We start from the raw sequence: 229,933 nt of genomic DNA, 5'->3' as shown, positions 1-229,933 counted from the left end.
CTTGGCCTGGGACAAGTGGCAGGAATGGGATGGAGAGTTTGGGATAGACCCTCGGGAAGAAGGGACGGGGACACAGTGGCTCTCCTGCTCTCTTGGCTTGAAGAGGGCCTCGTGTCACCTTTCAGTTGGATTGGGAGAGGGGGCGGGCGTTATCAGGTATGTATCTGAAGCAGGAAAGAAAAGCAGAACAGGTTCAAAAAATATCCACCATGCGCTATTCAAACGTCAGTAAATTGAACGTGTGAACGAGTGGGGCTACTTGTCACAACAGATTGCTCAACACTAACTGCCTTGTAGGAGCAGACACTTTGAAAGGGCAATGCGGGTATTGAACACCGAGAGATTTAAAGCTATTGATATAAAAGTAAGTCACACGTGGTTCTGTACACATGTAATTTTCACAGCTTTATAGCGTGAATTGTATTGTTGTGCACACCCAGATTCCTACGTTGTGACCATCAGCTTGCCCGGAATTGGCAATAATTCAGGGTCATCAAAAAATAAGGAATTCCTCATTTTCTATCTATTGCTGTTTTTTTTTTTTTTCATTTCCTACTGAAACAACATCTCTAATAGTGACAACGTGAGAGCTGTTCCCAGCTATAAAATATACTCTTTAAATAGAGTTTTCCATATCATCCTGCTCTTGGTAAGGTTAACAGTTCTTACACAGATTTCTGGTAAAAAGGTAAACAACTTTTTAGAAGGGCGATTTAGCAAAATCGAACCAATAGTTTCAAAGTGTTCTTTTTATTTGATCAAACAGATTCACTTCTAGGATATTATCCTAAGTTTATAAACACTTAAGAAGGGATACCTGAGGGGCTCTGTGGTTGAGCATCTGCCTTTGGCTCAGGGTGTGACCCCAGGGTCACGGGACCAAGTCCCGCATCAGGCTCCCCGCAGGGAGCCTGCCTCCCCTCTGCCTGTATCTATGCCTCTCTCTGTGTCTGTCATGAAGGAATAAATAAAATCTTAAAAAACAAAACACTTGAGGGGATATTTATCACAACATTTTTGTAGATTTGAAAAGCAAAATAATGGATCAGTTAAGTGGTATCACATCAATATGGTGGGAAATATTCAATTAATATTTAAGAATATTGGGAAATACTCATGATATAATGTTACCAGTCAAAATAGAGCAGAACAATCCATTATCTCTCTACCTAAATAAAGAGGGGACAAAATTTACCAAGTGTTAGCATAGTTATCTCTGGGTGTTGGTATTGTAGATGATTTTTATTTTTTATGCTTTTTTAATTTCCAAAAATTTCAGCAACAAACATGCATTACTTTGAAAATCAGGGGGGAAATTTAAATGTCATTTTTAACAAAGATTCTGCTTCAGAAGCAGGGTACAATGAAATAAAAATTAAAATGAAATTGAAGAGGGGGCGACAAAAATCAGGAACTTATTTAGCAAATATGTATTGAGCTCTTTGTATGTAATCCGTCCTGTATAATTATGTCTGGAGAGTCTAGCCTGTGTCCGATGGATACAGAGGTCTGGTTTAGCTTGCTTGAACTGCTGTAGTCTCCTATTACAAATACAGTCATATCTCTTCAGTTTTTTCTCATCCGAGCATGTGTCTACTTGTGGCTGCCCATACTACCGAGACTTACACGGTCCCAGGGCTCTCGTACAGTAAGTCAAAGAGTGGTATTCACTTCTTTCATTTGGGCTTCCGCATCCACAGAATGGCAGACTTGCTGTCTGAGCAGCCTCTGATGTCACTCTCTCTCATTGCCCGGTTTGCCCACTGTGTACAGTGCTCGTCCGGTGCTGTTGGGGACTCTGCTGGAGGCCACTGGGGTTCTTTAGGGGAGGACAGTGGAGCCCACTGTCTCCAAGAGTACAGTTTGCAGGGCTCCATCTTCCTTCATTTCACAGACACAGCCATCTGCCAAGAGTGCTAGCTCTGTGCTGGTCTTGATCACCTCCAAGCTTAAAGCCACCCCTACCCTTAACCCATGGCATTGACTCTTTTTCAGACTTTTGGATAGATTTTAAACATCTGCCTTCGGCTCAGGTCATGACCCTGGGGTCCCAGGATCGAGTCCCACATGGGGATCCACGCAGGGAGCCTGCTTCTCCCTCTGCCTGTGTCTCTGCCTCTCTGTCTCTCTCTGTGTCTCTCATGAGTAAATAAAAATAATTTTTAAAAAGAGATTTTAATTTTATTTTACAGTATCTTTTCTGAATTATATAAATTTGGAGTCCTTCTTCTCATTCCTGCTCTTCTGACCGCTCAGTGTGCCTAGCAGCTGAGGTTCGTTAGTGTAAGGACTATTTACATTGCTGCGAAGGTTCCCGGGGCAGGCTGCCCAGATGCTTACGATCCAGATCCTCCGGACACCAGGGCAGTTACACAAGGCCCCTCTGTGTGTCCCGTTTCCCCCCACACTCCTACTCACACATACTGCGGATGGGTAGGAGTTTTGAAGAACTGAATGCTCTACCTTCCTCGTATGCCAAGGTCAGGAAAAGGCAGGTTACTCGTGAGGTGGCATTTCTCAAGCAAGGATGGACACTCAGGAGCAGGTGGACAGTCTGGGCCAGTTAGAGGCAGGAAGGGGCCTTGTGAAGAAGCCTGACAGCCCAGGCCCCCCCCCCCCACCGCAGCACAACAGTCTAACAACCAGAAGTCCTGAGAAGAAAGGGGGGACTCAGGTAGGGCAGGAGCGTCCCCCTGCCTCCCCATGGCACCCTCAGCCGCCTGCGGGGCTCCGACTGCCCCTTACTCGCAGGCTCTGCAGGCAGCGCCCCTCTAGCTTCCGCTCCCCCTTTGCATTTCATCCCACTGCTTTCACTTGCTCCCGCCTCCCTGTGGCACCCGGGATTCTCCTGACGCCTGTTTCCCGACAAGGAAGAACGGGGTCTGATCCGGATCTCCCTGGAGGAGTTAGACTGTGGTGTGCTCCTTTTCCACAAACGTTCACACCTGGAGGTCACTTATTTGCTCAACAGTTAAGCACCTACTGAGGCACGCACACCAAGCCTACAAGCTCGAGGGGATTAAAAAATGTCTGTGCTCTAACTCCTGGTGTAGGAAGGGGACTAGGCCTGTGAAAGAGTAGCTGCTCCACATGCAAGAGGCCCTGGTCACACAGTGCGGAGAAGCATTGGTTCTGCCTTGGGTGGGCAGGGCCCACCAGCATGAGGCTTCCTAGAAGGTCTTGAAGGTGCACAGGTCTTGAAGGATGAGTTTACTGGAAAGACCCAGGAAGTACAGGAGTCCCCAGAGGTCATGGGGGCAGCGAAACAGTGTGAAGCATGAGCCGTGATTTAGGGCAGTAATTGTAAAATGAAACAACTGGTTCCAACTGACTTGAGAACGACATGTGAAGAGGGCGGATGCAGAGGACGACACTGTCTGACCGAACCCTGTGCACGGAGCAGCGTGGATCTATCCGTCACTGTAGTTCTTGCTCCACTGACCGTAGGAGTCAAGCTGGCAGTGCCGGACATCAGGGTAGTAGTTACAGAAGGAGGTCCCCGGTAGGGGAGCAACAGGGGCTTCTTTATTTAAAAAGATGTATTTATTAGAGAGAGAGAGAGAGAGAGAGAGCAAGAACACATGTGAGTGGGGGGAGGCCCAGAGGGAGAGGGGACGAGAGAATCCCAAGCAGGCTTCCCGCTGCGCACGGAGGCCAATGCAGGACTCGATCCCAAGACCTTGAGATCATGAGCTGAGCTGTAACCAAGCGTCATATGCTTAACTGACTGACCCACCCAGGCGCCCCAAGGGGGTCTTCTGAGGCGCCGGCAAGGCCCTTACGTGAATATTCACTTTGTAATAATGTATGGAACTGCATATTTCTGTTTTTAGTACTTAATGTATGTTATTTCTCAATTGCAAAAAAGAAAAAAAAAATCAAGCTAGGTAATTTATAGAAAACGCGATTCCAGGGTTGAGGTATTCTGACTGAGTAGGCCTGGGCTGGGGCTGATGAATCTGCAGTTTTTAAACAATTATGTTAGAGGATCAAAGGCAAAAGGGACTCCTAGACCACATTTAGAGTGGTAGAGCTTTTGGGGAGTGACCCAGAAGGTTTAAGCAAGAAATTAAGAACAAAGGTTCGCCTGTCTGAAAGCGCGAGTTTAGAGAGAGGAAGATGTTGAGGGTGGTCTCCATCTCGTATCCGATAGAACTTCCAGGTCCTATGTCCTAATCATCGGTGCTTTCGAAAGGGGTGTGACAAGTAAGGCGCTGCTGACTCTAAGTACTGAATATGTTTTTTGAGATGTAGTTTTTTTGAGAGCTTTCTTAAATAGGAAAATTTTGACCCCCAGTACATTAACGTACAATAGTTGAAATTAAGGCGTCAAAGAAGCCCGTGTGATCTAGTGGGGGAAGGGGCAACCTTCTAGAATTTTGTAAGTGAATGCATTATCAGCTTATGAGTAATACTTGTTCAGCTACGGACCCAGCATCACTGTGGCATGTGCTTAGGGATGACTGATTTGAATGGATACCGTGAAATTCTTTTTCCTGCACTCCTTTATAATCAGAGCGATATTTTTGTGACATAAAGCAACCAACACGATATTCTTCCCAGCCCTACTCCCCTACAGGAAAAAAATTGGCAAATTTTGCTGCTAGGTTGTTTTTTTCTTTTGTGTTCATGGATTTGGAAAGAAAAGGGGGAAACTTAGCTTTAAACAGAAAATGAGAAAGTTCAAAAATCTGAGACAAAATTTGCACGTATTTTTTTCCTCATAATTGAAGTGAGGGAATACCATAAGGGTTTTTTTTTATTATCACAGTTATTACTTCTTTGTAAGCAGAGTGCATCCGTTCATTGGATTAGCAAAAAAATTTAAAGTATGACAATACAAACTGTTGACTAGGATTAAGAACATAGGGACCCATGTACTTCTGTTAAGAGTGTAATTGAAGCAATCACTTTGCAGAGCAATTGACAATATTTAGTCAAATTAAAGGTATGCATACTCTTTGACCCAGAAATTTGCTCTCTTGGGTATATTCTGAGATCATCCTAAGGAGTTATGAGCTGAAGGAGATACATCCAAGAATATCCAAGGCAGTCTTGATAGCAATAGTAAAAAATTGGAAACGGGGGATCCCTGGGTGGCTCAGCGGTTTGGCGCCTGCCTTTGGCCCAGGGCGTGATCCTGGAGTCCTGGGATCGAGTCCCGCGTCGGGCTCCCAGCATGGAGCCTGCTTCTCCCTCCTCCTGTGTCTCTGCCTCTCTCTCTCTCTGTCATGAATAAATAAATAAATCTTTTTAAAAAATTGGAAACAACCTACATTAGATGAGCAGAAGAATTCACGAACAAATTGTAATATATTCATATAGTGGATATAGTGTGAAAATAAATAGATCTGCATGTGTCTCTGGAACATTCTCACAAATATGAGAGTTAAAAAGCAAGTTGCAGATGAGTATGTACAATATGATGCCATGTATATCCAGGTTAAAACTTGTAAATACTGTTGTTTCTGGGAAATTAGCTTTGCACAATGGAAGTCTTTAAGTTCAGTAACAAGTAAGCTACCCAAGAGATCACAAAACAGGAAGGCTTATGGACCAAAATGAGATGCTTAAATCATATGGTTTATTAAATCATTTGAAAACACATAGCAAGGAGCAAGGTGAAAAGATAAGTTTAAAACATGATGTAGGCTACGTGGAAATATGACACTACTTGTTCCTCAGTCCTTTCTATCTTCCTTGATAAGGGCATGCTTGCAAGGACCAGAATTGAGACTTTGAACAAAGTTGACCCTACACTTAGAAGGGTCAACTGGAGTCTGGAGTCAAAACACACAGTTGCTCTACAGGCTTAGAATCAAGTGCCTCTGGCTGATAGCTGTAGCTCCGTGTAAGCCGATGGACAGCTATGGATTTTATTTTGCATTCCTTGTACAGAGGATATGAGGAGCCAACGGTGCCTTGAAGTAAGACCTTGTTGATAGCGAATGCCCCGTATTCCTCGTGTATTTTCAGTGTGTCATGAATACTTGATGATTCATGCCTCACGTATATTTCATGTATTATTATTCTTAGGAGTCTCTTACTCTGTCCATCCTTTCCTAATTATGTTCATTACACAAATGCTCTACTTACTTTATCTATGTCTAACATATCTTATAGGCTATTAACTTATTCAACATATGTTACAAATTTTGCTTGCCTCTTAAACTATTTGCTTCAATTCTTAGTTTCATTCTTTTTCCTTATGCATTTACTTCTCTGATTTTCTATATCAGAATCTAATATTCTTAAACAATTCAGCAAACAAACATTATAAATAATGTGTAATATGTTTAAACATAAATGCCTGGAAAGAACAACCCCCAGTGTTGGGGTTGTTATGGGTGATGGATATATGGGTATTTATTATGTTCATAATTTTTCACATCTGTACTTTTCCATGCAAATTTTAGGAAAATTTGAAATAGTAAATCCCTGGTGTCTTACATATAGTAGGTACTTGATACTTATCATTTTGATTTGATTTATTTTTTTTTTAAGATTTTATTCATTCACCCATGAGAGACACACAGAGAGAGACAGAGACACAGGCAGAGGGAGAAGCAGGCTCCACGCAGGCAGCCCGATGTGGGACTTGATCCTGGGTCTCCAGGATCAGGCCCTGGGCTGAAGGCAGCACTAAACCGCTGAGCTGCCCCCCATTTTGATTTTAATAAAGTTAAAGAACTTGGGCGGACTAAGTTGGTATGTCCTCCTTCTATAGCTTGTGCATACATACATTTCCAACAAATACTTGTCAAGTATGCACCATTTGCAAGGAAGGCCTTGCCATAGTTGACATGGAGCATGAAAATTTGAGTAAAACAAAGTTCTTTAAAAAAAAAAAACAAAAAGTTCTTACTTGAGAGCAAAAATAAGAACAATACAGAGACATAATATACGTGACTCTAGAAAGGTACAGATTGGGGTGGGTCCGAGTAGGTGGAGCTTCCACCAGAGGATGAGATCAGAGAGAAGAGACATTCAATGTGGGCCTCGAAAGAAGTAGATGTCAATGGGGGAAACAGTAAGGAAAGCATTCCAGGAGAAGGAGACACAGCGGGCAGAGAAAGTAGGGAGTGTTCAAAGAGCAGCAACTTGTCCAAATTATTGTGTCAATAGTGGCTTTGGGAGAGCGGCACAAGGGGGGGTTAGGAAGGGAAGTTAGGACAAGAATCCTTCGATACGACAGAGGTTACCTATGGTTGGGATTATGGGTACTTTTGACTTTTTTCCTTGTAATATTCCCTCAACTTACTGTCAACTTATTCTATGGTAACCACATGTTTGCCACATGTTACAGTGACCATACAATTGATTCCTGATGAAATGATTAGACAGTTTGAGTATGGAGCTTTGCCCGTAAAAGCAGGGACAAATACTCATCCCTGCTCTTTTTGAGATTTATCAGGGTAGCCTAGCTAAAGGTCATTATTAGAGAAGAATAACAAAACCCTGAAATAAAATTATCTTTAGAAATGGGCAGACCTGGGACACCCAGATGGCTCACCGGTTGAGCATCTGCCTTGGGTTCAGGTCGTGACCCCCAGGTCCTGGGATGGAGTCCTGCATCCGGCTCCCCACAGGGAGCCTGCTTCTCCCTCTGCCTGTGTCTCTGGCTCTCTCCCTGTGTCTCTCATGAATAAATAAATAAAATCTTTAAAATAAAATCAACTTAAAAAAAAGAGGAAGAAGAAAGGAAGAAAGAACTAGGCAGACCTAAGTTAGTGTTCTGGCTTAAACACAAGGGCCGAGGCATTATTGGAGGAAGCCTGGCACACAGCTAAGCTGGAAGCTCCTTGGGGCACAGCCATCTCGGCCCAGTGTGTGAGTATGTGAGGGGCTCTGAGAGCTATAACTGCAAAGGCCCAGGTCAGACCCCACAACATCTGGACAATGGCCAGAACCATCGTGGGCATTCCCACAGCATATGCATTACTGAAAGGGTTAGACCAATTCCCTCGACCTGGTACTGGAAACATAACTCAGCCTTATCTGCCTTTGGACTAAATCCCTGGACCCTTTAGACAATCTGGGGAGAGTCTGTATTAGACTTTCTGCTGATAGAGGAAGGAAGGATCTAAAAAATTAAAACTATAAAAGTTCTATTATAGCAATAAAATGGTTTTGTGGATTAAGTCATACCATATTAGTCTATTATCTAAATATTCTGCAATAAATATGTGTTAACTTGTAGTCAGATAAAAGTTACTTTCAGAAGTCTTATTCTGAGTACCATATTAACATATTATCTGATGCATAATCAAAGTAGTAAAATATTAATAAGAAGATTTAATCTTATAAATCCAGTTGACATTATAATTGATCTCTGACAGTATCTATGTAAGATTTGTTTCCTTGACGATAAGGACTTTGCTATACTACCTACATAGGGAAGCCGGTCAGAAATCCAACATGATCTTATCAAATTGATGCAGCCAATAGAAAGAAGTTAAATTGTGTGTAATCTGCTTCAGTGGTTCAGATACGTAAGCATCTTGAAAGACATTGTTTCTTCTTCATCGAGAACTCTACAACATTCACCCAAAATCTTCAAAAGAATTCGTTAGTCATACCTTCAAAATTTTTTAGATTTTTGTAGCTAATGCTCACACTTGGCTTCTTGAACTACTAAACAAATAACATCTGCATAGTTTTATTATTTCTCATTTAACACTTGAGGTTTTCGTTGAGAGCGGTATTAGAGAAGGCTGAATTCTTTTTACATCAGGAAAATATGTCACATTCCACTTCTCCAACTTCTCCATTAGATTGAAGGCTCCTGGGAAGCAGAGGCTGTGTCTTGGCTTCAAACCTTCAGCATTTGGCCCCATATAGAATATGTAGCAGCCCCTCAGTAGATACATGGTGAATTACTGTTTTTTGAGGAGAGGATAGTTAGCAGTGTCAGGCACCGCTAGGAGTGATACTCTGCACCATTCTGGACCAAAAACACAGCTTGTACTACTTGGATATGTGGTATGATTACTTCTGGGATCTTAAGTGTAGTTCAGATTCTTGAGAGTTTGGATAATTGAACTTGATAAAAGGATTATGATTGTGCTTTGTTGTCAAAAACACTTGTGAAGTCAGTATCTTAGGAAAAGCTTTTTGTTGCATATAAGAGAGGTGAACTTCAGGCCAAATGTTGGAGGCAGCCCAGTATCCTAAGGGACTAGACCTAAGATCCAGGAAGCCTGTAGGAAGCCAGGAAGCATGCTCTCTCTTGTTCTCCTCTCTGCTTTTCTCTCTGTAAATTTATTTTTCTTTCCCACTCTCTTTCCGCAGATGTTTTCACTGCCTCGGTGCACATAGCCCCAAACACTGCTCCCCACATGGCCCCACGTGGCCCCACAGCTCCCCAGTGCACAGACAGATGAGCATTTCTGTTTCAGTTCCAAACTCCAGTGAGAGTGACTGATCTGCCCAGCTCAGGCCAGGGCTACACGCTTTACCCAGTATTTTGTGAGATAGCAGGGTTGGGGGTAAAGGCATTACAAAACTGGTTTTATATTTTCTAAGGAAGAATGCACACTGCATATATTGTGAGCCAAAACCCTGTTATACTGATGGGCTCTATACTCTCAGGAATCTCTGCGATTTTCTTCCTTGAAGGGTGAAGAGCCTAACACATCGGCCTTCCCCACTAGCCCCGTCTCTCTGGGCACCTAGAACCTTCTCTTCTTAACCTCTGCTTTGAGGAGACTGACCGCAAGATATTGCAGCAGAGTCTGCTGGTCCCGGTCCCTTCTCCAAGCCCTTTTGGATGGTGAAATGTGAAGAATCTAAAATGGAGTCAATAATCAGCAAACGTTCAGTGGCGTAGAAGGAGCCAGTCCAAAGTGCCAGAGCTCCCACACTGTGCGACTGCGATTTCCATGACACCCAGCACCACCGGGCAGCGTGACAGCCCCCAAGGAGAGCGTACAGCTGGCAGGGGAGCAGCTGGCAGGGTGTGGACAGCTTGGCCCAGGAGGAGGAAGAGCTCGGGGGCGGGGGCAGGGCGGGAGGCCTCCTCTGCAGGCGGTTTCTCTCCGCTCACTAGGTTGGCACACAGATCGAAAAATGTACGTCTGAATCTATTTCTGGCTTCTAAATGTGTGAAGGAAACACATAACTTTATTATTTTATTTTTGTCAAGTTAGAGACAGATGCCCCTAAAGCATATGCATTCTATAAGAAGTTCCTATTCTTCAGTGGTGCATGCTTTGGAAGCAAAAATCAAAGACAAATAGGTCATCTCCTCTAAGTTTTCTGGACAAATACTGGCAATCAAAAGAAGAAAGTCCGCTCTGCTAACTAATGGTGATGCGGGAAATAAAACCAGGAAAGATTGTTGAAAAAAAGATTTTTAAAAAAATACTTTTAAGGAAAAAAACAATGAAATAAGTGTTGAGGCCATGTAAATATGTTATTATTTTTTAAATACCAAAAATACTGAAGGTATAAATAAACCTTTCAAGTTAATGAAAAACACGTGAACACTTACAGAAATGCCCTCACGAGAGGTTTTTGGAAATCTTCAAAGCTTAGTAATATCCTTTTGTGAATGGTCACTCAGTACATTAGGAATGAAAGAAATCTGGAGCCCAAAAAGAGAGAGAGAGAGAAAAAAAAAGAAATCTGGAAAAATAAAAACGCATGGTCAATACAGGAGATATATTCCCAAGAAAGGTTGTTATGATAACTTTAATTTCAACTGTAGTGCCTCACAGTCAAAGAAAATCTTATAAAACAATACCATAGACATTTGCTAATTAAAAAAATATTTTTGAGCATGTACTATGTGCCAAGCACTATGCTAATAATAAGCATGAGGAATATACTGGTAAATAAGATGAATTCTGTACCTACACGCATGACCCTGCCCAAGCTTTGAGATGACCAGGAAATTATAACCACCGAGTCAGATAGCTGCAGGGAACCTAAGAGATCAGTTAGTCCAAAGTTTTATTTTACAAATGAGGAAACCGAGGCCCAAAATGTTAAGTAACTGTCTGTGCTCTTAGTTTCTCAATTTTTGCTACCCAAAAAAGCATTTCTTGTTTCGTAGAGCCTTCTAACGTTCCCAGATTGTCTGACATATAACAAATGTAGGTATTAATCCATTTCAAAATACTCCTTGTAAATTTTGAATATTCCTATGATTTTCTGGAAATAAAACAGGAAATCAAACAAAAACCCTGAGGCCCAATTTTCAATATCTAATCCAGTTTTTTTTTAGGAAGTGTTAGCCATGTGATTCTTATTAACAGCAAAAGCAATCATATTGTGTGATAGTGACCATCTGTTTAGTATATGGCTGACACACTTGGAATATACAGAATAACGGAAACTCAGAACCATCATTGGTTAAAGGGGTATGAGTCCAAGGAAATGCCACTTTGGTTGGATGTAGATGAGACATTATTAGATGGACCATCTGGATTTCACACCTCCCTGTGCTCTAGACCTCATGTGATGACTACATGTCCTTTGGTTGTCTGACCTGCAGTTGTACTGTACTTGTTAGCACAACGCTTGCCACCCACAAGGATGTTGTGACAATTGCTGAAGTAAATGCTATAAAGCATTCTGAGCGATTCAAAAGAAGGGGGCTGCATAACTACGCAAAGTCATTATACACCTACAGGTACAGCTCTTTTTTAAAAAATATATTCTTAATATGATAATATAAAAGGGCATTTCTCAGGGTACATTTGAATGTGTGTTTCATTACATTTGTTATCCATTTTAACTTTTAAATTGATTATTTTCAGGTATTAACCTTGCACTAAAAGGAACCTATGATTAATTTAATAATTTTATGTCACCATGAAAAAGAGACGTATTTGGGTCTCTAGAGGCCCCCTATCTGATAATCCATGACTAAAATGAATTTGGTCATAATTTCCTACCTGAATCTGGATCACTTGGCCATGGACTCAGATATGTGGAAACACGTGCTTGAGAATCCACTTAGCTGGATGACTTGGATTGAAGCTTCAAAAGAAGAGAAGAGAGAAAGAAACAAACACAACTAAACACAAGCTAATAAATGCAAACACCTGACAGCATTGAAGTTGTAAGGGATGATGTTAACCTAAATAAACCATTGCAGATTAGTTTCTATACAGGTCACTTTATTTTTCTTTCTTCATTTTATCCTCCCTCCCTTCCTATAAGTTTATTGAGTTGTAATTCACATGCCAAAAAATGTGCCCTTTCAAAGTGTGCAGTTCAGTGTTTTCAGTATATTCACAAAGTTGCACAATGATCACAGATTCCAGGATATTTTCATCACCCCAAAAAGAAACCCTGAATCCATTAACAGTCACTCCTCATTCCCCCTATCCCAAGCCCTGGCAACTACCAATGTATTTTCTGTCTGTGAGGTTGCCATAGATCTCTATGTCCCTATAGATTCTGGACATTTTATATAAAAGGAATCTTCCCATATGTAGCCTTTATTAGCTGCCTTCTTTCACTCAGAATAATGCTTTCAAATTTCACCCATTGGTATTCCTTTTTTTGGCCAAATAATATCCCATTGTATGGATATACTGCATTTTGTTTGCCTGTTCATCCATTGGTGGACATTTGGGTTGTTTCTCCTTTTTAGCTATAATGAATAATGCTGCTATGGATATTAGTATCCATAATACTAAATACAAGTTTTTTGTGGACATGTTTTCAATTTTCTTGGACATATACCTAAAACTAGAATTACTAGGTCAACAGTAACTCTGTATTTAACTTTTTGAGAAACTGAAACTGTCCTCCAAAGTGACTATGTCATTTTACATTCCCACCAACAAAGAAAAAGAGTACAAATTTCTCCATGTCTTGTCAACACTTGTTATTATCCAAATTTTTGATGATAGCTATCCTAGTAGGTGTGAGGTAGTATCTCATTGTGGTTTTGATTCACATTTCCCTAATGACTAAGGATGATTAGCATTTTTTACATGTGATTGTTGGACATGTGTATCTTCTTTGATGAAATATCTGTTCAAGCCTGTTCCCTATTTTTAATTGGGCCATTTCTCTTTTTATTGTTGAATTTTTTTTTAATTTTTATTTATTTATGATAGTCACACAGAGAGAGAGAGAGAGAGAGAGAGAGGCAGAGACACAGGCAGAGAAGCAGGCTCCATGCACTGGGAGCCTGACGTGGGATTCAATCCCGGGTCTCCAGGATCGCGCCCTGGGCCAAAAGCAGGCGCCAAACTGCTGTGCCACCCAGGGATCCCTTATTGTTGAATTTTAAGAATTCCTTATGTAGTCTAGTACAAGTCCCTTATCAGGTGTTCAATTTACAAATATTTTGTCTAATTTTATAGGTTGTCTTTTTATTTTCTTAAAATTCAGCACCAAAGTTTTTCATTTTGATGATGTCCAATTTAATCTTCTCTTGCTGATGCTTTGTGCTTTTGGTGTCATATCTGAGAAACTTAATTCAAGGTCACAAAATTTTATTCCTATATTTTCTTCTAAGACTTTTATAATTTTAGCTTTTACATTTAGGTCTTTGATCCATTTTGAGGTAGTTATTCTATACAATTCAGGATCAGCATCCAACTTCATTCTTCTGCATGTAGATATCTAGTTGTCCCCTTGAATTGTCTTGGCTGCCTCTCTAACTGGCTGTAAATGTGAGGGTTTATTTTTGGACTCAATTTTATTCCACTGATTTATATGTTTATCTTTATGCCACTACTACACTGTCTTGTTTACTAAGGCTTTGCAGTAAATTTTGAAACAGGGAAGTGTGAGACAATTTCTGCAAAAAGAGCCAGCTGGAATTCTGGTATGTACTATATGAAATCTGCAGACCAATTTGGGGAGTATCACCATTTTAACAATATCAAGTCTTCTAGTCTCATGGTGATGAGGATAAATTCCTGTATGATTTTCTTTTTGGGGTGATGAACCTGGAGCATCTTCCCATTTATTTAGATCTTCTTTAATTTCTTTCAATGTTTTTTAGAGTAGAGTCTTCAGTGTACAAATGTTATATATATTTTGTTAAATTTATTCCTATTTTATTCTCTTTGATGCTACTTTAAATGAAATTATTTTCTTTCATTCATATTATTAATTGCTAGCATATTGAAATACATTGATACTTGTATATTGGTCTTATGTCTTACAACCTTCAACACTGTTTATTAATTCTAATATTTTTTAGTTGTTCCTTAGAATTTTCTATATACATGATCATGTTATCTAGAAATAGAGAGTTTTACTTTTTTCTTACCAATATGATGCCTTCTGGTTTTGTTTTGTTTTTTTCCTTGCCTACGTGCTCTATCTAGGTCCTCCAGTACAGTATCAAACAAGAGTGACAAGAGTGGATATCCTTATCCTTGTCCTAATCTGAGGGGGAAAGCATCCAGTCTTTCACTATCATGTATGATGTTAGCTCTGAATTTTTTGTAGATGACCTTTATCAGGTTCAGGAAGTTCCCTCAATAACTCTCTTTAAATTCCATTGATGGGCAGGGCTCAGTTGCTAACACTAATGAGATCTAGAAGTTCTTTGGGGAATTCTTGTCCTTTTCAATATTGTAATAAGATGTGGAAACAATGCCTACTAGAGATAGATCGTATTTTTTTTTCTGGAAAAGGCTGAGTATTGCAAAAGGAAATTTTATGTCTCTCTCTTTTCCTGTCCTCCAAGCATTATTTTTTGTCTCCCACAACATGAAAGCAAACAAATGGTTGTGGTAGGTTAATATAATAGCTTCTTTCCACATTATTCTTATGCTTGTAAGGATACAGTACATTTGTGCACAAATTTCAATAACACATATGCCATGGATGTTATATAAAATAAACTGTAGGAAGTCAGTAAAGGTGTCAACATCAGAAAACCTTCTCAAAAAACTTCTGAAAATAAAAGATATTATCAAATCCAACTAAGAGTTTAGTTTTCAGGGGATCTGGTAAATTAAGACTTGCTCTGCATCCTGGGAAAATAAGTGCTGATTTGATGGTGATAATGATGCCAGGCGCCAAGTAGTACCTTTAAGAAGCTGAGGTCCAGGGGATCCCTGGGTGGCTCAGCGGTTTAGCGCCTGCCTTTGGCCCAGGGTGCGATCCTGGGGTGCCGGGATTTAGTCCCGCGTCGGGCTCCCTGCATGGAGCCTGCTTCTCCCTCTGCCTGTGTCTCTGCCTCTCTCTCTCTCTCTCTCTCTATCAGAAAGAAAGAAAGAAAGAAAGAAAGAAAGAAAGAAAGAAAGAAAGAAAGAAAGAAAGAAAAGAAAGAAGCTGAGGTCCAAGAGCCAATGCAGGATTGAGTGCCCAGGTAATGACAGCACCCAAGGAAGACACAGAATGACAGAATTAGTTGAATGGCTTTGGTTCTACTTTCTTTTCTTTCTTTTTTCTTTCTTTCTTTCTTTCTTTCTTTCTTTCTTTCTTTCTTTCTTTCTTTCTTTCTTTCTTCTTTCTTTCTTTCTTCTTTCTTTCTTTCTTTCTTCTTTTTTTCTTTCTTTTTTGTTCTATTTTCTAACTTCTATTCTCTGTTTTCCAACTTCCTTTTGCCTCTTAGCTTGCCATTTTCCCCAATGCCCATTATTCATCTCTCACTCAACTTTTAGTGCTTGCTCCTAGTTCTATGTAATGCCCAGGGACCAATCAGTCCTGCCCTTGGCTGCCTCCTGAACCTCTCCCTTAGATAGCAGAATAGAAATACCGCCTGTCTTATGTTTCAGGAACTGACCCTGCAAACATCCCAGGTTTGACACTTGTTCAGCCTTGCATTATTTGTAATGACAACTACAATCTGAAAAGCAAATCATAACATTAAAAAAAATTTTTAAGTCCATTTCATGTGCATTCAGATCCAAGCAACAAATGGGTTGCTATTAGTCTTAATCTCAAGACCAATTCTATTCTTTGAATTAAGAACCAGCTTTGCTACTCTGATAGAAGAGAGATTATTCTTTGCTTATTTTCATTCCACCAACTCCCAACATTTTAGGCAAGAATTATGGGGATAATAACTTTAAAAAAAAAAACAAAGAATCTTCCTTTGTTTTCAGACAACACTATAACTCAATCATAGAGTAAGTTAGAAGTTAGTAATTGGGAATTATCTCTTTTGTCGAAGATGAGATTATTTATTCCTAATAACTTCCGCTTGGAGGAAAGGAGTGACGGTACAAGAAAGGATTAGGATACACAAAAATTACAGTAGTTCTATACCTTTTTTGAATCTCAGTGGGGATGTTTTGGTGTTTCTCATGAAGTTCCATTGATTCCCTAAGAGATATGTTTATAGTGCTCCATTCTGGCTTGGAAAATCTAAGAACTGCTAGAAACCGATGATAAGAACTAGGAACTACCTAGAACACCTGGCAAAGAGTGAAGAACTGATAGACAAAAGGAGATAAGACTGATTTTGTGATTTGAACTGCACTAAGCAGACAGCAGGAACAAAGTAACAGAAAGGCGAGATGATTTTGCTAAAGCCTTGATGAGTTATCACACTGATAAAATTGTGAGCAGAGTGGAGAACCTGCTCAAGTCTTGGGTTTTCTAACCTAGTTCTATGTTCTTGAGCTTGTAACCTAGCTCTATGATGAGATAGCATATCCTGGGAAGCTTGTCATGTGGCCTCACTAAGAATCCCAGGAGAGGGATTTTCCATTTAACTACTTGATAATAAAATTTAAATCCTGGTTTTCAGGCAATTTAAAGAAGGGACAATAGCTAATGTCATAGTAAAAGCCTGAAAAACGGAAACAATTAAGGAAATGATAATGAAACTCTAAAAACCATCTCCAAGATTGAATCATAAAAATGTAGGCTCAAAACTTAATAGCAATAATCATGGTGATGAGGATAAAGAAAACTGTAATGCAACTATAGAAATCATTCAATTCCCACGTGGCTGTCCTAAGAGAAATGAGGCTCTAGTATAAAGGAAATATAAAAACTTGTTTTTAAAGAATGTATAATCTTGTTATTTCCCAGAGAATTTGCATTTGGGGGTTTATTCAGAGTAAATTTCCCTAGAGAAATGTTGTGTTCTCTTAGTCTGAAGATGTAGACTGGAGTACAAATAGGGTCACAGCAAGTATTGGAAATGACACTCAGAAATTAAATAGAGATCGAGTGGAAATTCTGTGCAGGAGGAAAAAGAAGAATATAAAATCTACATTTTGTTTCTCCATCTGGATTGCCCTAAACCGTTTCCAAACAGATAATGCTTTCTCAGGAGTACTTAGAAAAAAAAAAGATTTACTGACTTCAGATGACATAACGGTCTTGAGTGGACTTTAATTAAAACTGAAGAGTGGGTTTCCTAGGGGCTAGGAATAGAAATGTTCATAAATCTAATTATTCATATATTCTAAAAATTATTTTTAGGAAAAAGTCATAAAACATAGTTACAGTACACAGATAAGATTTATTAAGGAGAAGTTTTTATGAGAAACAAGTCTCCGAGTTTAGGATTAGGAACTCAGCACATAGGTTTTGTATTTGTGAGAGCAACGGGCTGCGGGAAGGATCCTGAAATAGTTTCCTTCCATGCAAAAGAGGAGGCATTGCAGTGAGCATCCCCTCCAGTGATTTGGGCTTGTGAGCAGACCTCCATACAATGTGAACTACAATTTATGAAGCCCCATATTTGTATGTAAGAGTTTAATCAAATACAATTTGAGATAGGATTTTAACACATTTAAGTTTTAACACATTTTATTATATACTGAATTATTGTACTGCATAACAATTAGACATAAATATTAACTTTAAATTTTTTTCTTCCCATTTTGCCATTTTTTCAACATCCAAAACTAATATCAGTGTTTATTGTGTCCCTAATGTCAAGTATTATTTAGCTATCATCCTTTTTCTTTTTAATTTTCTTATCCTGTACTTGCTTATTTGATTCACTTTCCACCCCCTCAGTACCTGAGCTCCCATCCTGGGATTCTCTATGTGTAAGTATTTGATCCCAGCATTTCTCTATTCCCTCATCCCATCCACCCATACTTCAGGATTTAAGCAACTACTTTCTACTTCCATTCCTGCTCATTATATCTTGAGTAGTAAAAGGCTTGAGGTGGTAAGAACTCTGGGCCATGACATTAAACTGCAGTCTTCGGTAGAAGTACAACGGTAATGTTACTATGTTGTAGGTGAGGAAGAGAGAGACTAGGAATTGAAAAATGAAGAGTGAAGAATGGAAAGGAAAGGGTGGGCCTAGCAATAATAGGCTGGGGATTCTTGGTCACCTTATGCCTCCCTAAACGATAGTAAAGTGTCGGTGAGCTAGGAGCATCAAAGCAAGCAAGAGGAGGCCTCTTTGGGAATATAGTAGATGATATGATATGTCACCCAGATCCCCTTCCAATAATAAAGGCCTCTTTCCCCAGATGCTGGGAGTGCTCAGAGCCAATAGTCCTCAGTTCTTAGCCTTCTTTGGAGTTGCCTGGGCTCAAGAGAACTGCCTTACCCTTGGTCATAGCCCCTTCTGATATCACCCCTTATCCAATGACTGGTCAAATATAAAGGCTATCCCCTTCACCCAAACGAGGGACATCTCTGAGGTCCTCCTCAACTTTAGAATTCACTCTGGTGATCAGTTGAGGCTTTCCTTGAGATTTTGTCACAGCCCAATTTCTCCCTAGCCCCATGCTCCTTTGCCCTTCCCTTCCACAGGTGGTGATGCCAAGAGCTCTGCCTAATATACTCTGTATACCAGCGTCCATCTCAGTCTTCTCTGTGAAGAGAAGCCCAACCTGCAGGACTTTGTGTACACATCTGTAAAACCCAGGGGTTATTACACTAAAAGTACAGGCAACACAAGAAAAAAATAGATGGGGGCACCTGGGTGGCTCAGTGGTTGAATGTCTGCCTTTTGGCTCAGGTCATCATCCTGGGGTCATGGGATTGAGTCCTGCCATCAGTCTCCCCACAGGGCTTCTCCCTTTGCCTATGTTTCTGCTTCTCTGTGTCTCCAATGAATAGCTAAATAAAATCTTTAAAAGAAAAAAAATAGATGAATTGAACTTCATCAGAATTAAAAACTTTTGTTCATCAAAGGATACTGTGAACAGGGTGAAAAGGCAACCAATGAAATGGGAGAAAATGTTTGCAAATTGTATATCCTGATAAAGGATTTATATCCATAATATATAAAGAACTTCTACAAAAAACAAACACCCAATTAAAAATTGGAAAATACTTAGACATTTTTCCGAAGAAGATATACAAATGGCTAATAAACACATAAAAATGTTCAATATACCAATCATTAGTGAAATGCAAATCAAAACCATGAGATGCTATTTCACACCCTCTGGGATGGCTATTATTAAAAACAAACACCCACAAAATAAAATAACAAGCATTGGTAAAGAAGTGGAGGAGTTGAAACCCTTGTGTATTGCTGATTGGAATGTGATATGGTGCAGATACTGTGGAAAACAGTATGGAAGTTCCTTAAAAATTTTTAAAATAAAATCACCATATGATCCAGCAATTCCATTTCCGGGTATTTACCAAAATAAAATTCAAAAAAGTGACAAGAGCTCAAATAGGTATTTGTACACCCATAAATTTATAGCAGAATTTTTTACAACAGCCAAAAGGTAGGAACAACCCAAGTTTCTGTTGATGGATGAATGGATAAAAATGTGGTATACACATGCAATGGATTATTATTGAACCTTAAAAAGAAAGGAAATTTTGATACATTCTACCGCATGGGTGAACCTAGAGGACATCATGTTGAATGAAATAAGCCAGGCACAGAAGGACAGGTACTGTATGGTGCCACTTCCATGAAGTACCCAGGGTAGTCAGATTTACAGACAGAAAGTAGAATGGTGGCTGCCAGAGCTCTGGGGGAGGGACAAATGTGTGGGGAACTAGTGTTTACTGGGCACAGAGTTTCATTTTTTGAGATAACAGAATAGTTCTGGAGATGGGTAGTGATGGTTGTACAACAGTGTGAGTGTACTTAGCGGCACTGAACTTACACTTGAAAACTGTTTAAATGGTCAATTTTACGTTATGTATATTTTACCACAATGAGACTTTAAATAATTTTTTAAAATACAGCTCCCTCCCTCTCCCCCCCCCCATTCTAGAGGTCAATGATGATTACACTGTTACCTTCACAGCCAAATTTGGATTGATGTGATTTTGAAGACTGGATTATATAGCAGTTCTCACATTCAGCTGCATATTAGAATCATTTGGGGAGCTTTGAAAACAAACGATGCTTCAGTTCCTCCCATAGTGGTTTCTATGTAATTGTCTGGGGACCTAGGCTTCAGTCCTTTTAAAAGCTCCCAGTGATTGCAGTACGCAAAACATAGCTGAGATTTCCTGGGCCAAAGAACCCCAGCCTACACCTTTCCCACCTATTCGCTATTGCCCCCGAGGATTTGGCTGCCTTCTGGTCTTTTCTAGCCTCATCCTTCCGACTCCCCCGCCCCCTCCTACACACACCCAAGCTACAGCTGAACCAGAGGATTTGTCATTTGTCCTCTCTTGTCAAACCTAGTGTGACTTCTGACCCTTTGTTCATGTTTCCTTTGACAAGTTTGCCCTCCTCTGATTTCAGACCTAGCGGAACCCTTAGGGAAATTCCCCTCAGCACCCCTCACTAGGCTGTGCCCCAGGCCTTCCTCTGAACTCTGGAAACACTTCGTGTGTAAGTCCTTACACACTGCTGACCTTATCACAGAAGTGGCAAGTTCCACTTCCCAGGGCCGAGATCCAGTCTTTTTTCCTGCGTTCCCAGATGTGAAGCCGGGCACTGGGGAAGTTTCAATAGATATTAGTTGAACAAAGAGATTTCTTTAATAAGAGATAATACATTATACAATTAAATAGCAATTTTTCAAGTAAATATATCGGGGAGAATTAGCACATTGGTATAAATAAGGCACTTTTCTTTTAAACATTAATTGGGCCATTATTATGTGCTTAGGATGTCTAATTCTTTACTTAGAGTTTTTTGGTTTTTTAAATTTCCATGGCAACACTAGGAGGCAGGTATTTTCATATCTGTGTTATAAATGAGGAAACAATTTCAGATAAGGTAAGAACTCACTCAGGATCCCAGCTAGTGTGCGGTGGAGCTAGTGTCACTTCAGTTGTGACACAAGTGATGATGATTCTGGTTCCTTCCTGAGTTGGGGAAAGGGACAGAGCAGAAATGTCAATGGTCACTGAGAATCTAAAAAAGGAGAGGGACCGCTACTGATAGGAAAAAGGAACAGACGTAAGAAGTCACAGACATAAAAGATAAACTTGGAAATCTCACGTATTTTGCTCGTGCCCCAGCTTGATTGTTAAGGCGGTATTTGCGTCACAAGTATCAGCACTGTGACCTCCTCGTTCCTCAGATGTACTCCAATTAAATTCACCCGCCGGTATTTATTGAGGATCTACCGTGTATCAGAAACCCGAACGATCCCGTGTCCCAAGCACAGGCAAGATGAGATCTTTGCCAACGTAGAGCTCTCTCTCTGGGGGAGGTGACGTGTCCTCTGTCAGCAGACCCTCCGGGTACAGAGGCATGTGTCCTGACTCCTGACAATCAGGGTATCGACAGCAGTGGAAGTGCGGAGGGACCAAGGTTTCCAAAGAAGTCAAGGAGGATTTTACAGCAGAATATATGTATTTGTATGTATATGTGGGAGAAGAATCTATAGGACTTGGTGGCCCACTTTAAAAAAAAAAAAGAGAATAGCAAGAGAATAGCTAGTGAAAGGGAATATAAGGGAAGGGAGAAGAAATGTGTGGGAAATATCAGAAAGGGAGACAGAACATAAAGACTCCTAACTCTGGGAAACGAACTAGGGGTGGTGGAAGGGGAGGAGGGCGGGGGGTGGGGGTAAATGGGTGACGGGCACCGAGGGGGGCACTTGACGGGATGAGCACTGGGTGTTATTCTGTATGTTGGCAAATTGAACACCAATAAAAAATAAATTTGTTATTTAAAAAAAAGAGAGAGAGAGAGAGAGAGAATAGCAAAAAGGGGGTAGTCAGGGGGTCCAGGTTTCTAGTGTCAGTAGCTATCTTGACCGAAAGACCAGGAATGTAGGGATGGTTTGGCTTCCAGTTCTGATCACGTGGAACGTGAAATTCCCAAAAGACCTTCGTCAGAGGTGACCCAAGATTTCAGGTTGGGGAGGCAGGAGAGTGAAATTGTCCATTTTTAAACAAATGAATGCCAGACGACATTAAAACCCATCTGGGAGAAGACACGGGCTTTACTGCTGAAGAGACCCAGGCTTCTGATTCGGCCACTGAATGCTAGGCCTTGAGGACATTAACTGGCTTCTCCGATGGGCACAGGTCACCTGTCTGGCTGGGCTGTGTCCAGGTCAGCAGTAATGTGTGCCACCTCCCATCCATGCGCTGAGCTGGCACCTGGTACTTTTTGTTAAAGCTCAGGGATAGAAAAGAGTTCAGTTAAACCTGGGGAGGGGCCTGGCCTGTGTTCAAAGGAAAGAAAGCTTGTCCCCCTGAGTGGCAGGGGTAAGGTGCTGGGGTAAGGCGAGGTGGATTCAGAGCGGACTCACCATCCAGGGCCTGCTCAGGTCCCAGAAGTAGGTGTTAGGAGTAGGATAAAAGCCTGGCCATGTTTTAGAGCGGGCCCTGCTGGACACCCTCGGTGGATTGAAATCATTGCCCTGCTAGCGGCACTCTTCGGGGCGACCCCATCTCTGGGCCCCTCTTTCCCACCCGCCCCCCCAGGAAGAAATCAGACATGGAGGGAAGACAGGAGGCACCTGTCGATGAGCAGAAGGGCCATCCCATCTACTTACTCGGACCTGGATTTCCTTTCAGGGCGTAACACATTTCTTCATTTTATTATAAAGAAAAGAGAAACATAAGAAAAGGGAAGTTCAGAAAAGGTGAATAGCGGGGATGTATAAAAGATATTTCAGGTTTTGCCTAGAGTTGGCTTTCAGTATATGACAGGCATTAGCTGCCAGGAAGAGTTTGGTTGAAGCCGCTGCCGCTGCCTCCAGGAGCTCCAGAGCTGCTGCTGCTGCTGTGACATTGGTGACTTTGCGTAGAGGAGCTGTGCTTGGGGGGAGCGGACAGGACCCCCTTCCTGCACACCTGGGTCCCCAGGTGCCGATGTTCAGTGCAAGTCAGCACACCCCACCCCGGGAGGAAGACCAAGGGGGAGGTGATCCCTCTCCTTAGGGAGCTTCCAGTGTGAGAAAAGTGGGGAGCAGCCGTGGGGATGGAAGCCCAAGGTGGGGGGAAGGCAGAGGAACGGGGGCCATAGAAACAATCGGTTACTTACTTCCCTGACATGACTGGGGGGAGCCTTGACCCATTTGTAGCCATTATGTAATCACTGAAATAAGTCCATCTAAATTATTCAAAAATCTCCAAATGCCAATTCCATTTAATTCTAAATAACAAGCATCCCTGAGAGGGATGATTTTTGTAACGATGACTAAGGGAAAATATTTTTCTAGCAGGGTTTCTGTACAGGAAAAAATTCATTGCTTCCATCCCCACATCCCACACCCCACATTCCACACCCGTTGGTGTAAAAATATTTGTATTTAAATAATTTTAAATGTCATGCATTTATAATTAAAAGCAATTCCGTGTTCAGAGGAACAGAAATTACTGACTTTAAGTCAATGAGAAAATATAAATTTTCTTCAAAGCAATATTTCAGGAGATTCAGAGGTCATTTAAACCAAGCTAATGTGATGTAAGCCCATCAGCTGTGTATGGTCTGGTGACCACTGGCATAACTGCCACCCTCCAGCTGCACGAACGTATAGGACATTCCAGCAAGAGCCCTTCATTTCCCCCAAAGGACCTCTCCTTTCACCCTTCTGTTTCCCACCTTTAAGGACTCAAGGACTGGTTGTGCACAAAATGTTTCCTTTTCTTTCCTAGTGACACTCCCCTATCTCTTGCTGTTGGTTGGTGGGATCCCTCTAATTGAAAGGCTCTGGATGACTGCATGACATCCCTTAAGTAACACAACCCACCTCCCCTCCACCTCTTCCCCCAACAACCCCCCCACCCCTGTTTTAGGTCCCAGTCAAGGGAACTGCATTCCCTTAGCCACCTTGTTTGTTCACCAGGGCATGGACTGGAAGATGGGTCACGTAAAGTCTTCATCGAGGAAATTGGGGAGGGGTGGATTTCTGATGATTTGGGGGCACTCTCTGGATTCCATACTGCTTGTAGTGGCTAACTCTCTGTGTCACCTTGGCTAGGCTGTGGTGCCCAGTCGTTTGGTCAAACACTAATCTCGATGTTTGTATATAAGGGTACTTTTCTGATGAGATTGACATTTAAATTGGAGTTTGGGTAAAGCAGTTACCCTCCACAATGTGGGCAGCCTCCTGGAATCATTTGAAGACCTTAAGCGCAAAGACAGGTTTTCCAATAAGGACGTCTTCTCAAGACGACAGCACAGAGACGCTGCCTGAGTTTGCAGCCTGCTGCCCTGGAGAATGCACACTCAAGACTGCAATGTCAAGTCATACCTAAATTTCTAGCCTGTCAGTCTGCCCTACACATTGCCCCACAATTGTGTGAGCAAATTTCTTACAATCTCTTTTCTCTCTTTTATGTCTCTCTGTTTTTTTTCTCCTCCCCTCCCTCCCTCTCTCCCCTACCTTCTCTCCTTCCTTCTCTCGTGTGGGTTCTGTTTCCCTGAAGAACCTTGACTAATACACTAACCAAATCATACTTGGACCTTTGGATTGCTCAGGGTTTTATTTGTGTGTTGCTTCAAGCCAGCTTGAGTTGTGTTTCTGTCACCTGTGACTATGAGTCTTGGGCACTCCTGAGTGTGAGTGGGAAAAGTCCATAGAGGCTAATAAATGAAAGATTCAAAATAAATAAATAAATGAAAGATTCTTGCAGAATTTGCCTGATGTTATTAATTACTATATAACAAACTACATAAGGGCCAGAATTGTGTCTGAAGTTTTATTCTACTGTCATTGCTTGGAATTCCTGGCACTTGGGTTAATAAATGTTGGTTGAGTTGAATTGCAGAAGGAGGTTGGCCTAGAGGCTCAGCTCCTGGAATTATCCTGTAGCTGAGGTACAGCTCCTCTGACATGTAGGAAACCCACGAGTGAGTAAGTGATGTTAACAGGAAGCTTTAGCAAGTACTATTTTCATGGAATTGCTTAGAAATTGTTGCAATGTGTTTTTATTCATACCTGAGTCCTTATCTATACACATCAATTATCGATAAACATAGGTTTCCTTTACTTTTTTTAGATTTTTAAAAAATTTTTTACAGGTTTCCTTTAGATGTTTGGATTAGACCATGCTTAGCTTCTTTGCTTCATCAAACCAGCACCTCTGCAGGGACATTCTAGTCAAGACCAGGAAAGCTCCATCATTGCCACCTTATTATAGTAGTTTGCTTGGCCTGTCTTAACAAATTACCACAGACTGAGCGGCTTGAACAACAAGAATCTATTGTCTTATAATTCTGGAAACAGGAAGTCCAATATCAAGATGTTGGTAGGGCTTTAAAGATTTTATTTATTTGACAAAGAGAGAGCACAAGCAGGGGGAATGACAGGCAGAGGGAGAGAAGGAGGCAGGCTCCCCACTGAGCCTGGAGCCACACGCAGGGCTCCATCCCAGGACCCCGGGATCATGGCCTGAGCTGAAGGCAGACGCTTACCTGACTGAGCCACCCAGGAACCACCTCTCCCCTCCCTTTTAAAGATTTTATGTATTTATTTGTTGGTAGGGCTTTAATCCCTCTGAAGGCACTAAAAATCGTTCCAGGCTTCTCTTCTAGCTTCCGATAGTCCCTTGGCTCATGGCAGCAAACCTCCAATCTTTGCATGGATTCTTGTATGCTTCTGCACCCAAATTTCCCCTTTTTATAAGGACCCTCATCATATTGTATTACCTGCCTCAGCAGAATGACCTCATCTTAACTAATTATGTCTGCAATGACCATATTTCCAAAATAAGATTGGATTCTGAGGTGGGGGGGGTTAGGACTTCAACCTACCTGGATGTGGGGGGACACAACCAACCAGTAACAGTTGTTTGTATTCCCTCAACTCATTCCTGAGCAGCTTTCACAGGAAGACTCCAGAGCTGTGAACAGCAGGAGAGCACTAACGCTGGCTGCTCTGCAGAGCCAGGGACACATTGCTCAGGTCCTAGCCACTTGGTTCCATGACTGCTGCCATACATTCCTATACCAAGCAGGGAATTTTTGTTCCCCCAGCAGTCTTGCCCTAAAACGAATGCTGATAATCCTCCCCAGGTACCCTCCACTAGTGAGTCTCTTTTCCTTCTCCATCTTCTGGTTGCTTTTTAACCTATTTCTTCTCCCTCTTTGAAAAGAATAATCAAAGAACAAGAATTAGAAAGCACCTAAATAGAAAAGAATGAGAGGAAAAGCAAGAGAGAATGTGCTTTTAAAATAACATTTTTTTGCCAAAGATGGCAAATGTATTGTTTTCTGTGACATCTAGAGCTGAGGTTAGAAGCCTTTGAAGAGTAATTTTCTAGGGTTCTAGGTGCTTTGTACCATTCAGACCAGCTGGAGGTATAGGATGCAGAGGTGTGAAGATGGTGCTGGGCCATGGGAGAGGGTGGAAGCCATTGGGCTGCCGCAAAGTCTCTGTGTGGGTTCAGGAATGCGCCATGGATCTGACTGTTGCCAAAGACAGCTCTCCCAAGTGGTTGGGGAGAGGGACTGGTATTAGGGAAGCGAGGACCTTCAAGGAGGTCAGTGAGTTTGAGGGGACAGCTTGCTGAGGGACACTGAAAATAGGTCCATGTGCCATCTTTGTCATGCTGCTATGTAGGTCACAGACACCTACTCTTGGAAAGCTTCCAGTGTGGTCCCTGATGCATAAAGAGCTGTGAACACCTGGCTTATATCAGTTGGGTAATTTTACATAACTCCCACACAGCCAAGTAAATCAGCGCCAAATTAGAGACCCAGCACCAAATTAGAGACCCAGCACCTAACAGAAAAGATACAGAATCTAAAAGCAAGTAAGAACTAAAGTCTTTAAATGCAGTAATATTTATGCTATTCCTATTTACTGATATTTAACATATTATAATAAATCAGTAGCAGATATGGAAAAATATGGCAGACAGTTTATAGGCCAGAAAGTATTTATTTTTCCCAGAACTCATCTGAAATTACAGATGTTTCAAGTATTCAAACTGTGATGTTCTGGGCCTGCCATCTCTCCAGATAAAAATAAAAGTCTAGTCTGAGAGTGTTTTTTTGTCTACTTGATTTCAAATAGTAAAGTGACAAGAAACAGAATCTTACCACATATTTTAATCTTATTATATGTTAAAAAAAAAAAACCTAACCTACCTTTTGTAGATTTCTTCTATTCCTTGATTCTAGTCTTGCATTTATAGATAGAGAAAACATTAACTTTTGTCATAGTTAATCTTCACTGACATCAAAAGGATAGAGAAAAGGCTCATTACAGCACAATTTTAAAAGAAATACATCTGATTTTACTGCAAAAATAAAATTACTAAAAATCGGCATAAAGACTTGCTTACAGTCAGTGTTCAATAAATCATGTTGAAATAAATTGTAGAAGGAAAGTCCTGGAGTGCTACCACCAAAACCCAAAGGCACACACACACACACACAAAACCCTCACCATTTGTTCTATTTTCCTATTCTTTGGGAGTAAAATACAAGTCAAGATAAGCTATAAACACCGAAGGAAGGGGTGCCTGGGTGGCTCCGTCAGTTGAGCACCCAACTCTTGATTTTGACTCGGGTCATGATCTCAGGGTCTCGGGATCAAGCACTGCTTCAGGCTCTGCACTCAGTGGGAATTGGGCTTCAGGATTCTCTCTCTCCCTCTCCCTCTGCCCTGCCCCCTGCCCCCTGCCTGCTCTCTCTCTCTCTCTCTCAAATAAATAAATAAGTCTTAAAAAGATGTAAACACTGAATAAAGGCATTCCTTAAGCTTCGCCCTAAGGTATATTAATTCGTAGTCAGTCTTCAGCTATGAGCTTCCATCATAAAGTCACCCAGTAAGCTCAGTGTTGTATGCAAACTACAGTTCTGCTGGTAGCAAAATATTTTAAGCCTGTGTGGCAACATGGTAAAGTGGAACTAGGTAACTATGCCTCAGGTTCAGATGAAAAATAATTGCTCTCCTAGCAAAGTAGACCACATGGATTCTTTGAGAATTGCAGAAAAAATAGCTTATTCTGCTAGTATGCATTTTCAGCAGTGTATCAAGGTGGTTTGCAAAGTTTGGGGGGGAAAAGCAAAATAGTATTTGATGCTACTTCAAGTGGAAGGCCGGCACTGCCACGAGTTAGGCAAACAGTGAATGAGTCGATAGCATTCTTCAAGGCAAATGCCTGAATCCCTTAAGACATTCTGTAGAAAAGCAGTTATAAGTCACAGTTTAAAATGATATTTGTGATATTTGGCTTGCTTGGAATGAAATCAGCTTCCTAAAAAGTATTTTGAATAGAAACAAAGTACTTCCTGAAAAGCATCTTTGAGTAATTTCCGTAAATAGAAATAACTTTGAGAATAAATACCTGCATCCTGGAGAAAAGCCCCATGTTCCTCAACCTCTGTCCTCCGCTCCCCCTCACTAAAGCTCCTCATCTCAGCCGGAAGCAGTGATTTTCAACCAGGGGAGATTCTGTCCCTCAGAAGACATTGGGCCACATTTTCGGTTGTGGGGAGAGGATGGGGTGGAGGTGAGGCGAGAGGAGAATGGTGCTGGCTTCTGGCAGGGGGGCCAGGGATGCAACTGAATGTCCTACAATACGTGGGCCGGCGCCAGAATAAAGAATTAACGGACCCAAAATACGAATAGAGACGGAGGGAGGCCGGCCCGGAGATGCACACGGGGCGCTGGGGCCCTGCGCGGCCTGCCCCGGCTCAGCACACCCGCCCTTGGACTCTAAGGGCCCTTTGAAACCCACGTACACTGGTGGCTCCACAGATCAGCAGTTCCAGTAAAGAAATTCTACTTTCAAACTAGATGTGAGACAAGCTCAGAAAGGATATTTTTATTCTTTGCTCCACCCCAACTCCTCAAGTAAAGTTTCTAAAGGAACCATTGTGATAAACAATTAGCGGGATTGTTGATTTCATTCTAAGGTCTTAGGATTGTGGCTGAGCCTCAGCCTGGACTCTGGGCCCTGTGCGGTCACCTCTGTGCGGCCTTGCTTCCTGCCCTGGGTGGTGGAACCGTGTCGCAGGAGTGTCCGCCGCGCGGCTGCTGGGTTAGCTGCGGGCCTCCCCTCCCGCTTTCCAAGCCCTTGTCCAGGGCAGGAGGAAGTTTTCAGGTTGCGTGTGCTCTTCTCAAGAGTTGTCTGGGGACGCCACTGAAGTCTTCAGTATTCCCAAGCTTTAGCGGAGTTGGGCGTCCTTTTGCTTTCACACACCACAGTCCTTTATGGCAAGTACCTTTCCGCTCTTCAAAGTCCTGCTGCGGCTGCCGTTTCCTCTTCTAGTCCCCTTCTCGCTGGCCACAGCTCACCACAGGCCTCTGGGGCCAAGTCACCAGCCACCCCTTTTGTGAACAGTGACCATCTATCGTAAACCCCCGTGAGGAGGCCTTGGGCTCAACAGAACCTCAGCCAGCATCGGAGGCTTTAGACACAACCGACAGCCCTGGCCTGTCGGTCACGTTGGTAGAGATGCCACAGGGAAATGGTAGGCAGGTGAAGCTCCATTTAGCAAAACGACCTACCAACACCCTTCAAACCAACAAACAAAAAGGCAAAAGAAAAAAAACATCGCCATAACCCATATAATCCACCTGTGCAAAATAACGCAATGACTGTACTCACGGGAACGCTCACCCAGTGCCAGTCCTGTACTGCTTAGGGGAGCTACACGATACACTAGGGCTGGCTTCTTGCTTTTTTTCTCTCCTCTTTTGTTTTGGTGACAAAAAAACAAAGGGCCAAGGAGGGGAAGTGACTTGGCCAAACTCATACTGGTTGCTGGGCAAAGTCAGACCTAGAACCACATACGTAAAAAGCTGGAAACACGAAAGATCATGATGTTCACACGCATATGTTTCCAATTTTTTCCTAGTACTTTCCTTCCCCCACTCGTATCTTTTCACCCAAATTTCCCAACTTCTTACACAGACTATTTTGGAAATTAGGAAACATATTTTTAATGCAAATAATGCCTTTTTTTAAAAAGATGTAAACACCCACAACATTTTTTTATGCTTAGTGACTCAATGCCAACTCCATATACTTATGGGTAGATGGGTATCTCTGGGTCTATGAATGTCATTTGTATATTCATAGACATTCGTATACCAGATTTCCAAATCTATTTGCTTTCCGTCACCTCCCAGAAAGACAGCATCCCTGATATGTTGCTAGCATAGCCTTAGCTACACAGTTCCATCATGGGAGCTTGCCTTATGCATTCGTTTGTGGTAAAAGTAAAAATAAATCCTGATAGTTTGCTTCCTGTGATATTTGCCAACTTTTGCTAGGAAAGATGAAAAGAAAAGCTATCAATGCTCTTCTGTGGAAAGGAAGAGAAGAGTTAGATCTAAATAAAAATAAGCAGCATCTCAGAATGCTTTTCTAGAGAATTATATTTTCCCCACTCTGCAAAAAGCCCCTAGGATGGGGCTTGGGTCTACCAGCTAATAGATATGTCCATGCAAAACTTACTCTGTGCTTTCTCTAATCACTACCTGAAACGTAACTAAAGCACACAATCTAATTTATCTTAATGTACATCCTCATACTTTAAGCATGATTTTGAAACCTCGTGTAGTTCATAAGCATTAGGATTGGGCGTTCTGGATGTTGTATGACATGTGTCTCCCTCAAACTTTGTTACGTCCTGGGCACATTACCCATCCATTGTAAAAATAAATAAATAAATAAAGAAGCGTTCTTTCTTGTGAGTATATTGGCAAGTTTTCTGTTTAAATTGCATATAAGCAGAGACAAAGGAAAACAAAACAAAAACCTAGACTCAAGAGCAGAGAACAAATTGGTGATTGCCAGAGGGGAGGTGGGTAGGAGGATGGATGAGATAGATAAAGGGGATTGACAATATACTTAACCGTGATAAGCACTGATAAAGGGGATTGAGAGTACACTCAACGTGATGAGAATTGTTGAATCATTGTTTTGTACATCTGAAACTAACATAACACTGTGTGTTAACTATACTTAAATTACAAAATTAAAATAAAATAAATACATCTCACAACTAAAAATAAACAAACTGCATATAAATATACATTGGAGATATGAGTTCGGATCCAGATCACCTCTATAAAGCAACTATTGCAATAAAGCAAGTCAAATGGAATTTTTTGGTTTTCCAGTGTATGTGTATATATATATATATAAATATATGTATATATAAATATATATATAAGTTATGTTTACACTATACTGTTGTCTCTTAAGTGTGCAATAGCCTTGTGTCTTAAAAAACAATATATATACTTAAAAAAAATACTTTATTGGAGGACACCTGAGTGGCTCAGTCAGTTAAGCTTCTGACTCTTGATTTTGGCTCAAGTCATGATCTTAGGGACATGGGATCCAGCTTGGCCTGGGCTCTAAGGGAGTCTGCTTCTCTCCCTCTCCCTCTGTCCCACCCCTACCCCTGCTCATAATCGCGCTCTCTCTCAAATAAATAAATTAAAAAGAAATACTTTATTGTTAGAAAATGCCAACCATCCCATCATCTGTGCATTCAGTGGGTCGCAACCATTTTGCTGTTGGAAGTTCTTGCCTTGAGGTTGGTGACTGCTCATCAAGGTGGTGATTGCTGAAGTTGGGGGTAACCGGAAATTTCTTAAAATAAGACAACAGTGAAGTTTGATGCATTGATCAACTCTTCCTCTCATGCACAATTTCTCTGTAGCCTATGATGTGGTTTTACAGCATTTTTATCCACAGTATCCACAGTAGAACTTTCTTCCAAATTGGAGTTATTCATCTCAAACCCTACCGCTGCTTTATCAACTAAGTTTATGGAGTATTTTCAATCTTTTGTTGTCATCTCAACAACCTTTATAGTATCTTCACCAGGAGTAGATTCTATCTCAAAAATTACTCTCTTTGCTCATAAGAAGCAACTCCTCATCCGATAAAGTTTTATCATGAGATTGCAGCAATTCAATCCCATCTTCAGGCTTCACCTCTGATTCCAGTTCTTTTGGTATTCCCACCATATCTGCAGTTACTCTCTCAACTCAGGTCTTGAACCCCTCAAAGTCACCCATGAGGGTTGGAATCAACTTCTTCTAAACTCCTATTAATATTGATATTTTGACTTCTCATGAATCATGAATGTGCTTACTGGCATCTAGGATGGTGAATCCTTTCCAGAAAGTTTTCAATTTACTTTGCCCAGATCCATCAGAGGAATCACTATCGATGGTAGCTATAACTTTATGAAATGTATTTCTTAAATAATAAGACTCGAAAGTTGAAATTACTCCTTGGTCCGTGGGATGAAGAATGGGAGTTGTGTTAACAGGCTCATGAGAGCAACATTAATCTCGTTGTACATCCTATCCTAGCTCTTGGGTGAGCAGGTACATTTTTAATGAGTAGAATGGTTTGGAGAGGAATCTTTTTCTGAGCTGTAGGTCTCAACAGTGGGCTTAAAATATTCAGTAAATTATGTTGTAAACAGATGTGTCCACATCCAGGCTCTGTTGTTCCATTATAGAGCACACAGAGTAGATTTAGCGTAGTTCTTAATGGCCCTAGGATTTTCAGTATGGTCAGTGAGCATCAGCGTCAACCTAAAGTCACCGGCTGCAACAGCCCTAACAAGAGTCAGTCAGCCTGTCCTTTGTCCTTTGAAGGCAAGCACTGACTTCTCTTCTCTGGCTATGCGAGTCCCAGATGGCATCTTCCTCCAACGTAAGGCTGTTCGGTTTACATAAAAAATCTGTTGCTTAGTGTAACCACCTCTATCAGTTATCTTAGCTGGATCTTCTGGATAACTTGCCACAACTTCTACATCAGTACTTGCTGTTTCCTTGCCCTTTTATGTTATGGAGGTGGCTTCTTTCCTGAAACCTCATGAACCAACCTGAGCTAGCTTCAAACTTTTCTTTTGCAGCTTCCTCACCTGTCCCAGGCTTCATAGAATTGAAAAGAGTTAGAGCCTTGCTCCTGATTAGGCTTTGGCTCAAGGGAGTGTTGTGGCTGGTTTGATCTTCCATCTAAACCACTAAAACTTTTTCCATATTAGCAATAAGGCCCTTTCACTTTCTTATTCATGTGTTCACAGGAGTGGCACTTTTAATTTCCTTCAAGAACTTTTCCTTTGCATTCACAACCTGGCCAACTGGCACACGAGGCCTAGCTTTCAGCCTATCTCAGCTTTTGGCATTAAGCTTCTGTTGTTAAGTTTCCTCATTAAGACTAATAATTTCTAGCTTTTGATATAAAGTGAGAAATGTGCAACTCTTCCTTTCAATTAAATACTTAGAGGCCACTATGGGGTTATCGATTGGCCTGATTTCAGTATTGTTGTGCCTCAGGGAGTAGGGCAGCCTGGCCGAGGAGAGGGGGCAACGGCTGGTCAGTGGAACGGTCAGAACACACACAACATTCATCAGTTAAGTTCATTATCGTACAGGCATGGCTCATGGTGCCCCAAAAGAATTATAATAGTAACATCAAAGATCATTGGTCACAGACCACCATGACATATACTTGTTATAGTTAATGAAAATGTTTGAAATATTCCAAGAGTTACCAAGATGTGACGAGGACATAAAGTGAACAAATGCTATTGGAAAAATGGTGGCAATAGACTTGCTCAATGCAGGGTTGCCACAAACCTTGAATTTGTAAAAAATGTAATAGCTGAGAAGTATAGTAAAGTGAAAAGATATGCTGGTATATGGTATACCAATCTTTAAAAATTGTGTGTGTACACGCATATAGGAATAAAGTCTTTGTAAGTATTTACCAAGGTGTTAACAATGATTTTCTTTCAGTGGTAAGACTTTCCTTTATACTTATCTGTATATTTTTTGAAGCTTATTGAATTCTTTAATATTTAGAAAAATATTCACTAAAAACAAAATATTTATGTAAGAAAATATTTATGTAAAGCCTTTCAAATGGCCCTTCTTGTCTCTCCGATTCACTTGATTTGTAGTTAGGGTCTATTCATTTATTTTATTTTATTTTTATTAAAGATTTTATTTATTTATTCATGAGAGACATAGAGAGAGAGAGAGGCAGAGACACAGGCAGAGGGAGAAGAGGCTCCACGCAGGGAGCCCGACATGGGACTTGATCCCGGGACCCCGGAGTCACGCCCTGTGCTGAAGGCAGTGCTAAGCCGCTGAGCCACCGGGGCTGCCCTCTATTCGTTTAATAAAAATTTACTGAATGCTTACAATGCATAAGTATCTGTACTAACTAATGGCTATTAGATAAATAGTTTTACTATTTTACAAAAATCAAGCCTGTCCGCTAACAGATATTCGCAGGCTGCCTGCTATGTGTTCATAGCCACGTGCTAGGAGTTCTGGAACACAGCGGTGAACAGGTAGAGGCCCATGTCCTGGTGCTAACATACTATAAACATGTAAACAAATAATAAATAATAGTGGCTACGATGCATGTTGCAAAGGAGACATTTGGGGCGATGTCACAGATAGTGACTCCAACAGGAGGGCTTTCACTGGAATGTTCAGGAAAGATCTCACTAAAGAGGCTGAAGCCTGAATTTTAGAAGGAGCCGACTCCATGAAGATCCGGCCTCAAGCAGAAGGAGCAGCAAGAAGGAAAGAACAAGATGAGAGCAAGTTCAGCATATTCAAGGGACAGCACGACTACGAGGCCGAGCCCGGCAGAGCGCAGAGAAGGACGTGAGCCAAGCCAGCAGGGCCACACACTTCCAGGCCACAGCCCGTGCAGGTGGCTTCGGCAGGGGAGGCTGCGGGGGCTTCCAGGTGGAGGGACAGGGAGCCTGCTGACTGCTGTCAACGGTGGGCCTGCAGGAGGAGGCGCAGAGGCAGGGAGGCCAGCGAGGCCCGCTAGTGAGGATGCGGCTGGAGGCTGCCCCACTGGGACGATAGCGGGGGACACGCACTAAAGACTAAAATGGAAGAGTATGTCCAGCTGGGGGACCCAGAAAAGGGGAGGGGAGCCGCCTGCTCTGTCTCGCAGCTGCTCCTCTTTCAACTCTGACCTTCGGACTGTCCCTAAGCTAGTGTCCCGCAGCCACCATAACAGAGCTCGGAGCTCTGGCTAGGCACGCGGCCACTAGGTCCTAAACCACATTTCTCCGGCTCCGTGGCTACTGGGAGTGACCTTGTGACTAAATTCAGGCCATTGAGGCTTTCTCTACTCTTCCCTCCAGCTGAGCCTCAGGCCTGGAGCAACCCAGCTTTGACCCCGGGGCATGAGAACGTGCCCCCGGGGCGTGGTGGAGCAGCGAGATGAGGAGACAGACTTCCTTGAAAGACCTCATGGGACGGCCCTCTGGCCGGCCTCAGTGTTCCTCTTTAGTCCATATCACAAGAGAAAACTAAACTTTTTTTTAGAACTATGCTGTTTCAGAGTCTCTTGGTTAGAACTGCTTATTCCATACCCTAAGTAATATGAGGAGCTCTGGGAAAGCCAAAAGCAGACTGACAGCAGAGGAAGAACCAGGGCATGCAGATGACTTTGGGGTTGATCAGGGGTTTTAAAAAGATAAGCTAACGTCTTCTCTTCGGTGCCCTCTCGTCTGATATAGGAAAAGAGCATAGCCAACTGACAGAAAAATTATTTTGACACTGTAAATCTACTCCAAAGCCCTGGGCCATACCCAACCCTTGGGAGAGTTCTGACCTCCAGCTAAGATTCCGGGTGAGAGATAAAGGAACATTCCAGTTGTGAGCTCTGCATAACATTAAGTTTGTGATATGCTGATAAAAAAGAAACCAAAAGGTAACATAGATTTGTTTTCTTTTCCCATTAGTTTAAAGAAACGTTCATTTTGATGTAAATTAATCATTACTCTTAATGAAGAAGTATGTATATACTACACATACATAGAAAATGCACCAAACTCTCAGCCAATTGAGCAAATTCATACATGAGGCCTTGTTCTGTGTGTACTGAGTGGCTCCAGTCAGCTATCCTCATCTGCTGGCTGGGTACCGCCATTTGGGACCCTTACTAATTTAAAAAAAAAAAAAAAGCCTATCTCAAGCTTTTGAAGGGTAACGCATACACAAAACAAAGTGAATTAAGTAAGACTAAATATTAAATATTAAAGTGGGTAAGAGAACAATCTCCAATACGGGGGAAACACGACCTCCCTTACACGGTTGTTTAGAGAATTACGAAAGAGAATTATGTAAAGTAACCTGTAAAAAGTATTGTTATTGTTGTTTCTCATCTTCTTATATTCAATTATTTGGTTTTATTTCTTTTTTTTCTAAGATTTTATTTATTTATTCATGAGAGACACAGAGAGAGAGGCAGAGACACAGGCAGAGGGAGAAGCAGGCTCCATGCAGGGAGCCCGATGCGGGACTCGATCCCAGGACCCCGGGGTCACGCCCTGAGCCCATGGGATCGCGCCCTGAGCCGAAGGCAGATGCTCAACCGCTGAGCCACCCAAGCATCCCAGTTATTTGGTTTTCAAACTCCAAGATACTCTGGAATCTGCCGCAAGTCCCTGCGAGAACGACCATGTGATCACTCCCGGTGAACTGGTAATTGGGCTTTTCCACAGCACTTGCTGCGGGACTAAGGCCTGAAAGTGAGAGGGAAGGGAGACTAACTCTGTGGACACTGTAGATTGCTTTTCTCCTTTGATCCTAATTCAGTGTGGGATCCTGGTGAGGGAGCAGGAGGCAAGCTGAGGACAAAGCACAAGCTGACACCACACCACCGTCCCCTCCAGGACTCAGACTCCCAGGCAGGGCAGATACTGTGACAGTCCTCGGGCAACTCCCAACCGGCTCAAAGTTAACGCCTCATTAGAAGGGAAAACAACCCTGGGTCGACACAGCCAGGCCTCCAGTATCCTGCGCGGCTTTAGCACGTGAAGGTCCTCTTGGACACGTTCTCTACCTCTTGGGCAGGTTCTCTACCTGCTTGCTGCGGGAGGTGGGAGAAAGACTCCCACCTCCCGCAGCTCCCAGGTAGAGAACCAACCATCCCTCTCCCCCCCGGGGCAGCGGCTCTTTCTGCCCTTGGGTCCTGTCCCCAGGCTTTAATGAAATCCCCTTTTTTGCACCAAAGACGGCTAAAGAATTCTTTCTTGGCTGTCAGCTCCGGACCTCACCTCCACCACCAACACCACAAAAAGTGTATTAATACTATCATCCCTATTTTGACAGTACCCCAGATTTGGCAAAGTTAAGCTTCTTGCTCAGCCACAGAACTAGCAAGTGGTTAGCGATGGGTGGAGCTGAAGTTCACCCCAGGGCCGAGCGACCCCCAGCCCAGTGCCCCGTCCTGGCTGCACCTCCGAGGGATCCAGGCCCAGGGCGGGGTGCCAGGTGCCCCCCAACACAGCGGGGACCACTTTCCTCAAAACCACTTTCCTCTCTCCGCTTTCTCATTCTCTTCCCGGGCAGAATTAATCCTTTCCTCCTCTGGGTCCCTCTGTGTCACATACACATCTACACCTAAATTCCTGATGCAGAGGCCTTTTCATGGCGCCTCCACCAGACTGACAGCTTTCCGTGGACAGACACTGGTGTCCGTGCACTCTTTGTCTAGTACAACACCCGCACGCAGCGGGCACTCGGTAAATGTTTCTCGAATCAGGCACAAATCCCCCGCAGCAGTAACGTACCGCAGTCCATTTGCTCATGATCATTTCCAAGGCCATCTCTGCACCATCTTCAGTGTCCAGACCCCTAAGCTTCATGAAGTTTCCGTGAGCAACAGCTATCACACATGTCTGAAACCATGTGGAGCGCTCTGCATCGCAGCTGTCACATGCCAACATAAAGCCCTTTTGAGGTTGTGCTTTATGGTGACTGCAGAAGCCTTTCTTAGTAAATGAGAGAACAGCCCTTTCACTTTTCCTGGGTTTGAGTGCATCAAAGTGTTCTGAGGGGCAGTACGTGTGCACACACGCACCCGGCGTGAGCTAGCATTATCCCTACTGTATCGGGAACCTCCTGAACCCTAATCTCACAGCGTGGAGGCTGAATCACAATAGTAAACATAAGAGGAGCTTTCACAACAAATTCTTTAAACATACTCATGGCTATCAGCACCGATATTAAAGATTCAATTAGGCAACCCCGATCTGAGCCGCGTACAATCTTTACTGCAATTAGATTCTTTGTTGTACGCGTTGTGTCACCACTGAGGAAAGGTCATTAAGAAGCACACTCTCACGTAGATAATCATACCTTGCACTCGATAAATATGATGGCAACTGGCAAAGAAAAGACACAGTTTTTTTCCCCTGCGTGATAATATAAAGGAAACAAATAGTCCCCGAATCCTACTTGTTTCCATTTTTTTTTTGTCAAAATGTTCTTAGCAGAATCTTGCTGAGTCCATAAGAGCATTTAACAGTTATCACTATCAGTTTGACAACGCAAGGCAGAAAGGTAAAAAGCAAGCATTATTTCTTTAGAGTTCTGTGCTGTGAGTGTTGTTTTACAATGCAGACTGCTGTTCAAGGTAGGGATAGTGTCAAGAACGATGAATAGTCTGATACTGTACCCTACTTGCAAGCCAACAAGTTAGCCTACCATAATTATGTTTATTCTAGTAGAAGAAATGAGAAAATAAGAAATAAGAGACAAAAGACAGTTTATCATTTATAGCAAGGGTAGGTAAACCAACCAGGCTGACCTGGAGTTGCCATTAGGAGAAAAGTAAAAGTATCTTAACTAGGAATGTCCAGAGTAGAGTCCTAAATTTTCATATTAGGACTATATAACTTCCTACCCCTTGCATCCTAATCATTACCCAGGAAGCAGCTGAGAGAAAATGATCTCCTTCCAGGGAGAGTTGTGTTCAGTGATCAAATTGTCTCACTAATGTGTGGGGACTGGGAGGAGATGAAGGAGGTAGAGTCGGAGGTATTAGTGAGCCAGTTATTGAGGCCATTCCAGGGTTCAACAATACCAGACGCAAGATGGCAGAGAGCATGGAAGGCCCATCGCATGCCTTGACTATCAGCTCACCGTTGAATGGCTTGTGATAAAAAGGCACACCATTGTCAGACAGCAAATGGTCCAGACACTCAAAAACTTGACATGAATTGGTTTCAGGGGTCATAGCAGTGTGGCCAGAATTGGTTGACCAGACTAGAACAGAAACACCACCCACCATCGACTGCAAAATTGTCATAGAAGCAAGGTTCTATGGATAGGTCTGAGAGGAAATGAAAGGTCAAATGTAGTCATTCTACCAGATGTGGGTGGGGTTGATGCCCCAGGTGTGTGCCCTCCCTCATTACAAGACAAATGAGTCAACTTTTGGCAGGAGTTCCAAGTCTGGCATGCAGCTGTAGCCTCTGCATCAGACCTAGGTCTTTAATTTATGCCCCTCTGTGAGAGTAGATGTGCGTCCCTGTCTAGTGTGGTGATGGGTCCAGGTCCAGGCAGGAATAGTAGAAATCTGGGCAGTACAGCCTTAGCAACTTGAATCCATTCAGTCTCAGCAGAGAACAGACTCTTAGCCTGAGCTTAATCCAGACAGTTCTATCAGCAGCCAGTCTATTTCCACAGTTTGCAGCCCCAAAGAGGGGTGTTTTTAATCTACCAGTCTTTAGCTTCTAAGTGGCATATCGAATAGCTAAACCATTGACAATGGCCCAAGAATAAATAATAAATAAATAATATAGCAAAGTTCTTCTGGGATAGTATTGTCCAGAGCTATAAGAACAGTCTTGAGTTCAGCCCAACGAGTAGAGCAACTCCATTTATTTTGGGTTTGCACCACTGGCACTGAAAATGAACAACCATGGCGGTCCTGTGAACAACACCGGGTTACAGCCTAATGACATCATCAAGTCCAGGCATTGAGGGAAACTGCTGTGAATTAAGGCCCTGTAGAGCCAATGACTTTGCCTCAGCTGGCCTAGTAGGGGACAGTTTCCCCCAAAACAGTAGGCACTTTTATATGTAAAAGCCTAGAAGCTGTTGAGGCCAAGCTGGTCATGCTCCTGAATATACCATTTTCACATGACAAGTGAGGCTTGTTGGGCCTGTCCCCTTTGTTAATCACTGAATCTGAGTTGACTCACCCCAAACTAGGACTTTCATGTCAGAGAATCACAAGGCTCCATGGGTCAGACATTCAGTTTTGATAAGAGCACAGTAGCAAGCTGGTAGGTATTTGTTAAAGGGAGTTTTCCTGATCATCGTATCATGAAGGTAATGACTTTAAAACCCTAAAGGAGCATCTCTGGGTGGAGGCTGCCTCCTCTTGCTAGAGGCTCTAGTTAACAAATTTGTCAGTCACAGCGACTTGTAACTCAGAGGGGTCATTAGAGTTATGGGTTCCCAACTGAGAGAATGTGTTATGACTCTCCAGGTGGCTGCAGATGCGGCCTGTTCATCCGGGCCCCACTCGAAGGATGTTGGTTTGCAAGTTAGCCCGTGTGAAGAATCAAATAGAATCCCCAAACGCAGCACAGCTGTCTCCAATGCTCAAAGTATCCAATACAGGTATCCTTTCGGGTGGTAGGTTGTCAAAGAGATAGCAGTTTTTCCTTGACTGACAGAAAAATTGAGTATGTGAATCCACCCACACAGTTTCAAGAAACTACTTAGTCAGCAGGCCCCTGAATTTTGTCAGGGTTTTCAACCTCTGATAATGGAGATATGATAATACCGCAGTCACAGTGGTTGAACTGAACCATCTGACTTGCCAGTTGACAGAACATTATATAATGAAAGCCTAGGGCGTTAGCCTAGGGCGTCAGAGGGTAGAGGCGCTCACTAAATGCTGACACACGTGCGGGCAACTGAATTCAGTTGTTGCTTCCACTACACCAGCTGTACCATTTGCTGTGACTGCAGCTGAACCCACTTCACAGACGTGGCCCATCTTGCCACCGGCCCTCGAAGAGCAAGATCAGTCTCATTCTCATGACAAGGCCTCCAGTATGTTTTTAGTGCTCCTCCAGGGGTACCTAAATTCCCTAGGCATCGCTGAAAATGCTTGTGGGTCACATTAGCATTCTCTACACGTGGTTCTTCTCAGTTGGGGAAAATCCTCTCTCAGGACTTAGGGAACAGAGAAGTACAAGCATCAATTCTTCTTGACGTTAAGATGGGGAAGCAGCAACAACAGTACACTAAATTGGCTCAAAGGGCCCCACCACAAAATTAGGCTAGTCTTCTTTCCCCACTGGGAACCCTATCCAAACTCCATTAGGTGAGTCTGCTTGCCTTTTCCTTCCACCCATGCAGGTAGGATAGTGACTTAGGCTTTCGTATCCAACAGAGCCATAAAAGTTTTAATTCACTCCAAGGTTCCCCGGTTTACTGAAATGGATGTGTATGGCCTTTAATCCTCCTTTGTGGGATAAGAAAACATCAGCCCTCACCCCTAATGGTTTCTCCTTAGTGTGGCTGAGGTCAGAGAGGGTAGAGAGAGATCATTTTCTCATTCTCATTCATCAACATTATAAACCCAACCCAAAGTAATAAGAGCCTGGATTCTAGTCAGTGTTTCATAAGTGGTTTTCCACAAGTGTTTTCCTGTCTCAGAGAAACCTCCCGAAGAAGGCCAAGGTTCCCTTGTAGTAGCCAGGATTGAATGCAAAAAGATTCTGAGGCCTTCTATTGTCATCTCCACATGGGTCTAGATTTAGCATTATAGATTGCATGAGGGTTTGAGCTATAGGAAGGCACAGCTGTCACATTCTCCCTTGATAACCATTACAAACCCGAGCCCTCATCCCCCGAGTGACCAGGCGTGGCTCTAATGGCTTGTCTGGTTTTTGCCCATGGTCGTAGCAAATTCCCTTCCTCTCATGCTCTGTGTGGATATATGTCCAGGTAGCTTGTCTGCAAGGGGGTGGCATCTGCCCACCCAGGATAAATCTTAGTACTGTCTGTTCAAGTGGAGGAGGCTGGGGTTAGCACCTCCATTGATGAGCAAGTGTCCCCCTCCAGAGGCGAGGTAGCAGCAAGCAGGCACTAGACAGGAAATGGTCTCTGAGACTACCTGCTGGTACTTAGCCTGCAGCCACCTTGCTCATTCCTTGTTATTATCAGACACAAACACAGACAGTTGCTTCCTAGTTGGCCATAACATTTAACCCATTCACTGGGGATTCCCATGGATTTCCCTCAAATCCTGTGAGGCACTCCTCTGTTCTCTTCCAGGAAGCCGTACCTTTGTCAGCACCCCCACCAGCTTTGCCAAAACTGTCAAGCACTGCGCGGGGTGTGGCATTTGCCCTACTTGCAAGCCAGCACGTTAGTGTGCCACCGCGTCACACATGGAGGAGAAAGACCAGAGATGAAGGAGTCATTGCTCAGCGAAAGCAACAGCTAGAGCACTGGCATTTTTGCATCAGTTCCTCAAGTCCCAAGCCCCACAGGATGATGAGGACAGACGAGGCGACGTCAGCCCATGCAATAGGCTATGTTGCAGGAGGTGAACCCTGAGCTCAGGGAGCCGGAACTTTCCATAATGGTCAGTGAGTATGCCCGCTACCTCGCACTTTCCAGGCTTTTGCTATATAAACATCCTTTCAAGGAACAAAGGGCAAGTGAGTGCTTTGCTCCCAAGGGGGCAGATAGAGAAATCTCCAGCAACAAACACTATGGGAACGACACTCAAACACCCCGTGACTAGGAAGTCCATGGCTTATGTCATTCTATGGATGATATACGTGGAGAGGTGTTGGGAGCTTATGATTACATAAGTGCGTTTTCAAGCTGCTACAAAAAGTTAAAATAAAAATCCCCACAAAAGGAGGAAGAAGCTAAGAATTTCAGGAGTAGAAGGGACAATAGAAATCAAGGCATGTTGGGACGCCCGGGGTGGGGGGGGGGGCGCTCCGCGGTGGAGCATCTGCCTTTGGCCCAGGGTGTGACCCTGGGGTCCCAGGATCAAGTCCCGCATAGACTCCCCGCAGGGAGCCTGCTTCTCCTTCTGTCTGGGTCTCTGCCTCTCGCTCTGTGTGTCTCTCATTAATAAATAAATAAAATCTTAAAAAAAAAAAAAAGTTTCTCCCCAGAAAACCTCTTCTGTAGTAGAAGTGGGGAAAATAGGTAAGCATTTAATCTACAGATACAATTGAAATGGAAATGTTAGTTTTAGAAATGCGTGATATATTTTAAATATGGGAACGAAGACCTGGAATGAAAGAAAGCTAGAAAATTAAATTTCACTGGATGACTAAGTGCTATATCCAACATACTAGAAGGATTTAATTACATAACTCATGCGTCACTGAAGTTCCAGTGTTCGCTGAGTAGAACAAGGAGTGAGGGCCTTGCCAGTGTGGACAGCAGAGGTTGCTTCTATAGAACAACAAATGAAACCAACACAAAACTGACTTTAAGGGGAATCTAGTCATTCATTCTTTTATTGAGTGTCAACCAAGTGTCAAGCACTGGACGACTGGTCTAAAGAGGTTGTTTGTTTGAAGGAGAAGGGAAATAAACTCATGGTCTTCAGTTTTGAGGTTTTTTTTTTAAGCTGTATTATCCTTATTACTAATTCTTGTATTACTTAGGACTTGAATATATTTTTGGAAAGGAAATAGAGAATGAAATCTGAAAAAGTGACAGATACAGGTGGCACAGCTCTGGGCTGATACAGATGAAGTGAGGAGAGACCTCATCGCCAAAAAAGGAATGGAAAAGTCTCCAGGAACTCTCTATATGGGCAACAAGCAGACAGTGAGGGCAAATTAATCTAAACTATGATTATGAGATGATCATCTCTGAATTATCCATATGAAACCCTAGAAGTAGAATTTTTTGGGTCTTTAAAAAAGATTTTATTTCTTTATTTGAGAGATAGAGATAGAGAGAGATCACAAGGAGAGGTGAGGGGTAGAGGGAGAAGCAGGCTCCCCAGTGAGGGAGCCCAATGCAGGACTCAGTCTCGGGACCCTGGGATCATGACCTGAGCTGAGGACAGATGTGTGACCACCTGAGCCACGCAGGTGCCCTGGAAATGGAATTTGTATTGACTTATTCCTCCGGCCTTTGTCTTGTAGCGACCCCAGCGCCCAGCCTGCGACTCTCACCTGATCCAGGGGGTCCCCAGGGGAAGGCGGGAAGTGCCTGTGCTGCTCCTCAACTGGAGACCCAATCCCAAGAAAAGTTGAGCGGGGTCAATAGCTCTGACATGGGAGCAAACGAGAAGACCAAGATACCTCTGAGTAGCATCTGAAGGTACTCAGGAAGGAAGGTAGCATCTGAGAGGTTATTACCCAAATCTGCCAACCCCTTAGAGGATGTGTGTGGGGAGGCCCAGTGCTGCCGGGTGTTGCCAGGGCCCCGGCCGTGTGGGGAGGAGGAGGGCCGGGTGGTGGCCACACTGGCCCTGAAGCCCGCCATGTTCTACTCACTGAACCATGAACCTGGACTGAGGCCACACGGAGCCAAAAGACAGAGCACCCATTCGCACCCATTCGCACCCATTCGCACCCATTCCCAAACTGAGCACCACAGGGGGCGCTTTTTTCTTATCTGCGTAGAGCCCCATTTGTGCGAGCTGTGGCCCTGGAAGGAGAACATCCTCAAATCCTGGAATGCTAAAACTCAAGGGCACCCATTGAAATTCTATGAAAGTAGTTTAAAGATAAATAAAAGATGGCATTACTTTATACAGTGGGTAGTAAACATATGGAACTCATTATCCTCAAGATGTTGCGTAGTCCACAAATATAAATAGGATAAAGAAAGATTCAGATAAATTCATGCTTGTTAGATTCATATGAGCTGTTAGAGCATTGTTAGAAACACACAGGGAACGTCTCCAAATGCTTTCAGGGAAAATACTGATGTCCTACAGAGCCATTGCCACGAATTGAATAAGCGAGTCTCTGACTGTCCAGGTTTCTCAAGAAAGTCAACATCCATAACACCCAAGTTTTCCAAGTAGCTGAGCGTTAAGCTACTATATCCTAAGTATATTCTTTGCATTAACAAATTGTGTAAAAGTCTCTCTCGATGGTGGCATGAACCGTGATGTGATCTTACATGGAGCTTGCCAAACTTAACCTCTTAATTTGAGAACTTGGAGTTTTCACGTCCAACACACAATATCGTCCTGGGCTGTGAGACGCGGATACCTCAGGAGCCAGGGCGTCCGATGGGATGGGCTGCACTGTTTTCCTGTAACCGGTCCTTCGGAGCGATCGTGTTCATTCCTTGCACTTCTTTGAGTATTCGTGCTTTACTTTAGCATCTTCGATCTTCTTCCCTGTACTCCAGGCTTCTGTTCCCACGACTGTGAGTGGGCTTCCGCGGAGAACCCTTTTGTTCCTAATCTGCTGCTCTCGCCTCTTTGACTTCGGAGGAAAGTGCCCCACTCTGGTCCGCAGCCTGTCATCTCAGCTGGAGACCAGGCTGTACTATTAACAAGCTTGACCGAAGGTTGGAGTAACAGAAGAGAAGCACAGGGGGGACCCCTGAAGCCAGGGGGGACCCAGACCCATTCTGAGTTTATGCCTCTTTTGTTCCCAACCCCGCCCAGCTCACCCCAGCTGCAGGTAGAGGCAGGACAGAGATCTCCACAGCTCCAGTCACAAGCCCGGGCAAGCTCCAGAGATGGGAAGGAGATGTTTCCTCCCTCCGGTTCAAGGCCAACTTCTCCAGTCATCACTTCTTGTTCCCAGTATCTTGCTGCTTTCCCTAAGACGACGGAGCAGCAGAGCTTGTCCCGTGGTTCCCAGTAGGGTGATGCATCAAAACGGTGGTGCACCTTCAGTACATTCTGGATCACTCAACCTTATATTGCCCACAGGCCTCAACAGTCGGGCCGAGCTCCTCTGTGTGGTCTGTGTCCTCGCGCGAGGTCTTGCATGCTCATCCTTCGTGCAGTCTCCAGATTTTGCTCCTGAACAAGAATGCACACGAATCTCTAAGTGAATAAGTGATGCTTCTCAGGCTCAATATCGTCTAAATCCATGTTTTAAAGAAAACGCTTACCTAAGGGAAATCGAGGGTGCAGAGATGCAGTTCTGCAGATTACAAAACAGGCATTTGCCGTTGAGTTAGAATATAGAGATATTTAGCGACTCAGAGTCACCAATTTAAAACAAGGCCTTCGCTTAAGTTTGAACATCTAAACGACTCATTCTGACTATTTTCTCCAAATAAAATAACATTCTGCCCTGAAGTGAATTCCAGCTGCCATCTCTTGAGAGGAAAAAAAAAACTCTTAAAGCTTTGAACTCACTGAGCTTTTCTCCTTCTTTCTGCTCATCGAGTTTTCAAAAATCTTTAAGGCTGAATTTTAGTCCAAGCTCCCCTTAGCTAAGTATGATATTTAATAGATTCTAAAATGTACTTATTTTGTTTATCTTATTTTTCATATTTCAACATCTCTGAAATCAGGACACATCTTACAACCCACAGCTTCTCACAATCACACTCAGCCAAGCAGCATTCGTGACACAATTGCCTGCATCCATGAGAAATTAGTCGACTAAAACTAAGCTTGCTGGAAGTACAGTGACTCGGTTGTTCCTGTCAAGGCTGACCCGGACGACAAAGCTCCAGACAACAGGTCATTTGAGGATATTTAAGGTGGGAGTATAAACCTGTTGTCTGAAAACTTCCATGAACAACTTCCAGTAGGATCCATAAAGTTCCAGAATTAAAACTTGCATAATTGGTGCCAGTGGTTTGCAAACAAGTATTAGGGACAGGAATAGAGCACTCTTTTAAGAAATGCCACCTCATTTGTGTTCTTGGTGACAGTGTTTAATACTCTATAGAGATACCAAGGACTCTGAATCCAAAGTGCTTCAGAAGAGCCAGCTTCTAAATGTGCAGAAGTTTTCGGGGCGCCTGGGTGGCTCAATTGGTTAAATCTGCCTTCAGCTCGGGTCATGACCTAGGGTCCTGGGATGGAGCCCCAAGCCGAGCCGGGCTCCCTCCTCACTGGGGAGTCTGCTCCTCCCTTTCCCTCTGCTCCCCTCCCCTGCCTGTCATGTTCTCTCTCTTGCTCTCGCTCTCTTTCAAACAAATAAAATCTTTAAAATAAATAAATAAATAAATAAATAAATAAATAAATAATATTTAAGAGACTCCAATTTGTTTTGAATGATTTACCCTTTATGCATGATAAATGATTTTTTAAAAGATTTTATTTATTTATCCATGAGAGACACAGAAAGAGAGGCAGAGACACAGCAGAGGGAGCAGCAGGCTCCATGCAGGGAGCCCGACGCAGGATTCGATCCCGGGTCTCCAGGATCACGCCCTGGGCCGAAGGCAGCGCTAAACCGCTGAGCCACCCAGGCTACCTGATAAATGATTTTTAAAAATCTATGTCCAAGTAACTCATTCTGTGTTAAAAGAAAAACCTTAAGTCATAGTTTGATTGCTGCTAGGTTTTTTCCCTCAGAAACGTATAATGTCATGGTGTATATGACTTGTCCCGGGGCGGGAGGGGGCTGAAGTAATCTGTTCCCTATACTTCCAGGTGCTTTTTAAAGGTGGTTGTGGCATGTGACTAGATCTGGCCAGAGGGATATGAGTAGAAAGTGACCTGTGTTATTTCGGTAGCAGAGCATATAAAAACCAGGTCTTGACTTTCAAATGATTTCTCTCTATGCACAGTAAACCCTGAAGCCTCTTACGGAGGTGATGGAGACTTGATCTGCTTATGAGCGACCCTCATTGTAGCATGAAATAAACTTTCATTGTGTAAGCCAGTGATGTTTGGGGATTATTTTTACTATGACATAACCTAGCATATCCTTACAACAATCCTGGAATCCACCCAACAACCAGTGGTAGCTTATTACATTTTTTTTAATTTTTTTTTTTTTTATGATAGTCACACACAGAGAGAGAGAGAGAGAGAGGCAGAGACATAGGCAGAGGGAGAAGCAGGCTCCATGCACCAGGAGCCCGACGTGGGATTTGATCCCAGGTCTCCAGGATCGCGCCCTGGGCCAAAGGCAGGCGCTAAACCGCTGCGCCACCCAGGGTTCCCGCTTATTACATTTGATGAAATACTGTATAGACTGTCTTAGTGGTAACTCAGCTGGTCAATGCTCAGCAACCAGCTCTCATGGGAATGGGAGGAGTCCCTGATTATCATTTGCCTACTTTTGTGGTATAAATAGTCCCACCATGGCCAATTTTAAGCTACCAATGTGGTATCAGTCACTTTGCTAAATTCCTGAAAATTTAACAGTTGGTTCTTGTGAACCACTCTAAGCAGACGCCGGCGTACCACTAGATGTATGCCACGAACACGTCCCCAGTTAACATTTTTCTTGTAGAGTTCTCTCTTAGTTTTTGATATCCAACTTCATAGAACATATATACATATACATTTATATATAAAAATAATTTGGGCAGCCCGGGTGGCTCAGCGGTTTAGCGCCGCCTTCAGCCCAGGGCCTGATCCTGGAGACCCGGGATCGAGTCCCGCCTCGGGCTCCCTGCATGGAGCCTGCTTCTCCCTCTGCCTGTGTCTCTGCCTCTCTCTCTCTCTCTCTCTGTGACTATCATAAATTAAAAAAAAAAAAAACTATGATGATCAGCAAACCTAGTTTAGTCACTTTACATCATAACATGTACTATACACATTTTACTGTTTTCATTACCTTTGAAGAAATTTGTTGGAGGCTTAGGGCTGATGTGTAACACGTTATAATTTTTCCCATTTAAAATAATGAGCGATAGCCTTCCCATCAGCTTTGTTTATATAGAACATCTGATTTCCAGTAATGAATTACTGACATTAAGTGGGAGACGTTGATTATGTGAAGACTAAGAACTTTGGCCTCATGAGCTCTCACGTGTGAATTTAATGATATCTGTTTTGCCTGCTTGGAGAACTTTTTGTGAAATTCTTGGACTGTAATCGTGTTCTGCATGGACAGTATTGCCAGAGAGCTAAGTGGTGAATGGTTGAAGCAAATGATTCTTACATTTCTGGTAGAGGTAAAGATGCACGGGGCGTGGGGTGGCTCCATCGGTGAAGCGTCTGCCTTGGGCTCCGGTCGTGACCTCAGGGTCATGGCCCCGCATCAGGCTCCCTACTCAGCGAGGAGTCCACTACCCCTGTTCCTCCACCCTCCCCCTACTCACGCTCTCTCTCAAATAAATAAATAACATCTTTAAAAAATATATGGTATCACATTAGTTATTATCTATCTGAGGTGAGAAACAGGGTGGAATCCAATTATTTCCCATTCATTGATGCAAAATAAGTAACCGTTCAGAGAATGGTTAACCGTCTTAGCTGATTCACGTCCTCAAATATTTTTCCTTTGGACCAAGACTTTCACCCTATGACCTTCTCAATCCTGTTAAGTTAGGACGAGACTGTCCTCAGGACTCCTCCTAACACGGCCACTTCCCCCCTCCTTTCATCCTGCGCAAGGTTGGCTCAGGGAGGAAGCAGAAGGCTGCTTAAATTAGCCCTCTATCAAAATACACTTTTATACCTGCCATGGGGTCTGACATATTGCTGATAGACCTTATCCTTTTGTGTCTTGAAATTCTAGAGTTGCCTGGGAAGGTCACACCTTCAATTCTTTACCCTCTGATTCCTTATAGGAGATTAAGAAAATTAGTTGAGGTTAAAGTCCTGAGAGAAAAGGCCCAAGTTCCCATTTTGGGAAAGTCATGTTATTTTTTATTTTATATGTGTATATACATATTTTATTATTGAAGTTCGATTTGCCATATATGGTATAACATCCAGTGCTCATCCCTCCAAGTGCCCCCCTCAGTGCCTGTCACCCAGTCACCCCATCCCCCCGCCCACCTCCCCTTCAACTACCCCTAGTTCGTTTCCCAGAGTTAGGAGTCTTTATGTTCTGTCTCCCTTTCTGATATTTCCCACTCATTTTCTCTCCTTTTCCCAATGATCCCTTTCACTATTTTTTATATTCCCCATATGAGTGACACCAAATGATGATTAAGAGAGAGACAAACTGGTAAGAGCAGACTAAGTCCGACTTCATCTACTTGGCAGTGTAGTGTAGAATTCCCAAGAAGTCACTGGCATTTATCCTATAGGTCATATTATCACCACCTACGGAGACCTCAGTCTAGCCCACACAGATCTCATCCTTCCTCACATAATGAATTTTGGGCCAGTAAAAAGAGCCGAAGTATGGTTTTTAGAGGGCATCACAAGGCTTCACTCCTTTTATCCTATTGATTTTGTAATTCTGTCGACGGGATGGTATTGAATCTTGTCCCTCTGATGCATTGTGTGCCCTTGCCCAAGAAAATATGTGAGTACCTAGAATTCCGGATAGCCGTCTTCTACAGCCTTGCATCTTTGAGATGTCTTTGGACAAATACCATCAGCATCTCTTAGAAACAGAGAATCTTAGGACTCCCCCCAGACCTGCTGAATTAAAGTCTGCATTTTACTAGGTCCCCAGGTGATTAAAATGCACATTAACCTTTGAGCAACCTTATCAACAGTACTTGGAAGCTAAGGCAGCTCTGAAGACTTCTGTTCCGTCTCTCCACCAAGCACCTAGCACACATCTCAACTGGGTGATCAGCGAACATCTGAAAGTTTTTATCACCGAAAGGAGAACTACTAGCCTTCTTTCAGTACTACTCGAAGGTGGACTGGATCGCCCATAGAAACAGAGGCTACTCAGGAATGATGGATAAGAGTCCCAGCCTGCTTGGGTGCCTGAGTGTCTCAATACATTGAGCATCAGACTCATGGTTTCGGCTCAGGTCATGATCTCGAGCCCCCAACCCCAAGGGCCCCGCACTTAGCATTGAGTCTGCATCACATGTGGTTGCTCTCTCTCTCAAATAAATAAATAAATAAATAAATAAATAAATAAATAAATAAATAAAATAAATAAAATCTTTAAAAAAAAGTTCTAGCCTGTTTTTATTGAGCACTTCTTGGCATATGGCATAGCCTTCTCTGTATTTAATTTGGGGGCTACTGTGGAAGACTTGGGCCTCAAGGTCTCTGTCTCTAGGCTATACCTACAGCCTGTCTAAAGATACAGGGATTGTCTTTGTCAGTTGATCATTTAATACCTTGGTTATTTCACATCCAAGTCACCTTAATGTTTGAAATAATTCTGTGTTGCTTAAAGTACTGTATAATTCTAGAATTACAATATCTCAGAGTTTTTGCATGACTCTTCAGAGTATCTCAGATACACCTCTTATTTGCTGCTGGGTTCCTACGCACCCAACAGTTGGTGATCTTTCCTCTGTTTAGAGACTTCTAATGACATGACACAGACTTCCTTCTATGTCAGTATCTTCTAGTTTTGAACAATTCTAAGTGGTACAAATTCTTTTTCCTACTGGATTAAAATTGGTTATCCATTGGTCTTTATAATTATTCAGTCATTGCAATTACTAATTCTACATCACATTTTCCTCAACTGGTTGATACAGTCTTCCTTGTTACAAGGAAAATCTGGAGCCAAGCCCAGAGATATTATAGTAGGGTTCCAAAGGCCATCAAAAAAGCACATGATGAAATCAAGACTAGAAAGTATTTCTTTCTAATTTACTGTTCTGTGCACTCAACTGTCTGCCAAGCCAGGCTGCTCCAAAACCAACACTATCATAATACCCAAGCAAAAACATTGGTCCCTGGGAAAGCTCATGGATCAGGGTGTGGTAAAAACCCAGAAACCATGTTCCTCCCTTCATGGGTCAAACATCTGGCACACATTCTGTGGCCAAAATCCACTGCGGAAAAAAAAAAAAAAAAAGAAAAAAAAAGAAAAAAAACAAAATCCACTGCGGGGAGCTGATCCCTTCCCATAAAGGAGATTTAACTGTCTGGCAGCTGGCAGTTTGCCTTTGTGGATCGGGTGTTCCTGGCATTCCATAAAAGTCCTTCCTTGCTCCTCACCCTTTTCTCTCCACCCCCGCACTCCACACCCTGCTGCACACACCCTCCCACTCCTACATCAATAAAACCCCTCCCTACCGTACACTGTGCATGCACACATGCCCCCACAACTTCCCCTGCAAACACACCCACCCGTCTCTCAGACACACACCCAGGCACTGCCAGGTTTCTGTCCCAGGCCCTCAGCCTCGCCCCCACCTGAGCCCCGTATCCACCACCCGACGTCCTCTTCGGCTCATTTCTCCTGTGTTTCCCTTTATTTTATGATTTTCCTTCACCTGATCCCAGGTCACCCCACTTTGCTGCCTGGGCCTGGGAAATGCCGGTGCTGCGATCTTGCTCTGCAGCCCTGTAGTCTGGAGCCTTCGCAGGAGGGAGGGCAGCTGCGTGGCCCGCCTGCCTTCTCCCCCAGCCCGGCCCACAGGGTGGAAAGCGGCGGCCGTGCACCCTGGGTCTGGAAACTACAGGGACCCTTGTTTCCCCTCTCCAGGCCCCGGCAGAGCCAGGCTGGCTCTAGAGTATCCCCCACCACTCCTCCCTCCTTCTGGGCCGGGCTGCCCTGTCCTCCCTGCAGATGTTCTCCCCGCAGGGCACCCATGGGGCATCCCTGGCGACCTGCTCCTTCTGGCAAGTGCCTTGGGGCCAGGGGACGCCCAGACCCACAGATGACACAGAGGACGGTAAAAGATGGGAATATGACTGATTCTGTTTAACCAGAGCCTTAGACAGTTTAAATATATGTTAATCACCTGGAATCTACCTGCAGATGTAAGATTGAAAAAACTGCTGAATCAATGGAATATAGAACATAGGGATTTATAGTGTTTCCGTGATGCAGAGCACCTGACAGCTCCCCTGGGATTTAGAAGTGCTCTTCCTAGGCAAATGATATGCCACGTTGCCTGGGTTTCTTATTTTTCCTTGGAGAGGGGAATTTTTCTCTAGTTTAGCTAAATAAATGTTAAGAACAATGGGGGTCCTTTATTTCTCCCATTCTAAGAACACATGAATCTTTAATAACAGCTGCTGTTTACATGAGCTAAATATTAAGCATAGCCTGCCACACCGCGCGGGGTGTTAAGCAGGACGGATACGGTTCTTTCCTCACTGAACATGCACCGTCTCAGGAAGGATGAGATCAGAGGGACAAATACATACATATATAGAGCGATGCATCTACACACACACACATATATATGAATAAATAGCCAGAAGCAGCTCTGATCATTTTTTTCCCAGGTTAAAAAACAAAACAAGGAAATCAGTGAATCTCTGCTTTCCAAAGAGCAACGTCCTCACATAGATTCGGCCTCAGGAAGCTACTGGCGTGAGGCCTCTACCCCGTTGCATCTCTGTCCCCGTTTTCCCCACCCGTGTCGCGGTCTACACACGGACTCTGCCTCCCAGACACGGTGCACCTTCCCCGCAGTCCCGAGGCGGGGACTCCTGCCATGTGTGGTGTCCCTCACAGTTGCTAGCCCGGGACTGACGCTGGTGTGGTAGCTGCTGAATAAGCCTGGGCTGAAGGTGAGCTCCGTGAGAACAGGGCCCTTCTAAGGGCAGACCGAGACTGTGCAAAGCTCACTGAGCAGAGGGAAGGTAGGTCGAGTCCTCTTTGCTCATAAAGCACCTGCTACCGCCCTTTGAGTGTCCTTGTCCTTCGACCCTGCTCCCTGCGTGGCCTCTCCTGCCCGACCACCCTAGTGCAGCTCGTGTCTCTGGGATGTGCCCACCACACTCGCATGTCCAGGCTTCACGTTTATCGCTGGATGGATGTTACCGGAGGCTAAGAGGTTGCTGCCACCACACGTACCCAGAACACAAAAAGCAAGTCAGCCCAAGTAGAGACTAGAATCAGACCCTCCCCCGCCTAAACTAGCCAATTCCCTTTAGTTTCAGTACGTCGAAGAAATGTTGTCACCAGGGGTGTGTAAGCATATTACCATGTTTCATTAATTTCTTCCCTCCTCGGGAATAACTCCCGCCTCCCATCCTGCCAATGTTTAACCACCTTTTCTTGCTTCCTGTTTTATTAACATCAGTAAAATGTATCAGCATCAGGACTACTTTCCGTCAACAAACCTTGGAAGTTGGTGCTAGTTCTAGAAATCATTGTTTTCATCCTTATGATTCAAACAGTTTAAGAGTCTTATGGTAATAAATACAACCTGAATCAACAAGTTGTCAATAATTTGCCATGGCAATGACCTTTATAAAAAGTAAATCACATATTCCCTATAGTAATTGTGAATATAAGTCACTAAAATTCACAGATGTTCCTTAATACTCTTTTTAACCATTAATTTCAAGTTTTGCTTTTCTCCTAACCAACACTTTTTAAAAAACAGAGTCATATAAGAGAGCAATTTTAATTTAATCTCTACTTGACCATTTCATGCAAAGAGTTAGAGGTACTAACAAGCTGTGAAATGACTCATAAGACAACAACGAAAGACAAAAGCTTTTGAAAGCTCCACAAACTGGATAATAAAGTCATGAAGATTTACATTTTTACATTGCAAGGAAATTCTAAGTTTAATAGAGTAAAGCAAAAAGGGTTTTAGAAAAAAAATTAGTTTATTAGACCAGATACTTCAGAATTTGAGCTTGGAATTAAAGATAATTGAGCTCAGCTTTGCTGAGTTGGGAGTGGGGCTGAGATGGGTGGAGAGAAGGACCATTTGTTGGAGCTGGTGGGAAACGGACATTCGGACATTCGGACATTTGGGAGCCACTGTAAAAAGAGGAAGAGCCCAGGAAGTAAATCAGTAGTTGCCTAGGGCTGGAGGGCGGAGTCGGGGATGGAGGGGAGCTTGGGAGTGCCAGCTAAGGGGTGTGGGGTTTCTTTTCGAGATAATAAAAATATTCCAAAATTGATGGGGGTGATGGATGCACATCTCTGTGAATATACTCAATGCCACTGAATTGTAACTTTACACGGTTGAATTGTGTGGTATGTGAATTATATCTTAAGCTGTTGAAAGAAAAAGAGACAGAGTCCAAAAATGTTAGGTTTTAGAATTTGCTTCATCTAATCTAACTCATTCTAATCTGACTCATTCATTCCAATTTTAAAACCATTTTTTTTTTCCTTTCATAAACACGTAAGTCGGAACTACTCTCAGGTAAAATCAAGCCAAGAAAAATGTAAAAGTTACTGGGGTTCATGAGGTTTCTTCTGGGGAACCAGCAGGGGCTTGAATAGTAAGCTACTGAACCTTTGAGTCAATTTCTGTTTCTCTTGCAACAAGTTTAAGAAAATAGAGATTTTGTTGCAGGAATAAATGCAAATTTCATAAAGATTGTAGAGAAACTCACACAGAGCTATAAATAGTGATGATGATAATAATAAAATAATGCCCCAAAATTCCAAAGACAAGGAAGAAAGATAAAAGTGGGAAGAAGTACACCAGGTTTGAATCCCAGCTCTGCAAGTTTCTTGCTGGATGATGTTTTGGGTAAAACACTAACCATTGTCTCCTGATCGTTCCAGCCAAAACTGAAAATATCCTACCTCCAAGGATATGTGACTATGTCTCTCTCTCCACATTCATAGAAAAAAAATGTGCGCATTTCCTTTGGGAACAAATTGGTACTGCCTTCTCAGAAACCAGTTTGGAATGAAAACATTAAGAATCATAGACTGTTCACACACTCTTTTGACCTGGTAATCCTAGTTCCGGGAATTCATCCTAAGGGAATCATCTCAATAAGATGAAGAAATCATAGTCATGGAAAGATTTATTGTGACATTGTTTATAACAGTGAAGAATTGTAAAGAATCTACATTTTCATTGATAGGAAGAGTTAAAGATTTTATTGATTATACATTCAATAAATTGTTATGCCATTTGTTGCTTTATAATTATGAAGATTACGTACTGACATAAAAAAAAAGCTTTTGAGGGCGGCCTGGGTGGCTCAGCAGGTTAGCACCTGCCTTCAGCCCAGGGCGTGATCCTGGAGACCTGGGATTGAGTCCCACGTCGGGCTCCCTGCATGGAGCCTGCTTCTCCCTCTGCCTGTGTCTCTGCCTCTCTCTCTCTCTCTGTTTCTCATAAATAAATTAATTAATTAATTAATTAATTTTTATAAAAAAGCTTTTAAAAAAATTTTTTTAAATTTTTATTTATGATAGTCACAGAGAGAGAGGGGCAGAGACATAGGCAGAGGGAGAAGCAGGTTCCATGCACCAGGAGCCCGATGTGGGATTCAATCCCGGGTCTCCAGGATCGCGCCCTGAGCCAAAGGCAGGCGCCAAACCGCTGCGCCACCCAGGGATCCCTATAAAAAAAGCTTTTGATGTAATGTTAAGTAAAAAGCAAAATACAATTGTTTTTACTGTATTGCAAGTATGTGATGAATTTGTGACAAAGACTAATATGCTCCATCTTTGTTTTCTCCTTCCTTTTTTTAGTAATAGAACCCCACCTCTAATTTTAGCCTGTCAGAGGGACGCCCAGCTATGGACTGCATTTCCCAGCCTCTCTTGAATCCAGGTATCGCCATATGAGTAGGTTCTTGCCAATAGAATAGAAGCAGGAAGAATGTATGCAGTTTCTCACTCTTACCCAGAAAAGTACTGGGGTACATGTTCTCCATGCCTCATTTATTTATTTTTTTAAAGTAGACTCCACACCCAACATAGAGCCCAATGTAGAGCTCAACATAGGACTTGAACTCACAACCCTGAGAGCAACAGTCAGATGCTTAACCAACTGACCCAGGAACCCCCTCCATGGATTATTTATCCCTTCCTACTAGAAAAGAAATGGCACCCACTGAAGCAGTTGTCTTAGGACCAAACATGAAAACCATATGTTAATGGAAATATGAAATTTTTATTTTTCTAAAACTTCCTTAATATACTTTTATTATTAAAAAAAGATGAGAAAGTGTTTTAGCATAGTTTTAATGCAACTAATCATCAAAATTTCACTTAAAGATTGTTTTTCTAAAAGGAAAATAGGGGGGACACCTGGGTATTTCAGTGGTTGAGCATTTGCCTTTGGCTCAGGTCCTAATCCCAGGGTCTTGGGATTGAGTCCAGCATCAGGCTTCCTGCATGGAGCCTGCTTCTCTCTCTGCTCTGCCTATGTCTCTGCTTCTCTCTTTGTGTCTCTCATGAATAAATAAATAAAATATTTTAAAAAATAAATAAAAGGAAAATAGATCCTTTCATATTTGTGGCAATGTTTGAAGAAAATCTGGGGACAAAAAAACAACCCAGAAAATAATAGGGATACCCATATAAATGACATTTTTGCCCTAATCTGGGCAATTTATACTTTTAAACAACCAGCAATTATTAGGGACTATGACTTGGAAGGACTGTAGTTGGGCAAGGCATGCTGTAGTGGTGGGAATAAGGATAGCAAGAATCTGTACAGGCCTGTGGCAATAGGAGACCAGCCGACTATGGGGCTGTCAGGGTGGGCCATCATCAATACAGTCCACTAAAAGGAAGAAGTAAGAGTGGGAGGAGAGGGCAGCCCAGGTGGCTCAGGGCAGCCCGGGTGGCTCAGCAGTTTAGCGCTGCCTTTGGCCCGGGGTGTGATCCTGGAGACCCAGGATCGAGTCCCACATCAGGCTCCCTGCTTGGAGCCTGCTTCTCCCTCTGCCTGTGTCTCTGCCTCTCTCTCTGTCTCTCATGAATAGATAAATAAAATCTTAAAAAAGAAAAAAAGAGTGGGAGGAGAAAGGAGACAAACCAAATATGGCTCAATTTGACCAATACCTAAATCCTTTCTCTCTCTCTCTCTTTCTTTTTAAAAGATTGATTGATTTAAGAGAGAAAGAGCATGAGCAAGAGGGCTAGAGGGAGAGAATCTCCAGCAGACCCTGTGCTCAGTGTGGAGCAATCCCAAGAGGATGACCGGAACTGAAACTAAGAGTCAGATGCTCAACCAACTGAGCTACCCTGGTGCCCCACCTTTGTCTTTTTTAACACTACTATGCAATATAATATTTATTAACTCAAGTAAAACCCTATGGTCTCACTCCAAGAATCACCATTTTGTAAGTGTCTGCAAATGTAAGATCAAGAAAATATTGCACACCTGGAAATTCTTAATAGAGAATCAGATTGTCATAACTATGTATAATTTTAAAGAAAAAGATTTCATTTTAGGTAAAAACACGGAGCACTTAAGCAATTTTCTCAAGGTCACACAACTAATAAATGGGAGCTGGGCAGTCTACTTCAGAATCTGCGTTTTTATCCCCAGCTACACTGTCTTAATCATGAATTATTAAATCCAGAAAAAATAAGTAATCAAGACTTCAGATAATGAATTTGCTAATTAGTCTTCCTTAATGCTTATGTCAGCCTTTCTTGCAGTATATATTAAATAACTACTTGACAAAAAAAAAAAAAAAACTACTTGACAGATGGTTTTTGTTTGAAATTAATTACATGGCAGTTACTAAAACATGTGATGGCTGTTATTTGCCTATCAAATAATCATTCTTCTCTAACTCATAAAACTCGTTTTAAGCTCAACATATTGCCAACTAGTTAAAAGATCAGTTTGCAACCATGCTTGCAGCTATGTTGGTCATGTGACTAAGGTCCTCACAATGAGACCTAAATGGAAATAGGATAGTAACTTCTGGGAAGTCTTCATAAAAGGAAAAAGGCACACTCTTCTTCTCCTCCTTCATCCTACTTTTTGCAGTGTGGATGTGCTTGTTTGTACTCCCTGAGCTGAGATTCATGCCTTAACAGTGTAAGACCAAAAGCTAAAAGCCTCCAGATCTTTGATGATGATGAAGCCACCTTGCTAACCTTGGGCTAACTTTCTACAGAATTCTTTTTACAGGACAGAGTAAAGATCTAATTGTTTAAATGACTATCTTGGAAGTCTCTAGTAAGTTACTTATAGCTAAATTTAATAATCCAAACTCCTACATAAACCTAATAATGTTAAGTAATTTCCATTCAGAATTGGGGGGGGCAACAGAAAATCATTTAAAGACATGTTAATTTAACTACTTCTCTTACTAACTTCATAAGGAAGCAACTGAAAAAAGACTACCTAAATGACTGTCCATCCTTATATTGTATTTTTATGGCACCTGTTTAAGGCAGTACTTCCCAACCTTTTTCATGACATGGCTTTCAAAGAAAAATCATAATAATTGTACTGTACTATATGAAACGATTAGGCTAGTCTTAGCCAGAGGTTACTGACCCAGGAGCCCTGCCTACCCCAAAGAAATATGAGGATCATTTTCTCGATCCTTCACTCCTAATCTGTTCACCACAGCTCAGCTTTAATGTCATTCTACAATGGACAGATTGGTTCTATTTACTATTAGATAAAATTTGAATCTGCAACCCATTCAAAAATCATTAGGGCTCCAGAAAAGTGGGTAAACCATATATTGCACTTTATTGTTGAAATAATGGATGGATTGTAAGATTAGTCAGATTACACAAAGGGCATTTCTTATTTCACTTAGGATCTTTTACTTTTTTTTTTTTTTTTTTTTTAGAGAGACAGTGTGTGCGGGGGAGGATGAGGAGGGGGAGAGAGAGAGAGAGAACCTTAAGAGTCTCAGAGAGAAACCACTGAGTGTGGAGCCTGGCATGGGGCTCTGTCACATGACCCTGAGATCATGACCTGAGCTGAAATCAATCATGACTCCTGAAATCAAGAGCCAGAGGCTTAACCGACTGAGCCATCCAGGCACCCCTTCACTTAGGATTTTTAAAAAATGACTTAATTATGCACATGTCACTATTTCTTTTGCATCCAAGGGGTAGTGAGTGGAAGGGTCCTTGTGAGTCCAGGAAAGAGAGGTTTCAAAGAATGAGCTGATACTATTGAAAACTTGGTTTTATCTGTGAGAGGAGAAAAGGGAATGTTTATTGATCATTTTCAATCTATCAGGAGTTTCCAAATGTGTTTTCTCATGAATTCCTTACCCTTTGTAAGGAAGACATTACAGATTTTAAAAATTAGGAACTTAAGCAAGTAGCAGAGCTAAAATTCAAAATTCTTCCTAAGTGTCTACATGCCTGGAATTATTCTTGCAAATGAATTGTTTTTATTTAAAATATTTCGTCAATGTAGCCTCCTCACAAGTCTAAAAAACCAAATAGGGCTTACAGTGAAAATAAAATCCAGTTCTGCTCCTTCAAAGGAAACCACTTTCAAACTTTTCCTTAGCTTTTAGGATGGTTGCCTCCATATCTCAAAAACAATATGACTATATCATCATTTTTCTTTTTGAAATTTTGTGTACTTTTATCTAAGTTATAAATGTACAGAGTTTTAATAGCTAAATATCTCTTCAGAGTCTACAGGAGAAAAAAGCAGCCTCTGTCCCTTCTAACCTGCAAGATCTGGTTCTATTTCCATTCTTAAAAGCAACCACACTCAACTCTTTCAGCCATTTCATCTGGTACTTATCTCCACATTTCTACTGCTATTTCTTGATTTTTCAAAGCTTCCTATATTATCTGTGACTCTCTTCTAGGAAAGATATGGATTTAGTCCCTTATGCTTTCCTCTAATTCTCCTAATATAGTTATATTATAATGTTTTTCTCAGATCATTGATTAGTTTTTACATGATCAAGATGACATAAGTATTATTTAAGGCTGAGGCATGTAACCTACTATGATTATATTGCTTCTTTAGGTACAAATTGGAATTCCTATAATTGATGATTACCTTATTTTATTTGAATGCTTATTTTTTTAATGTACCTATCAAAAGTAATTCTTTAAGAAAACAAAAATATTAATTCAAAAGGATAATATGCACTTCTATATTTTTTTATTGCAGCCTTGTTTACAAAAGCAAAATTATGGAAGATAGTCCAAGTGTCCGTAAATACATGGATGGATAATGAAGATATAATATACACTTTTATTCAACATAGTACTAGAATTCCTAACCACAGCAGTCAGACAACAAAAAGAAATAAAAAGCATCCAAACTGGTAAAGAAGAAGAAAAACATTTGCAATCTGCAAATGATATGATACTGTATGTAGAAAGCCCTAAAGACTCCAACCAAAAAACTTACCAGAACTGATAATTGAATTAATTCAGTAAAGTCATAGGATACAAAATCAATGTACAAAAATCTGTTGCATTCCTATACACTAATAATGAAGCAACAGAAAGAGAAATTTAGAAAACAATTCCATTTACAATTGCACCAAGAATAATAAAATACTCATAAATAAACTTAACCAAGGAGGTGAAAGAACTGTTATTCTGAAGACTATAAAACTTTGATGAAAAAAGTTGAAGATGACACAAAAAAATGGCGACATTCCATGCTCATGGATTGGAAGAACAGATATTTTTAAAATGTTTATACTACTCAAAGCAATCTATACACATACAATGCATTCCCCATCAAAATACCAACAGTGTTTTTCGTAGAAGTAGAACAAACAATCCTAAAATTTGTATGGAACCACAAAAGACCCTCTATAGCCAAAGCAATCTTGAAAAGGGAAAACAAAATGAGATATATCACAATTCTAGACTTCAAGTTATATTTCAAAGCTGTAGTAATCCAAACAGTGTGATACTAAAAAAAAAAAACCAACAACAAGAAAAAAACAAAAAACAAAAAACAAAAAACAGTAGGGTAATGGCACAAAAATCCACACCTAGATCAATGGAACAGAATAGAAAATCCAGAAATAAAACCATAATTATAGGGATCCCTGGGTGGCGCAGCGGGTTGGCGCCTGCCTTTGGCCCAGGGCGCGATCCTGGAGACCCGGGATCGAATCCCACGTCGGGCTCCCGGTGCATGGAGCCTGCTTCTCTCTCTGCCTGTGTCTCTGCCCCCCTCTCTCTCTCTGTGACTATCATGAATAAATAAATAAAATCTTTAAAAAAAAAAAAAAACCATAATTATATCATCAGTTAGTCTTCAACAGAGGAGGAAATAATATGCAATGGGAAACAGTCTCTTCAACAAATGGTATCGGAACACTAAGCAGCAACATGCAAAAGAATGAAACTGGACCACTTTCTTATACCATACACAAAAATCAACTCAAAATGGATTAAAGACCTAACTGTGAAACCTGAAACCATAACAATCCTAGAAGGGAGCACAGGCAGTAATGTCTCTGACATGGGCTGTAGCAACATTTCTCTAGATGTGTCTCCTGAGGTAAGGGAAATAAAAGCAAATATAAACTATTGGGACTACATCAAAATAAAAAGCTCTGCACAGTGAAGGAACATCAACCAAACTAAGAGGCAACCTATGGAATGGGAAAAGCTATTTGCCAGTAGACATATCTGAAAAAGGGTTATTATCCAAAATATAGGGCTGCCCGGGTGGCTCAGTGTTTTAGCGCCGCCTTCGGCCCAGGACGTGGTCCTGGAGACCTGAGATTGAGTCCCACGTCAGCCTCCCTACAGGGAGCCTGCTTCTCCCTCTGCCTGTGTCTCTGCCTCTCTCTCTCTCATGAATAAATAAATAAATAAAATCTTTAAATAAATATATATATATATATATATTTGGCTATATATATATTATATATATAAAGAATTATATAAGAATTATATATAAGATATATATATATATATATATATATATATATATAAAGAACTTATACAACTCAACTCCCAAAAAACAAATAATGCAATTAAAGAGTGGGCAGAAGAAATGAACAAACATTTCTCTAAAGAAAACATCCAGATGGCCAACAGACATGAAAGGATGCTCAACATCACTCATCATCAGGGACATGCAAATCAAAACTACAAGTTATCATCTCATACCCATCAGAATGACTAAAATCAACAATGCAAGAATCAACAGGTTTTGGCAAGATTGTGGAGAAAAAAGAAACTCTTGTGCACTGTTGGTGGGAAGGTAAACTGGTGCAGCCACTGTGGAAAACAGTATGGAGTTTCCTCAAAAAGTTAAAAATAGAACTACCTTACATTCCAGTAATTACTGGGTATTTACCCCCCAACAAAAACACTAATTCAAAGAGACATATGCACCCCCATGTTTATAACAATATTATGTACAACAGCAAATTATGGAAGTAGCCCAAGGGCCCATTGATAGATGAATGGATGAAGAAGTGGCATATATATACACACACACAATGGAATATTATTCAGCCATAAAGAATGAAATCTTGCCATTTATAGCAAGTGGGTGGAGCTACAGATTATTATGCTAAGTGAAATAAGTCAATCAGAGAAAAACAAATACCATATGATTTCACTCATGTGGAATTTTTTTTTTAACTCATGTGGAATTTAAGAAAGGAAAAAAGAGAGAGATAAACCAAGAAATAGGCTCTTACCTATGGAGAACAAACTGATGGTTACCAGAGGGGAGGGGGAATGGGTGAAATAGGTGATGGGGATTAAAGGGTACCACTTATGGTGAGCAGTGATTAATGTAGATAATTGTTGAATCACTAGATAGCACACTTGAAACTAATATAACACTGTATGTTAACTACAATGGAGTTAAAACAAAAAAACTTAAAAAAAAAAAGAATTACCCTATTCTCTTCCAGAAATGTAAATCTCTTAATACATCCATATTTATAAAAGATTCTTTAAATCTCTCCATTTTCTTGGAGGCATCTGTCCTGCAGCCCTTTGTCCTCTTGCATCAATCTGAACTTGTTGCTCTTTAAGCTTCTGAAGAGCTGCTGCACCCAAATCACCTTCACAACGACCATGCGGGTTCCCTTTTCATCTCAAGTGTGATGGATCCCCTGTTTCTTAGATCACATGCCTTTCTCTTTCTTGTTTTCCTCCCTTTATTTTTCTATATCATTCCTTGTATTAGTTTCCTACAAACGATACAGAAGAGGTAAGTTTTCTGAATTCTTCTGTATCTGACAAGGTGTTTATTCTGTCCTCAAACTTTGATAGTTTGACAGGATATTTCATTAGAGATTTAAAAAAATTATACGTCATAATTCTTAAGGCATTGTTCCGTTGTTTTCTTTTTTTTTTTTTTCCAATCCAACGTTGTAGTTGAGAAGTCTCATGCATACTGAATCCTACTTTACAGTCATTTGTTTTTCTTTTTCTGGAAGCTTTTGGGATTCTTTATTCCCAGTGGTTGACACTTCTCAATGATGTGCTGAATACTTATGGGCACTTTCAATTTTGAGACTTATGCCTTGCCTGAGGAAATAAACCTTCTATTTCCTCCTGGGAGTAGTGTGGCTGCTGATTTTCTGTGCCTGAGGGTACAAAGTAAGTAGTTGACTTCCTTTTCAGCTTTCATTTTATCTCCTGCTTTACATGGGACAATTCACTCCCACTCTACCAAATCTCATCACCCCAAGTCCTCGGCCTCTTTCTGGTTCTTCAAGGTGAAATATCTGGCTTATCTTCAGTATGCTCCATTTTCACACTTTTGATTTTGCTTTCCTCTCCCATTGGGACATTTTATTCTTCATCACTCTCTTTCCATCAAATATCTGTTGAAATAGATATTTCATCTATTCCTGTCCTCCCTTCTGGGCTCTACATGCCTAGGGGTGGGTCATTTACCATCTTTAGCTTGAAACCAGCAATTAGAAACTTAGTGACAATCGTATCACCACTGTGGCTGCAGGATGGGCAGGGAGGTGTATGTTCCTTGATTGTTTTCACCTTGCTTGCATCTTTTTGTGCAAGGAGCTTTTTATGTAAGGAATCTTGCTTTTTGTGAGGATATACAATTAAATCATAGAGAGCTGTAACTTAAAAGTCCTTATGAGCCGTGAAGAGCTCTAAAATTAAAAATGATACTAGAGAAGGTGATGAATATATGAAAGAGCAGAGGCAGTGTTGTGAAAATTTAAAGGAAAGAGTGTTATATTCAAAATAAAGAGTAAGTTAATGGTATATATAAAGTAAAATGGGGGGCACCTGGGTCGCTCAGTGGTTGAGCATCTGCCTTTGGCTCAGGTAGTGATCCCAGGGTCCTGGGATCGAGTCCCACTTCAGGCTCCCCTCAAGTAGCCTGCTTCTCCGTCTGCCTATGTTTCTGCCTCTCTCTGTGTGTCTCTCATGGATAAATAAATAAAATCTTAAACATATAAATAAATAAAGTAGAATGGGGTGCCTAGGTGGCTCAGTCAGTTAAGGGTCTGCCTTCGGCTGGGGTCATGATCTCAGGGATTATTGAGCCTCTAGTCAGGCTCCCTGCTCCGTGGGGAGCCTGCTCCTCCCTCTACCCCTCCCCCAGCTTGTGTGCTCTCTCTATCAAATAAATAAATAAAATCTTTTTTTTTTTAATAAATAAAATCTTAAAAAAAATAATGTACAATAAAATTGCTCCTAGGTCTTAGTGATGACAAGAGAAATTACTAGGGACAGGAAGCAATTTTCCAGTCATGAACTGAGTGCCACTATATGTCAGATATGGTGCTACACCTCAGAGAGATTAATGAAAAGGAGAAATGGTCTCAGCCTTCCTTTAAGGAGTTCACATCAATTATAATGTTGAAAAAGCCACACAACAAAAGAAAACAAACCATACCAACACAAATTCAATTGTGCACTCATTGAAACCCACTATTATATTCACTTTTCCTATTAAAGAGTGGATTTGTGATATTCCAGAATAGACTCTGTTCACGACATGTAGTATATAATCTGAACTCTGTGGAAAGATGAAAATAGTTGTCATGAATGGAAGAAAATCCAGCATATTTCTGATTCTTCATACTATAAATACTGAGAAGATTCAGGAATGACTCTTTAATGCTGGAATTTTAAGCATAGCAACATAAAGGTGAGGGTGATTTGGGGAAAGCCTTTCTGGCAGCCTTAAAAACACACATAGGTAGGGGTGCTGGGGTGGTGCAGTCAGTTGAGCGTCCGACTCTAGGTTTTGGCTCTGGTCGTGATCTCAGGGTCGTGAGATCGAGCCAGCCCTTCCTTGGGCTCTGTGCTGAGCATGGAGTCTGCTTGAGATTCTCTCTCCCTCCCCCCCCCCCCCCCCCCCCCCCCGCCCTTCCTGCTCGTGCTTGGTCTCCTTTCCTCTAAAATAAATAAATCTTGAAACACACACACATGAGTAGCAGAGGCTGGCCTTTCTGGGTGGGGAGTCCTTAGCACGGCTCTGACGAGTGGGCCGGCCCTTATCTCTGGTGTTGGCTCCAGAATAGTTCAAGCATATTCACAGCCAATTAATCTTGTCAGGGTGCCTATTGGCTTCAGCTATAGCTCAGACACTGTTACGGCAAATAAACATTCCAGGGAGCTATTGTTTCATTGGTACACTCATTCACTTCAAAATGTGAGTAAAATGTTTTAATTTGGACAAAAGATAAGAGCATCTGTTTCCACTGAAAAAAAAGTCACAACAATCAAAGTGCATGCACATTTTGGTAGATATTTCAAAAATAGAAAATCCAATTATTGTGTATGAGGGAGTTTTTGAGAAAATAATCCAAGAATAAAAGAATTGTTTCTCAACTACTCATTTGCGGATAGAGCTTATTAATTAAAAAAAAAAAAAAAAACCATAAGGGCCATTAGAAAAAGTATTCTTCTTCCCCACGCCCAGGCCATTATTGTGGTTTGGCGGCTGAGCAGTGGGAGTATGAAAATGTCTACCTGGATGAAGGAGACAAGGTGAGGGGGTGGGTTTGTGGGAGAACAAAGGAGAGGGTGGGTGTGGGCCCGGGTCACTGAGCACTTCTGTGGGAAGAGGCTGGGCCCCTGAGTCAGCAAGGAGGAGGAGGCCAGGTTTGTGTGGGTGATGAGGGGGCCGACAGAGAAAACCAAGCCATTTTACAAACGTGAACTTTTAAGAAAATATCCATAGGATGGTGAAAAGAACACTAGGAAACAATTCATTAGCAATTCTAATTTTAAAAAGCAAAGCTTGGGATCCCTGGGTGGCGCAGTGGTTTGGCGCCTGCCTTTGGCCCAGGGTGCGATCCTGGAGACCCGGGATCGAATCCCACGTCGGGCTCCCGGTGCATGGAGCCTGCTTCTCCCTCTGCCTGTGTCTCTGCCTCTCTCTCTCTCTCTCTCTGTGACTATCATAAGTAAATAAAAATTTAAAAAAATAAATAAATAAGTAAAAAGCAAAGCTTGTTGATAATGTCATCTTACAGGTAGTCATTTTCAATTTTAAAAATTATTCTTTTCTAAGAGTGTTTCTGTTTATACGTGGCTTGAGGAGTGATCTCAGAGTTACCTCCATAAACAAGAGTGGCCCAAAGCGGAGCAGAGGAACCAGTCGAAGGTTCGTGCTTGAGGTGACCTTAAATTTTCCATCTAAAATAAGGCTAAAATCCCGAGGAAGAAAGGGATGCTTTTCTTCCTTTTTTGTTAGCTGAAAGCATTTATATTAGGTTTCTTTTAAAACTGTGCTTGGGATTTTTTTAAAAACATTTACATTAAAGTCTGAAGGTGAAGCACGGACCCTGTACTATGCGGGTGAAGACGGATCCTGCAGCTCAGCTTCCTGAACAGCCAAGCCTCGCTCCGGCGGCGCGAAGCACACTCAGCCGCACGCTTGGCAGCCCGGGGCTGGGGGCGGCTGATGCGGGACAAATCAGTCAGTCAGCAGACAAGAGCAGCGCAGGGTGGCACAGGACTGCTGTCGCCTTAGGGCCCGGGTCTCGGTCACACCCCTTGGGAGGATGAGGAGGTAGACGAAGGGGGGGCAGCTACGCCAAGTTAACTGAGCAAGAGTATAAAGCTCCCGGGGAGGGAGGCCCAGGGGGTTGCCCCCAGGTTCCCGGGTTTAGGGGCCCTTGCGAGCTCTTTTGTGGAACCTTCCTAAGCAATCCTGTGGTGCCGAGTGGGCCCAGTGGGCTCTGATCACGAATCTGCCTACCTGCTAGGTCCACGTGCACGTGTGAGGTCCCTTTTGCTGACACCCGGGGCTGGGCCTGACTGCCCCTTGCCCAGGACACTGACAAATGCTTTTACGGTTCTTTGTCTCGTTTCGGGGTGTTTGGCACAAGTCGTTTCTGCAGAGGCTGCGAAGCAGAGTGTCGGGGGGTCCTGTCCCAGCTGCGGGACACGCAGGTTCCCGGGAGCCGCCCGACTCGGTGGTCTCCTGCTGGGGACCCCGGCCACCTGACCGGCCACCTCTGTCCTGACCAGGTACTGGCCCCGCACGGAGCAGCCTCCTGGGTGCATGTGACGCCCGAGGCACGAGGACGGCCGAGTGGGACGCGCAGTGGGGGTGCCCACGGGTGCTCCGGGCCAGCATCTGGGAGAGGACAGGAGTCCCAGGCCCCTGTCACGGGAGCCTCCTGGCCAGGAAGTGGCCTGCTCAGACCAGCTTGCCTGGGAGTCCGCATCCCCTTCCTACTGGCTTTTGCCTGTGTTTTCCCTTGGAGCTAAGTCAGGGCTGCTGGGCCTGCTTCTCGCTCAGTTTCCCAAAGAGGGAAAGGACTGTTTGAATCTTTTCAGTCAGTCCCCTGAATCCCAGGTCAAAGATACCTCATCTTTCTCTTTTATTTTACTGATATCTTTTATTTTTTATTTTTATTTTTTTAAATTTGTATTTATTTATGATAGTCACACAGAGAGAGAGAGAGAGAGAGAGGCAGAGACACAGGCAGAGGGAGAAGCAGGCTCCATGCACCGGGAGCCCGACGTGGGATTCGATCCTGGGTGTCCAGGATCGCACCCTGGGCCAAAGGCAGGCGCTAAACCGCTGTGCCACCCAGGGATCCCAATTTTACTGATATCTTTTAATTACCTTTTAACAACTAGCTTTTCATGCAAAATTTTTCTATGTGTTGAGGACATCCAGTCAAGGGCAAGATGAAACAGAAGAGCAGCAATAACTATACAGTAAAATAAAAATTAAGATCTTGTTTGTTTGTTTTTAATTAAGTTAATAGCCTCTAAGACTAGGTGCCACTAAAAATGAAAATCTATCTACAATATAATGAAGTAACTTAACTCATTATATTATGAGAACAGCTGTGATGTTATTTGTAATAGGGGTATTTTGACATTAAAACATTTTTTTAAATATTTAAATACCTGTATTTGATTTTTAAGAAACAGGAGCATCTAGGTGGCTCAGTCGGCTAGGCGTCTGCCTTTGGCTCAGGTCATGATTCTGGGATCCTGGGATCCTGGGATGGAGCCCCGAGAGTGTTCTGAGAGACATGGTGGTTCAAGGCAGAGATTACCCTCTCTTACTTCTTGAGTTTTCTCAAGAAGGGTGATTGGAGAAAGGGACAGGCTGCCAGAGAATAAACAGACTGAAGGAAGCAGAGAGAATCCAGCCCCTGGGAAAATGGTGGCAATGAGATGTGGGAACATCCCCTCCTCTTTCTGCCCAGTAACAACTTCTAATCCTCCTGGAAAAAGAATTAAAATGTTCTTAATGAGTACAGCTCTGTTCCATTTGCAATAGTAAAGCAGTGTATGAATTCTCTGGATACTTGTCATAAATGATCCAGATTTCTTATTTTTTAAAAAATACTAACCACATTGTAACAAACAAATATAGTATTTCAATACTTAAAAATCACTTGGAATATGAAAACTGATATTTGGATCCCTAATTCTACCCAGAACTCAGTCCATTAAATTTTTTTTAATGAGATTTCTTTGATTTTGAGTTATGTATACTGTTAGAATACAATTTTCAAAAAAGAGAAGATGACTAACATGCAAATAGTGAGTATGTAGAAAGATTTTATTCAATATGATAAAAACGAGAGAGCAGTATGATGCTCAAGCCAGTTCTATGAGCAGTTGAGGAGGGAGGTGTACGTAGGCAGTTGAGTAAGAGAGGGGCGAGTGTGACCTGATGGTGGCCCTAGCCCGCAGCCACTGCATTCCTTACCTGCCTCTGCCTACTGCTCCCAACCCTCTAGAGCATTCCTGTCCCAGCAGCAGGAACTGCTTGACCCTCACCTGCAGGCTCCTACTAATTCAGTGTTCCTTCCGGGCTAAAGAAAAATGGCAGCAGCTCTTGTCTGAACACTCTTACAACTCAGCAATTAAGTCACCTGACTTCTCATTTTGCTCTGAATCTCTTGCCCTCTGTCCTGAGTCTGGCCCACACAATATACAGAGTTAGTAGCTGCCTTAATCTCTGTGCCTCAGCCACAAGTGGAGACCTGGCTATGATTGTCACCCCCTTACGGTTCAGTTCCTGCCTCGTTGTCACCATCCTCCTCTTCAGAAACTGGTGACTGGCCCCTAAGTCCCAGAGCAGACAATTCTGCAACTTGGTTTTTTTGTTTTATTTTTTAAGATTTTATTTGTTAATTTGAGATAGAGAGAGAGAGAGAGAGCATGAGAGAGAGCACAAGTGGAGGGGGAGGGGCCAAGGGAGAGGGAGCAGCAGACTCCTTGAGCAGGGTGCCTGATGTGGGGCTCCATCCCAGGACCTGGGGACCATGACTTGCGCTGAAGGCAGATGCATATTACACATACATACATACATACATATATATTATATATTACACACACTCATATATATACTGTGTAAAAAGTATTTCTTAATATAGATGATGATCATAAAAGTTCAAAGCCATTCCTCTAAGACACAAAATTGACTAGGTCAGCTTCTTTTTTAAAATACTTCATTGGATTCTCAGTGTCTAGCGAATAATGTTCAAATATTTAGCAAAATCTTCGCACTCCCATGATAGAGCTGCAGCCTACCTCCATTTCCTATCAAGCTTTCAAACTGGGGAACTTCAGATACTAAGAGAGCCACTGGAACAACAGTCTAGATCCTCCCCTATAGCAATAATTTTACCTGCTAGCAAGTATGGTAAATGCTCTTTTTGCATTCAAAAGCACAGACGTATTGCAAAGTAAAATTTAAAAGTTGCATGAATTTTAAGGTAAAATATTAGGATGTAATTAAAGAATCCCTGAAGGTTGGGGACAAGGTTCTCCTGTAAATGTTGGGGAAGCATTGCCCCAAGCATCGGAAATGCCCTGGCACACTGTCCTTTCACCTCCACCATGAATCAAAGTTACTCATATCCAACGACATGCAGGGATAGTGATGCCACCGGAGGTGCTCAATGTGCTGCAAGTCACACAAAGCAACTGCGGAAACTGATGTTAGCTAGTGGGAGAGAAGCAAACCAACGGGTCTAGAGTCCTAGGTTCAGGTGCCACTCTTTTTATTATTATTATTATTATTACATATTATTTTTATTTTTAAAAAATTCTTAACATATTTTTTTAAATTGGAGTTCAATTTGCCAACATATAGCATAACACCCAGTGCTCATCCCATCAAGTGCCCCCCTCAGTGCCCATCACCAAGTCACCCCCACCCCCCACCCACCTCCCTTTCCACCACCCCTTGTTCGTTTCCCAGAGTTAGGAGTCTCTCATGTTCTGTCTCCCTTTCTGATATTTCCCACTCATTTTTTCTTCTTTCCCCTTCAGGTGCCATTCTGTCACTTACAGCTCTGAGGTGCTAGACATGGCTCTCAACCAGACTGTGAGAAATCCGGCTGCAGCACCTGTCCCCCACGGGTCCTCAAGAAATATGTGATTGATATGGGGCACCAGGGTGGCTCAGTCGTTAAGCGTTAAGCATTCGGGCTTGGTTTCAGCTCAGGGCATGATCTCATGGATCAAGAGAGTAAGCCCCACACCGGGCTCCATGCTCAGTGAGGAGTCTGCTGGAAGATTCTCTGCCTCTGCCCCTCCCCCCACTCTCTCTCTCTCTCTCTCTCTCTCTCTCTCTCTCTCTTTCTCAAGTAAATAAATAAATCTTAAAAATATGTATATATGTGATTGATAGAGCTGGCTGGGCAAGTTTCACTGCCTGCCATGAGCTATGCAGGAATCTCTCCAAAGCTGAGCCCTTGGTGGAAGAGTAAACCTTTAACACGTGGAGTCCTCCCTGCTAAAATCTTAAGTCATTTAAGTCCTCTAAGCTCAATTTCTTCTGAGGAGTAGGACTCATAATAACAATACCTCGCTAAGGTTATTTTGAGGATGAAATGAGATAATTTATGAGAAAACACTGTGTAAACATACCTCCTCTTATACAACAATAAGAATGATTACTTTTATTATTTTCAGCTTATAACCTGCTTTGCACCTAAGTTTATTATGAAGTTGGTTTTCCCATTAATACCTGGAACCCTGGTTTGAGGACACATAAATTTTCTCTTTAATTGTGCCAGACGTAGACTGAAAAATACACATCTCTAAAAGCTCTCAGAGGATTTTATAACATTGAGAAAACGTTTCCTAAACTTTGCTGAAATTATAATAAAATTATCCCAGCTTAGGTAGTTATTAGCGATTTACCATTTCCAATTCCTGTGAAAATGTGGATTCTACTTGAATATTTTAAATCAATTTGGTGGATTCTAGGAAAATGACTACAGTGGCAAGGTAATTTTGAATCCACATCTCAATATAAAAACACAGAGCTACCCAATAAAATAACCCATGGACAACATTTACACTGACACTAGTAAACAGGGCATCCACGAAGGCTTCAAAATGCATGTAAGTACGGACAAACCACCAACAGCCACAGGTCCTGAATCATATCAGCATCTGGAAAAGGAAAAGCAGAGAGAAGCAGTGAAGCTTGACAGACTTTGACAGACTTGAGAAGAGGAGAAGCCCAAATTAGCAATGACTATTTCCTGGAAAACGTGGGTAGGTCTTGCCCAATCCAGCAGATGGTGAGCACACCAGGTCTGTTACAAAGACTGAAGGTATTTAAGCAGTGTAGGGAGTGTATGAACTCTCACTACACACTGACCTGTAAGAGCTTGCTTCCAAGGACAGTGTCACCTGGAAGAGAAATGCCGAGAGTGGAATCAGGATTGAGCTAGACAGAGACAGTAGAATAAAGATAGAAGGAGACCCCCCCCAAAAAAGTGTGTTGGGGAGAGGCAACAGGACCAGGAAATCTGGTAAGTCGACCCTTCCTAACTACAGGAAAATAGCAGAAGAGGGAGTTTGTGAAGGTAGAGAAGCTTACTTGAAAGCACACCTCCTACTAAAAATTGTAGACCATTTTCCCATAAAAATGAGAAAACAGTATTGAGGCTAAATCCTTTGCAAAGTTATTTCTAAGAAACATAGTAGAATAATATCCCTATATCAGAAAGAGAAGCAGAGAACAAATCAAAACTATAACTTCCTATTTTTTTTAAAGATTTATTTATTTATGGTAGACATAGAGGGAGAGAGAGAGAGAGGCAGAGACACAGACAGAGGGAGAAGCAGACTCCACGCTGGGAGCCCGAGGCGGGACCCGATCCCGGGACCCCAGGATCGTGCCCTGGGCCAAAGGCAGGCGCGAAACCGCTGAGCCACCCAGGGATCCCTTATAACTTCCTATCTTAAAAGAAGCTAAACTACATTAATAAAATGATATGACACGAAATGAAAACATTAATCAACATTGTTAAAACTCATAAAAATTTAAAAACACTGCCACTGAGGAGGTAGACCTTAGGGGGCAAGTAGAAACTAAAAAAATAAAAAATAAAAAAAAAATTCAAAAGTGACCCTCAAGTAGAAGGAACACAAGAGCAAATTAATTAAACAGATTACGCCTTAAGAGAAATAAAACATAAAAGGAAAAATAAATTTAAAAAGACAAAAAAATAAAAGGACTAAATAACTTAAAAATGACAAAACAAAAGGACAAAGTAAGTTTAAAAAATATTTGAGAGAAAGTAACAAATAGTGAAGACAGACAAAAGAAGATTCAAGCATAAGTAACCAGAATCTTTGAAGAAGAAATGCAAAACAAATACTAAAAACAAAAAGAGAACTTCCCTTAAATAAGAAACAGTGTGAAACTACATATTGAAAAAGCACACTATGTAGCTGAGAAGACTGACCCAGAATAATCAACACCAAGACATATTTCTAGTAAAATGGATGAACTTTAAAGAAAATGAAAATATTCCATTGAGTATGCAGTCAAAGCCACCAAGTAACTTACGGGGTAAGAACATTAGATTTTCATCATGGTTTGGGCTTTTTTGACAGCTATACTTTATGCCAGAGGAAAATAAAATAACATATTTAAGAGACACAAGAAGTAAAATGTGAACTGAGCATTTTATATCCTGCAAAAGTGACTTGCAACCATAAAAGGCATGGACAACAGTTACCAACATGCAAGAACTCCAAGAATATTATTTTCATTAACCCCTCCTGAAGAATCTAGAGGATGAGTTTTAGACAAAATGATTTGAGAGACATCTATATAACGACTGGTGGTATATAGTAAAACATAGTTATCTGAAGAAATAATATTAAATGAGAGTTTAAAGAGGATAAATATGTAAAAGCTATATTCTTGCATAATGTAGAAATAGTACAACTGTAAAAATTACTGAGAATGGGGAGAGCATATAAAAATATTTTAAGCTGTTCTTTGTAATTATATTACAGTCGTAATATGTGTGTTGTTATTCTGAGCCTGTCATGTGTACAATGTGGATGAGTAATTATGAGATATTCTAATTCCGTCATCTCCTGTATCCTTGGGAACCGGAATCTTGTTATGGAGGAAAAGAGATACAGATATAGTAAAAGCATAAAAAGGACTAAGTAAAAAACTCTATAGTTCTGGATTTTAATTGGAAATATTGGCATACTAGGTAATTTATTTGTAAAATGATATCTATAAGTATAATTATCAATAGATAGATCTATTTCCTAGCTTTGCCACTGCAAAGGCCCAGAAACAATAAGCATCCCTGGAGCAATAAGCGTTAGCGCCTAGATTGTGATCTTGAAATTGTAAAAGAAATCAGGACTTTTAATATGACTGATTCCATGTCTGAGCACAAGATGAACCTGGATAGCTGATATCAAATATCAAAGAAGTTATCAAAAATTAGTATCGTATGTCAAAAGGGCTCAGAAACCAACCTGAAAAGAATTCTATTGGCCAAAGATAGGATAATTAGAGCTTCAAGAAAGAAGTAATTGCCATTGATTGAAACCTTATCAAATATGTTGAAATCATCAGTTCATGATAATATTTTTAAAAGCCAAGAGTCACCCTCTTAATCATAGGAAACAAACTGAGGGTCACTGGAGGGGAGAAGGGAGGGGACGGGGTAAGTGGGTGATGGACATTAAGGAGGGCACATGGTGCAATGAACACTGGGTGTTATATAAGACTGATGAATCACTTAACTCTACTTCTGAAATAATAATATACTATATGCTAATTAATTGAATTTAAATTTAAAGAAAAATAAAGATGGAGGAAAAGGTCAGAAGCCAAGGAATAGAAGTAACCACTAGAAGCTAGAAAAAGCAAGGAAATTAGTTCTCCCCTAGAGACTACGGAGGAAGCATGGCCTTGCCAATATTGTGGTGTCAACCTAGTGAAACCTGTTTTGGACTTCTGGGCTCCAAAAGTACAAGAGAATAAATTTCTTTTTTTTCTTTCTTTCTTTTTTTTTTTTTTTTTTTGAAGAATTTATTTATTCATGAGAGACTGAGAGAGAGGCAGAGACACAGGCAGAGGGAGAAGCAGGCTTCATGCAGGGAGCCCGTTGTGGGACTCAGTCCCGGGATCCCAGGATCATGCCCTGGGCGGAAGGCAGGTGCTCCACCACTGAGCCACCCAGGCGTTCCAAGAGAATAAATTTCTGATGTTTTAAGCCACTAAAGTCATCACAACTTTCAACTTGTTACAGTAAACAATATGAAATTAAAAGTCATCACAACTTTCAACTTGTTACAGTAAACAATATGAAATTAAAAAGGATTCTTTAAAAACAAACAAACAAATAGGGGCTCCTGAGTGGCTCAGTCAGTTAAGCATCTGCCTTCGGCTCAGGTTGTGATCCCAAGGTCCTGGGATCGAGGTCCATGTTGGGTTCCCTGCTCAGTGGGGAGCTTGCTTCTCCCTCTCCCTCTGCCCCTCTCCCTGCTTGTGCTCTCTCAAAATAGATTAATAAAATCTTTTTTTTTTTTAAAGTCATCTTCAGAGAAGGCTAAAAAAAACAATTTATTCTCTTAAAAACTAGTAAATAGAAGAACCAAATACTTATCCTATCTTTTCTTTATGAACTGTGTACCACTAAGTAATCAAGTAATAAATAAGGACAAGCATCTCCTTATGAAAGCATTCCAACCAATAAACGAAAAAAATAATGAAATTTGACTATCACCAATTTGCAACCTCCCAGTGAATTAACAGATCCAGACATCAACTGTTAATGATATCACAAAAGGAGACTCAACCAAACATCATATACCTCTCATGAAAGAACACAACACAACCTATCATCTTACCCCAAGTGATGAAACCTGAGTTCAATGAAGCTTCTGAATCCAGCTGCCAGTTCTCAGGAAATGCCCAGGACAGAGGAATATGCCACACTGCATCATGAATATGAAAACAGCAAACCTCCCGATGGTGAAAGGATGAACCTGTAGAATGAGATTTAAAAGATACATTAAAAAATACTTAATGGGCAGAAATATAAGGTTTGTGGATGTGCACTCCTGCCATATAATTATAAAGAAACACGTGGAAATAATTACTATAAAAATTAGGATGGCGAGTGCTTCGGGGGCAGGTAGGTGGTTTGAAATTGGAGAAGTACATGGAGAGCTTCTGGAATAGCTGAAAAACTATTTCTTGCTTTGAGTGCTGGCTACAAGAATGTTTGCCTTATGGTAAATAACTCATTAGGGTATACATTCATTGTATATTGCTTTCTATACTTTTATTTTACAATAGATATAAGGATTAAAACAACAAAAATCGATTTAACATAAAGGATACCTGTAACAACAAAGGGAGAATTTCAACAAGATTCTCTCGTGTATTATTCAAGATTGATGAAGTGTTAAAAAGAATCTATAATATTTCTGGGGATTATACTATTTGGCAAAGAGTAAAAAGGGGTTGAAAACTAGGAAAAGGCAGTGAAGAACCAGGTGAAATGGGAAAATGCAAAGGAGGAAGAGTAACCTCTTAATCCTAAAACAAATCCAAGGAATATTAGTGGGTTTAGCTTTGATAATTACTGAAACAAGTTAAGAGCTTAAATATTTAGATGGATTATTCTAAGCATCGTTGTTAGGCAAAATATCTTTAAGTGAAAAAAGGAGCGAAAAAGGAGTGCCAACCTATATGAACATGTCCTTCCAGGGACACACCTGTCCTTTGTGGTTAGGACAGACAAATTCTAACTTGCAGGATGCATGCCTGAAAAAGCAGTGAACTCCCTCCTCCTGCATTCTGTTTGCTCCGGAGTCTTAATGTTTTATCCTGCCCATCATTCCAGGTGGCCAGTGGCCTAGTTAACTGAACTCCCTCACGTTAGACCATCCAGAACAGTCACTGCTCAGTCTACTCTTTCCTTTTGTTCCTTATCTTTTGCTTTTTCTACCATTCCTACTACTGTCTCCTTACATCTCCTGTTATAACCCAGGAAGTATTTGCTCTTTAGGGAATTCATTGTTTTAGAATAAAGATGTAAACCTGCTAAACAAGAGAATAGAAAGAAAAATACTCACTTGATATAGAAGCAACTCCCATTTTGAGTCAATGTGTAAATTTCTAAAAGAAAACACATTTTTTAAAAAGAAAATACATTAATCAAAGTTTAGGATAATGAACAAAACTCATCTATCAAGTCAGCCTAAATTTCAACTGCCATTTTCAGAAGCCGCCGAAGGCTTTTGGGAGCTGTCAGAAATATCACCATAGTGATTTCTTCTCTATCTATTGCTATTACTTCCCACCATGGAGACTGAAAATGCCAGATACTCAGTCACCCCATTTAGCCAGGGTACGGGGTAGTTCACTTCTAACAGGACCAGCAAGGGAGTCTGCTGAGAGGGTGAAGGCAGGAGCTTCTAAGAATGGCTTTACTTCCCTATTCGAGAGATGGAAGGCCCCTGCCTTGGGTTGCAGTTGTGTGGGAAACCAGTATTGGAAGCAATGGCAGCCTTTTTGTGCTATGAGAACAAGAGCTTACAGACAAAACCCAACAAGCCAAGAGTGGGGAAGTAGAAAGCTGGAAACAGTCTGAGACCTTGATAGCATGCTTAAGCTGCTGAATTAACCTGCCTTGGGACTTACTTCCAGGCAACATAATAAATGTCTTCATTATTTAAGACATGTTTAGTTGGAAATTAGTTGGAAATATCCTAATGAATAGATACTCTGATAATACAGGTAGAGTTTTTGACCCTGTCAGTAAGAACAGGGCCTATAAATCACAGGAAAGAAATATAAATGAGTGAGGGGGAAAGTTACCAAAAAGTACTAAATAATAATTGTTTTTTTTTCCTTTAGCTTTGTAGACTTTGATATCTAATTTTAGGCAGATAGACTCTAAAGGCAAAATAGGGGCAGCCCCCGTGGCTTAGTGGTTTAAAGCTGCCTTCGGCCCAGGGCGTGATCCTGGAGACTCAGAATCAAGTCCCACGTCAGGCTCCCTGCAGGGAGTCTGCTTCTCTCTCTGCCTGTGTCTCTACCTCTCTATCTTTCTTATGAATGAATAAATAAAATCTTAAAAAAAAGAACTGAGAGCAGGAAGACAAAATCCCTGTTTTAACTGAATCAAAGGGCTCCCGAATAATAGACAAATCTTTTTCGTCAATAAATGATCAACGAAGACAGTTAAGGCATTTAAACTCAAAGAACATCTGCAGTTTACAGCTTTCCATGAAAGAAAAATGGATTTTGGGATCCCTGGGTGGCGCAGCGGTTTGGCGCCTGTCTTTGGCCCAGGGCCGATCCTGGAGACCCGGGATCGAGTCCCATGTTGGGCTCCCGGTGCATGGAGCCTGCTTCTCCCTCTGCCTGTGTCTCTGCCTCTCTCTCTCTCTCTCTCTGTGTGACTATCATAAATAATAAATAAAAATTAAAAAGAAAAGAAAAATGGATTTTGAAATATAATTATTTCACTATAATCATTTTAATAGAAATTAATACAGTAGGGGAAAAAGACCTAGATTATAGAGAATGGCTGGTTAAAAATGCTTCCCAAGGGTGTGTTGGCCGCAAAGTAAACTTTGATAGAATTTCTTTAGGAATCGGGTAATGTGGAATGATAGGATTGGATGATATCCAGGTGAAAGATCACTCTTCTCTTTGAAAACATAAGAACTGGTTACTGGTTTTCTGTATCCTAGTCTCTTAAATTAACTCTTAGAAAGCTGTAACTCTTCAATCTTCTTTTTTTTTTTTTTTTTTTTTTTCAGATTAACCAAATACATCCATTTTTTCTCCCTAGGTACTATTTTCTAGCCATCATCAACGAATCATTAATCACTTTTGAATATTTTTTCCGCCAATAATACAGTATAGTCAAGACGGTTTGCCTCAGAATTACTGATATCGATTCCTAGGGCATACACTGCACCTACTCAATAAGAATGTTTGGAAATGGGATTCTTACCCACACCAAAATTTGACAACCACTACTTTAAAGAATTCCACAAGTCTCTATTTGAATTGAAAGATTTGAATTGAATTTGACCAATTATTTTTTATAACTTTGCTAATTTAATACAGAGGACATATTATCTTTCTTATAAATTATAATTATTCTAATCCTTCCTGACATCATTCATTCATACTGAAAAGCTCTCTGTTAGTTTTGACATGAATTATTACTAAAATTACTGAACCAGTATATGGCAAGTCAATTTAAAAATATTTCTTAAATGAAATATGCTAAGAAAAACATGATCCAGCGAGTCAATTTCTATTTTTTTTTCCTTTATGAAGAGGTCTTGAACAGCCTGCTGTTGTTTTTTTCTCTCTCCTTTTATGTAAAATTCAAAAATGGGAATTTTTAAAAAGAAGACTTTATCACATACAGCTTCTATAATCTGTATAGCATTGGCAGGTGTCATTGCAATAGCAGACTAAATCTTTCTTTATGAAAAAACACAAAATAGTAGAACTTTGTTTTATTCTAATTCATTTAATTAAATTTTCTACCTACCTAGAAACCAAGTGAAAGTTCCTAAGTAATTTCTGACATGAGCTAAATTTTACATCTGATTCATAATGACTGATTATAACCCTATGACAGTTACAAAAAATTAATTATTATGAAGAACAAGAACTCTAGAAACAAAAATGCAGAGGCTGAAAATTGAATTACCATCTTTTTCACACCATGTGGAAATAGTCAGAATTTAAAAAACTCAGGTCACTAAAATAATAATAAGCTTCCTCAAGAAGCTCTTTATTATACCTTTTTTTTTTTTCAAAAATATACCATAGTATAGCAAAATGAATTATATAAAGTACACACAGTATCTTAGCTATGGTTACAAATTTGCTGAAAAAGCCACTTCCTGTCACGCATAAAACTTGTAAAACTCAAAGTTTAGTTCTAATGATTTTGAATCACTTGGCATATATATCAAGAAGGTACATTTTGGGCTTTTCCTGGATGAACTGAGTCAGTCTCTAGAGGGTGTGTCTTGGGAATCTGCATTTACAATGCTAAATGTTTCCTTATACCCACCCTGATAGCATTCTGGCAAAAGTGCCAACTTCTTCATCATCTGCGAGATCCAGATCCCCCAAGCTGCCATGCTTCATTCCATCTTAGAGGTGGATATGGGCTGTTTCCAGAAGTCCACAGCTAAGATCTGTGGCACAACAGGGCAACTGCTCCAAGAGGCAATGAATTTTGTCCTTTTTCAATAATCCCTTCTGGTGTAGAAGCTTTGGGGCTGGTCCTATTATCCAGTGACAATTGTTTTACATTCTTCTGCGAAGTTTAGTGGTGATTCCAACTACAACTTTCTCACTTCACTGACTCACTGATGGACAAACTTTTTCTCTATTTTCTAATGGAAAGGTAGAAAGCAAGCCTGCATAATATCCCAGGCAGCTTTGAACAGAAGATTCTGCTGGTGTCCTGTTTATAGGGGGGTTTGTTTTGGATTGGTTTGGTTTGGTTTGACTAATGAGTATATTTCATCTCCTAGAGGGATGCACACAAATGTTGGTATAATTTAGGAATAATACACTGCAATAATCGTGGTTTGTTAATAGCATCTGCTTCTCATGAGAAGGAAACAATGTTCCATGATGATGTTAAAGAACCTATTATAATAGATTAAGTGTAGTGTTTTCTAAACTGTGTGTGCATGGATATTAACAGGTTTTATTTGAGAAAAAGAAATATCAGGCTTCAATTTGGGTGTAGTATGTGTGTAAATCAAATGTCTCACCCAGAATTCTTCAATCCAAGAGAGATCATGATGGAAACAACACAGCATTAGTAGGGTAAAAATTAACCTAGTATAATTTAATATATCATAGCTTTTGAGGGTCAGGAATATAGGGGCAGCTTAACTAGGTGGTTCTGGTTCAAGGTCTCTTGAGGACTACAACCAAGGCATTGGCCAGCACTACAAACATCTCAAAGTTCTGTTGGGAAATATCTGCTCATTCACTCTCCACAGTGCTGCCTCACAACATGGTACCTGGCTTCTCTAGCAAGAGTGATCCCAGAGGAAGAGAGACAGAACGCTCAAGATAGAAGCTGCAATCTTTTTATAACCTAATCTTGGAAATGACATACCATATAGGCCATATACTATTCATTAGAAGCAAGTCAGTACTTCCAGGCCACACTCCTAGAGAGGAGCTTATACAAGGGCATGAATACCAAGAAATGGAGGGGATCTTTGGAGGAGTGTCATCCTAAACACTGCCTACTGCCAATTTCTTTATTATAGGAATTTTTAAGGACTTAATATGCTGTTTGTCATTGTGAATGTCTACAAGGGCTAATACAGTATGCTGGATTTCCCAAACTATTTGAACATGGATTCCTTCCATCTGTCCTCATTCTGTCAATATGGGCCTTGTGTTCTAAGAACTTACTGTTTAAGATGTCCTCAGCCCACTAGCAAGTTTGTTAAAAATGCAGAATCTCAAGCCCTACTCTAGACCTACTGAATTACTGGCAGTATTACTTATTCTTGAGTCTACCTCACCTGATATTAATATAGGCACTCAACTTTCTTTTGATTGGTGGTTTTTTTTTAATGGCATATAATTTCCCATCTCTTTCTTTTTAGCCTATTTAAGTATATCCCTAAATTTAAGGTATTTTTTCTAGTAAATAGCATGTAAATAAGCTTTTGCTTATTTATTCAGTCTGACAACATCTGCCCTTTTATTAGATGTTGAGGCACTTATATTTAATGTGATTATTGATATGGTTGAATTTAGACCTATTTTTAAAAAAGATTTATTTATTTATTTATTTATCATAGAGAGAGAGAGAGAGAGAGAGAGAGAAAGAGGCAGAGACACAGGAGAAGGTAGAAGCAGGCTCCATGCCGGGAGCCTGACGTGGGACTTGATCCCGGGACTCCAGGATCGCACCCTGGGCCAAAGGCAGCCGCTAAACTGCTGAGCCACCCAGGGATCCCCTAGACCTATTATTTTTTAAGTTGTTTTATATTTGTCAATTTGTTCTTTATTCATTTCCCCCCTTATATTTGTCTTCTTTGGGAAATTTTATTGTACCATTTTATCTCCATTGTTGCCTAACTAGTTATCTCTCTTTTTAAAAGATTTTAGTGGTTGATCTAAGGTTTACAACGTATGTCTTTAGTTTATCACAGTCTAATTTCAAAGATTACTATATCCCGTTAGGTATGGTGAAAACTTTATGATAGTATACTTCCATTTTCTTTTCTCTCATCTTCTGTGGTACTGTCATTCATTCTAATTCTATGTATAAGCCCCATAGTGCACTGCAACTATTTTTGCTTTAGATATATCTTTTTAAGTGATTACAATAATAAAAACTTTAATATTTACTTTCACTTTTATCATTTCTAGAGCAATTTATTTCTTTGTGTAGGTACAGATTTTCATCTGCTATAGTACTCTTCCTGCCTGAAGAACTTCTTTTAACACTTTTTATAGTGAAAGTCTATATGACTGGAAATGAAAAAAAAAGAAAAAAGCTTCATTTGCCTTCAAGTTTTGAAAGATATTATAACTGGGTATAGAATTCTGGATTGACAGTATTCTTTCTTCTACTACTTAAAAAATGTCACTCCATTATCTTCTGGCTTATGCAGTTTCTAACAAGAAGTCTTCTGCAAGTTTTAGCTCTCTGCAGTGTATCATTTTTCTCTGGCTGTCTTTAAGATTTTCTCTTTATCTTCTGTTTTCATTAATTTTGGAAAATTCTCAGCTTTATATCTTAAAATATTTCTCCTGTCTCATTTTTCCTCTCCCCTCCTTTTGGGATTTCAACCTGTGTTTATTAAACCACTTGACATTATTTCACAGATCTTGGATATTCTGTTATTTCTTTCTTTTTTTAAAAAAATTTTCCACGTATTTCAGCATGGATAATTTCTACTTACCTATATTCTAATTCATTGTTTTTTTTTCCTTGCCATGTCCAGTGTTCTAAGCCTGTCAAAGGAATTATTCATCTCTAATAATGTGCTTTTACTTTCTAGCATTTGCATCTCTCTGCTGAGATTTCCTGTATGTTCACACAGGTTGTCTACCTTTTCACTAAATCCTTTAACATAACAATCATAGCCCAACATCTGGGTCATTTTTCAATCTGGTTCTGTTGATTGCTTTAAACTCTTTATAATGGATTTTTTTCTTTGCTGTTTTGAATGTCTTGTAATTTTTTATTGAATGATGGATATCCTTGTAGAAGAGCAGTGAAAACTGAGGTAAAAAATATTTATACCAGAAACAAGTATGCCTCTCTTTCTGTTGGATTAGAAATGTAGGTGATTGAGTCGATCTAGGATTTGAGCTGAGTTTGAGTTTTATTGTTATTATAACAATAAATCTGTTGGTGTACCACAGGATTTTTTATTAAAGATTATTTATTTATTAAAGAGAGAGAAAGAGAGCACACACAAACAGGAGGGAGGGGCAGAGGGAGAAGGAGAAATAGCGGGGAGCAGGGACCCAGGGCTTGATCCCAGGACCCAAGATGATGACCTGAGCTGAGGGCAGATGCTTAACTAACTGAGCCATGCAGGTGGCCTGTACCACACGGGTATGGAAGCTGGAGTGCTGAGGATTTTTCTTCTTGCCACTCAGTTTTCAGCAGTCCTTGCATGCCTGTGTTACGGAGGGACCTCTCCCCACGTCCTTTTTCCTCCTCAGTACGGAGTAGGGTTGCTTATTGCTAGTGCTTGGCTTGTGGCGCAACAGGCTTCTCCATTCTCCTGCTCAGCTTTGGTCTTAGGTTAAGTCCTGTATAGCTCAGCCTTCGAGGTGGGGGCTTTCTCAGGATTTCTTCCACTTCCCCCGAAGCTGACAAATCCTGCCTTGTTTCTGTGGTACGTCTTCAATAAAAGAGTTTCCCAGAAGTTGCCAACTTCTACTCTGTGTTAGTTCAGTTCAAGCCCTTGAACCCCAGTGTGTCCTGCTGCTCCCCATGGGCAGAAAGTTTGCACTTCTGTCTCTCCCCCAGAAAAGAGTCTTTGCCAGGGTCCTGCGGTAGTAGTGTTTTATGCTCCTTCCTCAGTAGCTCTTCTCATATCAGAGAAAGGTTTGGGGAAGTCAGGGGAGGTCTCAAGGTTGTCCCCCAGTGACCCAACTACCACCTTCAAAGACTCTCCTCATCTCTGGAAAAATATTTATTACTATCCTATAGAAAGGAATGTGGTGTTTTGACTTAGCTTCTTTACAGCTATTTACTAAAGATAAGACACACAAATAGTAATTTAAATATTAATCTATTATCCTGCTGCCTGCTGTTTACCGGATGCTGCTGCAGGAAAACATTTGTCTCTCAATAATCTACCTGTTTCTTCTAGCTATTTTTCTTTTCTTTTCTTTTTTTCTAGCTACTTTTCATAGTGCCACCCAAAGTTAAACTGTCAAAATGAATGACAAAAAAAAAAAAAAAAAAAAAAAAAAAAGCTGTTGTGCGAGAGGCTAGTGCACACCTCACCCTTGGACCCAGAGCTCTGCTCTTTCTCTGGACACTGTCCGCCGGGCCAGACAAGGTAGACGTTTAATAGCAGCTTATTTGTAAAACTTATCACCTTGAACCGTTCCTTATAAGGAGATTTCTGACCTTACAGAAATCTGCGGGAGCACACATGGTGCCAGGGATTTGAGGACAGTTGGTTAAATCTTACTTTGACACCAGGGAAAGTCTAGTTATTGAGTCCTACTCATACCTGTGGGGAAAATGAAGCTGAGTTATTTTTAGAGGATGATTTCTGTCACAAATGGCTTCTCTGAGGCACCTAAGCAGAAGACCAGAATTAGAAAAGGGGAAATGAACTTTTGTTCCAGTAAATGTTCAGTATGAAATATGAAATCACATTAATGAGTTTTCAGAGCCTGAGGAAGATGTTTTTTTAAAAAAAGGCAATATAACTGACTTAAGTCTGCAACTTCTAATTATCAATATTAAGGCCACTCAAGGTATTTTTCCCAGTTTTACGGAGATGTAACTGACATTTAACGTTGGGTTAGGTTTAGGTGTACAACAGGACATGTGTATATCGCAAAATGGGCATTACATCCGTCGATCCATCACCTCACATAATCATAATAAAATTTTTTTGTGTTTATTTTCTTGACAGCTTTCAAGTCTACCTTACGGTCTCGGCCTTAGTCACCGTACTGTACATCACCAGGACGTGTTTGTAATTCTAAGTTTGTACTTTTTGACCTCCTTTGCCCATTTCGCCCACCTTCCCCCACTCCGTCCCCCTGGCCACCACCAATCAGCTTTCTGTATTTTTTTTTTTAATGCAAGTTAATTTTAACATGTGTTCTACTGGTGAGGGAACGTTTTACAGCCTCTTTGTACTGAAATGTGTTCAGGAGCTGAAACACCCAAGTCCGTGTTACTTGAGCAACTGAACTGCCAGTCTGTCGTTACAACAGCAAGGAAAATGGGAAACAGGAAAAAGGTTTATTGTTAAAAGGGGGTTCCTGCAGCACAGGCTCCCCTCCCCCGTGGAGCACCAGCCCCCGCCTCCAGGAGCGCCCCCTCCCCTCCTCCTGGAGCACCGGGACCCTCCCTCCTCCTGGAGCACCCCCGCCCCCCTCCTGGAGCGCCTCCCCCTCCCCCCTCCTGGAGCGCCCCCTCCTCCTCCCCGTGGAGCACCCTCCCCCCCCAAGCGCCCCCTTCCCCTCCCTCCCGCCCCCTCTTCCCCGCCCCCGGCCCGAAGCCCGCGGGTCCCGCCGGGGTCCCGGAAGCCCCAGGCCGCGGCCGAGCAGCGCCCCTCCCCCGGCGGCCCGCGCAGAGGCTGCCGGGACTGCGCGGCCCCTGCGCCCCCGACGGCGAGGCCCGGAAGCCCCGCGGCGGGAGGGGCGGGAGGGGCGGAGCGGGCGGGGCGGGCTGCCGGGAGCGCCCCCAGGCCGACGCGGAAGCCTCGCCGCCCCCCGCGGGCCCCGCCGTTTCCGTCCCGACGGCCGAGCCGGGCCCGCGGGCGCGGAGCTGGTCCCGGGCGGGATGCGGCCGCGGCCGGGGCGGTGGTGGCTGCTGCTCTGGCTGCCGCCTCTGTCCTCGCTGCCCGCGGGCGCCGTGCGCGGAGAGGCGGCGGCGCTGTCAGGTAACGGCGGGCTCTGGCGGCGGCGCACGCAGGCGCACACGGGCCCCGGCCCCGGCCCCGGCCCCGGCCGCGCTGCCCCGACGCCCTGAGGCCGCCCGCCCGGCTCCGCGGTGGCGGGGGAGCGGGGGGGGGGGGGGGAGGGGAGCGGGGAGGGAGGGGGAAGGGGGGCGAGTGGGGGCGGGGAACCTGGGAGCGGGCAGGGGGCGGGGCGAGCGGGCGGGGGCGGGGCGAAGATCCTGGGAGCGGGCAGGGGGCGGGGCGAGGATCCTGGGAGCGGGCAGGGGCGGGGCGCCTCCTCGTCCTGTCAGGCTCCCGGGGTCCCGGTCCCCGCTCAGCCCCGGCCCCGCCCCGGCCCCGGCCCCGCCCACCAACCCGTCGCCGCCTCCTTGGCCGCCTCTGCGCCCGGAGTCGCCGGGTGTGCTGTAAGCCGGGCTTAGCGCCCCCTCCAGGGAGGGCAGGGCCTTGTCTGAGGATAGAGACCCGGAGCACCTGCCCCAGCTGCCAGCCTGTCGCCCGACGTCGGGGAACCGTTCTCTGCCAGTTTTCATTGCACAGACGTTTGTGGAGTGCTCACTAAGTGCTGGCAGTGTTAGCAGGGCTCTCGATGTGCTCTCTTATGTGATAGCCTAGTCGCCCTGGGAGGGTAAGTACCCCCTACGTACCCATCTTATAGATGAGTAAAGAGAGGTGGGCTTCGTAGTAAGAAATGTAAGCCGTCTGTACATGAGATGGAAAAATAAATCACAAATACGCCTGAGAAGGAGGGTTTCTGAGCATGGCAGCAGCCAGGAAAGTGTCAGTAGCCCTGAACCAACCCCCGGAACCTTGACTTCTAGACATTCACGACCTCCCCCCGCCCCACACACACTTGTAGAAGTACCTTGGTCCAGGCCCAGCATCTTTATGCACCATGGTTTTCTCATCACTAAAACAAAGTTGTTCTATCGCAGAATGGTTTACAACATAACCCAATATTTCACATGTTTGTGTTACAACATTTAGTGTCCACTATGACTCCTGTTTTGTTAACCAGGTTAAATGCTTTTCAGAGCTACTGTTCTGCCCAAGAGATGCAGGATGTACACCGAGTTGATAAAATTCTAGCCTAGAGCCAAGAAAAATGGCAAGTTGTGTAGCTTTATGGCAACTCTTGCCATCCCAGGTACGTGTTACAGCACAGGCTGTGGAGCAATCCTGGGTCCTGTGTGTGCAGGTGACACCACGTTGGAACCTCTGGACTGGACTAGGTCTGAGGAACGTTGCTGCTCTAAAAGTGGTTCTGTGAACTGAGATCGAACAGCTGGTGCTCCCCTTCACAATAGGGCCTGTCAGTCACAGAAGAAGCTTGCATCAGATGATACTAACTGTTGTAAAGTTCTCTCTCGAATGTACACACCCTTCCGTAAAATAGAGAATATCTGGAGCCAGGATGGCTTTCTGTCACCCTGTTTGGAGGAAAGTCAGAGGCAGGTGACATGGGAGAGGCAGGTAGTTGTCTGGCTGGAAGGAAGAGTTATTCATAGTGAACTATACGGTGATAGGCCACGGCCTGTGATCATCTATGGAGAAGAAAAATCAGTCCTCAAAGTTAGAATCAGCCTGATTGTGCATCAGCATCCGCTAACTTCAGATTTATTCTCTATGCACATTCTCAGAGAAACAAAAATCAAGATTTATATTCAAGTTTGGTTAAAAAAAAAATAGGGTTAGAACAGAGAAGTTGCTTTCTAATTTTGGTGCTCCATGCTAACCCCTTTGAAAATGTCAATTGGCAAATAATACCCAGAAAAATCCTTCTTCTTCGAACTTTCAGGAGCTAAGTTTTGTTGGTTTTTGCTTTTTGCTCTTCTTGTTTTTTTCCCCTCCCCCCTTTCCAAAAGAAAAGCAGTTATAGGCCAAATGAAGAAAATAGCAGTCTAATTTAATAGGTGGCTTTTAAAATTTTATTATAGTTTCATCTGAAGTTATTTTCTTTCCATATGGGGGCCATGTAAAGGTTAAATTTTTAGAAGGAACGTTGCTGAAATATTTTTATGTTGGAGGTTGTTTAAGATCTGCTAAGATTTGAGGAGCGTTTGTGCTTTTTATTTTTAGCATATTCTGTAAGTAGGTTTAAGTACTACCTGCCCTTTTCTGAAATTTCGACTGAATATTTTTACCTTATGTATGACTAAATTCTTTAACTTAAATATATCCTTTTACATTTAGGAAAACTAATAAATGACAAAAGTGGTACAAAGGAGTAATTTTAAATGTAATTTATTAGTGAAAGCAGGTGATAACCCATCTGTCCCTTTTTTATATAAGCTACATAGTCTTAAATTAGATTAATTGAATATTTATAAATTGAGTGCTATTTAAGTGAACTAAGGAATGTCATTGGGTAGGATAAGCCTGACTCAAGTGCTTTGGTAATGTAAATGATTGTGCTTTGTCTTAGCGGTTTGGGCACCACTATCCAGAAAGTCAGAAGGCAGGGTTATTGCAGAATCAAGCAAACCTTTTGAGGCCTACAGGGCGTTATGGTGAGGATCCTTTCATGGCTCAGAGGTGCAGCCTTGCTGGGGGAGCTTATTAGTAAGGATGGCATTCAGGGTTGTCCCTGCAGATATTCCTAAGTGCTTAGGAGGTGAGGCAGAGCTGGGATACCCCACACTTCAGATTTTTGTCCGGATCCGGAATCAGGTTTGAGGAAGTGAATACCTAGGCTACGGGGCACCTTGTAGGGCAGAAACATACTCGGCCTCAAGGGAAGCTGTAGCTGTCCCTGGGCAGGAATTGTTCTCTTCTGATCAAATGAATTTTTTATTCATTTTTCTGAATCCCTAGAAATTCCCTTTTGTTTTCTCGATTGCACTAAGAGGGAGTTTTGTTGATTATCAGTGTGATGTCTTTGGGTTTGCCTACAGCGACCTCCAAGAAGTTCCATCTTGGAGAGATGAACCAGCAAAGACTGAGGCCCCGTGAAATAAGTGACACCTGCAGACGTGCAGGCAGCTTCCCAGACCTCAGGGCTGGATGGGCAGCTCCTTCAACAGCTGATGGAGTTCAGATAAGCCGTCCATCTGGCTAGGTCTTCTCTTTCCCACCCTTAGGTGGAGGTGGAGGAAGTAGATAGTGAAGTGTAAAGTGTTTCTAGAAGAAGCCTAGATAACAGTCTTGATCTTTACGGTCATTGTCTTAGGCTTGGCCTAACTAGCCGGTGGCTTCAGGTTTACACGAACTCACGTGAAGCTAGATCTGTAGTTTCTTGTAGCTGTGAGTTTCAAGTTCCTTAGTTAGGAGTCCTCTTGGGGGTTGAATGAGGGAGTTAACAATGAGGGTAGCCAGAGCACACCATGAAACGCTAACACCTGGCCTGTTATGTCTCGTATATTGTGTGAATTTGACATCAACTTCACTTCAAAAGCCAGAGAGCACTCTGGAGAATTCCAGGTGGAATACTTTACAACGTGCCTTTAGTAGTTTCCATAGGTATCAGTAGCAGAGCAGTCTACGCATCTATACTTAATTCTGTAGAGGAGCAAGAGAAACTCAGAGCCTGTTCCTTTCTTCTAACTGGGAGGTCCCTTATGCAGAACGCACTGATGCAAGCTTGTTGTCTCTTGCTTCTCTCTGCCCTTCTTTATCCCGGGAGGATAAAGAAGAAGATCCCTAGCCCAAGGGGTCTTAAGGATTACAGCTTTCGGCCCCGTAGTTAAGGTATGTGGATGATGGAGTAGAGTAAGGGGGAGATGGAGTCCGCGGGTTCTGTGGTGGGATGGCAGGGACACAGGCTGGATAGGACGTCGGATTACATCAGATTGCTTCAAGGGGAGGGCCGGGGTGCGCTTCCCTTTATGGTGCTGACTAGTGCCAGGCAGCCTTTTACAAAGATTGGCCAGGCTTTCATTGTCTCAGCTGTGCATGCCCGAATAACCCACTGACCCTCCCAGATTAAACACATACACAGAAGACAGATTTTTAAAGGCTGGGGGTACAGTAAAGAACATGCTGCCTCTAACTTCATGGAAAGACAGGGTATAAGCTGATAAAAATATGAGGAAAAAATAAAGCAGAGTGAGAAGCAAGTGGGTGAAAGGGGTTGGAATGTGCCATTTTAGACAGTGGGGTCAGAGAAGGCTTTCCTAAGAAGGTGACTTTTGGGCAAACCTAAATTACCAAAAGGAGCAAGCTCTGCCAAAATCTGGGGAGCAGATTGCATGTCAAGGAATTGCCAAGTAGGAAAACTTGAAGCAGGAATGGCTCAGCACCTCGAGGACAGGAGGGTTGGTGTGGCCTGAGCAGCTGCGAGGATGAGGAGGAGAGAGGGTCACAGCGCTAGATCGTGGAAGGGAGGGTGGATTTTTATTACAGGTGCAGTGTGAAGTCATCGGTTTTGAGCAGGTAAATGATGTGCTCTGATTGATGTTTTTAAAAGATCTCCATGCTGATTGGAGAATAGGTTGGAGGGGAATTGATATTTAGGGCAATTCCAGAAGCAGGGAAACCAGTAATCCTAGTGCAAGGAGACTGGCTTGGATGACAAAGAAGCATTTACTTCTAAATTCAGATTATTGCACTATACTTATATTACACCATCTTGCTCTTAAGAGTTAGAGATCTCAAATGATTTAGGAGATGGATTAGGACCAAGTGGAAACAAACTCATTGGAAGGCAGCATTTGTTTGCAAAGCTTGGACCCGGAAAGAGGATGTTCCCTCAAACCACGAACAAGAGCAGTAGTTCGTTCTCTGTGCTTCGGCCCCGGAGCCACCCTGCAGAAAAGCCCCTGGCCTGGAGCACCGGCCATGGGAGTAAACCCGAAGAAAGCACTGGCCGCCAGGGACCTTTCTTACAGTGGTCCGGGCTGCTGGGGTCTGTGGACCTCGGCCCCGCCCTCCCTCACCCGTCCTGCTCGAATGCTCCCTTTCCAACACAGGTAGGAGTTCCTGTCTTTTATTGAGGCCCCGGGGTCTAGTTGTGGACCCCGCCTCCTGGTTTAGCCGGGAGGCTCTGAGGAGGCAGAACGTGGGCTGCCCGAAGGCCCGTCCACAGCCTCCTCCCCGTCCTCCTCTGCTCTCACTGCCTGGAGGCTCTCACTATGTTTGGTTGCTCAGGTGCCCCCAGGTTCTCTTGCCTCTGACGTCTTTTCCACAGCCAGCTGCCAGCCCTTTGATGTCCGGGAGGGCCCTCTCCCCTGTATCCCTGGGCCGGGGGTAACCCAACGGCTCCCTCAGCACTAGCTCTGCGTCCTCCTTCTGGTCTCGTGTATATGAACATGCCGTACTGGGGGACGGATTTTTAATTTTTAGTCTCCTATATTTAGCAGAGCACCTCTAGAGCCTCCTTCACGTGCCTTTTTGAGACCTGTCTCTTAGAATTTTGTATTTGCATCTCGACTCTCAAACTCTGCAAATGCGTTGGTATATTTAAAAATGTAAGCATTTCCTCCCAATGTTAAGAGTAAATTTTAAGTGATTTGATGGTGTCACATTGGAAAATACTGGATTCTCCTGTGACTTTCCTACTTTGTGTAACTTTGTGACCTTTATGCAGTCACATTGGTCGGTATTCTCTGCATCTTCTCAAGTGTGTCTCCACTCTCTTGGGCTCAATGCTTAGGATGCGTCTAGCTTGGGCACAGACCTACATGGGCTTCTTCAGTATCATTCCCCAAATGACTGTGACAGTTACTAGTTACTCAATCCTTCCCTAATTTTGGTGCAGCAGGTTGTTCTAGCTTCATTTCAGGTTTTTCTGGAGCAGCTGACCACACTTCCCATAGAAAAGTTGGGGGGCCCCCAGGCGCTCAGGGGTTGAGCGTCTGCCTTTGGCTCAGGGCGTGACCCCGGGGTCCTGGGATCGAGTCCTGCATCAGACTCCTTGCGTGGAGCCTGCTTCTCCCTCTGCCTGTGTCTCTGCCTCTCTCTGTGTCTCTCATGAATAAATAAATAAAAGTGGGGGATGGGCATAAGGCCCATTTTTCTGTGTGCCCATAGCATTCTCTGTGCCTGCTTCCTGTTGACAGACACAGTGATGACACCCTATCCTGGATCCAGAAGAATTTATGACTTTCATCTCAGTTCAATTTATTTTATTTTTTTCCCACAGAAAGTGGCTTATTGCTTTTAGAACAAAATGAGATGCTTCCAGAACTTTTGTTAGTGGAAAAAAAAAACTGTTAGAACCTGAAAACTTTTCTAAAACATTTGTCAGTTGATGGAAGTAAGCACTTCAACATAGAGAACTTCCTGCTTGCAACCGTGTGGAACCAGAGCTGTGGGGTTCGATACACTAACCACTCAGAGCTTGTGCTCGTGGCCACTGTTCCGAGTGTCACGTCTGACCTGCCCGGGTGCGTGCAGAGGCCCCCCCCCCCATTCCCAGCTCTTGCTCATCACCTCCCACCTCACGTCCTATAGGGGATCCCGGCCTGTAGGGGATCCCGTGCGGGAGACCCAGCTGAGTGAAGGATGGAGTGGCCTGGCTGGCACCCGGCCTCACCCAGCGGGGAGGAGTGGTAATCCTCCCTGAGCTCGGTGGCCTCGGCCGCAGCAGAATTCCCCACTCTGGACACCCTCTCCTCCCCCAGTGGTCCCCCTGGGGCCAAAGCCAATGTTTGGTGGGAGAGCAGGAGGTGAGAGGCTGCACTCCCTCACGGGCATCTTTATGGTAGACGCCCGCCCGTCTAGGTGCACGTAGGCTATTCCTGTGGGGCAGGCAGGGGCCAAGCTACGTACGTGGCAGCCCAGGCCAGGAGCGGCCCACGGGAGCCCGGCACTGTTCAAGGAGCCGGGGGCGGGGGAGGGGGTGGTGCCCACTCGAGGCCCCAGGCTGGCGGGCAGTCAGCAGGCCTGGAGTAGAGCAGGTGGGGCTCCCAGCAGCTCTAGATGCCTGAGGCTGGAAAACAAGCCTGCTGGCCGGCTTGTGCCAACACTGATCCTCAAAGACTGATCTTGGCCTCCAGCCCTGACTCAGGGGAAGAGGACGTCTTACTTCATTTTAAATTCAGAGGGAGCCACAGATAAAATGAATCCCATTACTTTACATGTTTCTTGCGGTATTTACCGTCTAATAAGGCACCTCGCTCTCCTCTTCTGTGTACTGTATTGTGTTGTATGTTATTTGTATGTTACATATGGATCCCAGATCATTCTCTGTCCTTCCCTCCCCGGCTCAGTACCTGAAAGCTGACATCTGTGGCCTGAGTCACCTGGGCTTCTTTGTCCTTTGGTTCCCATTGGGTTTGGCCAGTGAGGAGCCCTGATGGGAGGGCAGGAGAGAGGTTGAAGTAGTCCTATCTCCATCCGCCATTTTTTGTCATGTTTTGTCAGGGATTGCATCCATCAGACTGTCCTCCGGGTTTTAGTAGCTCCAACAAATAACACCAGGTCTTCCCTTTGCCATTTCAGGCCTAGCTCCAACAAATAACACCAGGTCCTCCCTTTGCCATTTCAGGCCTCCCTTTGCCATGTTGAAGACTTCTTGCTGTCGTTGAGGTCTAGGAAGTTCACGGTGTCTTAGTTGACAGTGTTGATGCCTTAACTCTGTCCACACACTCCCCGACCTCTTCAGTAAAGCCTTCGTGAGTGTCAGCAGTTACCTGCTGAGACTTTGATGCTCACCTAGTCCATACTCCTTAAAGTAGTAACCACTGCTTACCTCTCTAGCTGCAGATGTTGAAATTCCGTCATAATTCCCCACACTCCATCTTCAGTGAACAACTGAACCACTTCTGTGATTTCCCTAATCTTGGTTTTGTACACACTTGCCACGCTCTAACCTTTCTTCTCTGTCTCGTGGCCTCCGACTTATCCTTTAGTGCTCCACCCACATTTCCTCTTCTCTAGGAAGCTGCCCCCAATTCTTGCCCTCTACTCCCAAGACTGAAGTGCCTATTCTCTGTGTTCTTAGACTACCTTCCATGTGTCATAAGAGTGTTGATGCTGGACTGTAATTTTTTGTCTGTCTATTGTAGGTTGGAAAGACTATAGGACTGTAATAACCATGTAGAAGAATCCATTGGTCAGAGCATGTAAAAATAGCATTATTCTTGTGAATTAAAAAGGAAAAAAAAAGGGTATGATTCTGGGAAATTAAATATTTCAGAAATATATTTTCTTTTTCATCTCTCAGTTGCAAGGTGTAAAGCCCTGAAGGAAATGGATTTTATTAAGACTTCTGACTCAGACTGTTACTGCTACAATAGAAATTCCCAAATGGAGTGGAAATACATGTGGTCAACTGTGCAGGTAAGAGCCTATGTTTAAATCACATCTTAAGAGCTGAGAATTAAAATGTACTATTTCAAGAATTAAAAATATCTTTTATATGACACAGAGCAGTGTATCAGTATGAAAGGTGACTTGGGAATCACATAGAATGGCCTAAGGGAAAGGGATGTATGGAAGGGAATATTAACTCTTCATACTTTCCGTGAGCCCTTCTCCAAACCACTCTAAATAAATATGGTATCTAAGTGACCACGGTGTGCTCACTGTTCAGACACCACTCAGGACAACACCGTGTCTTCTACTTTCCAAAATAATTGCTATCCCAAGCCACTCACTCTCTGATCCCAGGTATGGCCAAGAGTAGTTTTTCTCAGTAGCCTAATACTTTCCTTTATTCAGCACTTAACATATTTATTAAGCCCTTGCTTAGTGCCAGGAGCATAGGCTTTTAGGATACATCAGTGAACAAAAGATCCCTGCTCCTATGTTTATACTCTTAGGGGTATAGGAGTATAGGGAATAGGCCATAAATGTAATAGAGAGGAAAATTATAAAACTAGTAAGTGCTATGAAAAAAAGAAAATGTAGAGCAAGGGAGGCAGAATGAGGGAGGTAGGGAGCAAGTTAACAGTATAAAAAGGGTGGTCAGGGTAGTTCTTGTTGAGAAGGTGGTATTTGAGAAAGATTTTAATGAAGTTAGTGAGTTATCAAGATAATATTACCAAGAAAGAGTAGTCTACCCTGAGGGAAAAGATAGGACAGCATATCAGAAGGAACATGACGTTGATTTGTACTGTTGCTGGTTGTAGGCACCACTTTGGCCACCTGGTTAAGGTGGTATCTGGCAATTCACAGTTTTACCACTATGAAGTGACCATTGTACCCTTTGTAATAAATGATTTTTGAGGAGATAACTTAAAACTATGTAGAAAAAAAAAAAAACTATGTAGATATCCTTTTCCTCATCAATTTTTCACTCTTTAGTTTTATCATCCATTGATGCTTGCATGAATCAGATATCATCATGACGTTAATCAAATGGTCATTTTCTAATTCCCTTATTCTTTCTACATTCATCAGTATTCTTCAATAGGGGAGAGTTTTTCCTTCTCCAGGTTATTTATATCCACATAGTGTTATGGATTGCCATTTCATTCAGTGGATTATAATCTATTACTTCATGGTTTATTTTGATATTCAGATTGTCCTGGATTTGACCAATAGGAGCCCCTTCAAAGTAGCTCATTTGTCCTTTTAATTTGTGCCTATCATTTGAGCATCTTCTGGCAAACAAGATGTTCCAGGCTTATTTTGTGATTTCTGAAACCCAGCTCTGGAATCATACTTTTTTTTTTTTTTTTAAGAGATACTCAGAGTTAGGTGTGTTTATTAGTGCTGGGATACCATTGTCACATGTGTACACACACAGACATGTATATACATACATATGTGTACAAATCTATTTGTGATTCTCTATCTGTTGAAAACCATGAGTTTTGATATCTTCCATACTATGGGTTCATTCTAATGTCTCTCCTTGACATATTTGTAACTTTCTTCTCTGATAGTGGGAACTTAATTTTCATTATTCTCAGTACATTGATTTATTTGCCTAATGCTTGAATAGTAATTTGTTATTTATTTGTCAATATTTGTTTAGTGTTTATCTCTAGTTTAAGAGTATATAGACTACATACTATGCTCCAAAATTACTTACAAATTACAAATTACTACCCACCCCCCTTTAATATAGTTGTATTTTTCATTTGAAATATATTTAGTTTTGTTTCCATTTCCATTTGAAATATTTTTTTTTTATTTGTTTTCAGGGTTTTCCCCTATCCTAATTGATTTTATTGTCATTTTTTTTTAGTGTGTATGGTATTAATATGGTTTAATGTACAGAAGTATTCTCAGAAAAGTGTCACTCCCTCTCTTTCCTCTACCTCTTCCTGCCCACCCCTTGTGAATAGTCTTACTAGCTTCTCTATGTCTTTCCTGTGTTTCTTTTTGCAAAAGTAAGCAGTGATGCATGTTTATAGACAGTAGAGGAAGTGAGTTTAGATGGAGGACCAATAGCTGAGCCTGGATCAGCCTTATATATAGGAAGGGAGAAAGGAGCCAGCAGAGGAGAGAGAGAAGGAACACAAAGTGAAGATGTCCAGGAAACTGTGGGAAGAAGGTGTTACAAGGAAAAGGGAGTGATCAGCAGTGCTAAATGCTGTTGATGGATCAAAAACGATGACTGAGAACGAATTGGTCATTTGATTTAGCAACATGTAGGCCACTGTTGACCTCGTCAGGGACAGCCTGTTGGGAATGAAACAATGATTGAAGTTTAAAGAGAGAATGGGAGAAAAGGAACTTAAGACTGCAGGTATGGCAACATTTTAAAAGAATTTGATTGTAGTGGGAAACAAGGGGATAGCTAGAAGGGAAAATGGAGTCAATAGAAGGCTTTTTTCCCCCCAATGGGAAAAATATCAACATGTTTGTATGCTGATAGTGTTGTAGGAAAGATGTTGAGGTTCAAAGCCAGTGACCAAGAAAGAATTCTTGAGATGTCTTTGGTGCAAAAGGTGGTTTTATTAAAGCACAAGGACAGGACCCGTGGGCAGAATGAGCTGCATGCACTGGGGTCGTGAGGAGTGGCCCATTCTATACTTTCAAGTTGGGAGGGGGTTAGGGACAGCGTAAGTCTCTAAGGAATTTTGGAAGCAAGGTTTCCAGGACCTTGAGGAGGCTACTATTGTTGGGGAAAGGTCATATATTACTGTCTAATAAAACCTTACTCATGAGACTCTTCAGATGTATATCGGTGGGTCATATGTGAGGGGCATGATTGCCAGCCAACATGTATCTTGGGGGTTTAAAGATAAAGGAAATTTCTGAAGGAATTTTTATATGTTAAAGTAGACTTACAGGGTCCTGGGGGTCGGGCTAAGATTGCCTTTGCCTTTAGCAAAGTGTTAACATTAAGGAAGCTGAGTTTCTAGAAGAATGTTACTCTGCTTCTTTCGAGGACTTCTCAATGGGCTATAGGTAGTAAGGAAATTAAATTTTTCTTTTGCCTTTTTTTCCCATATCAATAGGAATTGTCCAGTAGAGAGGGAAGAAGTAGTATTGGTAGGATGTCCTTGAGTAGATAAAGGTGATCTGATTCAGTGCCTTTAAAATCTCCTCTAAATCTCCTGTGTGGCAGAAAGTTCCTCCCCACAGGTAGGAAGCAGAGCACGTGCCTGCCGGTGCCCTCCAGTTGTTGAGTATGGGGACAGAAGCCTGTTGACATTGCCTTTTTCCATTTTCAGCCAAAAGTGCGGGTGGGGAGGAGGTGTTGGTATTGAGGAATAAAAAGCTGTTAAATCTTTGTAATACAGATTGGAGGGTAGATAGGAATGTATGGTCTGATCACCTGTAGCTTCAGGTCCCACTTCAGTTTCATGCTCATGGGTGTGAAGTCAGACTGCCATGCATTTATCTAGTACCATTTGGTGGTGCAAAGGCAAGAGTGGAATGGGCAGAGAGTTGGATTTTGCAGGTAGGTGTGACAAAGCAAGAGTGGTGTAAAGGAGTCAGGGGTACATGCAAGAGAATAATTTATAACTATCGATCATGGAATTTAGCTGGATAAGAAGGGGCTAAGGACATCAGACGGGTGAGGAGCAGGGAAAAATGCTTGACCCATGGTGGGGTCAAAGACTTCCTGGGGTCAAGGTACTATAAGGGGCATGCTGGAAAGGTAGGAGTTGGTGGTCAGCCAGCAGGATGCCTGAAACAACCTGTAGAGGGGCTGTAGTTTGGTAATGACAAGGTCCAGAGTGTGGCCCACTGGAGTGGTTAGCTGAGGTCAGGCAGAGAGTGTTAGGGGAGAAGCTCAAGATGCCGAGAATCAGAGAATTGGAAGGAGTTTGGTGTATTGTGCATATCGATCCCTTGAGAGGTATGACAGGAAATAGTAGTAGAGCAATGGTGAGCCAGGAGCTAAAGTCCATGAGAAGTGAGGGTAGGTATTGGGTTATAGCACCTGATGCCTGGTTTTCTGGCTTGCCTTACTCGTGGACAAAGAAGAGGAACAGAGAGGGACAGGCAAAGGCAGCAGCACAATTGTCATTTAGTGATCACTGGATTGTCACTGTCTGCTTAGTGCTTTTTTTTTTAATTTTTTTTTAAATTTATTTATGATAGTCACACAGAGATAGAGAGAGAGAGAGGCAGAGACATAGGCAGAGGGAGAAGCAGGCTCCATGCACCGGGAGCCCGACGTGGGACTCGATCCCGGGTCTCCAGGATCGTGCCCTGGGCCAAAGGCAGACGCTAAACCGCTGCGCCACCCAGGGATCCCTGCTTAGTGCTTTTTTGTGAGACCTGAGTGGTATCTGTGGTTGGATTCTTCTCTGGGGGGCACGAGGAGGGAAGCCTGAATCACGTATGCTTGGCTGATCTGGAGGAAGTGCTTTTCCTCAAACACAGTAGAAAATGATAGAAATATAAACCTCGTGATAAACCAAGGAGTTTGCCACCTATTACTTTCTGTCGTCCTTTTTCACATGTCCCTTGGCCACAGCAACTTGCTAGAAGGGAGTTGAATCACCTACAACTCAGGGGAAGAAACATCCACTTTCAAAAGTCTATGCTCCAGTATGTTCGAACTAAACAGAGATCTGTAGGTCCACGGCTGGGAACCCTGGGACTGTGGGACATCTACTCAGATGTCATTCTTTAGTCAGTTCTCTTGGGCTCTCTCTATTCACCTGCTCGTGACTTTAAGGAACTTCAGAGACGTTTTAACTTCTGTGTTTATAGATTTGTTTGCTCTTACTTTATAGGTGAAAATTACCAGTTCAGGCCTGTTCAATATTGTATACATCACAGAAAAATATAATTGTCAGTATCCAGAAACCATTCTATCTTTAATCAAGTGTATGATTCATAATTTTTGGACACCAAAGATGTCTAATGAAATAACCATAATCATCAATCCATATGGAGAGACCATGTGCTTCTCTGTGACGCCTGTCAGGAAGAGATTTATGTATACAATTAGTGTGAATCGAAATCGTAAGTCTGTTTTCATTATATTTGATTTAGCTTTTCTGGAGTGACATTTCAGTAGATCGACTTGTTTCACTAACTACACTGACACAAAATCTTTGTTTGTTGTGTGTCTTTTTTACTCCAGTTGTAGATTTCCAACTCTGCTTTGTGTTTGTGGCAGGCATTTTCCTCTTCTTTTATGCAAAGACCTTGAGTCAGTAAGTATGCATTTTTTGCTTTCTTAATTTTGTGAATTAAAAAGGGGCTAGCACAGTTTTGACCCTATGCTAATAAATATTTCCACACTGGCTTATAGTTCTTGCTTTAGGTTGTACAGACAGTAGGTCTGAAGATGGTGCCAGAAAGGCCTTTAAAAACCCATAGCAGTACACGTGATATGTATGTGTATATTACAGAGTGCGTTTACATGCATTATTCTGTGTCAGGTGTTAATACACAATTTTTTTTATTTGATCCTCCTAACAATTACGTAAGTTCTGTATTATTGTTCTCATTTTATAGATGAGAAAACCAACATTCATCATGACATGACTAGCTCTTGCTAGGACTGAGATTTATACTCAGGTCTTCTGATGCCAGATGCTGCTCTCTCTCTTAGATTCAGGCTGCTTCCAGGATTTGTAGCTCTGGTACAGAAGGTTGATTTTTTTTTTTTTTTTTTAAGATTTTATTTATTTATTCATAGAGACACAGAGAGAGGGAGAGAGGCAGAGACACAGGCAGAGGGAGAAGCAGGCTCCATGCAGGGAACCCGATGTGGGACTTGATCCCGGGTCTCCAGGATCATACCCCGGGCTGTAGGCAGCTCTAAACCGCTGAGCCACCGGAGCTGCCCCAGAAGGTTGAATTTACCAAGTACCTGACTCTTGCATAAACGTGTTATCCTGATATTCTGTATATTACAACTTCTCTCATGAAAAGGCACTTTTTTCCAATAACATTTTCTTTCTTAAGCTTTTTATTCCTCATATTGTTTATCTTCCTTGTAGTATAATCATGTTTAATGTAAGGCATGACCTTTAGAAACCCAATGTTAGTTACGTAGCCTGAGGAATAAAGCTTGGACTCCCCAGGAACCAGACTGCAAGCCTGCACCATTCGGTTGGCAGATACCGACTTGGGGAAGGTCTTTAACTTCTCAGTGCCTTCGTTTTCTCCTCTGTGAAATTTAGACATGGATAGCCGTCTCACAGGGCCGTCGTGAATGCGTGCCCAGCTTGCAGACCAGTGCCTGCTACATGATAGGTGCTCAGTAATTTTTCTGGCATCAGATACTAAACATAGAAGGTAACGCCGACATTTTGAGTTAGTGGCCAGCTATTTACCATAAATTGCAAGTACAGACTTCATTTTATGAGTATAGCATGTAATTAAAGCTACCATCTGAGTTTTTCTCCTTGGTATTCTTTCTGGCTACTGTCATCAGGTTAAGCATGGTTTTAATGCTGAAAGTGCCGTGTAGCATTTAAATGGCTTTTATCTGCTTGTCTTGACAGAAGTCCTATTTTCTATTACTCTTCCGGGACCGTGCTAGGTGTTCTAATGACATTAGTCTTTGTCCTGCTGCTGGTGAAAAGGTTAATTCCCAAGGTAGGCATACTGTGTATAAATGAATGGAAGAGGGAAACCATGATCTCATAGATATGAAAAATTGATCCAAGTTAATTCACACTGATTATGGTTCCTGATTCAAACTGTATTTCTACATTGTATAAACTGACTTTAAAATGAATCTTTTTCTAGAGATTCCATTTTTATTTGTTACTGTATATATCCTCAAGTATTAAGTTTTGGTGATCCTTTTTTTGAGACCTTTTTACTTTTTGGGTAATACATTTTTCTTATGAGTGGCCAGGGACTGATCTATGCTGAGTAGAAATTTGTCTTGGTCTTAGCAGAGCTGAGGAATGTCATGATGCTGAACCGTCAAGGCCTTGAATAACTACATTGCTACATCTGGGGATTTCTTCATTATTATTTGTTCCCCAAAACACATTTAATGAAAGAATGCTCTGTACTGAGTCGGGAAGAAATATTAGTTCATGATGATCATGTTGCAGATACTTGGTTAAAGCTTACAACACTGGCATATTTTGAGATAAATTTATTTTCTTTAAAGAAGTGCTTCTCCCACTTTAGTGTACATATGAGTTACCAAGAATCCTGTTGAAATGCAGATCTGACTAGGAGTCTACCGTGGGACTCAAGAGTCTGCATCCCAGCAAGCTCCCAGCTGATACTGATGCTGCTGGTTCACGAACCATAACTTTAACAAGACTCTAGAGAGTATCTTGAATTGACTTCAATGCAATTTGATGTAGAAGTTTCCAATACAAAGCGTTTATTTGTTTGCTCCTATTTTTGTGAGAGTGAATGAACCAAAAACTGTGTCATTTATTTTCTTCCATACACAGTATAGCACCTTTTGGGCTCTAATGGTTGGTTGTTCGTTTGCTTCAGTTTATTTTGTGTACCGATTCACGGAGGATCTGAAGTGGCTATGGGATGAAAACAGAATATATATATTAGGTAGGTAATTTTTTTAAAAATCCCGTTATTGGGGATCCCTGGGTGGCGCAGCGGTTTGGCGCCTGCCTTTGGCCCAGGGCACGATCCTGGAGACCCAGGATCGAATCCCACATCGGGCTCCCGGTGCATGGAGCCTGCTTCTCCCTCTGCCTATGTCTCTGCCTCTCTCTCTCTCTCTGTGACTGTCATAAATAAATAAATAAATAAATAAATAAAATTAAAAAAAAATCCCGTTATTGCTAAAGCTGAAAAATATAGCACTTTTGGTGAAACACTTGGTGGATTACGTAAGTGATGTGTGTTTCACAGTGGATCCCAGCTGGAGACGCAGAACAGCTCAGCATCCCACCATTACTAACGCAGAAGGTGAGCACTGGATCAGGGGTGCAGCCTGGTCCCGCCACTCTTAAATTATATTTTCCTTTTTTAACTAGAAAGTGACAATAAAAAGTAGGGTCTGTAGCCAGCTGTGACATATGTTGAGGCTTATTCCTGACCAAAGCAACCATGATAGCATTTGCCCATCTAGGACTCTGCACTAAAAAACAAGTATATATCATTGTAATTTATTATTAAATATACCTAATTATTACAAAAGACAGCATAGTATCTTACATGGAAGGAATAAATAGCCCTGTATATGTTTTTCAACCTTACTTCTTTAGAAAAAGAAGACAGAAGTGAAGGCTTTCTGATAGGTTGTTAGCTTAAGTCAAGGCTCTGTCAGGATTTTTCATAAAGCTATTCAAGTTCAAATTTTCAAATTCTTCTGCTTTTCTACAGGCTATGTCCTAATTGTGGGATTTCTCAGCTTTGCTGTTTGTTACAAACACGGGCCCCTCGTTGACGAAAGGAATGTGAATCTTCTGACGTGGACGCTGCGGCTCCTGGCGCTGCTTCTGATCTACTGTGGTGTCACTGTGCCCCAGTGCGCCTATGCGGTTATGATCCTCATCCTGTCCTCCGGGAGCCTCTGCTACCCATTGAAAGCATTCAGTTATATGAGGTGGTGCGTATCTTTTTTTGCCTTGTAAATTTGACATTTTGAGCTCTGGTTTTATTTATTGTTTTGGGAAGCTTCTTGCACGTGTCCTATTTAGTCTCATAATTAACTAGCACGTTTCATCTGGAGGTCAGAGAGTACGGAGAACTTGAGCATTGAATCCCATCTCCGTTTCTAGTCTTTGTTTTTCAGAGGACTTCCCTCGATTACGAGGTAATCCTAGCTCCCCCGGAATTCACTAAAATCAGTGGTGGAGTCGGTTGCAGTCTGGGTCGCCTAAAATTTCTACTTTCATCCTACAGTTCCTTTCATTAGGGCCCAAGATTGCTTTAAAGACATTTGTTGTCCTTATGAGACAGAGCTGGAGAAGTGAAGGTATTATTTATGTTCAGGAGGTTTTCTTAGGTATTGAGATGAGGCAGCCTCTGTGGTCTCAGCTTTGCTGCGTTCTCCTTAGTCACGGAGTCTGATCACCTGTTTTTTGCGTCAGGTGCACAGAGAAGGAGACGCTCCTACCCTTGAGGTGTATTTGCTGACACATCAGCAAAAGTTCCTGTATCTCTGAAGCGTTAAGATCTGCCTGCGCAGGGGCTGTGGCACAGAGAGTTCAGGAACTTTCCTGAAGAAGAAATTACTAGGCTGGATCTCCGTGAATTGAAACCGCGAGGCGCATAAGCGTAGAAAGGCGTTTCCTGAGAGGGAGGAAGGCCAGGAGGCAGGCGAGGGAGGGGGCACTGGCCGGGGTGGGGGCCTTCACAGGCGGGGTCAGGGGGCCGGAGCCAGGGCGGCCGTCCGCCTTGTCCGCCTGCTGCCCGGAGCGTCCCGGTGCGGGTGCTGGGGGCCGCGCGCGCTTCATGCCCGGAGCCGGGTCCGTGTGGTGGGTTAGTCCGACCGAGAGCGCTGGACCATGTGCGACTCGCCAGCGGCGCTCTGGTTTCCCCGGGGTCACCCCGTGGGCCGCTCGCCGCGAGCAGCTCGTTGACCGTGCGGTGACCTGCGGCGACCTGAGGGACGCGCCCCGCCTCCCGTTGCTGCTCCTGTGAGGAAGTGAGGCGCAGAGGCTCCGCCAGGCCCGCGGCTGGCCGTGCACGTGCCCGCGTCCGCGTGTGGCGCCGGCCTTGAGGGAGGCACGGGAAGGGGGGAAGGGGGTCCGCCCGCCCGCCCGCCCGCCCGCCCGGGTGGCCCGCAGCTCCTCGCCGCTGCCGACCCCGCGGAGGATCCACGCTCGCGACTCGCCCGGGTGTGGGCGGCCTTGCCGAGGCCTCAGCCGCCGGGACGTCCGCGGGGGACCTCGTGTCCTCGGGTCGGCACCGTCCTCACGAGCCTCCCCTTGGGCTTTCCTGACTGGAGCAGTTTCGGGCCGACCCTCGGTCCGCAGCGGCGGCGGCGGCTCCTCCTCCTCCCGGGGCCTCGGCCCCCGCGGTCCCCGCGCCGGGCTCCCCTGCTGGCAGGTGCCCCAAGAGGGCGCCCCAGGGACCCCAGGGACCCGGAGCGGGGAGCTGGGCCCAGCGGGGAGCCGAGGCCGTGGAGACGCCGGCCCCGCGGCAGCCGAGTGTGGGGGCGGGGGAGGGGCTGCGGGGCCTGGGTCGGGCTGGCCGGACGCTCGCAACCCGCCGCGTGTCGTGTCGTGTCGTGTCGTGTCGCGTCGCAGGAGGCTCCGGACGTGGCCGAGGGCGGAGCGGCGGGCGGCCGGGCGCCTCAGCGAGGAGGAGTACGGGGAGCAGGCGGCCGCCGAGACGCGCCGCGCCCTGGAGGAGCTGCGCAGCGCCTGCCGCCAGCCCGGCTTCCCCGCCTGGCTGCTGGTGTCGCGGCTGCGGGCCCCGGGCAGGTGAGTGAGCGCCGGGGCGGGGCGGGGGGGACGTCCCAGGGGGTCCGCGGAGGCGACTGTGCCGCGCAGAGCCCTTCCACAGGCGTGGGGGCCTGGACACGGGCGCCCCCCGGAGCCCTGAGACGGCTACCGAGCCCCTCCCGCTCCTACATGTCGTGGAGAGGCTCTTCTCGGGTGACAGACTCCAGCGGGGTCGGAGGATAGACCGCGAGGGAACATGCTGCCTTCCAGACCTTTCTGTGACATTAACTGCATTTAAAACAAAAACTACTTCTTAGATTCGCAGAGTTTGTTCTGGGCGGAAGCCACTTGTCGCCGGAAGAAATCAGCCTCCACGAAGAACAATATGGCTTCGGGGGCACGTTCTTGGAGGAGCAGCTGTTTAACCCGACGACCGCGTGAAGCCGCCGCGAGCTTCCTTCTGGCCATGGGCGGGTCAGAGCAGGGATCCCCGACCCCGGGCAGGCCCGCCTGGGCAGCGCTGCGCAAACCCTGGACTGTGGGAACGAGTCCTCCGGGGAGGAAAACGGGACTGTAGGGACGCGAACTTTTCCTCCTGGTAAGTTCGGCTGCGCTGCACCGTAGGCGCCAGCAAGACTGACAGAGTCCCCGACGCCCCAGTGCCGACTGTCACCAGGACCAGGGAGGGCCCGCGGCCCGCAGGGAGCCCGCCAACGCCTGCCTCCTGCGCTCCAGAGGCCAAGTCCCCTCTCACCCCCAGGACCTGCGCCAGAAGACTGACTTGCTCTCCCTGTGCGTTTCCAGTTTACGGGCCGGAAGAGACGGGGTGCCCCGGCCGGTGTTCTCATAAGTATGACCCACAGGTGTCCCTAAGTGCCAGTCTGTGAAGGGACTGGGAGGCTGGCTGACATGGAGGCAGAGGTCGCCGCACCCCAGGGCTGCCCGGGCCTTCAGGGATGCCGCTGCTGCCCCACAGTGCATCTCCTCAGGAGAAACCGGTGCAGCGCTCTCTGACTGACTGACTGACTGACTGACCAGAGAACCTCTCTCAGATTTATGCTCCGTGGAACAGTTTGCGAAGTGCTAGTGACGGCGGAATTGAGGTTTGAGGAGATTATAAAATCTCGTCCAAAACTACGAAACCATTGAGAGGCCGCGCCGGGACTCCAGGCCTAGTGGTTCTGACAACTCAGGGTTAGAAAGAGACCTTCAAAGGTGAGCGGAGGGGCCATCTCCCTACCGCCTGGGTCTCACAGTATTAGTGACTATTTTTTATTTTTTAATGGACAAATAGCTATTTTGATACCTATGACAGAGAAGCATTTCCTTAGATTGTATTTTCAACCTTGAAAAAATTTTTATAGACTTATATAAAAATTAGAAATGAGAATTATTTTCTGTGGTTTTTTGATATGTTGAAATTGAAGACATTTAACTTTTTGTGACATTTTGAGTTGACTAGTCCATTTTAAAAATTTAGTTTATATATATTTTTAACAGTTTCCTACAAAACAGATCTGTGATCTTTCTTCAGAGGACAGATCTTTTTTTCTTGATTCTCCAGAGTGAAATGAAGCACTCTGAACTTTGACTCTGGGGAAAGGAGGCCAAAACCGAAGAGCTGAGAAAAGATGTGAACATGGCAAAACATTCCTAGGGTTAAGATCTGCTAAACTGAATCGCTTTAAGAATCAAATACAGGCTTTTTTTTTTTTCTTTTTTTTTTTCTTTCTGTGATGGGTTCTTAAAGGATAGAGGCCTAGAGAACGAAGACTCTTACTAGAAGAAGGACACATAGGAGGTGCTTTCCTGAGCCAAGTTCAGTAGCACGTTTCTAAATTGAGTAAGAGCATGGTTCCCATTTGGAACTTTCTAGGCTGATTTTCAAATGATATTTCTCTTTGAAACAGTTTATCAGTGTTCTTAAAAATTTTATTTATTTATTAATGGGGGGGGGAGAGAGAGAGAGAGAGAGAGAGAGAGAGGGGCAGAGACACAGGTGGAGGGAGAAGCAGGCTCCACGCAGGGAGCCCGACATGGGACTCGATCCCGGGACTCCAGGATCATGGCCTGGGCCACAGGCAGGTGCCAAACCGCTGAGCCACCCAGGGATCCCCAGTTTACAGGTTTCTCTTTTTGCCAGACACCTTTTAATATTAGGAGCTTTGCAATTTTTGTAAAATCTACTAAATTCAGTCTGTGCTTTCACACAAGCTGATTTCAAATATCAAGGAATCTTCCATTCAAATTTATGTTGATTATGATGTTAATGTTTTGTAAGTATAAACGGTTCCAACATCATTTTTGTTATAGTTTAATCTGATTTTTTAGAATTAAGTTTATTCCTGACATAAATGTATCAGATGTGTTGGTGCTTGTGCTCACTACGTTCACCTCCCAGAAGGCAGTTTTTGACAGAATGTGTGTGTGAATAACGTGAACAGTCAGCTGGAGTTCCCAGGGCCCATCCCAGCCAGGCCTCCTCGGCCTTCACCTGTCATTCCAGGTTGAAGAGGTGCTGACTACAGAAGGAAGCAGCTCCTCGGGGGTCAAGCTAGGTGTGACCATCACAATGAAAAAAAGCTAAAGAAAGGAAAAGAACAAGAGTCTTTTAGGGTACTGTTGTTTATGTTTATTTTTAGAGGAAATCATGGATTTGTGAGTTTCTGTGGTGTGATGACTGTGAGAAGGTAAACAATTACAAGCATTACTTGTGATACATTTGGTGTGTTTCTGTCGTGTTCTTTTGATTTGGGCCTTATTACAGTGCTGGTCACAGTTCTAATCCCCATGGAACTGTCCGTAGATGGCTCCCATAGGAGATTTTTCTCTCCTTCCTCCCTTCCTTTCTCTCTTTTTCTTTCCCTTCCCCACCCTCCCCCCTTCTTTATTTAAAGGCCTTTAAACTGTTTAAGTGACCATTCAGTAAAATGGCTCTGCCTTTCACAGGTGGTTGAAAGTTGGCCTCGTGCTCATACCACCATAGGTGCGCAATTACGGAGCATAACTGAACCCTTTGCGTTATTGCTTATGCAAGGTGCCTCATAAAAGCTTATTGTTGTTAGCAAGTTGGGACTGTTTGACACCAAAATGTGTGGGTGAGATTTAGTGTAGGTAGTCGTGCTTAAACAATTGTATCATTCAAATGTTATTTTTTAAAGGTTTTTTAAAGGTTTTAAAACACATTTTATGTATCACAAAAAATGCTTTGTGAATTGGTTATACAATTTGTTAAGGGCTGAATTAGAGGGGAGTGTCCATCTGATGTTTAGGACAATATTTGAATTTAAGACCTTTTTTTTTAAATCTAGAAATTTTAAGAGATTTCAGATTTTAAGAGGCTTGGAATAGATGATGGATTATATCAATATATTTAACATGTGGGTGTATTAAGACCTCTGCAGTTCTGTCAAGAAAAGAAAAAGCATTATCCTGTATGTGATTATTTCCCAGTTAGCGAGGTAGAATTTGAGAGAAAGGAGAGAAAAAAATCAGTTTTTGTCCAGCTGTTATGCATAAATAACATAATAGATGTATGATTTTAAAGCCTGCAGTGAGACAGAGGTGTTTATAGGTGACCCCAAGAGTAAGCTGCCTTCTGAGAGTCACCCACTGGGTGATAATGACATTGAGGACTTAACCATGCGGGTGTGGATCTTGACCTTATTTGATTCAGAACCCTGATTTTTGTCCTTGCGCATAGGAAGACCTACCTCACATCAGCCAATTCATAGAGTCTATTTAGGGATTCACAGCTAAAAATAAAACCGGCAGAAGGATTAAAAACGCTTGAATTGATAAAACCAGCAGATTCTCTCCCAGAAGACCCCTTGAAGGGTTCAAATGGTGGTAAGAAGGTTGCTTGAGCAGAAAGAGAACAAAGGGAGTTTGTTGTGTAATTCCCATGCATAATGTCACCAGACCAAAATCTAATGCAACCCCCTCCGTGGGGCCACCGTTGCTAATATCATGAGAAATTCAATCTGTTGTTAAAGACCACCCTTCCTTTAGGCAGGCCCTGCCAGCTTTACCTTTCTGTGATTGTTGTTTTTGTAATTTTTCTGTCGTTGACTGGCATCTCCACCCCCTTCTACTGGGCATGTTCTTCATTCAGATATGTTGTTAAAATCTGCGGTCTTTTTCTGGCCGAGGAGTCTAATTACGTTCTTCGGGTCCCTATGCTTATTTTTGCTATGACCCCTGAATGTGATACCTTACTAGGTCACCAGAGAGTGTGGTTGAGTGTATATTTACTAGGATAGATCTTGGAAGACACATTCAGTGGGGTGGCTGCTCTTTGTCTCTTGTTTAAATAATTTGGAGGGATCTTTACTTTTTTATATTTGGTCCATTTTCCAACAAGGCAGTAATCAAAGCAGAAAGGGGAGGAGTACCAGCATTTATTGGCCATCTATCAAGTGCTATATAGACCCTTTCTATGCCTCTTCATTTGTACTTCTAATCACTCTAATCTCTTTAGTGTGGTTTCCATTTTTCAACTGAGGACAGACTCAGAAAAGTTGGTAAAGCGAATCAGAATGTGAGCCTGTGCGGGGCCCGTATGCTCTTGCTGTCGCCTGTAGCGCCGTCTTTAAAAAACAAAGTCAAGTAAGTGGCTCTGGTTAATCAGTTGAAGAGATAGATGACCGTGTCTGATGTTTGGTGCATGCCAGTTCTGGGGCAACAGACCAGTTCCCCCGCCTTCCATCAACCACAGACAGGACTTTTGTACCCTAAAAATGAATGAGAATTAAGTTGAGTAGCACTGGTCCACATGTTATTTTTTGAGACTTCCATTGCTCTCTTAGCGAACCAAAAGTTCCTGACCTTTTCAAAATACAAGTTTACAAAGAGAAGATCCTCGGCTGACTATCTGGCAAAGAGTAGGGGATGTAACTTGTTTAAATGATCATAAAATTCTTGCTTACATTTTTTTTTTGACACCCTTTAGAAGAAAAATATTGAAACTGTGGAACAAATGTCTTATAACCTCTCCTGTCTGGCTTTTACACACTATAGAATTACCTTTGTTACTTGTCATTTTTCCCAGCTCTTCAATTTATATTTTGCTTAATTTTGTCAGTTAACTTGTACCTACACACAACTTGATGATTATAGTGCATATGGGAGCTGAATGCTTGGTGGTGTAGGCAACCCTTTTAACATAGCACTGTAGTGTGGGAGATACAGACTTGGGGCTCCAGAGCCTGCACATCCCCCCCCGTCGCTGTGAGGTTCTGGGTGTCCATCTAATCCATCTAAAAATCTCCCTGGAGCCGCAGCGGGGCAGGCGGTCCTGCGTTAGCCGCCCGAAGCGGGGAGAGCTGAGTGAGAGGCAGGCGTCCCCGGATGGGCTCACCGTGTTTCTGGTTACTCTCAGGCACAGTTTGCCCTGGCATCGGGTCACTTCCTTTCTGATTTCCTTTTTCTCACCCCTTTATTCTGCCCCACCCGCTTGGTGGTTTGGAATTCCTGAGCCAGCCATTCCTAGAGCTATGCTGGGATGGCACAGGGGTGTTTGGGGCTTCAGAAATCGCTTTGTCTTGTCCCCATGCACAAGAGGATGGGAGACCTTCTGGAAGGGAAATCACCTTTACTTCCCTAGTCAGCTGTCACAGCATACCTCACCTTCACAGAATAAGAGGATTCTAGGATCCAGCCTCTCGCCCTGAGATGAGGAAACTGAGGCCCAGACGGCTCCCCAAAGTAATCTCTCTGTAACTACACTGTCCAGTCTGGTAGCCGTGAGCCTCATGTGGCTGTTTGAATACAGTGAGAGATCCGGCTTCTTCGGCTGCGCTCGTCAGGGTACAAGTGCTTACTGGCCCCCGTGGCCAGCGGCTACCACCCCAGACCATGCAGCTCTGCTGAAGCCGGAGCGATTGCTCCTGGTGGCATGGCTGTCTGCCAATCCTTGCCCTTGTGTGACACGGGCCTTCAGGGTCCCTGCCCACCTCCCAGGCGGTCTCCATAGGGTTGCCAGACCACACAGGGCCTCTCCGGAGTGCAAGGGGTCCGACCCTCCCGACTAACAAAGTTCCAGGAGTGGGGAGGTGCTGCAGTGCTAGGCATCTGGGAGTATCTAGAAATCCTGCTGGGACTAGAACCACACACGTGCATGTCAGGCACACGCGTAGGCCTGGCTGCTTAGAGCCTGTTCCAGCACAACAGAAGCATGCAGTGGCCTCCGCGTCCCGGGGAAGGTGCCGTTGGACCTGAGCCTTGGCATCAAGCAGGTTTGAAGTTGCATCATTTGTATCCTGGCTTTGTGCTCGTGGTCCCGTGAGGGGGTCTGCCAGCTGCAGACTCGTCCTAGGAGGGAAGCTACTCCCATATACGGGGTGGGGGAGGCGAGCTGTACTTACCACGCTGGGTTGTTAGGGGACAAGAGGTAACCTCTGTTCACAGCCACCACTCAGGAACTGCGGATGTGGCCGTCCTTTTCCAAGGACTGCTTAGAGGAGCGCTGCTTAAATAATGGTCCCAGGAGCACCAGCGCCCCCCCCCCCCCCGCCCCCGTCCTGGGTAAGTGCCCACCCGGAGCTGCCTAGCCGACCACTTTGTGCCCACGGCAAGAGTAGTGAGCCAGGAAGGCAGCATCCTCTTCCTGTGAGTTAGCCTGGGCTGTTCATGAGGTTTGTGAGCTAGTGGATCTACGTGTATTACGATCATGGTCTACTTAATAGTCTACTTAAGGCTTTGGGCCATAGTTTAAGAATTGGCAGCTAACCTCTTTGGATCCAGATAAGCTCAGCGCTCAGCTAATTCACCCTTTCTACAAGAGAAAGAGTGTGAAGGAAGACATCAGCCCAGGCTTTGTGACAACTCTGGGGAATCTTCCAGGGAGACTTCCAGGAAGTTGCAAGTGGGGTTATGAAATTCTCAAAATTTAATTTGCACCCACTTTAATATTTTCTAAGCAGTGCCTGGCTGGCTCAGTCAGTAGAGCACATGACTCTCGCTCTCAGGCCATGAGTTCAAGCCCCGTGTTGAGCATGAAGCCTACTTAAAAAGCAGATAAATAAATAGAAAATAAAACAATAAGATGCCGGTGGGTGCTTTAGCGACAGTATGAAGTCAAGAAGTCCACGAACCCATGAAGGTGTCTGTCCTAAAAGGCTACAAAGTCCTGCATTACTGAATCAGCTCTCAAAGTGAATGTTCCATGACAAAGGCCTGTTGAATTTGGCCTCCATCATTACAGAGTAAAGGGCTTTTGTTTGGTCACATCTTTATCATTTAAGAAACTTTTAAAAATGATATTTATTTTTATTTCAACATGTCAACTGCATTTCCAAAACAGCAGGCTTTTCAAAGGAATAAATCAGAACTGTAAACACAAGACACAGTATAAGTTTTTGACTTCCTAAAGTCAGTTTCACAAACCCACATACTGTACATTCATAGGTGAGGTTCAGCCTGTCGTCCATTTCTTTATTTCTCTAATTACATAAGCATAATAAATCATCTGATTTTAAAGGTCACTTAAAATGAGTCATGATAATTTACAGTACAGTACGTTTCAGTTCAAGTGCAAAAATAACTTTGTTTAACTCTATTCCTTTCCATTATTTTATTTTTAAGCTGTGTTTTGTGGCAAAGCTAGACATCCAAATATAGAATCTCTCCTCCCAGATGCAGTATCGGGCAGAAGGATGGTGTCGTGGAGAAGCCTTCAGTCCACAACTCATCCTAATAAGGTGAGTTGCTTGTTTTCCACTCTGCTCGCCTCCTTCCTCTCTCCTGTGCTCACTCACAGTTCCTACACACACCATCGTGGACCTTCACTCAGCAAAAGCAGCATTCCCTTTTCTACAGCCCCCCCCCCCTCCCCCGGCTTCCTCCTATTCTCAGCTTTTCATTTTCAGCAGCAGGCTTGACCCATGAGTCACCGAGCCACTGTCCTGGCTGTAGCTGTACTATTTACAGTAGCACACCCCTATCTGATCCCTGGTGTCTGACGGGATCTTCGTGGAAAAGAATATTCTGAGATTTGTTTCTTTAGTCATTGGAAAATATAGTTACTTCTTATTCTGGTCTTTTCCATTCCTGGCCTCCTATTCACCAACTTTTCCCCTCACCAAAAACAAAAATTTACCCATTGTGTAAATCTTAAAAATTGTATCCCTCTCCCAGGCACTTAAATCTTATACTGTTATTTGTAAATAGTACTGCTTAATTCAAGAAACCCTTAGGAATCCAGTGATTTTTAAAAAATTCCATCAGCTACTTAGAGCCCAAATCACTATAAAACTGTTAAATAGTGATAGAGGCTATTTACAGTATCACTATATTTAGTAAACTCTTGTCTGTCAAGCCATAGGATACTGAGTTGGTTGGTTGATTTGAATTATTCCCTCCTCTGGTCTTAAAGCCCATTTAAAACAAAAGGCATTTTAAAGCTCAGCTTAGTTTGCAGTAGTCAGTAACGGCTTTTGCTGCTCAGAGGATTGACTATTTTCATTACATACCATATACATATAAAAATATATTTGCTAGAGATATGCCAAGTTTCTGATGAAACTTTTTTTTTTTTTTTGTAACAAAAGCTTATAAGCTAGTAACTTTTATCTGGCTACTTTTCTTAAATATGTAATTTTTTTAAATAGTTCCCTTCAAGAGAAACAAAATTATAGCTCTATTTTATTTCTTCCCAGTTTGCATTAAGAACCAAATAATTAGAATAAATAATCAGAAGAGGGAAATTGCATCAGCATTCACCTTGAAACACTTTCTTTCCCTCCGCTTACTTAGTGTAACTGCTGCTCTCAACCCTACTGCATTGGCAAAGAAGTCCTATGGTCCCTAACCTAACCAATCGCAGAACTGGAAGTCCTCCCCAAACTCCCATTTCCCCTCTATGCTTCCCAGGGGGATTATGGAAGTTTACCTGTTTCTGCCAACATGTACTGTAGCTCCTGTGTGTGTATGTGTGTTTCCATGTTGATGAGTCCAGGTATTTAGAAGCGTGTATAGTGCTATGCTTCTCAAGGTGAGGCAGGTCTTAGGTTCAGGGAGCCTCTCCCTGTGTCCTGGCAGAGGGGCCCGGTTCCATGCAGGGTGTGAGATGAGTGGGAGCCCTCAGTGTCCCCCAGCGGCGGGCTGAGCCTGCTGGTCCTCCCGCTTCTCCACACGCTGGTCCACACTGGGGTGGGTGGGGCTGCTCTGCGTCTGAGGTGCTGCTGCTGGAGGGGATGGCTGGTTTCTAGATGGGTCAGACTGAGTCTCACGTGGGACAGGCCGGGCTCCACCAGCTAGAGAATCACCCCGATTCTCACTGGTCCCCTGGAAGGACAAAAAGAGAAGATGTTCTGTAGTTAGTGCTACTAGCAAAGAAACCCAACACGTTTTATATGCCTTCAAGTAAGATCTAAGAAACATGGGGAGATCACTCTGAAGTAACTTCAGGGAACAAATAATAGAGGAATAAAGATAGAATGTCTTACCTTTTATCTCCTTTCCTATGTGCAACTGCCAAAGCCGCATGAAAAACACAAACACTATAAGCAGACACATCTTGTGGGTAAAGGAACATCACTACCAAGATGCTGGTTACTACTCGGAAAACAATCTACATCAGCAAATATGTACTGAGCCTCCACCATCGTGACAGGTCACAGAGCAAGCAGCATGAAATGAAACTCGGGTCATTTCCTGAGACCACAGGATCCAAGAGCAGGAAGCAGCCTCAGGGACAAGGCCAGGAAAAGACTGTCCTGGAATTACAAGTCCTGATGAATATTTGGGATTTGAAGTACATACTAAAAGTTAAGACTGAACAGCTGCATAAAAAGGGGGAATGGAAATAAGCTCTTAGGGTCACCAACCATAAGTAGCTGTGAGTTACGCATACTCCAGCACACCACCCCCATCAAGTCTGTGAAATGCCACGTGGGCACATTCCATGATACATTCTTGATTGCTACAAATCAAGAAACATGTTTGTTTTTTTTTTTAGAATGAATTTTCCTCTTACATATATCACTTCAAAAAGCTGACCACCAAAGAAAAAGTTTTATTTCTGTGACTGATTCTAAAATGTAAAGAAATCTTAATATAATGACTTTTTTTTTCTTTTTTTTTTAGAGATTTTATTTATTCATGAGAGACAGAGAGGCAGAGACACAGGCGTAGGGAGAAGCAGGCTCCCTGCGGGGAGCCCGACGTGGGACTCGATCCCAGGACCCCGCGGTCCCAGGACCCTGGGGTCACGGCCTGGGCTGAAGGCAGAGGCTCAACCACCGAGCCACCTGGGCTGCCCAATGTAATGACTTCTTATTCGTAAGGATAACTAAGCCATACCAGCCAGTGTTTTAGTCCTGCCATGCCAGCCAAAGAAATGTAATGCGACATAAGCCTAATAGGAGGAGTACCCAAAGTAATGAAAACACTGCTATTCGAGCAGAAATCTCATCCTTTCTTCTGCTTCACCTCTCTTATATGCTCCTCCCACCCCAAGATGCTCCTTTTTGACTGAGCAGTGACATTCATGTGAGTTTATAATCTCGATAAATGAGTAAGATCATGCATGGGCCACGATGCGTTATGAGATTGGGTGAAGAATCAGATTTGGTTTAAATTATAGAAATATTAAAAAAAAAAAAAAGAAATATTACATGTTTACAAAGTCATGATAAATTTCATTAAGGTAGCTCAAATTTTCTAAAAAGGAAATTATCCAGTTACTCCTTATTTTTGTCTTTCTTATGTGTCCTTTGAAGTTACTCTAGATAAGACCTGATGTGTGTGACTCACTGAGTATAAGGATGTGATTAATATAAACAGGGAAGTAGACTCATTATTTTAACCCAACTATTCATAGAAGTCACACTTGATCATTTCCAAAGACCGTATATAGCTCTAGTTAACAATTACCCACACTATTTTATCGACTCAGGAGAGACCACATCTCTAGGGATAAAAAACAAAACCAAACACACTTTTTCTCATGTGAGGCCACCAGCAAAACAACCCATTTCCCATCAGACTCCTACTTTGGCTCAGCGTACTAATATATCAGATATTTACTGAAGTCTTATATCTATAATGTCCCCACCAGCTTTTTTGAATTACAGAGATTAATAAATAATGGTCTCCTGTGGCAAGAACCATATATCCTCACTGGAACTGGTATCTGTCAACACTGAAATTTTAAAGAAATATACAATTTCTTGGATTTATTTTCATTTTCAAGAAACAGGCTTCTCTAAGAAGCCCTCCTGAACTCCTTAAGGCAGAATTTTCCCTCTGCAGAACTGTGTAATACACCTCTATAATGCACTTGTCCCAGAATACTGAAATTGTCCGCCTGTCTCTTTTGCCCACTAGACCTTCCCTAAATCTTGCTGAGTGAATCACACAGCTGAGCCCACTTACGGGAGCGAATTTACCTGCAAAGGCTGTATCTCAGGAGCTCGGCTGTCTCTCATCAGCTGCATCATCTCTTTAATTTGGTAGAGTGCATAGACAAAGGTCACCCAGGGAGAGGAACTGACCCCCCAGGCTGGCTTGTTCACATCCTCCTGTTCTTCCTGGTGCTTGGTTTTCTTGGGTGGAAGTCTGGGCTCGATGCGTGGCAGGACATCCTCTGTCTGTTGCTGTACCAAGTCAATGGTTGCTATGGGAACAGGACTAGAGGGAACAGGAATCCTTTCTGCCAACATTGTCTTGTCTGGAGAGAAAATCACGTTTAAATCATTTTTCAGTTTTCTACATATTTGAACAAACAAAAATAAATAAGCAGACAATCCTGTAAGACCATTCTATGTACTTGGCAACATCAGTAACTTGCTGTGTATTGAGGGCTGCTTGGTGCAAGGACTGAACGATCGATGTGATGTTGATCTTCCAGGACCTCTTTATGTCTATACATAAACTTACATTTATTTACAAAATGTATTTTTTCATTAAACTTAGATATCACTTAATCTGGGGACATGGCTTATAGTGAATGTGGCCTTACGTCCATTTACAGGGCTGAGTTTTTAAAGATAAGCATCAAAACAGTAATAGTTGATTTTATTGGCCTTTTACTGAAGGCAAGGACAAACACTGTGTCATCCACTTAGGATTTAAAAAAAAAGTGAGAAAAATCAGCATTGGTCCTCCTTTCTGTATAACTTGCTAGCATTAAAATCTGCCTCTGGGATTTTCTATAACAAATTAGAAGCACTTAAGCTACTTAAGGCAAATGCTGCTTAAAGAACAGAACATCAAAGATGATGAGCCTTGTTCTGGGACATAAGAGCTAAGCAAGAATATTTCCATTCTGCTGGTTGGTTTTCATTAAAAAACAAAAGTTGATTCAACTTGTATATTCTATTTGATAGAACCTCCTTTCTATGTAACAATTTTAATGAAGGCCATGCCTGGGTAAGGAAAACTTCAAATTTAAGTTTTTTTAAGATACTTTTTTTCAAAGGAATGTAAAAGCATAACAGTACCACTCTCTATTATAAAATTACTGTATAACTTTATATGTATTTGATTCAAATTTGAAATCCCTTAGAATACCAGAGGAATTTAAAACCGGTTACTTCCTGTATCACCTCGTACTATAGAACAAAACAAAACCAAGAACTTTAAGCTACTTAAAATGGCCAGTACTGGTTTCAGCACAGCTTCTCTTAGCAGTGGTGCACAGAAGTTCATGGACAGACCACAGGGAAAATGCAGCCAGGCAGCTGGGCTGTGTGCTGTTGCTACCTCCGGGCTTCTGAGGGGTGTGTGTAGAATTCTCCATGGCTTCAATCTTTAGAACCAGTAAGAAATAATGGACAGGTTTACCTTCTTCTTCATCTGGCACTGCCAGCCACTGGATCAGGGCAAAAAGCAGGAGGATCACCAGGCAGGCCATGCCGATCCCCCGAAAAGTCGCAGCAGCCCCTGTGAGAACAACAACCAGAGCACTGAATAGAGTAATTCCAGGAAGTGCAGATGGCCTCCATCCCAAATTGTCAATGTGCTGAAGTGCAGGGAAGGCAGCAGAGCTTGGGATAAACCAGAGAACAATGAATAGCCAGTGGCTTCATATGGTGGAAAAACACAGGCCTGCTACATGCCAGGAGCCCCCGATGCTGGGGTTGGGTTGGTCATTCATCAAAGCTCAAAACTACATTTACAAAGGATCATCTCTGAGCCTCTTACCGTAAAGGTCCGTGGTGCTCTCTTCTTCCTAAAGCCCATTTCTTCCTGAACCCCCAGTAGGGTTCAGCAGCCCTACTGACCAGGAATTGGAATGGCAGAGACCGGGGGCAGGGTAGTCTCCTCGCCCCGAACCCTGGATCTCCGACAAGGGAGATCCGACACCGCAGACAGGTGGTGTCAACAGAGACGTGGGGATGTTACCAAAGGCGGCAAATCACTAGAGTTTTCTGGAATAATAATGAATTCTCTTTCCTCTAGCGTCATTATCAGCAGGTTTGGGGCGCCTTGCTTCAAACCAAAAGCACATGTGCTTACTCTTGTTTGGCTCCTTTGAGGGACCGGTGTAGCATCCCACTAGGCTGTCAGAAAGCGTGCACAGGGACAGGCCGGCTCTAATAATCCTGATGACTTAAGCACACTGCTTTACAACTACGGCTACCATCGTGTGAGAAAGGTAACCTGGACACTGGAGTTTAGCTCCTGGCCATCCAGTAGTAACCTGTTAACGGAGGTGTTGCTGAAAAATCTTAAGTTTTCAACAAAGAAGGAGGGGAAGAGGAGAAAGCCGTTCTTACCAAAATAATTGACTAATACGCCTCCGATCATGGCACCACAACCTCTCCCCAAGCCCAGGTGCAGGCCCTGCAGGATGCCCTGAGCAGAGGTCCTCAGCTCAGGGGGAACTGCCGCACTGAGGTAAGAAATGCATGCAGCCCAGATGGCTGCGTGCGTCACTCCTGGAGAGGAAGAAGAGAGGGGGTGTCTGATGAGCGTTCCTTAGGTTACTCTTTTTTGGAGTGCAAGATATTTAATCACACACACACACACACGCATACCTAATAAAGACATATACTTGATTTCTAGAAAAATATGCATAACATAAAATTTACCATCTTAACGATTTTTAAGTGCATAGTTCAGTAGCATTAGGTACATTCAGAGTGATACTACAACCATCCATCTCCAGAATTTTGTCATCTCAAACTGAAACTCCTACTCATTAAGCAATAACTCCACTTAGGCCCTGGAAGCCACCATTCTGCTTTCTCTGAATTTGACTCCTCTGGGTCCCTCATATAAGCAGAATTGGAACTTGTCCTTTTGTGTCGGGTTTATTCACTTGGCATAACGTCTTCAGAGTTCATCCAAGTTGTAGCACGTACCAGAATTTCCCTCCTTTGGAATATTCTCTTGCACGGAGATAACACTTTTCATTCATCTTTTGATGGACATTTCCATTGTGTCCACCTTCTGGCTATTGTGAATACTGCTGCTGTGTATATGGGGTGCTCCAGCATCTGCTGGGTCCCCTGCTGTCAGTTCTTTGGTGTGTACGCCTAGAGGTGGAATTACTGGGTCAGATACTAAGAGCACGTCCAACACTTTGGGGAACTGCCTGTTTTCCACAGTTGTACCATTTTACATTCCCATGAAGAGATGCACAAGAGTTAGGTCCATTTTCTCCACAACAGTGACCAGCACTTGTCACTATATTTTTTTATAATAGCACTCCTAAAGGGTATAAAGTGGTATCTCGTGGTTTTGATCTGCATTCTCTAGTGGTTAGTGATGAGGAGCATCTTTTTATATGTTTACTGGCTACTTGTATATCATCTTTGGAGAAATGTCTACTTAAGTCCTTTGTCCATTTTTGAACTGGGTTCTTTGGGGGTTTTTGCTTTTGAGTTGTAGGAGTTTTTTATAATTTTGGGTTTTAACCCCTTATTGGACACCTATTTTGACTTAAGGTTATTTCTAATTTTTCCCATTATAATTAGCACCATGATTAACATTTCTAGAGATACAGCTTTTTACATATCTGAGATTATTTATTTGGCAATAATTCTACAAATATGCTTACTGACGCCGAGGATGCCTTTTTAGTATATAGTTCTAATTTGTTTTCCAAAAGAGAATAGAGACTATTTACAGTGCCTCAATATCCATTTCGTTATATTTTCACCATTTGCTGGGAGGGAAGGAAGGATAAAAATAACAGATTAAAAATACTTTTGTTTTGGCAAACTGCATTGTCTGATTTTACATCTTTATTAGAGTACTGCCTTAAATGTAATCAAAAAGATATTGTCACAATAGGTTTTATAACTGGAAGGGGTATAGAAATCATGTAGTTCTGCCTAGATTAACTCATGAGCTTTCTCCCTGAAAAATAATATCATTTGGAGAGAACAGCATCAGAAACTCCTAACTTATGTTTGGAAAAATAAAAAGATTAATATTCATTTAAGATTTAATCTGACATTAGTCTGCTTCTGACCAAAATGGAATACTGGACTAGATTTGCCACCCTTCTGAAACAATAAAAAACTGGACACAATATATAAAACGTCTTGTTCCCAAGATGCTGAACATCAATAGTAAGGACAGTGATCTCTGACTGATGGGAAACAAATGAGCCGCACCTTGCTGCCTGATTAGAGGTTTGGTTTTTTAAGGTTTTACTTATTTATTCATGAGAGAGACACAGAGGCAGACACAGAGGCAGAGACAGAGGGAGAAGCAGGCTCCATGCAGGGAGCCCGACATGGGACTTGATCCCAGGTCCTCAGGATCACGCCCTCAGCCCAAGGCAGACACTCAACCACTGAGCCACCTGCACTGCCCCCCCCCCCGCCCCCACCCAGTAGGGTTGAAAGCTGCCGGGCCTAGAGGGGGAGCCACTGAGTTGAGACCCAGGCAGCTGGAGTTCCAGGGGCGAGTACCAGAGAGGAGAGAGCTTTACAGAGAGAAGCCGCAGGGATCTGCAGGTGGTCGCCCTTAACGGGGGGTACCCGCGTGTCGCGGCAGAACCACGGGTGCAGACTCCACGACCAAGGAAAGCAGCATCCAAAAGCATCACAGAGAACAGTACTACGATCCCATACAGGGCCTCGACACTACCTGCTTCCGCCAAACTGGAAAACCCGATTCCTGGGATTGGGAGAGTCCTCCCAGGGGTCTTGTGTTTGTATTATGAAAGAATTAGTCTGAAAGCCACCCTGGGCCCTTCAAAACTCCAAAGGATCGTACTGTTTCCACATAACTTCTCTGTATCCCGGTACAAAGCACAGGAATATTTGTAGAAAGACAGAACTGAACTGTCCAGCACTCAACACAGTAAAATGCACAACGTCTAGCATAGGGTTCAGTTACCAGGGATGAGCTAGAGGGTCCAATAATGAATCAACAGTGTTCCACTGCACACCTTAGATTATAGACCCTATAGTTGAATAAACATTTTTATGAGGTTTATATAGGTTTTGGTAATCATGTCAAGTAGGTTATTTTTTACCTAGAAAAATGGACTAGATTAGAAGTAGTATGTACACTGAATTTCCACAGAAGTTAAAGTATTTGCTTTATCTGAGCAAACAACTGTAACCTTAGATATGCCAGCTTTCTCAGAGCTGAGTAATTCCTGGGTAGTCGCTCTTTTTTAAAGATTTATTTATTTGAGAGCGAGCGAGCACAGTGGCACCTGAGCAGGGAGAAGGGCAGAGGGTGGCGGCGAGAATCCCAGGCCCGCTGCCCGCTGAGTGTGGATGCACCGGGGCTCAACCCCAGGACCCCGAGATTGTGGCCTGGGCAAAGTAGGAGGTGGCCACTCAACCGACGGCGCCACCCAGCGGCCCCGTGATCTGCATTGGTGAGTGGCGACACAGTAGTTAGTACACGATGGAAATGTCAGGTGTTCCCCTTTATGTCATTAAAGATGCTGCTGACTACATTTCTTTTCAGATCTGTATATTTCTTCACTAAGGGGAAAATTCAAATGTTCTAAGAAATAAGATGAATATATCCAAAGTGAAATCCAACATAGGTGTGGAAATCATTTCTTAAAGATGAATCATTAAGGGGCGCCTTGGGGGCCCAGCGGTTGAGGGTCTGCCTTGGGCCCAGGGCGCGACCCCAGGGTCCCAGGATCAAGTCCCACATCCGGCTCCCCGCAGGGAGTCTGCTTCTCCCTCTGCCTGTGTCTCTGCCTCTCTTTCTCTCTGTGTCTCTCATGAATGAATAAATAAAATCCTTAAAAAAAAAAAAAAAAGATGAATCATCAAAGATCTGAGACCGCACCAAATGACTGTAAACTAACTTTAAAAGTGAAGCCAAATCCAGCGATATGTCTGTGTGTGAGCAATCAATTGCTGGATTTACAAGTAGACAAAGGTAGGCCTATGTATTTATGTGATCAAAACTGTAACAAATATATTTTTATTATAATTCCAGGTCAAATAGAATTGTAGCGGTAAACAGGATTCCTTTTTTTTTTCTCTCAAAATTCTAAGGGTTTTCTAAAACCTTGAGTTCCAAGATAAAGCATTTTTCAGCAGAATGACTGAAGTCAGATTCTTTTTTTTTTTTCCCCCTAATTTATTTACATGACAGCGAGAGCACCAGCAGGGGGAGAAGTAGGGGCAGAGGGGGAAGCAGGCTCCCTGCTGAGCAGGGAACCAGATGTGGGGCTGATCCCAGGACCCCGAGATCACGACCTGAGCCAAAGGCAGACACTCGACCAACTGAACCATCCAGGTGTCCCTAAGTCGGGTATCTTATTAAAGATTCTAAACTATTCTTATAATTTGAGGGCTAGTAGGATGTGGCAGCTGGACTAGATGCTCTACAGTTAGATCTCTAGAATTTCCTTATTCCTTTTTGGGAATAATTAGAATTGGGAATTACATTGCTTAAAGCAACTCAGAGTGTTAACTGAAGGAAAATCTAGTAAAGCATTTAGTAAAAAGTTTTCTTTGGTACCAGTAGCAAAAGGATGAAAGCTCCTCTGCTTGTATGCTCCAATATCTTCCAGAGCAGGTAGAGAATTAAAAATAGGTTTCTCTGAGATACCTTATTTCAAAATTTGTAAATACAAGAATCCATACCACTTCCTAGAAAAGAAACTAGCAAAACTGAAAAATTCACAAGATAGGATTGGGTTGGTTAATATCACCTTTGTATATAAAATACAATTGTGGAGTTGTGGTTCCTATTCTTGAGGTAAATATGGAAACTTCTAGTAATCATATTAGTTACCTGAAACTCTTCCAGTGTTTTTACTACAGTTGTGTTCTGGTCCTCTAATTTTAAAATAATAAAAAAGCAATCTAGAAACCTAAAAGCTCTCCACCGTTTTTTCATACTTGTAAGACAAGAAAGTCTTAACAATTGTGCTACCTGAAACAACTTTTCTGTAAGATTTTCTGTAAGATTCCCCTCAAAATAAGCATGATGATGAAATAAGCAAATGGATTCCATGGCACGGGCAAAAGTGTTTTCACACGAGGGCTACAACTTTTTAAACCTTTTAGTACGAGCTAACTAGGTTGGTGGATCAGATAGTCTAAGACCAAAAAGATGCTCCCTCCTGGCTGATAATAGTAACAAGGTACTTGAACTGACTGTCGTTGCAATATGTGTTAACCCTTCCTTGGCTACTTGTCAGGAAAATACTGATATTTGTGAGTGGCTCCTCAACACCCTATGTTAACTGACCATGAGTGACTCTCAGAGACCACACAGGTCACAGAAACTTTGCTTCTCAGTCTTTCCTTACCCTTATGGGGGCCCTCAAGATTACCTACAAGGCCTAATGGAGACACAGAGAGAGTGTCACAGCACCTGCAGCCAAGACCTTACTGTTCGGAACACACTACATATGAATAACCATGAACCATTAGAAATAATTATGACTAACATTTAATTTTTTCATCAATAATATTATAGCGATTTACCAGGAATTGTGCTGTTTTATGTAGCTTATCTCATTTATTCCTCCCAGTAATAAGTACTATTTTTTCCCTTCCTTTTCCAGAAGAGGAAACGAGGCACAGAGAGATTAAAGTGCCTTGTCCAAAGTCACACAGACAACAGGGTAGTAGAACAGGGTCTGAAGCTAAGATACGGAAGTTCAGGACTTCAGGGCTTAAGTACTATCCTATACAGCCTCCTACCAACTATTAAAAAGTATTATGTAGTAATTATAACCATCTACTTTGAGAGGTTTTTTGATAAACATGCCCAACAGTCTATCAATTTAAAAAACTACATTTGAGGCACCTGGCTGGCTCAGTCAGTTAAGAAGCCGATTCTTGGTGTCAGCTCACGTCACGATTTCAGGGTCGTGAGATCAAGCCCCATGTTGGGCTCTGCACTGAGCATGCAGCGTGCTTGGGATTTCCTTTTTTCTTCTCCCTCTGCCCCTCCCTGCTCACACTCTCTTAAAAAAAAAAAAAAAAAAAAAAAAAGATATTCTTCCTACCTACTTCCCCTCCTTTTCTAAAAAACTCACATAATATAAGCCCCAAATAACTCTTCACCTTATACTTACCTTATAACAATAGTATATTTAATATTGGTCTCTGATCCTGTAACATTAATTTCAAGGTTGTTCAGCCTTGGCGCAGAAGAATGCTCTATTGCAAAAAAACGTATGCAGGGATGAGCAAGAAAAAAAAAATCCTTTCTTCCCCAATAGACAGCTGCTCTTTGTAAAATGATGCTTGGTTTGAGGAAATCAGATCATAGCGGCTGGGAGGGGTAAGAACTCTGACAATGTACTGGTTTTTTGTTTTGTTTTTCTTGCTCTGCCACTGACTTAAGCTCACTGACAAAACATAAGTATCCTCATGGCACTGGCACACCAAATCAGTGGTGACCAACCTTTTGCACTGATGAACCAAAGCATAGATTTCAGTTACTTCGGGGTACCTCTCAAATGCTGGGATTAAAAAAAAAAAAAAAAAAGCTTCTGAAAGATCAAATCTAGTGAAAAGATACTGTTCTTTCTCAAAACAAAACCAAAAATCTCCACTGGGCTCACAATGAAAGGAGTCTGTATTGGTTAAGGTAATGATAGCTGTTGTAACAGATGAGCCTTGGAATCCCAGTGGTCTCCTATATTACACGTGGTTTTTTTCGCTTGCTCATATAAAGTCCAGTGGGCGTGGGCCAGGAGGAGTAGCAGCTGTGCTCCATTTAGTCACTCAGGGATCCAGGCTGCGGCAGAGACTGCCGTCCTCAACACCTGGTTACCTTGGATGCCAACATCCAGCTGGCAGAGGCGGGAAGAGATGAAAGATGTTACGGTCTGGGTCTATTTTATTTTTTTTTCTTTAAGATTAATTAATTATTTATTCATGATAGACATGCGGGGGGGGGGGGGAGGCAGAGACACAGGCAGGGGGAGAAGCAGGCTCCATGCCAGGAGCCCGACGCAGGACTCGATCCCGGGACTCCAGGATCGCGCCCTGGGCCAAAGGCAGGCGCTAAACTGCTGAGCCACCCAGGGATCCCCATGGTCTGGATCTAGAAGTAACACATCATTCCTGCTCACATTCCACTGAAAAGAATTAGCCAGATGGTCACACATAACTGCAGAGGAGGCTGGGAAATATAGTCCAACTATGTGTCCATGAAGAAAAGGAAACATCACGTGAACCGCAAGCTCAGTGTCTCTGCCCAAGTCAGGGCCGCCAGCAGCAATGGGCCTTCCAGTGACAGCAGAGAACGCTACGAAGAACAGCGGACCTAGTGGCACCTGCACGAAGCATCTGTATTGCGTGAAAGAGACTTTAAGACACACATTTATTGTTAAAACCCCAGTACTCCCGTATGCACCTTCCTGCATTCATTCAACAGGACTTGATGAGCACCTAGGACTGGGTGCCAGTGCTCATGCTGTTTGAGGACGTGGTCCTGCACAAAACCCATCCTAAACCACCATGGAGTTTACAGTCCAGTGAGTGAATAGGGCCAGGATCTCACTGAAAGAGACCAAGCTCCTTGAGGACACACACCCAGCAGCACCCTGACACACACCAGCAGCTGGGCAAAGGAATGCGGATAAAACTAAGCAGGGAGTGGTGTGCGTGCTGGGGGAGAGGAAGAAAGCATCTGGGGACAAAAACGTGCCCGCCCCGCCCTGCCCTGCATAAGGTGGAGAAAAGTGAACAGAGGAAATGAAACTTCTGTAAGTTTCCATAAGTTTCACTTTACAAGTAAAATGAAAAAAAAAAAAAAAAAGATGCTTAAGAAAAAAAACAAAACCCAAAGCAAAATGTAACTGATACAACAATGTTTTACAGGCCCTTGTGAATTTTCCACGCTGGCACCCATGCCCTCACATACCTTAAAAGAAATCTCAGGAGACTACCATCCAAACTGTGTCTAATGTGGACACCTGCCCACAGGGTGTGCTACGTGCTCAGTGTCCCCGTATCAAGCCACACGTGAACTGCTAGTTGTATCAGAGACAGTAAAATTTCACTTCCCAAAGAGGAACTTTTAAGAACAGTGTGCGCTTAGTCATTTTATGGACAGGTTTTAATGCATTACTGCAATTTAATCTTGTAGAGCAGAATTTCTTAAAGTACATTTCCCTTGGTCTTTTTATTTATAATTTTTAATTTTATTTTCATTGTTTTATTACCTAACATTTATGGAAGGCTAACCGTGTCCCAGCTAATATGCTAAATACTTTGCATGGATTAGTTTATTTAATACTCCTATCAGGCTGTTCTACAGTGTAAGAAACTGGGGCCTTTGAGGCAAGCCTTTGAGGTTTTGGGGCAAGATGCTAGTGCCCCAAAGTATTAAGTATCTTGCCCCAAAACACCTAGATTGTAGGTGGCAGAGCTGGAATATAAGACAATCTAATTCAAGCCTAAGCACTTAATAGTTTGTAGATTATTGCATATTTTGGTACATTATCTTAAATAATTTATAGAATGAAGTAGGAACATAGGTGAATGATTAAAAACACACTGATGTTTTACAGATGTGGAGTGGAGAAAGGATGACATCTTGGGGAAAAAGTTATATTGAAAGTTCAGCTTTTAAATTTAGTTTTCAATTTTTTTTTACATATTTTTGAAATAAAATTTTCTGTATTATTTAAAACCTTTAAAATTTAGAAAATAAATTACAGTACAGTTTGCAGGAGACTATAAAACAAGCAATTATAGTGTATTTTCCTATGTGCATGTTTCTTCGGAGAATTCAAAAAGCATAAGCATGGTCTCTGCATTTAAGAGTTAAAACTAAGGAAGTAAAAGTAGTATTTGTAAAATAATTGGATAGCAATTAAGTGCTAAACGGTAAAATATAGTCCATAAATCTGAGAACAGTTCAGAAAAGGAAGAGCCAAGTGTGAGATGCAATTGCCAGAACAGGATTCTTGAGGCAGAGGCATTTAAAGTGAATTTTACATGGACAAAATCCTGCACATTTTCAAGAAAAGGTTATATAAGAACCTTTAGTAACTGTAAACAAACCATGCAAACCCATGGGAGTGACAAAGAACAAAATGGCTCTATTAACAATTCATAAGGCTATTCTGATTAAAACATGATTCTAACAGTAGCACCAATGACTTTTATACGCCAGTTTATCAACCGCAATGTTAAACCTGGAGCATATCTATCCTGCACAATCACGTGGCCAGCTACTTGTGTTTCGTTAAGCCAGACAGAAAATTGCCAATATGGATGCTAACGGACTGGAATCACATCTCGGATTTCCACTGGCAGATAAGGACTGCGTGGTAACCCTTTCATGATGCCTACATGACCTTCCAGAACATACGAGGAGGGGAAACATGGTTCTTACCAGCTGAATAGGTATGCTAAGTAAGAGCAAAGCTTCATATACACCAGTTCAAGTCCTCCTACTGCTGACCCTGGAAAACCCCCTTTCATCAAAATCTTAACCCAGCTCCCACTCATTGAGCATCCTGCAGAGAAAGACTTGACACAGACCTCATTTTCAGCCTTCACTGCTTGAATCATTCATTCAGGTACCTCAAAAAGATATCTTTAGTTATAGCAGCCCCAGGTTGGCCCTAAATCTCCTTGGATGAATTTATTTTTTAAAAAGATTTTATTTATTCATGAGAGACACACAGAGAGAGAGGCAGAGACACAGGCAGAGGGAGAAGCAGGCTCCATGTGGGGAGCCTGTTGTGGGACTCGATCCCAGGACTCCGGGGTCACGCCCTGGGCCGGAGGCAGACACTCAACCGCTGAGCCCCCCGGGCTGCCCCTTACATGCATTTTAATAGCAAGAATAATTTTGGTCATATTTGTCTCAACATTTGTAAGGCTTCACAACCAACACCTGCATAGGGAGGAGCATAACAAATCTGGGTTTGATTCGTTATACGTAGCGAAGTACGGATACCCGATTATAATCATGAATGTTTAAATGCTTCTTATACAAAAGTAACAGAGAGGGATCCCTGCGTGGCACAGCGGTTTGGCGCCTTCCTTTGGCTCAGGGCACGATCCTGGAGACCCGGGATCGAATCCCACGTCGGGCTCCCGGTGCATGGAGCCTGCTTCTCCCTCTGCCTCTCTCTCTCTCTCTCTCTCTCTCTCTCGCTCTCTCTGTGACTATCGTAAATAAATAATTTTAAAAAATTAAAAAAAAAAAAGTAACAGAAAATTCCTATGGGTTTTTGAAAATGAGATCTTGAGAAATAAATATAAACCCTCACGCCTCCTCTACTGCACGCAGCAATACTGCTAGGGACTTAGACTCCATCTCTCTCTAAAATAAACTGCCGGCTCTCGCGGGCAAGTGTGTCTGCTGCTGCCCTGCACGGTGCGGGCGGCTACCTGGAGGACGTGCCTGCTGCCCATCACGGCTGGACTGCTAAAGGGCCGAGCCTGCGAGAACACCGGCCACTCGACGGGAGAAGGCCCCTGGGAAAGAAACACTGCCTCGGTTCCCAGCAGTAGGCAGCAGCGTCCCCTCGATGCCCCAGGGGTACCGCGGAGCCGCCTCGGCAGAGGCCCAGGCAGGAGGAAACGGGCTCCGTCGGCCTCCTTCGCTCGCTGTTGCCACCACGGCCGGAGGCCAGGAGGCCAGGAGGTGAGTGTGGAGGCGCGCAGCTCCAAGGAGTGAAGGCCAAGGACTCCTCCTGTTACAGGCAGGCGGGGGCCAGAGGGGTGAGGTGGTGTCTCCCCCTCTGTGGCCATGAGGGAACACTAGTTCTCGGGGTGTACGAGGCCTCCAGAAGAGCAGCTTGTGAGGCCCCGGTGGAACAAAGGGTGCAGGTGCCAGGCGTCGCAGGGGCCCGAAGGCCGCCTTCCCAGCCTCCCCCCTCCCCCGGGCTGGGGGCTTGGTGATGGTCCTAAGGGCTCCCGCCGAGGGTCTGGGGAGGGTCAGTCGGACAGTGGGCTCCGGTAGCGTGGCCTGTCCTCAGGTCTCTGTCCTTCCACGGCCTCAGGAGAGCTGCCCGAAGTCCCAAGGCTTTAAGGTCGTGCGGATGACACGTGTCAGGGGGAGCATCCGGACGGACGGGCCAGGCCTCCCTGGTCAGAGGCCGCCCCGGGGTGCGGGGCTGACCCCATGGGGCTGTGCCACCCTCTTCTGGGCAGTGCGTGTGGGGCAGCAAGGGCCAGGACTTCACTTCTGTTGTGCCCGAAGCTGGGGATCTGGGGAGCACTTGTCCTCCAGGCTCAGCCGGGGCTCTCGGGGGTTGGGCCCAGTGATGCAGGCGCTGCACTCCCGGGCCCTCCTGGTCTCGGGCCAGGAACTCGACCTCCACTGGCACAGGTGAAAAGAGGCCACCGGGGTACAGGCCGCGGCCCCCCCAGGGAGGCCGAATTCCTGCGTGGATGGCACACGGCCAGCCCCCGCTCCTGGCCCCCAGCGCCTGGCCTTGCTCTGCGCCACAGCGGGTCCTTCAGCACGCAGCCCAGACGTGAGCTCCCTGGCAAACCTCGGCAGCACCTCCCGTCCCACCCGCCCCTGCCAGGGAGCCGCTTCTCTGCACCTGGCACGTTTCTCTAACTCTAACACACTAGTAATTTTGTGGTTACACATCCAGCTTCCAGGACACACGGTGGGGCCTTGGGGCCTAAGTTAATATTTTTTATTACATTTTATTGCATTTAGGATAGTCCCAGCCTACTGCCTGACTCTTGTAGCTATTTATCCGAATAAAATAATAGGAAAAAATTTTTTTGATTTGTAACAGCATTTATTTGTTTCCTCTTATAAAATGTGTTGTTCCTTTAACCATTTCATTTAAAAAGCTCTCTTTTGCTCTCTTAAGTCATATATGTCCTCTTCCATGGAATTTGTATTAAATTAGTCATATATGTCCTCTTCCATGGAATTTGTATTAAATTAAGAGGAGAAAAAGATGTATGTATATATTATTACAATATCTTTTCTTTTCTGTGGCCATACCAGTTAGTGGGTTTGTTTTTTAACATAGACTCTGCACACTCTGGCACCAATAAATAAAGCAGTTAAGGATCCTGCCTCATAAAATAGGACCAGAGATGGGAAATCCTAAGAACTGTGTTGCATTCACCTTGTTATCACATCATTCTTTCCTATAGTCCTTATTTAGTGCTTTGTTACTCTTAAATGGCACAGTGCTGAAGTATGCGCTCTATCTACCTCAGGGCTCTTCCAGAGTTCTAATAATTATAAACCATAACTTATTATAAGACTAAATTTCCATTTTCTATTATAAACAGAAATCTCCTTTCACCAATTATACCATGGCATCAGGCCTGGTAAAATACCTTTATTTAGAGTATGTATATATTTAAATTTCTTTTTTTTTTTTTATTTTTTTTTTAATTTTTATTTATTTATGATAGGCACACAGTGAGAGAGAGAGAGGCAGAGACACAGGCAGAGGGAGAAGCAGGCTCCATGCACCGGAAGCCTGACGTGGGATTTGATCCTGGGTCTCCAGGATCGCGCCCTGGGCCAAAGGCAGGCGCCAAACCGCTGCGCCACCCAGGGATCCCTAAATTTCATAATTATAATCTGAATATAAATTGTATCTCCTCTCAAAAAGGATAGTTTTCTTCCATTGCTACAACGGGATTTGATGAATGGGCTGCATTGTGTATATTTTGTTTAGATGTATGATAATGAGTCATCTTAGATGTCATGATGAGAAATTATGTTGATTGTGCTGTACTTGTATCCTCAGGTTTAGGGAAAATGAAAATGGCGTCTGTAAAGCTAATGAAATTCTGTATCATCACAGACTGCTCAGTACAATTAATGATTGAGGAGCCTGGGCCATCCCAGAAGACCTCAACTCTGACAATCTTGTCCCGAACCTTCATTTTAATCATCCTGCCAACCACCAAATGGTTCAGCCAAGCAGTTAACAAAGGTCCTCAGTATATAGTCTAGATTGTATGTATGAGCTAATATGGCAATGAGCTTTGTACAGAAATCCAGCTTTTTTTTTTTTTGCACTCAAGCCACATGGCAAGAGCCTCCTAGAAATTTCTTTTCAAAGTTATCTGTTGAAGGGAAAACAGTCCAGTGAAGCAAAGAAAAGAACTCTGGTTAGGTAGGATATGTGAACCTATTTGAAAGGTTCATGGGAAAAGAATACCTTGACTGTAAAGCTTTAGTTGTAAATCACTAGATGTGATAAAAGAAGCCGAAGGAACAAAATAATTTTGACAACCTTTTGTTGATGAATACAGTTAACCTACAAACACCAAAATCTTTAAAAAATAAATCCTTTTATACTTAAAACTACCTTCGGATGTACATACTTAACAATTGTACATAAAGTCTATTCCAGAGTTCCTTTCTCTCTGTTTAATCACCGGGGTGTGGGACAAATCCAGCTTTGTTTGGCTCAACAAACACAGAGTACTCAGAGTAACCGAAGAACCAACCCCCCTGATGTCACCTCTTCCTTAACAACCACTTCAAAATCATATAAAACAGTAGGCCTGCCCTTCCTTTCAGAGTCAGATGCTCAAGGTCACTAAGCTTTACGTAGTCATAGCTCAGTCAGGTAGAAAAAATAATTCTAATTCCAGCTGTTAACTTACCTTGAAGAACTTCCATGGGGAGAACAGTCCAGGCATTTTCCAGGTAGGAAATATAAATATAGCGAGCTGTATTGCAGGCCAGACCAATGTAAAGAACTCTTTAAACAAAAAAACAAAAAACAAAGGGAAATAAGTTGAGGCCCTGTAGGAGACATAAAACATGCAAGTACTACGTACATTTCCCCTGCCCAAACCATCCATCATCCAGCAGCGTTTAAACGTAGGAGTCAGGAAGCTAAAGAACAACTAAATTTAACCATGAACTCTTAGAAATAAGAACACTGCTTCTAACATATCTGCCCTCAGTCTTTTCAGAATACTTAATATAAAAGTGAACATCACCCTTCCTGAAATTTAATTAGTAGCACAGCCAATGCTTTTTAAAGATAGTCTGGGCACACTGCCATCTGTAATGACATTAGTGGCCTCCTTCCAGGTGGCTGTAGGGTAAATATGCTTGGGATTATAGCTGCTTCACGAGGATGGGGGCAGGACAGGATAAAAATGAGAACGTGAATATGAATGTGGTCTCACATGCAGTCCCCAAAACACCAAGGAGTTTTACAAGGAGACTCTCAAGGTCGTGAAAAACTATCATCCAATGATGAATAATAAACTATTTGGAAATCAAATACTTGTTCCTATCAGTTCAACTGATACATCTTCACTATTTAAAAATAAATCTATGATATAATCCTATGCTTACCAAACTAATAAATGTACATCAGCATCACTTCCCCCCTCACAAGAACCACCACCAAGATTATGAGAAAAACAAAGTAAAGGCCTTTAGGGGTGCATCCAAGCATAGGGTTACATTCTCGTTCTGAACTGGACAATCTGGTTTAGAAGCAAATGGTGGCTGGTGCTTTGTACAAGACACAGCCTGATGGTACAGAGTTCCCTTTCTAGTTTGTTTTCCATTTTCTGTTAATTTTCCTAATCTTAATGCTTTTCTTTGTTTCAAAATTCAAGTGGATGAAAACTTGAAGGTAAAAGAAATAAGCCAATATGACAGTGGTAATTTCCTAATCTTGCTCAACTATATTTTTATATTAAAATCATTCCAGTAGGGGATCCCTGAGTGGCTCAGCGGTTTGGTGTCTGCCTTTGGCTCAGGGCGTGATCCTGGAGTCCCGGGATGGAGTCCCCTGTCGGGCTCCCCGCATGGAGCCTGCTTCTCCCTCTGCCTGTGTCTCTACCTGTCTCTCTGGGTCTCTCACAAATAAATAAATTGCTTCTCCCTCTGCCTGTGTCTCTACCTGTCTCTCTGGGTCTCTCACAAATAAATAAAATCTTAAAAAAAATAAAATAAAATAATCATTCCAGTAAACACTGTTCTCTTTTCCCAATATTGAATCAAGGAAAGGAAAGCTCTGAGGCATCCAACTTGTATTAACTGCAAATGTGGAACAGAAGAATGGGAGAAAAACAAAAAAGGGTTGAGGGGCAGAGATGAGATAGGAAATGTATATTAAAAGGGATTTAGGGGAACTTCAGTATTAAAAAAGTCTGGGTTATAGTATTCTCTGGACGTTATATTCTTTGTACTTTCATGTTTTAAGGAAAAAAGTCTATGTTTCAATCCTGTTTGATAAAAAGTTTCCTGAACAGACTTACTACAGATCCATCAACTGGGGTGGGGTCCCTCTGCTAGGAAACAACAGCAAAGACCAAAACAAAAACCCACAGGAAATTACAGTGCAACATACACTGCACAAACATACAAGTTCCACAAACCTAGGTCTCCTTAGGCTCTAACCTAGCTCTGTTGAGGACCTTGACACAGCCTAACCCACTGGTCAGTAAACCGCTCCTGTAAAGTTTCGGCTCTGCAGGTCTCTTGCAGCTACCCACCCTCGCCACCATAGTGCAGAAGCACCCGCAGATAGTACGCACGTGAATGAGCAGGGATGGCTGTGTTCCAGTACAATTTGAATTATGAACAGTGAAATTTAAATTGCACAGACAGTTGACCTCTGAACAATGCAGAGGTTAGGGGTGCTCATGCCCCCCTGCACAGTAGAAAATCCACACGTAACTTCTGACTCCCCCAAAACTTAACTATAGAAAGTCTACTATTGACTAGAAGCCTTGCCAATAACATAAACAGTTAACACATATTTTATATGTTATATTATATATTACATTATTAAAATAAGCTACAGAAAAAATTAAGAAAAACAAAAGGAAAATATATTTGCCGTACTGTATTGAAAAACATCTATTAGTGGAGCCTCATGGTTGAAACCCACGTTGTTCAAGGGTCAACTGTAATCTTTATGCATCACAAAATATTATTCTTTGATTTTTTTTTTTTCAACCACTTAAGAGTACAGAAACCGTCCTTAGTTCTGGGCCGTACAAAAACAGGTAGTGGGGCAGATCTGGCCCAAGGGCTGCAGCGTGCTGACCCCTGCCACGCTCATTAGTTCTCGTTGACTTTGGCTACACGTCAGATCCACTCAGGTAACCATTAAAAACAACAGCCGTCCAGGCCTCGCGGCCGGCAGCCCAGGTCTCTGGTGGGAACCCAGGCATCGCGCCTGGGACACTTCCCAGTGTGTTCAGATCCGGAGCCCGTGTGAAGAGCCATGGCTCTAGCTCAGTCCAGGCAGCTCCCAGGCACACTTTCCCATAATCTTACTCTCCAAAAATTTTGGCAAAACACCTTCCTTGTGTTCATATTGCACGTCCTGAACCTCTGGAGACCCTCTCCGTCGCCGTGGCCACGGTCACCGCACGCAGGCCCAGGCCCAGGCCCAAATGCCCGGCCAGCGCAGTCTAGGGGGAGGCTGTGCTGAGCCTTCAGACCTCGCCCCGCGGAACCCGGCGCCTGCGCGCAGCTGCGGGGGCCCTCCGGGCTCAGGGTGCCCCGAAGCCAAGCGCCGTCGGCTGGGTGCCCTTCCCTTGCGGCCCACGTCTCTAACCTCGTGGCTCACGGCCTTCAGGGCCACACGGGGCCCCAGAGAACACGCAGACCGGAGCTGTGCAAGGCGTCTCTTGACGGCCTGCGCCCCGTCCCTCCCACGGGCAGGGACGGTGACACCTGCGCCCGGTGCGGATCCAGCGGTGACTCGGGCGCGGCGCCCCAGGAGCACCGCGGCGGCAGGATGCAGGCACTGGGGTGCCCAGTGCCCTCCACGGCCGGCGCGCTGGGGCGGGCGGTGCCGCGGGCCTGACCCCGAGGAGGGCGACCCCGCGACCCAGGAGGTGAGCCCCCGAGGAGGGTCGCGGAGGAGCCGCCCGCCCACGCCTTGGCCCCAGGCTGGAGGCTTCCACGACCGGCGGGGACCCCGCGCCCGGCAGCACGCCCGGGGCAGGACACGCCGACGCGGCCTCTCCCCCGCGTGCACAGCCGGTCCGCGCACTGGACAGCGGCGCGCGCGGGGTCCCGGATGTTCCGGGCGCGGGGCTCCGAGCGCTTCCCTGGGAGACACGGACGCCCGCTGGGTGCCCAGGCCCGCGAGGCTCGGACGCCGCCGGCCTTGGGCACCGCCCCCGCCTCGCGACCCACGGGCGGCAACACACCGAGGCCGCCGCGGGACGGGGCCGCGTCCACTGCGGCGGGCGGCGCTCAGGCCTGGGCCGGCAGCGCTCCTCAGGCCGGGAAGGAAGCCGCCGCCGCCGCAGGGAAAGAGGGTGCTGCGGGCCGCGGGGCGCAGGGGGCGGAGGGGGGCGCAGGGGGCGGAGGGGGGCGCAGGGGGCGGAGGGGGCGCAGGGGGCGCAGGGGGCCGCAGGGGGCGGAGGGGGGCGCAGGGGGCGGAGGGGGCGCAGGGGGCGGAGGGGGCGGAGGGGGCGCAGGGGGCGGAGGGGGCGCAGGGGGCGCAGGGGGCGCAGGGGGCGGAGGGGGGCGCAGGGGGCGGAGGGGGCGGAGGGGGCGGAGGGGGCGCAGGGGGCGGAGGGGGCGCAGGGGGCGCAGGGGGCGGAGGGGGGCGCAGGGGGCGCAGGGGGCGCAGGGGGCGGAGGGGGCGGAGGGGGCGGAGGGGGCGGAGGGGGCGCAGGGGGCGGAGGGGGCGCAGGGGCGGCAGGGGCGAGGGGGCGCAGGGGGCGGAGGGGGCGGAGGGGGCGCAGGGGGCGCAGGGGGCGCAGGGGGCGGAGGGGGGCGCAGGGGGCGGAGGGGGGCGCAGGGGGCGGAGGGGGCGGAGGGGGCGGAGGGGGGCGGAGGGGGCGCAGGGGGCGGAGGGGGCGGAGGGGGCGCAGGGGGCGGAGGGGGCGGAGGGGGCGGAGGGGGCGCAGGGGGGCGGGAGGGGGGCGGAGGGGGGCGGAGGGGGGCGCAGGGGGCGCAGGGGGCGGAGGGGGCGGAGGGGGCGGAGGGGGGCGGAGGGGGCGCAGGGGGCGGAGGGGGGCGGAGGGGGCGCAGGGGGCGGAGGGGGCGGAGGGCCGGCGGCCCCGGGCGGCCTCCTCAGCCGGCGCTCCCAGCCGCCCCTCAGGAGCCCTCGTGGCCAAGCCTGGGGCGGGGCTCCCCACGGGCCGCGTGTCCTCGGCTCCTCCGGGGTGTTCACCTCGCGGCCGCAGGCACCCATCGGGAAGGGGCGCAGGAGGCGCAGCCGCCGACGCACACCCACGGCCGCGCCCCTGTGGCCGTCCAGCCGCCTCGGCGCGCCCACCTGCGGGCAGGGAGGGAGGCCGCGAGGGTCCCGCCTCGAGGGCCGCCCGCCGCCACCTCCTCGGGCCCACACGCGGGCACGAGGGCCACGGCCGGCCTTGGCAGAGGTCAGCGCACCCCGAGGGCGCAGGGTGAGGCGACCTGAGGGAACTACGGCAGGCGCGGGACGCCGCCGCCCTGCTGCGGGCACGGGGAGCCCCTTCCGCCTGGGGACGCCCCGCACGGTCCCAGCGGCCGCGGTGCCCCCGTTCCACGCGCCTACCAACATCCGTTGCTTCCGAGCTTTGGATGTCGGCCCAGGGCCAGGCGACACGGCAGGTGGCGGAACACATGGAGCTGCCGCCGCCCAGCGAGGGGAGCATCTGGGGCCGGCCATCCGGGCGGCCTCCGCCCATCTCCTGATCGTTACCGACCGTGCTGTCAGGCCTGCGAGCTCTGCATGTTTGGACACGGACCCTTCACTGGGTACGTCGCTTAGGAGCCTCTGCTCCCGGGCCCCACGCGGTCTCCTAGTTTTGTGGGTTGCTTCCTTGGCTGTGCAGCGAATGTATTTCTGATAATCATGTAACAATAAAGATTTAAAAGGTAAAAGAGAGGGATCCCTGGGTGGCTCAGTGGTTTGGCGCTTACCTTTGGCCCAGGGCATGATCCTGGAGACCCAGGATCGAGTCCCACGTCAGGCTCCCAGTGCATGGAGCCTGCTTCTCCCTCTGCCTGTGTCTCTGCCTCTCTCTCTCCCTGTGTGACTATCATAAATAAATACAAAAATTTATTAAAAAAAATAAATAAAATAAAAGGTAAAAGACAAACTGTCAAATTAGACACAAGAAAGACAACTATAGGGCAGCCCGGGTGGCTCAGTGGTTTAGCCCAGGCCCTGGATCCTGGAGACCCGGGATCGAGTCCCACCGTCGGGCTCCCTGCATGGAGCCTGCTTCTCCCTCTGCCTCTCTCTCTCTCTCTTTCTCCTTCTCTCCCTTTCTGTGTCTCTCATGAATAAATAAATAAAATATTAAAAAAAAAAAGAAAGGCAACTATAAAAAATCCGGGTTAAAGTAATACAAAAAAAAAAAAAAAACAGAAGAATTCAGCTCTCAGGCTGTTTTGAAAGTATCTTGAAGTTCCTGTCCACATTAAAGAAGCCAAAACTGACCGAGATCACGGAGTATGCATTTGGTTTAACCCCAATCAGTAAGGATGTTTTCAAAGAAAAGAGTCTGACCCTATATCAAAAACTTAGCAAAATGCTTTTCTATTTTTGTCTTATAATATTTAGATTTTATCATCAGCTGACCGCAAACTCCTTGACGCCGCCATCTAAAGCAAGCTAGAAATCCCTACAGACTGGTAAGCAGAGCATTCTAACATTTATGTCAGAGAAGGAAGAGTCGTACAAGTGTGTGTGCACTTACGTATGAACAGAGTATCTCTGGAAAGACACACTGAACGTCATGACGCTGATGGTCTCTAGGGAGGAGGACCGGGAAACTGTCCCAGGGCTGGGAGACGGATGCGACCAGAGATCTTTAATACTTCTTGCATATTTTCCCATGCGTCTATCTACTCTCTCACAGAATGAATAGAACTCAGGCACTGTGCCTCATGTAGCGATAAACAAACAGTAAATGATGTATGATGTTTGACCAATAGTTCTCCAACCTGAAAGGACCATTATCTGGATCTCTATTTTGGCTTAAAAACAATATGACATCCTAGCTAGTAATGAGTATCATTTCTATCTTTTGAATTCAAAAGATTCAATTGTGCAATCAGGTAAGAGTAAACCATACAGACACATCAACAGTTAAAAAAAGCACATAAAATAATCAGCTTTGCCCTTACTGTATTCTTCTGGACAAAGGAAATGGCAGTCTGTAGAGAGAGCCTTACGGAAAGTGCTTATTTGCGGCAAGGACCACTTGGTTCATCACAAAGTGTATGTAACACAATGGGAGCCTTGGGATCAACACTTCTGACGGAAACAAGATTCCACTCTAGCACATCTTTCTGGCAGCCTGTCTGGCCCAGTGCTCTGCTCTCTCTCCTCCAGCTACGTACGCATGCTCCACACCGGGTGTGGTCAGTTGCCTGTCACGTTGGCTGGTTCTGATCCCCAGTGCTTGGCATATGCTGCATGCCCATAAACGTTCACTCCCTAGACGGAAAGTACGGATACTCTACATAGAACCTCACTCAACTAATACTGAACGCGCTGCACTAAGTGCCAGGGGTATGATGGTGAACAAGAAGGAACTACGCACGTGTTATGCTTATAATTTTATGTGTGTGTACATAAGAGATGGGTATGTGAAAGAATAAGCTGACCCACGAAAAGGACTTAGAACTAGGATGGTTAAAAAATGGGTGCCCGGGGATCTCTGGGTGGTTCAGCGGTTTAGTGCCTGCTTTTGGCTCAGGGTGTGATCCTGGAGACCGGGGATCAAGTCCCACGTCGGGCTCCCCACATGGAGCCTGCTTCTCCCTCTGCCTGTGTCTCTGCCTCTCTCTCTTTCTCTATGTGTATGTTATAAATGAATAAATAAAATCCTAAAAAAAATGGTTGCCCATATTTGGCGCCCTTTGTGGTTAATGTTAATAGGCTACAGTTGAAGATACACATTAAGTCATTTATGACCAAGCAGTAGTTCAACGAAGAGCTGCCTGTGGTTTATTTGGGACATCCTGCAACATCATGCAATGCATCTTCAACACATACGCACAAGCAGGTAACAGGCTTCTTGGGTCCCCACAGGCCTATCCCACTAGAGGACTGAGGGTTAGCACACATGCCACATGCTCAAAGAACCAACGGCACTCACACACCGACCCAGCCCAGGCAGAGGACCACCAAGAGAGACACCGCGCCACTAAGCTTCTGTCAGTATGCAAGCGGAGCTGCCCACTGACCCACCCTGTAGAATAGAGCGTAAGAACCGTATCGTATGTCAGAAGAGCTAAAGGAGGAAGAAGACTTCATTTACCTACGTTTTGTGCAGCTATCGATACTTCCGTTTTTTCTGTTAGAAAAAGAAAAGGTGAAAGTGAAGTCTGAGCCTCCGTTGGTCTTAAGTCATTCTTTACCTTGTTGCCTCTAAATATCTCCTATAATAATCCTATCGTTTCCTGACAAGAATCACTGGCATTTGGTACAGGAATGAATTTGAAAAAGGCCTCAAGAGTCTTAGCTGACCTACGCTACGTTTGAGGGAATTAAGCAAGTTCATCAAAACGCAGGCTCAAGGAGTATCCCGGCAGCAGCCAAAGGGGACAACAGTCTCCCAGGTGTCGACTCGCCAGGCCACAGCAGAGGGGAACAAGCGGGCGACGGCTGACAAAGGAGCCAGAATCAGGAGGGCAAAGAACAGGACGGGGTCCGGAGAAGACGCTCTGTGGAGACTCGGCGAGCGCCCGGGAGGTGACGCGGTAAGAGGAGGACGCTCGAGTGCGTAAGGCCCTGTCCTGCTGCGGAGGACGGGGCTGCATTCCCGGTGTCCCATGTCCGAGCCGAGGTGGTGTTAGGAGGCAGCCGGGGGCGGAGGAGGGACCCAGGACGCTGACCGCGGGCGGCAGGGCACGGAGGTGAAGGACCAGCTGCGGGCCGCGTCCCCCGAGCCCCCGTCAAAGGACACGGACTGCCGTTGACTTGTGGGTCAGACAACACAGTCCCTGCTCTGCCCCAGCGCCCGGGGACCGCCCTCGGAGGCGACCCGCGGTCACAGCTACCCTGGCGGCGAGCGAGCTCCGCGTCGTCCGAAGCAGCCAAACGGGGCTGAGGGACCATCTGCCAAGGATGGGGGGACGCGGCGCGGGGGCCCGGCGGGGCCGGCTGGCTCGTGATGGGGCTCCTCTGAGACCCTCGCCCAGCGGGGCCGCCGCCTTCCTCCCGTGTCCTCGCGTGCTCCCCGCCTCCTCCTCCCCACGGCGTGGGTCACGCCAGAGCGGCCGCCGGATCACCTCGGGTCAACCGACTGCCGCGGGAAGGCTGTCTCCAAACGCAGCCACGCGGAGACACCGCCACTTAGGAATTCCCAAGGGACACATCGCAGGCCCCAAACCACCTCCAAGGCCACCAACGGCTCCAACCGACCGAGGCCCCGAGAGCCGGCGGGCGTCCTCCCCGAGCCCTGCCCCGGAGCCGGAGCCTACGTGGGCTGCGCGCTGCCTGGCACTGGCGCTTCCCGGCGGGGCTGGGGTCTGCGCGCCCCCTGCCAGCCCGATCCTGTCCGCTCTCCCCGGGAGGTCTCCCAGGGGATCGCCATTCGCTTTTCCAGGGGCTGCGGTGGAGGCCGGGCCTCGCCCCGCGGCCAGGGAGGCGTCTGGCGGGCGGGCGGCGCCGCGGGGCACGGTGGCCCGACGCGGAATCCGGGCGCACACGTGCTGGAGGCCGACGCTTCTCGGGAACGGTCCCAGCCGCGCCGGCTCTACGTCAGGGATTCTGAAACCACTGGGCAGGGCAGCCGAGTGTGTCGCCAGGTCTGTGTGAGCCGGGACAGGAAGACGGCCAGGGCCGAGGGCTCCCCTCGCGGCTCCCCAAGTCCCCTCTGCAGGCCCCACCTCGCTGACCAAGACACTGGGCCAGGCCACAGCAGGGGACGCACGGCCCGGCCGTCTGCGTAAGTGGCTTTGTGCCCATTTCTGGCTTCTCAGCAAAAACCACGTGGAGGCGGAGTCCCGGTGGGGGGGTGGGGGGGGTGGTGGTGAGGAGGGAGCACAGGGCGAACCGCCGCAGCGCCAGTCCCCCTCGGCGTCAGGCCTCAGCGGAGCCACGGCATCCGGTCCGACCCCCACACAGACGAGGCCGCCGAGGACCGCGAGGCAGGACGGGGCCACCACGGGCCTGCCCCTGCCTGGTGCTCCCTACTAGACAGCGACACGGTGCTGTGCTGCTACGGGAGGTCACTCCTGGACCGCGGCCCCCGAGCAGCGACGGCCTGGCGTGGCCAAGCGGGCGGGATGTGCGCTCACGCTGGCTCTAGGCGCACGCTGGTAGCTGGCCGGGCGCTGGGAGGAACGGCGTCGGGCAAGCAGCAAGGCGAGCGCCGGTCAGCGGCTGCCCAAGATCTCGGAACACAAAAGAAAGTTCACTGAGAAGCCAAACTCCTGTTATGAGATCAAATGGGCCAAAAGCCTGTTTCTGCTGAGGGAGCCCGAGAGCAGAGGTGTCCGCGCTGAGGTGGGACACAGGGTGGGCCAGGACGTCGGCCCCAGGCAGGCAGACTGCAGGCCAACTCACCGGAACCTGACCACCTGGATTCGGCCAAGGAACAGGAACTAGGGGGTACGCCCCCCAACAGGTGCATGAGGGGAAAGAGAATACGGGGGCTGCCAGGGGCGTCCACCGGGGGTCTCCACGACCACAGCATGCGCTGTGCCCACCAATGCCGCAGGTCTCTAGACAGGCCTGGCAGGTCCCTGAGATGCGCTCAGCCCACCGGGGACCGACAGGAGCCCTGATCCTCGCCATTCCTTGGTCCCCGAAATAGCTCCACAGAAGTCACAGGATGAGTCGGCTACCCCGGCAGCACTGGTTCTGAGTCATCACCCTCTCTTTCTTGAACTTTCACTGGCTTTCAGACTTAACTCAATGTAATCCCAACTCACAATGCTAAACACTTTCTCTGAAGAGAAAATTAGGTTATGGGTTTTTCAAGAAAGGGAAAAAATAGTGCAAAAGCAATTACAGTAAACTCCTGCCCCACACTTAATACATCTTTATGACTAGAAATTTTGTTCTATTTTAAAATATGGAACTCTGAGTATTACATTTTGTTCAAACCCACTCCTGTCTCCCTCTCTGGGACACTAAGGAAGAAGGAGCATCAACCTCAGTGGCCTTGAGATCTCTGCTTGCTATAGGCCCCTCACCACGCCGAACCCCCCTTACTAATTTCTATAATGTTCTCCAATTCTTTAGCATTTTCCCCACTTAGTATCTCATTTATTCCTGCCAATAATCTTTTGAAATAGAAAGAGCAAGAGTTATCGTGAATCCTACTCTACAGCTGAACAGTCAAGGCCTTGAAAGGTTAGCCAAGTTGCCAGGAACACAAAGGAAACAAATCACAGAACCAAGACTCCACTTGAGGTCTTCTATCAAATCCCACAGCCTTCCCACAGTCAGCAGAGCTCCTCCGTCCTGATCATAAGGCTTTTTTTTTTTTCCTGATCATAAGGCTTTGAGGCAAACTGAGGGAAATTTAAAAGGTGCTCTTTTTCACACACACACACACACACACACACACACACACACACACACAAATTAATGATCATTCTACCTTAAAAATCTTCTTTCACAAAAAGTTGCCGTGATCCTACTCTAATCTCCTACCTGTATTTGAAACATATTAGATTTCTACCAAAATCTCGCTGATAGAAGTAAGAGTAATATTAATAACTTAGTAGTTAATGCCAAGGTATTAGTAATTAAGAGTAACTCGATTAAGAATAACGAAGTAATAATGAAACCCGTCTTCAGCTACTCTGGCGGACATGAACATTATTATCTGAATCACCGAAGAGTACGAGATCTACAGCCAGAGAGACCCTGGCTCCGTCTCCACACCACCACTCTGAAGGGTAGATCTTGGGCGAATCACAGCAAATTGGTTCCTTCTGAGGCTAGCGTGGTATTCTCCTCCCCGCCACGTCCATGCTACCAGGAATGCTATACACGCAAAAAGTAAGTGTCGCGGCCTGACTCACTCTCACACTCGTCCCAATGTCAAGCCGCAGGTGCCTCCTACTTTAATCTCCTCGGACTCTTAGAACCTTTGCGAGTATCTCTACTCACCTAAGACTCTTCTTGTTCTATCTGTTAGGGTACATGCCCCCGTTGCCTGAAGTGACCCTAACAAAATACTACAAGATGGGTGGTTTAAACAACAGAAATGTATTTCCTAACAGCTCTGGAAGCTGGAAGACTGAGACCAGGATGCCAGCACTATCAGATTCTGTTGAGGACCATCCTCCTGCTTGCGGAAGGCCCATGCTCTCACCGTGTCTGGCCCTGGCTGAGGGAAAGAGCCAGAGCACGCTTCCTGGTGTCCCCCAAGGGCACTAATCCCATCATGAAGGCCCCACCCTCATGATTTCATGTAACCTTAGTTTCCTTGTGAAGGCCCCATCCCCAAATACCATCATCTGGGGGGTCAGGGCTCCAATACATGGATTTCAGGAGGATACAATCTAGTCCATAGCAACCGGCTCCTCTATTCTTAGTACCCATGCTCTCTGACACAATTAGGAACCTATCCTGGGGCTCCGGGAGCCCTGGCGGCAGGTGCTCCACCCCAGGCCCCCAGGGAGTCAACATGGTCTTTCCCCCAGTGGAGGATATCCAGCTCTCATCGAGTCACTGTAAAATGAACACAACAAAACTGTTTTGTAGGGAGGCCGTAACAGTATTTGTGAAAACTCTAAGTTGTAAAGCCTACAATAGTATTACTTCCCTTTATTTTTATTACTGATCTAGAAATTAAAAATGGAAAACACTGATTTTCTGATTTAGCCTAATTAGGAAACAGAATAAAATGGTTCCCTTTAAAAACTGAGAATCTTCTCCATGGAGTAAGTATCCTCCACCTATCGGTAACATTCCTGAGGGAAGGCAATAAAAAATAATCCTACACGCAGGCATGTGTATTAAAAAAATAGTAATTGATTTGTGTGCTGGTCTTGGTTTGCTTTCCTAGTTTACACTGCACTTATCAAATAAACCCTGGGTGCAGAAAATCACACCTAAGCCGTGAGGTTATTTTGGGCGTCACATTGTCTCCAAGCACTGTGTTTCTCCAGTCCTACAGAAATGCAGGGGCCACTATCCCATAAGGGTGAACGGAGGCTCACTAGGATGAAGGCCACGAGTTATGAGTGAATAACATCGAGGGAACATTCAAGATACGTTTATCAGGACTTTGTGTTCTGACGTCAGTATATTGCTTTCATCCTCATCTTAGAAGCGCTGAACTGGTGTCTTTTCAACAGGTCACACTGATACTAACATGCTCCTTGTTTGGGGTAGATGAGTTTCCAAAATGGATTTACCAGCTGATGGGAAGGGAGGGACGGAGAGGAGGAAGTTGGTTACAGAAAACTTCAAGTCACGGGATGGAGCTAGCTGTCTTACGTACGTACACGTTAATGTTTCCCAAAAGACGTCTTCAGCCACATCCTCTCTTCCAAGATTTAGACTTATAAATACAACTTCCTAATGGGCATCTCCACTGCCTCCTAAGATTTCTGTAAGTTCCATCCTCCATATCCTCTCCCCCCTCCCTTGTTTGCTTCCTTGGTGAGCAGCACCACCACCTATCTGGTATCCAGTTCATAAGATAACTTTCCCCTTGCTCCATTCATCCCAACTCCCACCCAAAAGGACTCTCACTTTTATTTCCTTTACTCTTTTTCCATTCCCAATGTCTTAGGTGCCTAAGTTAACATTTCTGTAGCACCCAATATTTTTGTTTGTTTTACGGTTTTCCTGCCATGTGAGCCCCATGAGAGAGGTGCCATGCTTATCTTGTCGAACACTGTATTCTAGAATGGAACCTGATCTTTAATAAAAGGTTTCCCTTAAAAAAAAATTGAGTATAATATGTAATTGTGAAAAAATATTTGTGAATTAACTCTATGATACAGACATCATCAGAGGTACCAGTTTTTGCCACTTATATTCAGTGTTTTATAGTACTCTCATCTTCCTACTACTTGAAAGCAGCTAATCTGGAGAAATAAGAATTTCATTGGGAGTAAAAACCAATTTGAGAGTGTGAGGCACTTGAGACAGGTGAAACAGGTGTACCAGACACAGGTCACTCAGAACAGAAAAAAGGAAGACTAAGAGGTGAGACTGGGTTGCTTAGAGGGACACACTAAACCTGTGCCCACGAATCCACAGACTAGCTACGATCAAAACTAATTACATAAAGAAAGAAGCTGAGATCCTGGGCTCTGGAGTCTGAGTGGTTGGGTAGGGATCCCCCCTCTGCTGTTTACCGGCTGTGTCACCACGGGCAACCGGTCACCTCTGAGCCCTTCTCTCCAAGGCAGACCCTGAATGCCACCCTCAGGGGGACGCTACAAGTGCTGACTGAGGACCTGCAGCGAACGCGTGCAGCACACGCCCTTATGCGGCTCTTTCCCATAAGAAGCCCTCAAGTGACAGCACACCAGCCACTGCTATTTTCTATACCTTTCTGTAATTGTACTTTTGGTTAAGGTTGGAGATTACTAATTTTTGATTTTTAATTTTCAATTTTTTATTTTCTGTCTATCCCCTAGATTGTATGGCTATTCTGAAATTTTCAAGTTGCTAAAACAAACAAACACAAAAAGCAACCAAACAACGCACGAACTCTTGGTTTGGACGGTGGAAGGCACTCAGTCGACGAAGGTAGCGTGTGAACTGCTGGCTGATGACTCAGGAAGAAAACAGCTCAAAACTTCTCTGTAACTCGGAGAATGAGTACAGTGGACCCCTTCAAAAGCAGAGCAAGGTAAGTAATGACGACAGATCCATCACCCACGTAGGCAATTCTTTAAAAAATCAATAGAAGCAGAAATCTACTCGGGTCACCCCTTGCTCAAACTGTGCGACGACTCCCGCTTTTCTCAGGCAGGTAACGTGCTGGGTCTTCCGGGGCCCCGGGGCCCTGCAGCACCGCGCACACCTTGCTGACCTGTTGAGTCTCGCCCCTGCCCAGGCCGTTCGTACTTGTGGTCTCCTCTGGGCCCCAGGTCTCACTGGGCAGCTCCTACTCAGGACTGCTTGGCTGTCCCTTCCGCAGAGGCACCTCCCAGCCCACCGGGCTGGAGCAGTCACATCCTGCTCACGCTGAATTCGCTGCCTGCACTGTTTTGCCATATGTCACTTACCATCACTGGAAAAAACATGGTCTCTTTACAGCTTATTGTCCACCCCAGCACTATGGTGGTCCCGTGAGGAGCTACCCACCTGATATAGCCCAGGGTCTAGAAAAGTGCCCATTCTCCAGTGGGTACTTAGTAACTATTGCTGAGGGAGTCAATTAATAAGGGCAGTAATAAAACTAGCTATTGCTTAGAGTTGAGCACTTATTATTGCTAACCATTATCTCACTGCACCTTAGTAACCATGCGACGAAGCCCAATTATTGACCCTCTTTTGTAAATGAGGAACCTAAAAGGCTTAACAAAGCTACCTGCTGACTCATCTAAGGTCAGACATACAGTAAGTGTGGGATTTGAACCTAGATCAGATATGCACACACGTACACGCGTACACACACACACACACACACACACACACATGTGCGCGCATGCTCCTCACAGGTAGACTGGCAAAAAGAAGAATAAAAGGAAGCAGGATAGCTCCCAGCCTACCCGACAATTTTTCCACCAAGGCTTAAGAAGATGAGTGAGATCAAGGCCAAACCAATTTGCTCCAACTCTTTCTCATTCTAAAGGGAAGGAAGTGTCTGGCCCACAGGCCACAGACACAGCCAAGGACAGATGCCAACAATCCATCCCTGAGCACTCCCCACGGGACCCGACACACAGGGGCAAGGTTCAAGGCCCCGAACCTAGGCAAACGGAACACTTGGTCTTTTTGATGATGTCTGAGCTTCAATCCATGAATTATCTTTTCCAGGAAAAGTTTAGTAAGTTGCTGTTTGCTTATAGATTACTATTCAGAGATGCTGTTGTTTAGTAGAGAAAAGGTAAAGAAAAGATGCTAAATACATCAGAAATCAGAACGGAGCGGTACTCTTTGGAAAGGCTCTGGGGAGGTATGCTATGGAGCAAACCTCTAAGAAAGTCTCTCTGCTTTGCCGCTCTCCAAAGTATCCTACCCGATTATGGAATTGCAGTCTGCCAAATATTTCCATGGATATGTAGAAATATAATTAGCCAGATTACTTAGGTTTTTGACTTGGACAAAAAAAGGCAGTAAATTGACAATGCATGATTCAAGATAATTAAACAGCTGGTACAAAATGCCCATACTTAGACTCACTGCGTGGAATAAACTTTATGATCTTTGGGCTTATGATCACTTGGCTTTTGGTACATTGATTTCTTTTTTACATGTAAAGGAATATGATTATTATATTTCTAGTAATAATATAATTACTATATTTCTTTATATTTAATGTTGGGCACTTTGGTATGAATTCCCAATAAGATATTATAAATTTGCACCCGATCTGATTTTGAGGAAACCAGAGACCATGAATGCAAAGTAGCTTTTCAGTCATTTATGCTACTTAGGGGATAATACAGGGGCAATGTACCTATCAAGGTTACAAATTCTCAATGTTTGATATATCTGGATACAATATATCTCTAAAATATATTCAGACACACACACACTTCTTCTACATGAGGATAATTACATTAGTCACTACAAGTAGACAAGCTTTCAGCTATTTTCCAAGAGAAAATCCCCCCCAAAAATTCTGCAGAGAATACATATATCCAGCACCGAGAATGGAAAATTATGAATACTTTTCCATATTTCCTTAAAGAAATAAAATGCTAGAGATAAAGGGGGGGGGTTCTCCTTGCCCTCTTTGTCCCACATCCCAGTCCCTTCCTTCCTACATCCCATCCAGAGAACGAGGGCTCATGGGAATTTGGAATGTTTTCCTCTCCAAATGTAAACATCTTTCTGTATCTATAAATGAAACCATAAAAATGTCATAATTTAAAATTCACCATTAAAATGTGCATAAATGTACCAAAGTATGTCTCATTCTGAAACTTTCTTATCCATTCAACATTTTTGAGAGCTTCCCACGCTGACATGTTGGTCGAGGCCATTCCTTTTCACTTCTGTGTAATCTCCTATCTTGTGACTGTATCAAACATACTCCTTCTCCAACTGACGGATATGTAGACCATCCCCCCATCCATGTAGAAAGCTGCATAAGCAAGTAAGCATCCACGTGCATGTCTTTCTGCAGGTGTGTGGGCTTTTCAGAGAGCTGTATACCTGACAGTGCGTTCTTCACGCATGGGGAACGTCTACCTCGAGCACACCGGCTCCAAGTGCCTTCTAGGTAACCACCCTGTGGGAGCTGACCTCCCTCCTGCAGGTGCACACCTGGCCTCCTGCAGCTCAGCCTGTGAGACGGCGTAGGGGACCACCTGCCACCACAAGTCACAGCTCCACGGACGCAGTCCTGTTCTCTCTGAATCATCAAGTGTCTCAGCCAACTCAGCCCCAAAGGTAAAACAGAACCAAATATGCCACCAATAAGTAAAAGCCCTGGATTCACTGATACTACCTTGCAATGTGGCCCTTTGTTCTGAACTATGAGTGGCTCAATTACCTGTAAGGCTGTTAACAAGTCGGCCGGCCGGAAGCTGTAAGATGGTAACATATATCTTTACAGAGTTGTTCTTTTCAAGGGACTATATAAAAGCCAAAATACTCCCTTTCAACTCTTGATCATAAAGTCTTCTACTTCTGAGATTCTACAGCTTACAGTTTTTTAATAATGAACATCTATACTTGCTTGAAATAGCTCTAAAAGGCTTTTCCCATAAAAATGGGTATTGGTGTTTTTGAAGGTAAAGTAGGAAAAGGAATAGAATTTTAATTTATCACATATAAATAATGACAGCTATGATTATAACCATTCTGTATGCCAGCTACTTACAGTTCTGAAAAATGGCACTGAGGGATATATAAATTATGAGGTCATCCTAAAATGGGGGGAGAAAAACTCAATTTGACCAAGATGTTTTATTTTTTTTTAAGATTTTATTTACTTATCCTGAGAGACAGAGAGAGAGAGAGAGAGAGGCAGAGACACAGGCAGAGGGAGAAGCAGGTTCCACGCAGGGAGCCTGACGTGGAACTCGATCCCAGGACTCCGGGATTATGGCCTGAGCCAAAGGCAGACGCTCAACCGCTGAGCCACTCAGGTGTCCCAAGACCAAGATGTTTTAGAGAAGAATGTTAGATTTGAAAATCACACACATTTTTACTTTGCAGCCTTAATGATCTTGACGCTCACGACATCGTATTAAGTCCCTGGTTTCGATCATGATCAATGGCTCCTGCAGTTACAAGCAGCATAATAGGTCTGAAGATGCACAAAGCAGTAATCATTTTATCAATCAACTCCTAACATACGCCATTCACTGTGCCAAGCAGTTGCCCTATCTTACCTTGTTAGTCTCTATCAAGAAACCTCAAAAACAGAGCGGAAGGCACTAGCAGGACCCTGTTCACAGAGGACGGACCAGAGAGGCCACACCTCTGCAGCCTTCAGGGCCATACAGGCCAGTGGCCAAGCCAGGCCTCGCAGCAGCCCCGGGCCGCCCTGGCGGGTCAGGACCCCGGAGCCCCCCTGGAGAGCACCGGCCCCTCCTCGGCTTCGCTTCCTCCCCCATGTGCCCCCTCTAGGTCTGTCTCCCCCGCTTCGGCCACAGTTTGGGGCTCAGGGACTCATCGCCTCCCAAAGCAAGACGCGGAAAGGTGACAGCAGAAGCCCCGCCACACGTCCCGCCACACGTCCCCCCCACGAAACATTCTTAGTCCTGAAAGTAATTACTTTAAGCAACAAAGTGCGGACCACCAGTCATATAGGAAACGCGGAGCAAACTCCTGGGGACCACGGAACCATGCTCCTCATCAGCGCGTTTCTCTTCTTGGACCACAAAGTGTCCTTGTTGCTCCTTCCCGAGGTCAGTCTGGCCCCAAATCCCCGCCTGTCATGGTCTCCAGCTGCTAGACATCTAGATGCCCCAATTTCAAACTAAATAAACCCAATACTGAATTCACATCATGTCCCCCTCTCCCACATCCCTAGCACCCTCCTGAACTCCCTATTGCTTTGAGGGGAACCACCGCACCCAGCTGGAAACACGGGGATCCCTAGCTCATTGCCCATATCCAAACCATCCTCAGCTTCACTTCCGGATCCATCCCTTCCCTCAACTGCTGTTGGTGCTGCTGTAGCTCAGGCCTGTATCACCTCCCCCGGGGTCACCCTCCCATCACCTCCCCCTGGATCACCCACCCCCCATCATCTCCCCCGAATCACCACCCCCTGGATCACCACCCCCCCATCACCACCCTCCCCCTGGAACACTGCCCCCCCCCCCCGCCATCACCACCTCTCCCTGGATCACCACACCCCCTATCACCTTTCCCTGGATCACCTCCCCCCATCACCTCTCCCCGGGTCACGCCCCCATCACCTCTCCCCAGTATCACCGCCCCCCCCATCTGCCACTCCTGGTATCACCTCTCCCCAGATCACGACTCCCTTGGACTATTTTCGGAACCTCCTGAGGGGGTTTTCCTGCGTCGGAGTCACCCACTGCGTTGCCCTCCCTGCTGGGACCGTGCGAAGGCTCCCTCCTGCCTCCAGGATGAAGTTCATGTTCCGAATGCCAGCAGCCACCTGCCTTCAGTCCACCAGGCCCCGTAGTGCTGGTCCCTGTAGCCCCATAACCTGGCGTTCTCTAAGCCTAAATAACCGGCCCCCTAAACTGAACAGATGTGCCGGCTGCTGAGCTCTATTTATTTGTTTTCAGGGAGAGAGCGCACTGGTGCAGGGGACAGGGAGCAGCAGAGGGAGAGGCACAGACTGAGCTTATTGTTAATGCTGGCTCCATTAGAGAATCTATTACAGAATTTCAAGAAACCTATCAAGAAACCTCAAAAACAGAGCGGAAGGCACTAGCAGGACCCTGTTCGCAGAGGACGGACAATTCTTTTATTATGAAAATTCTTTTATTATGGCAAAAGTCATTTTTTAAAAAGACTTTATTTATGTATTCTTGAGAGACACAGAGAGAGAGGCGGAGACACAGGCAGAGGGAGAAGAGGCTCCCAGTGGGGAGCCCGATGAGGGACTCCATCCCGGGACCCCAGGGTCACGGCCTTAGCCGAAGGCAGATGCTCCACCACTGAGCCCCCGGGCGTCCCTGTAAAAGTCATTTTTTAAAAAAAACTACTACTCCTTGGGGCCGGGTGGCTCAGCCACTTAGGCAGCTCAGGGCTGTTTTGGGCTTGGGGCTGCACGAGGGCCCCACGTGGGCCGAGCTGGGCGCGAAGCCTGCTCAGGGCTCCTGTCTCCCCTGCACCCGGCCCTGAGGGTGATACTAGGAGAGGGGACCTGCCTCAGCTCCCCAGGGTTTCTGCACTTTGATCAAGCCCTCCGTGGGGGGCTGGGGCCACACAGACAGCCCCTGCGCCCAGCACCCCGCCCGACCAAGGTGCCAGCAAGGTGTTGAGGTGGGAGGGCCCCCCCCCCCCCAAGGCACCAGGGCCACAGGCCCCTCCCGGGGACACCTGGACAGCGAGCTACGGGGAGGGCGGAAAAGGCCGGTCTCCCCGGGCAGCTGGTGGTGGCTCCACAGGCAGGAGGCCCACAGGCCGAGCGCTGCCCGAGAGCCCGGCCTTGTGGACGCGGCTGCTGCGAGGCCGAGCAGGAGCAGCAGGACCAGGAGAGTGAACAAGGTTTCTGGAAGGTTTCTGGAAGGCCTGCTGGGCAGGCTCCAATACCCCTTCCCCCTGAGGCCCTCCCGGGCCACCCCGCAGCAGAGTGAGTTTGTTCCTTCCTTCTATTTTCAAAAAAGATTTCATTTACTTATTCACGAGACACACAGACAGAGACACAGAGAGGCTGAGACCCAGGCGGAGGGAGAGGCAGGCTCCCTGCGGGGACCCCGGGGTCACGGCCTGGGTGCAGGGCAGGCGCTCACCCCGGGGCCCGGCGCGCTCCACGCTCCTTCCTTCTACGGTGCTGACTGCTGCTCCTCCAGTGCAATCGGCAGGTCCCACCCCCACCCCTGCGTCCTCCGCTGCAGCCCGTGTCTTGTTCCCCATTCTCGGCCTTCCCTCACCCGGAAAACCTATTTTCCTCCCCTTGCTGCCCAGCATCACGCATTCCCCCCTGTCGCGAGCCGACCTCTAGCTCTCGGTGACCCCCCAGCCAGCCCTCCAGGGGAACCCGCGGCGCACAGCGCTCCTCTCACCCTGCCGGCAGCACCCACCTGGCAAAGCTGGCCCTGAGTGCAAGAAGCTTAGGGCAGAGTCAAAGTCGATGGAGTTGATTTTTGTGTCCCTTAAAATATAAATAAATTTCAAGTGACATACGTGATGGCCTAATATTGGACAGTAATGATTTACAAATTTATAAATGATTAATTTTGATCACAACCCACCTCACGGCTGTTAAAACATCCAGCAGGATAAACATACCCTTAAGATACATTTACATTTCTACTTAAAGAAGTCTAGTCATCAGAATCTCTGGATGGCTCAGTGGTTAAGCGCCACCTTCAACCCAGAGCGTGATCCTAGAGACCCAGAATCAAATCCCATGTCAGGCTCCCTGCATGGAGCCTGCTTCCCCCTCTGCCTGTGTCTCTGCCTCTCTCTCTCGAATAAATAAATAAAATTTTTAAAATAAAAAAAAGTCTAGTCATCATCATCATCATTAGCCTAGAAATATATTTGCTGTAAATTCTGAAGTCTTGCAATTTCACATCAAAAGAAATTTTTTTTAGTGGAAATATTAAGCATTATCCAGTTGCCTAAGAAAGCTACTTTCTAGAGATGGACAAAATCCAAGATCAAAACCAAAGATCATTTACTCTGTGTGTGTGTGTGTGTGTGTGTGTGTGTGATTAGACTTATAGTTCATTCCCTGAAAAACGGGGCATCAACTGTGTAACTATTAAAATACTAAGTACTTGGGGCCCCTGGGTGGCTCAGGGGTTTAGCACTGCCTTCAGCCCAGGGCATGACCCCGGGGCCCTGGGATCGAGTCCCACGTCGGGCTTCCTGCATGGAGCCTGCTTCTCCCTCTGCCTGTGTCTCTGCCTCTCTCTGTGTGTGTCTCATGAATAAATAAAGAAAACCTTAAAAAAAAAAAAAAGAAAAAAAATAAATAAAATCTTAAAAATAAATAAAAAATAAAATACTAAGTACTTCAAAATTGGACATGCTATTTAAAAAAACTTTTCTGGTATAAATTTTTCTCCATTATGAATTTATATTTAAAAAGTTATGGAAAATCCACTTCTGACTACATTAGGATATTTACAATCTTTATGGTAGTGCTGACTCCTGAAAACAAACTCCCAGTAACACAGTCACAGAATATCAAAAAAACATGGACGTGAACATAAGAGCCAGACAGATCCCTCCTTACGATCCTATAAGAAAAACATAAAAGACTATCACATGGAAAGAGAATTTCTCTTTGTGAGCTATTTAATGTATGATGGACATCCAATGAGAGGTTCGGGATGCCATCAGTGCACTCAGACCCCCAAATCTCAACCACCACCACCTGACCGGGCTCCCCAAAATCTCACCAAAAGAAATATACCTGTTCTGCTTGAATAGTGGGCATCATCACACACCAGCTCTTAGAATCTTTTAAAAGTAGTTAAGATAATACATTTAATGGACAGAATTAAAATCCAAAAGAGATAAATGGCCACAAACCAATGGAATCCCAGTAGACTCCTGGGACAGCAATGTGACCACAAGAGTCTTTTTCTTCCATCACATCATTAAATAAGGAAAGGAAGACGTTTTCTGTACATAAAACTGGAAAGTTAAGGTGAGCTGTAGGGTTTTTAAGATTTTATTTATTTGAGAGAGACAGAGAGCGACCAGCGAGCGAGCAGCGAGCGAGGGAGCGCCTGGGGGGGAGGGGGAAGGGCAGAGGGAGAAGCAGACCCCTGCTGAGCAGGGAGCCCAAAGCAGGTGTGGGGGCTGGAGAGCAGGACCTGAGATCATGACCAGAGCCCACGGCAGACGCCCAGCCAACGGACCCACCCGGTGCCCTGAGCTGTAGGTTTTTAAGTACTGAGTAGGTAACTACTAATGCTCAAGGGGAAGAAAACAAGCGTACGCTTCATGTATTTGCCAAAATCAGTAGTAAAACTGCTAGGATTTTTCATGAAAATATGTACCTCAGACAAAAGGCAAAGACAGAATAGAAACTTCTTTTCTTAGCATGTGAGAAGAGCCTAACAATTTCTTTGAAAATAGAACGCATGCTTCGGGGCCCTGGGGGGCTCAGCGGTTTAGGCGTGACCCCAGGGTCCCGGGATCGAGTCCCGCATCGGGCTCCCTGCGTTGAGCCTGCTTCTCTCTCTGCCTGTGTCTCCGCCTCTCCCTCTGTGTCTCTCATGAATAAATAAATAAAATCTTTAAAAAACAAAAGAAAGTAGAACGCATGCTCAGCCTCTGTACAGAGTCAACATTCCATTAACGCCAGTGACTGACTAAGGCAGGACACCTAGAACTTGGCTCGCTTAGAGGCCCTAACTGCCTTTCTGGGAATAAGTGACTGAATTCAAAGATGCTTGGTTGAGGGCAGAAGGCACGCATACACTCCAGCTGAAGAGAAGTGTCTAAATGCAGCCCGTCGACCCTCAACGCCAGAGAATGCAAACTTGACCCGAACAAAGTGACAGGACATCCCAAGTCCTGGATATCACAAGACACTTTTCAAACTGGTCCCACTGAATGTGCCTCGGGGACCTTGTGGGTCTGGGAACCATGCACACAATGCTTGACTTTGTTTAGTGACAACAAAGGGGTCACAGATTTGAGAAACCAAAGCAGCAGGACACAGCCTCCCAAAGCAAAACCAACCAAACAAGACAAAATATTAATATTCGTTTGGAGGACAGAGTGATTCTAGGTTGAGCTTCAAAATTAAATCAAATTATTCACGTTACTAGTTAATTAAAATCTTCAGTTATTAAGGAAAAGGAAAGGAAAAAAGGATCGCTGTCTCTTAAATCTCGTCAGTGTCTATCTCTCCTTCTGACTTTCTCAGAGATTCAACGAGTACCACACACAGATGTGCACGGCTGCTTCCTTTCAGCTTCAGCAAGTTCACAGTTTAGGGAGGGGTACGCCACACGTGTCTCTGAGGTCAAAGCGCTGATGTGCAGCTGCCTCTACATTTTAGAGGCAATGATGGGGCAGGAAGCAGTATAAAAAGCAAGGACAGGGCAGCCCGGGGGGGTCAGCGGTTGAGCGTCTGTCTTCAGCCCAGGCCATGACCCCGGGGCCCTGGGATCGAGTCCCACATCAGGTTCCCCGCAGGGAGCCTACTTCTCCCTCTGCCTGGGTCTCTGCCTCTCTGTGTCTCTCATGAATAAATAAATAAAATCTTAAAAAACACATCATGTACGAATCTCCTCCACGTGGTATCACAGATTAGCCATTACGGGGGGGGGGGGTGTCACAGCTTCATTAAAAAGAACGGGCACCTCCACGGACCATATACTCACGCTCCTCTTATATCAACAAGTGGCTGAGAATAACCGAAGGCTGAAAGACCCTAATCCACTTTCTGCACCTAGACTCTACTCTCCTTCACAAATGCCTGGGAGCAGCAGACCCTTCGAAGTCCCCAGAATAATCTAGTCCATGAGCCCTGTGCTCCTATACCTGACACGTTCACTGCAGGGCCACGTGGCAGACAGACAGACGTGTGTTGTTTGCCTTAGATAACCCAAGTAGGCTCCCTCCTTTCTTCCTTCCTCCAGTTTCTATTTTGAGGTGGAGGAGCAGCAGAAGGCCCTTACAGGGCGGCTCCCAACACCACCCCCGCCTCCTTGGGTGCGCCCAGAGGAGCCAGAAAGTACAACAGGATGAGGCCCACCCGCTGAAGGCAGCAGTCGTAATCGCGTTCTTACCTGATGTGGCCGATCAACTCAATGAGCTTGTGGCTAAAAAAATAGGCTGTGAGCTCAGACACATGACTGAGGACAGAACAGACCCCAAAGAGGGTCGTGGTTCCATTCAAGTCTTCCAGATGCCAGTAGAGAAAGGTGAACACGAAGCCGTACCCAAAGCCCATAAACCAGGCCACGAACAGCACGGAGCCGTACTGCACGCTGCAAAGCAGCCGGATCAGGTCCCAGAAGCTGAAGGCCTGCGGGTGGCCCGGCGCGCCTGGCGCCTCCTCCGAGGACTCTGTGGAGCTGTTCCCCTCCACTTGCGGGATCTCCACCTCTTTCCCTTTACTCTCATTGTTTTTGAAATGGTTGTAACGGAACCGGAACTGAGTGGCAACAATCAAGGCCAGGGTCATGAGAACTCCAAAGACGATGAAGACGACCTGGTAGTTGCGGTACTCAGGCGGCTTACAGCCCCTTCCGTCGATGAGCACCTCTAGGTGAGTGTAGTCGATCCCGATGCCCACCGACAGCATCGCCAGGCCCCAGCCCAAGGAGCCCCACATGCGCTGCAGTCCGTAGCGGTCTCTGTGTTTCCCCAGATACTGAAGGGTTACGGTGTCCACGATGGTGACGGAGGAGGCACTGAAAAACTCTCCTATTATGACGACCACCAAGATCACCAAGAATATAGCCTCCACCTCTTGCTGATCATAAACAAGAGTGACTTGATCAGAAGGTAAAGACTTGGTGGTGACAACAGCAGTGGTTGTCTCTCTGGTTACGTCTCCTGGGAGGGTGGGGGCCGCCGGGCTTGGACTCGAGGTAAAGTCCCTACCATGGCCAGTAATCTCATCCGTCTGGGGCGGCAGAGTGGGCGCACTGGTCTTGTTTGGAGCTGTCGAAAAGATGACAGCGTCTGTGACATTGGGCCCCAGCTCTAACATCACTGGCCAGGTGGACAGGAGCAGGCTCCTCCTGTCACGTGCTCGCGCTGACGTGGTGATGGAAGAGTTGGTCGGCGGGAGAGTTAGCAGGTGACTTGAGTTAGTGGGACGAGGTGTTGGGGGGATCTTTGGTACACATCTCAAGGTAGCAGGTTTGACAAATCCGATGCCCAGGTTGAACAAAACCCAACACAAAAGAGAAAAGAGGAGGACGATTTTGCCTTTTTTAAAGCGATCTGCGACGACACCCCAAAAGGGGGCACTGCAGAATTCAATGAAGTATCGGATACCTACTAGCAATCCACTCTGGCTGGGGGACATTCCCAGCTGTTTATAGTACACAGGCAGCAGCGGGTAAAGAGAGCCATAGGCAGAGTAAAAGAAAAAATAGAAGACCTTGGATATCAGAAGATCATTGTTTATTTTGACACAGTGTTTCTCTATCCAGTCTATCTCCTCCTCAGGAATAGCAGCTGTTTCTGTGGAGGTGGGTGTTGCATTGGAAGGTGGCTCCGGTTCCCTGGAAACACCATTAAAGGGATCGGCGAGCACGTACTTTCTCTTCTGCTCCTCCTCGTCATCAGTTAAGATGGCGACTTTATCATCTGACGCCATGGCTCCCCACCACCATCAGAAAGTCTGTGACCTTCGGAATCTTGACTGTTGGCCTGGAAAGTAAAATTTAAAAGATGGCTTAGTACAAAAATAACATTTAAGCCCAGAGCTCCATCTGCAAGAAGCTAAGGAGTCTCAAACTGTGGCTCAAAATAGTAATTGTGAGAGAGACTTCTCCCACTTACCACTCGCAGCCACACAATACTAAAAACAGAAAAACAGCTTTCAAAGAATCAAATACTCTTTGTGGCCACCGACTAATTACATGTTCTAATGGCAGGTTTATAGCTCAGGTTCATTCTCAAATCTTTTCATTGATTCCTGGTGAAAGTGTACAAATGAAAGAGATTATGTCTAAACCAAATATAGAGAACTGAAAATAAACAGTATTTACAGTTTCTTGGTTTTACTTTTCAAACAAATCCACTGCATGTTTGAAGTGTAGAACTTCTAAAAAATAAAGGTCAGCTAAAACCAGTTTCTATAGAAGCAAGCTTTTAACCACGACCACAAATGTGATGAGAAAGAGGGAGTCGGCTACACATTTGCAGTTGGAGTTGGTCACTCTAGCCCTCTAGCTGTGACAAGGATGTCCTGGTGAGGAAATGGCCTCTGTGTTGTTTATACTCCAAACGTGTGCTTTTATAGATTGAAGTTTAACAAAGCATCAGGAAGAAAGGACCAGATACCATTCACTGAGTGCTTACTCTGTGTCAGGCTCAACGATCTTTAATGTGTTAAGCTCATATTTATGACAATCCCTACTATCTCCTCTATGTTGCAGAAGAGAAAAATGAGGCCCGGTGAGCTTCAACAACTCAGAAGGGGCAGAGTGAAGGTCCAAACCCAGAGATCGTGGCTTTGAGCTGCATTCTCTAATGCACCACAACACACCACCAAATGCTACACCCTTGACGATAAAATGCTAATTAAGCCCTTTTTTAGGGTGTCTCTTCTGAAAGATAAGCAATAAATGGCATAAATTTATAGGAACTGTGCCATATTCCATCAGAATTCCCGTTTCTTCCATTATACAGATAATTAAAGAGTCCAAAGGTCTTGGGTCAAGATTCATCAAGCTGCCATCAACATATTCTGATGTAGGAGGTACACACATTAAATACCTAGTAATTCCTCTCACCTTGTATACCAGGGAGGAAGAACCTCACTTGCTATCCCTTGGAATAGATCTTGCTCTCCTTTTTCTCAAAACAAAGACTAACTTGCTGAACTTCTTCCAGAAACAGGCCTGCAAACATTTTAAAAAGAGCTGCTAGGCAGACACTGGAAACACAACGTAATGAGACCCGTGTAATCTCAACTGCTCTGTTACCCCCCACAGCCAGGTGTCAACAATTAGCTGTAAGTTTTAAAAATGTTCCTGTGTTTCTTATTTTTAGGTTTAAGCATTCTTTTTTATTTGAGGTAAAATTCACCCAACAAAAAAGTAACCATTTGAAGTAAACAATTCAGTGGAATTTAGTGCATTCACAATGTTGTGCAACCCCCAACTCTACCTCGTTCCCAAGTCGTGTTTTCCTCAGAGTGAAAGGAAAACTTGTTTTCCACACAAAACTTCAGGGAAAAGCAAAATCCAATCTTTTGCTGTCCAGCTGATTTTTCTATACTTATGTTTATCATTAGCACCTTCACCTATCCAAGTCGTCAGCCCCAATTCCATCTCACCACCTGAAGAGAACAAGAATTCTCCTTTGGACTTATTTATTTATTTATTTTCTTTCTTTCTCTCCTTTTTAAAGATTTTATCAATTTATTTGACAGGAGCAATCGAGAGAGAGCACAAGCAGGGGGGGAAGGGCAGGCAGGGGGAGGAGAAGCAGGCTCCCTGAGGAGCAGGGAACCTGCCATGCAGGGCTCGAACCCAGGATCCCAGGGATCATGACCTGAGCTGAAGGCAGATGCTTAACCGACTGAGCCACTCAGGTGCACCCTTTGGACTTATTTTCTAAATTAATTTCATTTCTGAACTCAAATATCTGTTGCTTTTAAAGCGCATAAACGTTGCATGACACTTCTGGATGAAGATGGCAGACTGAGTAATCTGCGTACATCTGACCTCCATTCTTAAATCCCACTAAAGTGACAACACACACAGACACATTTTTAAAGTCATAATCCAAGCTAGGAGAACTAAAGGGCCCATAAATGGAGCAATCAGATTATATTCTGGAGGCCAGAATATAATGAGACAATTAGAAAATAACTTAGTAGAGCTGAGAAAACTGAAAACTTGGAGGACAGTGGGGAAAGCCAATAATAATACAATTGATTACTCAGAATCCTTCAGAGGCCCACGAGTTGGCCATATTCGGTTGGTTGGTGTGTGTGTGTGTGTGTGTGTGTGTGTGTGTAGGCAGGGCAGGGAGGCTGCTGCTAACACAGTTGACTGAAGGATCAGCTCCAACTAAGGACACCCAATTCCCTTCTACATTCCACAAAGCTAACCAGACAACTAGAGGTTTTTTTTCTCTTCTGGAGAGAATAACACAGAGGCTCTGCTGTCAGACAGAAACGGCCGGAGTTGAGGGTAGGGGTACCGTACTGAAAATAGGGCATTAAGTGAACATATACATCCTGATTCCAAGCCTTAACCCCTCCCCTAACCCCCATCCCACTTCCCTCACAAGGTTTACAGAAGCTGACAAGGCTTCCATCCTCCAGGCAGGAAACTGAATTCTGCTCTGAGGATCCTGATACTGAAGCCTTCCCAACTAAATACTCCCCAAATCACTCTACGTGGAAGTTCAGTCATCGAGCCTTGCCAGTAAATATGAATTGTGAGACATATGAGGGAAGTACCTGACATGAAAGACCCAAAACAAACAGAAAAAAAGAATCAATATGGAGAAAATAGAAGCTATTTCCAGAATATATTATTTTCAGAAACAAGAAATGCAACTATGAAACAAAAATAAGATAATACATATTTTTCAAGAAGGAGGAGGATGAGAAGGTATAAAACAAATGGTTCAATGAAAAAGTTATAGAAATTTTTCGTGGAAAAAAGCATAAAGGATAAAGTAAGGGATGATATAAAATAAAAATTTAAGGCAACTACTTAGAAAAAAAGACAATGACAACAATAAATAGACCCTTTACTTCACATCATAAAAATCAACTCCAGATGGATTATAAACATAAAAAAATAATCTTGAAGATCTTAGGATAGAAGACGACTTATTTAAATAGGATATACAAGTGCTAAGCATTAAGGGAGAAAAAATAAATTGGACTACATTAAAATTAAAAACTTCTTTTTATAAAAAGGCAACATTAAAGATAGATATGTCAAGCCCAAGAGTAAAATAAGGTATTCTGGTGAGGATGCATATTATATATAACAGACAAAAGAGTATATCCAGATATATAGAGAATTCTTAAAAATCTATAGAGAGATGTCAGGTAGTCTAACAGGAAAAATGAGTAAAAAAAACTTCCACAGTCACTTCACAAAAGAGCTTATGCAAATGCCAAATAAATATGTAAAAAGATGCTCAACTTGATTAAAGTGAGCAGTAAAAGCAAATTAAAACAATGCAATAATACAACATATTCCCAAAACGGCTAAAATAAATAGGACAGATAATACCAAGTGCTGGTGAGGATGCAGAGTGACTGGAATGCTCAGAGATTGCAGGTAGGACTATAAATTGATACACTACTTTGATAACCGTTTGGGAATAGCTACCAAACCTGAATATATACCCGATGACAACTCCTAGATATATACTAATGTATTCACCAAAAGGACATCTACAAAAATGTTCACAACAGAATAATTTTAATAGCTCAAAACTTTTGGGAATAACCTATTTATAGCAGAATACATAGACATGTTATATTCAGATAATGAAATACTGTACAGCAGTAAAAATAAATCATAATTTCATGCAATGACATGGATGAGTCTCACAAACATAATATGGACTGAGAAAAGCAAGGAGCAGAAGAGCACATGCCAAAGATTCCCTCTATATTGACTCACAAAAGTAAGCAAAACTAACTTACGGTATTGAAAGTCAGGGTAGATTTTTGCTTCCAAAGAGATCAAGTAGACACACTTTTCCCTAGTGCTCCTGCGAAGGACAACTAAAAGTGTTGGACGTCATATATAAGGCAAATGCAGAAGGCTCTGCAAGGTAGACAGAAGACTGCAGACTAGCTAGGGACCTTGGTACCCAAAGAACATGGGGATAAATGGGGCTAAAGAACTTGGAAATATCCATGAGTGCAGACCAAAACAACCCCAAGCAAATAAACAAACAAACAAAAACCCCAAAAGCCCACAAAGTCCTCTCTGGCTAAAGGATGCAGAAAAATGCAGCCCAGAAAAACAGAAAACTTTAGGTAATAATAATAACTGCTCTCCTTCAGCCAAATACCACAGAATGGGGTCTGGGGTTGGGGGGTAATGTGTCCTGACTCCCACCCCTACCAGCAATGGCTACAGGGGGGCCTAGACTTCCATACTCACAGGCTATTTACAGGGCACCCAAACCCCTAAGCTGAGGTGGTATCGGAGAACACCAAGCAGGGAGCTAGGGCCTTCATCACTGCTAGGTGATAATGAGGCCTTATCTCCAAGACATCATTAGTGGAGAACACAGGGGGATTCTCGACTTCCATCCCCACCTGTTAGTAATAAGACATCTCTACCTTTCCACCTGGGGTGGTGTCAGAAGAGGCCTAGTAGATACTCAGGACTTTTACTACCACCCAGTAGTAACAAGGTTACTCCCCCCAACCCCACTGTGGTATCAGTGGAAGCCACACAGGGAGCAGTAATGAGGCACTCTTATTCCTTCCAGCCGGGGAGGTATCAATGGATACCTAGTGGTGAGCCAGAACACCCATCTCTACCTCACAGTGATAAGGAACTCCTTCATCCTCAGGTGTCAAGAGGGGTGGAGTGTCGTAATGAGGCAGTATCTCCAATTCCCCTGCAACAGCACGTCAGAAAAATCCAGCTAGATCAATAAGGCTTAAATGCGACCCAGAGTTTCATAATATCCCAAATGCCCAAATTTCAATAAAAACAATGCATACCAAGAGCCAGTGAGACTTCAAAAAATGCTTCAACAAACAATTAGAAACATGTTTTAAAAAATGAAAAGAAAGAAAAAAGTTGTAGAATAGAAACAGAAAATCCCAGCAAGGGATATAATGTATAAAAAGAAACAAAATGGAAATTTTACAACTGGAAAAGACAATGGCCAAAATATAAAAGAAAATGGATGGACTCTACAGCAAAATAGAGGAGATGGGGGGAATGAGCAAACTGAAAGATAGAATATAGAAATTATGCAACTGAATAACAGGGAGAAAATAGACTGGGAAAAAAAAATGAACAGAGAGCCTCAAGGACCTGTGGGACTGTAACAAAAGACTGAAGATTGATGTTATGATTGTCCTGAAAGGAGAAAAAAATGGCAGGGCTGAAGTACTCAAAGAAGTAAAAGCTGAAAATTTCTCAAATTGGCAAAAGATCTACAGATTCAAGAAGGTGAATGCACTCCAAACAAGAGAAATCCACACCAAGACACATCACAGACACACGCGTCAAACTCGGAAACCAAAAACAAAAAAATCTTGAGAGCAGTGAAACAGGAGTCACAACCAATATGGGAAAAGAATTCAAATGATAGCAGATTTCTCATCAGAAACCATGTACACCAGAAGAAAGTGATATAAGAATTGTCAACCCAGGGACGCCTGGGTGGCTCAGGGGTTAAAGTGTCTGCCTTTGGCCCAGGGCGTGATCCTGGAGACCCGGGATCGAGTCCCACGTCCGGCTTCGGCATGAAGCCTGCTTCTCCCTCTGCCTGTGTCTCTGCTTCTATCTCTCTGTGTGTCTCATGAATAGACAGATAAAATCTTTAAAAAAAAAAAAAGTATCAACCCAAAATCTTATATCCATAAGAAAGACAGTCCAAACAACAGAAAACTACAGAACAATATCCCTCATAAACACAGACATAAAAATCCTTAACAAAATATTAGAAAAGAAAATTTAGCAATATATAAAAAGAACTGTACACTTTGACCAAGTGAGATCTATTCCAAGGATACAAAGCTAGTACAATACTTGAAGATCTGCCATATTAACAAGCTAAAGAAACAAAGTAGAATCCTATTAATCAGTGCAGAAAAAAGATTTTGACAAAATTAAACACTCATTCATGAAAAGTCTCAGAAGAATAGAAACTTCTTTAATTGGATAAAGATCTACAAAAACCTACAGATAACATTATACTTAGAAGTGAAAGACTAAATGCTTTTTTTCTAAAATTAGAAACAAGGCAAGATCATCATCTGGTTTTATCACTCTTATGCAAGACTATTGAAAGCTCTAGCCATTTCGATAAAAGAAAATGAAAGGTAAATAGCTCAAAAAGAAATAAACAGTCTCTATTGGATTGTGTAGGAAATCTCAAGAAATCTACAAAATCTCTTGGAAAGAAGAAATATTTAAATATAAATTAATGCAAAGGACTATATGCTGAAAACTACAACATGCTGAGAAAAGAAATAAAAATCTAAGTAAGTGGACAGACGGGGCACCTGGTTGGCTCAGTCAGTTAAGGATCTGACACTTTATCTTAGCTCAGGTCTTAATCATGTGTAGCAATGGCTAAAGTAGAAATCGTAAAAAATAAAATAAAATAAAGTAAAAATCATGACAACACCAAATTCTGACAAGGATAGGAAGAACCTAGTTCACTCATACATTGTTGGTGAGGATATAAAATGGTACAGCCACTCTGGAAAGCACTTTGGCAGTTTTTTAATCTAAATATGTGACTACCCTATGACCCAGCACTCACACTTTTGGGCATTTATCTCAAAGAAATGAAAAAAACTTCACACAAAAACCAAGACACAAATATTTACAGCAGCTTCATTTGTGACACCCCCTAACTGGCAATAAAGCAGATATCGTTCAGTGGACAGACGGCTCTACAGCCGTGGCACATCCATACTACGGGATATTATGCAGCAATAAAAGACCACAAACTAGAGGTACATAGGATAACCTGGGTAGATCTCCAGAGAACAAAAGTAAAGAGTGAGGGGAAAAAGCCAATCTTAAAAGATTACATACTGTAGGATTCCATTCACATGTCATTCTTGGGGTGACAAAATTACTGAAATGGAGGCCGCATAGGGATTGCCAGGTGTTCCATAGGGAACAGAGGACGAAAGTGGTGGTAGTCCCAGAAGACAGACGTGAGACATTCTGGTGGTGGCAAAACGTTCCACACCTTGGCCATATCCATGTCAGTCAGTATCCTGGTTACGCTGTTGTACTAGAGTTTTACAAGATGTTACCGCTGGGGAAAAATGAGCACAGGATACTTGGGCTATAGGTGTTATTTCTTTTAACTGTATGTGACTCTACAGTTCTCTCAAAACAAAAAGCTAAATTTTTGAAATAGTAGTTCCCTTTGGGGAAGATAGTGACTAGATGGGGGTTTCTAGGGTGCTGAGAATTTTATGGTTTTTTGATCTGGGTCTTTATCGTATGGATGTGTTCAATGTATAAAAAGGTCACTGATTTACATTACCTTTTTCAAAAAAAAAAAAAAGACCTTAAGAACTTAAACTATGAAGAAGAATAAAAGAAAAGAGATGAAAGTAGGAGAGAAAGGACAAGGCAAATACAGGATCATCCAGAAAGGTGTCTAAAAAACTGGAACTCTAAGAAGAGAAAACAGAGAAAATTAAGAAAAGGAAAATTTTTTGATCCAAAAATATTTCTCAGAACTGAAAGCTACGAATTGTGTGGCTGCAATGACCCACTGAGTGTCCAATGCAGAGAATAAAACAGACCCAAGCCAAAGCACATCATTAAGATTTCGGAACACAAGGACCAACGGATGACCCTACAAAGTCTCAGAGAATAAAATGCATCACATAATAAGGATCGGGAACCAGAGATGCCTCCACACTTCTCAACAATGACAGCAGAAGCTATAGCCCGTCAAATCATTATTCAAGTTTATAGGTGAAATAAAGACACTTTACATACGTGATTTCTCAAAAAATATACCTCTTGTTTCTTAGGCTGTGTGCCACCAACACGGGACTAAATCAAGGGAGAGGAAGACACAGGATACAGGACATAAAAGACCCAGCGTGGGCGAGAGGCAAAGGGGCACGAGCTCGCTGGTGGCCGGAGATCCCGAGTGCCAGCGTGCCCCCGACACACAGGACAGCGGGGGTCCGGGGCCGGCCTGAAGGCTCCCGGGGCCCGCAGCACAAGGACACTGCAGGGTAGCAGCGCATCTGAGTGTGTCAAGGGGACTTCGGGCACTGGTGAAGTCAGGGATGAGTTAATGGTGAGGACGGCAGAAGTGGAACAAGAACATCACAAGAAAACCGAAAGTGGCACAGGAAAAGGGAACTAGCCACGGTCTACTAGATGACTCAGCTGTGACCACAGTCTTACCCCGCAAGTAGCGAGGCCGGGGCTCCCCCAGCTGCCGCGTCACACGCGGGGAAGATCCGAGAAGACGCGGCTGAACTGGGGCAGGGGGCTGGGGCAGGAAAGGAGCAGGTAATGGGCACATTTAGAAACTAGGAGTTAGGAACACAAGCATATGATCTAAAACTACACCGGCTGCGAATATCCCAACAGCAGCGGGAAGGCAGGGGAAGCGAGCGGCGGGTATGGTGGTTCTCCTTTTAAGCAAGCCTCATAAACTTGTTTATGCTTCTAAAGAACTTTGTACATGCCTGTCTCTGCTTTAAAAAAATAAAAATCAAAACTAAAAAATATGCAGTCATATGAGCTTTATCTTTATAAAAGACAATAATTTAAAAAAATAATTAAAAAATAATTAAAAGCAGCTACCAGTATCCCTCTATCAGAGACTAAAAATAATTTTCAGAATTGTACAGAACGAGCTCTGACTACGAATTTCACTCAGATGGCATTTAATTACCTTCCATAGATCAATGCCAAGTCTTTAATAAGTAGGTCATAGAAGGACACGGTCCTTTTCAAAGGGCCTAAGTCTCTGGCTTCTCCAAGTGACAATGAGAACTGATGCCTAAAGGCTAATTCAAAGCTGCAAAACACCGTACGTTAGGACGTTGAGTTACGGACGTTGAGTTACGCCTTGAGTCACTCTCTCCCAGACCATTTGCCCCCCACCATCTTATTCAAATGATTTTTGATTATCATATGGTCATGCAAGGTTTCCCTTGTCCCATGAGTCCAGATGTCAAGTAGTTCTCGAAGTATCAACAAATGCAAAGTAGTCAAGGGAAGGTTCCTCTCCTGTAACATTCGGTACCTTGGTATGAATGTCACATCCAGTAACTTCTGTAAGAATCCCAATTCTCAAAATACAAACAAAAACTTTTAGTTTCCATTCATTCCATTAATGTTTAGACTTAATAGTTTCAGGTTATATTTAGATTTTGAGGGAAAAGAAAAACTAAACAGTCACATTTAATACACTGACAAAATACAATTTAACTATAATCATCTGTGCAATCATAGGAACAGGGACGAAAAGAAGCAAATAAACCAAAACCACCTCTGTATTTTAATAAAATTTTAATAAAATTAAAATACGCCCCAAAAGTAGGGCATGCTTCGGCTGACTTCGATCACATTTAATCTGCCATAAGGATTCACAGAACAAGTATAAGAGCAGTAAAAGGGGCGCCTGGGTGGCTCAGCGGGTGAGCGTCCGCCTTGGGCTCAGGCTGTGACCCCAGGGTCCCGGGATCCAGTCCTGCATCGGGCTCACTGCATGGAGCCTACTTCTCCCTCTGCCTGTGTCTCTGCCCCCCTCTCTCTGTGTCTCTTGAATAAATAAAATCTCTCAAAAAAAAAAAGCAGTAAAAATATTTATATGCTGGATAAAGTACTTAATCTGTTTACAAACCGAGGAGAGATTTGGTTTCTTTAGGAGTCTAACAACATGAGCCCATTAAGCTAATGCTTTGTTTAAACCTCTGAGCCTTTTTAAAAAAAAAAGAAAATTTAAAGAAACTTTTAAAAAGAGAGAAGACAGTTCAAGTCATGCACAGAATTAAACTTATAAAATTCTCTGAGAAATCTCTCCTGTAGGTTTGCAGTTAATCCTACTTGGATAAAAAGGGGTTTTGTTTACTAGACAAGCAGAAAGCTTTTCTCACCCAGCACTCTCTAATGACAGTAATCAACACCACACTGTGAAAATATAACACAACCTCTTAAAACCTGGAAAGACATCATACCAGTACTTACACCGAGTCATTCAACTGGCAGGTATTCCTGCATTATTGATGACAGGTGATGAAATCATTCTTGTTAAAATTGATAGCTATCTTCATTATGCATTTAAATGGAAACTGCTCAAATGCACATGGAGGTAACCACGAATATATGAGTATGGAAATGGATTCAGCTTTTCAAGGAAGGAAAAAACCCTTAAACCTGAATATATCATTTGGAATAATAATTGCCAAAGGTCAGATTTACAGACACTATCGCGTAGCAGCAACATAACTATCAGCGATGGAGGGAACCAGTCCCTGGATAACACAGAAAGGACGGTCCTCCTGGCGCCATTTCCATCATAACTCAGTAATGCCCCGAGACCAGTACTGAAGCTGCAAAAGGGGAAAATCCACATTTTGAACCCTCAGAGCTCCTTTATAGCTGAACCAAACTGTGAAAAAGTCACAACTGGTTCTAGTCCTGCCAGCCCAGCCTGACCCTCCAACGTCCAGCCTGAGCTCTCCAGACACTCACTGCTTCCCACGGCTGAGGCCAACAGCATCCACCTGGACTGAAACTCCTCCCAGAACCTGCCATCCCTGTTATTCTTGGTGGACCTTTCCCAGCTCTAGCAAAACCGGTCTGCCGGGTGACAAACTGATCCAAACAGTGGCTAATACATACCTTGTGGCTGGCCATCCTGACAACATATCTGTATTTTCAAATCATTATCACGGTTACTACTAACCACCGCACAACAACACTTAAGTAATCACTGCTATAGGCTGAAGACGTATTAACTCGTGTAATCATCACCACAGCTCTCTGGAGGAAGATTATTTTCCCAACTTTACGATGAGGAAAATGAGCCACGGAGAAGGTAGATGATTAGCTCAAGGTCACTAGGGAGTCAGCTGCAGAGCTGGGATTCAGATCCAGACAGTGTGGGCTCTTCGCAGGTGCTAGGTCTCAAAAACGCATCGTGGAGCTACGAGGCAGGGATGTTCAAAACGTGGTCGTGGGCCTCAAAGACTTGCTCTGTGGTGGCGAGCCCAAAACACTAGGAAGATTTATATGACAAGTTCCAAGAACGACGGAGCAGAGGCTCCATGGCACTGCGTAATTAACAAGGAATGTTAGACAATGGGGTGCTTCTGAAGCCCAGAGCCCCGACTTCAGATAGAGGGGGTCAAGAGAACGAGAGGCTTAACTTGAACCCTGGAAGATGTGTAGGATTTGCTTTGGGCGAAGACGAACGGATAAACGATTCCAGGATAGGGGAAAAGAAGAGACCACAGGAGATCCGTAAAATGTCAATCCTGGGGCTGAGGACACGACGCTAGTGCACAGCGACAGATCACAGAGGGCCCTACGGATGGGGCGAAGGGTGGCAGGACAGAAAACAATACGTTAGAGACTTGTATTGAAAACTAAAGATGGGGCAGCCCCCGGGGGCTCACGCCGCCTTCGGCCCAGGGTGTGACCCCGGGGTCCCGGGATCGAGTCCACATCGGGCTCCCTGCAGGGAGTCTGCTTCTCCCTCTGCGTCTCTCATGAATAAATAAAATCTTTAAAAAAGAAAACTAAAGATGATCTTTAATCCAACAAATGTAAGTTTAGCACCAGGCACTGGACGGGATGTTTGGTGGGCGGTGATTCCGATGGCGAGGGAAGGCCCAGTCCCTGCCAATCCAGGGTAGCAAGGGAGAGGGGTGAGCCCGGCCGCCGCACAGTGTGCGACATGCTGACACAGGAGCAAGCACAGCTGACACGGGGCGGGGGGATTAAGAAGTCATCGAGGGAGAGAGAGTAGCCGCAAGAGGAGGAGCAGGTGAGGGCCTGATGGAGAAGAGCGACTTCGCTGCGGAGGCGTAGCTGAGGGGGGCTGGAGGCCGGCGGAGGCAGGAGCCACTTCTGTCTCCTCATCGACAAACTGAGGAACGCAACGCCGCTGCCCACTAGGTAGCTGCGGGGCTGACAAGCCGAGGCTCGCGAACTCCTAGCACCGCGCCTGATCCACAGCGGAACTCCGTATTAGTGATTCTGAGCGCAGCGGGGAGCCACGGAGGAGCAGACAACGGCCACATTTGTACTTTGTGAAGATCATCGAAGCTGCAGTGTGGAAAACAGAATGGCAGTATTTTGCTACTGCAACCCCTGAGGATTTCCTAACGTCCGATCTTTTATTTTAGTGTACTGGCCTTAACACTAATTATAAACACGAGTATCCTGTGATAGAATTTTGTTTTTTAAGATTTATTTATTTAGGAGAGAGACAGAGACGGAGAAGCAGCCGGCTCCCCGCTGAGCAGGAGCCCGACTCGACTCGGGGCTGGACGGCGGGACCCTGAGACCAAGAGCGAAGTCAAAGCAGCAGCTTAACCTACTGAGCCACCCCGCTGCCCCTACGATGACCTTACGTAGTACTTACTCTAGGAACTGCAGTTAATGCAATCTTTTAGGACACCCGAGAAGAGAATAAACTTACCATATCTTTCTGACTCGACTGCTCTCACACCGGAGCTGTGCTGAGACTTGCCCTTTGGCAAGTCTCAATAAAGGCTGACAAGCACCTGGCGGTGGTCTGTATACATACGTATATGTACGTATATATCACTTTACTAAAGTGTAACGTGACGGAGATTAATTTTAGGAAGTGCAGAGAGAAGCTCCAGTTGCTCTCCTGGCTTTAACAAATCAGTGCCTCTTTGAGCTTCCTCTTTATTTATATTGTGAAACGGCCCAGAACACAAACCCAAGTCAACTAACTCACAGAGGGATCCTAGGGCTCAAATGAAATAATGCATGATAAAGCATTTTTCTTTTCCGGTTCTTAAAGACTTATTTTGAGAGAGAGCAAGAGCGAGACTGACTTTATGTTTATATCCATTTCCACGTCCTCAGCCTGTTTTACTGGGCAGGGGAGGGGCGTGGGGTTGGGGAGGAAGCCCCCTCCCTAGAGGTCGCACTGCGGCCCAGGCCTCTCCGGGTCTCTCTGGCCCCCGTCGGAACTTTCTAGTTATGTATGTAACATACTCAACACGAAGGATAGGGGCTGAAACCCTAACTGGGGGCCCCTTTCCCCCACCGGAGTGTGTGAAGGGAGCAAGGCCCTGTGGCCGAGGCCGGGTGTGGCTGTGGGGAGGAAATGGTCCCTGAAGGTGGCTCTAGTCAGAAGGGCCACGGGGATTTTCACTTTCACTTTGTGGAAGACACAACTAAATATAATTTAGAGCCTGTCGCTGAGGTCACTGGACCCTATCAGGCATCACAGGAGCAAACTCCCCGTCGTTGGTTTAGGCCGCGGGCTGGGTGCTGGGCCAGGGGCTCGTTCTGGGAACTTGAAGCAGGCCCCCGAGCCGCGCTCCCTTCTTTGGCTTTGCACGACTTCCTGCTTCACACAAGCCCCGGGCGAGGGACGGACACGGTTCAAGTCACAGCACGAGCAGGTGTTTCGAGCCCCAAGCGGGTCCCCCGAGGGCAGCACCCAAGGGAGGAGGGGGCAGCCCCGGGAGAGGCTCGAGCCCAGCAGCTCCCCAAGCACGGTGACCAGCGCAGGCTAGGGGACGGAGCAGGCAGCCCCGGGGACCCCACTGGAGGACGGCCCGGGGGCCCGGGTCGGGGTGCCCCAGGCCCCAGCGCCTCAGCATGCTCCTCTCCCTCCGGCGCGCGTTCACTCGCTCGCTCACAGGTTTTAAGTAACGTCTACGCCGCCGCCGCCATGGGGCTCGAGCTCACAACCGGGGCCAGGAGCCTCCTGCACCTGCCCGCTGGCCTCTACATCAGAGGAAACCCTTCCTGCGGTCTGGCCTGTGGCACAACGGCCCCAGAGGCCCCTCCCGAGCCCCCCGCAGCCCGGCGCAGACCCCCGGTCACGGCTTCCTCTGGGGCCACACGTGCACGGCGGGAGCCCCGAGGCTCCAGGTGTTTGAGAGCAGGAAGCAGACGCCTCTCGCAGTCGCCTTTCACAGTCGCCTTCTACTCATTGTCAAATGTCACTGTGACCCTTCCCGTCTTTCCATCACGAGTCTCCTCCCAGACGGGGACCCTACCAGCGCCACTGCTTTGCCCCTGAAAGCCTGGAAAACCCATGAACGTTGACCTGGCGTCCTGAGAGCCCCTGCAGGTAACAGAACAGGCCCCGCCGGAGGGGCCCTCCTGGGCAGGACGGCCTGGGGACCCTGGTCACAGGCCACAGCGGCCAGGGACCCGCGAGTCCTCCCGCAGCTCCTGAAAATGGGCTGTCACCTGATCATTCGCTGTTCCAATGAAGACAAACGCAGGCTTTGTTTCTTTGCTGAGAAGCCAACACAGAAAATCTTAGACTTAACTTTCCCAACCATGAGACGAAAGATTTTTAAATGGTTCATACCAAAAGAAGTTATTTGCTTAACGTTTTAGAGAAAGCCTTTCCTCAATAAATTTTTGTTTCCTATATCTGAGAAGCAATTCATATAGAAGATACGTTAATTAAAAAAAATTAAATTACAATTCTATTCAAATGCTTTTTGGTTTATCGTTGAACCTTGTTATGTGAATCTGTTTCATACACAGACACTTTCAAGTCTTTTCAGAAAAGGACTCAGGTAAATATGTTAGTATAGGACGATGGGTTCAAGATCTAAAAACACTAGGAACACAGAACAAGCAGACTGTGCAAAATAGGAATTATAAGGAGAAATAAAAACACTAGGTCAGAGGGATCCCTGGGTGGCTCAGCGGTTGAGCGTCTGCCTTCAGCCCAGGGCGTGATCCTGGGGTCCCAGGATTGAGTCTCATGTCGGGCTCCCTGCATGGAGCCTGCTTCTCCCTCTGCCCGTGTCTTTGCCTCTCTCTCTCTCTCATGAATATATAAATAAAATCTTAAAAAAAATAAAACACTAGGTCAGAGCATTAATGTGCACGTGCGCGCACACACACACGGATACTTGATCGAAGCCTGGTCAGTAGGAGACTGCTGCTACTACTTGCCGTTCTGACATTGTTAAGACACTGAGGACATGAAGAGAGTCAAAGAAAGTACAGTCTATCCATTAGACAAGGCATTTTAAACAGAAATTTATAGGTGCTCAGATACATCTTTCATGAATTTATAATTTTTTTAAAGATTTTATTTACTTATTAATGAAAGACACAAAGAAGTACAGACACAGGCAGAGGGAGGAGCAGGCTCCATGCAGGGAGCCCGATGCGGAACTTGATCTCGAGACCGCGGATCATGCCCTGAGCCAGGGGTAGATGCTCAACCGCTGAGGCATCCAGGTGTCCTGAATTTATAATTTAGATCAAAATACAGACCTCAACATTTAAAGTACATTTTTCTGCAGACATGCAGCTACGATCTATGATTTTTACTTACATCCCCTAAAAGCTATCATCTAAAACAATAATTTATAACCTCAGCACATTCCAGTATATGTAATCTAAAATAGCTTCTCATACGGTTAGAACTCTAACTTGAGAGTTAACATGAGCTACCAGTTTCTTTCAGAAAAGACTGACTACCCAGCCCATTCAAGTGAAAATACACACATGCCCTACCAATACCTTTGGAAATGAAAATATTCAGCCCTGCTAAGGATGGAATGGTAGGCAAGGTTTCTCTCATTCACTGAGAGAAGTAGAGCTTTTCTAGAATGCAGATTCAAGTGCAAGGATATTCATTTCAGGAGTTTTCATAATCATCAGAACTGCAGCACAGGACACAATCAGCAATAGGAGAAGCTACAGATGTTGTGCTACAGCCCTATGAGAGCAAAACAGAACTTAAAAGAACTGAGTTAATATAGAATATGGAGAAATGCTCATGATCTCTGCATTATTTTAAGCTAGAAAAAGCAGGACGCAAACCCCTATATATCCTAAGAGTTTATACTTACGATAATGCCTACTTCATGTGAAATATGTTTTAGAAAGAGAATTGAAAAAATTATGTTAGTAGCCTATCTCTGAAAAGTTAGGAGTTCCTTTAATTTCTTACACTTTACTGGATTTTCCTCCAGTGAGCATTTATCACTTTAAAAAATACGTATAAAAGAGGCATTATTTTAAAAACAAAGCATTTGGGTCACAATCAGGACACTCCTTGATCCTGGAGTTCCTGAAAAGCCACAGGAGTTGCTAAATTGAAAGGGCTGATCCCATTTACTTGTAGAGACAACTGAAAAGTCTAAGAATTTTAGACATTTTTAAAAGATTTTCTATCTTCATGATGGCAAGAATGTGGTAAAAGGGGAACCCCTGTGCACTGCTGATGGAATGTAAATTGGTGCAGACACTATGAAAAACACAATGGAGACTCCTCAAAAAATTAAAAATGGAACCACCACAGGATCCAGTTTGCTGGGTGTTTACCCAAAGAAGATGAAAACACAAACTGGAACATGTGTATGTCTCTCGGTTTATTCCAGTATTAGCTGCACTAGCCACGCTGTGGAAGCAACCCATGCATCCACCGACAGATGAGTGGATAAAGAAGAGGCGGTATATACACATACAATGGAATATTAGCCATAAAAAAAGAATGAAATCTTGCCGTTTGCAACAACATGGATGGACCCACAGGGTCTAAGGCTAAATGAAACAAGTCAAACAAATACCATATGATTTCACTTACTTACGGAATCTGAAAAACAAAAGGAACAAAAAATAGAATCAGACTCATAAATACAGTGAACTGGCTGTTGCCAGCCGGGAGGGACATTGAGAGAATTGACAAAACAGAGAGAGGGGATTGAGAGGTAGAAACTGCCAGGTAATATGGGGATGGAAAGCACAGCACAGGGAATAGTCAGTACCACGGCACCAACTCCGTAAGGCGACGCGTGGTAACTAACGCTGCGGAAGCATGCCATGACTACGGCCTCCTCAAGCCGCTGCGTCAGGCCTGCAACTAACGTAACATTGCACTTCTGCTATGTTAATAAAAAATAATATTAAAAAAAGATGGCACACCTTCAAAATATAGGGAACCTGTTCATATAGTAAATAAAATTAAAGTGCATTTCATTTTTACTCTCTGAAAGTATGGCCACAAAATCTTTTATTCAAACTCCCTCATAAAGGTGAACTCAGGTCTCACTTGCTCGTTGACACAGCTCCACAGAAACTACTTCCCAATGGAAGGAAGAAGGGGCTGCCCAGAGGCTGGAAAGCTTCCTGTGGGAGCAGGCCAGGGCTGCTCTGGCCACAGGTGTGCGCGGCCACCTCGTGCCACCATGGTCAGCGGGGCTGCGGGCTGCGAGCGCTGAGGGGCCCTGCTCACCTCCGGCCCGTGTGAGCGCCACCGTCACCCTGTCCCCAGGCATGCCCGGTCCCTGCGCTCCGGGCTGGCCACCTGTCCGTCCTGCTCCTGTCGCGCCCGGGCAAGGCCCAGACAAGGCCCGGGGAGGGCAGGGCCGCGGTGCCCGCCCTCCCGCCCCACCCCTGGCATGGTTGGGCCACACAGCAGGCCTGCTGGGACAGCTTCGGTCCCCCTTCCAGCTCTCCTGTGGCCCCCCCCGAAGCCAGGCCAGCCCCTCAGCCACTGACTCACCAGGGCCAGGCTCCACTCGGCCCCCACCCCACTTGGGCCTCGGATCAAACACCTCCTCCGAGTCATTCAAAGGTGCACCTGCCTGTCTTCTACTTGCCAACCCTGAATCGTTCGTCCCTTCTCAAACACACGCAGGAACACAGGTCCACAAAGGTGTCCGGGCTGTCCTCTATCCATCCTCTTTGGTACCTTCCTCAGAGCCCGGATTTCAACCCGGTGGCCCCATCCTGTCCCATCCCAGCACCCCCAGCCCCCCGAAAACATGGCGGGGCTGCCAGGGCCTGAGGCACCTATGCAAGCCTCAGACCCCCTTTCAACAGTCCTCCCCACATCCTGCCCGGCACGCAGGACCCAGGCAGGAGGAGGCTACTTTTAATCCAAAACTCTGGGAAGGTTTCGTGGGTGCTGAGACAGGGGGTGTGGGTGTGCATGGGAGCTGCACATACCCACAAGCTAGCACAACAGCTGCAATATCTACAGCAAACACATGTTGATAGATAGGATCAAGGTTCAGGTGTTTCACATATAGGTTATTTTAGTTTGCTTTGCTTTTCTCTTTTGGGCTCTGCACCAATAAATCATCATCTTAACAAACGACCCTGACAGTTTCCAAAAGCTTCCTGGCCAACTAAACTAAGCCAGTGCCATTTGACAAGAGAATAGAGAAGTGTCTTCTAGATATGGAGAAGAAAAACCAGCTAGGGAGCAAATGTTACTGAAAACAACAACGGGGCTAACGCACCACATTATGTGCCATTCGGGATTTAGGGCAACAAATCAGGCTGACACAGACCCTTAAAAAACAAGTCCAAATCTAACTTCATAAAGAAAAAAGTAAAAGCACCCTCTTATCATCGCATCGCCCTTCCTTCAGGTAGGCAATGTGAATGGTTTGGGGACAATGTGGTGTATGCGTGCCTGCATAAAATAAACAGATATAAATTTCTTTTTCAAGTTCCTTTTTTTAATGTACTGTATCTTGATTTTTCCCTAGCCAATGTACCAAAGTGACTAACAGAGATATTTACATTTATTGCATATCTCCCTTTCTTTACGCTCAGTTGCTAAATCAAGATTTACGGAGTATAGAAAGAAGTAAAACCAAAAAAACCCGTCAACCTAATACTAAATATATCCTTGGTTATTTTAATTTTTCTTACACTTGCCTTCAACCTAAAAATGGTGAGAACAAATGGGTAAATATACATGCATTAATACGCACACGACATAAATCTATAGATTACCTTACATAGATAAATGTTAACATATCTAACATACATACACTGAAATATAGTTAATTTTCAAGGTCAAAAAACAAAAGAGGCCACCTGTGTAACTGGTGAGGCCCGTGGACCCTGAATAAGGAGGAACATCATGTGGGAATTTCCTAGGCTTTGGAGCCTGAGACATGGGGCCAAATCTAACTCCCCTTCTCACTGAGATTATGTAGTTTGTGTAACTCTTTAAGTCTTCTCAGCTTCCCTTTCATCATCCACGATGCTGGGGGAAAGACGCCTATCACGGAGACTTAGAAATTAAGTGTGGGACGGTGTTTTGAACACAGTAAGTGCTCAAAAAAGTGCCTTATTACTATCAACACTCCAGACAGACTTAGTGACCCAACACCTCATACCACCAAACGTGCAGAACTGGCTTGTGTCTTTGTGATTTAGTTTGCCTTATCTGTACAGAAACTGAAAAGACCTTAGGAATAAATTATTGTAAACATGCTTGTTAGCTTTAATGCATTATTGAAATTGGATCCTCTGTGCTACTCCCCCAGCGTCTTACACTGGCCTCAGCAGCAATGTTCCAGCCTCCTCCTAAGCAATCCTAAATTTTACTTCCTTCCAGCTTGCGATAAACACAAGCCATCTGGCTATTTCAATGACTGGAGATATCCTGTATGTCTGCTAATGGCCAGCTGCTCAAAAGCCAATCTTACCAATGACTAGGGCTCCGTCCTCTCCCTTACTTAGCAAGGCCGTCAGTGATGCACAGGTTTAGCTGGCTAGCTCCCGGTGTCTTGGGGGAAGGATGCTCTGCAGACACCAGCAATCTGCTAAATACACAGCTGTGGTTGGTCAACTGTCATCTATGTTGACATCAGATTTCCACAAAATCCGGAACTTCTTGAACAATTAAGGGGAACGGGTGGCCGCTCTCCCATCCATCCAACCATCTCCTTTTACATGTGAGAAAACTGAGGCCCAAGGTGTGACAAGCCCAAGGACACACGACTCTTTGGACACCAACTGTCATTAGAACTCAACTCTTGAACATTTTTTTCGCCAAAACCATTAGGCAAGGCTTTACCTGTTCCAGGAGCTCTGTAAGGTGTTGATTAAATATTTCTGGATAAAAAGGAAAAGCCCGTGGTTGTGAACGGCTGTGGGAGAGGCAGGCTGCGCCGTGTGCCTGCCTTAAGGGTAATCAATCCACCTGCCTGTCTGCGTGGGGAGAGATAAACGAGGGAGTAAGCTGCATTTGAAAATGTTCGCCTTCCTCCGGAAAACTACAGGGGGCTGGGGGCTATACGGCGCCCAGAAAGGCTGGTGACCCCCGTTAGTACCTCAAGAGCTCAGGGATGCGTCAGACCGCGTTAGGCTTTGGTTGAGCAGCGGAGCGCCCGCAGGCCTGGGGGAGGGCCGGGGGAGGCTTCCTATGTGTTCACCTGGGGACTCACGCTGCCGGTCGCGCTGCCGCCGCCGCGCTGCCCGGAGGTCCTCGCTCCTCGCCCCCTGCGGATGTTTAGGGCCCGCGCGCCGGGCGGCCTGGGCAGACAAGGGCCTGGACCTCGGGACACGGGGCACAGCCCGCCCCCCGCCGCTGCCCCCGCCCGGCGACCGCTCCCTCCGGCCGCGCCTTTGTTTCCCTCCCGCAATTACGTGTACGGAAGTGCCGCCCGAGCCGGGCGCCCTGGGTGCCAGCTGCAGCCTCCCCGGCGCCCCGAGAAGAGGACGAGCAACTCGGAGGCCGCTGGGGTGGGGGAGCGGGGACGCGCACACCTGCCCGCGCAGGGACCCGCGCCGCCGAGGCTCCTACCCGGCCCGCAGGTGCGCGCCGCCGCGGCCTCCTCCCCCAGCCCGCAGGTGCGCGCCGCCGCGGCCTCCTCCCCAGCCCGCAGGTGCGCGCCGCCGCGGCCTCCTCCCCACCTGCGGATGCAGTCCGCCGAGATCCCCTCCCCGCCCGCAGGTGCAGGCCGCGGAGGCCTCCTCCCCGCCCGCAGGTGCGCGCCGCCGAGCCCCTCCCCCGCCCGCAGGTGCGCGCCGCCGAGCCCCTCCCCCGCCCGCAGGTGCGCGCCGCCGCAGGGAGCACCCCGCCCGCCGAGGCCCCCTCCCCGTGCGGCCCGGCTCACCTGCTGCGGGCGGCGCCGGCGCTCAGCTGCGCGGGGTGCGGGGCGCCTTCTGCTCCCGGCGCGGGGCGGCGGCTGCCGGGGCGGCGCGCATCATCTCGGGCTCGGCGCGGCTGCGGCGGGCAGGGCGGGCGGGGCGGTGCCGACTGGGCAACCCGCGGCGGCCGTCTCCCCTCTGCCTACGCGGCCCGGTGCCTCAGCCGCCCGCCGCCGGCTGCGCCCGTGTCGGGACCGAGCGCCGAGGATCCGCCGCCAGGTGCAGCGCTCCGCCTCCTGCGGCGGCGGATGCGTCGGGGCCGCTCCTCCCGGCCTCCCGCCCGCCCCGGGGCCCCCGGGCCTGCCCCGCGGGGACGCGCGGAGGAGCGGAAAGCGCCCGGCGCCCTCCCCAAGCTGGTGGCGCGGGCCCGGCTCCCGGGGTGGGAGGCGCGTGGGGGGCGCCCGCTCGCGGGTCGTCTGCGTCCCCCGCCCCCGTCACCCCGCCCGGCGCGGTACCTCGGGGCCGCCTGCGCAGACGCGGCCGACCGCGCTCACCGGCTGAAGGGGGGGAGGGTAGCTGCGGGGTGGGGGGGGGGAGGGTAGCTGCGGGGTGGGGGGGGGGGCGCTGAGGCCGGAGCAGCCTCGCACGTGGGAAGGTGCTGGCGAGTGTGCGCGTGAGCGCGGGTGGCGCCCCCGGAGCGCAATGGGCGTCATCCTTCTGGTCATACGCGAAGCGGGGGCGGGGTGCGGCTGCTGCAAGGTGGCCTTCCCTCTGTGCAGCAACGACTCACAGGGACATTCCCGCGCGGATGAGACGCCAAGGCCCGCTTGCCGTCAGCGTAGTCCTCGAGGTGCAGGTGCCACCCCATCTGACAACGGACAGAACCGAGGCTGCGACTTGCTGTGGCCTATCCACGATTACTAATGAAAGGGAGACAAGTCTTTATCTCCAGGACTTAGGCTCCTAACCACGAAATCCTACTGACAATTCCACAGGCCCTGGAAGCGTTAGGATTTGACACCCCTCTTTAGGAAGAATGAAACAAAATCACAAAGTCCCTGTAGCCCCCCGAAGCCCAGGAAGGGCCCAGAATCTTACGTTACCTTAGCCTCACAGTAAGTCCAGCTGCAATACTTTTGCACAAAAGCAAGGCAAAGGCAGCGAATGCTAAAACGTCAAATGAAAGCGATGAAGGTGGGTTGTCAGAGAATGAGGTTTTGGTCTAGTGTGGCTTCCTGCTGCATTACTGGAACTGACCGCTCGCAAACTACCCAGTGGGTGGCTATCCTACTAGAATCCTCATTCTTTCCTGTCCAACTATTAAAGAAGCAACCTAAAAAAAAGAAAAAAGTGAACAGATTGTAGACCTAATATGGCTTAAACTCCCTCCTGCATATGGAAGGAGGGGAAGGGGAGCGGGAGAAACTGGATGCTGCTCCTGCATCGCCCTACTCCCGAGTGTGGTGCTCAGCTTCCAAGCAGACGGCCAGGCAGGCTCTCCCGGGGGTCACTGCACAGAAAGATGCACAAACAAAATTAAGATGTTGAAATCACTTGCTTTTTGAATCATTTTACAACACAGGGTAAGAAGCCAGGGAAAAGTGAAATAAGTCAATCAGAGAAGTACAAATATTATATGGTCTTATTCATTTGGGGAATATAAGAATTAGTGAAAGGGAATAAAGGGAAAGGAGAGAAAATGAGTGAAAATATCAGGGTGACAAAACATGAGACACACCTGTGAAACGAACAAGGGGTAGTGGAAAGGGAGGTGGGCGGGGGGGGGGTTGGGGTGACTGGGTGATAGGCACGGGGGGGGGGGGGGGGGGGGGAGCACTTGGCCGGATGAGCACTGGGTGTTATGCTATATGTTGGCAAATTGAACTCCAATTAAAAAAATTGAAAAAAAAAAAGCCAGGGGGAAAAGTGAGGGTAGATGAACACAGGATAGGGTGCAAACATTCAGGTGCTCTGTTGTTTCTATTCTAAAAGCAAGGATTACCCAGCCTTCACTTTTTCCTTTTCTTCCTTTCCTTCTTCATCTGTACTGTCTTTTAGTCTAAAGGTATCAAGATTTTTTCAAAATCAGGTCCTTAGCAAACTCCCTCCCACTGGCTAAATCTAAAGATGTGGAAGTTTTGTAAATAAAGTTTTTTAAAAGCAGGAAAAAAAGGATAAGGTACAAGTAGGTGGTGTATGTTATGAAATATGAATACAACCTGTGCCCCCCGCCCCCAGCTCTTCTTGATTCAGCCTTCCTTGGGTCTTTGGGCTGGGTGCAAGGACCGGAACCCAGGTGGGACGGGGAGAGGCCTTGACAGACGGTGCCCGGTGCCAGGGCCAAGGAATGCTTTCTCAATGCATCTCAATGCTTTCCCAGGCACGATATGCGCGGAGCCCAGGTCCAGCTCACCCGTTACCCTGGTGAGGAGTTTGGATGCGGTGGGCATTTCTCAGGCAAAGAATGAATGGAAGCTTCGTAGGTGTCACCCGTGAGTAGCCATTGTAACCTTTGAATGGGTTCATGATTCTCATGGGCTTCGAGAACATTTACGCACACTCAGACTTCTCAGCCCTTCCTCCGCTCCCGTGCGCACTATCACTGTAGGTCGCAGACTATTCGCCTCTACTTTAACTTCCTATTTCCTCCTTATACTGTTTGTTTCTCTTATTTCCCTTGGCAGAACGTGTCGTTCTTAAACGACCGAACAAAGACGTCGCGGTATGTAACGACGGTGGTCGCAGCAGCAGCTGACACTTCACGGGACTTACCTGTGCCAGGGCCTTTCACATATTCATTCTCGCAACAGCCCCGTACCAGTGGGTGCTGTTACTCTCCCATTCGACGGATGCGAACACGGCTGCGTGTGAAAGGTTAAGCAGCTTGCAGGGTCACCTCGCTCAGCGGCAGCAGGATCCGCGTTCAGACCAAGGGAGCGTGGCGTCAGGACCGCCCGTGGACCAGCCCCTTCCATATTCCCATATGGGGGCTTAGGGATTTTACTTTTTACTAAAAAAATGTATTTATTCGTGAGACACACACAGAGAGGCAGAGACCCAGGCAGAGGGAGGAGCAGCGTCCTCCGGGGAGCCCGACGCGGGACTCGATCCCGGGACCCCGGGTCACGCACGCCCTGGGCCGAAGGGAGCCCCCTTGAAAGTGTCTCTTCCTCTGACTTGTGACGCTCGAGCCTGGGGTCTTCGTCGCCCCTCTGGCCTCTGTACGCTTCCCTTGGCCTCGGTCCGCGGCCTTGCTTGCTTCTAGCAGCTTCTCTGCTCTCTGTCCTCCTCCTCGGCCGTCGTAGGTCCGCAGGTCGCCTCCCTCGGGTCCCCGGCCCGGAGCACGCCGACCTGCCGCAGCTCTGCCCCCCTCGGCCGGCCCCTCCCCCTCTCCGTCGCCCCCCCCCACCCGGTCGCCGGCGGCCGCTGAGCACACAAGGCCCTCCCGAGGCCGGCTCAGCCTCTCCGCTGAGAGCCCTTCCGGCCGCGCGTCCCCAGGACGCAGGGCCCTGGAGTCCGGCTTTCGGGGTGCAGAGTCCGTCGGGGGCCGCCCTCGGCCGCGGCCTCTTCGCTCCCGTGACGCCGCCGCCTCAGGGCCGCCTTCCCTGCGGTACCCGGAGGCCTCCCCGCGGCCGCACGCTGCCGCCCAACCCCGGGCGCCCCTGCGTGCGCTGCTGGCGGCCTGCACCCGCCGCCCCCGGGCCGCCACAGCCACTCACGGTTCCGCAGCGCCTCAGGCCCCCACGCCGCTTCTCCCCGGAGGGCCCGGGAGCCCGCGGTCGCGCCTCGCGGCGGGCCCCGCGTCCACGCGGCGCATTCACCCGCGCATGCGCACCGCACCGCGCACGCCGCACGCGCACCACGCACGCACACCACGCACACACAGTGTACGCACACCGCACGCACTCCGCGCACGCACGCACCACGCGCACACACCACGCACACACTCCGCGCACGCACCACGCACGCACACCGCGCACTCTGCACGCACGCACCACGCACACAGCACGCACACCATACTCACGCCGCACAGACTTCGCGCACGCGCACACCACGCACACCTCACGTACACCATACGCACACTGCGCGCACACTACGCACACACAGTGTACGCACACCGCTCGCACTCCGCGCACGCACGCACGCACCACGCACGCACACCGCGCGCACACCACGCACTCTGCACGCACGCCCTGCACACAGCACGCACGCCGTACTCACGCCGCACAGACTCCGCGCACGCGCACACCACGCACACCTCACGCACACCTCACGCACACCGCGCGCACACCACGCACACTCCGCGCTCACACCGCACGCACACACTGTGCACGCACACACCCCCGCACGCACACGGCACACACGCACACTGTGCACTATTCTGCTACTATGAAAGTGCAAGCGAACAGGTGCGGGGCGCCCCAGCAGCCCGAGCCTTCCCCGTGACGCGTCCCGGAGCCGGACGGGAGCTGGCCCAGGTGAGAAGGGGGGGCAAACCCCAAGCTCCTGAGTCGGTGGCCTCATACCGGGGATGGAAAGGGCGCGAGGGCGGCGATAGAGGATTGTCGAATGAATAGTTGACAGTAACCGGCTGAGCTCCGGAGTAACTACGAGCCGAGCCGGTTCCCTTGAGCCCCCTCCTCCGCCCCCTCTTCCCTGGGCGTTGCCCTCATGGAGAAAGTGCCACTTTGACCAGATTCAAAAGACCGTTTAATTGTAAACAGGAGGACAGAAGGCAAACTTACAGAAATCCTTTATTCTGGTATCTCTTTGCTCGCTTCTCCGCAGTTTTCCGGGGGGACGAGCATATCGACTAATAATAATAATAACAATAATAATAATACTGTGGTCTCCTTTCCAACATTCATTATCTGTTTTTCAAAATATGGTTACGTTGACAAAACAATGATAAATATTCGTGATGATCGACAGTCGTTCCCTTGTGTTATTACTTTATATTTTTTTATTTTTATTTTTTCCCCCCATTTGTGCCCCTCTTGCTTCGGCATTGAATAAGACTAGCTGGTGCTTTGAGAGAAATGATTCACTAGGTCACTAAAATACCACTCTATACATTTAGCAAGTGTAAATAAGAACTTTTGGTGTAATAAGGGTTTAAAAAATTAAGAATGGGTGTTTTAGTGTGATTTTCTTCATGTATTTTCCTAAAATGTTTTCTTGTCCTTTCACAGTCCAGTCCCACATCATCATCATCATCATCATCATCTGTTTATTGGATAACAGTAAGTCCGCTGGCTGTAGTGCAGTTAATCCCCAGATATATAAAGAAGAATAAAATCAGGTCCCTTCCATCAAAAGGCTTGTGACCTGCTAAGAGAGACAGGGCTATAAATAGATGGATAATAGAAGGTAGCATATGCTATGAGCCACACAGAGATTAACTTTTCAGAAATATCACTTCCATCATGTTCCTCCCCTATTTAGAAAAATTCATGGGATGTCTGGGTGGCTCAGTGGTTGAGCGGCTTCTTTGCCTCAGGTCATGACCCCAGGGCCCCAGGATGGAGTCCCGCATGGAGGTCCCCGCAGGGAGCCTGCTTCTCCCTCTGCCTGTGTCTCTGCCTCCCTCTCTGGGTCTCTCGTGAACAAATAAATAAAATCTGTTTAAAAATTCATTAGATTTTTATGGCTTAATGCCTAAAGTTCCAAAGTCTTCACCACTTTCAAACACTAAGTCTTGCCAATTTTATCTCCTCGGCACTTCTGTAAGATGATGCATCCTACCCTCCTCTACACACGCTGCCCTAAGGTCTTCATGAGAAGGTGTCCAAAAGGGCCTCCCCGTCTGCAAGGAGATCCCAGAGAGAGCCAATACAGACCAAGGCACTTACTATGGATCACAGATATGTAATTTTTAAAAATATACTTCTTCACCTTTAACACTTTTTCTTAGAGTATGATATGTAGAACAGTAGAGAAATCATAAGGGGCAAAATTCAATAAGTTATAATAAGTTTGATAAAACCTGTGTAATCACCACAACAGCAAGATGTTGAATATTACCAATCCCCCAGAAGGTTCCCTTATGACCCTTCCGAGTTACTCCTCCTCCCTTCTCCCAAAAGATAAGCATCATTCTGCTTTGTAAGCTCACAGATTAGTTTGGCCTGTTTTTAAGCTATATATACAAGGAATCAAAAGGATATAGTCTTTTATACTTGATTTCCTTTGCTCAAAAGTACAAGCTGTGTATAGTTATTTCACTTCCAACATACAAAGAAATGACATTATTTTTTTTATTCTTCTGTTGGGCATTTGGACTATTTACATTCCTGGACAATTACCGGTAATGACGCTATGAACATTCCTGTACTTGTCTTTTGGTTCACGTATATATGAGTTTCTATCATATGTACCTAGAATTATGACTGCTAGATCATAGAATTATGTAAGTTTTCACCTTTATTAGTTAGTATCAAATTCCCAGGGGGGTTGCAAGTATTGATACTCCTTTCTCGTTTCATGTAATATCCTTGCCCTGACTTGGTATTTACAGTCTTCTCTTCTTTTAAAAAAATCTTTTATTTTGAATAAATTATTACAGAGAAGTTGCAGAGATGGAACAGAGAGCTCCCTCACCCAGCTTCCTTCAGTATTACATCCTACACAGCCATAGTATAGTACGATGATCAAAACAAAGACCTCGACATTGCTAAACCCTGATGCAGATCCTGCGTGGATCTCGCCAGTCTTTCCACCAACATCCTTCTCCTGTTGTAGGGTCTAATGCAGGCTTTCACATAACGCTCGCATCTCCCTGATCTCGTCCTATCTGTGACCGTGCCTCAGTCTTCCTGTCCTTTACTTTACCTGGCTACTAGGCCTAGGGTACTAGTCCTGGTAGTTTATAGGATGACTCGTAGTTAGAGAGAGGCCACATCTTTGGGGGAAGAATGTCACTGAGGTATGAAGGGCACTTCTCAGATCATATCAGGAGCACACACGTGCTATGTCCCATTACCTGTGATGTTGACCTGGATCCCTTGAGAAAGGTGAAATCTATTAGATTCTTCCACTGTCAAGTCATGATCTTTCCCTTTCTGATTAACAATATGTGGAAGGAGACACTGAGTATTGGCCTATTTTGTGCAATAGGCCATTTCCTTTTAAGCCTTTATTCATTAATTTTAGCCTCATTGGTTCTTACTGGCAGCTACTATTACTGTGATATTCTAATGGAGATTTTGTATTGTCCTTATTACTTATACATTATTAACTGGAATTCTTTTGTAGAGAAAACTTTTCTCTTCTCCACTTATTTTTTTTTTCTCCACTTATTTCTTAATCATTTATTTATATCAGTATTAAATCTTTGATTTAAAATGCAATCTCTTTCTCTCTCTGAAATAAATAAATAAATCTTAAAAAAAAGTAGGGTACCTGGGTGGCTCAGTTGATTAAGCGTCTGACTTTTGATTTCAGATCAGGTCATGATCTTAGGGTCCTGAAATTGAGCCCCAAGTTGGGCTCCACACTGGGTGTGGAGCCTGCTTAGAATTCTCTTTCTGCCCTCCCTGTCCTCGCTCTTTCTCAAATAAAGTCTTTTAAAAAAATAAAATTCAATATTTTCATTATTTTCTTTCTTAAATTGTTCTATATTTAGCCATTGGGCATTCTTTGCAGGTTGGCTTCCATGCCTTTATTTTTCAGGGCAGAATTTGAGTATAACTTATTATTTTTAGCAGAATTTTAAGTATATAACCAGGATAATTTTGCCATGAACGTTGCCAAAATATTTTCTAAAATCACTTCTCATGTTAATTGCTTCACAGACTCTTTTTAAAATTGTGGTGATACATAACATAAAATTTACCATTGTAACCATTTTAAGTGTCTAGTTCAGTAGCATTAGGTACATCCACATTGTTATGCAACCATCATCATCATCATCCATCTTTATAACTACTTCGTCTTCCCAAACTGAAACTACATACACATTAAATAATAATTCCCACCTTCTCCTCCCCCCATGCGCTGGAAACCAGCATTCTGCATTCCCTGTGAGTCTAACGATTCTAGATATCCCATGTAAGTGAAATGTAGTATTTGGCTTTTTATGTATGGCTTGGTTCACTTAGAATGATGTTCTCAGGGTTCATCCACGTTGTGGTGTGTGTCAATATTTCTTTCCTTTATAAGATTGACTACTATTCCATTGTAGGTGTATATACCACACTGTGTTTATTTCTGTGCCTATTTATTTATTTTTAGGAGCTTTGGCATCACAAGATGCTCTAGGCCGTCTTACATGTTGCAACACTGGAATCTAATCTTTCTCCTAAGAGCTATGGTTCTTTTCATTGGAAGATGGTATTTAGAAAGCAGCTGATTGTGTTCATTATAACTAGGATATCACTGCTTCTAGGCTCTTCTAGTGGACAGAGTAGGAAATGTATGTATGTTCACTAACCCATTTATCCATACATATCTGTATTTATTACTGAACCTACCTAACTGCTATATAATATAAAAACAAAACAGCACATGAGTTCATGCTGATATTCTCAACTCCAATCCAGCATTATAGGGTTTCTTCTGGCATTTCCCCTTTGCTTATTTATAGCTTTTCTCTACCAGTGAGAAACTTGGCTTGCTTTATAAGATACTTACTTATTTGTTCAAAGTCATGATGTAAGACAAGTAGTTTAAGTAGTTTTACTAATACCCAAGGGAATTAAGTTTACTAACGAGTACAGTGTTTTGGAAACTTTTTGTTTAGCCTTGCAATATCCAGTCAAAACACTGTTTTCCAAAGATCCTTGGGTCAGCTCCAGTCCTTTCTCACCTAACCCTTCAGCGTGGTCACCCATGTGTAATGCAATTAGATTAATTTGTAATGCAACTAGAATCACTTGCCAACATTTTGCATTTTATCTTGAGTTGCCTTCCCTTGTACAATAGAATTCACGGATTTCAGTGTATTTTTCGGTGGGTGTTTAGAAGATGCATAGAGTCACGTACCTATCAGCTCAGTAACATAAACAGCAGTTCCATCACCTCAAAAGTTCCCTTGTGCTGTGTCACTTTGTAGTTAACCCCCCAATTCCTGCCAGCCATTGATCATAGCAGAGCCTATAGTTTTCCTTTTCCAGAATGTCATATAGAGGGACTCATACAAAATGTAGCCTTTCAGGTCTGACTTTTTTCACTTAGCAATATGTGTTTAAGATCCACTGATATTATATGAATCAATTGCTTATTCCTCTTATTGTTGAGTAGTATTTAATTGTAGAGGCATAGCACAATTTTTTACCCACTCACTGATTAAACAGTGTCTGGCTGGTTCCAGTTATTGGTTATTATTAATAAAATTTCTATAAATATTTGTGTACAAATTTCATGTCAAGAAAAGTTTTCAATTCAACCATTCATCTATTGGGGGACACTTTCTTTTGCCCATTTTTATTGGGTTGTTTGTATTCTTACTGAGTTTTGAGAGTTCCTTATATATTCTGGATAGAAGTCCTCTACTAGATATGTGATTTGCAAGTGTTACTCCAAGTCTATAGCTTGTCTTTTCATTCTCCTAACAGTGCCTTTTGCAGGACAAAGTTTTTAATTTTTATAAAATTCAACTTATCAACTTTTTAATTTTATATATTAGACTTTTGGTTTCACATCTAAAAGGTCTTTGCCAAATCAATAAAATTAAACGTTGGTTCTTTGAAAAGATAAATGAAATTGATAAACTTCAAATCAGATTGAACAGGAAATAAAAAGAGAACAAACAAGTTACCAGTACAAAAAAAGAGAGGATATCATTAGCAGTCCTATTAAAAGGATAATAATATTATGAACAATTTTATGCTAATAAATTTGTCAACTTAGATGAAATACACAAATTTCTTCAAAGACAATCAAAGCAACTTGAACAAGAAATAGATAATATAAATAGGCATATATCTATTAAAGAAATTGAATTTGTACTTTAAGATTTTTCCACAAGAGGAATTCTAGGCCTTGACCGTTTCACTGGTTAAGTCCTATCAAACATTTAACTAAGAAATATTACCACTTCAGGGATCCCTGGGTGGCGCAGTGGTTTAGCGCCTGCCTTTGGCCCAGGGCGCGATCCTGGAGACCCGGGATCGAATCCCACGTCGGGCTCCCGGTGCATGGAGCCTGCTTCTCCCTCTGCCTGTGTCTCTGCCTCTCTCTCTCTCTCTCTCTGTGACTATCATAAATAAATAAAAATTAAAAAAATCTTAAAAAAAAAAAAAGAAATATTACCACTTCTATACAATTACTTCCAGAACCAAAGAGAAGAGAACTATTCCCATCTCAATTTATGAGGCCAGTATTACCTTGATCCCAAAACCAGACAAAAATATTATAAGAAAATAAAACTACAAGCCAATATACCTAACATACAAGCAGGCTCCACGCAGGGAGCCCGACGTGGGACTCCATCTCAGGACCCCGGGGTCATGCCCTGGGCCGCAGGCAGAGGCTCAACCACTGCCCCCCCCCCCCGGGTACCCCTAAAGTTACTGTTTATGTTTATAATAAGCTCTCACTCATAAGGCTGATCTGGGTATGTCAAGGAACCAGGGGAGTGCCCCCACTGATCCTCATCCTCCGCGTGCTTGCTGAAGCTTTCTTCCGAAACTGCTAGAACTAACCAGGTCGAGGTGCCTGGGCTGGGCTGTCAGCTCAGCCGACCCTGGGTTTGGCTCAGGGCATGATCTCAGGTCCTGGGACAGAGCCCTGCGTTGGGCTCCCTGCTCAATGTCCACATGTGTGTGCTTAGATGCCCGCTCCCTCTGCCCCTCACCCTGCTCTCGCTCTCTCTCAAATAAATAAATCTTTTTTTTTAAGAACTAAAAACAGGTTTATGTAATACGATAAGGTACAAAATTAATATACAGGATCCGGTATTTCCTAGGTTATCATGTAGAAAGCAAACACTGTAGGATGGGGGAAAAAATGATACCAGTCAGAACAACAAGAAAATTCTCACTTCTTGGTCACTTCTGAACATTTTCTACTTCTGTATTCTTCTCAAAGTGTTATCTTAGGAATCAACTGGAATGTATTTATGATCATGAAGCCTTTCCCGAGAGGCTATCGCTGTGGTATCCAGAATGTCGTCATCTCCTCTTGATTCAGTGGAATGCCTTGGTCTCTGTTTCATTCAACAGATCAATTGAAAACCATGTTCTTCCTAACACAGGCCACAGCCGGATCCATCCTACCATTGGGTGGTCTAGGCATTTACTAGTGAGTTAATTTATGTAAAATGATCCTTCATATTGGATATTTTTCTATATGATGATGGACTCATATAATTCAGGAGAGCTGTGTAGGTAAAACATACGTTTGTAATTGTGGATTTAAATTAAAAGACAACAAGAAGGAAATACATATTTGCGTGCTCACTAACTAGTACAAGTAGAATTTCAAACTTCTGCTGTATTTTATTTTATTTTATTTTATTTTATTTTATTTTATTTTATTATTTATTATTTTTTGCTGTATGGTATTTTAGAATAGATGTCAAAACAAAAGTATGAAACAAACTCTTCTTGATTATTTAAAGTCAAATAGTAATTTTTTTGTTTCTATTGATTTTTGCTTTTCTTTATTCAAATCCCAGTTAGTTAACATGCAGTATAATACTTGTTTCAGATGTGCAAATAGTGATTAAACACTTCCATACATCACCCAGTGCTCATCACAAGTGCCCTCCTTAATCCCCATCACCTAATTAACCTATCCCCCCTCCGACCTCCCCCCTGGTAACCATCAGTTTGTTTTCTATAGCTAAGAGTCTGTCTCTTGGGGTGCCTGGATGGCTCGCTTGGTTGAGCAGTTGGTTGAGCATCTGACTCTTGGTTTTGGCCCAGGTCATGATCTCAGGGTCTTGAGATCCAGCCCCAGGGGTGGGGGGTGAGGGGGTGTCACTCCCCACTCAGTGGGGAGTCTGCTTCCCCTCTCGCTCTGCCCCTCCCCTCACTTGTGCACACTCGCACTCTCTCTATATATATATGTATATCTATAAATATATCTATATCTGTATCTGTCTATATCTATATCTGTATCCATATATATCTATATTGACATCTATATATATGTATCTATATATATCTGTATCCTATATATATATCTGTATCTATATATCTATATTTGTATCTATATATATCTGTATCTCTATATCTGTATTTATCTCTCTCTCTATATATATAATACAATCTTTAAGAAAAAGACTGTTTCTTGGTTTGCCTCTCTTGGTCTCTTGTTTTGTTTCTTAAATCTCACAAATGAGTGAAATCATATGATATTTGTCTTTCTCTGACTGGCTTATTTTGCTTAGCATAATACTATCTAGCTCTATCCATGTCGGTGCAAACGGCAAGACTTTTTATGACTAATAGTCCATTATATATTATATATATTGGAGTATTATATATATTAATTATATATATTGAGTAATTATTCAGTTAATATTTATTAGGTGCTCAAAGTCCTGACACAGTCCTTAATGAAGTCATACAGAGCACACACAAAAACAACAGGCCATGATATTAGGGAGCTTGAAGTCTTAGCAGAGAAAGAAATATACTTAAAGCATATTTTAGGAATATATGTTATTTCAGGGAAAGTACTGTCTACTCAAGTGATCTCCCTTAAAATATTTTTTTCCATAATACCATGTGTATTACTTCTTAGAGATTCTTAACATTCTCGTCAAAGACTTTTGGACATATTCATTCATTTGACCACTATTTACTACTAAGTGCCCACCTCGTACCTCACACCGTTCTGGGTACTGGGAACACCGTCATATTTCTAAAAGTCCCTGCTTTCATCAAGCTGACATCCCAGAGGGTATATATAACCTATAGCCCAAACGTTACTGGTTTTGTTTTTCTTTAAGATTTTATTTATTTGAGAGAGAGAGAGTGAGAGAGAGCAAGGAGAAGTATAAGGAGAGGGACAAGCAGACTCGTGCTGAGTACAGAGCCCAATGCGGGACTCAGTCCCACCACCCTGAGATCATGACCCCATCTGAGCCACCTGGGTGCCCCCAAAATGTTACCTGTTTCTTAATGAAATGTTGTATCAACTTTATTTCTCTCTTTTCCCTAGTTATAAAAGGGATTCTTGTATGTATGTGTGTGTGTGTGTGTGTGTGTGTGTGTATATATATATATGGAAACAAACTACAATGATACAGAAAATGATTCTTTTGTAATCCTATCCATTGGCATAATCACCATGAAGAGTTTGGTGTATCCGCTTACAGACTTTTTTAAAAAATAATTTTTTGAATTTACAAATGAAATCACTCTTTTATACATTATTCTTTTTTTCCCCCCACAATATACCATCACCCTGTACCCTGTGTGTTTTCATAACAGGGCATCTAGACCCAATTCTTTCTGTTCATTGGTTGCATAACATACCATTGTATATAGGCTGCAAGTTATTTTAGCCTCTCTTTCATTGATGATCATTGAGGTTATCTCCAGTTTTCCCACTATGACTAGTGTTTTGCTCAAGAGATCTTTGCTTACCCCCAAGGTATTCTCAAATTCACATTGTGGCACCTAGACAGAGCCCCAGCTTGCTGCTCTGACTGGACTAGGGAGAGAGAAATTGGAGTTTAGAGACTGGGCAGCCAGGATCTGAAGGCTTAACCTCCCAGAGAAAAGAAGAATCTGGAGCAGTGAACTCAGTGCTTTGTATGCAATTTCCCTTCAGGCTTCCTTTTGCAGTTCCTAAACTGTACATGCTGAGGGTAAAAGGATGAGAAGCCCGTGAAGAGCACCTAGGGGCTAAGTGTCTCAAAATCTAAGAAAAGCGGGGCACCTGGGTGGCTCAGTGGTTGAGTGCCTCTGGCTCAGGAGCTGATCCCAGGTCCCCACAGGGAGCCTGATTCTCCCTCTGCCTATGTCTCTGTGTCTCTCATGAATGAATAAATAAAATCTTTTTTAAAAAATCCAAGAAAAGATTTTGACATCCTCACCAATTTTTCTTTATTTCCTTTGGGAGGTGGGTGGCAGGCAGCGAGCGGCAGGAGGAAGGCCTCGTATGCCGAAGCCTGGGAGTAGTAGAAAGTCCCCAGAGGGTTTGGGGGGAAATGAGAGCCTGACTTAGAATTATTTGTACGTATACGCATCGGAAGGGCCCCCTTTGACGGTCCTGCCAATGAGGAGCCCGGGGCACAGGGAGTGTCGCTGTGCACAGATTTCACTGTGACCCCGAATCTAGGTTTGCTTAAATTCTGCAGGTTCCTCAAGCCGAGCTGCCCATTGGTGTGTAAGGGGGAGGCAGAGGCAGAGGGAGGCGTGGCCGACAGTGCTGACCTGGGAGTTTGAAGGATGACAGGATGTCTGAGACCAGGAAATGAGGAGGGAGTGGGGAGAAAGAGCTCAAGGTCTAAGAGAACAAGGCCCCAGAGCTTTCCCTCAGGGCAGGCTATGGAAGAAGACCCAGATTCAGAAGATTAGAGGGTGAGAAGAGGAGGGGAAAGGTGATGACTTCCGGAGCTCTTGACTCCCATGGCCCGGCAAGACCTGGCCCTGGAACTGTCTGGCAGGCGACTAGAGATACAGGTCTAGAGTTTGAAGGAGAGATGAGAGCTTTGCCCTATTTAATCCAGGCCCTTCTCCATTCCCTCCTCTTTTCCGTCTTTTATAAATTTGGGAATCAGATATGTGGTTGAAGTTGCAGAAATGAATGAGATTTTTTGGGGGGGATCCCTGGGTGGTTCAGTGGTTTGGTGCCTGCCTTTGGCCCAGAGCATGATCCTGGAGTCTGGGGATCGAGTCCTGCATCAGGCTCCCTGCATGGAGCCTGCTTCTCCCTCCTCCTGTGTCTCTGCCTCTCTCTCTCTCTCTCTCTCTCTCTCTCTCTCTGTCTATCATGAATAATAAATAAATAAATCTTAAAAAAAGAATTTTTTAAAACCATGATATATTCGAATTTTATAATTAAAAAAAATATATATATATAGGGACGCCTGGGTGGCTCAGAGCTGGAGCATCTGCCTTCACACTCAGGGCATGATCCCGGAGTCCTGGGATCAAGTCCCGCATCGGGCTCCCTGCATGGAGCCTTCTTCTCCCTCTGCCTGTGTCTCTGCCTCTTTCTCTGTCTGTCATGAATAAATAAATAAAATCTTTAAAAAAAAAACAATATAGAAAATCTGATTCATAATGAAAACTAGATCTCATCCCTCAAATCCTAGGAAAAGGGTCATCTAGATTTTAATTGACCCTGTCCAATGCCTGTAGGATAAATAGTAGCTAGAATGCGGTTCCTTCCATAGGTGGACATCTCGAATCCTTCAAAGTGCTTCTTGTATTGAGTTCAAGATTGCCTCTCTATAATATCCGCATAAATTTCAGTGAAGGCATATTGGTTTTTCAATATAAATATTTAAGCTTTTTATCTACTTCACACGATAAAATGGTATAAATCAAGGAATATAGCAGACGTCACTAATTACATAAAATTGGCCAACTAAGCATCAGCGTGTAATTCATCCTAAAGAAGAGCAAAAGAATATTAAAACAGCCTTATCTACTTTTTTCACATATTAGATAGAAAATTGTGGCTATCCAGTGTTGGCAAGGATGTAGGAAATGAACATTCTCATCCTCTGCTGATAAGGTGTCAGCTGGTAGACCTTTTTTGGACGACCCCTTGTCAGTAGGCACCCAGATTTAGAATGTCCACCTCTGATCTAGCAATTGCACTTCTGGGAATTTATTATTTTTTTTCTGGGAATTTATCTTAATGGCACAATTAGAGAAATGTTCAAATATGCACATTGTTCAAGTATACTCATTGGCTTTTTAAAATTGAAGCATAATATACAAGTAGTAAAATATACAAAATGTACACAGCTCACTGAAGTTTTACAAAGTAAATGTTCCTGTGCATCTGCCATCGGGATGTAGAACATACTGGCACCCCACAAGGCTGTCTGTCTGTCTGTCTCCTGGCCATCTCCAGTCACTTCCTCCTCAAAGGTTACTACTAGTCTCAGATGAGGTTCCCAGGGAAGCCGACTCTGATTACGGTGCAGCCGCAGGGACCAATTATTGTGGGAAGGAAGGAGGGAGAGTGGGAGAGAGGGAAGGAAAGAAAGACGATTGGACAGAGGTAGAAGTTGAGTTGGGTTGCCATGTCCACAGGGTCTTGGGCTGACTCCACAGGCGCTCTAAAGCACGGAAGGCACTTCAGAGATACCCTAAATTTCAGGGAAGGCCTTCATGCCCTGCCCCAGGCTTGGGGAATGTGATCTTGGGGCAGCTGAGGCATTTCCTAAGACCACTCCTGAAGACAGATCTTGATGGTGCTTTCCAGAACACCATATGAACGTATCACGTAGTACGTGCCTTTCCTGTGTTCCCTCTTTCACCCAGCATAATGTGCGTCAGGTTGGACTGCGTTGTCCGTTCTATTTCGGTATATCGGGTACATCTCCTCCTCCTGTAGCTGCATCCGCTGGTTTTTCAGGGTTTGGCCGTTATGAATACTGTTGCTGTGGATATTCTCATACATGTCTCTCATCATATATTTATTTACAGGCATTTCTGTCGGGCATACACCTAGAAAAGGTCATAAAATAAGCATATGTTCAGCTGTCTTAAATATTTTTCTGAAGTGTCTGTTCAGCTACGTGTTGAATAGTTTTCTAAAGTAGTTGTACAAATATCTGCTCCCACGGGCGACGTGAGAGACTTGTAGTTGTTCCAGATTCTCACTAATACATGTTATTCCGGTGGCTCTGGTGGCACGTCCATGTGGTTTTAATGCATCTTCCTGGTGACTAGTGAGATTGGGCACCTTTTCATACACTTACTGGCCACTTAAACACTCTCTTTTATAAAGGGTCTTGTGGGCATTCTTTCTTTTTTTTTTTTTTCTCATTAAACTTTTGTTTTAATGGGTCTCAAAATTCTGCGACAGATTTTCGGTCAAGTTGTTTCCATTAAAAAGTAGTGGTTTAAAAAATTAATAACTTAAAACTGCCAAACACACACAAAACAAATGGTCCACCAAAAAACACATTTTCCTTTCCCTCTGAAGGTTTTACGAGGCATTGTTACCAGTAACCAGTCTCTTACTGTGAAACTTAAGTGACCGATTGGCACAAACGGTTCTGAGACCTGCTTCCACCGCTGGTCAAGACTGGGCGGCAGGTGTCGGGTCACGTCCATGTAGCCTCTGAGCGCTCAGGGCACCTTGGTGACCTTATGGCTGCCCTGAGGCCATCACCGCTGTGATGCCACCACGGCCTGGTCTGTCCCCTGTCCCGAGCGGCAAACGCCGGCGGGGGATCATCAGGCTCTCAACACTCGTGGGCTTGGCAGCCCATGTCCACGGGGGCAGCATCCACAGATTCAGGAACTCAGCAGCCCATTGTCTCCTTGGGCTCAGCAAACCTGCAAGCTGGGGAGTGGGCACCCCCCGAGGTGAGCCCGGGTCGCCCAGCACAGTTGCCAGCCTGCGGCAGCTGCTCCCACAGAAGACACCTGTGCCCTCTGCGGCCCCGTCGCCACCGCCAGCATCCCGAGCATCCTGAGCATCCTCCACACACCTGCTCTGGCCGCCACTGCAGCATCCACAGGAGGGGCCGCCCTGCGACAGGCTTCACTTCGGGGTAACGGTGGCTGGGGACAGGGGTGCCCGCTCCAGGGACCCGCATAGCCAACAGCCTGGGGGCTGGAGCCCGGGGCACTTCCCACGCGGAGGCACCTGCCTGCCTGTGTCCTGGGACGCCGGGGGCACCTGCACCTGCACCTGCCACAGCCCCATCTCGTCCGTCCTCAGGCTGCGTGATGGTGACCTCGGCCCACCAGCGCTCCCGCCCCGGGGGCTGACGGTGTGCGGTCAGGTTCCCCAAATGTTCCAGTTCCTAGGAAGCCTGTGGAAGGGGACCCCTGGCCAGGAATGGCCACGCAGAGGGAGGAGCACCCTGCGGCCAGGGCTCCGTGTGGGGGAGCAGCCTGGAGGTGACAGGTCAGCCCCGCAGGGACCTGGCTGTGCGTGGCCTTCGCCTACCTGTGGGCCACCTGCTGGAAGCACCTGCTGGCAGCACCTGCCTGAGAGGGCACAGCGTGGGGTGCTCCCCAGCAGGCGACACGAGGACAAAACGCACTGTTTCCCTTGTCATCCCAGTGTTTGGATGACTAACAGCACCCTTCAAGGGGCCCCTGGGTGGCCCAGCGGTTGGGCATGTGCCTTTGGCCCGGGGCGTGACCCCAGAGTCCTGGGATCAAGTCTGCTTCGGGCACCCCGCAGGGAGCTGCTTCTCCCTCTGCCTGGGTCTCTGCTTCTCTTCATGTCTCTCGTGAATAAATACATGAAATCTTTAAAAATATCTAAGGAATAAGCAACGAGGAGGCCCTCCAGCTGTCTGTTGGGGTGGCCCTCGTGCAGCGGGGGGGCCGCACTGGGCCTGACCAACACCCAGCGCAAGGTTACAGGTGCAGGGCCCGCCCGTAACTTAGGGCACTTGCTGCCGCCCACGACGTGGGGGCCTCTGCTCAAACAGCGGTGGGAAGTGCTGCAGTATTTAGGTGCTTAATGGCCCTGAAGTAAGACATTATTCCTTTCCTCCGCCGTCTCTCTCTCAACCTGTCCTGATGCTACTTGCTGTTTACTGTCATTCCAGATAAAGGAGATTTTAAAATTTAACTCATTAGCATGAATTTTATTCATCTTTATATTGGGTGATGCCGGTTCTAAATGCAGATATAAGAGCATTTAACTCACGTCTGGAGTCGCCCAAGTGACACGATCCACTGCTCATGCAGGAATATGCATGTTTTCTTACCAGAACAGGGGAAAGAGTCCACAGAACTGACTCTGCTGTTTTTATTTCTTGCCCTGAGACTCACACGTCCTGCCGGGAAGGCCTAGGACGGGAAGGAGCTGTAGGTGACGGAGCTTCCCATTGCTTCTCTGCCTTGATCTTCAGCCGATGCGACTTGCTAATTCAGAAAAATAACGCGGGTAAGAGAGGGTGGGATAGGGCCACTGGGTTGTCCACCCCTGTTTCTCGGAACACCAGCGCCCTCCTTCTGCACTGGAAGCAAGGTCTGGCTCTCGGGGGCTGTCAGTGCCCCCCTCAGTCATGAATGTACTTACTGGTTGGCACTGGGAGCCTCACCCAACGGCCAGCATCATGGGCCCCGGGAGCCCCGTGCCCCGGCCCTGCGAGCATCAGGTGAATGGAACGGCTGTGCTCCACTGGCCTGTGACCTCACGTACAAGTTCCAAGATAATTTTTTTTTTTTGTAAGAAGAAGATTTGATTTGATTTCCTGCAAATTTTTGTTTAAATCCCCGTTAGTTAACATGCAGTGGAACACTGGTTTCTCTCCCTTCCTCCCGCCCTCCCTCCTTCCTCGTAAAGAAAGCAGGCCCCAAATCCTGCACCAGCGTGGCTCCTGCAGAATCAGGAGCATTGGAAGTACAGCCTGGAAAAGAAAACCGTGGTAAGAGTGTAGGCATTTTGTTATAGAGCCAGAATTTTGGGTGGTCTGATTACCAGACAGAAATAGTGAATAAAACCTTTTAAGAGCTGTGGGTGCTCGAGGCAGCTACCTCCCTGGGATCAGTTTCCAACTTTGACCTTCCCCCGACCAGGGCTGCTTGGGCTCCTTGCCATTCCAAGGGGACGTTCGCAGTTGCTAGGTTTGCTTTACCAGCCTCTGCCCCGCAGATGCGATCATGAGAGGTGTTACCGAGGGAGAGCAAAGGCGACGAATGACTATTTCTACTCTCTTTGCTCTTAGAGAATGAAAACAAAACTGGGGACAAGAGCGCGGCTGGAACCTTTTGCTTTTGCTTTTTTTCCTCCTTTGGGGAAAAGGGCAAATGTGTTTCTCTGTTTGACCTTATCTGCTGTGGAAAGGGCAGTGTGGTTTGCGTGCAGCCGTGTAAGGCCGCTTGCAGCGACACACTGGGGCCGGGGAGGCAGGACAGGAGCCCATGGTGCGTCTGGGCACCGGCTGCACAGGGGACACCTTGACGCAAGCCCGGCTGCGTGCTGCGCGCTCAACAGGCGGGAGCAGGGTGTAGTGCACTAGAGGGCGCAGGGGGCTCGGCTCAGTCCCGAAACCCAGGGGTTTATCACAGATCTTGGGACACGAATAAGTGCTAATGTTTATTCTGTACTTTCATCCTGTGCTTGTACTGGCAGGAAGTCTTCTTTCTTCACCACTTTGACAAATGTCTATATTTACGGCACTTTTAATTCTTTAGACGATGAAGTAAACAAGTACAGCACAAGGAGACAGTGAGTGGGGCTAAGGGTCGGGCAATCGGGCCACAGGGGTCATGAGACGGTGGTGGTGAGGGCGAGGGAATGTGATCAGAGATCAGACCAAGGTCGAAGGCTGGCCAGCTTCGTCAGGCCGAGTGGCAGAGGTTGCTGGTTGTTCTCCAAGGCCTGTTTCCTACCTTCGAGGATGACCAGCGCCTGGTTTTTGGCTGGCTAGTGGCTGCTGGCTGCGTGGCTGCCTACATTTCCAGCTTCCTATAAATAAGCATAGTCACATGACTCGGTTCTGGTCAATGAGCTATAAAATCACCCACTCTTTCCTTCCTGTCTTTCCCTCTATCTTGCTGCCTAAAATGCAGATCCTGTTGCTTAGCCTGGAGAGCAAGGGCCAGAGTCTGGGGATGGAAGGAGCCCGAGTCCCTGAGGGTGTTAGGATAGAGTCACCATTCAGCTTATGGAACCACCTTTATCTTATTTATTTATTTTTAAAAAATATTCTATTTATTTACTCAGAGAGAGAGAGAGAGAGAGAGGCAGAGGGAGAAGCAGGCTCCATGCAGGGAGCCCGACGTGGGACTCGATCCTGGGACCCCGGGGTCATAGCCTGGGCGGAAGGCGGCGCTAAACCGCTGAGCCACCCGGGCTGCCCCCTTTATCTTATTTAAGCCATTGTTATTTCGACATTTTGCTACTCACAGTTAAAGCTAATACTAAGTGACCTGAAGTACTGCTGCAGGTGTGCAGGGGCTCGACGTCTTCAGACAGAAGAGCCGTCTTACAGATTTTACATGTGGGTGCACAGGTCTGTGTATTTATACTCTCATCATTATAGCGGGAAGCCCTGTACAGAGCACACATCTGCTGGCACTTCAAAATTTCATGCAGGGAACTTAAAACTAAGGGGTCAGAAGCCAGGGCAGAAAACTGGCCACATATAAAGTGCATTAAAAGCCAGTGACCTGGGGCACGTGGGCGGCTCAGTCGGTTGAGCGTCTGCCTTCCGTTCTGGTCCTGACTCCAGGGTCCTGGGATCGAGCCCCGTGTTGGACTCCCCGCTCAGTGGGGAGCCTTCGTCTCCCTCTGCCCCTATGCTGCTCATGTCTCTGTCTCCCTCAAATAAATAAATTAAAAAATGGCAGTGATCTTTAGGACTCTACTCGGTGTGGGAGCCAATCCTTAAGAGCAGTTGGGCTGAGTTGGGGTGATGATAGGAGCCAGCAATTGGCTTGTAGAGAGTAACAGGTGAAAGGAATCTATAGAAAGTGTTTTTACAAGAATATTCTTGAAAAATAATTAATGAATTTAACTTTTTATTGTAAGCAAAATATCTACTTAGGAAAAGACAGTGTCACACCATGCCATCTAGGGATACACAAATTTGCTCGTTATTTTGTTTTAAGATTTTATTTATTTATTCATGATAGACAGAGAGAGAGAGGGGCAGAGACCCAGGCAGAGGGAGAAGCAGGCTCCATGCAGGGAGCCCGACGCGGAACTCGATCCCGGGTCTCCAGGATCGCGCCCTGGGCCAAAGGCAGGCGCTAAACCGCTGCGCCACCCAGGGATCCCCTTGAATAAAAGATACAAGTAAATGTGTAACACGGCACTTGGAGTGTAGCGATCGGCATGTGTTACCTGCTAACACGACATTGTGTCATTATACTACGGCAGAGGAGCAAGCTCCCCAGAGACTGCCCTTAGCGCTGGGCGGGGGGCTGTCTCCGTACCACCCTCCATCCAAGTGACCTGGCACATTAGTCTGTTTCCAGTAACAAACTGAATTGCTGACAAAAAAAAACTCCGAAAAAACAAAAGTGAGGTCTCTCTTTCAACTTATTTTGTAACTTTTATGTTTTTCTTTCCTGATAATTGTTAGGTTGACTGCATTGTATGTGAATAATAAAAGTATTCGTAGCTATGTGTTATTGAGCATCTATCTACATGTTAAAGATGAACGTAATTATTGCATTTGCTTCTTAGAACATTCCTGAGAGACGGCATAAATCATTTTACCAGATGAAGAAACTGGGAATCAAAGAGGTTACGTGGCTTAGTATCCAATCTAAGATCACATTGTAAGTAGCAGTGAACCAGGTTCACTTACTCTAAAACCCACGTTCTTCCCCTTGTACCAATGGTCACTCTTTCTTTGGTAGCAAGGTATGTCATGTTTTATTTGTGGTTCACTTTGGCCTGTTGAAACCCAGTGGTGGACAAGAATTTTCCCCTAGAGATGTTTTATTTATTTATTTACTTACTTACTTTTTTTTTTTTTTTTTTTTTTTTCATGAGAGACACAGAGACACATGAGAGAGGCAGAGACCCAGGCAGAGGGAGAAGCAGGCTCCATGCAGGGAGCCCAACGTGGGACTCGATCCCGGGTGTCCAGGATCAGGCCCTGGGCTGAAGGTGGCGCTAAACCGCTGAGCCACCAGGGCTGCCCTAGACATGTTATTTTTAATGGAATTCAAATCAGTTATTGAAGATACAGTAGCATATGATTGCATGAAAGAAGGGATAAATCAGTTGTTACAATATAGATGTGAGAAATAAAACAATAAAATGTAAATGAGTAACTTACAGATAGGACCTTGAAAATAAAACCATCATTATTAAATATTTACTAATTGCTTTTAATAGTGACCTAAATGCCTTACTGAACTATCCCTTTGTTATAATATTCCTTAAGTTGCAAGTTAAGGTATTTTGTTCTCAAATTTAAAAGTATTGTCCCATTGGAAAAATTGTGTTATAGGGACACCTGGGCGGCTCAGCAGTTGAAAGTCTGCCCTCAGCTCAGGTTGTGACCCCAGGGTCCGGGATCAAGTCCCACATCGGGCTCCTCGCAAGGAGCCTGCTTCTCCCTCTGCCTGTGACTCTTGTGAATAAATAAAATCTTTTTTAAAAAATTGTATTATAGAGAGGTCTATTACAAATTGTGAATATTTTACCTTTTTTTCATTTCCATGGATAACACATCTCCATTCAGAATAGACACATTTCACAGGCTCAATAGCCACCCGAGGCTAGCAGATATCATTTGGGAATTGTAAGCCTAGATTACCGATAGATTATGATTCTCAAAATAATCTGGATAATGAAATTATAATCTATTAGAATTTATTTTTGAAAAACAACTTCTCACATGTAGGACCTTGCTTGTGATAGATTAGTATGACAAATTGATAGAAATATTTATCCTGGGGGAGAAATAACATCAAAGCTACCAATTTCTCACTGTAATGGAACTCTTCTTATATCCCAAGGTTAAGAATACATTACCTCTCTCTGGCTTGTCATTATTTTGCCTACTTCTCTGCTCTAGGACTTGGTATATCAGTCTAACTGCATGATGAGCTTGCCCCTGCAGCAAGCTGTCCTAGCACACTGAAGGCTCCACGGACATAGCTGGGCTCATTGGAAGGGCTGAGGTTGGTAGGCCAGCCTGGCATGGAACTCTGTGCTCGCTGAGATACTTGGCTCGAGGCAGACGCATCTACACAGCACTGAATCTCCAGTACTGATCCCCAAACCCAGTTGAAAGGGCTTAGCTTTCACTGTAGAGAGAGGTGGCCAGGTTCCCTCAGATTCCAGCTGCTGGGAGCTCTCTCAGTCTGGCCCCACTATCGAAACGATGCTATAGTGGAGGAAAAGCAACTTGGCTTCCCAGAGATTGCTCTCACTGCTGTGCAGTGGAAGCTTTTTACCACCCTCCATCCAGGGCTGGCAGATTGAGCTCTCCCCCGTCTCCTGTAAAACATGCTGGCTCATGCATCAGACACCGACCCTCACGGCCAACGGGCTACTCTGGCACATCCCCTCTATCACTACCCCCACCCCCTCTATCCCATCCCTGTCAGGGCAGTTGTATGTTTGCCAAGTCTTGTGGACGCCTTTCCAAAACTGTATATTCTGATCGTAATTGAAATAGATTAGTTACACACAAAATGATGGAATGTGATTTTGAAAACAAAGAATTAAAGGCTTTGGAAAGGGTTCCTAAAGAGGAGTCTTTTCTTTTTTGAAGACTTTTTTTCAAGTCATCTCTAGACTTGGCGTGGGGCTCAAACTTACAACCTCAAGATCAAGAGTCACATCCCCCACCGACCAAGCCAGCCAGGTGTCCTCATAAAGGTGAGTCTTAAAAAAAAATAGTGTATGAGACAATCGTTAAAAAAACAGAGGGAAAGGTTTAAAATTCAGAATATGTCCTCAGATTGCTTTGCAAGTATTTTTAAGTTTTTTTCTTCTAAAGAAATCAGTAAGGTCATTCTCCCATGGGTGTAGCTTGTGCAAGACAAAGTGCAGGCCTGTCCTTAGACACATGCTTAAGGAAGTGCCTCAGCTTTCCTGCAGGCTGGCGAGGAGTGTGTATGGCAGATGTTACCAGAATGGACATGACTTCTTATCGTAGCTTTTCTTCTCTCATACATTGATAAACTGCTTGTTTGGATCACATTGAAGAGGACTGTTTTCACTGCATTTTATTGATAATTTACATGCTCTGAAAATGTTCATGTTGACAATAAATGCTTTTTCTTAAACCATATTCTTTTTATTTTTAAAGATTTTATTTATTTATTCATGAGACACAGAAACAGAGAGAGGCAGAGACCCCGCCAGAGGGAGAAGCAGGCTCCCTGCGGGGACCCCGATGGGGACTCGACCCAGGGCCTTGGGATCACGCCCTGAGCCCAAGGCAGACGCTCCACCACTGAGCCTCCTGGCCTCCCTCTTAAACCGTATTCTAGTTCTCTCCGTTCTGGCACATATCAGAGAGCAGGACCCATTTCTGGGCTTTTGTTTTTAACGTGATGTGTGAAGAATGAATTCAGTTTTCTTTAAATCCACCTTTAAGACAACGTAAGTGGTAAGAATATGGAGCTCGGGTGCCAGCAGCCAATCACCAAGCACAGTCGTGGTTTTAAGCGTAGTCGGTTCGACTGTCCTTACAGACCCCTGGGAGACGCTGCCGAAGTGCCCCTTGCCCCCAGAGGGCCGGGCGGAGCGACCCCAGGGCTGAGGTTTGGACCCCTCCCGGCAAAGCCCGGGCCTCACCGGGGCTGCTGAAGACCACAGGCAGAGAGGCCCGCGGCCCCAGAGGACACTGGCCATGGCACCCCGGCAGGGGTACGGGCCACCTGAGGCCGCGGTGCAGGGCTGGGCCCTTGGAGGGGCACCACGGAGCAGGGACAGGTCCTTGGAAGGCTGCCACCGAGCAGGACTGCATCCTTGGAGGGGCGTCGTGGAGCAGGGCCGCGTCCTTGGAGGGGCATCACTGAGCAGGGCTGTGTTGGCTCGATGGCTCATGGAGGTCTCTGAGTAGCTGGCCCAAGGTCCCCGTGGAGGCCTCGGGGTGAGCAGCCGGGGCTGCAGGCCGCGGGCCGAGTGCCGAGTGCCGAGCCGGCCGGTGTGTAGCAGCCCGTGGGTGTCGCCGTGGGGTGGGGAGCGTGGCCCACTAGGTACGGGGAGGGGAGCAGCCTGTTAGGTGTGGAGGTTGTGGCCCGTTAGGTGCGGGGGTCACGGCCCGTTAGGTCCCGGGGGTGGGTCGTGGCCCGTTAGGTCCCAGGGGGGTCGTGGCCCGTTAGGTCCCAGGGGGGTCGTGGCCCGCTAGGTCCCAGGGGGTCGCAGCCCATTAAGTCCCAGAGGTGGGTCATGGCCCATTAGGTCCCAGGGGGTCGCAGCCCATTAAGTCCCCGGGGGGGGTCATGGCCTGTTAGGTCCCAGGGGGGTCATGGCCTGTTAGGTGGGGGGGTCACGGCCCGTTAAGTCGGGGGGGGGGTCATGGCCCATTAGGTCCCAGGGGGGTCGCGGCCCATTAAGTCCCGGGGGTGGGTCGTGGCCCGTTAGGTCGCAGGGGGGTTGTGGCCCGTTAGGTCCCAGGGGGTCGTGGCCCGCTAGGTCCCAGGGGGTCGCAGCCCATTAAGTCCCGGGGGTGGGTTGTGGCCTGTTCGGTCCCAGGGGGTTCATGGCCCATTAGGTCCCAGGGGGGTTGTGGCCCATTAAGTCCCGGAGGTGGGTCATGGCCCGTTAGGTCCCAGGGGGGTCATGGCCTGTTAGGTGTGGGGGTCGCAGCCCGTTAAGTCGGGGGGGGGTCATGGCCCATTAGGTCCCAGGGGGGTCGCGGCCCATTAAGTCCCGGGGGTGGGTTGTGGCCTGTTACGTCCCAGGGGGTTCATGGCCCATTAGGTGCAGGGGTTGCGGCCCGTTAAGTCCCGGGGGGCGCGTCGCGGCCCGTTAGGTCCCGGGGTGGGGGGTCGCAGCCCGTTAGGTGGGGGTGCCCACGGCCGCGAGGCTGGGGATGAGCAGGCCGAGGAAGGCGTCCAGCCGCTCCCTGGAGCGGTAGGCCAGCAGCCCGCCCTTGTTGGCCCAGCGCTCGGCGCCCGCAGCGCCCCGGTTAGCCGCGTGGTAGCGCAGCTGCGGCGGCTCCAGGCCCGCGCCCGGCCCGGCCCGCAGGCAGCCCTGCAGGTCCGCCACGCCGCCGCCCATGGCCCGCAGGATGGCGTGCGCCGCGCAGCAGTCCCACTTGAAGGTGGTGTCCTCCGAGAAGATGTAGACGTCGGCCAGGCCCTGCACCACGCACAGGCCCTTGTAGCCCGCGCCGGCCGCGGGGAACACGCGCTCCCCGCACACGCGGCCCACGGCGGCCTTCACGGTGGCCGCCTCGCTGGTGCTGATGACGGCGGAGAGCCCGCGCGGCTGCCCTGCCTCGGGGCCCGCGCCTCCGGCCGCCCGGGGCTCCCCGCTGCTCCCCGCAGGCCCGGCGCGCTGCAGGGAGTGAACGTTGGTCCCCAGGTAGGAAAGGCCCCAGTAGCAGCGTCCTCGCCACCTGCGGGACAGAGCAGGACAGAGTGCACGCGCGTCCCCACGGCTCCCGACGGGCCCAGGGCCTGCGCCTGCGCCTGCACCCGGGCCCAGCTGCCAGGACACGCACCACCTCGCCGGTCACAAGACAGGAACACAAACCACTCCCCTCCACCTGCAGGTCCCTTAGCAGCCTCACCGGGGTCTTCCTCAGCACCTTCCTCTTCCGAGCTCCGCTTTGGCTTAAACACCCAGAAACGGGGACGCGGGATTTGTGGAGCGCTTACTGCTCACTTTTTTTTTTTCTTTTTTTTTTAGATTTATCAATGAGAGACGGAGAGAGGGGCAAAGGGAGAAGCAGGCTCTCCCTGCAGGGAGCCTGATCCCAGGACCCCGGGGTTATGCCCTGGGCCGAAGGTAGACGCTCAACCACTGGGCCACCCAGAGGCCCCTTGTTTCTCAATGTTTAACTATTCTGTTAGGTCAGGTTGCAGATTCCTCTACTTACAGAGGCGGGGGTCGGGCCCTAGAGACCACAACCGTGAGCGTGTCACTCAGTGGTGGAATCTGCACATCAGCTCCGGAAGCCCCGCTCCCCAGTGACTACCCTGCCAATCATTTCTAGGCCATAATTATGTCTGCAGCGAGTCCCAGTTCTTAATTTCTTAATAATTCTTTAAAGATAACAGGGGATACACTTTCAGTTTGCAAGAAGGCAGGGTAGAGAAAAAAGGGCAAAATTGCACAGGTGCAGTTTATGTTCATTAAAGAACAAATCTTAGTTGCCTGAAGCAACTCAAAGTTCAAGAAGGTGTAGTCATTCACATGGAAAAATAGGGCCTATTTCGAAACTGAAACCACCAGAAAATAGCTGCTGGCTTCCACTTGGACCCTACCTTGCCCCGGAGTCAACCAAAGTGTGGGCCACGGAGCAGAGGCGATGGGCAGCCTTGCCACCTCCACGCCCAGTGTGCGGTTCACGCCCGGGCAGGAGGGGGAGCACCCCACAGTCACCGTCTAATCTTCGCCAAACCTACTCATCTTTTCATTGGAAAATTTTCATATTTGTTTTGAGTTTCTTCTAAAATTACATAAATGCGTGACTTGGCCACATAGTGATAGCATCTACCTCATTCCAAAAGTAGTAAAAGACAGCGTTACCACCGTTCTTTCATTCTGGTTTTGAATGACAGGGGACAGGGAACGGGATCGCTGTATTTCAAATGTAAGACGACTACGTCTCCAAGATAGACTTCCCGTTACGAGTTACTGGCAGCATGCACCTAGCCCTCACTAAAATTATCTTTAATCTAAGACTGAAAATAGAATTTTAATTCACACCTGCAGACTTTAGTAGGAACTCTTCAGTGTATCAAGTCATGGTGATGTCAAGTGATAATCTCAACAATAAGCAAAACTGAGGTTGTAAGTTCCCCCAAACCACAACACGCCTAGAAATCTTCATCTTTTTACCTGAGGGTGGTTAGGTCTTGTGATACGAAAGGTTGGTTGATGACTCCCATTAGGGGGACCCCTGTGTGTAGGTCATAGACACCAATTAAAATGGTGACACACTGAAGCCCGCTGGGGAAGATTCCTTCGTTGGATTTAATATCAGTAGAACCTTTTATATACTGATAAGTGGAATCTGAAAAAAAATGAAGCATATTTGGTTGGATTCAGGCAATGATTATTTGAAAGGTAAAGACAAAATAAAATAATGAAAAAAATAAAAAATAAAATAATGACAGGTATGGCTATACACTCTGTCCTGTATAATTTGTCTTTTACTAGTGTGGCAGCTGCTGTGGTTCTCATGTGTCCTCCCCAAATTCTAACCCCCAAAAGGGGGATGGTATTAGTAAGTCATAAGGGTGCAACCCTCATTAATGCAATTGGTGCCTTATAAAAGGGGATCCCGAGACAGCCCTAGTCCCTTGTGCCATGTGAGGACGCGGTGCCAGCTCTGAAGCCGGGAGCGAGCCTCCATCTTACCATGCCAGCTCCTTGATCTTGGACTTTGCAGCCTTCAGAACCTTGAAAATAAGTTTCTGTTGTTTCTGAGCTACCTTGTCCGTGGTATTTCGTTTAGCGGCCTGAACAGACTGCAGGAGCAATCAAGTTTTACCTCTGGGTGTCACTTGCATTGAATTGTTACTGGATCTCTTGTACTTCCATTTTTAAGATGCCTGTGTTCCATCTTCCCCAACCCTACGGGAACTCTTGAAGGGAGAGGATGCGTTTATAGTTCCTGTGGCCCCTAGCATGGCACCTGGCATGTGATAAGCACTCAAATATCCATCACATGTCAAAAGCATTGAAAAGCTAATGACTCAGGATAACTGGTGGGATTCTTTAGAGCTCCTCTTACTCAGAAGACAAGTATAATATGGACGGATGGATGGAAAAATCTTCCAGAAGTCTCTCAGGGGTGGAATCACCTTTCTTTTTTTGGTCTCCCGAGCCGAGGAAGGAAAGAGACACAAAATGTGGCACAAAAAAAGAAGAAATTGATGGTGCTCCGGTGAAAAAGAAGCCGAGGTGCTAGGTTTCCCCCTGAGAGACATACGTGCGGCAGCTGCCGGCCAGCATCTAGTAAGTCGGCACCCCGTTACGGGGGCGGGCGCACAGGACCCACAGAGCTGGCTCGCAGAATCCATTTAGGATAGCGCCAAGAAATGGGAGAGCCCTCTCCCTCAGAATCCTCAACTAATGCTAATCTGCCATCAAGTTACAAAAGATTTTGGGAAAGATGCTTAGTCTGCAGATGTAATCCACTGAATGAATGTCCTGTAATTCCCTGGTTATTAGAGGCATTTTTATGACGTCATACCGGCTCGTGTGCAAGACGGAAGCTGGGGGGGCCAAGGGGCATCTGCCGGGGCGGCCCCACCTGGGCTGGCACAGCCTGCGCGGCAAGTGGACATGAAGCAAAGGAGAGACGCAAGCCGGCAGCCAGGGCCTTGCACTGACAACCTCGCCGAATAGACCAGAAACATGGGGCCAGAGGCTGCGGCGCTACAGCCCCGCGGACAAGAGAGTAGGAAGCTGTATGAGGCCACAAGCTGCCAGGGAGTTGCGATCCGTCCTGATCCCCTTATAGGCCCGGATGGAGGTTTGGCTCTTAATTGAATTAGTGGTCACTGCTTCAAAATCGGGGCGGTATCACTTAAAAACCTGGATTTTATTTTCTCTTTAAAAACTGGAAGATCTGGACTGCGCTTCCATGTGGCAACAATCCGCTGGAGCGGAGTGTTCCTTAAATGGCATGTGTGCTCCCTTCGTCACACTGATTGCGCTCCTATCACTTCATGACTCCGTCCTGTTTACCAGTTTGGCCCTTGCAATCTTTCAAAGAAGACTTGATTCAGTTTGATATAGATGTACGTGTGTACACACCCACCGACAGATGCACACCAGCACACGTTATAGAGCTGTTGACACACAAATCCACAACAACACACTGTCACACATACACCTCCACTCTTCACCGCTCATCTTAGGGCCTTGAGATGTTAAAGATGTCTAGGAGAATTCAACTTCACTCTCGACTGTTATTTTCCCAAGCCTCCCCACCCCACAGAGGGATTTCTAAAAAGAACAAATCAAAGCAAACACTCCCCTGTACTTACCAATGGGATCCACCCAGATTCCCAAAATGTCCTGAGGAATGTTGATCTCTACCGAATCAAGAGTTGGGTCCGTAAGGGTGACATCCTGATGAACGACCTTGGCTAGTGCTTCAGACGCCAGCTTGTTCCCATTAAGGACCTTGCTAAGAAGCTCTACTGTCTCTTCCTCCGTCGGACACAGCCTCAAGATAATCTTTTCCCCTAGAATAAAGACAAACTAAAAGCCATTATTACATCTCAAGAGTTTCAGGGGAGGGAACAGCAGCAGAAGGGTGAGGAGGAGCAAGAGCCGCCCCTTAGATTAGGGGAGGGCAGCACGTCCATACTGTGGTTGCTAAGCACCGGGTGGCTTCACGAGGCCACAGTGGCCCAGGAGTCACTCATCTACCTCCTGTGACGTGAGGGATGGATTCCAAGTATCAAAGAAACATCTTCCCGAAAACCGTCCACATGGGCACACGTGCACAATTTTGTGCACAGCTTACGGGGGCTTGGGGGCCCCTGGACCCTGAGTCCTTGATAGTATTTATTTTTGCCTTTTGCCTTTTAATATAACTCGGTCAGCCTGTTACCGTTTGGACGGAGGATCACAGAGCTGTGAGCAGCACACGGAAGGTGAGGACGCTTGTGCCCAGGAGGTAGGCCAGCAGCAGCCAGAACGCTCCCACGGGGCAAACTGTGGTGACAGGACACTCGGGCGAAGGCTCCCCTCGGGGAGGCGGCCGGGAGCAGATGCGAGCAGAGCCCCTGCTCCGGACGCGGCCACGGTGCCCCGGCACACGCTCCCCTGCAGCCCTGGACACGCGGCCCACGGGAGGACAGAGGCCGACGGACAGTGACCCAAGGGCCGGCAGGACAAGACAGGGCGTTCCAGGCCGCAGGTGACGCGACAGGTGCCCCCAGGCCCCAGGCCACTGCGGGACCGCAGCACCCACGGGTCGGACACTTGGGACGCAGGATCCCACCCACAGCCGAGTTTCGGAGGCCTGGGCGCTGCGTGTGTCCCGTACGGCCTGGGAAGCACAGTAGGACCCCGAACGGGGATGACTCTGGGTCAGCAAGACCCACACCGCTGTACTTAGTGAAGCGACACTCAAACTAGACCATGGAGTTGGGGCCCAACGACACCCCACACGGCCCTTACCCCAGCTCCTGCGCTGGGCTCGGGAGGTGTCCTGGGATCATCGAGGAGCAAACCCGGCTCGTTACTCCTGTGCTTACAATTCTCCAGTGAATTCCCACCAACTACTTCTGCTCCTGCCTGCGCTCACCTCCCCATCCCAGGCTCCACATTTCTCTGGCCCAGGCCCGCTAAGCTCCTCCTCCTCCTCAGGTCTCAGGAAAGGTAAGTGGCAGCTCTTGTGGCCCCTAAAGCTCCAGGTAAATGAAATGTTAAAGTAACTGTTTTTGACGTAGCCAAACACAGGATTTCAGGCACAGGATTGCTTATTAGTTAATCACTTATTAGGTGGTTTTTAACCTTACGAAGTTTACAGGCGATTTCTCTGAGCGTCCCAGAACCGACCCCATCTTAGTACGTAGCCCATGCAGGTGACACTCTTCCAGCGTTAATCCAGAACTTAGTTTTTCCTTTGTAACTGTGCCTCTGGATGTTTGACTATTGGCCACATGATCAATGATAAAGTTCACTATTTTAATCTTCTACCATTAAACAAACAAAACACCCAAACTAAAAATAATTTGTGTCTCTGTAAAGGATCAGAGATTTTTATTTTTTTTTTCTCTCTACCATCAGGGAACATGGAGGTACATCAATGGAGCTTCTGGCCTGCAGGAAACTAATTAAAGAAGACTTAAAATTTGGTACTAAAAGGAAACTTTTATTTAATCCAACTCCTTTTACAGAGATTCTAAGACCAGAGAACTGATGAGGTGAACAAGTTTTCTTTGCTCAAGAGCACACAGTATTTCATAGATAGATAGGGCTGCTCTAGATTCTCAGGCAAGGCCTCTGGGCTTCCCAGGAGGCTCAAGAATGGGTTTAAAACTTGGACCTAAAATTGTCCATACCACTGTGTAATGTGCATCTTTCTGAGAACATCTGTAACTTCTGCTAGATTCTCAAAGGGCCATGCAACTTCCCCAAAGGTCATCAAATATTATTTTAAATGCTCTAGATTTATATCTAAAATAATACGCATAGACTTGCTAAATAATTCCAAGATACTAATAATTCCAAGATACTAATAATTCCAAGTTAATTCTCCAACTTAAATGGCGTGATATTCTCAGGTACTGAATGAAGCTTAACATTCAAATATGTTATTTACATGAAAGGCTCCCAAACCCTCATTTATTCCATGATGTTGTTGAAAATTAGAATACCATATGATGATTAAGTCATAAAAATACAGTAAAATTCATATACTTACCCAATTCGTTAGTAAACTCATTTGATTCTTCTCCCAAAATTTTTTTTCCCAAACCTGGAAACTGAATGATTCAGAGTATGACAAAGAAATCAAAAAACAAAACAAAGACAAAACAAAAACAGAACCCCCCCAATCCCACGTACATGTTTAATTCTTAACATATTTTCATTTTGTACTTCAAATTACATAGCACAACTAGATCTGAAATTCATCACTCCAGAAATCAATCCAAGTATAAAAAGTGAAGTCAGCTTGACTCAGTACTTCACTTTCTAATATTTTCCTGCTCCTCTGCCCCCCCAGGAAGTCCAAATCATGGTAGGAGTCTGCAGTACTTTAGAAACTTCGTCCTTCCATTTAAGGGCCATAGAACTAGAATATTTGCAAAGAAGATATTTTACCCGTTGCTCATCAACAGCACCGTGCTAGCTTATGGAGTTAACAGTGCTGCCCAAGTACCCAAGACCATTACTAATTAAGACTAGAGGATAACATGAGAGTTTGCTTTCATCTTCAGGCATTTGCTGCACCTGTTGGAGGTATCCTTGGACTTCAGGCAAGGAGAGAAAAAAAAAAAAGGAACTATTTTCTTGACGGATCATTAATACATCATCATAGAATGAAAAAAAAACAAACAAAAAAAACAACCCATGGAGCTAAGTAAGAATCTTTTCTCTCTCTGTAGGACCAGGAAGCATTCAAGATACATTTTGCTTCTGATCCTCTCTGTAGTAAAGAGAATTTTTCTCAAACTATGTGCTGAATTATGATCTGCGTGATGTTCTCAGGCTGCAAAAGCAAGGAAATGCTTCAAATATTTGAATTCAGTCATTTGCAGATGGCCAATAATTTTAATAGTGCCCACCACATCTTGTTTTGTTTTTCCTCTTTTAAAGAACAGCGCAGGTCGACAGGGGCTGCCAATGAGCCCACTCATGCACGGCTGCAGCTTGGTCTCCCAACTGCCTAAAGACCTGTTTCTGAGGTTACAGGATGTAAGGGTCATGAAACAAAGGCATCTAGCAAAAAGTGAATGTCATTCCTTTGTTCATAAGTCCTGTCATATATTTTATGAATGAACAAGTGCCTGTTACAATGCTCTGGGGCAAATATTAGCTAATGAAAGTTAATGTTGATATGTTTCTAATCCATATAATTGCTCAACCATCCCTTGTACCCAACTACTTGATCAGAAAAAAAAAAAAAAGAAAAGAAAAGAATTTATTGGAGCCAGATATTACAGGGCATGAAAAAGTAGAGTTTGTAGAGATTTCAAGGGGTCATTTACTCTCTCTTCCTGCCTATGGTCAAGAATATACTTTAAATGATTCAAAATATTTTGAGAATTTCAGTAGAAACTATTCTAATATTTTGTAGTGCTGTCATAAAGTTCTATCCTCCCAAATCTTAAAAAAATGTTTGATTATTAGATTATCATGCAAAAGCAAACATAGTATTGCAAAGAATGCAACTCTAGAGCCAGTCAGCCAGTGCTCAAAAGCCAGCCCTGCCACTCACTTGCTGTGTAACCTTGGGCAAATTACTTAACCTGTCTGTGCTTCTTTTTTCTGATCCGTTGGAATAATAGTTCTTATCTCATAAAATTACTACGATAGTTAAATAAATTAATATATTTAGAGCCGTTAGAAGTCCCTGACACACAGTAAGGACTTATAAGTGTCTGCTAGTGTTATTATTTATTATTACTACTTATGAATAGTTTCTTTTCCCAGGCAGCTTCAGATAGTTAGAATCATGATCATTGTTAGTTATAAGCAATGATTTTCTATGAGAATAAAAGGGGATTTTCAGGCTTCAGGCTTGTACAAGCCCGTAACTGATTAGATAACCATTTGATAAAAGATTATATCAAAAGGCAGGACAGGATATGTCAAATCAAAAAAAAAAAAAAAAGAAGTCAATAAAATAGTATGTTCTCATTGCTACTGAGATAAATTCTATGTCCCAGGCACACAAATACACATCGAAGGAAAATGTTCTGACAATATTTAGTAAACCATAGCTGTGGTTCTCTCTAATGGTAGGATTAAGGATTCTTATTTTTGCTTATTTTCCAGAGAATGTGTATTATTTATTAAAAAGAAATTCATTAATAAATAAAAAGCTCCCTATCCAAATGTTTCTCTTTAGCTGTCAGAACTGTGATTTCTTTTTTGCCTTATATGCTTTTCTATTTTTTAGTTTTTTTCTGCAATGAACATTTTAGTCATTTTATAGTCAAAACAGGAGGGGAAATCCCAAGTTGTTTATATTAGAGTCCTGGGTGCTAGTGTTCTGAGGTAGGGAAGGACAAGAAAAAGACAGGCTATGTATTGGGAAAAACCACAGGGTGAGGATTTTGTGATTACGTTGGCTGTGACCTTCCCTACCTTGTTCTCCATGTTCTGTTTTATGACTTCCTGTACGAGGACATCAGCCAGCGTCTTAAAATCAACGGCAAACTTCTTGTTCTTTTCTCCGTCTTTCTTTTCTTCTATCAGGAGCTGGAAGAGGGCCTCCTGCTGCCTGCAGGCCCGGGCAATGTTGGCAGCCTTCTCCGAGACGCGGAGCAGCTCCCGCAGGACGGCTGACATTTCGGAACCTGGCTCTGCAGCTCAGCCGCTGGCGGAATGGGGCCCGGCCTGGGCCGGCAGCTGGGAAGCCCAGGAACGTGGGAGAGAAAGCAGTTCAGGGCCGACGTAGGGACGTGCGGCCTACTACATCACCCGCTGGGGTCGGCGGGGTCAGCCAGGCTGGTGTGGCCCACGCACATCCCGGCGTGGAAGACCACATGGCATCTAAAATCTGAAACTTATTTTTTAAATGCTTCCAAAAAATACTTTGAGTCTCAAAAATCCGTTATGCAAAAAATTGAATGCTCAGTGAAAGAAGGGCTTTGAACATCTACATTATTAATCCCTAGAGCGACAGGCAGGCAGATAGGAAACCACAGGGTTGGAAGGAAAGCCTAAGTCTTGTCGTGACCTTGGAGTGGTGGCTCAGGCTCAGTGGCCCTGGAAGTAGCGCTTTCTTTCACCATATTGGGGAACAGGAGAGCAGTGGAGGAGGATTTATCCTATCAGTTTGGGGGCAGCTTTCACAAGTACTGTAGCTACCTTTCCCCCGAAGCCTCTCCAAGCCTGGTACGTGGTGTCATCGTGAGAATTACCGGGAGGGCTGTCAGCCTCGTCTTATGGTCAAGGGACCTGAAGCCTGGAGGGAGGAGGTAACTTCTTCAGGCTTACACAAGACTAAGCGGCAGGGCCCTGAGTCAGTCCTACACACACGCTCGGGCTCTCTATGACCATAATCAACACTCACCTTCTTAAAAAAAGAAAACAAAAGTTCTTTAACAGACTCTACAAGACTGAGGACCAATGCAACAAAGCTATCAGTGCTACAGGGTTAACTGGGAATGGTCATAGTTGCTTTGTCTTAGGTTTGCTCCCCCAAAAAGCTATTTTCTTAAGCTTATGGGTCAAACACCATGACAAACCATATCCGCCTTCAACACCAGTAAAAGGAAAGTGAATAAAAATGAGACATCTTCCTTTACTATTAGGTAGATCAAGCTGCTGTAAGTTAGCATTCATTCTTGCAAGTATGGTGAGACAGGTACGGATACTCTGCTCTTAGGCACGCAGACAAGTGGGATTCCAGAAGGCGTTTGAGAAAAATGTATCGAGATCCCTAGAGATGTCACTACCTTTAACCAGTAATTCCATTTTGCCTTAATTTGTCTTCAAAAAAAACAAAAAACAAACAAAAAAAAACAAACAGAAAGAGTTGGGTTGGGTTAAAATATTTCTGCAAAATAAGGATTAATATTTACAATACCTAAAAGAAATAATGACACGTATATGGTATAAATTATAGATAATATACATAAAATGTACACATAAACATGTTGGGGTACACATGCCCCAGGAGTATAAATTCAGTAACTTAGACAAATTTGATTTCTTAGTAAATGTTCTAAGTGATTCTATTATAAGGGAAGAGAAAATAATCAGTGAACCAATAGTATCCTGAAAAGCAGCATGAAGATTTTTTTTTTTTTTAGCATGAAGATTTTAAAGGGTCTAGTTTGAGAGCTTTCTGGATAAAGAATAACAGTATTCTCTATTTTCCTCAACTTTGTTAAAAAGCAGTTTTGTTTTGTTTTAAAGAAATACCACACCACTGCCCTGTTGCAGGACCAGGAAACTTTGCCTGCGATGCCCTCGGAACACTGAGGCGAGCTACTCACGCAGACTGCAAACCCCAGGAAACAGCACCAGCCCTTCCCTCACACAGGACGCTCGCCAGCTTAGTGCCGAGGGGTTTCTGCGTCGCTGCCCCAGAGGTCTCGATCTCTCCCCTTTGAGCTTGACCTGTATTTCCTCAATACGGACCATATTCTCCCACAACCTGGGCACAGCTACTTGACCAGTAGGAAAGAAGTATCAGCTACAAACTTCAGTCCTGAGCGTAACAGGTGTACAGATTTTAGGAATTCATCATAACCCAATAATCAGGCTTTTCAGTTCCAAAGTTATCCTGGAGTCCGACCTTAATCACTATTCTGACCCCGGGAAACACTAGCATATTTCATCAGGCTCCAGGCTGAATGCCCAGGTTCAGCTCTCTCCAGCCATCCTGGAGAGCCCAGCACTATTTGCCTTTCTTCAGGGTCCTAGCTCCCTAAAAAAAAAACCAAAAAAAACAAATCTCTCACAGCTCTCATGATCTACATGCAAAACGTTCTGATTGACCTGCGCAAGTAGGCTGCTACTGGCCGAATGGACCATTTCCTCCGTACAAGTGGAACCCCCATTCTCACGGCTTCTCCAGAAGCTGCTTTCACATGCCTCCTTCCATCTGTGCTCCCCTCAGTTCATGAAGACCACAACCCTGAGGGGTGCGCAGGTCAAGTCATCCTCACCCGGAACAACTCAACTCAAAGTACTCAACTTGCCTGTGGAGAACCTGAGGTCTATGTTCAATGGCAAGTTTCTTCAGATTTGTCAATAACTCTAACACTTGTAAAAATTATCTTTCAGATGATTTTTTAAAAAAGATTTATTTTAGAAAGAGAGAGAGAGAGAGACTCAAGCAGACTCTACGCGGACCACGGAGCCCAACATGGGGCTCAATCTCATTCCTGAGATCATGACCTGAGCCAAAAATCAAGACTCGGATGCTTAACTGACTGAGCCACCCGGGTGCCCCACACTTACGTGATTTTTTAAAAAGCAAATTTACATATTCATTTTTTGACCTAAGTTAGTTTTACTGAAACATTTCAAATACTTTATTTTTTTTTAAGATTTTACTTATTTATTCATGAGAGACAGAGAGAGAGAGGCAGAGACACAGGCAGAGGGAGAAGCAGGCCCCATGCAGGGAGCCCAATGTGGGACTCGATCCCGGGTCTCTAGGATCACACCCTGGGCTGCAGGCGGCGTTAAACCGCTGGGCCACTGGGGCTGCCCCATTTCAAATACTTTAAGTGAAACGTATTATATAGACTTGTGATTAGGAAGTTAGGACATTTACCATAAATTTAATAGCTTTGAATATAGAAGAAATTCTTTTTGATTAGTATTTCTTCATAGTTGACCCGGGAGCCACCTGGATCACATAAAGACTCCTGGGCTGCATCCCACCTTGGCTGAGTCAGACTCTGCGGGGCGGGGCCCGGGGTCTGTCCTGTCAGCCTCCCAGATGGCGCTAAGCACTGCGGTGGAACAGCTACCGTTCTCCAGGCCCCGATTCTTCTTTGGCACCGTGCGTGGCCGGTCCGCAGGAGCTGGCCCGTGGTGGCGGATACCTTGGGGCACCGTGTAGGTGCCCTGGTTCTGACAGTCGTCCACGTGAAGAGACAGGCCCAAGTTAAGACAATAGCTGACCTGTACTCGGTGCTTGCCGTATGCCAGGGATCCTTCTAAGCACTTTATGTGTATTATTCGTTTAACTTTCGCACAACTTTATGAGGAAGGTACTACGATCTCTACCTTCCAGATGAAGAAACGGAGGCATGGGAGGTTAAGCAGCCCCAAATCACACAGCTCGGAAGCGGCCGGGACAAGATTCAAGTCCCCAGAAAACAGAAGAAGCCCTCACTGTAAGCCAGCACTCTAGCCAATAAAATTCTTTCATAAAATCTTAGCTGCTAACTCAGGGGAGGAGTAATTATTGGGTAAATCATCACAAGCATATTATTAAAAGGTGCGTTATAGGGCAGCCCCAGTAGTGCAGTGGTTTAGTGCCGCCTGCAGCCCGGGGTGTGATCCTGAGGACCGGGGATCGAGTCCCATGTCAGGCTCCCAGTGTGGAGCCTGTTTCTCCCTCTGCCTGTGTTTCTGCCTCTCTCTCTTCCTGTGTCTCTATGAATAAATAAATAAAATATATTTTTAAAAGATTTTATTTTATTTATTCATGAGAGAGAGAGAGAGAGGCAGAGACATAGGCAGAGGGAGAAACAGGCTCCATGCAGGGAGCCCGATGTGGGACTTGATCCCGGGTCTCCAAGATCAGGTCCTGGGCCGAAGGCAGCACTAAACCGCTGAGCCACCTGGGCTGCCCTAAAATATTAAAAAAAAAAAAAAAAAAAAAATTGGTGCGTTATAGGGCAAAAAAAGTAGAGAAACACACCTAGCTGATAGTAGTCACTAGTTTGACTATTAAAATCACCACCTGAAAATAAAATAAAATAATAAAATAAAATAAAATATAAAATAAAATAAAATAAAATCACCATCTGGCATTTGACTTCCTTTCTACTCCTAGAAAGTCCTTTTTCCCAGCTGGTCCTCCATGTAAATCATCTTTGCTGGAGAGTAAAATCCCACCCATCACATCCTTCTTAGTCCTTCTTAACTGGCGGCTTTGGCATCGGGTAAGGGCCTAGCTCAGGCCTCGCATCTAACTCCTCTTGGATTACTTTGCTGCGGCTGCTGAGACAAAATACCACCGCCTGGGGGGTTCAACAGCAGCAGTTTATTTTTCTCACAGTTCTGAAGTTCCAAGAGTGAGGCGTCCGCAGGCGTGGTTTCTCCTGAAGCCTCTCCCCTTGACACGCAGATGCCACCTCCTTGCCGAGTCCTCACCCAGCTTCTCCTCTGTGCAGAGCATCCCTGGTGTCTCTCCCTCTTTTTATGAAGACACCAGTCAGACTGGATTAGGGCTCATCTATATGGCCTTGTTAACCCTAATCACCTCCTTGAAGGCCCAGTCTCCAAATACAATCACAGTACGGGGCACTGGGGGTTAGGGCCTTAATACATAGATGTGGGGGGACTGGAGCTTACCCCCAACACCCCTCCTGAAAGAAAGACCTTGGTAATCTTAGCAGATATCAACAAAGTCTATTCCTTTGTCTTTTGTTTTCTGGCCAAACAGTAAAAATGGAGTAGCAGTCTCTTCCCCATTCATATGGCCAATAAATTTAGTTCCGTGGGTCAATCTCCCTATTAGGGGCCATTCAGTTTATTTATTTATTTATTTATTTATTTATTTATTTATTTATTGTTTTTGTTTTTGGCCATTCACTTTAATAGCCAAGTCGTTGGGGATCCCCGGGTGGCTCAGCAGTTTAGCACCTGCCTTCGACCCAGGGCACGATCCTGGAGTCTCAGGATCAAGTCCTGCATCGGGCTCCTGGCATGGAGCCTGCTTCTCCCTCTGCCTGTGTCTCTGCCTCTCTCTCTCTCTCTCTCTCTCTGTGTCTATCATAAATAAATAAATAAATAAATCTTTAAAAAAAAAATAGCCAAGTCATTAATGATGCAGTGAACCTGGGATTAGCGCTCATCAGCCTTACTCGGGGACAGCACATTTCAAGGCATATTTCATCAGAACGGTTTTAAAGAGGTTACATTCGTCACCATCTCAAACCAAAGGTGCATTAACAGACGTGCATCGCAACATCAGAAATAGTCTCTTTAGATTTTCGTGGTGTTTTTCATCTCCAGTTGGAGAAATGGTGAATAAATCGAAGTGGGAAAAAAAAAAATGCTCTTAAGACTGTTCCTGGAAGCCCAAACGTCTCTACACAGACCAAACTCCATTTAATCCCTAAACATTCCGATAATTTCAGCAAACCACCAGTGTTTTAAAAATCACATTTGAATAATATGCACATATTTCGGACGTGATGCGTAGTATAATAGGAAAGACCCAGGCCTTGGGGACACACGTGGCCTCCTCGTCATGGACAGCTGTGTGGCGCCAGGTGATTTACTTACCCCTTCTGAGCCTCCCTCCTCTGTAACAGGAATATAATACGCAAGTTGCCAGGAGCTAGTGACGATCAAATGAGAGATTTCGGGAAAAGAACCAGCACAGAGCTCTGCACGCCGGGAGCCCAGGACAGCGGTGGCTTTTACGCGCGGCTTCATGGAAACCACAGGCACGCGTCCTTGTTTGAGAACTTAGGAGGCTGGCGACCCGGGGGCCACCGAGACCTCGTCTGCAAGGCCGCTAGGCCACGAACCCCGAAGGCTGGGAGCTACTCGCAGTCCCGGGGTGACCCACAACAAGCTTCCTTTGCAGGCCGGTCTGACTGCCTGGGCCTGGCCGGGTTGGGGCGCCTCGGGGTCCGTGGGGATCCCAGGCCGGGCGCGGCCGCTCTGTGCCGAGCCTGGCGGTGCCACGAGCCGGCCTGCTTCGGGGTCGCGGCCGCAGCGGCCACACAACGAGGGCCCTCAACGGACAGGACTGCCCGCCTGAACGAGCAAGAAGGTCAAAGCATTCCCGTCGACATCGCTTCCTCCTGCGGGGATCCACGGCGTCTGAAGCTTTGCGCCGTTCGAGGCCTCCCTCCACCCCCACCCACATCCTGAACCCAGGTTTTCATCCTCTGACGATGGACAATTTGGAGCTGCCGTGTGGCGGCCGAGCCCGACGGTCCTGGCCACGGGGAAGGAAGCCAGGCTTCATGGGTCGCCTGGGTGTCCTAGGGGGAGGCGGCCAGTGGCCTCTCAAGGGGGCGCCGATGCCCGAGGGTCTCTAGTGGGCCAGCCAGGGGCCGGCCGCAGCCTCACGTGGCACACACCGCCGTCACAGAGCAGTCGTCACTTCGCTCCCCCTCCATGGCACTGGCCTGAGGACAGGTGGCCGCCCAGCAGGAGTGCAGGGACAGGCCTGGGCCCATACGGACTCTGCTGGGGGCTCAACCGGCCCAGCTGGAGCACCAGCCAGGGCTAACGTGCAACCTGCTAACAGTAGCCTCACAGGTGCCACCTGGCTCCTTCACCTGCCCACCTGGTCACCTAGGCGGGGGACTATGTCAGAAGCACTGGTGGCTGTTTAAATACTGCCTTTTAACTCCCTGGGAACTAAACTATCTTTCCAGTGGATGAGCCTTGTTCACCTTTCAGGTATTTGATTGTCAAACATTTCTCAGAATCCATTAAGAGGTGCAGGATGGGGACCCCCGGGGGCTCAGCGGCTGAGCGTCTCCTTCCACCCAGGGCGTGACCCGGGGTCCCGGGATCCAGGCCCGCGTTGGGCTCCCTCATGGAGCCTGCTTCTCCCTAGGCCTGGGTCCCTGCCTCTCTCTCCCTCTCTCTCTCTCTCTCTCTCTCTGTGTGTGTGTGTGTGTGTGTCTCTCATGAATAAATAGATAAATCTTAAAAAAAAAAAAAAAAGACCCTACTATGCAGCAGTGAGAATGGATGAATCGCTGTAGGCGACAACGTGGCCACATGTCACAGAAACAGGGTGTTGAGGGAAAGACGTCAGCCACAGACCCATGTAGTGGGCGATTTACTTGAAGTCTGAGAACAGGCGATGCTGACTTGGGATGTCGGAAGTCACAGCGGAGGCCCGGCCTGCAGGAGAGGAGGGGCCGTAGCCCTGGGTCTGGGTGCAGCCGCCGCAGGGCCTCTGTAGACCCCTGGAGCGGTGCGCCTGGGACCTGCGTGCTGCTCTGTTTCTAGTTCAACGAGGAGCAGTTTTAAAAGTGTGTGTGTGGAGAGACACAGAGAGACAGAGACAGGGAGACACACAGAGACAGAGAGAGAGAGACACACACACAGAGACAGAGAGAGAGACAGGCACGGGCGTGCCCTCCGTGGGGGCAACATGTAGTTGAAACATATGAAAACTACCTACGTGAACAGCCCCGCCCGGGTTCTGATCCGCGCGAGGTATGCCTCGGCTGCTGGGCCCCGATGCGCGTTGCTTCAGTTTGGGACGCGCAGAGCACAGCTGGGCTCGCCCAGAGACGGCCCCAGCGGGTGCCCCCGGGCCTCCTGCCCGCCCAGACCGGGAGCCGGGGTGCTGGGGCTGGGCGGCCTCCCCCGGGCCTGGGCCCGAGCGCGAGGGGAGAGGGTGGGGATGGCTGCTGAGGATAGTTTTCATATGTTTCAACTTTTATGCGCTCAAGGATGTGTTTAGAACAACCGTGGTGTCACAAATTCCATAGAAGATGAAAAACAGAAGCAGATTCAGTATAACCGTCTTAGCTATAGGAAAGAATACAATTTTTTTTTTAAAGAATACGAATGTAATGTATAATTCAAGGCAGAAAGAAAAGACACAAGACGTATGGCTTGTAGAAAGACTTCCTGTAGCAGATTATAGTTGTGATAATTGTTCATCAGAATCTAGTCTTACTAATCTTCAAGTCCCTTTTGATGTTTTCCTTCACAGGTAACATTTTGCAATCATCTCTGTCTTTCTGAACACCTGCAGCACTTACTTTCACACCAGCTCACTTAACATTTGCCTTTTTCTGTCTGTGCGGGCTTTGTGGGTGGGTAGTAGGGCTTCGGTTTAGGCCGCAGGAGAGTTAGTTCCTAGGCTAGGCTTTGCCTTGAACCAACCAGGTGTGAGACCTTGGCCTCATGACTTAAGCTGTCCGGGTCTTGTTTCCCTTGGAGGGACACAGAGCTTGAAGGAGATGATGTCTATGGTCTGTTCCAGTTCAAAACTTCCCAAAAAAAAAAAAAAAAAAAAAACAAAAAAAAAAAACTTCCCTGTTTTTTTTTGTGTGTGTGTGTGTTTTTTTTTTTTTTTTTGTATCTGTTTTCCAAATAAAAGAAGCTGCCGAATACTATCCAGCCTTAAAAAGGAATGAAATTCTGGTACATTCTACGACATGGATGAACTTTGGAAACATTATGCTAAGTGAACTAAGCCGACTCAAAAGAACAAGTATTATATGATTCCACTTATGTGAGGTACCCAAAAAGGTCAAATTTGTAGAGACAGAAAGTAGAATGGTGCTTACTGAGGCTGGAGGGAGAGAATAGGGAGTTATTGTTTAATGGGTCTAGACTACCAATTTGGGATAGGGAGAGGGTTCTGGAAATGATAGTGGTGATGGTTCCATAGCAGTGGGAATGTACTTTACGCCAGTGAATTATACACTTGAAAATGGTTATAATAGTAAATTTTGTTTATATATATATATTTATATATATATGCAAATTTTGTTTATATATATATTTACTACAATTTTTAGAGAATAAAAATTGAAATTATAGATTTGAAAAATGCACATTTAAAACCTGTTGATATTTATCATCTACCTAACGAGGACATAATAAATACTTGTTGATTGACTGGAAAAAATGAGCCTGGGGGAGGGGCATGAAAATTAGGTTTAAAGGGCACTAGGCTATTTGTCTTAAAGTTGATTTTTTGGGGGATCCCTGGGTGGATCAGCGGATTGGCGCCTACCTTTGGCCCAGGGCACGATCCTGGAGTCCTGGGATCAAGTCCTGTGTCGAGCTCCCGGCATGGAGCCTGCTTCTCCCTCCTCCTGTGTCTCTGCCTCTCTCTCCTCTATGACTATCATGAATAAATAATTTTTAAAAAAGTTGATTTTTTTCCAGGAATCACATTGGTTTTTAATACTTAGATTATATGTTCATATATAGTGGTCAGGGTGTGGATGGAGGTGTTAATGAACATTATGAGGAGGACCTAAGCCCTCATCCAAGCCAGCCCATGGAGCACCATTATTCTCTAATGGGCTATAAATTCCTTGAGAACAGGATACACTTTTTTTTTTCTATCTCCTAATGACGCACATGGGGAGTTCTGTTAGTTAATTGATTTTCATTCCATTGGAGATAAACATGTTTAAATCTTTTTTTTAATTTTTTTTTTACAAAGAATTTATTTATTCATGAGAAACACACACACACACACACACACACACACACAAACAGAGGCAGAGACACAGGCAGAGGGAGAAGCAGGCTCCATGCGGGGAGCCCGACGTGGGACTCCATCCCAGGTCTCCAGTATCACGCCCCGGGCTGAAGGTGGCGCTAAACCACTAAGTCACCGGAGCTGCTGATAAACATGTTTAAAAAGATTTTCTTCCACCAAAATTAATTTGTAAGAGATTATTCATTATGCAAATCTTCAGGTTATAACTGTTAGACAATTCAAAAGAGTTCTTTACAGACCTTTTTAGAAGATGGCTTTTATTCTGTAATAATAAATAACATGACCAAAATATATTCTCTGAACGTTATAGTAGGAAAGCAAACATCATAGATCATGTTATGTATCATTTTTTTGCTGACTGGATTTAGTAGCATATCAGTCATTCTACTTTAACTTTGTAGAGGCAAAAATTGATTTTTAACAGATATTTACTAATGTTGAATAAATCAATACCCAATATTGAATGTAACATTTGCCTTTAAAGGAACACAAATAAAATACAGTTCTTTTGGGAGCCTGGCTTCGGCTCAGGTCGTGATCTTGGGGTCCTGTGATCGATTCCTTAATAGGACTTCCCGCAGGAAGCCTGCTTCTCTCTCTTCCCGTCTCTGCCTCTCTCTGTGTGTCTCTCATGAATAAATAAATAAATTATATATATATATATATATATATATGAAAGAATATAGTCCTTTTACCTGAAAAGCTCAAATTAATAAAGACATAAATGGTTCATTAGAACAATATGTAAAAAAAAAAAAAAGAACAATATGTAAATATACTAAATTCTCTTGCATTCTTGCTAATCCTGCTACTGTCTAAGCTGGTTATCTTCTTGACCTGATTCTTTATTTCTACCTCCCCCATCCTTTGCTATTAATGATGCTTACCATCAGCCATATTTTTAAAACAGACCTGTCTTATTCCCAGATCAAACTGGGATTATATGTGATTGTATGTAATTCTTGCAAATTCCCAGGAGAAGAAAAAAAAAAAAAAAAAAAAAAACCTGAGAAGTTTTCTAGAATTTGGAAGATCAGATCCTATTTAAAAAGCAACTGATAATGAAAAATTATGACATCCCTGTAACTAAATTAAGTCCTCCTTAAGCAATATTAAAAGACCAGTTTCTTTTGGTCATTTAAATTTAACTCCTTTGCTATTAACTAGAACTCTCATTAGCATTGCAAGAAACCTACCATCATCATTCTGTAAAGAAAAGGACAAGTTTAAGGATCTATTGGTAAGGTTAGCAAATATTCACATTAATTTAAACTTGGATAATTAAGTTAGGAGGTTTTAAATATTTAGATGATTTAAAATAAAAACAAGCCAGCAAACAACCCTCTCCACCCCTCAAAAAAACAAGAGAAATAGAGAAAAGGAATGGAGAGAGAAGAAAAGGAAACTCTCATAGTTCCCATCATAGTAATTCATCTTAAATTCTTTTATAGATGTTCAATGCTCTATTTTGTTAGTTCATTTTATATATAATTGACCAAATTTTATGCCCAACTTTTTTTTTTCTTTTTTGGATGGGGTTAGGTCATTTTAATAAAAGCTATAAATAAATTATTAAAATTTATACGCTTGTTTTCTCTAGTTAGGAACACAAAAGGGGTAGAAAATAAATCTGTTACATGAAAGATATAGCCCAGTATTTTGCTATGGTTTACGAGTCACAGGAATCGGCATTAAAAGCCCATTAATGAAATGTTCCTATAACACTAGAGGACTTGAATTAACATTGCATTCCACATAAAAAGAGACTGAACATGCAAAAATGTTTGTTAGGTCAATCACCAGGAGGCGTGACTACAAAAGGATATAAAAGTTTTAGATTTCTTAAATGGATGACATCATCATATTAGTAAAACCATAGCTTCCATTTAAGAACATTTTATGTACAGGGATGAGAGAGATTATGTCAGCTATTCATTCCAGCAAGTTGTTTCCCACCAGGTGTTTCCCAACCTTGCCTTTTTTTTTATTTTTTAATTTTATCATTTTGACCTATTTGACGTATCATCAGGAGAGATCACTTTAGAGATTCACTTTAGAGATTCTGATTCAGGAAGTCCCAAGTTGCAACCCAGAATCTTTTTTTTTTTTTAATTTTTTTTTTTTTTGCAACCCAGAATCTTTTAAAACCACTTTTGTCACTCGCTCCCCAATGTACTCACTGCCTGAGGTAATTTTTTAAATTAGGCAAATTTGGTAAACACTACACTAATCATAAGAGATGGGAAACAAAACACTGTCAACTCTGCTTTGATTTCTAAACTCTAAACCCAACAAAAACGTCTATCTACAGAGTTTTCTTAGCTTCAGGACAAGATTTAAAATATTTTAACCAGGACATTTGTGAAGGACACCCATCCAGAAAAGCTCATATATACCGTCCTTACCTTTAATAAGTGAAGAAGATAACTTGTTTTTATTAATCATTTTATGTAACATAATTATCTTTTACACAATTTATCTATAAGATGAAATAGAACAAGACATTTCCTAATTGTTATCAGAGACAGCAATAAAAGGAGAAATACATGTATAATGAATAGCGTTATAACTTTTGCTTCACGGTTCTTCTCTGTCCAAGAAGACATTATTTTTTACAGGACTACCACAAGCATAGTTACCATTTAAGTCTATAATGAGATGTTGCACATCCAACAGCAAGGCCAGGCTGCAATTCCCAACCACACGGTGCTGTGGTCCAAAAGCATGAAAAGAACTGGTAGCTTATTCTGTGCAAAAAGTGTTAACTTACATAAAATCCTCTTTGTGACCAAGATCTAACTTCAAGGGTAGCATAAAAATCCACAAAAGCTTAAAAGTAAAGTAGCCTCTACATTAGAATCCAGACAAATGTACTGAAAAACGAACTCTGCCATTGCCTTTATTTTTTTCTTTATGTTCTCTATTTTTAAGGTCAAGAATGAGGTCACTGGGCTAACGCATTAGTGGTAGTAGTTGAGTGGCTTATTTTCATCAGGAGGCGTGGCGGGCGGATCCTGACCCACCTGTCGGGCCTCAACCTCAGGGCTCGCAGGAAGGCCCCCCCGCCCCGCCCGGGCCGCAGGGGTGCCCGCCGCCCCGGAGAGCCACCCCGCCCGCCCGCAGGTCCCGCAGCGTCTCCCGGGCCGAGCCTCCCGCCGACCCTCCCCCTCCGCTCCCGTCGGGTCAGTCCCCGGGCCTCGAGCTCCCCGCCCTCACTCACCTGCTCCGCGGGCCGCGGCGCACCTGCCGCCTGCACAGCCCGGGGGCCCCGAGCCGAGGGGAGGGGGGAGGCGGGGAGGGGGAGAGGGGAGGCCGCGGGGAGGGGAGCCAGGGAGGCCGCGAGGAGGGGGAGGCCGCGGGGAGGGGAGTCAGGGAGGCCGCGGGGAGGCCGCGGGAGGGGAGGAGGAGGGAGGGGGGAGGCCGCGGGGCGGGGAGGCAGGGAGGGGAGGAGGAAGGAGGGGGGAGGCCGAGGAGCGGGGCGGGGGACGGGCAGAGGGGCTCCGGGGGGAGGGGGCCGGCCGCAGGGAGGGCAGGGGGCAGGCCACGGGCAGGGGGTTGCGGCGGGGAGGGGTGGAGGCCGCGGGGCAGGGGGTGGAGGCCGCGGAAGGAGGGAGCCCTCCTGCGCGCCCGGCCGGGATGCGGCGCCGGGGAGGCCGCGGCCTTTCCCTCCAGAAGCGGAAGGGGCGGGGGCGGGGGAGGGGGAAGAGGAGGAGGAGGAGGAGGATGAGGCGGGAGGGGTGGCGCGGGGCTCCGCGGAGGCGGCCCAAGGGCAAGGCGACCCGGCGGCGGTCGCGCTCCCCGGCCGCTCGGCCCTGGCCGCACCCCCTCGGCTGCTCCCGGGCGGCCAGGCCAGGGCACCCACGCGGGGCCGGCGTCCGCGACGTCACAGGTGCGGCCTGGGGGCGGGGCGCCGGGCAGCCCAGGTCCTGGGCCTCCTGGGCCTCCTGGGCCTCCTCCCCGCTCCTAACCTGAACCCTAACCCTGACCCTAACCCCAACCCCTCCTAACCCCCCTACCCCCTTCCACCCCCTCCCACCCCCGCCTACCCCTCCTACCTCTTACACTCCCTCCTACCCCCTCTACCCCCCTCCTACCCTCTCCTAACCCCCCTACCCTTCCACCCCTACCCCTCCTAACTCCCCCCACCTCCTCCTAACACCCCCTCCTACCCCACCCAACCCCACCCCCTCTTACCCTCCCCCACCCCTCCTCTCTCCCACCCCTTCCTCCTCTCCCCCTCCCCCTTCCCCCCTACTCCCCCACCCCACGCCCTCCTCCCACCCCCTCCTCCGCGGCTCCTCGGCCTTCCCCGTGGCCGCCCCACGTGGTCTCGAGGCCCCCGTCGTCACCCTCCGGGGACTAAGGGCCTGCGGGCGACCGGGGCGTGAAGACTTCCTGCGGGTGGACCGGGTCTTGTCCCGCGGGCAGAAGCGTCGGGTGCGCTGGTCGCGGTTCCAGCCCGCGGTGTCCCGGGCGCCCGGCGGGGCCACGTGGGGGGCCGCGGGTCTCTAACACCCTCTGGGCTGCGGCGCCCAGTGTCCCACACAGGCGGCGTCTGGGTCGGGAGAGGAGTGGGAGTCTGCGAGCGCCCTGCGCCGCCCTGGTCCGCGCCCTCCGCCTGCAGCGCGGGCCCCCGCGGCCGTGCACCTGCCTCCCCCTCCGTGGCGGGACGTGGGGGAGCTGTGCGGCTTCGTCGCGGTACCTTCCCGGCCTGTCCACGCGGCCGCCCCGCGCCGCGGGGTCCTGAGCAGGAGCAAGCACCGCAGCAGGAGGCCGGGCACGACCCCGTGCAGGGGGAGGGGGAGGGGGAGGGGCTGAACACGCGCAGCCCCTGGGACGCCCCGGGTCAGGGTCTGGGGTCCGGGGATGCCGCCACCTCGGCTCCCTGCCTAGCGGGCCTTTGCTTCCCCCTCTCACTCTCCCTGTTTTCTCTCTTTCTCAACTAAATAAAATCTTTATTTAAAAAAAAAGAACCTTACATGTCCCAGACTGCGTCTCTCTGCTCCCATTTCCTCCTGCGGTCTCTAGGTTAGAGAGCTCGGGTCCCTTGGTCCAGGACTCCAGCCCGGTAGTCACAGCCAAGGGCCCTCTGCCGATGCCCCAGGTTTACAGCTGCTCCTTCTCGCGGGCACCCTGCGGGCCTTACTGTCATCTCCCTAAAAAAGAACAAAACCGACTTCAAGAAGTTAGGCCGTTCCTTTAAACGTGTGTCACGTGGTAAGGCCAAATTTGAACCCAGCCGGATGACTTCAGGACTCCCATCCTATTACCTACTCATGCTTTAAAAGCCTTTCTCAGATGTTAAATTTGAGAAAGATTAAACGATTTGAATTTTTTAGAAGTCTTAAAAGTTGGTGGCTCCTGAGCGGCATAGTCGGGTCAGTGGTTGAGGGTCTGCGCTCTGGTCAGGGTCTCGGGTTGGGGATGGAACCCCACATGGGCTCTTCCCCACGGCCCTCCACTGGCTGTGTGGGCCCAAGCGCTCCAGCACTCTCCCGCTCTCTCTATAAATAAATAAATAAAGTCTTAAAGAAAAGTCTTAAGAGTTCAAGGAGAAAATATAACCGCATTGCTTTTAATCTGAAAGTAACCTTGGAACAAAGGGCAAAATTACAAAGGAAAAGTGACAGACAGACTTGGCTATAGAATTTTTCATTTCTTCCATCAAAAACACTCATAACATTAAAAACAAGTAAAAACTATAAAAAAAATGCAATATAC

At 45.3% G+C, this 229,933-nt stretch overlaps 4 protein-coding genes, 4 long non-coding RNA genes and 2 other non-coding genes across 38 annotated transcripts; 6 read left to right on the top strand and 4 right to left on the bottom strand.

Annotated features, from left to right (window-relative positions):
• The first annotated feature begins 30,745 nt into the window (after positions 1–30,745).
• Positions 30,746–30,849, top strand: LOC112656838 (small nucleolar RNA U13). Its single transcript, XR_003134701.1, has one exon. It is a non-coding gene; the product is annotated as a small nucleolar RNA U13 (small nucleolar RNA).
• Positions 30,850–36,419: 5,570 nt separating this feature from the next.
• LOC112656603 (uncharacterized) lies at positions 36,420–47,805 on the top strand. Of its 2 annotated transcripts, none has more exons than XR_003134494.3 (3): positions 36,420–36,686; positions 42,288–42,600; positions 44,138–47,805. It is a non-coding gene; the product is annotated as an uncharacterized LOC112656603 (long non-coding RNA). The 2 variants fall into 2 exon arrangements; XR_007408847.1 differs by lacking the exon at positions 36,420–36,686 and adding an exon at positions 40,476–40,619.
• Positions 47,806–71,627: 23,822 nt separating this feature from the next.
• LOC112656646 (uncharacterized) lies at positions 71,628–85,865 on the bottom strand. The gene is made up of 4 exons (XR_003134547.3): positions 85,073–85,865; positions 77,423–77,465; positions 76,190–76,327; positions 71,628–72,463 (listed from the first exon to the last, which is right to left on the bottom strand). It is a non-coding gene; the product is annotated as an uncharacterized LOC112656646 (long non-coding RNA).
• On the top strand, positions 74,418–116,809 carry NEMP2 (nuclear envelope integral membrane protein 2). Of its 11 annotated transcripts, none has more exons than XR_007408844.1 (12): positions 86,252–86,461; positions 94,581–94,696; positions 99,505–99,736; positions 99,858–99,930; positions 101,230–101,323; positions 102,148–102,262; positions 103,046–103,271; positions 104,917–105,093; positions 105,372–105,652; positions 107,561–107,670; positions 112,639–112,754; positions 115,141–116,809. XR_007408844.1 is itself a non-coding variant. In XM_049106570.1 (10 exons), exons 3-10 carry the CDS (start codon positions 94,607–94,609, stop codon positions 105,493–105,495), a joined length of 1,131 nt encoding a protein of 376 aa, XP_048962527.1. In that variant the 5' UTR covers positions 74,418–74,535; positions 76,084–76,384; positions 94,581–94,606; the 3' UTR covers positions 105,496–106,444. The 11 variants fall into 11 exon arrangements, 5 of the variants coding, with proteins under 5 accessions (XP_048962527.1, XP_048962526.1, XP_025297532.1 ...); XR_007408842.1 differs by having other exon boundaries at positions 109,535–112,754; XR_007408841.1 differs by having other exon boundaries at positions 105,372–106,269.
• On the bottom strand, positions 93,333–93,433 carry LOC112656834 (small Cajal body-specific RNA 20). Its single transcript, XR_003134697.1, has one exon. It is a non-coding gene; the product is annotated as a small Cajal body-specific RNA 20 (non-coding RNA).
• Positions 107,003–179,404, bottom strand: MFSD6 (major facilitator superfamily domain containing 6). 15 transcript variants are annotated; one of them, XR_004812503.2, is made up of 10 exons: positions 178,191–178,334; positions 177,935–178,068; positions 177,564–177,680; positions 156,304–157,900; positions 132,024–132,121; positions 118,776–118,937; positions 117,841–117,939; positions 116,445–116,725; positions 113,945–114,339; positions 107,003–109,787 (listed from the first exon to the last, which is right to left on the bottom strand). XR_004812503.2 is itself a non-coding variant. In XM_025441743.3 (10 exons), the coding sequence occupies exons 4-10, from the start codon at positions 157,845–157,847 to the stop codon at positions 114,329–114,331; spliced, it is 2,220 nt and encodes a 739-aa protein (XP_025297528.1). In that variant the 5' UTR covers positions 157,848–157,900; positions 177,564–177,680; positions 177,935–178,068; positions 178,191–178,334; the 3' UTR covers positions 112,299–114,328. The 15 variants fall into 15 exon arrangements, 14 of the variants coding, with proteins under 14 accessions (XP_025297528.1, XP_025297520.1, XP_025297521.1 ...); XM_025441743.3 differs by lacking the exon at positions 107,003–109,787 and adding an exon at positions 114,501–114,525 and having other exon boundaries at positions 112,299–114,339; XM_025441735.3 differs by lacking the exon at positions 107,003–109,787 and having other exon boundaries at positions 112,299–114,339.
• Positions 156,653–166,944, top strand: LOC112656414 (uncharacterized). The gene is made up of 3 exons (XR_007408845.1): positions 156,653–156,785; positions 156,888–157,024; positions 165,933–166,944. It is a non-coding gene; the product is annotated as an uncharacterized LOC112656414 (long non-coding RNA).
• A 2,070-nt stretch (positions 179,405–181,474) lies between the features above and the next one.
• LOC125754468 (mucin-6-like) lies at positions 181,475–186,345 on the top strand. The gene is made up of 4 exons (XM_049106443.1): positions 181,475–181,543; positions 181,635–181,774; positions 182,142–183,428; positions 184,143–186,345. Exons 1-3 carry the CDS (start codon positions 181,475–181,477, stop codon positions 183,394–183,396), a joined length of 1,464 nt encoding a protein of 487 aa, XP_048962400.1. The 3' UTR covers positions 183,397–183,428; positions 184,143–186,345.
• A 4,065-nt stretch (positions 186,346–190,410) lies between these two features.
• On the top strand, positions 190,411–204,890 carry LOC125754486 (uncharacterized). The gene is made up of 2 exons (XR_007408846.1): positions 190,411–200,017; positions 201,196–204,890. It is a non-coding gene; the product is annotated as an uncharacterized LOC125754486 (long non-coding RNA).
• Positions 203,765–229,408, bottom strand: INPP1 (inositol polyphosphate-1-phosphatase). Of its 4 annotated transcripts, none has more exons than XM_049106571.1 (6): positions 229,192–229,408; positions 214,435–214,698; positions 212,045–212,105; positions 209,652–209,852; positions 207,493–207,667; positions 203,765–206,044 (listed from the first exon to the last, which is right to left on the bottom strand). In XM_049106571.1, exons 2-6 carry the CDS (start codon positions 214,636–214,638, stop codon positions 205,483–205,485), a joined length of 1,203 nt encoding a protein of 400 aa, XP_048962528.1. In that variant the 5' UTR covers positions 214,639–214,698; positions 229,192–229,408; the 3' UTR covers positions 203,765–205,482. The 4 variants fall into 4 exon arrangements, with proteins under 4 accessions (XP_048962528.1, XP_025297269.1, XP_035566703.1 ...); XM_025441484.3 differs by lacking the exon at positions 229,192–229,408 and adding an exon at positions 227,433–227,575; XM_035710810.2 differs by lacking the exon at positions 229,192–229,408 and adding an exon at positions 223,715–226,820.
• Between the last annotated feature and the right edge of the window lie 525 nt (positions 229,409–229,933).

Source organism: Canis lupus, chromosome 37, assembly GCF_003254725.2.
Source record: "Canis lupus dingo isolate Sandy chromosome 37, ASM325472v2, whole genome shotgun sequence".
Taxonomy (NCBI): Eukaryota; Metazoa; Chordata; class Mammalia; order Carnivora; family Canidae; genus Canis; species Canis lupus.
The sequence above is the reverse complement of the archived record's forward strand: the minus strand, read 5'-3'. Positions and strand labels throughout refer to the sequence as shown.

Coding starts and splice junctions, on each gene's coding strand:
- LOC125754468 (XM_049106443.1), top strand. CDS start 181,475: ATGATTCTCATGGGCTTCGAGAACATTTACGCACACTCAGACTTCTCA. Junction 181,544..181,634: donor CCCTTCCTCCGCTCCCGTGC/GCACTATCACTG, acceptor TTCCCTTGGCAG/AACGTGTCGTTCTTAAACGA. Junction 181,775..182,141: donor CAACAGCCCCGTACCAGTGG/GTGCTGTTACTC, acceptor GTGACGCTCGAG/CCTGGGGTCTTCGTCGCCCC.
- MFSD6 (XM_025441739.3), bottom strand. CDS start 157,847: ATGGCGTCAGATGATAAAGTCGCCATCTTAACTGATGACGAGGAGGAG. Junction 118,938..132,023: donor CCCCATGGAAGTTCTTCAAG/GTAAGTTAACAG, acceptor CTTCCTCTCCAG/GAGTGACGCACGCAGCCATC. Junction 114,340..116,444: donor CTGAGATACAGCCTTTGCAG/GTAAATTCGCTC, acceptor TTGTCCTTCCAG/GGGACCAGTGAGAATCGGGG.
- NEMP2 (XM_049106569.1), top strand. CDS start 86,362: ATGCGGCCGCGGCCGGGGCGGTGGTGGCTGCTGCTCTGGCTGCCGCCT. Junction 99,737..99,857: donor AATTAGTGTGAATCGAAATC/GTAAGTCTGTTT, acceptor TTTTTACTCCAG/TTGTAGATTTCCAACTCTGC. Junction 105,094..105,371: donor CGGCTGCGGGCCCCGGGCAG/GTGAGTGAGCGC, acceptor ACTACTTCTTAG/ATTCGCAGAGTTTGTTCTGG.
- INPP1 (XM_049106571.1), bottom strand. CDS start 214,638: ATGTCAGCCGTCCTGCGGGAGCTGCTCCGCGTCTCGGAGAAGGCTGCC. Junction 212,106..214,434: donor AACAGAACATGGAGAACAAG/GTAGGGAAGGTC, acceptor TGAATCATTCAG/TTTCCAGGTTTGGGAAAAAA. Junction 209,853..212,044: donor TGAGTTTACTAACGAATTGG/GTAAGTATATGA, acceptor TCTTTATTCTAG/GGGAAAAGATTATCTTGAGG.